The sequence below is a fragment of the Ascaphus truei genome, chromosome 5, assembly GCF_040206685.1.
Source record: "Ascaphus truei isolate aAscTru1 chromosome 5, aAscTru1.hap1, whole genome shotgun sequence".
Classification (NCBI taxonomy): Eukaryota; Metazoa; Chordata; class Amphibia; order Anura; family Ascaphidae; genus Ascaphus; species Ascaphus truei.
Window position 1 is genome coordinate 167,990,211 of NC_134487.1, and position 288,358 is coordinate 168,278,568.

Genomic DNA, 288,358 nt, shown 5'->3' on the forward strand with positions numbered 1-288,358 from the left:
ATGTGACATGTCACCATGGCAAAGAGCCTCAATTGACGCTGTGGGGCCATGTGTCGGGACGTCACATGACCCGCGTCATTTGACGCCGGGTCCTAGGAGAGGCGGGGCCGCGAGCGCTGTGGCTGCGCAGCCCAAGAACTTTGCGCAGCCCTGATCTAAGTCATTAGAAGGCTACATGTTTTCTTATTGCCTTTATAACTGCAACAACCCCATGCCCAAAATGCTGTATACACAGGTGTCTAAATGTCTACTGCAGAGTTCCAAACGGGACAGTGATCCCAGAGAATAATGTGTCCCCAAACAAGGGCCCCCTGAGATAGGGCATTATCTCTCTGCAGGAGATTGACAATCTAATCAATACTAAGGAAAACAAGCATAAGTACCTCCCCAGTGTTGGAGTGAGAGCCACCAGGGCAAGAAGCACAGAGTAGCCATATTGTTTGACACCAGTGAATGTCTGAAGTTAAGTCTGCTTTTTATACAGCGAGCATTATAAACTATGTGAATAAAGATCTTTGTTTGTACTATAAAAGTTCCTGGCGCCCATCATTATTCTATCTGCATATTGACGCCCAGCCTGCAGAGAACCAGCACCCCGAACATGGTATGAGAGACTGAGCAGAGCAATGTATATATATTCAACTTTAAATTGTCCTCCATAGGTGGCACCTCACTCCCCATAAACTCCATCTTATGTCCGCGACCCACTCACCAGACTGCTGGAGAAGGTGTGGAAATCGAGGCACAGTCCTGCATATTTGGTTGACTTACCCCAAGATACAAGTACATTGGAAAAAGATAAGATTAATAAGGGGCGTCACAGATATTCCACTGGACCCTTGGGCATACCTACTACTTGGACCCATCGAACATTTAGACCGACATACTGACAGACTAATATTACATATACTCTTAGCAACAAAATGTGTTATAGCAAGGAATTGGCAACAAAATGAGACGAGCCAAACCCTTACAACCCCCCCCCCGGTTGAAAACAAAATCTGTGATATTATGTTGATGGAAAAGCTAACATGTATGCTCAAAGATACTCACTCCCAGTTCCACAAAATTTGGGAAATATGGGCAGCCCGCATCCACGGGAGATTGAACCCAGGAACACCCCACTCCAAAACTGGCTAGTTTACTTGAGTAAAATTGAGCAGGGATAGAGATATAGCTGGAAGAGTGAAGAAAGTAACCCATATTATCGACACAACTGATGTATGCTCTGGATTGATACTGTGTGATGTATAGAAACCTGAGTGTACCTGTAAATGTTTATCCCCCTCCCCTTCTTTCTTTTTATACTCCTCCCCAAATGCCCCAAACCCTTTTGATGTTAATCTTTAAAAAAAAAAAAAAAAAAACGAGGGTGTGGTCATGTTATCAGAGGGGCAAATCTCATGATTATGAAAGATATGGCCATTTTAGGTACTAGTGGCCCTTAGACATCAGGGGATATGGCAGTGATGGCAAGTGGCAATTTTTTTAAATCAGAGAGCTCCTTCATTGTTGGAGTAGGATAACTTCTGAGAGGCGGTGGAAGGTAATATTATGGTGGCAGCCCACCATTCAAAAGTAATGATTGGTTAACACTGATTTCCAATGCCATAGATACTTCAATGTCAAATCTGTTAGCCGACAGATATATATATATATATATATATATAGATATATATATATATATATAGATATATATATATATATATATATATATTTATATTGTAAGGGAGTGAAGAGTTTAACTCCCTTTCCAAACGTCTCTATATATATATATATTTATATTGTAAGGGAGTGAAGAGTTTAACTCCCTTTCCAAACGTCAGGAGACTGCACGGGTGTCAGATTTCAAACCTGAACTGGGAGGTGTGGACAATGAAGTCCTGATTGACAAATGCCTGCCTTTTATAGCTGCTCAAAGACAGATAGCTAGGTTTTCCCGAGGAGGGTAGAGAGACTTCTCCAAATCAGCAGAGAGCCTGGCAGTTATGGACCCTAGGACTGGAAGCAGGCCTTTGGGGTCCAGCTGGGAATCACACCCAGGATAAAGATTGCTCCCCAGAACCTGCGTTCCTGAAGGAGTGAAAGAGCGACATGGAGACCCTGTGAAGGAATCCCTGCGACATACCAGATAAGATACAAAACTATACTACTATGCCTAAAGACTGTTTTGTTTGCACATAATATGACATGTTTGGGGCTGACAACCAGCTTAGCTGACAGACCGTTAGCTAGGGATCTGCTTGTGCAGTTTCCCTAACGGGAATAGGATTTTGGTTTATGATTTGATTTGCTTAAAGGGACAGTGTATCCAATGTTTTGGTTGTCTTTTGGTAATAAACCAATCCAGTTAAGGTTCACCCTCAGTCTATGCGTCTTATTGCCCACGCCTACAGCCCGCTCCATCACAATATATATATTTTAAAAAAAAGAAGAGACAAAAAGCACGTGACGCTAATAGTGTGATTCTGTTAGTTCCGTTTTGTGTTCCAAGGAAGCTTCCATTGGGGGTGACGTCAGACACGTGAGAACATCACGCTGTGGAGGGCTTCTTGCAGCAGAGCTGGAGGCGAGCAATGCACAGCTCTAAGAGACTTTGTTCTCTATATGCAGTTTTAATGCTAACGGTATGGGAGTGTAACATTATTGCAAATGTTTATAAATGTTTAATTATACAGCATCACATTATTGGCGTTCTCCTGCGCTTTTTGCCTTTTCTTTCTTTTTTGTTTTGATTCTCTAGCCAGGGTGAGACTGTACGCATCTTACCTGGAGAAACAGCTGCATGAGATTAACATGGATTTCATGAAAAGGGAGTTTCCCCCTTCTTACACGATAGCACTATCCATCTGAACATAAGGATTTGTTGAGTCAAATAACAAGCGTTATGTCTGGCGCAAGCCCAACATCCCAACTGTCAAGATTGGTAGTGGCAACATCTGGTTAAGGAGATGCCTCTCTTCAGCAGGGACTGGGAAGCTTGTCAGGATGAAGGGGAGAATAGTTGGTGCAAACTATAGGCAAATCCTTGAGGAAAACCTGTTTGAGTCAGCCAAGACTGAAACAGAGGAGGAAATTCACATTTCAGCAGGACAACGACCCGAAGCACAAAGCCACACTGGAGTGGTTGAAAAAGAACAGAATTAATGTTCTTGAGTGACCCAGTCAAAGTCCTGACTTGAATCCAACGAATATTTATGGCGAGACTTGAAGCTTGCGGTCCATTGACAATCTCATTGACATATGAGAACTGAATCAATTTTCCCATGAAGAATGGGCAAAAATGTCACTATATTGTCACTGGGCAAAGCTAGTAGAGACCGAGCCAAAAAGTCTCATCACAGCAATTGCTGCAAAAGGTGCTTCTAAACGGACTTAAGGGGCCGAATACTTATGCAACCAGTAACTTTCACTGGTTTTTTTTTAATCATCTATGCTGACATGTAACCTCCTCTTCATATAACAGTGTTCATTTTAAGCATTACAGCTTTGTATAAAAATAGTTTGTCGGAAGAAAACACACACAGTATTTGTACTTGAAGAACTTATTGGTAGGGAGTGAATACTTCTGCAAACCACTGTACACACACACACACACACACACACACACACACACACACACACTAAACAGGCAGAAGGAAGTTGCTGTTTCTTGCTGCTTGCTATTCTTTTTTCTTGCTGCTCCGGCTAGTTGCTTAATGCTACTTGGGAACTAGGGATCAGTACAGAAGAGGAGTGGGCTAGTATTTATCATCACATGGTCGTTAAGCATTTGAGGGAGCGGGAGAAGCTACAATCCATGTCACCAACATCTCTACTCCCTCTGTACTGGGGGGAGAGAGAGAGTGGATTGCTTAAGCAGACAGAGGTTAAAGGCAGGGGTGCACAAACTGGGGGGATCATACGACTTTTGGGGGGGGCGTGGTGGTTACAGAGGCCCCGTGCTCTTCATCAAGGCATTTAAATTAAATGCCGGGGAGCGTGCGAGGCCTCTGAATTACTCACTTTCTCTCTGTTGCGTCACTTGATGCTGGATACCAGGTACAGGGGCGCGAGCACTGGGGTTGAGCAGGCAGGGGGGAGCTGGGTCAAAACTTTGCACACCCCTGGGTTAGGGGCTGCAGACAGGGTTGCCACCACTCTGGGTTTGACCTGGAGACTATGGGTTTCGGCTAGGGATGTCTGGGCTATGGGTTACTGCAGGGCCGCTGGGATGTTTGGTGCAGGGACATGTGCTGGGCCTCGGCTCTTACCTTCTCTGATGGCGGCATCATCCAGTGGCATCTACCCCTGCATTGTCCTATCGAGATAGCTCCGCGATGTTAAATGGTATCATGTTGGCATTACGTGACGTCGCGTCGCCATTAGGCATCCCGTTGTCATGGAAAAGCGGTGTCGTAGGGTATCCCATTGTCATGGCCACATATCGCATGGCTCCGCAATGTCACATGATGTCCTGTTATCATGGTAACCCGATGCCATTGGACATCACGGAGCCATCTTGATGGGACTGTAAGAGATGTGTGCAGAGGTTCATATAATGGAGACCGATTAGGGTGAAATTATATCTTGGCTTTATTGAGCCTGTTCCTTTATCCAGGAAAAACATACAAAAACAACAAAATAACAAACCCCTATCCCTTTGTAAGCGCTCACTTACATCCCCAGACCCTATCTGCAGGACTGGAGGGATATTCCCATTACAACCTATCACCCCAAAGTCTCAGGAGGTATTTTAAGCAGGTGGCCCTCCATGTCAGTCTCTGGCAGGTTCCTGGGTTCTCTGTGTCCAGGAAATATAGGTGTCTGGATATCTTTATCTCAGCACAGCCTTTGTGCTCAAGACAGTGTCTGTGTGCAGGCCTCTCTGCTCTCCTTCTGTCAGCCCAAATGTGAGCTAAGGAATCTATCTCCTGTCTCTCACATGAGGTTTTTTACAGTGCTCTCATTAGTCCAGGTGTAGACTAGTTAATTGAGTGGCTGTAATTAACTCTCTCTCTGCTGGATTCTCAGAGCTCTGATGCTGTTTTATTTAAGCAGGGATAAGTCCCTGTAACAGGGACCATGCAGGGGGAGATACCTTCCACAGTGGCGGCATCATCCGGCGGTAAGAGTTAAATATATAAATAAAAACCTTCTAAACAAAAAACAAAAAAAGTCCAGGTTATAATTGAACAGAAGGTGGCAACCCTGGCCGCAGGTAAAGCCCCAGCCACCAATGCTGTATACATTGACCTTACTGCATATCCAGTTTATACTGGCATTTTAAGACTGGGGTTTCAGATCTACCATTTCTCTTAGCAAGCTGCTCTTTGCAACATTTGTTTACTGATAAAATCCTTCACCAAAAACAGCAAATAAATTATTACTGCAATGATTTACACAACATGAAGTCCTCAAATGTACTCTTCAGGAAATAGAAGTATATTCTATTAGATTGTGATAGAGATCAAAAAGTCATTCCAGTCATTGACACAGTGGGGAAATAGAACTGCTGAACTGGGCAGTTTTTGGACAAAATTCTCCACTGAAATCTATGGGGAATTTCATCCTAAAACAGCCAAATCGGTCGCCTTGGCAGTTCTAGAATAAGCTTTAAAGGGTGACGGTACAAATCAGTTTTACCCACTTTTTTATTTATTTTTCTTTACAAACCTAGAGTGTCACTAATATTTGTTTTTTGCTCAAACATTTTAAGCAGCTTCCATTTCAGTTCTTACAGAATATATATTTTTTTTAATCTAAACCTAAACGGAGGTTCAAAAAGCTTTATTTCGCGGATTAACTGAAATTACTTTAGTAAAGTTAACATGATCATTCATAGATTTTGTTATAGCTTTTCAATGATCCATTACACAAAACCCACCGGAAGGTAAAAATCTGGATCTGAAATCGAAATCTGAAGTCATGTATCAATTCTATAGTGCGCCTGATATCTAGAATGCATTATTCTCCCATCATTGCATTAAGAGTCACAAGTCATTTGATGCTACCTGTGTTTTTTCTGATGTACATTGTACAGTTCTAAGGAAAATAAAAAAAACTTGCATTTGAGCAATGGCCATAGCAATTGTGATGGATTTATAGGTTTTGTTTTTTATTAAAGTTCCCCGCTAACAAAATGAGCGCAAAAAAAGCACCATATTTATGCATGAAAAAGAATCTAATTTAAAGCAATTTGACTCTTTGCTTTGGTAAACTTGGTGGTGTCATTTTTGTGAACCAGTTTTAAGCCAAGAAACATTGATAACTAGACCCCAATGTATGAATTTATGTCCCCAATTTGAATCCTAGTGTCGGCCCTATTTGTGATCTTCAGTGAGTCCCTCTCAGCCCCAGGCACCAACACTAGAATGTACGTCCTGAAATGAAAGGACTAATTGTACATGCAAAGTTCTATGTGCAGTGCTAGTCCATTGATGGTACCAAAATATTACCGGGATTGCCAGATTATAAGGCAACATTTTTTCCAATAAAGTTAAGTTGAAAAGTACATACTCCTCCTAATCGTCCCCTTCCACTTTGCGAGCCAAACAGCAGTCGGATGTATGAAGCAGCCATGTCGCGTGTGGCAGGAAGCTCAAATTGAGAGACAGACACAGAGACAGTGTTGGTATGTGTGTATGTATTCTATATGTATGTAAACTTTTTTCTTTCCAGCTACTGTTGCAATTAGGGGGTCGCCTTATATTCAGTGTCACCCTATGATCGGGAAAATACGATAATTTGTTTGCAGTCAAGTAAGTCACATGCTCATTCAAGTGAGCTCATATGTGTTCAGTTTACTGGTTAACATCAATTTCAAGTGTACAGCGAGTGCTCAGTGATTATTAAATGGATGGAGATAAGAATTTGTCCAGTACAATTAGTGTGCATAGAAATCAGCGTTTGTTCTCTTCATTAAAGAGAAGGCGCACATGAAAAGATCCCATTTTCACAAGGTATTTTATTACTGGAATCCCATTTAATTGTCCTAACTTATCAACTTTGTAACTTCCAAAACACACTGAAACAGCAGCACTTGGTGAACTGGCTGCCTGGAAGATTAGAACTGGGATCGTTTTATGGAGATAGTAGGATCTTGTGGTAGCCAGTTTGTACGCTCATCCGGGAAGTTATTCTTTACATTCATGTCTAGTGTTCTTATCTTTACTCTCTATAGTTTCCCTCAATGCCTTTGTGTTTGTATTGTAGTGAAACATTCAAATAGCTATACTGGCTCTTGAGAAAGGTATAGATTTGTATGATACCTTATAATGGGTCAATGTGAGAGCTATAAGATTAAGTTATAATGTACAGATATTTTGAAACTGTTAGAGATCTTTTTTTCGTATCTACATACTGTATGCTTGTTTTGTAAAGATCGACATACAGGAGGGCCCCAGGCATGCGGCAGTTCCATTCTAAGGGCCCGCCGCAAAGCGAAAATCTCCGGAAAGCGGAACCGGCGATTTTCGGTATGTGCGCATGCGCAGACCGGGAATGCGCCATTCTCCACATGCGCAACCTCTGCAAACACCCCTCCCCCCCCATTCAGTGCATGCGCGACATCAGACTGGCCTGTTCTGCGAATACGCAGACATGGCGGCCCCCTTCTCGGTGCCGCCGCATTGGCGGATCGCCGAAAAGCAGGGAGCCGAGAAGTGGAGCCTTGCTGTATATAGTTGGAACTACATAATACAATATGTATTTAATCCACAATGAAATCCACTATTACAATTACTAGACAGTGCAGATAATAGCTCATCATTGAGACTTCACATGCTATACAACTGAAATATAAAACAGTGTTCCAAATCCAAATTAATTAGCATTGATTATAATGACAAAACAAAATCAATTAATTGCATACTTTTAATACAACGGATGTCTAGCCGATGCACTTCAATCACAGTCTGCTTATTAGCAGATTCCCATCATTCAAGCAAAACCCTAAGGGCATTGTACGCTAAGCAAATCCACGGTTTTAAAATTAATATCAATACAGAATTAAATAAAAAATGAAATCCAACAAAAACAGAAAAAATTGATGTTGATGTGGTCTTTAAAAATGTAAATAGATCTAGTGACAGGGACAAGTTTAATAGTCTAAGGAACTATGCATTTAATGCAAAAATAAATACAAATTTATAAATTATATTTAAAAGTATATCTTGACAGTGGAAATATTATCACTTGAGAGATATATAGATATATCTATCTATCTTTATATATATATATATATATATATATATATATATATATATATATATATATATATATATAGCTATATCTATATATGATAGATAACACGTGTGAGTAATAACACGTGTTATTACTGACATTCTACAAGTGCTTAGAACCAGTGTCAGTTTTGATAAGTGAAGCCAGACCCTGTCCCGGTGCATTGGGACTCTTTACCACGAAGGGAACGTACACCTAAGAGACGGGAGTTGCCGGAGGAATCTCTAAAGAGTAACACCATCCAGAGAGGCGTGACGTCAATCCGAAGCTGTTCCAGTGGAGCAGAGGCGCCGTGGCGGCAACACACGACGGGTCGGAGCATGAGTATTACTCATACAATACTTTTAATATTTGGAATCTTGTGAGTTTTGAATCGTGATGTCCATGTTTTATTAAAAAATTTCTACGTTATCACACGAAGATCGGGCGCTTTTTCTTCTTTTTTCTGTTAGGTCTGTCAAGGGAGGTTGTTGTGCCCAAGAAGAAGGCTGCCAGTATCTTGACAAATCATTGTCTGACTTTTCCAGATCACATTATTGGTTTGGTATCTGATTGTTTTACATGGACATACATTAGTTATTTATATTTTATCATGTATTGTGTTTTTATATTGTTTTTCACATTCTTTTATTTACAATTTTTCATTTTTTGCATTGTCATACTTTATAGTATATTACTATTCAGTGCACTGTGTATTTGTCAGTATTTAACATCATATTGTGGTTATTCTTTAACATATTAGAGTTGTTTTATATATAATTAACATCTAAATTACACACCATACTAGTTATCACATCCAGTTATACCAGGCGCAGTCTTTTCTTTCCCTTTGTATATATATTTATATATCGATATCTAATGGTAAGAAAAAAAGCAAGCACTCCACCATTGTAATCCAAATAGGCCTGGTGCTAGTCCCATAAAGTAAAGCGTACGTTACCATCCAGCAGGGCAGCGGAACAGCAAAGAGAGGCAGCACTCAGAGGTAAGTGTACAAAGAATTGTATTGTAACAGACACAAAAATCCGACGTTTCGATCCCACAGAGGGATCTTCTTCCTGGGGAGAAGATCCCTCTGTGGGATCGAAACGTCAGATTTTTGTTTCTGTTACAATACAATTCTTTGTACACTTACCTCTGAATGCTGCCTCTATGCTGTTCCGCTGCCCTGCTGGATGGTAACGTACTCTCTATATATTTATATATCTATAACTCTATATATCTATATCGACCCGGATGTTTAGACGTGTAACGTCACCACAATTCCTCCAACCTTAAGGGATGACCCCATGTAGTTTCTACTGCCCTTGGGATGAATAGTTCATTGAATTCTCCATTTATTGTCCCTGAATATATTTGTATATAGTTATCATATCCCCTCTTAAACGCATCTTTTCTAATGTAAATAAATCTAAATTAGCTAGCATCTTCTCATAAATCAGATTATCCATCCCTTTTATTAATTTGGTGGCTCTTCCCTGCACTTTCTAGTTCCATGTCTTTTATGGCGGGCTGCCTAAAATTGTACTCCACATTCAAGGTGTGGTCTTACTAATGCTTTATAGAGGGGCATATTTCTGTTTACTTCCCTTCCATTTAATGCAAGATAAGATTTTGTTTGCCTTTGCAGCTACTGTCGGAATTTGGGCACTATTGCTAAGCCTGCTGTCTACAAGCACTCCTAAATCCTTCTCTATCAAAGATTCACATAATGTTTCCCCATTTCATTTGTAAGTCGCCTGTTTATTCTCGTTTCCCAAATGCATAACTTTACATTTATTATTAAACCTCATCTGCCATTTACCTGCCCAAGTTTCTAATCTATGCAAGTTCTTCTTGAGAAAAATGACATGCTTCTATTCTACTACCTTACACATTTTAGTGTCATCAGCAAAGATGGACTTTACTCCCTATGCCAACCTCAAGGTCATTAACAAACACGTCTTTTGTGACAGAACTGTTTGTGTCCAAAGGTAAATTGTCAAGGGCCATTGTGTTATGTCGGTGTAAGGCTGTTTTGATGATTAGATAAACAGCTCAGAGTGCAGTCCAATAGATATCTAAAAATAATGAATTACCTTGGACTGGAAGAAAATTAAATCCACATCAATTTTCAAATGATCGGGATGAGCAATTAAAACATAATCGATGTTGTCTTAGGAAGCCAAACACATTAATATTGTTATTTTAAAAGACATGTGTTTATCTGCTGTATAGTACTGCCCCTTTGTTACGGAAAAGAAAAAAACAGAAGTGCGCTCTTCTCGTCTTTTGACACGCAAGCAATGCCTAAAAAAATGCCTGCACTGACATCTAGTGGCACACATCTGTATACACATTCGTACACACACAAATCGTATTTTATTTTGTATTCTATTTGTGTTTATGGTGGGAGAGTCCAAATGCTGAATGCCGCTTTATTATAAGACTAACAAGATAACTTTAGGCCAAAGATACCACTTTAAAGAGCTGGCACCTTTATTAACAACCAAATATTGTTCAACTCAAAGTTGTATTTTGCCACGCAAAGCATAAGAAAAAAATGCTTCTGCTGTATGAAATGCATTCTAAACAGGGCAATATGACAGAGAGTTGAGAGGATGTGAGAGGCTGTTCAGTTCATGGGCTCGTAGAATAAAATACAGACACTTAATGCTGATTTGAATAAAGTCTATTCAATTCCAGTTCAAGAAAAAATGGGGAATAGAAAATATAGAGGACCAAACCGTCTGTGTAGCAGCACAAATTACATATGCAAAAACAAGCGAGCTATCCCTGAGCAAAGTAGATCACTACTTACGGATTTCTTGTAATAAATTTAGATTTCTACTTCTTCAGGGATCCCTGAAGCAGGCAAGACTTCTGAAACGCGTAGGATTTTATTGACAGACATACGTTCTGTATACACCATCAGCACACTGCAGGTAAGCTCGGGTCGGTTGGCTGCATATATTTTGACCAACGTTCACTCCGCTGTAAATCGCCCATGGCGCTTGTTAGTGACATCAGTGTTTCGCCGTATCAGACCCAATGCTGCCGCAGTTGGTGTGAGGCTGCGTTTCGTTTTGGGAGTTAATTTCAGCCCTGTGGTTACTAAATATTTGACATACAACGAATAATACTGACTATACTTACGGGAGAATCCTGAGCCAAAACCGGACGACCCTTGGAACAGCTGATCCACTACAAAGAACCGTACGATCTGGGATTACAGACGTGGAGTGCCAGCCGGTGAGGATATCGACGAACAGAAGTGTGAACCTTGTGGTAACCACATACTCAGAGCTCTACAGGACACAGCGAATGTAGGGAATATATAATGCACTATTGGGATAAGTGCACAAAACAAAAAGATAACCACCTCAAAGACCTAATTTTTAAGTTGGGATCGAAGGCCCTAATTGATTTGAATAGACCTGAAATCTTCCAGGAAAAAAAAAGACAGCTTCACAGCACATTGAATAGTCACCTAACAGATACAGTAAAAGTGCAATAGTCCTTCCCCTTTAATGACTGGAAGTGGACATCTCACATCAGAAATGATCTTTAACCTCTTGCATGTCATTCTGCCAGGTGGTGAACACCACAAGAGCTTGTCGTACTGTATGGGGGCCCTTTTAACATTTGCCAAATGTTCACATGGCTGTGTGCCATCCATTGTAAGGTGTTTAAAACAGCAGAGGATCACATTCTTTTCTTTGTACACGGCTCTGGAACCATGAGATTGGAGTAATGGACATCATATGACTAAAGAGAAAATAATGTTGATCCCTTTTGGGATATAAAAGACAAAGCTTTAGACAGTTGGAAGTGATATTTCTTTATAATTCATAAGCATGTCCAGGAGGTTTCTCCCAGCATAAACTGAAATTTCAAAAGGTGTTGGGACCAAACTAAACAACTCAAAACCTTCACTGGCAGAGGGGTTCAAATGTATTCTCAGATTTTGCAAAGAATGTTGCGCTATGTTGTTATGTAGAACTTATGCTCAAGGGAAAGAATTTCCCTGCACCAACACAATCTCCAAAGGAACTGATCACATAAAATATTGCTTCATCGCCAGCGGCACAATGAGACAGGGAGAGAGGCTGTGGATGCAAACTCCTCCCTGGGTGTCAGCTACTTGTATATGATTCAGAAACGGGATACCTCCATGCTCTCAATCCAGCCCAGTAAACAAACCTGATATATGGGTTACTAGGGTAAATCGTTCCACTCCTTCAAGTGCAGTTCCGCCTAGCAACATATATTGCAATAAAACTAAAGCACTAAGCTTTTAAAAGTGTCCACAGTGTTCATTTCATAACTTAAGGCAGCGGTGCGCAAAGTGGGGGGCGCGACCCCCAAGGGGGGTGGGAGATTGTGCTGGGGGGGGCGCGGGCAGTTCCAGAGGCCCCGCGCTCTTCCCCCAGGCATTTAAATTAAATGCCAGGGGATCGCGTGAGGCCCCTGCAACTGTTTACTTACCGGGATTCAGCCGTCTGTGTTGCGTCGCCATGGCAATGCGGCGTCTATGTGACCTGACGTCACACGCCCACGCAGCGTCATCTGATGCGGATGAAGGTAGGCAGGGGGGCGCGAGAGCTGGGAGCAGAGAGACAGGGGGAGCAGCACAAAAAGTTTGCGCTCCCCTGACTTAAGGTATGCCGTTTCCCATATGTCTGCCTAAACTATTCCGAGCAGCACAATGAGACATTATTCAATATATAACACGTGGCGTTATATTAAGTTGCTGGATGCTCTGGTGCTTACAAATTACATGCCCTATCCATCTCTCTTCTATTGTAAGGTCCAGATCATATCGGATAACTCTCCCTGTATATCATTAATGTCTAAAGAGTTTTAGATCTCTCATTTGACCTTTTACATGATAGCATATATACCCCAAAGTTACAGTGATCATGTCTGTTATGAAGCAGTTCTCAAACTATTCACACTAAGGCCACGCTTATAGTGCGCGTGACGACGCGACGGGTGATGTCACCTGTCGCCGCAAGCGAAAGTTGCTATTCGCTTTGTCGCAATGACGCGGGCGACCAGGTCGTTGATTGGTTCAGAGGCTGTCACATGTGGCGACAGCCTCTGAAAAATCAAATTTGACAGGCTTCCAAATTTCGCATCATGCTTACTATAAGCGCACGCGACGGCGGCAATGCATTTGTTTTCGGGCAACGTCGCATCGCCGGCACTATAAGTGCAGCCTAGGGCCTTGCCCCCGCTGCCTACTACAGCGTTCGCTGTGGCGGACGCTGCACGGACGAGAGCCCTCCCCTCAATGGCGCCGGGCCCACTGCGAGGGGGGGCCGCAGCGCTCGGGCGAGAGCTGCTCCTGCTCTCAATAGAATTGAGAGCAGGACTCGCATCGAGCAATACGGCACGCCCCCCGGCGGTTCAGCCAATGAGGGCGAACCTGCCGGGTGACGTCATGGCTGCGCCCCCGTCACGCCCCCCCGGTCTCTCCTCCTGCAGTGAGCTGCAGACCGGGGAATCGGCTGAACGCGCCACCAATATCGCGGGCGCGCGTTACAGCGGCGTGACCGGGGCCTTAGCCTAAGAGTCAACATTTTCAACAATGAAGAAAAAAAGTATGGGGGAAATGGAGCAGCCCATTTAATAATTATTAACTCTGCAAATATTAGCCAATTCGATCATTACAAAGAATGCTTTAATAAATCACTCGCTCCAGCCTTGCATAATTACATTAAATCAAGCTTCAGTTAGAGACGCTGTGTATATTTGAGGGGGAAAACAAACCCTCCAGCTCCCTTATATATTGTTAGGGTACAATGTACAGTGGTACTAGGCATCACTGTACACATCAGCCTCCAAAAAAGTCGTTATGTAAATTGCACGGTAAAATCATTCACCTTTACCTGGCCTGCGATATCTTTCAGTATTCATTGCGACCTATGTCACTCCACTAACCACTGTGAATTATTAGCGCAGTTTACTTTAACAGAAGTGAATTAAGATGCAGCATGACAAATGTTATTGTAACGATGCGCGGAACACGCCCCCTGCGGCATGTCCCTTCCTTACCTGTTTACTTCTGATCGCCGCCTTCTAGCTGCGAATCAAGATCCTGTGTCTTTAAGGATTCTGAAGCAAGCAACGCCATCTTGCTTTCTGGCAAACCCTGCCCTCTTCCTCCTGACAGGAAGTAAGCCTCTCTTTGACTTTCTCTCTGCTATTAGTCATTTGCTGCCTGCCCTGGTGTCTGCTAGTACTCATCGCATACTGTTCCTGCCTGGACCTCCTTGGGACCTTTACTTATCTCCTGTGGATTCCGGAAGACTGGGACAGTCACTCTTATACTACTGAGATTAGTTTACCGTCGGGTAGTGTAGGTACCTGCTTAGTAGGGTTCACCTTGACGTGGTAGCAGGCTTATAATTCAATGGATTAGACCAGGGTTTCCCAAACTTTTTTTTCCGTGACCCGGTTATTTTTTAACTTCTTATTCGTGACCCACTAAAAATTGTATCGCCTATACTGGCCTATAGGGCCTGCACAGACACACACACACACAGCCACTGATATACACACACACACACTGATACACACACAGACACACACACACAGCCACTGATACACACACACACAGCCACTGACACACGCAGCCACTGACACACACACACTGATACACACACAGATCCACTGATACACACACACACACACACACAGCCACTGACACACGCAACCACTGACACACACACTGATACACACACAGAGCCAATGATACACACACGCAGCCACACAGACACTGCTACACACACACACACACACACACACACACACACACACACACTGCTACACACACACACACACAAACACTGATACACACACACTTACACTGATACTGATACACACACACACACACACACACACACACACACACACACACACACACACACACACACGCTCTCCCCTATACGCACACAGACACAAACAGTGAATTACAGGCAACGACGGATGTGAGTGACTGGATTGGGGGCCAGGGACACTTGGGTGGGTGGGAGGGAGGGGGCCAGGGACACTTGGGTGGGCAGGAGGGAGGGGGCCAGGGACACTTGGGTGGGCAGGAGGGAGGGGGCCAGGGACACTTGGGTGGGCGGGAGGGAGGGGGCCAGGGACACTTGGGTGGGCGGGCGGGAGGGGGCCAGGGACACTTGGGTGGGCAGGAGGGAGGGGGCCAGGGACACTTGGGTTGCCAGGGACACTTGGGTGGGTGGGAGGGAGGGGGCCAGGGACACTTGGGTGGGCGGGAGGGAGGGGGCCAGGGACACTTTCGAGAGGGTGCCAGTGACACACTAGGGGGCCAGGGACACTTGGGTGGGTGGGAGGGAGGGGGCCAGGGACACTTGGGTGGGTGGGTGGGAGGGGGCCAGGGACACTTGGGTGGGTGGGATGGAGGGGGCCAGGGACACTTGGGTGGGTGGGATGGAGGGGGCCAGGGACACTTGGGTGGGTGGGTGGGATGGAGGGGGCCAGGGACACTTGGGTTTGCCAGGGACACTTGGGTGGGTGGGAGGGGGTCAGGGACACTTGGGTGGGTGGGAGGGAAGGGGCCAGGGACACTTGGGTGGGTGGGAGGGGGGGGGCAGGGATACTTGGGTGGGTGGGAGTGGGTCTTGGACACTTGGTTGGGTGGGAGGGAAGGGGCCAGGGACACTTGGGTGGGTGGGAGGGGGGGGCAGGGACACTTGGGTGGGTGGGTGGGAGGGGGCCAGGGACACTTGGGTGGGAGGCAGTGACTGTGTGGGGTGACTTACCTTGCCGCCGGACGCTTTCCCCTGCTGCCCCCGATATCCCCTGCTGCCCGGGACGGGAGGTGGGATTGGGGGCACGGGAGGTGGGCTCGGGAGGGGGTGCCACGGGAGGTGAGCTCGGGAAGCTGGCCGCGGGGGGAAGCGGGCCGCAGTAGGAGCTTGTACTTCCACCCTCCCCCATGTAACGTGCGGGCCGCAGAGGAGCTGGTACTTCCTCCTCCGTCCCACTTTGGGAGCGGGGGAGAGGAAGGGAGCGGGCCCTGCTTGCCCTGCGCAAGCGCGCGGGACCGCGGGGGAATCGCCGCCATTGTTTTTTAACTTGAGCGGGGGAGACGGGAGACACCGCGCGGCCAGCCTCACTGCGACCCACCATTTGGGAAACGCTGGATTAGACTAAGAACCCTTATGTTTATTTAGTTTCGCTGCACCTTGCTGTTTTTGTCACTATGCCTTTAAGAAGTCTGGACGTTCTCCAAGAAGCAATATCCTTCTCTGGATGTTACCTTGTGCTCTGGACTCCATGCCCATGTTCCTGGTTTCCGTTTCCAGACTCCCGTGCTGAAGCGTTGGCTTTCCACAACCCCCGCGTTGGTGCCTGAGAACGCGCGCACTCCCGCTCTGCTGTCAGAGCATGAACGCACATGCAGCTGGATCACTCGTGTCTCTGAGTAGGCACCGCACCTCCGGACGCATCGCGCATTCTCATGCGCGCGGCACGGTCACGTGACTACGTGCGCCGATCCCAAGCTGCGCGGCAACTTACTCCCTTCGTATCCCCTGCGGCCTCCCCACCTCGCTGACGGGTCCTTCCCTTTCCCCCTGCGCTTGTGAGGAGCGTGACAGTTATAGCCCAGTTGAACAAAAAAATTATATTTTAAAAGGCGTGCAACAATTACAAATATAAAAAGTTGTGCACAAGAACCAGAAAGCCTCCTGGGGTAATTATGAGAGGCGGGAGAATGGAACAAAAAATATAATCACATAAACGTACTGGGTATTAACAATCAAAGTTCAAGTGATGCATTTCTTGGGCAAAATATTGCTCCAGATGTATCAAATTTAAAATCCTAGTGCTTTCATGAGTACTGTAGATGCAATTCTGGAGCAACAAATCTGTACATGGGGTGTGTTTGTGTGTGTTTACATATATACATCTTGTGCAGATTTCTTACTCCAGAATTGCACCACTTTTGCCCCGACATGACTGTGTAGCGGATTTTGCAGGGGCTTGAATACAAACTGTTACTGAAAGAATACACTACATATGTTTTATCCCCCTTATATTGTGTATGGCAAAACATGAGTCTTGCGGGCAGGAGTCCCAGTTTCCTTTAATTTTCAGGACACTTGTTCTGTAGCTCAATATATTGCAATGTCCATTCTGTAAATTGCATACACACATAAATATTGCTATGCAGCACTGAACATATGGAGGATGATGAAACACATACCAAGCCCTATTTTGATTGAGCCAGTCAATAAGAATAAGTAAAACTACTGATTGCTAATGACTAAGCTATCAAAATCTGTCAACGGGATGGAAAGGAAACGCAAAGGATGGGCGAGTCTTCTGTTTATGGCATCCAAAGGCAAGAGAGGAGCCTCATCTAACCCCCGCCCCACAATGAAAGTAAACCAAGGACAGTGGCACATGTAACTCCTTCAGTGCCAGAAAGGACAGCCCCACCTTGTGCTGCCCCTATAGGACAGAAATGGTTAGAGGCTCAGTCCATGGCAGGATCAGCTAATGGAAGTAATGTTTATGTATGAGGTGATTTACTTATGAAAATAAAGAACAAGCAGGTGTAGTTTTACATTATTAGTGAAAGAGTCCTGCCAGTATGTGCAAACACACAAACACACAAACAAACATACTGTAGCATTTGACGACACAAAGAAAAACTTGGTCCACCAATGTGCCCATTTTATTATCGGCTATAAAACCTTAGAGACTATTTGATTCTTAGTTAATGTTTTTATTTTTAGGATTGCCCTATGACTTTTAGAAACATGTTTGAACTCCCTTATTGTGCCTCTATAACCTCTGTTTGGACGGAAAGCTCTTCTATGAAATCCCCCACCAGCTCTGAATAAGTTGTTCCCCACATTTCCTATGAGCCTCCCGTCCTCCTTCCAATTGGCATTTTACGGCTATTATTTAGGCCTCATCGATCTCATTCTTATTATTTGACATTCAGGGGCTGTGAAAAATGTATCCTTATAACTACGATAAAGCAAACAGGACTGGCAAGAACCCCCTCTCCCCCCCCCATGCAGTCAGACTTTTAAATAAAAAACCCATGGTTAGACTTGTCAGACTTTAAGCTTTAATTGAACGTTTCAACGTACTCGACATATCCGGGTCATTAGTTTAATTAGATTCTACTGTATGTAGTATTGTATATCTAATGGGTTGTTAAATCCTGGCAACCAACAACCCTTTGTCTCCTTAGACCATTCTACAGACATTTCTAAATGTTTATTTCTTTGGTATTCTGCAGACTACACAACAGTACAAGAATAGAATGCAACTGATCAACTTCTACCAATGCAGGGCGCATGGCCGTCAAAAAGCAAGCGGGCGAGGAAACAAAATAAAACATTTCACCATTAGGCACTACTGGCAGCCTTAAAAACAAACAAACAAACATATATATATATATATATATATATATATATAAAGTAGATTTTACCAGATTGGAGTCCGGAAAAAACGAGACAGCACACAGTCCAGTAGGTCCAATAAAGCTGTATTCAGTGTAACATGGCACCACCTCCAACGTTTCGGTCAACCAAGCGTGACCTTCCTTTTTAATATATATGCAGCCTTTGTTTACCTTTACTGAAAACTAATGACCTAAGCAGCCGATCGATTCGTTCTTCTGTGATCGATCAGCAAAGATCCTGCTTCTCTGGGTTCACTAAATGGCCGCCTTTCAGTTTCAAATCAATCCTTCAGTCAGCCTAAGTGAGCAGCTACAATGTATTCTTACATTACCACGGTGACATTGACAGTTGTTACAGTTTGCAGCTCAAACTGCTGGGAACCTCGGCACCAAATTATCGAACAGAAAAGTGTTGCACAGATCTTGCACTGCTGGGGAAGTGCGTTAAAGGAGCAAGCCAAGTAGTGTTTCTCCCCTCCCTCCCCTGAATCCCATTAATGCAGCTTTGGGGACCCCCTGCTACCAGAGATACTTACCGCCTGTTTCTCATGCAGTTTTCAGCTTCCTTGTCACATGGACTAATAGGAAGCCGACCCTGGTGATGTCACAGCTTTCTATTGGCCCGCGGGGCATGGGAGCTTTGAAAAGCAGCCATAATGTGAACCCCGGAGTGGCCACCAGCACCTACTATGGACATAAGTACCTCTGGATGCAGGGGGTACCCAGAGCTGAAACTAATGTAGACCCTCTGCTTCAATTCTGTGTTAAAAAAAAGGGGGGGGGAGGGGGACGTTTGGATTGCCTCTTTAAAGCCTGCTATAGAAATCAAAGGATGCTCAATATATTAATACTCATTAGAAATGTGTAAATACTCTATTATTTAATTACTACAGAACCGATTATTATTATTTTTTAACAAATGTAACAGTAGCAAACCGAATTTTTTCCTCCTCCTTAAGATAGCCGTTCTATGTTCAAGACACACATATAGAAATGTCTAGCATAATAGAATCACCAAATCCACCATTCTCCATTCTCCCAATGCCCCTTCTTCATAAACAGGCAGGAGAAGAGAGGTAACCGAGCAAGTAAATGTCAACATGCGTCAACAAGACCCAACAAATCAGAACATTAAAAACGACAATAGCATCAACTTGCAATTGTAGTGGGAGTCTTGAGTCACTTGAGTCTGTCCAGACATACCTCCAAAAGGTGCAGGCCTAGAATGGGAATTGAGGGGTGAGAATGTCTCCATATTCTATTTATAAATTCTATTATGTGACCCCAATATTTATAATCTTCCTACAATGCCAAATAGAATGTATTTAGTTCACAATCACAAGTTTACATTGAGGGCAAAAACAGGAAGATTGTAGACTGATAAACTGCAGCTCTTGCAAATCAGCAAACTACAGTGTGTAATTCTGTTACCGTATATACATTAAACAAAATGTAAAGAATTAAAATTCACACAATTTACCTAACAAACTTTCCCACACAAATACTTCCCTGGTCTCTTGAGAAGTTGATATCTAATTAATTATTGATCATAATATTAAGAGAGCAGCAGATTAGTGATGTGATATAGTGCCAGCATTGTACATATATAAAAAAAAAAACAGTTTTTGTTTTTCAATTAAAGTGTATTCCTTCGAGATGATGAAAAGGAAAGACAACAGGATTGTCCTTATAAACATTGCTATTTATGTTGTTAATTCTTTGATGAGTCAAAGTACTGTAAAATGCCTGCATACCTCCCGCAGGAAAATCAGGATTAGCCCTAATAGGTAAATAAACAGACACACTCAGGTAAAGTTTCAATCTACGTCTGGTAGTTTTCCAAATGTATCTTTGGCAAAGAATTGAAAGGAGCACGGGGTAAGCCAATGAAAGGGGCACAGCCAACTCTGCTTCCAGATTTAAACTGGTGTAAATGTAAGCAATGTGCAACCAATCTCTGGCATATCTATTTAAAGCTGCAGACCAAGCAATATCATACGTTTTTTTTTTTAAATATATATAAATCAGTTCTGTACTATGAGAAAATACTTTTAGCATTTAAATTTAAAAAACTCAATTACATTTTTTGTTTCTATAGCAACCATTTACAAGGTCACAACCTCTTCCTCTTCTGAAACAGGCCCTGGCACACCCCTTTTTGAGTTCTGCCTTCTCTCTAGCAGTGCACCAATTGTATCTAGTGACTGCCTGGTCACATGATCTTTGCCACAGAACTTTGCATCTTTGGTCCTCTCCTGCTGCACTGAAAGCCATTTAGTGAACCCCCGAGCCGAATCTTCGATCGATCACAGGAGAAAGGATTGATCGGCAACTTAACTAATTACTTATTATTGTGTGGATTGTATTGATGCACCTATTAATGGGGAAAACCTAAGATTATATATATATATTATATATATATATATATATATATATATATATATATATATATTATATAGATATAAATAAATAAATACACACACACACACACACAGTCCATGCAAGTTCTAAACCCAAACCCATTGCATTATATATTTGTATCAATAGGAGTGCTACTAGGTAGTAAAATGTAAACAAGACACAAAAAAACAAAAGCTACATCAACATGACATTGTTAAGTTAAATATGATCTGTTATTGTCATCAGTAAGGGTCATTCGTGAATCCTTTGGCCAAAGCATTATAAGCCTGCAACCCTTTCCAGCAGGTCCAACACTGCTACACACATTTTTTTTACCTCTGTTGGAGGAAGAAGTCTCTGAATAGACTGGCCATCAAAGGTATATACAGGACCTGCCAATTAAAGTGAGTGGGTGAGCTTAAATCCAAGGAGGAGCGGTAACAACCTCCAACAGAGAGATAAAGAGAACATGTGCAGCCAGTGTGGGACCTGCAGTAAAGGGTTAACATTGATGTGGTTGGAGGCTTATAATGCTTTGTCCAAGGGATTCACGAATGACCCTTACTTATGAGAAGATAAACAGATCGTATTTAACTTAATTGGCTATGTTGGAGGTAGCTTTTTTTTTTGGTCTTTTGTTGTATACATTAGGCAATGGGTGCATTACATTTTCTGGAAGGGGCACAGCGCTTACAGAGGCCCCGCGCTCTTCCCCACCAGATTTAAATGAAATGCAAGGGGAGCGTGCAAGGCCTTTGTAAGTCCCTTACCTAGTCTTCGGCAACTTCTGGCGACGTCACGTCACCATGTCACATGATGTCAAAAACCTCAGGAGAAAAGGTAAAGGGTGGGGGGCAGGCAGTGGGGCTCAGAGAAAAAAAAGTTTGGGCACCCCTGCATTAGGTCACTATCCAGTAGCACTCCTGATACAAATATATATTTATATATTTTAGTGGGTTTGGGTTTTGAGCTTTCAGGGACTGGGTGTGTGTAAATGTACGTTTGAAAAAACTATTGGGGGGTTTGTGACCCTCCTCCTTGGTTTTAAGCTAACCCCACTTTAATTGGCTTGTCCTAATATATACCTGTGATGACCAGTCTAGAGACGTCTTCCTCCATTAGAGAGGTAAAGAAAAAATGTGCACCAAGTGTACCATTAGTGAATTAATAAAAGTGAATCACATCTGTGTGAAAAGGATTTACGTGAAATGCTATACACCATTAAGATACAATCAGTGTTAATAGAACACAAGTGAAAAAAGGCTGAACATATAACAGGACCTTGTGTAAATATATATGTAGAGAGTCTGCAGCTGTTCAAGAGACATGGCTTGTCATCTCAAGGGTACTAGGAAAATGGACAAAAAGACGGTGCAAACTCTCATAGTGAAGTAAAGTTTGTAATAAACACAATTGTGAATAAAGGGTAAGAATTGTGCTCTTCATTCACGTGTGTGTTCCAGGACCCACTGATTAAGTGGCATTTCTTTTTCACTTGATTAGGGCACTCCTCTGGTTTTCAACCAGGTCAGCCTCTCCGAGAGTTTACAGTCCCTCCAAATTATTCGGCGTGGCCATTACAGATAACATAGCACACTCTGTTGGATCATCTGTTGATCCTGAGGTTTAAAACTTAATCCTGTGTCAAACGACAAAAATCATTCAATATCAAACTGGATTCCACGCTACTCCTATGAGAGTACTTGTAATATTGAAAAGGGGGGCTCTTCTTTAATACTTTTTCTTGGAGGATAGAAATGAGCCATCATCACGTTATTCACAGAGAGCAAATAGTTCTTCCAACTGCATCATTACAGTTTCATGTAAAATACAGCTGCAAGTCACACAGCAACACGAGTTCCAGACTTGTTTACTCAAGTAACCAAATATTTCTCATTCCCCTATTGACACAGGAGCCCTCATTATCAGTCTCTCTTCAGTCAGGTGTCCCAAGAACACTGTGAGAGACTGACGGTGCAGGCACACCCACAACATCTATTAGGCATAGCTAGAAGGCAACTTAGACCATGCTGCTTCACAAAGTGGTAGAAAGGGTTAAATCTGGACCGCTTTCATTTGAAGCAGATCTTTTCAGAGCAGAGGTTTAATACTTAAACCTGGAAGATTTCATGAGCTACACAAGTTGTAGATAATTAATTGTGATACATTTGAATATAATATTGCGTTAAATCCTCCCATTTAACAACTCTCAAAATGCTCACTAGGGTAAGAGGACAAACATTACAGAAGAGAGGCGCAGTATGACCTTGCATTATTTAACGAAGCAATGCTCCAGTGTTAGAAACTGGAATTAGAGTCACTGTATGCTAAATGTCTTCTTAGAAATATCTATAAGAAAAATAAGACAAATGTGGCTGTTGCATAAAACTAGTACAAATAAATGCATGCAGAACTACGGAAACTGAAGGCTGTTTCTTTACTGTATTCGAGCACACATTTTGAAGCAAAAGTTCTTTAGCGGCACCTATGAGATAAGAAAAATTCCCTGGCAGTAAATGGACTGCATGGAAGTGACGTCACTTCCACCACCGCCAGTCATCTGAGAGGAAGACACACACACACACAAGCCGGCTGCCATCTCAATACCTGCGCCGGTGGGGTGGAGTGGGGTCTGCTCCGGACTGGGGGACTTATACCCCACTCCGTGTCTCCGTACCTCTGACAGGGGGGGAGGGGGGAGAGGGAGAAGAGTTGGGGCTGATCAGGGCCGGGGGACTCCGACAGACCCCCTCCGTGTCCGCAGCTCTGTCGGGGGGGGGGGGGGAGTAGGGGTTGCTCCGGGCCGGGGGACTATGACAGACCCCCTCCCGTGACCGCAGCTCTGCCGGGGGGGGGGGGGAAGACAGGGGGCTGCCTGCAGAAAGCACCAGCAGCAGGACACAGAGAATAACACACACAGAGAGACACACAACACACGGACTGACACACTGACACACACACACTTCAGTTTCTATAAATATAGAAGTGCAAATAGCTAAACACACGTTCTAAGTCAGACTTCATTACATTTTGGCACTAAAATAGTGTTTTGATTTTTAATTAAAAACATCACCGTAACAAATACAATTTCTGTGACAAAATAGTGACAAAACAAAGAAGTTTCACTTAAAATATGCGTGCTCAGCACACACACTTTTTAATAAATCAGTTCTGTACTATGAAAAAATACTTGTAGCCTTTAAAAAAATAAACAATTTTAAAGACTTTTGTAATGTATTCTAATGTAAAAGGCATTTTTATTTTTATTTTACTGGATTAGTCATATGATTTACCACTCCAATTTTAACAAAAATCCAGACACTTGGATTGTCACCCAAACTGTCAAATTTTACATCAAATCCCCTTAAGGTAGTGGTTAAGGAACCCTATAATTATATTGTGAAATTCTGCAGAAACCCAACTCTCTCTCCCAGTTTTTACTCACAGCCTCCCTCCCCCACCCTGCTTTTACTCACAACATTGTCGTTATAGCCCAGCCTGTGATGCAAGGGGGCCCACCAAGGCTGATACAGGAAATTGGGTGTGACTTTCGGCTGGGCCTAACTTATGGCTTTCCCTTCGCCACCCGGTAGGTCTCTGACAAGCAAATTGCAGAGGAACAAAAGAGTTCCGCGGAACCCCAGGTAAAAAACACAGACTTAAGGAATTAAACACTACAACCATCTATGTGACGGCAGGGGCAATATAGCACGTTGAATAAAAGTCAAGCCCACGTGTAGCCTCTGCCTGTCAAGATTGTGACCCAGTGGATAGGGTTGGTCCATCCTAGGGTTGGAGAGTGCCCCAACCCTAGTAAAATGTCACTTATGTGTATTACACCACTGTTGTCGAGTTATCTGTGTGACACATTGCGTGCCTGGGCCAGTGACCATGACAGAGTATAAGGCATTCAATGAGTCAGGGGGCTAGCCATAGCATGGGCCAGGTGCTGTATTCAGGGACAATGGGGAACTAGGGAAGGATGTGCTTGCTTGCTGGTAGAGTATACACACGAAATCCAGAGCATTGTTCTCTGCCCGGCAGCTAGGCGTTCGGGTCCTCGTCCTGTCGGCACGATACCCATTGATCAGTTCTACTTTCCAAAGCTACCAAGTCATGCCCCTTAGGGCCGCCCTTTGCCACTGGCTCCACCCCCCCCTCCACATTGACCCGTTACAGATTCCACTGTTGCTCCGGATTGGCAAAGAGGTTAAGAGGACACCGCTTATTGGTCGGCACCCAGTTCTCCATGATTCTGAATGGAGGTCAGGAAACTATACAAACCAATGCTGTTCTTTGTGGCCTAAGACTATACAGATCTGGACCAGTCTTACCTTGTTACTGGGAAACTGGAAATTCTTCACAGACTATTGTGGTGGCATCCAGGGTAAGCTAGATTCGGCAGCGCCCTGCACTAAGCAAGCTAGGAGTACCCCGTAAGTCCCTGTTTTGTGGTGGTGGTGGTGGGCTTTTTTGTGCTTGTTGCTCACTGTAGACTCCGGACAAATAAACAAACGTTTATTAACCTCTGTGTTCTGCATGGTAATTGCGATCCCATGTTAGTCTAATCAACCCAATCATGACACACTAAGAATAAAAAATAAACAGAGTTAAATGAAATTATTTGAAAACCCATTAGTATGTATACATATACATAATGAATACAAAGAGGTAAAAGGGAGAAACCTCAATCCCTAAATAATTATTAAATTCACAATAGGTGATACATCAGTTACAAAAGTAACATTGCGTATGTAACGGATGAATCACCCATTGTGAATTTTTTTTTTTTTTTTTTTTTTAAACTGGTCTCCTCATTTATTTAGAGATTGGGGATGTTCTCTTTACCAATTTGTATTCATTGTTATACATTGATTGACAGATGATTTCTTCTTACAGGGAGTTGGAGACTTTACTAGTATTTTGTTATATTTGAAAGTATTATTCATTACATTATTTTTCTTTTAATACATGTTTCCCTGTTCTATACGCGCAGGGACACAGTACGTGCTTATAATTAGATATAGATATATCTATACACACACGTCAAATATATAGATCAATATTCCACACAATACATTATAGCTCAAAATAGGGTAGTTCTCATTTCCTCAAACAATTTATGTTACATGTCTCCACCACTACACACACACACGGTTATGCATGAGCTCTCAAGACCTCAAGTTCCTTCTACAGGGTTTCAAATCACGTCCTAACTTATTTTCTGCACACACAGCACAGATATGTGGTGCCATAAAAACGCTGCTCATTCCAAAAACCAGAGACAGGCGGAAAACATAAGCACCATTTAGTAACATTCAGGAAACATTTTCCCTTATAAGCCAGCCACATGTTAAATGCCGTTAACACAAAATTGAAAAACACCAATAAAGCTTACAAAACAAGTCACAAAGTATACAAGCTTAGTGTGGTGGTTGAGGAATAAGTTAAAAGAAAAAAAATTATGGGGAACCGATGGTTTACGTATTTAACCCGTGATGCAGTGCAAGAAGTTTCTATTGCGTCAGTTGGCAAACGCATCATCAGGTACATCCAGAAGTTGTTAACCACAAACCTAAAGTTGCCCCTGTTCTATTACACACACATTCACACACACTCACACACGCAAACTTTGATACATTCAATTACAATCCCCAGTGACTTCTTTCTTTAAACCTGCTATACACACAGTATCGCCGCACTATCTCCTTCCGTGCACCCCAAAACTGGAACAACCTACAAGAGACTCTCACATCCACCACCAGTTTATGTTCTTTCAAATCTAAGGCTGTCTCACACTTTAACCTGGTCTGTAACTGTTTCATACGCTCATAATATATATTATCTCTAACTGTGCATGCAATGTCTTGTATATAATGCATACCCTGTTCATTTATGTAACTGTACTTGTAACCATGTATTATTTGTCTTACTCTGTGCCCAGGACATACTTGAAAACGAGAGGTAACTCTCAATGTATTACTTCCTGGTAAAATATTTTATAAATAAATAAACTAATGCAAGAACTATACAACACTTGTAAAGGAGCTCCTGCTTCCCGAGATACATACCTCACGTAAGGGGTGCCGGCGGCAGCTCTGCAGGTTTAAAGCCCACGGTCACGGAAGCCGCAAGGGACATTTAAGCCGCCATTCCAATAGCCCCACACAGCCCAGGCGGCGCTGCTACCGGCACCCACAAGTGAGAGAGCGTGTTTGAGAGAGGGGAGGGAGAGAGCGAGGGGGTGGGAGAGAGAGGGGGTGGGAGAGAGGGGGATGGGATTATTTGCTATTTCAGTTCCTCAGGAGGCGTGGCGGGGTCATGACCATGACATCACGTGGCAAACGCTCGGCGGCCACGCCAAGACACCAAAATCTCGTCTTTTGGCAAAAGCGATCACACATCGCTCTTTGTGCAGGCGAGCGGCGACAGTGACTGGGGCCAGCCCCATAGAGGGCTGTATCTTGTTCATGTCGCGCTCACAGCTGCGAGCAGTGGGGACGAGGCCTAAAGATGACTGTGCACTGCATGAGGTTAGGTATGTCTAGCAAGGGGGAGGTAGACCGACTGTTTTCACACATGCTACCGAAGTGTTGTTTCATAGAAAAGATACAAGGGGCCCAGAAAATACTGTAGAGTATGCACCTCTCCAGCTTTGAACAACAATAGTTGTACTAAAAATAAACTTTTTTTTGGATATCTATAGCAGTCAGGTCAAGTGCCTGCTACACAAGTAAGGGCCCATGGTGATGCTAATGGCTTTCAGCAATGTGGCAGGTCCTTACCTGACCAGTAAATACCTCCAAAGATTTGCTTCATGTAAAAGTACATTTATTAGAAGACCGGTTTCTGTCGGCTCCCTGCGAGTAGGTTTTGTGCATTGAATTTTTTAGCTGAAGAGAGTTAGTTGTACCATGTAACAGCCCTTATCTGTACAGAATGCAGCGTATTATGCTTTTATCAGGTGCAACACATTTGATTAAAGCTGATACAACAGAAGCATCAGTAACACAAACAGAACACATTACTACAACGGGTACTAGCAATGCATTACATCACTTGGGAATAGGGGTGCATTGGCTGATAAATAGGGGGTCCACTCAAATGATTTATTGTGAGTAGCAGGTGGTGTTATGCTTTGTTCCAAAATGCCTCATTAAATTACAATTTTCAGGCTTGGTTTTATTTTTGTGAGCAGATGGAGCTCCAGTTGAACAAGTATTTGTTCTTACTGGCTTCCAAGTTTTAACGACACGAGTAGGGTGCCCCCGACAGGCTCTTCTTCCTTAAGAGACAAGGATATTTAACCATTCGTGAAAGCAGGGGGAGGTAGTTGCAAAGGCCTCTGGCTTTATAGGGATCAAGGAAGACAATGGATCAATAGGATATATGACATTAGAGAAGGCATGTGTCTTTTAACCCTTCCAAGGAGCAAGTGCAAGGGAATAGATTAAAAGGTACAATCTGCTAACAAAGCAATTTAAAAGTTCAGTTTCACTTAGCAGTTTAAAAAAAATAAGGGCCGTTATATAGTGTGTGCGCACATCTGCACGCGCCGTGAGAACGTGTGTGCACGTGACGCACGCTTTTTGTGTGTATGCTGAGTGCGACTGGGGTGGAAGGTAGTGTGTGTGTGTGTGTGTGTGTGTGTGTGTGTGTGTGTGTGTGTGTGTGTGTGTGTGTGTGTGTGTGTGTGTGTGTGTGTGTGTGTGTATAGATTGTGTGAGTTGAATGTATTAAATAATATTTAAGAAAAAAAAAAAGACATTTTGTATAAATATCTTTTTTTTTTGTGCAGCTTTGACACACACACACGCCAGCGGCGGCGGTAGCAGCGCAAAATCATTGTTTTCCTCATCTTCTCCCTTGTTGACCGGCTCCACGCTCACTGCCATGTGCGTGCGCGGCTCCATTACAGAAAGGCTGACTAACCACAGCCATTTCTAAGTGCCGAGCGCACACGGCGGAGCAAGCGCGGCCACTATAGAACAGCTCTAAGTCGTACAACCATTTAAACTGCTGTGCACATTCAGCGTTGTACATTTAGGCTTACTAGATTACAGTAAAGTAAAAGAAGCACAAAAACAAATGTCACAAAATATAGAATGCATTGACTATGGATATACATTTAACTGTTGCAACTATCCCTAGGTGAAACAAATAAAGTGTTATTCAATATTTTTCCAAAACAGAAAACTACTGGGTAAATTCCCATTTAAGTGCGTGATTTTAAAAAAAATAAAAAACACATTTGATAGTAAAAGGGGAATCCTACTTTGTAACAAGTTATTCAAATTGATCTATGTTCCTTATTCTCACATGGGTAATAGTGGTTTCCCTGACTATTAATAAAATCTTGTAAAACAGATTAAAACAGCATGCTTAATACTCATTTAAGTGTAATAGCCATTATTGCTAGTTATGGATTTTTACACAATTATGGCACTTTTGTTGAGTATGAAACTTAGAGTGATTATCTTCTGAGTAAAATGTAACGTTTTAAAGAAACCTAAGATCCTATCGGTGTTTGGCTCCATTTCCAAAGGAAACAGCCAATAGAATCAATATAAATGTGGAATTATTTGTAGAACTTGTGCAAAATAACAATGTGATCTGCAAAAGATAATGTTAATTCACCAAATGTGTTTTGTACACCTTTACTGAATGTAGATGGGTGGAGGCATTGTAGCATTAGGGCAAACCTGCTTAAGTAAGAGGTGCATCTTGTATAATTAGGTTACTTTGTGCTATCTTAGACAAGAGAACAAAGACATTTGTGTGCCTAAACTTGTACATGAGAAAACGCGTTTATACAACAAGCGACACCTCCTATAACACCGACACGGAGAAGCGTTTATTAGTGGAGGTCACATGACCATGTTCTACAAACCCATCAGAGGAATAACCACTCTGGTATGACTACCCCCTTTGTTATCTCGACATTGACACTTCTTATTAGAGGCACAGTTCTGAAATCCTTGTTATTCTAATCATCCTCAGCAAAAACACCCAACTCCTATTCCCAGAGAATAAATTAACCCACTGGCAACAGCAAACTCCTACTCAAGAATGACAGAGAGGGTTCAATCAATGCTAAAGCTTGAGAACCACAAATATAAATAAGTGAAAGAAGAGGAAGCTTAATGTTTTTAGAAGGGCAATCTCTCCTAGGACCAAAGACTACTACGGTAGTAACATGCTAAAGGTGTTGCATCGGAGTGATTGATGACCTTTGAACCAAACAGTGTATTGGAAAATGTTTGGTTTCTGAATGGCGGAGTGTGACAATTAAGTGTTTTTTTAAGTGAAACTTCTTTGGTGACACCTACTGATTTTTGATGAGTCAAATCTCGTTGATGGCAACGAAAATGTAAGGAATCGGGGAACACCCCTGCGGCGTGTTCCCCCTTTACCTCCTGCTGCACAGCATCCCTCTGCAAGCGGTCAGAGCGCGTTCCTCGTGGCGCGCTTCCTCCTTGCCTCCTGCGCACTTTAAAGAGCGCACCCACGGAGGGCTTTCAAGGATCACATAGAGCTTGGCTCCGCCCCTCCGCTGGTTCCGCGCACACGTGACGCGCGTGCACCACTCCACAGCTGCGCGTCAACACGAATCTCTCTCCCACCTGTCTCCTGCACCTTGCAGCCTATCCCTGCTTCCGCGGAGGCCGCGCCTCCCCTCAGTCCTATTCGTCCAGCTCTCCTATATATGCTCAGCCTTTCCTTTCATTCTTTGGCTGAGCATAGTTCATGGTAGCCTTGTCTTCCCACTTCCCTGCCTTGCCTTGTTCCTGTTGTGCTTTAACCCTCTGCTGCTTATCTCGTGTACTGACCCAGCTTGACTTTAGGACCTCTCTCTGGATTACCGACCCCGGCTTGCCTCTGACCATCTGCTATTCTCCATACCTGACCACTGCTATCGGACCAACTACCTTCCTACTGGCTCCAACCCCAGACCACGGCACTCCAGACACCGACTACTCTCCTGGCACCTACCTACGACCTCGGCAAGTGTTAAGACTAATCCACTCTCTCCAGCCCAGGCCCGGCGATCTTGACTATCCACCCTCCCGGCGTGCCTCCGCTGCTGTGGGTGCGCAGTTTCATACTTTCCCAGCTTTAATATAATATAGTAACTGTAATGATCATGTAATAAAAATCAGTGTGGGGGGGGGTGGGGGGGGGTGCTGTGCACGTGGGTTCTAAAAGTCAAACCTCTGCGTTTTCTCACTAAGATTGTGTTTTGATTTTTATGATTTACATTTAATGAAAGACTTTTGAGTAACGGCATTTAGATACTTTACAATCCAAAATATATGTATCTTACTTTAGTTATCATAATTCAATTATATCATGTATTCTAAGTGATGGTATGGAAATCGCGACACAAAAATATATTATACTCAAATCATTCATTGAGTTAAAAACATCACCATCACAAACACAATTTCAGTGACAAAACACAATTTTTTTTATTTTTTTTTAAACATTTTTTAAACCGTTCTTAATACACTTAGACCATCTTTGGAGGATTTTTCTCTTAGGCCTCGGACATGCTGCCGCAGACCATGCGGACGAGCGAACAGGCTGCCTTAAGGCAGTGTTCGCGTCCATGCGGCATGCAGGCGCGTTGCGCAATTAATCAGTTCAAACAGATTTCTTGGCACAACAGTCCGGTCACGTGAGCGGTTCGCCCAATGAGAGTGAACCAGCTCCGTTACGCCCCTCGGCATCGCTCCTCCCCCCTCCACAGCCTGTCTAGTATGGCATGGGAAAGCACCCGCTTTCCCTCAGCCTCTGCGCGGGAGAAGTCACTATGTCCGAGGCCTAACTTTGCCACCGCTCTTAGTACACTTTATCCATGGAGAGATTGCCCCTTTAAGTAAAAATAGAACTGTAAAGATGTTTGTTCTATGAATTGATCCAGGAACATCAAAGCTCAAGCAATATACTACATGTGTTTTTGAAGTGAAACTTCTTTAGCTGCACCTATGATGACAAAAATTCCCTGGCAGTGAATGGACTGCATGGTGACGGAAGTGACGTCACTGCTGGCAGAAGAGGCCATCAGCAACTTCAGCTTCCAACAGCAGCAGTCATCTGGGAGATGGAAGACACACACACACACACACACACACACACACAATTCGGCCGTCGCCGTACCTACGCCGGGCCGGGGAACTCAGACAGACCCCCTCCGTGTCCGCAGCTCCGCCGGGGAGGGGGGGAGGGGGGAGGGTGGAGAGAGGGGGGGCTGACTCGGCACGCCTGTGCAGAAGGCACCAGCAGCAGGACACAGAGAATAACACACACAACACACAGAGAGACACACCACACACACAGACTGACCACAGACACACACAGAATTCACAGTTACTATAAATGTAGAAGTGCAAATAGCTAAAACGCGCATTCTAAGTCAAACTTTATTGCGTTTTGGCACTAAAATTGTGTTTTGATTTTTAATTAAAACCATCCCCATTACAAATACAATTTCTGCGACAAAAAACAAAGAAGTTTCACTTAAATGCACGTGCTTGGCACACACTTTTTTCTTTTAATAAATTAGTTCTGTACTATGAGAAAATACTAGTAGCATTTAAAAAAAATGTTTTTAAACATTTGTAATGTATTCTAATGTAAACGGCATTTTTTTCCCTATAGCAACGATACACAAAGTCACATTCCATTGCCCTTCTGAAACAGCATCACCTTTTTGAGCCCTGCCCCCTAGTGAACCAATTGAATTTAGTGCCTGCCTGGTCACATGATCTTCCTCACAGAACTTTGGCCGTCAGTGCAGCAGAAGATTACCCAAGATACATTTAGTGAACCACCGAATTTCAGCGATCAATTACAAGAGAACGGATCGATCAGCAACTTAGCTAATCACTTGCCAGTGTGTAAACTGTATTGACGCACATATTGAATGAATTATTTTTTTATACGACAGCTTGAACTGAAGCTTTATAGGAGTGGAGTTGGCAAATGTTACTTTACTAGCAAAATGTAGTCATGGTCTCATGTTCTCTCTCTGTCCCTGTACGATCATTGGAGAGATAGGATGTGCCTTTGGTTTATAGTAGGTATTGAATCATGTGATGAAAGTGCAGAGTTAAATGAATTACAGGTCAATCATAATTTTCCCGCTTTGATTACTATATTGTGACCAGTTTTACCAGACTATAACCACAGTGCATGAATCTCACAATGCACTTTGAATCGTCCGGTGGGAATAGTTAAATCTTTAAACACACGCAGCAGTTGTGAGAAGCATTATCTTGAAAAAAAAGGGAGAAATATAGAATGGGTTGAAGCAGGAGCGCAATCTTTTTCCCTGCGCTTGTTCTGACGTCACGTTGTCGTCATGACAACACATCATCATTTGAACCGCGTTGCCATGGTGACGTGTCACCAGGAGTGTTTGGACCAAGGTAAGGAGAAGTTTAGAGGCCTTGCTGCTCCCCCGGCATTAATTCTGGGAAACGCGCAGGGCCTCTATAAACCCTGCGCCCACCGCAGTGACTCTCGGGGGGCGCCCCCCCCTGGGTTAAAGTGTCACACTGCCATGTTGAAAAAAGGTCTCTCCAAAATAAAGGGAGGGTTCACCAAGATCCACTAAGTGAACGCACCCCATATGGTGTTAACCACAACAAACCTATGTGAATCTCCCCCTAAATTTAAAAGATTGTATAGGTTTAAGCTGCACTGGTATTTTTAGACATGGTATTTCTATCCGCCCATAACTTCAGATTAAGGTGTACGCTCCTTAACATTGGGGATTGCTAGAACAGCCAGAGCTATCCAACCAATCCACAGAAATCATTTAGCAGGGTCTGGGAATAACCAAATACTTCTACAGACATATGTGAATGCATTTCATTGAAATATGAATAAGATCATTTACAGGCCAAAAACCGTGTCATCCTTATCGCCCCAAAGAGAGGGTTTGAGAACTCCTCTGACATCTATCTATATTTGTAATGATATTCACTTTCACCATCCACATTAGCAGAACCTTAACAAGATTGTCCATTGTAGATATCCACTGGTTATGGACATGGACAGACTAATCTACAGTGATTCCTGATTTATTTTATCTGCAGCAAGAAGAAGAAAAAAATCCACTCACTGCGGTTGTGGGTGAACCAGGGTCAAATCCCAGCATCAGGCCATTGTGACTTGGCATGTCACATACCTCCCTGTGCCTCAGGCATTAACATGTAGATTGCAGAGACCTAATCTGCCTGTAAAATTCTATGTATAATATAGCAGTAGATAAATAAATAAAGAGAAAACAACTTGTATGTTCCCAGGTTTTCTCTTTCTTTATTTATCTACTGCTATATTATACATAGAATTTTACAGGCAGATTAGGTCTCTACAATCTACATGTTAATGCCTGAGGCACAGGGACGTATGTGACATGCCAAGTCACAATGGCCTGATGCTGGGATTTGACCCTGGTTCACCCACAGCCGCAGTGTAGTTACGGCTGCACCTTCAGCACTTTCAACGCAGCAGCTTCAAGTTAACTCCAACTTAAAGCCCTAATTATTTGAAATAATCCCAGCCCGATGTTCAGCAAAATCAACGCACAAAGTATGACCTAAACCTATGCTCCGTGACCACTAGGAAGAACCAATAAATATGTAAACACATTCATGTACAGTATGAAGAGAATATTTATCGGTAAAAACAAAACACAGTGCTGTATCAAGGGCCCTATGGAAAGGTTAGAAAAAGAAAAAAAAAACAGGATTATGTCATACGAACATTCAACAATTTTTGCCTTTAATCCGCAAACCGGTATTTCAAAAATACAAGTAGAACAACAGTACTGTACTCCACATTACATAGCATTTCTTCTCTGCCAGTCACATAAAACATACTCGAAATATCTGCTCCGGCCTTCTGAGCCAAGAGAGAAACGCAAAATGTTACAGAAATACTGTAGCAAATAAATCTATACTTTGAAGAAATAGGCATCCAGGCTTCCTAGGAACTTCTGCCCCGGTGCTTATTCTCATCAGAATAGCCTTAGGGGTAATTTTGGGCACCCTAGTTTTGCCCTTGCTATTGCAATATACATTGTATTTGGTGGGGCATTTATGAAAGCAGTGGTCCTGTTTTACCCCATGTATTGCATGTACCACAATGCAGACCATGTTTTACTCTGTGAAAGTAATGATACGGTTCTTCCCAGTGTTCTGGGACAGGTGAGGCTATTGCTGCACTGGTCCAGATCTGTAGTACAGCACCGATGTTCCCCATTATATTTCTAGGTGAGACGACTGCCACTCGTTAGAGTAACATACTTATTTACACTGGCCCTCCTGCCCTTTTTATCCCTACGCTGCCCAAGTCTTTATCCAGTGTCCTATAGGAATAGGTATGACTATATTTTGGCATGTCGCCTTATGTTTCCGGGTCCCCAGCACCCAGGTAATGACATTAGTGTACCTGGGCCATGTGCCGACCTCAAGACAATCAGCACCCGCCGTGAGGAACAATCCTGTCCCTGTTACGTCCTTTGTCCCCCCCCCCCCCCAGACTTTCAGGCGGCTCCCTACACATGATAATTCTAGAACCCTTGAATCAAGTTGGTCTCAATTATTGAGACTAACGAGGACTGTTTCATTCTTCTCCTCCTACTGATCCCAGAGGACATCGAGGGTAAGCTGCTCGCGTCGCCAACTCCCTCCACCTAGGAGTTTACCTCGTACCCCTGGTGGGGTAAAGTATTGCTTGTACCTGGTGCACGGTTTGTTTTGCTGTTTTCTCCAGCTAAATAAACTCTGATTTTTTAAACACTTGTGCTCTGTCTAGTGCATGTACGATTCCTGGTAGTCTCATCAACCCTGATCGTGATATACATTCCGAGTAAAAATAGAAAAGCAAAATCACTCAATAGCTGCTCAACACCAGTTTTGTAGCCAAGAGCTGCTACAGAGTGCAAACGAGCATAAAAAGAGGCACACAGTGCCTTATGTTTACAGCAGGAATTAAGGAAAACCTCAAACCTTGTGACAACAACCCACCCAGACGTTCAAAGACGAAGATCTGGAACCACACCCACTGTAGAACCCTTGATGAGATCACCAAACCTTTAATGTGAGAATACAAAGAACTATTATCACTTGCACAGAAACCAACATTGGAGACTGAAAATTCAGTGCGGATTCATAACTCATCCCTGATCCTTTTTGTAATTTTTGCCGCATTATTTCTTCAGTTAGGTGTAAGCCAGGTGTGGCCAATAGGCAGAATGGGAGCTAAAGCCTGACCGCCGTCACCTTTGGAATAGGCTGACTACTTACTTCACTCCCCACGGTCCTTGGCCTCACTCCTTGAAACCCCAACTCCACTGTTCACACCACTCACATGGCAGTGATCTGTCTATCACCACGCGTGTCCTATTGCACACCCCACAATTTATTTAGGGGAGCCAGGTGACTCAAACGCGGGACTCTTCTTAGCAATCTGCACCGCTGCCTCTCCTGAAGTCGAGGCACAGGCCACCCTCTCTCTGCCCCCTATGTAACTAATCTTAAACTCTCCTCTTTTCAGCACTGTACGTAGTGACAATTCTTTCTGAACCATGAACAAGAAATTTAGACCTAGACAAAACATTTTTGACCACCGTTTGGTGTAAAGCAATGTAATTATCTGTTGCACACAAAAAAAAAATTGCCAGGCACTGGGCTTTACCTTCTCTTGGCGTATTTATTCTACTGAGACATGTAATAGCACAACAGCAAAGTTTTGGGGGTCCGTACCCCTTCATCAGATGCACCTGATAGGTGTGTATTTATAAACACACAATTGAAATTTAACCTAGAACACCAACCTCTCTTTCCCTATGAAAGGGAAGGTACATTTAACAAATGGCTAAAACAAAACAAAAACCGTTTGAGAATTTTGTGCAGCCACATAAAAGATCCAACAATGTAAACCTTGCTATGTTTTGGTATATTTATTTTTAAAAATTGTGTCTAGGTGTTATACAGTAAACCTGCAAGGCCATTAAAAACAGCAAACTATAAAATCTATATGGCTGCTGAATTCACTTATGACGTGACAGCTTACTATTACCCGTTAACTTAGAGGCCATATTGTGCCCACCATAAATGTATTCATATCCACTGGTGCTACAGAAGCACCGAACATTATGCCAACGTTCCACAGAGCTTGGAGGACCAGCTCTGGTGGCTACCTGGTTCAATTAATGTAAATAATTAATAAACTGACAAAACACAGACGGTTGCATTAAATAAGATATATCATTATCTGCAACAAGGTAAAATAAGTATCTGTATGCCCCCTTTTTTTTTTTTACTAATATTGTTAGGACATGAGCCATCACACTCATCAATCAAGGGTTTATGTCATTTTTAAAAACCACCACATCTCCGTGCCACAAAGTTGTTCTGTTCTTGTTCTGCAATTCAAATGTTTGTTGGAAAACCATGTGATGATGGCTTTGAATTCAAAAGGGTTATTCTCTAACTCAGCTTCCTGAGGGGATACGCTTCCTATGAGTAAAACAAACTATTTGGGAGGCGTGAGTAACATGCCTGTTACGTTGCATCATGATCAGCTACGTACAGTTTGTGAGATATGAGCTGTGTGAACGGAAAACTGGAACATGGCTCATACCTGTGAATTTGGCACAGAGGCCTCTCCAGCAATTTCCTGTGCTGACATGATGCCGATTTCAGTGACCAGCACTTTTTATATTGCTTTCTTTTTATTTAAGGTAACGGGTTTTTTTTTTTTTTTTTAACAAACCGGTCAAAATTAAAAAGAAAAAAAGGGTAAAAAGTCACATCCTTACTTAGGAAACATCTGTTGGATCTGCAAAAGAAGTGACGCATTAATATTTCTTCCAAAACAACAGTTTCACATGAAAATGTGATCATAATGAAAAATTAAGTGTAAGGCAGTTCAAAAAAAAATACAACAAAGCCGTAAAGACTTGCAAAATCTGATTTTATGTAACTATAGAAGCCAATTGTTTGTGCAACCCGTGTGATTTTAGTGCAGACAAATTGCAGAACACAAAATACCTACTGTATAAGGAAGTGTTCCAATACCCTGGTCTCATGGCTACTGTCCCACATCCACAGTCGTTCCTACCAAACATTATGGCCAAGCATTACCATCTACCACACTTATTCCCTTCCCTACTGTCTCTCTAAGTCTCCCAACATGCCACTTAGATTGTAAGCTCTCTGGGGCAGGGATTTTCTTTCCTATTGTCCACTGTTGCACTTAATGTATTATTATTAGAATTCCTTGTACTGTATTGTCTCTTCGTAAATCACCGAGTACCCCGTGGGCGCAGTATAAATGAAGATATACATACACCACTTTGGTGGAAATGCATTTAAATTACATACAAAGAGATTGCTCATCTGTAAAACAAATACAGCTAAACCCCGTTATAACGCGCCTCGCTATACCGCGAATCGGTTATAACGCGGTCTGAACATGGCTCCCGAATTGAAAGCCTCCATTTTGCCGGCTTACCTGAATCAAATTTTCCATTTTGCCGCCTTACACACACTCTCTCTCCTCTTACAGCTGTCCTGTCCACATGCTCATCTCTCTCCTCTTCCTGCTGTCCACGTGCTCATCATCTCTCTGCCCGTATCTCTCTCCTGCTGTATCTCTCTCCTGCTGTCCACGTCATCTCTCTGCCGTCGTGTGCCATCGGGGTTTTTTTTTTTTTTTTTCGAACATTCAATTCAATGCTTTATTGACTACCAGACACAGACACAAACACAATTAAACATTAATACATTTTGTACAAAACACATGCAGGGATTGAACTCGGGACCTTCTGATACCAATGCCTTGCCTCTTACCTCTACACCATAGGCTTGGTGTGACAAGGCAGAACCTATAAATATATTTATCCTCTACAACACAAGGGACATGTCAATGTGAAATCTTAAGGCAATTTCTAGCTGTCTATGACATCACACAGTTCTGTGGTGTAGTGGAAGAACTCTTACCAACATATGCAAGGGTCCTGGGTTCAATTCCTGTATGAAATGGTATAATTAACTTTTTTAATAAATTATTATTTTAATTATGTTGTATAATTTATAAATATATAATTCTTTATAATTCTTTATTAAGTAATAATTATTCATTAATCAATAATGATGTATTAATAATAATTTATTATTAATCATTCTTTATGATTAATTATGTATTATTAATAAGTATGATTATTAATTATTATTAACAGTTAATTAACTAATTAATAATTATTACTAAATACTTAATAATAATTATTAATACTTACTTATTAATGAAACGTATTAATACTTACTAATTATTAATAATTTATTATTAATAATTAGTAAGTATTAATAATTGTTATTAATAATTAAGTATTAATAATTACTTAATAATTATTAGCACCCAATTAGTAATAATAATTATTAATACTTAATTATTAACAACAATTATTAATACTTACTAATTATTAATAGTTATTAAGTATTAATAAGTTTTATTAATAATTAAGTATTAATAATTATTATTACTAATTGGGTATTAATAATTATTAGGTATTAGTAATACTTATTAATTAGTCAAAATTATGAATATAATTAATAATAATAGTATTATTAATTAATAATTATTAAAAAATAATTATTAATAATACTTAATACATAATTATTAATTAATTATTAATTAGTTAATTAACTGCTAATAATAATTAATCATCATACTTATTAATAATACATAATAATCATAAAGAATGATTAATAATGAATTATTATTAATACATCATTATTGATTAATGAATAATTATTACTTAATAAAGAATAATAAAGAATTATATATTTATAAATTATACAACATAATTAAAATAATAATTTATTAAAAAAGTTAATTATACCATTTCATACAGGAATTGAACCCAGGACCCTTGCATATGTTGGTAAGAGTTCTTCCACTACACCACAGAACTGTGTGATGTCATAGACAGCTAGAAATTGCCTTAAGATTTCACATTGACATGTCCCTTGTGTTGTAGAGGATAAATATATTTATAGGTTCTGTCTTGTCACACCAAGCCTATGGTGTAGAGGTAAGAGGCAAGGCATTGGTATCAGAAGGTCCCGAGTTCAATCCCTGCATGTGTTTTGTACAAAATGTATTAATGTTTAATTGTGTTTGTGTCTGTGTCTGGTAGTCAATAAAGCATTGAATGTTTGAAAAAAACGATGGCAAGAGAGCAGAGAGATGAGCAGAGAGATATGAGCACGTGGACAGCAGGAAGAGGAGAGCACTGGTAAGGCGGCAAAATGGAGGAGATTTAAATCTGTAATGAGGAAGCTCCAGAGCTGATGTCGGTGAAATTTTAACGCGACCCCGGTTGTAACGCGGTCTTTGGGTTGTGGACCCCAAGGACCGCATTATAACGGGGTTTAGCTGTATACAGTTATGAATCAAGAGCCCTGTGGACCTAACCTCTTCAGTGCTGGAGATGTCCTATTTCATAGCAGCACTAAAGGTTATACATATATCTATTGTCAGTTGGCTGGCCTTGATGTACCCTCACTTTTAAAGGGTTGCTGCTACTCGAACAGTAACTCCCAATTATTCCATCTATGCGGTTTAAAACCGACCCTCAACATAACAACCCTCTGCTTCACAGAGGGCACGCAATTCACTGACAAATAATGAAGTGCCCTCCTTTCTTGCCACAAACTCAGCGATGAGTGACTTAAGCCACAATCTATTGGAGACCTTTGTAGGTCAGTGGACACAAGACCTAGAAGTTGTACAGGCATACCCCGCATTAACGTACGCAATGGGACCGGAGCATGTATGTAAAGCGAAAATGTACTTAAAGTGAAGCACTACCTTTTCCCCACTTATCGATGCATGTACTGTACTGCAATCGTCATATACGTGCATAACTGATGTAAATAACGCATTTGTAACAGGCTCTATAGACTCCCTGCTTGCGCACAGCTTCCGTACAGGTAGGGAGCTGGTATTGCTGTTCGGGACGTGCGGACAGGCGCATGCGTGAGCTGCCGTTTGCCATTTGGGCGATATGTCCTTACGCGCGAGTGCACTTAAAGTGAGTGTCCTTAAACCGAGGTATGCCTGTATTCCTTTGCTTCCCTCAACTCATATTTAGATTCTGATGGATTTTCCGACCAACAATTATTTTTGCCACCTCCAGCATTCTGCACATTTAGCTGCCATTCACCTTAAACAACTTTCAGCAAGATGCTTTACCTACAAAGGAATTGTGCACCTGTTTCCTTGTTGTTTGCCAAGCAAGTTAGTTCAGCTGCTGTGCATCAGGTATTTAATGCATCAGGTATTTAATACATCAACATAGCTCTCAGTTACAGTAAGCAAAATAACTTCTGTGTTCCTATGCTGCCTAAAGCTCAGCGGCAAAATGATATTAAAATTAAAAACATTTTAAAAAAAATTTGACATCAAATTTGGCAGACACTCAGACTCGCTCACACACAAACGCCTCTCAGCTTCCCCCAAATAGCTGTGTGGGCACAGTCCCGGATTGCATGACCTCGCTCCTCCCCAACCCCGCTAGAGTAAGCTGCGTGGTTATGACTGACCGGTCATACACTGCTGCAGCACACAGCAGTGCTCCCAATCAAGCGTTGCAGTCACATTAGCAAAGCACGATGAGGACTGTCGCGGCAGTGACTGACCGATCAGGACTGCCAACAGCACAAGCGCCAGGACTGACATTTCTGGTGCCGGGTGACCAGGCACCAGAGATTTTTTTTCCCATCCTGGTTATTATTACAGCTACGTCACAGATTTTTAATTCCGCTTCTTTTCATCAAACGGGACTTGCTTTTAAGAGTGCTCTTTCCATGATTACAATTGAAAGTAAAGTTTTACATGGTGCTTTAAACTCCAGTGGTGTGCGGGCTTTGCTTTGAATGAGTTATTACATTGTTTTGAGGTTCCAACATCATTATATTTTTCATATCTCACAGTAAATATACATACATACACATACATTATATATAGGTAGCTGTGCACATCATTAAAGAATCAATCCTGACTGCTAGTGGTTTTTGAACAGCACTTTTTTGCCTTTTCTTTATACCAGTATGGAAACAGGGGGTCCTCAGAACTGGGCCGCGTTATTTCCAGCTCCGGGCCCACCAGTTGCTGAGAAACATACCAGTGAAGGTGCCGGCATCTCATTCCTTCCAGGTTAAACAAGAAAGCTGCTCAAATCTCCTGTCACACGAGCCAATAGGAGGCCTCATTGCGTTTTCCTATTGGACGGCTATTTAAATCCCAGCACAAAATAAAAAAATAGGATACCGGTACATTCACTGACATTCACTGACCAGTATCTCAGGAACCGAGGGGCTGAACGGCGCTAGTTTCAGCTCTGCGGACCGCCGCGGTTGCCATAGCTTAAAAACAAGGTAAAAAGGGCGAGACCGATGTTTTAACTGGCTTGTGAAAACAGCACAGCATGTACAAGAATTTTCTTCTTTTTAACAGACCATTCTTGGGATTGCCAGACCAGTGCAAGCCATAAGTAGAAATGTTATCGTTAACAAGAGCTATTATTACGGTACGGTTCAGCCATAAACTCCTACTACTCCCAGGGAGCAATGAGATTACAAATTTCCACTTGCCCCTTCAATTTGACTTTCACAGAAGTAAACCCATGCCACTTTAATTCCTGCTGCTAGGCTGCCGCTCATACTCCCCACCAAGGAATGCAAATATTTGTTTTATTACGCTGTACAGATAACATGTCATTGGCAATTCATTAATAAATACTAAGGGCTAAATTAACCCCTTTTAGCCTTGAAATCCCGCAAATATCTCAGACGCCGAGCTGTGCCCATGCTACTCCAGGCAAAAAAAAAAAAAAAACTAACTAGATTTAGGTGCCTCAACATAAAAAACTGACATGTGACACCTAATTACCTCATAATAAAAAATAATATATTTTTTCTTCCATAGCACCAACATGAGCGGCATCATTTTACACACGTCTTGCAGACTCCAAGTGTACCTTCCCTGAAAAGCTTACAATCTAATTCTGGTGCCTAAACCACAGGAAGATAAAGTGATTTGCCTAAGGTCACAAGGAGCCGACACTGGTGGGGAGGGGGGGGGGTCAAACTAGGTTCACACCGGGCTACTCCTATAACCCATACACAGATTTTAAAATCGGACTATGGTTTTTAAAGCCAAGAGCAAATAAAAATATAATTTGTGTGCACATTCACATGTCTCAGACAGGCCTGCAACCCTGTTTTTCACCATTAACTCTTCGCATGTATTGCTTCCACTACAGCCATGTTGTCTGGGTAATAATGTGGAAATGAGAATACTGTGTCACCTTTGACCTCTTGCCCATTTTAACATGAACCTCTTTAAGCGTATGCCTGCCATATTGCACAGCTTTTCAGCACAGCCTGTATTAAAGAAATGCATAGCAAGTAAACCTACTCACAGACAGCTGGTTATACTGACTTTGCAATGTGACGTTGGAATAGGTTTCAACCACACATTATAGAAGTTATAGTGGGTAAAAAAGGAACAAATCCGACCACCGTACAGTAAATAAAAATATAACTTGTGAGCACATTCACATGTCCCTGACAGGTCTGCAGCCCTGCTTTTCCCATTACCTCTTAGCATACAGTGCTTCCACTGCAGCCATGAGGAAACTAAATTCTTTACAGTAGAAATTTCCAATCTGTGGTCCAAGGTGGCTGTCCAAGACTTGGGTATTAGCCCAGAAAATACCTTCAGGCGGCTCCCACTATAGTATTTTACCAGCGTAACGCTGTTTCCCCCGACCTCTGGGAGATTCGGATATTACATGGTGTATGGTGCATATCTGCGGGCTCAGTTGATCTGAGTCTCCGCCGATGTTGGGGAGAACAGGACAGATTTCTGGGGTACATTACTGTTGTTTACTCCTGGGTACACAGCGCCTCCATCTATTGTAGGCTCCAGATATATGGAGGCGATCTCCCACAGAAGAACATATTCCTCTCCCCAGCCAGTAAGATCACACACTAGGCAAAGGTTATAGATAACTGGAACAGGTTTATTGGTCCTCTGCTGATACAGTATCACAGGCTACTTACTGCCCAATACAGTCCACTGAAGGTCTCCAACTTCTGGATGGTCCTGGACCTCCACTCTGGGCCAAGGGCACCCAAAGCAGTCCTTTCTCTTCCCTGCCTCTCTATTAGGGACAGGGAAAAGGTAATCACTCGCTCCTCCATAAGGGGAAGAGGGACAGAAGATGCCAATGCACAGCAATCCTACGTGATACTTCTCTCAACGGTAGACACAGCTAAATTTGGGTGGTGCAACCCCTTAAGTACAGTGGGAGGAAGGTACAAGGTCTGAACCCAGGATTGGGCATAACCCAGACCTTGTCCCACCTCCTCCACAGTCACTCAAGGGAGCTGCCTCTGTGGAGAAAACCCCATAATTGGTCCTGACACTGCCTGCTCTTACCAGGGCTTGCAGGTCAGGGAGGGCAGACTGGTAGCCAAACCAGACATGGCTACACCAGTATATCATCTCAAAAGGTTGCTCCAAGAGAGACTGCTGTCTGGATCTTTATCCAGTATGTATAATGCATATATTATACAGGTATGTATACAAACTGATGAAGAACTTGACCGCTATATTGGTTCGTAACACTATCAATGACAATTAACTCATTTGTAATAGAGATGCACTTATTTGCATGGTTTGGTCTCTCTAATTGGACACATGAAAAAGGGCGGTGTGATTGACAATGCCTCTACACAATGATTTGTTTAATATTTGTATTTACAACATTCATTTTTTTTTAGGATTTTACCATGAGATTACAAGAAAAAAAAACTGGCTTACATTGAAGTACAACAAGCGCACACTACAGTATTCTAGTACTTTAAAGGAGCAGTCCTGGGGACAATTGATAGATGTTGATTTCAGCTGCGGAGACCCCCACATCACAGTATGATGGTTTAAAATGTACGCATCCTGCAAAACAATAGGCGGCTGTGACGTCATCCCTTGCGTCTTCCTATTGGCACATGTGACGCGGGATCTTTAAACTGCACAGATACCAGCAGCACCTACAGAGGTATCTCGGGAAGCAAGGGGGGAGGGGGCAGAGCTGAAATCAACACTGTTTAGCTCCGGAGACCCTCAACTTCAAACCTATCAACATTTATTTTATTTTTTAAACACATACTGTCGCCTGGAGTGCTCCTATAATAAACATAGACCAGATTGTATTTGCGATCCATATTGCAGTTGTTCAAATGTACATATTTTATGTAATAGGAAAAAAATGACCGATATAATATTTTTTTTTTTTTTATAAATACAGAAACAATTATAGCAGTTGGGGCGCCATCATGCATTGTTTTGTATCCAAGATTGTTAATGGGAAATTTACAGCTGCCATTTAATGTATGCCTAAAAAATAAACTGAGAAAACTCCTGGTGAGCAGGTAGCCCCCCTGCAGCACTGAAGGAGTTAAGGCACAAACCTGCTGCAAGAGATCGTCATACAAAGTTCTGATGATGTTGTGCCTCTGCAGGCTGATTATTCAGAGAATATGCCTCCCACATCATTACTCAGAAGCTGCCGGACATGGCAGGTATCCAAGTATTCCTACATTCACTGTTCAAACGTGGCTTACCAGGAAGTGTGCATTTTCAAATATTATTCAAATCACTCTTTAAAGTGTATCCCCCTTTCCCTATGGGAAACCGTGGGCGATTACGCGTGCTGCTGATAACTGTATGCTCCCAGGAGGCCCAAGCCTCCGCTTCTGGGAGCCTGGCGTGTGCTCACGCTCGGTGCAGGGCCTCCACCTATGAGGATCCCAGCGTAAGCGGAATTAACTCCTACTTAAGACTATCACATCAGTGGTCCTATTGACATACCAGGTATGTCATGGTAAAATGTTTCTTTTCCTGGGGCTGATCGGGCAGACTGCTCCAACAAAGCGCTCTGCCCGATCGTAACGAGTTGACCCCCCTCGTCCATGTCTGTCTGCTGATGGAGGGGGGAGGGTAGTGGCAGACGTGATCACTGCTGCAGGCATTCATCTTTTCTCCTTAACAGGAAATGGTGGATCCAGACATCGATCAATACAGTTATTTTAAGGTTTTAAAAATGCATTAAAAAAAAAAACACAGGATGGGAAAATATTAGTCAGGCAATCATACCGAGACGTGGAGAATTTCCAAGAACTGCAGTAAAAGTACATTGAAAATGTGACTGTTCCTCTTGGTATCTGTGCTATGTAGTCAGTCAACAGACATCAATGTGTCTAAATTACACACAATTCTTACAACAGAATGACCCTGACCACGTGCATTAGGCCAGCGGTGTGCAAACTGGAGGGTGAAAGATTATTTAGGGGGGGTGCGGCTGCGTGCGGAGAAACCGGGGGGCGGGCAGAGCTGTGCACGGGCGGCCAGAAGCTCCGTGCTGAGGCTGCTTCTCTGCTCTGTGTCTTGCAGAGGGGGCGGGGCTTCTCTCTGCACACAGACAGCCCCTCCTTCTCTTGCTGTCTGTTTCCCGCCCCAGTTTCCAGCAGCATGGGGGATCGGAGCATGCCCCCCACCCCAGGTGAAAGTGTGTGACTTATGATTATGTGTGTGTTGTGTCGGTTGTGATTGAGTGTGTGTTGTGTGAGTGGGTTCTGATTGTGTGTGTGGGTTGTGATTGTGTGTGTGTGTGGTGTATGTGTGTGTGGTGTATGTGTGTGTGGTGTGTATGTGTGTGTGCTGTGTGCTGTGTGCTGTGTGCTGTGTGCGTGTGCTGTGTGCGTGTGCGCGTGTGCGCTGTGTGCGCGTGTGCTGTGTGCATGTGTTGTGTGTGCTGTGTGCGTGTGTCGGTTGTGATTATGTGTCGGTTGTGATTATGTGTCGGTTGTGATTGAGTATGTGTCGGTTGTGATTGAGTATGTGTCGGTTGTGATTGAGTATGTGTCGGTTGTGATTGAGTATGTGTCGGTTGTGATTGAGTATGTGTCGGTTGTGATTGAGTATGTGTCGGTTGTGATTGAGTATGTGTCGGTTGTGATTGAGTATGTGTCGGTTGTGATTGAGTATGTGTCGGTTGTGATTGAGTATGTGTCGGTTGTGATTGAGTATGTGTCGGTTGTGATTGAGTATGTGTGTGTGTTGTGATTGAATGCAGTGGTGCGCAAACTGGGGGGGCAAGGGGGCGCAAGATTTAGGGGGGCGCAGGCAGCATGCGGCGAAACCTGGGTGTGTGGACCGGCAGATGCTGTGCGCCGGAGGGCGAAAAAGCTGTGCGACGGGCGGCCAAGAAGATGTGCGCGGGTGGGCAGCCGAAGATGTGCAGGTGGCCTAACAGGATAGTGCAGGCGGCGGCCACGTGATGGTGTGTGTGTGTGTGTGTGTGTGTGCGCGCGTGTGTGTGGGCTTCGGAGGTCCGTGGAGGTAGCACGCTCGAGCGCTGTGATGTCAAACGCCCCTCCTTCCGGTGTCTGCCCTGCAATAGCGCTGTGTTCCTGCTCTCTTCTGCTGGCAACCTGCTTCGCTGCGATCCTCTGCAAGTGAAAGGGTCGGCTGCCACTATATCAATCACACTATGAATGTACAGAAATAATGTAAAAAAAAAAACCAGTGAAAACACAACATTGAAAACGAAAAGAAAAAAAATAATACTGTAGGGAGGAGTTTGGATGACACTGGGGATAGCAAGCCAAAGAGTGGGAGGGAGGGGAAAGCCGTGGGGGGGAGGTGAGGGAAGGGAGGTAACAAAGGTGGATGAATGCCCCCCCAAAAGTATTGCCTTTGTGCACGTATGCTCTCCCAAGCTTGGCGCTTGGGGAGACAAACAAAATGGACTTTGAAGCGCGCTCAGCAGCAGTCAGTGCACACACCACGCACGTGCCGCACACACCGCACACAAAAATAGCCCAACCCCCTCCCCCACTCGTGATTGCAAAATTACGCAGGACACCCTGTGCTCATGCTTGGAGAGTTGGTGATGTCACCGCTCTCAGCGGCAGCGTGGACACAGCCATTTTGAAAGCACGAGCTGTTGAAATATGTAAGTATTTAGACATATTTGTATTTACATTGAATACTGTGTAATAAAGGTTTTTTTCCATGTGATTTTGATTACATCAGGCAGGGGGGGCCCGAGAAATGTTATGGATGAAAAGGGGGGCTCGGCATAAAAAGTTTGCTCAGCCCTGCGATTAGGCTACGCTTATAGTGCCGGCGACGGTCGTGCTACGGTCTCTGGAAAATCAAATAGAGATGATTTCCAGCGATCGCGACCACGCCGTCGATCCGCGCGGACTATAAGCGCACGCGACGGCTGCACTGCATTTGTTTTGCCGCGACGTTGCTGTCGCCGCCACTATAAGCGCAGCTTTACTGATCGAAAAAGTACCGTCATAGTAGTTGTAGCAGATGTTTATACTTAAATATTGCTATTTGTGAACGTAATAGAATGAATGTGGAGAGACTGCAACTATTGCAGACCCAAATCAACGGTTTTGATTATGAACTACCATAAAACTTGTTTTTAAATTTTTTAAGTCATTTGCTGACTTTAATGAGTAATATTCTTTTAAAGCTTACAAGAGCAGTAATAGTCAATATGGAGTTTCAGTAACAGATTAACTTTACATAAGCGGGTCTTTACAGGTCTCTTACAGGCACTTTAGGGTCAAAGCACAGAACAGTTTAGGGCTGTTCTGTAGTGTGCGGTCGTGCGAGCGCGCCTTTGCCAACGCGTGTGCACGTTCCACGCACATTTTGTGTGTATGCTGAGCTGTGAGAAGCTAGTGTGTGTGTGCGCGCGCGCTTGTATATATGCATATATATTCGCGCGCACGTGTATATATGCGTGTGTGTGTGTGTGTGAATATATATATATATACACACAGTGTTCGACAATCATATACATTTACACGCCCGGGGCGAGTGGATTTAACCTCCGAACGAGTAAATATTGGCCCAAGCAGCACACGTGTTTGTTTTTTTAAATTTTCCTTGCTCGTGCTGAAATTTTCCCTGCTCGCGCTGAAATTTTCCCTGCTCGCGCTGGCTGAAAAAATAAATAAAAAAACTCCCCCTACCTGACAGCCGATTGGCGCGCGTTCCCAGGCTTTGTGGGCGTGCTGCCAGGCTCAATATGAGCCCGCCCCTAACGAGCAGCCATTCTTTTCCATGGAGGACCTAGTAAGTATTATCTGTGCCTTCCCCCACCTCCCTCCCCGGCGCTCCTGCTGCCCGCAGTTATGGAGATGGTAGCGGGGGTGCCCCTCATGTCCCTGCTTCCCCCTCCCCCCCCCCCCCGAGCTTCTCCCCGGTCCCGCGTCAGGTAATGGGAGCGGGGATGTCCCCTCATGTCCCTGCTTCCCCTCCCGCTTCCGCGTCAGAGAGCGCGGCGGGTGATGGGAGCGGGGATGTCCCCTCAGGTCCCCGCGGAGCAGGAGATGGGGGGGTGGGGGTGTAAATGGGGGGAGCGTGGTGGTGCTGGTCGCGGCCTTTCCAAAAGGTGTGTGTAGAGAGAGAGAGAGAGAGAGAGAGAGAGAGAGAGAGAGAGTGTGTGTGTGTATATGGGAGAGTGTGTGTGTGTGTGTGTGTGTGTATGTGTATATATATATGCAGTGTTCGACAAACCTATACATTTGCTCGCCCAGGGCGAGTGGATTTAAAATCGTGGCGAGCTCCTATTGGCCCAAGCAGCACACGTTTGGTACTAGGTGGCGAGTAGATTTTTTTGTGTGGCGAGTAGATTTTTTGGTGATTTGTCGACCACTGTATATATGTGTGTGTGTGCGTGTATATATATATACACATACACATACACATACATGTGCAGACACACACATAGATTTCAGCGCCGGTAGCGGCGCGAAAAGTTTCTTTTCCCCGTCTTCCCCGCTCACAGCCGTGCGCGCGCGGCACTTATAATTGGCTGAGGTTAGTCAGCCCTTATATACAAGGGCCGCGCGCGCACAGCAGTGAGCGTGCATCCGGCCGACAGCGGGGAAGACGGGGAAAAGAAACTATTCACGCCGCTAGCGGCGCTGAAACATATGTGTGTATGTGTAGCGCATGCGGCCACTATATAACAGCCCTTAGAATCATTTTTTGATGGCTGTGAGACAGACACAAATGTCTTCACGTGCTTACCAAAAGCTATAAACATGGTTAGAAATGGAACAATGCATAATCAAATGCAAGAGCTTTAAACATTACAACAGTGATTCTCAGCCTGGGAGTCAGGACACCCTGACCTGTACCAATCATTACTAAACAAGACAAAATGTAGGTGTTTCCTAAAGTTAAAAAAAAAACCTTTAAAGCAACAGTCTGCATTGATTGCCAATTTCTTTACATACATATACATACACTAATCAGGGGGATCCTGATAAAAAATAAATTAAAAAAAAGAGAAGGACAGCACACCGCTGTCTTTATTGTCATCAGTTACCTGGTTACTGTATGCCTATCTATACTTCATCTATGGGACAAGCATCTGCCTTCTTTGGAAAACATGAGTGCAAACTACAATACCATTGAGACTGACAGACATATATATATATATATATACACACACACACACACACACACACACACACACACACTAGTCCCCGTCGTCGTCCCCCCGCTGCCGGCACATCTCCCCGGGACCCCTCCTCCCCCCCTCTCCCGCTGCTGATGTAGTGCAGGTGAAATTTGTCTCTGTCTGTGTGTGCGTCTGTGTCTATATAGGTGTGTGTATAGGTGTGTGTATAGGTGTGTGTCTGTCCCCGCTGCCGGAACATGTCCCCGACCCCTGTGTCGTGTCCCGCCCCTCCACCCCCACCGTGGCATGTCCACTCGCTGCCGGCACATCTCTCCCTCCCCCCCCCCCCCCTGTTGGTACATCTCCCCTCGCTGGCGGCACATTTTCCCGCCCCCTGTTGATACATCTCCCCCCGCTGCCGGCACATGCCTTCCCCCCCACCCACCACTGGCACATCTCCCCCGCACAACACACACACGCCCTCGCTTAGTAGCCATGCCCCCCATCTTTCTGAGATGTCGATGCTTCGGGCATACAAAGAAAAAAACAAACAGAATGCAACTTAGAATTATAGTATAGATAGATAGACACACACATACATAGATACATATATACATAGATACACATACAGGCGGTCCTCGTTTTACGACGAACGGCTTATCCGACGCTAGTCAATGCATCCCTATGGCCCGTTTTACGACGCCCGAGCGGCTTATCCGACGCTCTTACGACGCTTTAAAAAATTGCTACAAATGAACAACCAGGCGGCTGCAGGCTAGGGAGATCATTCTGAACAGTCTGTGTGAAGGTTTGGTGGTGTATTTTAGGCCCTAAACCATGGCTGATCAAAGCAAAAAGCAAAGTGCTGTTACTCCAAAAAGGAATAGAAAATCTATAACTTTGGAGACCAAGCACAACATCATAAAGCGCTCTGAGAAAGGAGAGACGAACACAGAAATTGGACGTTCCTTGGATATACCTCGCACGACTATTGTGACTATAATCAAAGACAAGGCAAGAATCCTGGAACAGATCAAGGGCTCAGCACCTATGCAAGGTACGACAATAAGGCAACGTGCTGGTCATATTGCTGAGGTGGAAAAACTCCTCATCATATGGCTGGAAGATCAATCCCAGCGTCATGTGCCCATTAGTTTAGCCTTAATTCAGGCCAAGGCTTTGAGTCTGTATGAGGACATTAAGCACCAGCATGGAGAAGGGGCCACTGAGGAAACGTTCACTGCAACTAAGGGCTGGTTTATGCGCTTTAAAGAGAGGGCAAACTTGCATAACATTAAAGTGACCGGTGAAGCTGCTAGTGCTGATGAGGAGGCAGCTAAAACCTTCCCTGTTACATTGGCCAAAATTATAGAGGACGGTGGCTATTGCGCACGTCAAGTGTTCAATGTTGATGAGACTGGGCTCTACTGGAAGAAAATGCCCAGTAGAAGCTACATTGCAAGAGAGGAAAAATCTATGCCCGGGTTTAAAGTTGCAAAGGACAGGCTGACTCTTCTGCTTGATTCAAATGCTGCAGGTGATTTCAAGCTAAAACCTTTGCTTGTTTATCATTCAGAAAACCCTAGGGCATTCAAGGGTTATGCAAAGAGCACACTTCCAGTGATTTGGAAGTCCAACTGTAAGGCATGGGTAACAGGGAGCCTTTTTGAGGACTGGTTCCAGCATCAATTTGTTCCGGCTGTGCAATTATATTGCATGAACCAGAACCTCGATTTCAAAGCATTGCTGCTCCTGGACAATGCTCCTGGCCATCCCGTGTACCTGGATGATCATCATCCAAACGTCATGGTGGTGTTCATGCCCCCCAACACCACCTCACTGATACAGCCGATGGACCAGGGGGTTATCGCTTCCTTCAAGGCCTACTATCTTAGGCGAACATTTGCCCAGGCCATCAGAGCAACCGATGTGGAAGGTGGTCCAACCTTAAAAGAATTTTGGAAGAGGCGCATGCACGACGGCAAGGAGCATGGTCGCATAGGATAAGTGCTCCGTGCCTCGCTAGAACATATTGAAAGCAAAAACCTAACAAAACTGAATATTCAACAGAGCATTTTACTAATAAAGCCCCACAATATCCCGCAATGTCGAAGAAAACCCCCAAAATATCCAAAAAAAAAGGTAGACAAGCGGCAGATAACACCAGGAGAATTATAGACTTAATTGATCTGGCCCAAAAGGAAAAAATACAATCCATGGTGTTAAGTCTGGACGCTGAGAAAGCCTTCGATAGAATAGACTGGCCCTACCTTTCGGAAACGCTGAGAGCATTTGGCTTTGAGGGACGCCTCCTGTAGGCCATCCTGGCGTTGTATAAAAACCCAACAGCAAGAGTGAGATATCAAGGCTTCCCTTCAGAACAGTTTGAAATCAAAAGCGGAACACGTCAAGGATGCCCGCTGTCGCCATTACTGTTCACCTTATGTATAGAGCCTTTGGCGGCACACATCAGACTTAATTCAGATATCTCTGGTATCCCAGTGGGAGACCAAATGCACAAAGCCGCGTTATATGCGGACGATGTCATTCTCACAATAACCAAACCTCTCACATCTCTCCCAAATATATTCAGCATACTGGGCAAATTTAACCAAATTTCGGGATTTAAGATCAATCAGTCTAAATCAGAAGCCCTCAATATTAATCTACCAAAAGAAGTCGAAAAACTGATTGACCTCAATTTTCAGTTCAAATGGCAACCCTCTGCGATCAAATATTTAGGGGTGTATCTCACAAGGGAATATAAAACTTTGTATAAAGCAAATTTCCCCAAGATCATAAAGACACTAGGGGAGGATCTCCGAACCTGGATGAAGGGGAACATCTCATGGATTGGGAGGATACATAGCGTGAAAATGAATCTCCTCCCAAAGATGCTATATCTTTTCCAGAGTCTCCCTATCCCATTGGTACAGGCGGACATCCTCTCCCTCCAGTCAAAAATTATGAAATTTATCTGGAATGGGAAAAACCCAAGAATTACTAAAGGGATTTTAAAACGTCCCACATTATGCGGAGGGTTAGCGGTGCCTTGCTTGCAGGCCTACTATAAAGCAGCCCAATTAGGCAGGTTTTCCAATGGCACACAGACCCAAGCCTACGGAGATGGGTCGAGTTGGAAAAGAGATGCTGTGCACCAATTGAAATCCGAAATTTAATCTGGCTACCCAGAGAAGGGGTACGCAAGATGAACAACCCGCTACAGACCATGGTCAATTCGTTAAATGTTTGGGAGGCCACGAAGTTTAAATGTAACCTGACAACCAAATCGTCATTAATGACACCAATAGTGGGCAACCCAGACTTCGCTCCGGGCCTGAATAGCAAAAATTTCTTAATTTGGACTCGGAAGGGATTCTCCCGCCTAAAGGATCTGGAGGGCATAACGACCATACAAACATTTGACCAAATTAAATCCTCTAAGAATATACCAAACAGCGAATTTTTTAGGTACCTCCAGATCAGGGATTTCTACAACAAAACGCCAATACGACCGGCACGAACAAATTTCGAGCAGCTGTGTTCTAGAGATACGGACACTAGGGGACTCACGTCTAGAATGTACAGGGAAGTGATCTGCCAGAAGTCGCCCAATGACAATAGACTGAGTTACATGAGACAATGGGAATCTGACCTAGAAGAGACTTTAGAGGACGACGAATGGGACAGAATTATTCAGGCGGCGGCGAAAAGCTCAATCTGCACCACACTAAAGGAGAACGCATATAAAGTCCTAATGAGGTGGTACTACACTCCGACGCGCTTAGCGAAATTTGTAAAAGGCTACTCTCCTCTCTGCCCTAAACAGTGCGGGGAGGCAGCAGACCTCCGACATATGCTGTGGTCTTGCACTAAGGTGGCCCCTATTTGGGAAAAAATCAGAGATTGGATTCAGCGGATTCTCGATTTGGAGATCCCCCTGGACCCGTGGCTGTTCCTATTGGGCAGACGGATCCAGGGTCTATCAAATGCGTCGCATAAATTAATCGCGCATTTTGCCACTGCCACAAGATGTGAGATCGCAGCACTATGGAAACAGCAGGAGATACCAATTATCCCTAAGATCAAAAACAGAATTTGGCATGTTTGCCGGATGGAACAATTAACGAGTTTAGTTAATGACTCCTGCACAAATTTTCTAAAAATTTGGGATCCATGGTTGACCCAGGAAGAAACTCCAGGAGTGGATGCCGCCTCAATCTTGCATTAATTAAATCAAGTACGTTCTCCTTTATGGGCAGATTAGACAAAACGACATAGTGACGCACAGCTATCAGATCTTCCGGTAGCCATAGAAATGGGGAAAATAATGGTAAGAAGAATAAAAGAATCTCTGTAGATCCCGTCACAGTTAAAACATGTAGCGAGGGCCGAGAAATTCGAACACGAAAAGTCTCCATACCTTCTCCAGAGCCCGGAAACATACCACCTCCCTCCCCCCCACCCCCCCCCCCCCTACCCTCTATCCCTGTCTTCTTGTCAAGTTTGTCTGGTTTTGTTTGTACTGTGTTAAGTAGATACGTCTATATGATGTCACTACATGTGGTTGATAAAAATGGAAATGTAACAATGGGCTGTGGAATATTGGCTGTAATTGTACTTTCCAATAAAAACAGAAAGTTGAAAAAAAAAAAAAAAGAATTTTGGAAGGGTTACAACATTCTTCATGCAGTGAGAAACATCGGAGAGGCATGGAATGAGGTGAAACAATCCAATCTAAATGGAGTTTGGCGTAATTTGTGCCCGGATTTTGTGTCTGATGTCCAAGGCCTTACAGAGACTGTTACAGAAGTTACTGTGCAAATGGCCAGAGATCTCAACTTGGAGGTGGAAACCGAGGATATTGAGGAGTTGCTCGCCTCACATTCTAACGAGTTGAGCAATGAAGACCTCATGCAATTAGAGGAGCAAAAAATTGCTGAAGAGGAGGCCCACCAATCTGCTGATGTGGCACAGCCACAGCCACGTAAATCTTTGTCAAGCAAAATGTTGGCTGCGGCATTCAAGCACATTGATAGCGCACTGGCCATATTTGAGGACAATGACCCTAACATTGAACGGAGTTCAACAGTCAGTCGTGGGGTGTCTAACCAAATCAGCTGCTATAGAGAGATCTACACGCAGAAAAGGAAAGGATCTGTCCAGACTTCAATGAAGAGGTTCTTCAAGAGGCCGAAACCTTCAACTGCACCTACATCACCTCCAAAAAGTCCGTTGTCTATTGAAGATCCCCCCCCCCCCCATCATCTTCCTCCAATAATTGATGTGGGTTTTTTTTGCTCATGTACATTTCTGTACAGAATACAGCATAGTTTTATTATTATAGTTTTATTTTACAGTTCTGGAATCAATAAATATAATGTTTCTATCAATCTATGTACAGTATGTGCTGCATATCTTATTGCTTGAGTAACATTTTCTGTGTATTTTAGCATTAAAAATGCCTTCAGGAACGGAACGTTAAATTTAAACAGTGTTCCTATGGGAAAACGGGTTTCGCTTTACGACGCTTCGCTATCCGACGCCATTTTGAGTAACGCATTGCGTCGGATAACCGAGGACTGCCTGTATACACATATATTACCTGAAAATGGCAAAAAGGACACACACACACACACACACCAGTATTTTCTTCCCCTTTCCTATCTTTAAAATGTGATGCTCCGTTCAAGAGATTAAAGTGTTTGTGGAGAGCTCCATTTTAACATCCTGGACACTTAATATTTCAGAGCCTAGTGCAGTTGCAATTGTAATCGCTAATTATCACGAAATCTCAGAGTAAATATGATTAAAGGTGACGGACAAATATTTAATTGATTTTGAATTCCACTTGATTAATATTTTGGCCGAAAAGCTATTTTGTCGAATGGAACAACCTCAATTTTGTCCCAAAATGATAACCAAATAAAAAAAACTAACTGGTAATTGATATTCCTGGTTGATGTACAAATAAAAGAATAGCATCTGCATGCAGAAAGCTTTGAAAGTATGTTGTGGATATTTGAACACGTCACATGGAAACCTGGGTGTGTGCCCCTGGATAAATAAAAATAAATAATTGTATTAGTTATTTTTCTAACTGTGATTAATATATGAGATTTCTATACATTTAATTAGCGTATCGCCAAAACCATAGCACTGTAACACCTGAAATCACCATTGCACCTGGTCAAACGCTTACTCTCGTTAAGTGCATACTGACTTACTAACAGCCAAATAAAAGCCTGCCTATAAAAGTCCTTACCTTTTTTTAATATAATAAACTTTATTTCATATAGCGCTTTTTTCCAATGGAAATCAAAAAGCGATTCACAATGATTTTAATGATTTTATACGCTAGGTTTCCTGAATTAAATAAAAAAAGGCAAATCATTAGTTTCATTATTTCCCAAAAATGTGTTTGACTTCTGTAGTAGTTTCTCCAAGATTCTGTCATTAGTTGGAGAACTATTACAACATTCCCACATACCTCTATGGCAAGGCGTTCCGGTACTTTCTAATCCTACATATATGGCAATCTACAATATGATTTGTGTGCTGCCAAACAGAAAGAAAATCTCTGCCAGAGCGATTAAGGATTTTCCACGTATCTATTAAATTAAAAATCTTGATTTATTTCAGTCTTTTCCGTAGTTTAATACGTTTAGATGTCTACCATCAAAAAATACATACATACAAACATACATAACGTTCCAGTACTAGCAATTATATTTACTAAATTTTCAACAACAAAAAATATGATTTTCACTAACATGCACATTTATATTAAGAATTATGATAGCTGTATTACTATTCAGCTTCATTGCTACCCACCTGCCTTCAGTGTCATTATTTGTGGAAATGGACAATATACCGATTTCTGATAGTCACACTTTGTCTTTACTACAACCCTTCATAAAATATACAGTGGCATGCGAGAAAAGTTTAATTTTCTCTATTCAGCATTACATCACACTAATGTTTCTGGAGGTGGGTAAAAAAAGTTGTTGCTTTTAATAGGATTAATTAAACACTTGAATATTCCAAGATGATATACTCAATTTAGAATGCATCTGCCATGCCCGAGGAAGTCGCCAACAGCACAACGAAACGCGTAGGGTTATTTTCTATTGGATGTGTCCTGCAGCGGCGTCATGCTGCGACTAGCCCCGCCCCCAACACATGCGAATACGTAGCTCAGCGTTGTAGGAGATCCTGTACCAGGAAGTGTTGTGGAGGCGGATTTACATTTCACTCTGCAACTGTCAACTGTGCCCCGGTGATGTGTTTGCCACGGAGCTTTTTCTCTCTCTGCTCGAGCAACACAAGGATTCTGCAAGTGGCGTGCTGTGCTGATCTCTACCTGTATTAGATTATACAGTGGGCACACTTGGGTTAAGCTCCGCCTCAGATAGGATAACATAAAACTCCACACAGGTAGTACCTCCTATAAGTAGCACCTCCTCCTACCTGCAGGCAGTCTCTGGTTTTCCCACTGGCTGAAAAACACAATACATTTACAACTGAGGACAAGGAACATATGCCCACTGTCATGGAAGGATTCCAGGAAAACAAAATTACTGTAAGTCTGACAACTATTTTCTCCTTTCCTGTACATCCCCATGGCAGTGGGTACACTTAGGACCTATCCAAGCAATATTGAACAATGGGAGAGGAAGATAACGGACTCACACAAAAAGGTGTAGCTGAAAAAAATCCATTATGTTACTACAGCTTGTACCACCTTACTGCCAAAGCTTGGATCAGCAGAGGCCTGCATATCTAATTTATATTGTTTAATGAAAGGTATTGTGACGACCAGACAGCCGCTTTGCACAGCTCGGCAGGTGAAACTTGTGCTCTGAATATCTATGCCGCAGCTAGTGCTGTGGTAGAATAGGCCGAGTATCAGTGGAGCCTTTGCCCCGGTCTGGTCGTAAGCCCTCTTAACACAATTAGATCCATCGTGCAGTTATTGCTTGTGTATCTGTCTGTCCCTTCCTTGTACCCTCAGCAAGTGCATGTATGACTTCTTGAAGTTAGCAAACCTAAGTAGTGCCTTACACCGAACAACATCTAGAGAATTTACATAATCTTTACGTGATGTAGGATTTGGACAGAATGAAGGGATAACTCTCAGTTGAGATGAAAAGGAGAAATTGCTTTGGGTAAAAAAAAATTACAATTATATGTATAACAAAAAGAATGTTGATAATGGTCTGTAGCTCTCCGATTCTCCTTGCCCGTATTATTGCTACTAGAAACATTCTTTAGTGATAATCTCATGGTAATTTGATGTAGCTGTTCAAATTGAAGATTCAGGAGACTTTTAAAGGACTAAAAGACAAGTCTCATGGGGGAATCTTTTCTCTGATCCGCGGCTTCAAATGTTTTACTGCTTGAAGAAACTTTATGAAAAGGTGGATCAACAGTTTTTTAATGAACTTAAACTAGGTCCTTTATCAAAGACTATTCTCAAAAAACGATATAAGAATTCCTGGGTGACGTTCTTCACAATCTATTCCAGACTTGTGACACCACTCCATAAAATAAATCTACATCCGATTATATACTTTTGAAGTCTATTTCTTTCTGGTAGCCATTGAGGTTGTGACAACTGACTAGGAGAGACTCCCATTTCTCCAGGCCTGAAGGGCCCAATTGTCAGGATTGGGGTGTTGAACTAGCTCCTGACTCAGTACATTTATTAATATTGGTAGACTGAAGAGAGGTTCCATTGTCCTACTTATAACCTGTGTGAACCATGATTTTCTTGGTCAATTGGGCAGAACTATAATTACTTCCGCCTTATTTTATCTTCTTTAGTATGCTTGGAATAAGTGGTATAGGAGAGAACAAGTATGCTAGACAGAAGGCCCAAGGGAAGGTGAGCACATTTATACTTGCAGCTTGTGGATAAAAATTCCATGAGCAAAAGACTGAGCCCTTTCTGTCTGGATTCATTGCCATAAGATCTATGTCTGGACTTCCCCCATTTGTCTGTTATCTTCAGAAAAATCTCTGTCCTCAATTCACATTCTCTTTATTGAACCAACTGCCGACTGTGGAAGTCTGCAAAGATGTTCTGCTCCCCTGGAATGTGTATAGCTGTAATATCTTGCAGATTGTTTCTGTCTAAGAATGGCTTCTGCCACTTTCCATAGTGACTTGCTTCTTGTTCCTCCCTTTCTGCACAAGTATGCCACTGTAGACAGGTTGTGTGATCACACGCAAAAGGACATGTAAAAAAAATGTTGAAAGGCCTTTAAAGCTTTTTCTATGGCTTTTAGTTCTAAAACGTTTGAGGACTGGTTAGTCCAGGTAACTGGCCATAGCCCCTGCACAAACCCAATCAGGACCCAGAAAGGGACATCCTTCTGGAAGGTTGTTTATTTCCCGTCAGTCACCATTTCAACTGAACGTCAGTCACCATTTCAACTGATGAATACTTTAAAGTTGGTCTAAAAAAGGGTCCATGTTCCACTGATCAGGGAAGGTTAACTGAAGAGCCCTCATATTTATTAACCTTACCCACTTTATTACTTCTAAAGTGGTACACATCTTTTCAAGCCGTTTAATACAAGCTCCTGCTGTCGTCATAGGACTTGCTCTTAAATTATTTTTTTTACAAGCCTTACAATATCTCAAGCCCTTTGCTGCAGTAAATAAACCTTTCCCTTGGTTGCATCTAACAGAACGCCAAGGAACTTTAATGACCGAGTTGAGTCCAGATGGCTTTTCCCATCGTTATCAACCAAGCGTGAGTATTTAAAAAGGCCAACACTATTCTGAGATGCTATACTAGTACCTCCTTGCTTTGAGATCAGAATATCATCCATATAAGGAAATGCACCTAGAATGGCAGATCTTTTACACCTCTATTAAGGGCCTCCTCAATATTGGCAAACCAGATCCTCAGAGCTCTGCAAACTGAGGCTTTTGCTACTGCTGGCTTGCAGGTTGCTCCTACTGCAAGAAATTATTTACACAACACACACACACACACTATCCATCTCCCCATAGGATCTTTAAAATAAATCACATCTTCCACTTGTGTAATGGCCTCAAAGAACCAATCTGGTAATGGCCACAACTTTTGGAGGCGCCTCCCAGACCCGTAGCTTAATTTTCTGTAAAGTGGTACATCTTTTAAAACAAGTTTGGGAAGAAACATTCCTGTCTGGCTGAGTCTACTCTGCTTCAATCTCATCTTGAATTATCCTATGAATGGGAAATTATGCAGTCTTGCTCTGGGCTCCTTTAAACAGCATGTCTCTAGTTCATCGATCTCAAGCGCTTCTTTTTCAGTAGTCGGATTGTACCTCCAGCTCAGATCTCCAGTTTTTATCTTCTGAAGGGAAAACTTGCTGAAAATCCGAGTCCTCTGAAGAGGATTCTCTTCTTTTGCCCAAGCTGGATATAGACCATTACTTTGGGGTCTCTGCATTTGTCTGCATTGCTGATCGTAGGCTCGGTGAGAGTGTTTTTCATCCATGTTAAAAAGGTTGGCATCTGTTCTGATGGTTATGGCTTTAGAAGAAACCTCTTCTGGTTGAGCTCACGCTCTGGTTAAAATAGTAGTAAAAAATTTCAAATAAAACTTAGCACAAAAATATTAGAAAAAATGCATTCTGTAATAAACATATAAGAAGTGCATAATAAACATGTAATAAGCATGTTCAAATAATGACTTTTTTGTTTTTTAAATAAATGTTTTGGAGAAAAAGTACACTTATTCTTAAAGAAAAAAAAGCTTACCTACAAGACTTAGGCAGAGACCTCCTGCTGCTCTCAAGACTTTATACTGAAAAGACTGACTGCACCAGACGCCGACTGCCTAGAAACGGCATCTTCTCTCCAAATTAAAATGGAGGTGCCCGGACTTGATGTCACTGCGCCCTGCCTGAAGTTAAAATAGACTCGACTGTGCACACGTACTCACATGCCTCCTACTCACAAGCTGCCAGGCAGACTAAGGGGAACAGTGCACGCTGCCCCATGCCGCTTTGTAGGGGAGCAGGAGATTGCTAGGAGCGCTTCTGCAGAAAGCACCAGTCTAAGAGGGCCCCCTGAATAGCTACTCATCCGAGTGCGACATCAGGGATTTCAGGAGTGGAAGACAATGTCCCTTAGAATCAAATATCTCCACATATAGTATGAAGGCAGTCAGGTAAGCTGGCTGGAGGCAGAGCTTATGTCATGGGTGCGCAAACTTTCCCCCCTGCGCACCCCTACCTGCTCTCCTTACCGGCTCGCGCCCCCTCCTTCCTCATCGTCAAATAACGCCGTGGGGTCACGTATCGTCAGATGAACTTGCGGTGTCATTTGATGCCACGTTGCCATGGCGACGCCGAAGACAAGGTAGGAGACATTGCAGAGGCCCAACGCGATCCCCCGACATTTAATTTAAATGCCGTGGGGAAGAGAGCGGGCCCTCTGCAATTTCTCACCACTTGTACGATATAAGCCAATATTTTTATACAGTATTATACTATTTTCTCCTTTCTGTTCCCTCTTACTCTTGGTATATCCATGGATTGATGCGCTTAGAGACAATCTTGTTCACATGAATTAGAATGTGTTGTTGTCTTACTGATGCATACGAACGTTAGATCTATAAACCATGTATATATGTTTTCAATAAATGCTATGAATGTAACGCTCTAATATGACCATAATAGCAAGGCCCCCACAGGAAATATTGCAAATACGCTCTCTCCTATAAAAGGAATATATGACTTGTACACAAGATTATATAGTATGACAAAGTAGTGACAACCCAATATCATATGCTCAAAAATAGCTTTTAAACCGATGTATAAAGAATAATTCCAATAGATATCAATCATGCAGATATTGAAATAAGGAAATAAACAAAATCATGAGGCAATATTACAGATGATTTCTTGAAACACTCAACTGAAATACATTCATTAAAAAAAAAAAATCATAAATAATTTATGTATAGTATTTACAGATATATGAACTACAAGTCCCAGAATGCCATGACATCACTCAGGGATAAGTCAATTAGTGCAGAACTTTGGTAACCACACCCCTTACTCCACACAGTTGCTGCAAGGTATGATTTGATAGAAATTATATTAAGTACATTGTAAAACTAATATATAGGAGCCATTATAAGTTTGCAGTCAGATCCGATATTTATAGAGAATAGATAGATACGGAGGGTAGAGAGCTGAGAGAACTAAGAAGAGATAATGAGGAGAGATTCTCCAATTTAAAAAACAGAGGCAAATTTTTCTCCTGAATCTACAGAATACGTTCACTTATAATGGGCCCCTAAAAATGTTGCCATGTCTAGCTACGCCACTGAATGTACCGTTTGTGAAACTACACTTTCGGTTGCCCATACACTGGCGACACACTTTATTCGAGCTCGGCTAGTCCCACGAATTCGGGTATACCCGGGTGTATTGAGGTTTGTGACTGTTTTCTGCCCGAGTGCATTGGGTTATTTTCCAGGCAGGGATTGAAGCATTTTATTCCCGCTGGCTGCAATACTGCACAGTATATATATATATTCTGCATTACAATTCATGAATTTATGCCATCTGGTAGACACGCGAAGCATTGCAGCCTATTAAATCCTAATCATTATCATTTAACAGATCAGCCGCCCGTCAGCCAGGCATGAACCCAGGCTGGGAAGGCAAACACAACGGGGCTTGTCAGAGGTGAGGAGCGGCGCATTCCAGGTTATCTGCCAGGTACATACTGGGTATTTGCTCGAATAAAGTGTGTCGGTGCAGTACCAGTCGGTCTGATATTAACGATCACATCAAATCCAACAAGCATCAGAGAGATCTGAATGGAGCCAGCACAAGCCAGTTAAGCCTTTTTTAAAGACAGGAAAGGGGAAAAGATGGATTATGTTGTAGCGGCAAAAGAAGCTACACATGCGTTGCACAATCATGCACAATCATGCACAACCACAGCTTTAGGTCTACAGACGGCACATCTCAACTTACAGAAGCCACGTATGACAAAAATTCAGATGTGCCCGAACGAAAACTGAAGCCATAGTTTTAAAACTGATTTGTGAGTGCAATTTTATATCCTTTTCCACATACACCTCCAATCCTAAGGATGTCAAATTGGTGCCGGTCATACTTAAATATTTTAAGCCGTGCGAAGGCAATCAAATAAAGCTGCTTGAATTTAGAGAACTTCCAGGAGAAACCGCTAATTAATTGCTAATCATTTACACAAAGTTTCTGATCGAAATAACATAATAGATAAACTTATTGCCTTTGGTTAAGACAACACAAATATCACGATGGGTGGATCAAAGCAGAGAGGTCAAAACAATGTGTTGAAACTATTGGCACTTACAGTATGTGATAGGAATAGGTTGTGCTGCACACGTCTTTCACAATGCTGGTCAAACAGTTGTCCTTTATGCCATGGATGCAATGGTTGTGAAGTTAGACAAAATTATTTTAAATATAAAAAATTTGTATGTTTGCTGAAACAGAGTACAAGCAATTACACGAATACAGCAGTACAAGTTGGCTGGCCCCATTACCAGCCATCAAGAGAATAATTGATGTTTATCTGGATCTACTATCATTGTTTCTCTCCGAAAACGCATGTCCAGCTGTTATTCGTACATTTTTTTTGCAGACCCTACATCGGTACTATAGCAATAGTAATCTACTGAAAATATTTCATGACACTTAAAAATTGAAGGACAATGTTTCATTAATGGAAATAGCCATAACCTAGCCCGATATGAAAAACCAACTGACAGAACATAAAGAAGCAAAGTATGTGGACAAGGTGGTGTCCGCGATGGTTGAAGCACTCAAAGGCAAACGTCAACTGGTTTCCGAGACTATGTTTTCTTCCAGACTCCATTGAACCATTTAGAAAAAATGGACAAGAAACTTACATTATTCTACTATCTTTGAATGGATGTTACCGAATACAACTCCAAAGTGGGAAGAGGTTTCAAAATCTATGAATTGTGAACATTGTAGTATATCAAATGGCTTCTATCAATGAAGAATCTCTTTTTATGGTAATTTCAAGACTAAAGATGTTCTTAGAAGAAAAGCACAGGTAGAAGAGTGGATAAAAAGTTCTTCAAGTAATAAATGAAAGGGTAATGTTAATTGTCGAGTTTGCTTTTAGATTGCATAGGATTTAAAAAATAAAAACAACTTTTGAACGATCTTAAAAAAAAAAAAAAAAAAAGTATGCTGAATTAAAAGTGTAATCTGCTTCCTTAGGCTAAGGTCCCGTTGCACGCGTCCGCACGGCTGGCTTGCTTGCCGGCGGCGCGTGCAACTCGCTGTACCGCGATCTGCGGTCTACAGGATACTTTTCTCGGAGCGGGGGGGGGGGGGTGGCCAAACGGGTCGGGGGGGCGCGTCCATGACGTGAGGGGGCGCGTCCATGACGTGAGGGGGCGCGGCCATGACGTGAGGGGCCGGAGCGGGAGGTGGGCGGGAGTGGGAGGATTGACAAGGAGGGGGGGCGTGGCTTGAGCGGAGGGACCCGCTACTCTTCCCCTCCCTCCACGGGCTGCCACGGGCTGCAGGTAAGTAAAAAAAACACACACACGCAGGCAGGCACTCACGCACTCATACACACACACACACACACACAGACAGACAGGCACGCACACAGACAGGCACACACATACACACACACAGGCAGGCACGCACGCACTCAGACACACACACAGAGAGGCACTCACGCTGCTTTCACTCCACACTCCTCCCCGCTCCCCGAAGCCTCTCCTCCTCCCGCAGCCTCCCCTCCCCATTGGCTCACAGCCACACCACGTGACGCGTCGAAGCTAGGAAACACCATTCTGTGGTGTCTCCTAGCGGCTGACGCGCCACAGCGTGTAGTCAGCTGTGCAGCCAGTGGGGACCGGGACCGGCTCGCAAGGATTCCCCTGCTGGTGGGGAACTCGCTACATTGCCGCCCGCGCCAACGAGCGCAGCGGGACCCAGGCCTTAGAAAGAAGATACTACACTACGACGGAGTCTAATAACTGCTGCTCAACCTAAAGTGTTTTTCCAGGATCCCCAAGTGGACAAAATAAATGAAGAGGAGATAAGAGGAGCGCAAAGTACAATAACACATAAACAAATAGATTGGCTTGTTGAATGACCGAACAACAAAACACTGAAGTACACAAGTGCTATGATAGCAACAGTCAATGAACTTAAATGGTGAGAGAAAGAGAGAGAAAGAACGGGGTGAGGAGGGAAAGAGCACATGAAAGGGGTGAGGGAATGAGAGAGAGAACGAGAAAGAATGAGAGAAAAAGAGAACGAGAGAGCGCGAGCGAGGCGGGTGAGAAAGGAGTGGTGAGAAATAGGAGAGTATGGGACAAGTGGTTATAGTGACTATGTGGATCAGTTAGGCCAAAGGCTACTTTCTTTTTTTCCTTCCGCCCCTCTTATGATGTGGCCCAAATCTTGCAGTGGAATTTAATTTTTGGCCCCCAACCTATTCTGAGCTTCACAGGCCTGCTCTAACCCACTCTATTAATCCTATACTCAGACTCAAAAAGTTGGAGGATCTCTCGACTAAGCTGGTGCACTTGCAGGGCAAGCACAAATGTAGCCCGTCAGAACTCATCCTTGCAGACCTGATGAAGGCACGAGATAAGCTAAACTTACTATTAGATAAAACAGAAAATACATGCGCTGGACCTCGCAAAAATACTATGAAAGGAGTAACAAAACTGCGCAGCACACACTCCCTGAATAATATCCACGTGATCCAACTCCCCTCCTAATGGGGCTTCAATACATGACCCCACTGAGATTATAGCTCAATTTAAACAATGCTACCAGGCCCTATATGACGGCAAGAAGGTCTACCCACAAAAGACCACCCTGCTTGTCCTAAACTCCTTTTAAAGCTCATGTCAACTCCTGAGACTAAAAGGTAGATCAGCTAAGTTGAAAGAGTCAATTTCAGAGAAAAAGAGGTAACTATGGCCGTCAAAAATATGAAGACCCCAAGCCAGGATGGCCTGTCAAAAACCTAAATCTAACACCGCACCTAGTAATATGTAATAGAATACTTGAATAAATTCTTAAAGGGTGAATTAATTCCGGAAAACACATGATGGCATCTGCCAACATTGTGCTTATTCTCAAAATGGGCAAGGAAGCCTTCAGCTATGCCAGCTAACATCCGATTTCCCTGATTAACTCAGTCACTAAACGCTATGCCAAAATTCTGACCAATCGCTTTAACAAATTGATAAAATCGATGGCTTGTTCACTATGACTAGGTGGAATTTATTCCCTCTATACATGCCCCAGGTAATGTTCGACGTCATGCAGCTAAAGTTCAATTTGTACAACTCTCAAAGAGAATACTTATAAGATGCTACTTAGATGGTATCTAACCCCGGTTATACTACATGCCATAAACAAATATCTCCCCAATGCTTCAGAGGTTGTGGGCAAACGGGATCCGGAACACACATCTGGTACCCAATATTAGCTAGCCCTTTTATGAAAACAAATATTCAGTTTGGTAGGCACGATGATGGGCAAGCCCCTCGCCCTAGATCCATGGTGTGCCATGCTAGGCAGGTAAACTTGCCTCACATATACTAGCAACAACATGCTGCATCGCAACCATGTGGAAAAAGAGATCCCGATCAATACAATTAAACGTCAGGTGTGGTACATTCTCTCTGCAAAAAAGATCACCGCTTCCTGAGGAAAAAAACTATGAAATGCATGTCAGTTTGGGAGCTGTGGTTGAGTAGAGAGGAGGAGGCCGGAGAACCCAATATAGATCTGATGTTGTGAGGTATATTAGGTGTGCAGCAACAGTGCAAGTTATTACCCTTACTTTCTTAAAATAAGTTCTAGCGCAGCCATAGGTGGTTAACGGGCCCAGAAATATTCATGTTTTTTTCCAAATTGTCCATTCTTTACCTAAAACATTATTTGTTACCGCCCCCTACTACATGTTACACCAATCCTAATATGCTACAGTAAAAAACATGTATATGATATAACTGAATGTATGTCCATATTTCCCCTGTGCCCTTTTTTCCCTTTCTGTTCCGCATGAAAATAACTAAATAAGAAGTCGGGGGCGGTGGGGGGTTAACACTTGTTTCATAAATTGAGTAGTTAAAAATGATTGTAGTCACGTTAGTCCTGGAGAGACATACATGTTGAATGAATCTGCTATAACCAGGACAACCTCTGTTGCATGAATGAGGGTGAAAGGCAGCGGTAATTTTAACCTCCCAGGAAGGAACATTTTCAAGAACTGATATCTCCAGATTTCAAATACAGAATTTAAAAAAGGGTGAGAGTACTACAGAACTTTGCAATGGCAAACAGAGCAGTAGATTGCGGCTGTTAAAACATCCTAGTTATTTGATCATAACCACCACCGTCATATAATCTGTAACTTCTGCAAATTCAGAATAACAAACCAGTTTTATTGGCGCACACTAGTTTCCCAGGCATCTTTTCATATCCTTTTAAAGCTACCAGTTCTCTTATTAAAAGCCACACTGCACTTGTGACAGAAGAGGATCACTTCCCAATTCTCTTTACTGTTCTCCCACAAGAGCCATGTTAGGCTAGGTCCCCAGTGTCTGCAGCAGCGCGCCCTGCAGGGACAAGAACCACCCCTCAATGGGGCCGGGCCCACAAACACCCTCAGCCGCCGCGTTGTACGACCAGTGTTTCCTGAAGACAGTAAAATTGTCTTCAGTACTGGCAACGAGAGCGTTGGCCACACCCCCCGGCGGTTCAGCCAATGAGGGTGAACCAGCCAGGTAACATCATGGCCGCGATTCCCGTCTTCACCCCTGCAGCTCAACGCAGATCGGGGATTACAGCTGCACACGTCGCCAGCCTGGCTGGCGTGCATGCAGCACCTACACCGGGGCCATAGCCTTATCCTTGTAAAGTGATCACACGACAAACTAAAAAGTCTGTGGAACTTTGTGCCGCAACACACACATACATATTCCTTTATTATATTTCTCCAAGGATGTCTGCACATCCCTCTGTGACAGGCTGAAGGGCCTGTCACTCACCCAGAAACAGCCACTGAGGATGCACATCCCCCTCTGTTAGACTGGGCATCCTCTGCCTCACCCAGAAACACTAAGGTAGGGGATTTTAATGGCAGGGGGTGCAGAGGGAGAGTGACAGTTATTAATATCGTCTATATCTATATACAGTGGTGAGTAAACTTTTGTAAACCACTTAGGACTTTCACATATTTCAAACTTAAAATGGTATTAGATCTTAATCTAAGTCGTAATAACAGAGAAAGATATCCTGATCAAACAAATGACACAAACACATGATACTTTTTCAACATGTATCCACAAATTATTCAACATTCTATATCCATGTGTGAAAAAGTATGTGAACCTTTACATTCAGTACCTGGTGGCGCCCCCTTGAGCAGCAATGTTTCCTGTAACTGCTGGTCAATCTCTCACATCGGTTTTGAGGAATTTTGGCCCATTCTTCCCTACAGAACTGCTCCAACTCAGTGACATTTGATGGCTTTCTTGCATGGATAGCTCACTTCAGGTCCTGTCATAACATTATGATGATGGAGTTAAGGTCCTGACTTGGATTAGGCCATTCTAAAACACAAAATGTCCTCTTCTGCAGCCATTCTTTTGTAGATCTGCTTGTATGTTTAGGATAATTGTCTTGCTGCATGACCCACTTTCGCTTCAGCTCACGGACGGATGGCCTGGCATTCTCCTATAGACTCTTCTGACACAATGCAGAATTGATGGTTGTGTCAATTATAGCAAGCCGTCCAACTCCTGAGGCAGAAAAGCAGTCACAAACTATCACAATCCCACCATGATGCTTAACTGTTCGAACAGTGTTTGGTTTTCGCTAAACATAACGTTTCTCATTGAGGTAAAAAAAAAGTTTCACCTTTGACTCGTCTGTCCGCGGTACATTGTTGGAGAATTCTTGTGGATCATCTATATGTGCTCTTTGGCAAACTTCAGACAGTCAGCAATGTTTATTTTTTAGAGAGCAGCAGTTTCCTCCTGGCTATTCTTCCATGAATACCATTCTTTTCAGTCTTTTGCTGATAGTTGAGTCATGAACTCATATTAGCCAAGGAGAGAGTGGCCTGCAGATCCTTGGATGTTACTCTGGGGTTCTTTGTGACTACCTGGATGATTTGCTGGTTAGTTCTTGGAAAGATATTGGTGGCATGGTCGCTTCTGGGTAGAGTGACTGTTACCTTGAACTTTCTCCATTTGAAGACCATCTGTCTGACAGTGGATTCGTGGAGACCCCAAATCCTTAGAAATGGTTTTGTAGCCCTTTCTAAACTTATAAGAATCAATAACTGAGGTCCTTTTCTGAGGTCCTCAGATTTCTTTCGATGGTGGCATGACTTCTTTCCACACACCTGTATGGTGAAGGCCAAACTCACTAAGTTGCTGATCTTTATATAGGGTGTGGTCTCCCAAACTCACACCTGAAGGTCTACCTAATTATTTAAACACATTTAATTACTCATTGTTTGTCCAATTCATATATCATTTTGTTTCAAAAGACATGTTATTGGTTAATTTAAACCCTATTGGATATTTAAAAAAAAAATGGTTTTGCTTCATGAAGGTTATCATAGAAAAAATATGGAATTTCCGTTATCATTGGGGTTCACAAACTTTATCGCCACTGTATATATTTCTCTAAGGATGTCTGCACATCCCTCTGCGATAGGCCGATCAGCATGTCACACTCACAGGAAACACAGGGGAAGGGGATTTTAATGGCAGTGGCGTGCAGAGGGAGAGTGACAGGTGTTAATATCCTAATTAATGTGATAGATAGGATAGATTAGATAGATAGATGCCAAAGAATGTCTGCATATCCCTCTGAACTAAGCTAAACGGCCTGTCACTCACCCAGAGACAGACAGTGATTTACCATTCAGTTTCAAACAACAACAATTTCCCCATACGATCGGCTTTTTCAATGATCATCAATAAGTCATAAGGCCAAACATTTGATAAAACATGGCTTTACCTACCTAAGCCTGTTTTTATTCATGGACAATTATATATTCTTCTATCAAGGGTCAGATCATTTGATTCACTTAGTGGAGAGGGAGATGGAGAGAGGGAGAGGGGGATGGTGTCACGGTAGACCAGGACTTTTAACACACTTTATATTTAAGGGATCAGTGTCAGGGCAAAACAAGGCAGTGAAATAAAATTAGGTTAATTTTGGATAAGACCTAAAAAACACACAAGAATACAAAATACAAAAATATACACACTTACGGGGGTCTGGGGAATAAGATTAACGTTTCCTAGGTGCAGGGACCCACTTCAAATGGGTTTCCCCTGTCCGCTTCTCTGCTTCAGGATATCAGAGTGCTGAACACACAGCAGCCACACTGACATGTATCTCCCGCTGGTCACAGTCCAACTGCACACTCCTTCCCAGAGTGTCTCTCAGATGGTCTCTCCCCCTGATAGTCTCGTGCTCGGATCATACGCACCCCTTATATAGCCCTCTGAGGCTATCCTTTACATGGGAGGGGGACTACTGACCAATCAGAGCACGGATTAGGTTGGTGCCACAAAAGCCAGAGGAAGGCGTGCTAAGGCACTCAAGACCTCACACTGGGTAGGAGCCTCAGAGTATGGACAGTACAATGCTGTTACTCCCAAATCTGATCAGCAGCCTTTCACCCCCCCCCCCCAGGAGTCCTGAAACCTAGCTGTCCCAACTCTGGTTTTAATCCTATTATTTCTATGGAGAGCTTCAACTAAGTGAATTGCTTAGTCTTTCTCCATAGAAATGACAGTAACAGTGGAATATCTAATTTACTTTCTTGCATGTTGTTAATTCCATCACCATACAATACCAAGTATCTAATCTTTGAGGAATTGCTAACACAGGCATAAACACAGAAAAGTTAATTATGTAAAAGACAGGACATAGAATTACACACAGCTAGCCCAAATCACATCATAAGACAATGCTGGCTTTCTAAACTGGGGGAAGGATTGTCACAGGGAAGAAAGCACACATGCTTTGAAATATATTCTTACAGACATGGGTTACATTTACTGTTCTTCCCCAGATATTAAAGACATTCAGCTGGATGAAATAAAAAAGAAAAAAAGAAAGAAAGGATTATTTTAAATAATTCTATGTTTAAATTTGTAATTAAGAACCTTTCAGATCTCCTATATCAGGGGTCTCCAAACTCAGTCCTCAAGTGCCGCCAACAGGCCGGCTTTGATAGATATCCCTGTTTCAGCACAGGTGGCTCAATCTGTGGCACAGTCAAAGACTGAGCCACTGGTTGAGCCACCTGTACTATAACAGGGATATCCATGGAAGCCAGTCTGTTGGCGGCCCATAAGGACTGAGTTTAGAGACCCCTGATCTAGATCAACATATGTTACGATGGGTATAGATAGTATACAAATATTACTCTAAAGTTCTAAGCCATCAAGAAAGTCAATAAATACATAAGCCTATAGCATACTCCTCATAACACAGTATATATGCTTTACAATACTATCTCATGAGAGTTGCTACAAATGCAACTATAAAACATGCCATAAATAAAAAAAATTATTTAAAAAAAAACTGTACTTCCTGTATCAGAGGTCACTATAAACTCTGTCAAAGAATCATTATAAATGGTCACAAGATTCACAGTAACAGACGACTGTAACTGTGCCATATGACTCACTACCACCATAAATTATGAGTCACCAACATAACCAAAAGGTATAGCGTAACAACAAATCACTACACACTACATCCCAGGTCTGAACAGGAACCAACATCCATATAAACACTCACAGAACAAAAATATTCACATTAGTTTTTGCTTGTTTAGTTATGTTGGAATCCTTTAAAAACTAAAGATGTTTTATTTATTTTAAACTGTATCACTTTAATCTTTTTGCTACTGCAGTAACATGACTGCCCCACCCCCACCCCCACCCCTCAACCACTGCCTGATAAAAATCGAAGAAGAGGGGACTTCACTTCAGTAACAATGTAGTCTACTGTTTTGTTGGAAAAGAAGCACTTTTCCAATGATGTACCAGGTATGTTAATAAGGCTTCTGGTGAGCCGCACCAGGTACATCATAAGGGCACTTTGAAAAGGCTAAAACAACAATTCTGACTGCTAGCATTTGTATCTTACCTGAACCGGGGGAGGGGGACATGGATACCCCAAAGCTGATCTGTGATCCCCCAACATCTGGGGACCCTCCAGATATTTGTAACTTTTTGTGCCGGTTTTTGACACAAAATCTCCTACAAATATTGCAGCAGACTACATACTGTGCATGGCCGTAAGCATTGTCAATAGAAAGGCCATGCGAGCCCCAATTCAGGTGGTCATTTCCCCAGTTTGGTCCAGTCCACCACCTTCTCACCACTTCTGAACTAGAAAGAGGGTGTGGGGGGTCCTTGAACGTCAGAGAACCACTGAGGAGCTCCAGGGTACCCATTGATTTAGGAAGGGATGAGGGGGGAGGAAAGAGAAAACATTTAAGCCAGGATTGTTGCTTTCCTTTATATACAGTATACCATCACTGTGACAAATCACTACAAATTGCACCATAACTGTACAAGATCCCTTTAACTTACGCACATCTATTCACAGCGACAGATCACCACTGCAAATTGAAATATTCACCAAAACAGATCGTATTCATCATAAATCGAACACTGCAAATTCCATTGGTATGGTCACAACAGTTCACTACAAATCCAGCCACCCCACATGTTAATATATCACCGTGAATAATTCACAGGAAAAGAGCAGTGTAGATGTCGTCTCATTCACTGCAGCAGCTCCCTGGAAATGATGTCACTCTACAGGCTGCACTACAGGCCCATAAAGTGCAAGTACTCCTTGAAGGGCGCACGTTGATTAGAATTCCATGGCAATCCCGTGGAATGTCTGAATCTGTTTTCAGAAGGAGCCTTCTATGTTTTGCTTGGGCACCATGTAAATAGTTCCTTTGTCTGCAGATAGAAGAAACTTCTGAAGAAGTCTGTGAATTCAACTAAGAAAAATGGGGCTCTCTCCTAACAGAAAAAAACATTTCTTGCAAAAAAAAATAAAGTGATCCCAACACTCCTATAAAAATGTTTTAAAGCAGCCTTTCACGCCCAGCTGAAAATTAAAGGGGGCAGTCTTGTCAAGAACCAAAATTAACTAATAGAAGTGGCATGTGTAACTCTTTTGTTGCCAAAGGGCCAGCAAAGCACTGCAAAGGGTTAACAGGGGGAGGGGGAGGGGTGATAAAATGTGGACGACATGCGGCTTTTTACCTTTATAAGTCAAGGCTGTTTTTTTTTTTTACTTTTAAAGTTTCCATGTTTTCTCTATCCTGAGATCACGGTTTTGTGAACCTAAGAATCAGTACCTAAATTATTTATATTTATTGTTTTCCTTTCTGACCCAACATATTGGATTGTCCCTTTAACATACTGGAATTTACAAATGTGAGGAGTATGCCACCAGTGCTTTTTTTGTGGCGGTATGTGCCTTTTTTCGCCTTTGTTTCCCTGAACGACGTCAACACTCGTCCGCCCCAGTGACCCTGCATAGCGCAGGGGGTCCCTGCCAGTGCTGGAAATTTGGCCAGGCAGAGGCCAGCCTCAAGTTCCGCACTGGCTCATGCTGCTGCTGCCGCCTCTGCTTGTTGCAGGGGCATCACTCCACACAGCGAATACCCCCTCCCCACATGGCTGAGCACTCACTGCAGCAGTTCCAAACGTGAACGGTAAAGCCCTATTCCCACCCCTCCAAAAGTAAAATTCTTAGGCGGGCTCACACTGCCTGCTACAGCCGGACGCCTCCGCCGTGTGCTCCTGCAGCCCAGCAATCTGTGAGCTAGCTGCAGGAGTCAGGTCGCAGCGATTGGGGGAGTGCAAAATGCGTCACGGAGCTGGTTCGCCTTTATTGCTTGAACCAGCTCATGTGACTGCAGCCCAAAATTTCAATTTGGGATGTGGCGGCAAAATGTTGCAGCGTCAACGCTGTACTTTGCCGCCACAAGCAGTTTCTATTGTGACAATTCTCATCCACTAGCCTCAAAGAGTGCCGAACGTGCGCGCACATGTCGCGTAGCATGCAGTGCGAGCTAGCCCTTAGAGGGCGCGGGGAGGGGTGGATGTCTGTGTATGATTTGGGGATTCATTCTCTTTGGTGAGAGCAGCACCTCCATTTTTCTGGGACTATGTGACAGACTCTGTGACAGACTCTGTGGGACTTCATATGTTTTTTCATTTGAGGTGTTTTAATTGTACTAATTTCTGTATTTACTTGACTCATGTCCTCTGGAATGCTTTAATTTTTTGATTGTTATTGTTTGGTACATCTACCATCTTTAGGTCACTTTTTTCTATTTATTTTAACCAACTGGTTTATTTTTCTCTTGGAAAGTCTTATACTGTAGTATGTATTTTTAATAGCTTTTTTTTTTTTTTAATTAGGAGTATGAGGACTTTTTTTCCCCCACATCACTGCACACTACTAGTTACTTAATGCTTCATATATACGGAGAACTTGGAAAAAGCATAATTATTGTAGCAGTCCCAGCTGCTGATTATCACTGCTTACCACCATGTTGCCATCAACCCTTCTAAGTGCAAATATAACAGCACAGCAACTGTAGCATGAACATAGATAACGAAATCAAGGGAGCACGAAATGCGTTGGCGCTTCACGATTACATGGCAGGCAGGGGGGCACAGACAAAAGTTTGTGCACCCCTGCCATAATACACCTTCCGGTGCCATAAGACACTGTATTACCCATTCAAGTGGATGAGCAGGAATGGGCCTTCTAGCTCCAAAAGGTGTCTTATGGTAGAAGGCCTATATATCAATCAGCTTGCAATCTGGTGAGCTTTTAACAAACAAGTGAATGTATAAAATGTTATATTCATCAGCTATTCTTAGCGTCAAGGGGAAAAAACCCCAGCTCTTGCCAACTTACTTGGCATACATTCATCTAACCATTTACGTTTTTTAGACATGCCAGAAAAACAACATCTTTTTGTTTTTATTTTGTCGCCTGCTTTTATGTACTTTTCGGGTAGCTTCATACGCAGCACCTAATAATGGAGTTGCACATGGGGCTGTGGCGAGCCCCAGTACCCTCATTCGAATGAATGGAACTGCACATTTCTAGAGCAAGGGAAAGGCAACTCCACACTATAGTTAGTGACATGAGAGTGACTAACACCTTCCAACAGCAACGGGGATTGGTATATTATCTAGTTTATCCTATTGTACGCTACAATGTACAGATGAAGCCAACGTTAGTAACACGTCGCGCAATCCTGCGGTTAAAATGGTGCTACAGCCACACCCTCTTCCCAACAATGGCCGCTGCTCCCATTGGTGCGTTGAGTAAGTCCCACTGCAGGGCGCCATCATTTGCAATAACATGGGATACAACAGTGGCCGCGGTGGGTACTACTCCAACCCGACACGGCAGACCTGGCAAGGCACTGTGTTTCTGAGCTAATGCCATGATACATTAAGTACCATTGCTGACTTCTTTGCACTCTGAACATCTTAGGCCTCGGGCATGGTCAACGCGTAATGCTGAGGCGCGCTGGTACTTACCAGTGAGCCCCTACAGCCGCAATGAGAGCGGCTTTAGTAGGGGCTCGCCTACGCAAGCGCGCGGAAGCGTAGGTCTTAGGTAAATTTTACATTCAAGCGCTTGCCGGAGCGCAGGGCCGATCACGTGAGCAGTTCGCCCAATGATGGCCCGCCCGCCGACACGCCCCCGGACGGCGCGCTAAGGCCAGGGAAAGCACCCGCTTTCCCTCAGCCTCAGTGCGCCTCCGCCAGCAAGCAATAACCCTGGACAAGGCCTTAGCGTTGCAAATTATTATTAACAAAAAACCCTGAAATGCTGTTACACCCCTTCATCACCAGCAAGGTTTAACAAGGCTTGGCTCTGGCAAAAAAAGTGTCATAATAAAAAAAAGGTGAAAATAAAAAAATAGAATCATTCAAAAAAAAAATATATATATATATATATATATATATATATATATAAATATATATATATATATATATATATATATATATATATGGCACAAAAACAGTTCCATTTGTCAATTCTAAAGAAAGATAGGATCATTCTGAAAATACAAGTTTAAAACAAAAACTAGTTAGCCCATGACATAACTATAAAGTAATTTACAGTATGATAACGCAACTTGCATGGGAAATTGTGTAATGTTGCCCTAGTGTATGCCAAGTTTGCCCAATAAAGGAAATCATTAGGAAAAAGAGGAGTTAAAATGCATAGCTACCTCCTGAGTCCTTTCCTTGGGCTTTTTCTTCAAGGCTTCTTTAAACTTGGGCTCCATATGGGAAGACATTGTATCTACAATTCGGTTGTTTTAAATCCACTGGGAAAAATTGAGACAACATAAAATGCCAAAAGATGCCTTAATAACACAGTATGTACAAGATCCACAGCAGCTGGTGCTTTATCTCCCCTGTCCACAGAATCAGAAGTGTCTAACCAGCTTTCCTTTCACTTCCAGTCAATCTGTATGTCTCAGAACCACTGAAGTACATCTGATGTACAATGTGCAGCAACTGGGGCACCACACATTGTGGGTCATCACTCTGGTTATTTTTGTTCCCCACCCAAAATGAGCGGGTTCATCATGCAAGAGAGAAATATAGTGCAAGTAAATGCGGTGCAAAGTCTCTCTTACAGGAAGGCAGTTTCACTGACTACCATCGATGGTCCCAGAAACTTGAATGGAGTCTCGCTCATTGCATTTACTTCATGGAAATGTCCTACAAGTATCGCCAGCTCTCGCCTTATTTCCGTCCGCCGACCCTGTCGGTTGTGTAGATATTTGGGGTGAAAGGGCTGACGCTGCCTCCCAGCGATATATCCCCGGGAAGCTGCAGGGGGGCACCACACGTGGTGCAGCCCATCCTCCTGCGCACCCCCACTTCACACCCTCAGTCCGCCCTCCCAGCGGGGTTCACCCCTCAAACCAGAAGAGCACACTCTTCATGAGGGGGGGTGGGGGGTTAAGTGATTGCTCTAGGGGGGGGGGGTTGTTAGAGCGGAACTACTTGCTTGGCTCGCTGTCCCGTACAGCAGCCCAGTATCCCTAATGCAACTTCTTATTCATTCACTCCCGGGACTCCGCAGCTTGAAGTTTCGAAGCGGTGTACTTGCTGCAGGCTGGTAACTCCGCTCCGGTGTCACAGCTCCGCCGCCGGTCGCTTTTGCCACCGCGATAGTTCTGCGCGTGTCCGTTGGACAGAGGGGGGGGGGGGGGGGAGCGCGCGTTCGCATAACACCCAGTTTGACTTGAGCTTAGATTGGTGCGCATGCGCGAAAGGGACCCACGTGACCCTGCTCTCAGTCTCCACCAGAGGGAAACGTAGCGCGAGCGAGGTCACACCAATGCCCTGTGAGCAATGCACTACAGAGGCGGCTCCCAAGCATCCAGTCTATCAAAGAGGCCTTACTATAAAGTACTAATATTCGCTATCACTCACACATTGTTTTATGTGGGTCTCATCAGTGTGAATTGAACACCTATATACATTCATAATAAATATATATTAAATAGAAGTCTCCGTGATAGTGCAGAGTAAATGAGTCCTTCAGTCTTTGGTGATATCTTTAATATTTGGACTCACAATAGTATTACACTAAATTAATATTGTTTGAGCTGAGGGAGAGAGTAAAACTGTCAAAAGTTTGTGCTAAAATATCAAATTTTAGTTCAAATAAAAAAGGTATTGCAGTACTCATTTATTTTGCACTAATATATACATATGCAATGTTTTTTGTGTTGGGGAGTTGAGTTCACAACCTTCTTTTACAGACAACCATGAAACTTTAAGCTGCAGTTCAAGCTGACGTTTTTTTTTTAAAATATATATTTGTTTCCCATTCAATATGTGCATCAATACAATCTGCACACTGACAAGTGATTAGCTAAATTGCGGATCGATCCGTTCTCCTGTAATATATCGCTTGCTCCAGGTTATTTAATTCAGTTCTTGCACAGCATTGTGGGCAATGTAGTTCCTGGAATATGATTGACTGGGCAGCTACTAGATACAATTGGTGCACTGCTAGAGAAAGGGCGGGGCTCAAGAGCCAGAGCCTATCAGAAGGGGGCTGTCACTTTGGAAATGATTCCTACATTAGAAACATTAAAAGTGTCTTTAAAACATTTTTTTTAATGCTACAAGTATTTTCTCATAGTACAGAACTGATTTATTAAAAATAAACACACATGTAGGATATTACTTGAATTGCTGCTTTAATGCAGTTATTATGCAATTATTAGGAATACTACCTGTGTGAGAATACATGCTTTTTTCCTGCTCGTGTAGCCCTCTTTCCCCCTAGGGTAAGGATTCTACGGATGCTGGCTTTACCTGTTAGCTCGCAGAGATCCCAAGCCTCCGCCACGGGGAGCCCGGGGTGATACAACAATACAACTTGGTACAACGCCACCACCTGGGAGGGATCCCAACATAGTGGGAGTAGCCCCCCACAGGAACCACAACACTGATATACACACACAGTATGTGATAAGAATAACCGTTTACTGAAGAACATATACTAAACAGTGATAACCGGATCATAATCTACTGGTTACAGCTACCCCTTCGCCTCGCAGGGCCTTATCCCAACACCGTGTAACCCACACCGTGTTCACCATACCTGAGGAGCCCTCTGGCACCCGACCACCCTGGTGTCCACAAGGAGAACAGCCCCACCCTTGTATCTGGTCAGCGCTGCCACTACAGTGTGTGTATTCTGTTGGTGTACTTTAGATATAGGTACCTGCCGGGTGGTCCGGCACCCGGGTGTGCCGAGTAGACAACGGGGAGGATCCGCCGATCCAGCGATGTCCTCCGCGACAAGTCCAGCTTCGCGTGGGGTGGTATCCCGCAGCGTGATCCCACACGCAGATTGTCTCTCTCTCTCTTGCTCTGGTGATCTGGTCCCAGACCACACTAGTCAGGGCCGCGCAGCTTGCAGTTGTGTCCCTGGCTTATCAAATAGCTAATGGGGCAGGGTCAGTACCTAAGGGCCTGTCCCTGTTGCAGCCACAATCTTAATGCATGAGTCGGGGCCTAGGGGGGAATCTGGCCCAGTGCAGAGGGTCACAGACCCCTGCACCTACCTCCTACCCTATCCTTGTCCCAGCATCGACTGACCCGTGGCTGCAGAGCGCCAAATGTATCTATTCTGCAAGCAGGGAATCCTCAAGCCCCAGTGGCTGAACCGCGTCCATGTGACATACAGCCCTGGTGCATCATGGGTCGTGTAGTCCCTTGCAGCTCTTCTTTTGTAATGGCCGCCCCTCCATTCGCACTACTGCGCAGCGGCAGCCTTGCGCATGTGCCGTTACTCATAAAATGGCGGCGCCCTACTAAGGGAGCCGCCGGGGACCTCCGGCGACCCACTCGCCACCCTGGCTACCAGCGGGCCCGCTCTCCCTCCTGTACGCCGGCCATGCTCCCGCTCACCGGCGCCGGCACCAGGGCTACCCGTGCTCCCACCAACTCTCATGCACCCGCGCCTACTACCTGCCTGACTCGCGGTGGTATGGGGAACCCTGCTATACTAGTTTTCCATTTTTTAAAGCTGGATTATTTATTTTAATTTCGATATAAATGAACTCTTCGTTGCTTTATATATTGACACATTATTTCCTACAGTACAAAGTCACCAATGTATAGATTTGTTGCAGACTGTGTGGTCTAGTGAAGTATAGGCCAACACATGAAACCCTTCGGAAGAATTGAGAATTTCACATCTTCTATTCACTTGCTTTGGGTTTTAATACACTTTTTTTAAGGAGGAAGTTGGACAGTGATTTATATTTTATTTATACGGGAGACTCAAATGGAGAGATTTGGCAAATAAAAATATCAAGAAATGCGATTCAATTGGACTTTTTAAAAATGCAATCCAAGTGGCACTTGTATGCAGCCTTTGACTACCTTTATTGAAAACTAATTACCTAAGCTGCTCATAAATTAGTTCTCGCGTGATCGATCAGCAACGATCCTGCTTCCAGGGTCTCACTGACTGCCCCATACCTCTGGAATGCCCTTCCCCTCAACATCCGACTAGCACCCTCTATCCACGTTTAAGACCCACTCTTAAAACACACCTGCTTAATGAAGCATATAAGTATCTCCATAGCTGAAAATTTACACCTCATACATAAACCTTGGCCCCTTGCAGACGCACTTACCAGAATGCCCTCCTACTTTCTCTGTACGTTCTTCCTGCATACCAATTTGATTGTAAGCTCTTCGGAGCAGGGACTCCTTTTCCTAAATGTTACTTTTATGTCTGACAAATTATAAAGGACAATTCTGCACTCCCCAAAAGTAATAAAACAACACAATTTCGGTGCACCTGGTCCAGGAACCTCTGCTTGGTACCCTTACATACTTTTATGTCTGAAGCACTTCTTCCCATTATGTGTTATTTGTATTTTATATGATTGTCATGCATATTACTGCTGTGAAGCGCTATGTACATTAATGGCACTATATAAATAAAGACATACAGACATACAGATGCAGTGGCCATTATTCGAACATTTACCTGGGACATCCCACGTTAGGCCGCGTGGTGGACCCGAGATGGTCAGTTGCAGACATAATGGCCAACCGGAGTAACACAGCAGGGGTGCCTGCTGTGAGTCCTACCGGGGTCTGTGTGCCTGTAATAGATGCGCAGTAAGAGATAGGCTGAATCAGTCACTCTAACTGGGCGCCTCTCATAGGCGATCGCGGTGGTTTTTATTAAAATTCTAACATTAAAGTAATGTAGCAGGGAGTCTCCGGAGCTGAACCGCATTGGTTTCAGGTCCGGGGACCCCCTACTTCCCGATATGGGGTGCCGGTATCCCCATGTTAAAATCCTGTGGGTCACGTGACCGTGGGATCTAAACAAAGCAGAGGGATACCGGCACCCCATACCAGGGCCTGTATCTCGGGAAGTAGTGGGTCCCCGAGGCTGAAATCAACTTTGTTCAGCTCAGAAGACTCCCTGCTCCCTCACACTAGTATCAAACACCCCCCCCCCCCCCCCCCATTCCCCAAATAAAAAATCATTACCTTAGCGGATAGCTGCTAAGGTAATGAAGCTGCTTACATTTTATTTTTATTCATAGTGTGCATGAGCAGGGGGTCTCCTGAGCGGAACAAAGTTGATTTCAGCCTCAGGAAACCCCTACTTCCCGAGTTACAGTATGGGGTGCCAGTATCTCCATGTTAAAATGCACGTGGGATATAAACAAAAAAGAGGGATACCGGCACCCCATACCTGGGCCTGTATCTCGGGAAGCATGGGGGTCCCTGTACCTGAAACCAAAGCGGTTCTGCTCTGTAGACCCCCTGCTCATCTACACTAGGAATACAATTTAAATGTAAAAATATTTACTGTAGTAAGCACCAATACCCCACCCACCTCCGTGCCCCCCCATAAAACCATGATTTATTATTTTACACACAGGATTAATACCCCAGGTCAACCTCTGTCCGCAGGCCCCACAGTGCACGTCTGGAGGTCCCCGGGTCATCCCCACAGGTGTTTGGGGCCCTTAGGTGGTTCCCACTGGGTCTGGTTTCCTTGGGTGGTCCCTGCGGGTCCGCGGGGCCCTCACAGCTGTGGGGCCCCCGGTTCTTCCCCGCAGGTGTCCCCCGTGGGTCCACAGGTGGTACCTGTGGGTGTCCGGGGGTCCTCGGGTGGTTGCCGTGGGCATCCGGCGGTCCTCGCAGCCTGCAATACCAATCCTTTATGTAAAAAAATAAAACATGTCCTACACTTAAATAAATACACCCCCTCCCCCCCACCAAACACATACAGTACAGTAATGGTCAAAATAACTTATCCAGATATGGATAATAGATTATCTGCCCATTATTAAACACAACATTAGCCAGCATACATAAATCAAGTAAATAAATACAGTTCTACTTACCCCTGCAATATGAAGGGCATCCTCGTCAGGATACTGCAAGGTCCCTGTCCTCCGTTGCCAGAAAAATAAATAGCAAATTCAATCTAATGTCCCCTAACCCCTTAATCACCTTAGCGGTTAATAACCGCTACAGTAATTAAGGGGTTAACCCACCCTGCCCCGATACCCACCCAGTACCCACTTATTGTTATAGTAGTACATCATACCCATATAATAATATGGGCATGATAAGCCACTATCGCACACAATGGGCACCTAATCACAATACATTAATGCACAAAACACACAACAATAAAACATTCAAAAACACCCCAATTCACTAAATAAAAACAGTAACCAACAAATGTACGAAAATGATTGGTTTAGACAGCCGAGTCCAACAAAAGCACCATCAACTCACCAGGTAAGTGGAAAAATTAAAACCTTTTATTAAACTACATTAAAAAACAAAAAACAGACAGAAAACTGGACAGGAAAAACCTCCCACGTGTTTCGGCTATACAACCCTTTCTCAAGGAGATACTCCTTGACCCGGCTATCTTAACCAATCCTTTTCCTGCCCGTGTTCTCCTGCTGGTTGGACTGACACACAATTGCAGTGAAGTCGCACTAAACGGATCCCTGCTAGGAACCACGGAAAGATGCCAAGGGATTACCCACACAGATGCCCGCGCGTGGAACCACAAGACCGGAGTAAGCAGCGGAGCATTCCCGGACGGATCGGAGCTGAATATTCACTTTAAAGCAGCTCTGGCACTCGGGAGCTCCAGAAAGCTCAACTATACAGGAGGACGGCACATCTCTTGCAGTGCCCTATATTGCACGGGGGCTACAGCTACTCTGGACGGAGAGTTACATTATGGACTGGGATACAGAGGGTAACATTATATAATTCCTCTGTTATGCATACCCTTACCAGCTCTCACTCATAGATTCAGTTTCTGTATACCCTGCCTGTTTTCATCTCCATACTCTAAGCAGATCCAGCGCTATACTTGCCTTTCACAGCCCAGCAACTGTTGTTCCAGACAGATTACTGCATTAATAACATTCATGGGATTTTTTTTGAGGTTCCCTCAAATCCTATATAGTATCTGTTGAGAGCTGTTAGTAGCTTTGCTTTACATGCCAACACATGTAATTAATAAAAGCACTAACCAGCTCAACAAGGAATTAATTAAACTAGTAACCAATCAAAGCAATTCATTAATAAAACAACAAGGAATTAATTAAACCAGTAACCAATCAAAGCAATTAATTAATAAAACAACAAGAAATTAATTAAAACATTAACCAATCAAAGCAATTCATTAATAAAACAACAACATAAAATAACAGGGTGAAGTATCCAAGAATAACACTGACTAATAATTCTCCCTTGCTGGATCAGAGTCACGAACGCCACACTCCTTCCCAGAGTGCATGTACAGTAGATCTGCTTATCTGATCAGCATCCCTCCTTATATAGGGTTCTGTGGCTATCCTTTCCATGGGAGGGGCTGCTGGACAATCAGAGCAAACCTGATTGTCCACTCATCAAATGTCTGTAACACCTCCAGGTTCCCAGCCATTGTCTCAATACACATTTATCTGCAGGAACCTCAGTTGATTAAATCAGAGTCCTCTCCATACAAATGTACCTCACATGCAAATCCCATTACAAGACTGCTATCTTAGAAATTAGTACATACAGTCACATAATCCAATTAACATTTTACAGGACTGACTCCCAAATTACATCACAGTGCTTACACATAGATCACAAAACACTTTACCTCATAATGCCTGCTCAACTAGACTTGGGAATTGAATTAATAGGGAATAAAGTGCTTTGGAATACACATGCATAGTACATGATACATTTTACAGTAACCTTTTCTCTCCCCACATGAATTAGGGGTAACTAGCCGGGTATAACCCCTTTATTACAAGCCAGATTACCTCTTATCGTCACAGCCGGCTTAACATATATATGGACCAAAGACCAATGAGAACTGCAGGCTGTGAGAAGACACGTCAGTAAGGCTGACTGTGGTAGGCTGTTCAGATGCAGGAGACAGGTGTGGTGGGAATCCCCGATGAGGACAGGTGATGCGGTGCTTGTGTGCGCTGATCGTGCACTGCGCCGTGACGTCACCGTGTGGCCGCAACCTGGAGGCGGGACCAGTAGAGTCAGTATTTACCTCCACATGGGATGCGCGCGCACCCGTAGTACCGTGGCTGGTAGTGGCTGGTGCACATGACATGCTGCAGGAGGCGGAGGAAGCGGAGCACCCGGTCACGGGTTGGGGCAAGAGGGGAGCGCGCCGAGGTTCACGGATCCTTACAGTAGGATTGTGGCGTCATGACAATGTGAAGTCACATGGCATCGCAAGGTATCAGAGTAAGGTTGTGACACCCAGCAATTATGTGTTATTATAGGTTAAAGAAGTAAAATTCCAGGAATTATTGAAAACCCTGCTCTCTGATTGGTTAAAATTCCGGGCTTTATCCAATCAGTAATGCCCGGAATTTTAGCAGCTTGCAAAGTGTAATTTTCAATGTGATATTTCCAGCCAATCAGCTTTCAGAACAGCTGAGACAAGGCAGGGGATTGGTCAGAATGAAGTAACAGCTCTGAGACAGGGCAGGGGATTGGTCAGGAAGTATCAGCCACGGGTTGACTCCTCCCCCTCCTGAGATTTTCTAAGCAGATTCAGTTGAATTGGGGGGGGGAGAGGGGGAGTCTGCAAAGTTGAGTAAGTGCCTGCATTTTTTATTGTTGCTGCAGTGTGTGTGTGTCGGTAGCAGTGTTTATGGGTATAGTAGCAGCAGTGTGTGTGTGTGTGTCAGTAGCAGTGTTTATGGGTATAGTATCAGCAGTTTGTGTATAGAGTGGCTGTGTTGTGTGTAGAGCTGCTGTGTTGTGTGTGTGTGTTTAGAACTGGTGTGTGTGTGTGTGTGTGTGTGTGTGTGTGTGTGTGTGTGTGTGTGTGTGTGTGTGTGTGTGTGTGTGTGTGTGTGTGTGTAGAGCGGCTGTGGTGTGTGTGTGTGTGTGTGTGTGAGTGTGTGTGTGTGTGTGTGTGTGTGTGTGTGTGTGTGTGTGTGTGTGTGTGTGTGTGTGTGTGTGTGTGTGTGTGTGTGTGTGTGTGTGTAGAGCGGCTGTGGTGTGTGTGTGTGTGTGTGTGTGTGTGTGTGTGTGTGTGTGTGTGTAGAGCTGCTGTGTTGTGTGTGTATAGCTGCTGTGTTGTGAGTGTAGAGGTGCTGTGTTGTAAGTGTAGAGGTGTGCTTGTGTATGTAGAGCTGCTGTGTGTGTAGTGGTGCTGTGTTGCGTGTGGTGTGCTGTTGTGTGTGTGTGTGTGTGTGTGTGTGTGAGTAGCAGCCGTTTGTGTGTGTGTAGATCTGCTGTGTTGTGTGTTGAGCTGCTGTGTGTAGAGGTGCTGTGTTGTGTGTAGAGGTGCTGCATTGTGTGTGTAGAGGTGCTGTGTTGTGAGTGTAGAGGTGCTGTGTTGTGTGTGTGTGTGCTTGTGTGTGTAGAGCTGCTGTGTGTATAGAGGTGCTGTGTTGTGTGTGTGTAGCAGCAGTTTGTGTGTGTAGATCTGTTGTGTTGTGTGTTGAGATGCTGTGTGTGTGTAGAGGTGCTGTGTTGTGTGTGTGTGTGTACACAGAGGGGGCAGCAGTGTGTGGATATAGATATCTACAGTGTAAGAGTATATAGAGGTGGTTTCATGTATTTACCATTTTATTTTAATAAAAAATTCTATATAACTATACAAAAGTGTCTATTATTTAGTAAAAAAAAGTCTACATTTAGCCTATAATAGTAATAATCCCCTCAGAACAGGGCATTACTGGCCAATAATGCCCTGGCTGGGTTAAAGTCCCTCGGCTTCGCCTCGGGCCTTCAACTCTTCCAGCCAGGGCATTATTGGCCAGTAATGCCCTGTTCTTCAGGGATTATTACTTAATTACCAGGATTGGGTGGGAGGTATACCAAGTATAAGAGCGTGGTTCTTCGGGTCGGCCCCCTAGTGGTTCTGAGTGGTGACTGCCATCCTAGCAAAGTAAGACAAGGGATAGTAGACAGTGTTTTTGGGCACCTTTTTGCCCTTGCATGAGCGGGAATACCACATGGTCAGTAGGACTGAGGCGCTTTTTCAGTGAGTGGAGTCTGGATTGACTAATATACAGGTGACCCGCTGTTTTGGGTACCGGCGATTTGACGCTCTAGTTCAAGTCTTGTTTTTCCACTGACATCCTTGCTAAAGAATGGCCCCTTTTTGTTGCACAGATGAGGTCCAGAAAGTTTTACACCCAGATCCCACACACCGTTTCATGGTGGAGTCTTGTGCTTTCAGTGTGGCTTTTGCGGCTGCCCTGTAACAGTGGCAAGGTCCTCCAAAATCGGTGTCATCCCAGTACATATATATTATGCTTGGAAACTCTGTTGAAGTAAGATATGATATCTGTGCTTTTACCGATGAATGGCGCCATCTTCTGGGCAGAACTTATTTCCTTCAATAAGTTTTTGCAGATCATAAAAACTTAGGTCCATGTCCACAAAGCTTAATAAAATCATGGCAAATAACAGGATGTTACCTAAATAGGTAAATACACGGCGATATATGCATTAGGGGGTAAGTTAATATCATCATCTAATATATCATCTAATGATATTTCATAAGAGGAAAGAATACATTTCTTCCTAACTCCAAATATTGGCAATCGGATTAATCCCTGGATCAACATCCTTCCCATGTTTACTTATTTGGTATATCCTGTGTACCTTTCCTTTCTAAAAAGATGACCAACCTTTTTTTGAACAAATCTATTGTATCTGCCATCACAGTCTCCATGGGTAATGAATTCCACATTTTAACTGCCCTTACTCCAAAGAACCATTTCCTTTGTTACTGGTGAAATCTCCTTTCCTCCAACCAAAAGGGATGACCCCATGTCCTTTGTACTGCCCTTGGGATGAATAGTTCTGTTGAAAGCTCTTTCTATTGTCCCTAAATATAATTGTTTATAGTTATCATATCCCCTCTTACACGCCTCTTTTCTAATGTAAACACATCCAATTTATGTAGTCTCTCCTCATAAATCAGATTATCCATCCCCTTTATTCATTTCGTGGCTATTCTCTGCACTTGTTCTAGTTCAGGGGGGCGCAAACTTTTTTCCCTGCGCCCCCCTGACGGCTGTCCCCTCACTCCCGCGCCCCCCCCCCCCCCCCAACCCCAACTTACCCGCGCTCCGGCGTAATGACGTCACATGACCTCGCAGCGTCATTTTGACGCCGCGTTGCCATGGCGCCGCAGGGAGGAAGCCACCGGAGCCACGGTAAGTTAGGTTTACAGAGGCCCTGCAGCTCCCCCGGCACTTAATTTAAGTGCCTTCGGGAAGCGCGCGGGGCCTCTGTAAACCCCGCGCCCCCCGTCAGCAGTGTCACGCCCCCCCTGGGGGTCGCGCCCTACAGTTTGCGCACCGCTGTTCTAGTTAATAATGTATTTTCTATGGAGTGGTGCCCAAAACTGTAGTCCATGTTCAAGGTGTCGTCTTACTAATGCTTTATAAAGGGGCATAATGATGTGTACTTCCATTCCATCCATTCCCCGTTTTAATGCAAGATAAGATTTTGTTTGCCTTTGCAGCTACTGTATGACTTTGGATATTATTGCTAAGTTTTCTGTCTACAAGCACTCCTAAATCCTTCTCCATCAAAGATTCTCCTAATTTATCCCCATATAATTTGTAAGTTGTCTGTTTATTCTTGTTTCCCAAATGCCTAACCTTACATTTATCTGTATTAAACCTCATTTGCCATTTACCTGCCCAAGTTTCCAGCCTAGCCAAGTCCTTCTGGAGAGAAATAACATCCTACTCTGATTCTACTACCTTACACAATTTGGTGTCATCAGCAAAAATGGAAACATTGTTCTCTATGCTCACTTCAAGGTCATTAATAAACAAATGTAACACATGTCCCCCCCCCTCCCCCCCCCCCCCCCTACCGGAAGATTTCACTGCAACATGGTGTGGTGCATACCTGCTGGCTCACAGTAGATCTGAGTCTCCTGCGGTGTTGATGAGGAGAACAGAACAGGCTTCTGGGGTAGTAACTGATTCGTACTCACGGTGACAGCGCCTCCATCTCTTGCAGGCCCCAGGGATGGGGAGACAATCCCTGCAGGAGAACTTACTTCCCCTCCCCCTGATAGATTACAGTCTCAGGCAGGCAGGTATATGTGAACAGTAACACACTTTATTCTTACACACTGCAGATGGTCAGCATACACAGCTCACACAGTTATTACAGTAGTTCTTGGGGCTTCACCCTCAGGATGTACCCTGATTCCCTGAACTTCCACTGCGGTTACAGGGACCCCACAGCAGTCCTTGCTCTTCCCTGACACCCTATTAGAGCCAGGGGTATGGTCTCACTCATAACTCCCCAAGGGGAGAAGGCAGTAAGTGCACAGTCCGCACTTCTGGGTGAGAACCTGTCTCTCTCAAGGGTAGAGACAACTGACTCACTTTGGTAGGGCAGCCCCTTAAGTACAAGAAAAGCAGAAACCAGGTCTGACTCCCTGATTGGACACACATAGACCTAGTTGCACCGCCTCCCCTGTGACTCACTGAAGCTGCTGGGGGTGGGGAAAATCCAGGATTAGTCCTGGCAGGCCTGCTCTTACCAGGGCTTACTTCCAGGAGGACAGACACTCACCCCTGGGGAATCCGGAGCCCCCGCGCCTCCTGCACTTCGCCGCGGTCAGCGCAGCCGGGCAGATGCCGCTCTCCATGCTCGCATGCGCGCACCCGCGCCGACGGACATCTCCTCCTTTTACGGGCGCGCTCCGCACATGCGCGGCCACGCGCTCGCCTCTGCTCATGGGCACATAGGTCCTTCTGACAACTGAAACCTCTCCTGCCACAGACTCCTCTTGGTTCCTGCCTCCTAGCTCCCAGCTTCCCATTGGTGAGCCCCTCCTATTTATTCCTTGTTCTCCATTCACTCAGCGGCTGAGCATAGTTCCAGTTACCTGTGTTCACCTCCCTTGTGCCTTGCCTTGTTTCAGTCTCTCGCTACCTTGCCCTGCTCTGCTTCAGTGACCTCTTGTGTACCGACACGGCTTTCCTCTTGGACTTCACACCTTTGGCTCCCCGACCTCGGCTTACCCACTACGATCCGGACCTCTCCAACTCCGACCTTGGCTAAATACCCACAACGATCCGTACCTCTCCAACCTCGACCTTGGCTAAGTACCCGCAACGATCCGTACCTCTCCAATCCCGACCCGGCTACCCTGACCAATCTACAATCAAGATGCGCCCTCGTGGCTGTGGGTTGGTGTTATATCAAATACCCACCTCGTCCTCACGGTCCCGTCTAGTTTATGGCAAGCACATCGTGACAAACATGAAGAATCCCTTTTTAATGATAATGCCTTGGGTCAGGTTTCTTTACAATCCTCCCCTCATGGTCTGCCACTTGGACAAAGTAGACCCTGACTGGACCGTTCTCCGGTCGGTATTCTACCCAATCGATAAAGATCCCACGACCTACACTCCAGACCCTCATGAGATTGCCTATCAAACTGAGGAAAGGATATGCTGAGAAGCTGCTTTTAGAACTCAGATAGTCAATGACAGCGTCACTGAGCCAAGACTCTCTATTAGCCTCGATCGCCCTCATAATAGGCTCTGGAACATAAGGGTACTCATACCCTTGAGACTGCCTGTATCTGGACACTATGGCCCTACTGTATCTGCTCTACTGAGCTTGGTCAGTTTCTTGCCCTGAGCCTTTCCGGGTAAGACCCAGTATGTAGGTTCTTCTGGGGCTACCTCCTGGTATAGTATGGAGGGTTTGGCAGGCGTTACAATACCTAATTGTATTTCTCTAACCCTTTTCCTGAGTGCTTCTGCTACCTGACCAGTTGCGGCCTTCTTGGACACGGGGTTCACAGGATTCCTCTTTTCTTGGCCGTAACCTTGTGCATACAGTACTCCATGTCTTTCCTGGAGAGGGCAGTACGCACCGGAGCGGTCACAGCACAGTCCCGGTCCACTCCCGCAGTCGCCTCAGAAGTGATGTCATCTGGCGGAGAAATCGCGGGATCTCGGTACAGGTCCAAGTCCCGCACCGGAAGTACATCATCCTTAGGGCGTGGTACCGGAAGGTCAGTGTGGTCCTCCGCACGGAAGTAGGTGCCTGGCAAGGTCTCGTCTCCAGATTCCTCCGTCGCCACCTGCAGGAAGTAAGGGAATGGTTCCTCAACGTTCCGTTGGTTCACGATGGTAGTCTGGAACAGTCTCAGGTACCTCCTCAACAACACTGGGAGCCTCCACAGCCATGGGGCTTCTCCTCGGTTCATGCCGCACCAGCGCTTGCTTTTTCTTCTTCTTTGGCCCGCAAAAATGTGTAGAATATACGCTGTATCCCTCGTACTGAAAAGTTTGGAGACCACTGCTCTGGATCAATACGTAAGTATAGATATAGGATAAAGTATCTTGTCTAAATTTAGCATAGGTTGAACTTGATGGACAAGTGTCTTTTTTCAACCTCATCTACTATGTAACTCAGGTTTGAGCAGAGGGAGGTTGCCAAGGCAACAGGCTAGGAAGCCAGAGGGGAAGCAACAATGTTGCAATAACACTGAGGAGCAATGGCTGTCTCAGAACAGAGAACCAAACATGCAGAGAGGTTCCAGGACAATCACTACTACATTAGTTCCCACAGGGATTCGTTTTCATGTATGTATGTGTAGCCCTGTTACCCCTATGACACAGGAAACTACCTAGTGATGCGCTTATACCTGTTGGCTCCAGGAGCCGGAGCCTCTGCCACGGAGAGCCTGGGGTGTATACTTACTCTGGTGCAGTGCCTCCACCTGTGAGGGATCCCAGCAGAGCGGAAGCAGCCCATCACAGGACACAATAATAAACACCCACACAAAGCAAAATAACACAACCTTTACTGTGACGCAATAAGTATTGATTTAAAGGATTATTCTCACTTAAGAGCCAGATATATATATACAAATACCATACGACTTGCAGGGATTACTCTCCTGAAGTGCCACCCACCACCGTGTCCAGAGAAATGTGTATCTCACACAAAGTCCCCGAGAGTTCCACAGCGTGCAAAGTCCCTTGGTCACTAGCCCCACAGTGTCCCCAAAGACCCCACCCTTATAGGCGTGATCAGTGACTGGGTATAGACCGGTATGTTGGTGCACTTATATTATACGATACCTGCCCAGTGCGACGGCACCTGGGCCTTTAAATATCTTCGAAAAGGATCCGCCGATATCCTGTGTGCCGTCCTGGCTTCACCAGCATGATGATCTGTCAGAGGCGATCCCACTCTGAAGATAGTCTCTTTAGGAGTGCAGCGTCCTCTGAATCCCTAGCTATCACTGTATAACATTAAGGGGCAGGGTCCCTAACCTAGGGCCTGTCCCTGAAGCACAACAAGCTATATATGTCTCAGGGCGTATCTTGGGCCTAGGGGGGGTTGTATTCTGGCATAGTGTAGAGGCTTACTTGCCCTCCACACGGACCCTCTGTCCCCTACCACTCTCTCTCACTCTGCCTGTGTGCTCCCTGTGATATGCTTCCTTATCCTCCCTGCAGCAATTCTCCAGCTCCTATTGGTTCCCTGGCGTCAGGTGGGACACTCCTAATGCTCATGGGAGTTGTAGTCTCCTCCAAGAGCCCTTCCTGATTGGTTACCGTTCGCGCACTTTTCCACCGCACGTGCGCAACCTAGAATGGCCGCCTCCGCTGCTCTGCGCACCCCCCCCCTCCCTCGGAGCTTCAGACACGCATGCCCGCGTTTCCGCAAGCCCCAGCAATTAGCCGCAACTCTCCTGCACAACCGGAGGTAACACCGCAAGGGGGCACAACCTCAGAGGGGGGAAATTGGCTACATCTGTATGTATGTCTGTCTTTATTTATGTAGCACAATTAATGTACATAGCGCTTCACAGTAGTAATAGACGTGACAATCATATAAATAACAAATGATACAAATAACAGGTCATGGGAATAAGTGCTTCAGATATAAAAGTAACATTTCAAAAAAGGAGTCCCTGCTCCGAAGAGCTTACAATCTAATTGGTAGGTAGGACGAACGTACAGAGACAGTAGGAGGGTGTTATGGTAAGTGCTTCTACAAGGGGCCAAGCTTTATGTATCATGTGTATATTATTAGCCACTGTACCACTCATATGCTTCTTTAAGCAAGTGTGGTTTAAGGTGAGTCTTAAAGGTGGATAGAGAGGGTGCTAATCGGTTTAGTACAAAGGGGGGAGAGAGAAGACATCCTTGAGCAGAACACAAGTCGGGATGGTGCATAGCGAGAAATTAGGGCTGAGATGTAGGGGGGGCAGAGTAAAGGTTTAAAAGTGAGGAGGAGAATTGAGTGCGAGATGCGGGATTTGATAAGAAGCCAGGAGAGGATTTCAGCAGGGGAGACAGATTTAGGAAATAGTAGAGTGATTCTGGCAGCAGTGTTAAGGATACATTGTAGGGGAAACAGGTGAGAGGCAGGAAGGTCGGACAGCAGGAGGTTACAGTAATCGAGACGGGAGAGAATGAGGACCTGAGTCAGAGTTTTAGCAGTCGAGCAACAGAGGAAAGGGCGTATCTTTGTAATATTGCAGAGGAAAAAACGACAGGTTTTAGATATATTTTGAATATGAGAGGAGAATGTGAGAGAGGAGTCGAGTGTGACCCCTAGACAGCGTGCTTGGGGTACTGGGTGAATGATAGTACTTCCAACAGTAATGTGGAAGGAGGTGGTAGGGCCAGTTTTGGGAGGAAGTATTTGGAGCTCTGTTTTTGACATGTTAAGTTTAAGTCAGCAGAAGGCCATCCAGGATGATATCGCAGAGAGACATTCAGAAACTTTGGTCTGTACAGCAGGAGTAAGGTCAGGGGTTGAAAAGTAAATTTGTATGTCGTCAGCATAGAGGTGATATTTGAACCGAAGCTATGTGATTAGGTCACCTAGAGAAAGTGTGTACAGAGAAAAGAGAAGAGGTCCCAGGACAGAGTCCTGGGGTACCCCCACAGAGAGATCAATAGAGGAGGAGGTGGTGTTAGCAGAAGATGCACCTGTATGCGTGCGCAGACGTGGAAGTGCTGACGACAGCGCCATTGACCACGAGGATCGGAGGATCGGAGGATCCGAGTTTAAGGTGCTGGGCTATACATCAAAGAACTTTCCGTTCCAGAGGATTTCGGGTGAGCCAGAGTAGTGAGAGTGTGCCCTTAAAGCACTCAATGCGTTTGAAATCTGGGAGAATGTGAGTGTGTCCTTTCCCCATTTCATTTGATTTGCATGTTCAATAAACTGTGTAAAGCTATGTCCTCTTTATGTATTTCCTAAGAGAGAGAGAGAGTTAAAGCGTGACCAGACATTCTCCTGTTGCCATCTATGCGAGTGATTTGCTCACTATATCACATGAGCACATGAGCACATTTTCCCCTGGGTATTACTGGTTTGGTATTTGTGTAGTTAGAACTCTATTGCGCTTTATTTTTTCCCCATTATTCACAGTACTGTACACAGTTTACTAGAGATTGTTTATTTAAAGTTGCACAGAGAAGCCTAAAGATAATTCATTATTATTATTATTGTTGTTATTTTGCGCTTCGATAATGCACATTGTTAGCAGAAGAGACACTGAAATTATGAATACCAAGAGTATGGAGAATGTGAAGGAGAAGAGGGTGGCCCACGGTGTCAAATGCTGCAGAGAGGTCAAGTAATATGAGCAGAGTGTAATGACCTCTGTCTTTGGCAGCATGAAGGTCATTAGTTATTTTAGTGGAGGCTGTTTCAGTCGAGTGAGCAGTGCGGGAAGCCAGATTGTAGAGGGTCTAGGAGAGAATAGGTGTTGAGAAAGTGGAGCAAGCGAGAGAATACAAGATGTTCAAGGAGTTTAGAGGCAAAAGGCAGGATGGAGACAGGTCAATAGTTAGAAAGGTAGGGTCAAGCTTGCTGTTTTTGAGTAATGGTATAACTGTTGCATGTTTGAAGGAGGAGGGAAAGGTACCAGAGTAGAGGGAGGAGTTAAAAACGTGTGTGAGCGTAGGGATTATAGTAGGAACAAGGGGTTTCAGGAGATGGGAGTGAATAGGGTCAAGAGGGCAAGTGGTAAAGGGAGAAGAGGAGATCAGCAGTGACACATCCTCCTCTGAGACAGCAGAAAAAAAGTCAAGGAAGGCAGGAGGAGAGTTAGGAAGAAGTGTAGGATGGGAGGAGGAAACAGAGGGGATGTTCTGACGTATGGATTCCACCTTTTCCTTAAAATAGTCAGCAAATACCTAAGATGAGATGGAGGAAGAAGAATAGGCAGCTGAGGGTGGTTTGAGTAGAGAGTCAAAGACAGAGAAGAGTTGTCGTCGATTAAACTTGTGCGTGTTGATTAATGAAGAAGAGTAGGGTTGCTTAGTCTGAGAGGGCGCAGAGTTGAAACAGGATAGCATAAATTTGTAGTGAAGAAAGTCTGCCAGTGTGAGATTTCCTCCAGAGGCGCTCAGAGGAACGAGTGCATGAATGCAGCATGCGCGTGTGGGAATGTAGCCAGGGTCTGGTGTTAGAAGGGCGAGGACGGCAGCGAGAAAGCGGGGCATACAGATCAAGAGAGGAGGATAAGGCAGAGTTGTAGTTCCTGATCAGGTTGTCAGGGTCTGTAGCAGAACTGAGAGAGGAGAGGGAGGAGAGTAAAGTGGAATCAAAAGCTGGTCTAGGTAGTGGCCATCTATGTGGGTGCTGGCTGCAATCCACTGTTGAAGGCCAAAAGAAGGTTAGAGAGAAAGCGGAAAGCCCAAGGGAGATAGGTGTCATCAATGTGGCAGTTGAAGTCCCCAAGGAGAAGAACAGGGGAGTCTGAGGAGATAAAGAAAGAGAGCCAGGATTCAAAGTGAGAGAGAAAGGCAGAAGGGGGATGAGTAGAGGTAGGTGGGTGATAGATTACTGCCACGTGGACAGGGAGAGGACAGAAGATCTGGACAGTGTGAAACCTCAAAGGAAGGAAAAGCAAGAGAGGGAGGAATAGGAAGGGTTCGGTAATAGCAGAGAGGGAAGAGCAGGAGCCCCATGCCTCCACCCCTGCCATCAGGGTGTGGAGTGTCGGAGAAAGAAAGGCAAGCAGCAAAAGGAACACAGGGCACAACGGATTTGAAAAACTATACTCATTTATTTGAGCCAACACAACGTTTCGACCTCAGAGGTCTTTATCAAGTGACTTAGTGGCATAACACACAATCCTATAACAGCCTTTAAATAGCACTCCAATCCCCATCATGCAATATGTCTAATTAGCATAGATTGAAAACATGTGCAAAATATGTCCATTCCTCCCATGTGCATTGTTGTTATAGTTATATAACCTCTTTCAGCTGCCTCACGATTGCCTCCGCAAGTCTAAACCTTCTTTATTCTTTATGCTGCGTCCTCGTCTGATGATCCGCCTGGGTCCTATGTGATGGAACGCATAGCGTTGTGTTTCAGTGTCTGCGCATGCGCGCTCCTTCTTCTGGCGTCCCTGTACGATGATCTCATCCATCTGTGTCCCATGCAGTGGAACGCACGCCGCGCGGTGCGTTTCATTCACTGCGCATGCGCAATCCATGAAAATGCCGATTTCTTGCTGTAAACTTCTAGACGGAGCGCATGATAAGGCGGACTGCATTTCAGTCACTGCGCATGCATTGTGTTCCTCAGTAGCATCGGTCTTCCTCTTGTGGTGGTCATCTTGTCCTTGTTTGGTCCCTCGGTGTGTGTAAATCATCATTCGTCACACACCGAGGGACCAAACAAGGACAAGATGACCACCACAAGAGGAAGACCGATGCTACTGAGGAACACAACGCATGCGCAGTGACTTAAACACAGTCCGCGTTATCATGCGCTCCGTGGAGAAAAAAAACACAAAAACACAGCGCACAACGCTCATAGTGCATTAAAAATTATAATGTTCAATTGTGCAATAAAGGTGAGTATTAAGCGTACATTAAGGATGATTTAAAACAGCATTTCAGGGATTGTTACCCAAATGCCAACCAGGTGTCTCCAGGACGATGTCATCTAGGTTGGTCCCAGGTTGATGACTTGTAGATCTTGGGATACACTTCTAGTACCCTTGGGTAGTGTCCGTTTTGACAGAAACGAGTTTAGTTGGTGAGGGTGATGGCTTGTGGTGAATCACTGCATGCCTGCAGCCGCCCGACTCTCCGTCTCGGAATGCATGACGTCACTCTCCCGCGACAATGAAAATCGCGCGCCTCAATCTCCTCACCGATCCAAATTCACAATGTATAGACTTTAGGATGTGCTTGTTCACTTGGTAATCGAATTGCAGTCTATTCCAATTGAGATTGAGGCGCGCGATATCTACTGTCGCGGGAGAGTGACGTCATGCATTCCGAGACGGAGAGTTGGGCGGCTGCAGGTATGCAGTGATTCACCAAAAGCCATCACCCTCACCAGCTAAACTCGTTTCTGTCAAAACGGACACTACCCAAGGGTACTAGAAGTGTATCCCAAGATCTACAAGTCATCAACCTGGGACCAACCTAGATGACATCGTCCTGGAGACACCTGGTTGGCATTTGGGTAACAATCCCTGAAATGCTGTTTTAAATCATCCTTAATGTACGCTTAATACTCACCTGTATTGCACAATTTAACATTATAATTTTTAATGCACTATGAGCGTTGTGCGCTGTGTTTTTTTTCTCTACTCTAGCTCCAGGGGGTGTTTGAGCCACCCCTGTCTACACAGCTGCAGATGCTCATTCTCAATTACCTATAGGATCACGTAATATTGTTATAACCATTTATCACCCTATATCACTTGGTATATATGGTGGTTAATTTGAGATAGATTTTAGTTGCCACTTTATTCACTTTGTTTCACCATGCTGCGTGGAGAAGTTTACAGCAAGAAATCGGCATTTTCTTGGATTGCGCATGCGCAGTGAATGAAACGTACCGCGCGGCATGCGCTCTACTGCATGGGACACAGATGGATGAGATCATCGTACAGGGACGCCAGAAGGAGCGCGCATGCGCAGACAATGAAACGCACCGCTATGCGTTCCATCACATAGGACCCAGGCGGATCATCGGACGCAGCATAAAGAAGGTTTAGAATTGCGGAGGCAATCGTGAGGCAGCTGAAAGAGGTTATATAATTATAACAACAATGCACATGGGAGGAATGGACATATTTTGCACGTTTTCAATCTATGCTAATTGGACATATTGCATGGTGGGAATTGGGGCGCTATTTAAAGGCTGTTATAGGATTGTGTGTTATGCCACTAAGTCACTTGATAAAGACCTCTGAGGTCGAAACGTTGTGTTGGCTCAAATAAATGAGTATAGTTTTTCAAATCCGTTGTGCCCTGTGTTCCTTTTGCTGCTGATCTAGGACTGAAAACAGACTTTCGTTCAAGCACAGGAGCACCGTTAATTGTATCATTGTTATATTTTTCTAAGTGTGCAGCATTCACTTCTTATTCTGGAGAAAGAAAGGCCACCATAAGAGAGAGCAGCTTCCAGCACAGAGTCAGACAGTGTGAGCCTGGTCTCAGTTATAGCAAATAGGAGCAGAGAGTGAGAGAGAAAGAAGTCACGGACAGAAAGGAACTTGTTAGAAAGGGAACGAGCATTGAATAGGGCACAGGAGAATGGAAGAGATGGATGGTGGCAGGGGATGGGTATGAGGCTGGAGGGGTTGACACCAGTAGAAGTTGCATGTGGGAGGCGAGGACGAGAGCATGTAGAAATAAGGCAGGGACCAGGATTGGGAGAGATATCAAGACGGCACACTGCACACACACAGCACACTGCACACACACAGCACACTGCACACACTCACAGCACACTGAAGGAGAAAGAATGTGAGGATGATTTGTAGGGGTGTGTTTTAGTGCAGGGGGTATAGCTGTGTAGTGACAGAGGGCACAGGTAAGAAAGGAGTTCATGTGAACTGAGAAGTGGTGAAGGAAGGAGAGATGGAGATATATGAATAGAGTTGGAGACATAATGAGGCTTGTAAAATGAAGTACAAATTTGAAAAGAAGTGAGGCCATAGCAAATATAAATCGTAAAGGTGGCATCACAGCAATAGTTTAGTGCTGAGATATGCAGTCTGGGTTAGATAATGTCCTCCTTTCCAGCATAGATCAAATTCAGGAATCAGGACCAGTACCACTCCTTTTGTTTTCCCTTTTAAACTCCAGTTTTCTTGCTACTCACAATGAGCTACTTGGACATGGGCTGCAGACAGCTAGGGCTGATAAGTCTGTGGTTATATGGGCCTAACAAGTCACCTGACAGTTAAGTTCAGCCTGCTTAATTAGCACGTGAGGCACATTTAAAAATGTTTTTTTCTACACAAGGTGTTCCCAACCTAGGTGTGAGAGCTGAATTGAATTAAGAGGTGATTTGAGACAGGATACAAATATGGGATTTACCTAGGAATTGTTACAGTTGCATATACTAAAATACACAGCAAGGGGTGATTGAGACAGGATACAAATATGGGATTTACAATGAGCTACTTGGACTTCATACATAGATTGTTTGTGAGATATGACAGCATTTGGTTCTCACCACCAGTTGAGTAGGATAACTATTGTTGATGGAGAAAGGGCAATCAATTCAATACAGTGTTTCCCTCTCTCTTATCGTTTAACATTCTTAAAGAATATAGCGAAAACTCAATTTACTTTCATTTTCAGATGATTTTGCATTGTTAACCTCACACTTTAATAAATAGGCATCATATGTGTAACCCCCTACATAGAATATCAAAGAAGGACAGGCTCTCAAGCAAATTACTGAGAATCTAAAGAAAGGTTCATGTGATTGGCTATGAGGAGAGGAGGAGTTGAGAGGAGAGATTAAGAGTACCAAGCAAAGTACGGTTAGGAGGATAGCGGTCCCTGTACCAAGGAAAAGTGGAGGCAAAAAATCAGCACACAAGTATAACCATCTCAGTTCTACAGGGTTGGAGCGGCCACGGAGGCTAGTTGTGGTCATAAGTTGCAGCTTATGTTCCTGGAGTCGTGGGTCACTCCAGACGGGTTCACATCTGCAACCCTATAGTACCATTGACAGCACATACAAGTTTCTCAAAGCTCTTGCAAAGAAACGAGCTCCAACGCTGGGCCCACAAGGGCCCCTTTGGTGATACAGAGCCATTGGGACCTGAGGAGAGACACCGAGGGGACAGTAGCACAGCGATACAAATTGTTAGAACGGTTATTATAAGTTGTAATACGTGGTGTACAGGAGGCTCACGAGCGAGGACTGCACAGAGATTATTGTGTTGGTGTAATAAAACAAACCCTTCCTATTCAAAGAGAAGTGTCTTGTCATACAGTATGGTCTGATGCCAGCCAGGATCTTCGTCGGCTGCGTAGTTTTACATACACACAGGGGAGTAAGACTCGGGCCCCCATCCTAGTATATGTCTAAATCAGTCTAGGGGAATAAAGAGGGGGTTACATATGCCAATTGAAATAATACATCACTTTAACTTGTCAGTATTATAATCTTCACATTATCTTACAAGCTTCTCCTGTGCAGCCCCAGTTCACATATAATAGAAAGCTTAGAACTGACCTGTGCTCCATCCACTATACACTAATTTCCAAACATATCACCTATAACAACTTTAGTTATGCCATTTAGCCCCCCCCCCACCCCCACACACATATATACTCCCATTTAACCAACATCCAGTATAACCAATGGCCAACCACAGCAAACGATTGTTTATCTGTAGTCCGAGATATACTGTAGTTGATAGGAATCGTCTAAAAAAAAATTCAAAGTACATACCCACCGTATTTATCTATAATACTCCACAATGTAGTTATTGTGCATAAAGCCTTCAACACTGACGCATTGAATTTTTACATCCACATTTATATAATAAAATGTTGTTCATTTAAACATGCGTGCAGAAAAAGTATTTACATGAACAGTTACATGCATTTGCTTCTCTAAAATGTAAGCCTAAATAATGGATCCACCATTCCAAAAAATTAAATTCAGTAGTTGAAATGGGAGGTAATTTTGAACCCTCTCGGGCTTGATGTAATGCATTTTGTATTGTGAAAGTTCTGGGACATGGAAGCCACATCTGTGGCCCTGTAAATAGTTTAGTTTAGGGTGGAGTGGCCTGAAACACGTTTGTCAGTGCTTTTCAAGGCCTCTAAAAAAATAAATCAACACTTCAGCAACATAAAAAATAAAAATTAAATTATAAAAAACAAACAAAAAAAAAAAAAAACACTGCAGCAAATACATTGACCGACTGTATTTATTGCACAAAGCTCCCCATAAAATTGGGAATGGTTAATATAATACAGTGCATAACATGAAAAATATTTACACAATAGAGGAAGACAGCTCTGTACATTATACACAATCTAAATAATTTAAATTAAGCAAAGAGACAAAAAAAACCTACATTTTCATATCAATCCAATAATTAAAACACAAGAAGATCAGAGGATACACACATTGGGCGAGTTGATGCTTCAAGACAGGCAATTAAGACATAACAAGAAGGTTTGATTACCAAGATTTTGGTCAAGTGCATAAGGCCTTCTATTGCAAGTTACAATGAAATACTTAGCACCGATTTAAAACATCAATGCTAAAATAAAAAGTGATATCCCAATAGCTTTAACCCTTGTGCATGAAAAGCCTGTTTCACAGGGGTAGCCAACTCCAGTCCTCAAGAGCTACAGTACGAACAGGTCAGGTTTTCTGGATATTCCAGCAACAGCACAGGGACAGTCGAAGACTGAGCCACTTGATTGAGCCACCTGTGCTGAAGCAGAGATATCCTGAAAACCTGGCCTGTTGGTAGTTCTTAAGGCCTGGAGCTACTCCTGCTGTGTCATGTTGATCTGTAATGTATTGCAGGCCCAAAAGAAAAATCAGGTTATATTCCTTCAAAGCATATGGGTTTGTGAAAAATATAAAATTACACTAAAGCAAATGTTAAGTGGACAACAGTATGCAGAAAAAGAATAATTATTACCACAGTATTTTGTTGTAACATGTTACAGTTTTACTAAATAGTTGTTTTTTTGCTTTTCACCTGTGATACAGCTATATATTTACATTGATAAATCTGACTTTTTAATATTGTTAAAAAAAAAAAAAAAAAAGCGGCCTTTTTAACATTCCACTTGAAGTACTGTAAGTGGTTAAGAGAGGTCAACTCCAGGTCCTCTACAAACATAGGCGTATTAATAGAATATCTGGGCAAGGAAATAATAATTTTTTGCTTTACAATGCTATTTTTAGATTAAAAAAAAAAAAGTGTGAGAAATATGATACAGTTCGTATTTATTAAAAAAATAAGTCTTCTGACTTCTCACTTACACAATTTAAATTGTGAGATCCAAGATTAATGTTGTAATCTGCATTTTGCATTTGCAATTACACAGTATTTACACTTTGAAAAGAAATATATACAACATTGAATGCATTAAAAAAAACATAATCTGGTTCACCTGCAGGCATTTATTATTAGGATCCTGTGTAAACGGATTGCATGCGAGTAAGAAAATAAGATTGCATACTGTAGGACAGACTTCTATAACAATTTGTTTTATTTACAGGTGCAAATTCTGATTACCTTCCACAATGGTGTTGCAAGGATTTTGTATTAAATGCCAAAGTCTCGATTGAAAAGCAAGACTGCAGTACAAGAAGTATATTACTAATGTAAGCGCACACATGGTGCACCAGACAAATTGCACAACCTCTTGTCCTTTCACGTGTTATTGTGTGGACATTTTAAATAGGATTATGGAACAGTGAAGGAATTCATAAATGCTATATAATTTCATGACTTGATTTTTATTTATTTAAGAGCTAATGTGCTAATGTGCTGCTTTCTGGAGACAGGACATATTCTGCTCAGTAAGCACAGAACGACTCCTTACACAATGAGATGCGCTTCCAAATCTTAATGATAGAATTCTGGAGATGAAGCTCTAGGACGACAGGTCAGGGAGCACAGTGGTTAAACCTAAAGGCAACAGTATGGTTATGTAGCCCAGTGCAAGGCTAAAGTGGTTCTAAAGTGGTTACATTTTTAACCCTTTGCTTCCTGAGACCTGCAACACATTACAGGCTTCTCTGGCAGCCAAGGTTTTAATTCCCTATACAGGCAGTCCTCGTTTTACAACACTGACTAATAATTCTCCCTTGCTTGATCAGAGTCACGAACGCCACACTCCTTCCCAGAGTGCATGTAGATCTGCTTATCTGATCAGCATCCCTCCTTATACAGGCAGTCCTCGTTTTACAACGCTTCGCTTTACAACGAATGGCTTATCCAATGCTTACCTATGTTCATTTTTACAACGCGAAAAAGGCTTATCCAACGCTCTTAGGACGCTTTGCAAAGTTGTTTATGTGAATATAATATATATATATATATTATACTATATAATATATTTTTATTATATATTATGTTATATTATATATATATATATATAATACAGTATATGCACTATATAATTTATGTGTGTGCTGCATATCTTATTGTCTGCGTAAAATATTTTGTGTATTTTAGCATTAAAAATGCCTTCAGGAACGGAACCTTTCATTTAAACAGTGTTCCTGTGGGAAAACGTGTTTCGCTTTACAACGTTTCGCTATCCAACGCCATTTTGAGTAACGCATTGTGTCGGATAACCGAGGACTGCCTGTACTACTCTATTCTGCACGCAGCACGTGATATAACATTTCACAGGTAAACAACACAACAGAGGACTGATTTTTTTCCCTGGGAACTTCGAGAAAAATTCTTGTTACGTTACAGAAACAGCAGTGAGGGGAAGGTACCGGGTTGTTAGCATGTAGACGACTTTTTGTCATAGTGAAGTAACTAATGTTCAGTAGGGTAGAAATGATTAAAGGCTATTTAATTACACTGGCATGTACTGTATCATTTCTATTCTACATTTGTTAATGGTCGTGGATTTATTTTTCAGAATGTCTGTCTTTCAGAAATACAAAGCTGTTAAAAAGGTTAATGTAACATGCATGATAACGTGAGATTCTCCTTAAACAGCTACGGCCTAGTTGATCAGAGAGTGTATGATATTTAGAGAAAGCATAGAAAAGAATTTCAAGGCACATTAAAGACCAGAAAATAAAATCTTCAACGTGAAGAGGGTTTTTGTCAAGGAAAAAAAAAGATTTGATAAAATCTGTGTTCAATAAACTCCTATTGCCAGAAAGACCCATAATGCATCAGGGAGAAGTAATGGACAAGGAGTAACAGCACTGTTCCTATAGTGGGAGACATCATTGTGTGCTCCTTATGACCTTCAGCAGAATACTTTCTCCCTGTGCAACAAATACTCTAGCTCTAGTGCAAGGAGTAAATATGCCGGTACATTTTAAGATGTACAACACTATGCCCCTGAATATTGCTATATGTGAGTGAAGTAGTATTTGTTTATGGCAAAGGAACACTTTGCAGGTCTTCCAAGTAGCAACGGTGGTAATGGGAGGTACAGTAGTACAGAACACTGACAAAATGTTTTTATTTGTATCCACAGGTAAGGAATCTACCACAGACACGCCTCTACATAGCATCTCAAACAAGCTTTTACAGGGCCTAGTGCAAGTATGGGAGCTGCCAAAACTAAATTAGCCTGATGGATAATCGAAGGGGGGTATTGTTTTGCAAGATATAAGCCAATTAAGAACACTCAAACTGGAGGCATTTCTACCACATTGCTCATTGATGACATTTTGAGCTTTGCATTTAATTTTTGATTTTAACCTGAGAGAAATTAAATGCTTGAGATTGTGCACCCCCCCCCCCCCCCCAACCCCCACACACTAACTCTTTGGTAAAAGTCATCTATATTGATTCCAAGTAAGAAAACTTGTAATATTAGAGGTAATATTTGAATAATTTTTGCAAACACAGTGACAATTTAGGAAATGTATTTCCCTCCTCAGAAGACGTTTATGTCTTTTTGTTTTAATGATTCCTTTTGAAATTCCTTCTGCCTATTATAACACACATTTTTGAACAATAGTTTCCAGCAGTAAAAATGAAGGTTTGGTTGCACTGCTTAAGTGAAATGAAATTACAATGCAAATATTTAGCCACTCTCGGCATGTTTGTTCATCTCCTCCTAGACAACTACTGTATTTACAAAATACATTTCTTTCGTGAAATGTCCTTATTTCGATTGACTCTGTATCCAAATTAGTTCAGAATCAGAACAAATAGCCTGTGAAACGGTGGTATAAAAATACTAAAAGAACCCAAAACAGGATCACTCCTAAAAATGAGCAGGCTTCTTCTTTCTTGTATTGAGACGTAGAGACATTTGGGTTAGATATTCGAATAAAAGTTTCACTGTCATTTTCTTCATTTGCTGTGGGCCCAAATCACTTTAAAAGTACAACTCCAAATTAGTGTGAACATAGCATCTTCACCCTTATGTTTGATTATCTTCATCGGTGCAGGTTTACACACATCTGTAGAAATCTAAAGGAATTTTGTACAGTTTTAAAGATGAATTCTGTTCCACTGTCTTTAGTAAGTGCTGGAAGATGTGCAATGCAATGTCCATTGTCTTCCCATTGTAATCTCACAGATACAGTTCAATTATGTATTCCCTTTAAAGAAGGATCTGAGCAACATATGGAGAGTGGGTGCTGGCAACGGCAGCCAGCAAGGGAAGATCGCTGGATTCAATTCTGAAAAACAAACGCATTAAAATACAAAGTTAGAGCTTTCGTATTCAAAGAGCAGATGTTTTGGTTTCTTGTACAGCGACAACTTGAAAATGACTTAGAACCTTACTATTAGCATTGCCCATCTAGTAGTGGAGGGGATCAAGAGACGGGGGCAATAATCTTGAAAAGAGCAGCACCAGATTTATTATAGAAAACAAAAAATGTCATTATACAGATAGTCAACGTTATTGCACTGCTTATTGTGCGGTAAGGCATGCTAATTGTGCAGTACAATTGTACAACTCATATTGAATTCAATTTGCAAATAGTCCCGTGATGAGTTAAAACGTGCATTAACGGAAATGTGTTATCGTGTGGTAACAGGTGTAATAATGTTGGCTATGTATGCCTTAAAAATTTGTTCCAAGCCCCACTGGAAGGTAAAAAAATAAAAATAAATAAAGATGCAGTACCAGCTAGAGTTGTGATGAAATAAAAGTGCTCTATATACAGTATGCACACAGCGCACCGGAGGTTAATAAAGAAATACGCAACACCATGTACAATAAAACTATACAGCCCAGAAGGTGATTATTTAAAATCACCAATAATGTGAATGAGGCTCAAAAGAGACAACAAACTGTAAGTAAAAAGTGTAACACAATATTTATTGATACATAAAAAAATACACACGAATAAAAAATGTATAAGGGTAATTACCACTAATGGCACTATCACTGAAATAGTACAGAAGGATGTAATAAAAAAACCAACGTGAGCACAGACCGACAACTCAACAATAAATCAGTTGTGAACACACTCGCAAACAAAACAAACAGATAAACCACAATGGGGGAAGCCAAGATACTGACCGGGAATATTGAAAAGTGGGACTGCTGTGATCTGTGCTGGTGTAACAGTCCAGCCTGCACCGATCAACAGCTGATCTTCCGTCCGCTTCAGCTCCTTGGCTATCTGGCACCAGCCAATGGGTGGGCGCGCTGAACAGCCTCACGTGACCTCTATGCGTTTCGCAACAGCGTGCTTTGTCAGGGGGTCACGTCGGAGGTTGTTTGCGCGCATTACGTATCCCCTCCAGCCAATGAAAATCGGCTGGTATGGAAATACCCACTAGCACTAGCACTATGCAGCAGGCAAAATAAATCAAATGTTGCTACGAGTGCTTAGATCAAACTAGGGGAAGGAAAGACAGGGCAATCGATGCCAGATAATGATCAAAAATTAATACATGTATAAAATGGTGATACAAAAAATCAAGTGCAAATAACACCACTTTAAACAAAAATAGCAATATAGAGTATACTGTCCTTAGAAAGTGCAGCTCCGACACAGGACTCAGACCAAATCCAACCAGCAATCGACGAAGAAAACCGGTGCGCAAATCTCATCAGGACATAGAAGAAAGAAGTGAAGACACCAAATAGTGCAATATTGTCAATTACAACAATGTGGTCAATGTTGAAAGCTCTATAAAGTTTCCACTCACGTGTACAACGTGATATTAGGGCGTTGTGGTTATTAGAAGTTACCAACAAAGTCCAACTCAGTAATCCCTAGGGTGAGTCGTGGATTACAGAGTGGAACTTTGTTGGCGACATTCAGAGTGGAGGACATCACCAATCAGCCCAGTGTATGCTGTGACGGCCGTGGAGCAGATGCTGTTGCTGTGAAGAGTATTGTCTGTCCATATGACCCAGGGTGGTCTGAATGCCTACCACAAAGACACTTATGTAAGTGGAATACTTTGTGTTTTTAATAATAAAAGCAATATTATACTATTTTGCTTTTTCTCCTTCGTATGTGGATTTCCCTTCCTTTCCTGTGGAACAATATCGGTGTTGATCTGGAGCATGTATCTGGATAAATAAAGTTGGTAACTTCTAATAACCACAACGCCCTAATATCACGTTGTACACGTGAGTGGAAACTTTATAGAGCTTTCAACAATGACCACATTGTTGTAATTGACAATATTGCACTATTTGGTATCTTCACTTCTTTCTTCTATGTCCTGATGTATAAAATGGTGAGACTTATAACCATAACCAACAAGGAATAACAATAATAAGCACAAAGCCTTAGGGCGCTCCTACACAGGAGTGACTGGGAGTACCTCCACGCATCCAGTAGCAAGGGGCTTATTCTACTTGCCAACGTTTGATAGCACGAGCGCGGCGTCTCTGCTTCCATTTCTGTTTGGGACTTTTTTTTTACGGATTTGAACTTGTTCTGATCATAGGACCGAGTCCACCACTCCCTTTGAGAGGCTTGCAGCATAGATAAGACTGTATTTTTATGTTCCCATCAAAAGGTGTATGCTATCACCAGATGGTTGATTTATAATGTTTAAATTGATTATTTTAATCAGTTTGACATTTATACATCTGGTATATATTCATCTGCTACACTTTAGCACCTGGAACTTTTTCAGATAATAGAGATTATTTCATTGCTTTTTCTCGTGGATCATATTGTTTCCATTAGGGATTTCCCTGTATATACGGTTTTCATACCATTTTTTGCCATTATTGGTCCAGAGATATTGTTTGATTAATCAATTATGATGGATGAAATCAATAATGATACCACCAATACTAGTTTATTCCTCACGTTTGGAGGAAAAAATTAATAGAAGTGAACAACTAGGTCCCATGTATTCGGAGGAACATACCTTAGAAGATCCCGAAGTGGGGGGCGTGCGTGTGACCCCACTGAGAAAATTACATAAAATGCCCCTATCGCCGCCTCGTTTAGCCCTAAAGGACATCAGATAAGCCGGGGGAACTAGCGGGGATGTCCTCCAGGAAGGTGGCGAGCCGGATCTTTCCAGCTTCAGCCACGGGCAGCAAGTGGCACCAGAGAAGAAGAAAAACAAAGATGGTGCCGCTGAGCTGGGCGCACAGGAGCGGACACCTTCAGACAGTAACAAAGGCGAGAGGCAAGATACGGATTTTGAGGGGGATATCACTATAAGAAAGGCCACACTAAGAAATCAGGCAGAGAGGGCCACAGCAGATGAAGAGGCAGTGGGGGGAGCTGCTTCTGACAGAGAATGGACTATGGCAGAGGGAGAGACAGTGATTACTAAACAGGACCTCCAGAACATGCTTAAAGAAATGCAAGCAAGTTTTCAGTTAGCTCTGGACAGAGCTGTAAAGGAATTTAAAACAGAAGTCTCTGTACTAGCTAAAAGAACTACGGAGCTTGAAAATAAGATGGACATTTCCTTATAAAATCAGGTAAATACTGACGATGAGGTCCTGCGGCTCAATGATGAGATAAGTGAAGGGATGGAATGGATGATATGGAGAACAGGGAGTGAAGGCAGAATTTACAAATTCGGCATGTCCCTGAGTCTGTGTCCGCGGAAGCCCTCCAGCCATATCTTAAAAAAATGTTTACGTCAATTGACCCTCAGCTGCAAGATGGCAATCTTATGATGGTTAGAGCTCACAGAGCCTTGAGGCCGAGATTTGATGACCCCAAAAGAAGCAGATATGTGGTCCTAAGGCTCCATCAATATGCAACCAAGGAAAGGATTATACAGTAAAAGCCTGCAGAAACAGAGGCTCAATTGAATTTGAAAACAACTCCATCCAAGGATTATAGAGAGAGAAAAGAGAGAACGCACAATAGTATAGTACGATCTAAAATTGTATTGCACAACAGTATAAATATGGATATTGCACTCACATTCCAGGACCTGTCCAGGATGACAATTGAGAAGAGGGCTACGATAAGTAATGACGGTACTTTATGAAAAGGGTATTCGCTACCGATGGGCCTTTCCATTCCGCCTTGCAGTCAACCACGGTGGCAGACAGATCTCGATCCGGTAGCCCGAAGAATCAGCATCTTTCCTCGCAGCGTTGGGTCTGAACCCCAAGGATGGATTGAGCCAACGACAAAGACCTCGGGGCAACCATACAGATGACGATCGATCGGCTGAGGGTGCAGTAGCCGGGAGATAAAAGACCCAAGTCCGTCTGTGCCTTTGGGAGACTCTTGTTGAACCACTCTCCTGTGGTACTCTAGAACTTTGGAAGATTTAACCGGAATCTTCGGCTGTTTTCTCCAATTGTCGATCCGTCTACATACGATGACTGTGAGAAGCCTACATTGGTCCTATAACTGTGTTTGCTCCCACTCAGTTTTTTCTTCCCCTTTTTAAAAAAAAAAAAAATCCTTATAACCTTTGTAGGTACTGTTTCATCAGAGGCTTGGAGTTGACCATCTATATCTTGGAAGCTGGTCTGCTGATCGGTGGAATAAACGATAATCGTGCTGTTTGTGAGCCCTGGCTTCGGCTAGGTTGGAGGTGCGATCAGGGGACTAAAAATAGAGGAAGGCGGGGTGTGTGGGGTAGGAAAAAGCCCTGTATTCCCAACATCAGGGCCATATGCTCGTCAGGCCAGGCCACAAATTACGGATGAGTGGGTGGTTACACTCATCTTTCTTTATAGTTTAATTTTTGTTTTTGGTGTTTTTCTTTTATTAGTATCCAAGTTCCCGGAGGGGTAAAGTTTCCTTATTATTATTTTTTCTACTCCCACCTGTTCCCCACAACCATCAATCTTTTATGTTCACAACTGTCACATGAGAGAGAGACATGACATTGGGTATGGCTAGACAAGCGCCATTGAAGTTAGTATCCATGAATGTTAAAGGCCTTAATTGCAATAGTAAGCGCAGATTAGCCCTAAAAGAATTTAGGAATCTGAAAGCAGATATTGTCTTTCTACAAGAGACACATTTTGACACCCAGGAGCCCCCAAATACTTTCAGCGGGACTTACCCATAGCATTCTACTCGTCTTTTACCAGTAAAGAAAGGGGGGTTGCAATACTAACAAAACGGGGTATTCCGTTCCAGCCACTGGAAATCAAGAGGGATAAAGGAGGGAGGTCCCTGGTGCTCCACGAGCTTCTCTCAGGCCAACAGATCATGCTAGTAAATATTTACACTCCCAATGAGGGTCAAATTGATTTTTTAAGGGAAACACAGCAACTGATCCTGGGAGGTGATTTTAATATGGTACCAGATCCAGACATGGACAAGTCCACTCACTCAGAACACCCACACTCTGCAATGACCTACAGTGTAGCAAAGAAATTTAGACAGCTACTCAAAGAATATGGCCAATGGGATGCCTGGTGTGGCACACAAAGGACAGAGGGACTATTCTTTTTACTCGCCTCCACGACTCGTATTCGAGAATTGATAATATATTTGTATCCCCAAGTATCTTGGAAGTATTGGTCCATTCAGATATAGGGCCCATTACATGGTCAGACCATGCCCCGGTGACGATTTATTAGGACGCAATCATTCCATTGGAGGTTGAATGACTCACTATTAAACTACCCAGAGATTAGTACTCAAATTGGAGAGTCACTTAAAAATGATTTCCATATTAATAATGGATCTGTAGAATCAACAACAGTATTATGGGAAGCGCATAAGGCCAGGATTAGAGGACAGCTCATTTCAATAGCAACGTATAGAATGAGGATAAAAATAGAGAAACAAAGAACTTTAATGTAAAAAATAGTCCAGTTAGAGTAATCACACAAGAAAAATCCGTCAAGGAAATGCTATAAAATTTCAGGCAAGAATAGAACTCAAGAGCGTACAATTAAAAGAGGTAGAGAAGAACCTGAAGTGGACTAAACAGATGTATTATGATAAAGGAGATAAGGCTGAGCGTCTGTTGGAAAAATAAACTCAGAGGGATTAGGTCAAGAACTTCGGTCACTGCTATTAGAATGAAAGGAGGGGAAGCGACATACAATCCCTTTAAGATAGCAGAGGAATTTGCTAAATTCTATACGGACCTCTATAATCTAGATAGCTCATCCCAAAACCCCTCAGATCCCGGCCTTGTTGCAGATAGAGGATTATTTTAGAGAATGCAAACTTCTGAAATTGACAGAGGAAGACCACAAAATGAACTCGGATAGAGCTAACAAGGGCGGTTGGCTCATTGAAGCCATCAAAGGCCCCTGGCCCAGGTGGTTTCTCAAATTTGTATTCTAAAAATGTTATAGGAATCCTAGGACCATGTTTACTAGATTTATTTAATGATATTCGTAGTGGAAAACAAATCCCTTCACAGATGACGAAAGCCAATACAGAGTTGATCCATAAAGAGGGTTAGGACCCTTTATGTTGTATCAGCTATAGGCCAATCTCACTACTTCATACGGACTTGAAAATTTATAGTAAAATCCTAGCTAACAGGTTAAACCCAATACTTCCTGGGTTAATCCATTATAACCAAGTGGGTTTTGTGAGCGAACGCCAGGCATCAGACAACACAAGGAAAATTATCAATGTGATTGAACAGGCTCACAAATCCAAAGTGAAGGCAGTGTTGTTGAGTCTAGATGCGGAGAAAGCGTTTGATAGGATAAGATGGGATTTTCTACATAAAATGCTAGAGGCATTTGGGTTCTGTTTTTTTAAAAAATTTTTTACAGGGGGTCCACGCCATTTACCAGACACCGACAACTACCCTGAAAATCCCAGGAGGGGAAAGGAACCCAATAAATAAATAACAATTAAGAATGGAACTAGATAGGGGTGTCCCCTTTCTCCTCATCTTTTTGCCTTGACAATCAAGCCTCTTGCGGCAACAATCAGAACCTTCCCAAATAAACAAGGGATTAAAATAAAAGATGAGTGCTATAAAGTATCACTCTTTGCAGGTGATATCATTCTTACCATTTCTAATCCTCTGGTGTCCCTTTCCGAATTTACAATCCACCCTCCGTGGATTCGGAGATCTATCAGGATATAAAGTAAATGTAGGAAAGTTGGAAGCGTTAAACCTAATGCTAACGGAAAAAGAGGATCTCAAAGGCCACTTTGACTACAAGTGGAAAAAGACCAATTTAAAATATTTGGGGATCCATCTCACTAGACACTACAAGTCACTATATAAATATAACTACCCCAAGCTTTTCTCTAAAATAAGAAAGGACCTACAAGCCTGGGAATCCCATTGTATCTCCTGGTTGGGGCGCATTACTGCAGTTAAGATGAATATCCTCCCCAGACTTCTGTACTATTTCCAGACATTACCAATACCTGTTCCGCATACAACTATAAAAGAGATTCAATTTGAATTATGCAATTTATCTGGAATCATAAACAACCATGAGTAGCCAGATCAATTATGTTGGAGTCTAAGGAAGGAGGCAGTCTGGCAATACCAAATATTTTAAAATATTATATAGTATCTCATTTGAGACAGATGGTGTACTGGCACTCCCCGGGAGGGACTTATGCTTGGGTAGATTTGGAGAGATCGCTAAAAAGCCCGGTCGGTCGGCCTTCTTTGCTATGGTCAAGCCCCAGGGTTGGTACTGGGAGCAACTCAGACCCGATGGCAATTGGATTCTCCCTAAAAATCTGGCAGCTAGCATAAAAGAAATATAAAGTTATGTCAACCCCATCCAGACTTACTCCCCTATTTGGTAGCCCAGGGTTCCTGCCGGGATTCCAGGGTTAGGGTTTTGAATCCTGGAGACAGAGAGAGATACTAGAGACGGGAGATCTATTAGAAAAAGACAAGCTGATGTCTTTTGAAGAATTGATTAGAAAATATGGTCTAACCCCAACTGAGATGTTCAAATATATGCAGGTCCGACTTTTTGTTCGACAGCGTTTTTATGGGGAGGACTTCTCCGGTTACACACGATTCAAAGATTTGTGCAAAACAAAAAAATACCAAAAGGGTCTGATCTTACCTCTCTACCAGGGGTTAACCCCTCAAAAAGATACCCGGACCATAAATATATGGATCAGTGGGCTCTGGACTTCCAGACTGGAATAACAAGAGAGGACTGGGAAGATATTTGGGACAATGCAGGCAAAACCTCTATATGTACAGTAACGAAGCAGAATATTTAAAAGAAATTGCTGCATTGGTATTACACCCCCAAGAGGTTAAGTCAAAATGTTCCCGGAAGCTACTGATAGATGCTGGAGGGGTTGTGGACAGATAGGGGATTTAGCACATATTTGGTGGTTCTGTCCAGTTATGCAGACATATTGGAGGACAGTTCTGAAATTGATAGAAGATGTGACGGGGATTAAGATGCCGCTAGACCCAGTCCTAATTATCCTGATTAGACCCATGGATGATGTGAATCACTATACAGTCAAATTGATTTTGCATATTTTAACGGCACCTAGATGCGCTGTAGCAGCAGCGTGGAAGAAAACACGTCCGCCCTCCAGAAGACAGATAATTAAAAGGGTTAATGATGTCCAACTAATGGAGACACGTAATTTCTGAATCATACCACAAGAAAGTTTGATAGAGTATGGGAACCTTGGGATGTGGGATAAGGATCTGATTGTAATAGAAACGAGGATTTGGGAGTGAGGAGAATATGATATGTGGTTTATAAAACTATGTATGTGATGTAATGTGACTGTTGATGACTGTAGAAATTGTGTTACAAAATGGCTGTCCTCCCCCCCTTTTTTCCCCCTTCTGTACTACTCCCCATTTAGATCTTGAAAATCTCAATAAAAATATAAGTTTAAAAAAGAAGATCCCGAAGTGGATCTACCATCAAGGCTCTATGCCTTATCCAAATTGTTGGAACAGGAAATTTGAGCGTTGTGCGATACAAACACTTTGGAAGAATATATCAAACATAAGAGTACAGAGAGGGTTGAGGATTATTAAAAACTCCACCGACGGTATCAATAATCCTGAATTAGTCACCATATGGGAAGATACTTTAGAATTATGTTCAGTAAAGCTCATGAAATTCCTTATAGGGGAAAGAAAGAAAGATCTAGACCTTTTAAATTCCTAAATTCTTAAAATTAAGGAAGAAATAATAGGTCTACCTACGTTGGACAAACTTCCCAAAATGGTGGAGGAACTACATTTGAAAATAAAGAAGTATGAGAATGGGATCATGATTGCTAAGAACAAGAAATTCCTAAGGGATAAAATCGGTTATGTTAAAGAAACAAAACATTTGGAACATGAAAGAAGGAGACAATGGAGTAAAATGTAACCATGCCCATTCTCCAAAATCCATTTGGTCTAAAAAGGATAAAAATAAAGAGAATCCCTCAGGAGCGTATCCTAAGGTAACTTTCTCAAAACATCCTGATCAACAAATTACAGACAAGGGTAGGCCTAATGGTTTTTATCCAAAATAAATCCACCTTTAAGACCCACCTTAAGACACACTTGCTAAAAGAAGCATATGAATAGCACTGTGGATATTCTGAACACATGATACATAAAGCTTGGCCCCCTGCAGACGCACTTACCAGAACTCCCTCCTACTGTCTCTGTACGTTCTCCCTACCTAACAATTAGACAGTAAGCTCCTCGGGGCAGGGACTCCTCTTCCTTAATGTTACTTTTATGTCTGAAACACTTATTCCCATGACCTGTTATTTATATTATCTGTTAATTATTTGATTACCACATGTATTACTACTGTGAAGCGCTATGTACATTAATGGCGCTATATAAATAAAGACATACAATACAATACAACTACGTCTGCATTGCCCCAAAGGCGGACAGCCAGATGGGGCTCCCCAAGAACTGCTCCCCTCTGCACAGGACCAGCGTGCTAAGGGTTAACATGCGCTTGTACTTTGTGGAACGTCAACCCCACCCATTGGAATGTTAATGAGCCAAGAGGACACAATGAACTTTTTGTTCACAGCTGCAACAGATTCAATCTCAACCACTCCAGTGAACGTCTGTGTTGCCCCAAAAGCAGACAGCCTTTTGCGCAGCCAAAGGGTGTGAGCCTTTTGCTGCCGTTTCGTGATGTTAAAGCTGTTCTATTTCAATCTGAAACTCACAAGCCCTTTGTCCCCTGTACCCAATTTTCCAACTCTATCTGTCCATGAAATGTCTGTGAATTCACAGTATAGCCCTGTTCTTTTAATGTAACCATGTATTTTTTATAACTCTGTGCCCAGGACATACTTGAAAACGAGAGGTAACTCTCAATGTATTACTTCCTGGTAATTTACACTTTCAGGGTGATTTATGGGAGTGTCTCACTCCTCCCTGCTCTGACACTGATCCCATGGCGACAGAAAAAATCTTTGTCCAGCCCTGTGAGTACAGTCTTGATTGGTGCACGCCCCCCCTTCCCCCCCCTGACGGCCGGGTCATGCTGACGTCATCATGCTGTATTGCCAGGGATTTAGACCTAGATGTCTGACGTCACTAGGGGGCGCCATAGGGTAGCTCTGACGTCATCAGGTGGGCGTCAACATCCTGGTTATGTGGCAGAATGGGGAGGGGTGAGTATCAGGGGGGTGGTATATATTTTGACTGTTTTCATGTGTTTGGTAGCCTTCACCTTGAGAAAGGCAGTATTTGACTGCCGAAACGTTGGACTTTATGGCATATTAAACCTCCTTTTGAGTAAGACCTTGTGCCTGCTTCTTCTTCTCTTTACTTCCTGGTAAAACATTTTTTATAAATAAATAAAAACTTCTGGTAAAAAAAATCAGTTTCATGAATTAGAAACCATCTCTAGTGATAGCAGAGCCGCAGACAGATTTCCCGGGGCCCAGGACTACAATTCTGACCAGTTGTGGAACAAGAAATTCACCAACTACGTAGTCAGACATTTAGGAAGGCTAATTTAAATTTGAGTTCCAGTGAATTGAAAAGTATGAAAAGCCTACTAAGATCTAATTCTAACATTATATGAGCAGCTGATAAGGGAGGAGGCCTAGTGTTGCAAGATAAAGAAGAGTAATGCCGAGAGGCAGAACGTATGTTATTAGATGAAAGTTCCTATAAAAATTTGGAATCAGATCCAACCAAAAACATCAATGCACTCCTTAAACAATTACTAGAGGGAGCTTTGGCTGCAGGCATACTGACGAGATTTGAATTTGATTTCCTCCAGGTCGCCCTATCATTTCAGGCATCAATTCCTTTACTTCTAATTTATCTCAATATTTGGATTTTTAATTACAAATCTTCTGTTTCAGCACTTCCTTCTTATTTGAAAGACACCACAGCGGTGTTATAGGTTCTGGATGGGTTTGATTGTAATGGAAATTATAGGTTGGCAATCTTGGATGAACAGGCTTTATACAGCAGCATCCCTCATAATAAGTGAAGCCACGCCATTGAATTTTTCCTTGCATCTAATAAACGGTTGCCATCTATACAAAACTGAATCAATTCTCAAATTCATTGAGTTAATTTTAAGCCATAATTATTTTATGTTCAAGTCCAGTTATTATTTACAAATATTAGGTACAGCGATGGGGACTACTTTTGCCCCATTGTTTACCAATTTATACATGGGCCACTGGTAATCTTTATTTGTCACATATGTACCTCCTCCAAAGCTGAAGCTGTGGAGGAGGTACATAGATGATATTCTGATGATCTGGGAGGGAGATGAGGAGTCTTATTTGAGCTTAGTCAGTGTCCTGAATGACAACTAATGCAATTTGAGATTTACTGGTACTGTATCAACAGCACCACTAACATCCAATTTTTGGATCTTGAAATCTTTATATACGAAGATCAAATACATACAAAGACCCACTTTAAGGACACTAATGTGAATTCATATCTCCACCCTACCAGCTGTCATGATTCTAAATGGGTCAACAATATACCATACAATCAGTTCTTAAGGCTGAAAATAAATAGTACCAATGATAAGTATTTTTTGGAACAAGCTCAATTTCTTAAAAATAGATTTCTTCATAAAGAATATAAAGAAGATTTGATAGATCAGTCCTTAGAAAAAGTTAAAAAGGTAAAATGTTCATCCCTTTTGCAATATAATAATAATAATAATAAGAGTAGAACAGTAACTGTTCAATCAACAACAGATATTAAAAAGAAGAAAAAAAACCTTTGGTAGAACACCTAGGTTTATCACACGATTTAACAGGGCACAAAGTACAATCAAAAAGGCCTTGAATAAACATTGGAAAATCCTGGGGCCATTGCTGAAGCTTAGACCTGATGTAATTTTCAAAGGGGCTCCAAATTTGAAGAGCATACTTACTCCAAGCCAATTAAAGTCACAAAAAGAAGAACCCATGAACATCCCAACCCAATAGGGAATAGTAGGAAACTAGAAGTGTGGCAGATGTAAAGTGATCAAACACATGAGAACAGATAAACATGTGACATCTACAGTTACGCATGTTAAATATCCATTGAAATGCTTTATTAATTGTCTTACGACAGATGTAATAGAGTGCAACTGTCGTCTACAGCAGGGGTGCGCAAACTGGGGGGCAGGAGATTTTTATGGGGGGAGGGACAGGCGGTTGCAGAGGTCCTGTGCTCTTCCCCAAGCCATTCAAATGAAATGCCGGGGGATCGCGTGAGGCCTCTGCAACAATAAAACTTATCGGGATTCAGACGCTGGGACGCGTCTCATTGGCAACGATGCGTCAAATTACGTGACACATGACAGGACCCCGAAGCGTCATTTGACGCAGCAGCAAGGCAGGAGGGGGGGAGGGGCGAGCTCCGGAGCAGGCCAGACAGGGGGGCGCATCAGTAAATGTTTACGCTCCCCTGGTCTACAGTATATTGGGAAGACCAAGCGCTCATTAAAAAAACAGAATATTATTAAATCTTCGGAATATTAAAAATATCCCGAAATTGATGGATTAGCATTTACCACTGACACCCCTTTTAAAGCATTTCAAAGACATGCATAACTGTGATCCTGGCCAAGTTAAATGCATGGGTATTGATCATATGACTCATGCATTGAGACAGGGAGACAGAGACGTCTAATCAAAAAAAGAACAATTCTGGATTTATACTTTCAAATCAGGATATCCAGAGGGTTTCAACGAGCATGTGGAACTCACACCTTTTCTTAAACAATTGTTCTTTAATAACTGTTCTGTAGATAGACGTTTATAGCTATAGAAGTCTCTTTACATTTATCTGTTCGCTGTAGTTTAGCTTTTTAATTTTCGTTTAGTTTGCATTAATATGAACCAGTTTTTATTTGGCCTGTCAGTCAGTTTTTTTTAGCATAATAGATTAAGTTTATTGTTTTGGGTAATGTAATAGTTTCATTCATTTTTATATGAAGATTTCTATTTGGATCATTAGCATACACATTTTATATGTATACACACATGTCTAAATGTATGTATATGTATTAATATTATTGTCATCTACATGTTTATATTATATGCTTTTTGCACTATATAACCACGTTTATAGATATATCAATTTATGTTTATACTATACATGTATTCACTTTTAGTACAATCTATTGATATTATATATTTCATTATATTATATTATTATGGTTCTACATATTTCAATTCTTATTTGTATTATTTATAATTACACAGAATTATCTTCAATATATTGTAATGATACTATGTGCTCACTATTTTTGTGTATTATAATCATACATTAAGGTGAGCATTAGTATTAGTTTGTTTTCTTTTAGGCATAAAGACTAATTGTAAATAAGAGACGACAATACATGTTGACAACACATTTATATTTAAAACGTATCTTTATTACTATAGTCTCTGATATCTATCACATTTATAACATCACTATCACATTTTAGTAAAGTTATTTTGTTCTCATAGAGAACGTTATACTGTATGTATATCACTGTTTAGCAGAGTACACTTTAGTTAGTATGCACTGTCTAGCACTATGGTTGTCCATACCACATTAGTAGATGTGGAAACTCAATGTGCTTATATTATTTATTATTATTTGTATTCCTTGTTGGTTTATGGTTATAAGGTTCACCATTATATACATGTATTAATTTTTGATCATTATCTGGCATCGATCGCCTTGTCTTTCCTTCCCCTAGTTTGATCTAAGCACTATAAAATAATTTCCCTTAAGACATGTGAATGTGCTCACAAGTGATATTCTTTATTGGCTATATGCTAACGTGAAGGTTTTTTGTTGCCTTTTTCACCCACCATAACTTAAAATGTATATGTTAAAACCTACACAGCCTAGAAATATTGCAAAGCAAGTATAAACCAACCTCACACTGACGATACCCATCAAGGTTGAAACATGTCTGTGAGTTGTTTGACTTGCTTTTCTAGTCTCATGCTGTGCTTAAAAGCTGTGTGAACGGGGATGCATCTGCTTAAATGGGCTCCATGTGAATGGATATTCCAGGCAAAAGGTGACACTCATTTGCATGTAATTTCCCAGAATCTCTTGCTGCAGTGGGAGCACTGTATGCAAGGTGATAATGGTTGAAAGGCAGGGCTGCATACCTGTCGAAGACATGTGAATGTGCTCACAAGTGATATTCTTTATTTGATATATGTTTATTCTGGTCATAATCCACCCATACTATACAGAGAGGGAAAAAAGTGGGGAATGTTCAACTGTTTAAAATTGTATGGTTGATTTTTAGAACTAAAGTAATTTTGCGAATGGGTAAATTAGAACTACCTGGGAGTTTCTCATTTTCCTTCTAATACGCATCAAAATAGCTTTTGGTGCCACTTATGAGAATAGGCTGACTGTGCATTAAACCTCTTTACAATGCTGGCCTTTTGACCTGGAATATGTTTTTTCTTACATTCCCACAAAATAAGTCTAAAAATTATATGCAATTGCAGATAGGTTGGCAATTCTACAATGACTATAAAAATATCTGGGTAAATAATGGGGACAACTGTAGACAACGTTTAAATTCACAGTCTCATTGCCCATAGACATACAGTAGGATATTATATTTAACACAGAGGGTCGGAGGGGGGGGGGGTAGTTGGGGGCACTCATGCACTCAAGAGGTTAAACACATTAAATGCAAGAATTTACATCTCCATTTCCTTGTTCATCTGCTACTGTACAATTATCTTTAACCACGGGACAGTTTGTATTAGCAGATGTGCACACCGTATGAGCATTGCCTGTTGCAATACACAGCTGGTAAGACCATCAGCATGGATTGTCTGTTGCAATAAAATTGTGAATAAGGGACATTGTAGTTCAGTAATATAGAATCATATTTCTAAGGATTATGTTTTAACTGGTTATATGGTGAATTAATTTGTTGTCTTACCCCAGCACCATGCTCAGCTCCTTCACATGAACTCTTGTCTGGCCTTTAAGATATTCAGAAAGCATTTTGCTTTTGAAGTAGAGCTCCTGCAGCCGACCTTCCAAGTGCATAATGCACTGAAGGAAAACAAAGATCAGATGCTGGATTAGTTTTACTGACAGAGCACATAACAGTACAACTATTTAGACAGTTCAATTAAATTGCAAAATGGTAAATTATTCCTTCAGTATTGTAACTTTTTTTCGGATACATTAACCTAATATTCCGTGAACTTGGCAAATTAAAGGTGCAGGCCTGACTACTTAAATCAGTAGTTTTCAATTTTTTCTTGGATTAAGGAATCCTATAACTATATTGCGAAATTCTGCTGAACCCCAACTCTCTCTAATAGCGCGCCTGATATCAGATGCATTGTAAGGAACCCCAAATCTCTCAAATAGCGTGTCTCAGATCAGATGCATTGTAAGGAACCCCAACCCTCTCTAATAGAGCGTCTCAGATCGGATGCATTGTAAGGAACCCCAACCCTCTCTAATAGAGCGTCTCAGATCGGATGCATTGTAAGGAACCCCAACCCTCTCTAATAGAGCGTCTCAGATCGGATGCATTGTAAGGAACCCCAACCCTCTCTAATAGTGCGTCTCAGATCAGATGCATTGTAAGGAAGCCCAACCCTTTTGAATAGCGCGTCCGAGATGAGGAACCCCTGTTGAAAAACACTGACTTAAGTTGTAATTGAGAAGGAAAGAAAGTAGCCACTGTGTATACAGGTGTCCAGTTGCAATAGTGCAAATATAAATGAGTACTTCAGTACTACTTGACCTGAGAGAGTGTAAAACAATTTCTAGTCTAAATAAAAAAGGTATCACCTAATATTGAAGTACTCATATAACTGGTTTTGGATAAAGTTCAAACATTTAAAAAAGTGTAGTAAGCAGATCAGATTTACATCTTGTGCACCCTAAAAAAATTAATTAAAAAAAAAAATAATTAAAAAAAAATAACCAGAAGGCAATACCAACACGCTTTGGTACGGCTGGGTTTCTGAAAAGCTCTGCAATAAAATGTCCTAAAATTAATCTATAGCACACTTAATGAAGTTTACAAAAATGATGTCTGGCCCTTTTTTTTTTTAATGTTGTATGTACAAGTTACCTACGTTTCAGTGAGCAAAGCTTAAAAGGGGAAAGTATGATATACCTATGTTAAACCATCCGTGGAACACTAACATTTAGAGTACTTTGCCATGTTTGTGGTTTCTGTAATTGTGGCTTCTCAAAAGCTAACAAAAACAAGTGTTCATACTTACAAAGTTTGCAGACAAGTTGTGCTTGTAAAGCTGAAGAGTGGAATGAAGAAGACTGGAGACAAGACTGGATACCAGCACCTCCTTGCCCAGTTTGTTATCTGTTGTCCGTCTTTGGCTACTGGCCACCTGCACAGACCATTTATCCACGTCTGCAAGAATGCAGACAGCCTCCGCAATGGGCTCATCCAAAACTGGATGCTTAAAGTAAAAAAAATATTCTGTAAGTTTAGGGACAGATACATTTTATGACATTCTACATGATGGTCTATATGCTATATAGAAAAAATGACATTACAAAATATGTTAAATCCAAAACAAAAGGTCACGTTCCTTGCACTGCTTAGTTGACTACTGGAAGTATACTAGAAAGTGTGTGTTGAAGATATGCAATGTATTACAGAATGAATCTGAAGAAAGGGTGAAGAGTTCAAAGTTACTCTTCAAAGAAAACAACTTTGTTGCATACCACTATTAGAAAACATAACGTTCAATCAGTGCATTTTCAAAAATATATCATCACAAAAATACCAATAAAAGCAGAGGTTGGTGGGGGGGCCCGGGGCGGGGGCAGGGGGGGGGGGTGGTGGGGAAAGAAGAACAGTGAAAATTATCCCACAGTGGGGAAGGGGTTCATAGGCTAGTATTGGGATTAAGGTGATTGGTACACGCCATCTATAGAGGTAATTTCTTCCAAATAAGAGGAGTGCGGATGTTCACATGAAGAATATGTGCTCCTCACAGATATGACTGGGACTGGCTGAGAGACCAGGGAATCTTCATCCATTGATATGCACATTTTCTTTCTCCTCTCTCTGTGCGTCAGTAAACGCCACTCAGGGCACATATAGTGGGAAACAGTTGCCCACTATATGCGCCCTGAGTGGCTTTTACTGACGCACAGAGAGAGAGGGAGTGGGACTGACTGTTAAGAAGAAGCAGACTAAAGATACTTATAGCAACACCCAGTACCACACAGGCCTGTGTGAGTACATTTTTTGTCAATCCCCCATCACCCGTGTTATTTTTATTGTTGGTCAGGCATTGTTTTTGACCCCCGTTTGCGCCCCACTTATTTTTCTTTTCCAGGTGTGTGGACCTGTGAGACGTGAATGTGCTCACAAGTTATATTTCTTGTACACCATATGGTTGAGGTTTTTGGCACTTTGTTACTCACTATAACTTTCTTTGTATCTGGTTATAGCCACTACCAGCTTCACATTGCATAGCCTGGAACCAACCTCGCACTGATGAAACCAGCTGTCTGTGAGTAGGTTTACTGGCTATGTACTTCTTTAACCCAGGCTGTGTTGAACAGCTGTGTAAGCTTACATGTTAAAATGGATATGAAGCAAAAAGTGACACACTGCGAGTAATCATGTGCATGTCATTACTCAGAATCCCGGGCTGCAGTGAAAGCTTTGTATGCCGAGAGACTATGCGGAAAGACAGGGTTATGGACCTGTCTCAGACATTCAAATGTGCTCATGAGTGTTTTTTTTTTAATGGTTCTTTGTCTACTGATTGTAAAATACAGCATTACCTACCTGTACGGCATGTGACAAATCAGACATCAGGCGCTGCCTTAATTTATCCTCATTCCCTATTCCTTGCAGAACAAAATCTGGTACGTAGGATGAGCAATAGCCACCTAGCAAAGACCTTCCAAAATTGGCAATGTTGGGTTTAACAGAGTTTACATCCACCAATTTTGACCTGCAAAACAGTTATGTATTAGATTGTGTAACAGACTGCAACATTTCCACAATGGCAACATTTAAATATTGTCCTTGTTTTCTTGTCAGTACAACTACTATGCACATTGTAAAAGGAATATTCTACCGAGTGTGTGGTAATTCCTATGCTACAAGCAACTTGTTACAGATGCTACAGATGCTCAGAACCCTATATAGAGTAAGGCTGCGCTTATAGTGCCGGCGACAGCAACGTCGCGTCAAAACAAATGTATTGCCACCGTCGAGTCCGCTTATAGACGGAGAAAGGTCATGTAATAGGACCGAAACATCGATATACTAAATAAATCACTTGGTTTTTTTTTAATTCTTGTAAGTGCTTAGATATAGATCTATCTTTCTATACACACATATACATGTTACACTTTATGTTTTACAATGGAACATCACATTTAGTACATTGTGTTCTGCGACAAACATGGGATATTAGCTTAGGTCCTCACCCGGGAAAAGCTATTTCTTCTTCCTCAATCCAGTCTTCTTGGTCAGCCCCATAATAGTTGATGCTCAGCCTAGGAAGCTCGTGGCCCATGTCTTCATTTTCACTGTCACCTAAGGCACTGTCTGAACTCTCATTTCTCGGAATGTCCCAGTCAGTGCCCACGGCAACTTTCTTTTCAGAGTCCTCTTTGTCCCCATGGGGGACACATGCAGAGACTTTGTCTGTTTGGTCCTGCTCTGCAAAGCATTTTTTGCACAAATTCTGATGGACAGAATTAATAAAATTACATGACTGTTTATTATCTTTTGTGCATGGGCTGTTCGAAAATTCTAAACTACTGTCACTATCAGATCTATCTTTAGTCTTTTCTGTTGGAATATCCTCAATAATCCTTGTTTCAATAGAACCATCCTCAGGGAAATACTCGTCAAACATGCTTTCGTCTGGATGACACAGGTTCCAGTCCTGGTATTTGCTTGCCACTCTGAGGAGCTTTTCAGTTGACCCACCAACATTTTTTTGGTCCTCAGGAGTTTCTTTTGCTTCACTGTTCTGTTCAACGGCCATTGTTCTCTTCTCTTGCCCCGGTTTAAGATTATGCTTGCTAATCTGATCAGATACTATTCGGCTTCTAGTCTCTGTATCCGAATCCGGTGACATGGAATCGCCAATTAGAAAGGTCACCTTGCTCAGAGAATGGCCCGCACCACAAGGCATTGCAGCAGAAAGGGTCTTATCTGGAGGCTTTTTCTCTACAGATATTCCGTTCGTTCTTATTCCTTTGATTAACAGGCTTTCAGAATCCAGCAATTCATCACCCCTCTCCACTTCAGCTGTTGGCTCCAACCCTGTTACTGCCAAGACACACTTCTCTATCGGAGCTGATCCTGTGCTAACTACCGTCTCTATCTTCATATCAAAGCAAGGTCTTGATTTATCTTTGTAGAGTTTAGTGTAAGCTGATTCTTCTTGGCAAGCAGCATGGGACGCTAACTGGTTTCCTTCTGAAGTTGTTTCCAGAAACTCCTTAGTTGTGCTGTGGGTATCTACTTTTTCTTGAGTGGAATCATCATCTTTTGCATTCTGCTTGTCAATAAGAGGGCACTTGCAGCACTGGCACTTACTGTTAGGAGTTTTGGCTTCATCTGAATCTCTGGATAACAAACAGCCCTTGTTCTTGTGCATTGTGATGAGAACATAGTCAGACTCCTCTACCTCTCCTTTCTGTAGAATGGTGGTAATGACTGTACCGGGCATAACTATGGCCTCATCTTCTCCATGCTCCAGTAGATGGGTCTCTTGGAGTTCAGAGCACCTGATGAAGTAGGTGAGAAAATAGAGCAACCTCTGCACAAGATCCTGGCGTTTGCCAATCACCACTGTTCGTGATAACCGCACTGGAGATCCAATTGCTCCATATAAGTCTCCTGTGAAAACAGATAAAACATGTTAAAAAAAGAACACAAACAATTTGTGTACATTAAAAATGAATTCATCAAAGAACATGAAAATAAAAATTGGTGGTAGAAAAAGGCAATTAAACTCCCTTCACCTTATGAAATTCCCTACAAAGTGGAAGAAAAATCCTACTGCAGTAAATAACCTACAGATTAAATGTTTTATTCAGGGCTCTCGTGCCCAAGTATTTTTAATTGTTATTATTGTAAAACACTAAACTAGGAGGGTCCAGCGCTCTCGGTGTTATCTTTGTGGGTGAAGAGGTAACCAATCCTCGGAAAAGAAGAACAGCCATCTGTTTGGGACTTTCCTGCAAAGGTTTTAAATAATTTATGTTGACATTTGGACTTTACATGATCCTTTTTTGGATTCTCATTAGATTATTCTGATTGAGCTTTAGTGCCTGGGGGCACTGTTATTATAATTTTTTACTATTTGTGATGTTGGGTTCTCTTTGAATTTGATATTTTCCATCTCTTAATATGATTACTGGTACTTCTATTCATTCTTTTTCACCTTTTGAGTGAGCATTTATTTTTTGTTTCACCACAATCTGACTTACAGCCTATGTTTTTTTATTCAGTGTTGTCTTGTGTCAAAGTATTTTTAAAATCCTTCACTGTACTCACTTCAGCAGGGTAACTAATCCATGTATCCACTAACCTTTCAATGAAGAAACACCCTAGATTTTCACAATACCTTCCACTTTCAACACGTCCCCTTTATATTATAATACTTTTCATCTTAAAAAAATAATAATATTCCCCCTGTACCTTATTTATTTTGAGCAATTTGAAAGATGTAACATATCCATTTATATGGTTATCATCCACACATATAAATAATAATAATAAAAGCATGTTCTTGTATAGCGCTGCTAGTTTTACGTAGCGCTTTACAGAGACATTTTGCACAGGTCTCTGCCCTCTGGAGTTTACAATCTATGTTTTTGGTGCCTGAGGCACAGGGAGATAAGGTGACTTGCCCAAGGTCACAAGGAGCCGACACCGGGAATTGAACCAGGCTCCCTTGCTTCAAACTCTCAATGCCAGTCAGTGTCTTTACTCACTGAGCCACTCCTCCATATGATGTTGGATTTACTTCCAACAGGAATCCATGCGTCTTGCGAATATTTATTTATTTTAGCATATTAACAAATTGGGTGTCTCATACCTTACCCCAAGCTCAACAGATATGCATTTCTCTGAACATTTTCAGGAGGATAATATAGCCAAATGTCATTGCCCACAAGCCAATATTTAAGGGAAATGTCTTTGTCGTATGTGACGAACCGGGCATCCCAGAGGTATAATAATAAAGAATAATTACCCAAGCACCGACGTGTCCAGTTGTGTGCCACACTTATTTCACTGACATGCAAGTATTTGAATATATTACTTGATGTGTAGTTTTTGCCATTAGTATGTCTTGTATATAATGTACAGTATAACCCTTTTCACTTAATGTAACTACAGCATGTATTTGTAACCATGTATTTGTCATTATAACTTTGTGCCCAGGACATACTTAAAAACGAGAGGTAACTCTCAATGTATTTACTTCCTGTTAAAACATTTTATAAATAATAAATAAGCGGTTCAGTATTTCTCAGTTAAGTTCTTACTCAATAACCAGCAATAGATGGCAGCAAAGCTCAACAAATCAAAACCTAAACTGCCACACCCAACACAAACGTCTGAACAATAAAAAAGCTCTCATTTCTACTGCAGCTAAAAAAACAAACAAATTAAGCAAAAAGATACACCTTGTGGACCGCCGGTTACATTCTCTGGGGGTGTTTATCAGATGTTAAGGGAGAAGGTGTTGACTGCTTACAAGGGTACAGTTGTTCAAGTACTGTAGATATGTTCTGTGGCCAACTCATGAGCTTGGTAAAGCAATCAGATTTGCAATGCCTTAGGCACCAAAAGAGACTAAGCTTCATTTTGCTTGTAAAACGAAGTATAATGCGGCGTACAACACCAGCACAAAAGTAATGCATTAAATACCAGCACTCAGTGAAGAATATGTATTAGAACATCTTTCACATTGATGTTTTGGTCACCAGGGGGACTTCATAAAATAATAATGGCGGATAAAACATTTATTTGCTTAACATATGTCATTCCTTTTCAATGTTGACATTTAACTTTAGAGTACTTCTGTACAGCTGCACCAACTTACTTTCAAGCTTTATTTGCTTTATTGTTTTTGGATGCCTCCCATCATTTAGCTAGTTGTTTATTTAAACAAAATTGACAACACAAAAATGGTTCCAGTTTGGCATCTCACTACTTTGCTACCTAAAATAGCTATGCCAAATTGACCAACGCCCAATCTTCGGCAGCTTATCTATAGTCCTTGGTAGTATATAGCCCCACCCCCTCCCAACACTGCCCACAATTTTAAATTTGGCCCAGTATCCGAAGAGGAGATTACACAAGGGCACCTCAAATTAAAACTAAGCAGCCAATGTGGACCTGACCTACTACAATCAAGGTTCCGAAGACTTGGTGCCCCAGCAATTGCCAAACCAATTGCTTCCATAGTCAACTCTATCCTGTCTGCAGGCCATATCCCTAAGACCTGGAAAACTGCCAGAATTGTCCCAATCTTCAAAAGCGGGGACAAAAACACTGTCTCAAACTCCAGGCCAATCTCCCTTCTCCCAGTCCTATCCAGTCATGGAAAAATGTGTCCACTCCCAATTAAGCGATTACTATAACAAGACAAATTTCCCTAGCCAATTCCAATCAGGCTTTCGACCCAAACACTCCACGGTAACTACCCTGCTAAAAGTTTGCAATGAAATCCAGTGTGGAATGGAACGGGGTCAACTCACTGGTGCAATATTCCTAGATTTTGCAAAGGCTTTTGATACTGTTGATCATGCTATCCTGCTTAACAAACTCCAGAGCTCTGGAATAGGGAAGCATGCTTTAAACTGGTTTCAGTCCTACCTATCAGGTAGATCCCAACATGTGTCCATCTCAGGCTCTAACGCCAACCCCCTGGATATCACCTGTGACGTCCCGCAAGGCTCTGTTCTGGGCCCCCTACTCTTCTCAGTGTTCATCAATGATCTTCCCACAGCTTGTAAGGAAGCCTCAATACACATGTATGCAGATGACACAATCCTATATGCACACAGCCATAGCCTCTATGACCTTGAACACATACAGTACTTCAGTCTGACTTTTTGAGACTCGAAAACTGGATTTCCCAAAACAAACTGTTTTTAAATACTGACAAGACTGTAACAATGGTATTTGGGACTATGACTACATTTTTAAAGCTTCCAGTGACTGAGCTCCAGATCAGAACCAACGCTAACACCACCCTAACTCCTGTTACTAGTTTTAAATACCTGGGCATATGGTTTGACTCCCACTTAACATTCGGAATGCACATTGATACCAAAACCTATGCCAAACTAGGTGTACTTTACAGGAACAAATCCTCCCTAAGCCTGCTGGTCAGAAAGCGTATTGCACAGCAGATGCTAATGCCAATTATCAACTATGGAGACATAATATATGGCTCGGCACCCCAAACCCACCTTAGCAAACTTGACACCCTCTACAATTCAATTTGTCGTTTTGTTCTCCAATGCAACTACAACACACATCACTGCGAAATGCTCAAAGAAGTAGACTGCTCATCACTCGAGTCTAGGCGCAAAGTTCACCTATCCTGTCTTGCCTTCAAATACTTTCTGGGAAAGCTACCCACCTATCTGAACAAGCTCCTCACCCCTACCACATGCAGCACTTATCATCTGAGATCTGACTCCAAAAGACTGTTCATGGTCCCAAGGCTCAACAATGTATCCGGACGCTCCTCCTTCTCTTACCGTGCACCCCAAAACTGGAACAACCTACCGGAGACGCTCACATCCACCACCAGTTTAAGTTCTTTCAAAACTAAGGCTGTCTTACATTTTAATCTGGTCTGTAACTGTTACATAAGCCTATAATATACATCTTCTCTAACTGTGCATGCAATGTATTATACATAATGTATACCCTGTTCATTTAAGTAACTGTATTTGTAACCATGTATTATTTGTCATATTACTATATGCCCATAGAACTATGCCCAGGACATACAGTACTTGAAAACGAGAGGTAACTCTCAATGTACTACTTCCTGGTAAAACATTTTATAAATACATAAATAAATATTAAGTATTTCAATATCTATATTAAAATGGTACAGAGATTTTAGTTTTTAAAGCAATCTTTAGGTTTGTCAAAAAATTATAGAAAAAACAAATCACTAAAAAACAGGCTTTCATTTATTTTTATTTCTTAAATCATATAAAAAGCACTTGGTGTCAGTGTCATGGTTTTAAAAGGATTGTAAATTACATTACAATACTCTTGTGGCCCTCCTAGTTGGTTAAAAGCATGTTGCTTATTATGATAGCTTCTGCTGCCAATGTGGAATAACGCATATTTCAGAGCAACGCAGTTCAGTTTTCTCGAGTGGTTAAGGAGGTAACTACAGAAAGAAAAATGATATACCTGCAGCACTTTAGAATGTTGAAGTCATTTTGGATGTGAATATAACACTCCATTTTAAAATAACAATGAATATACAAACACTGTTCTTATTCAGGGCTTACCTAATTGTGCCCAGAGTGGGTTATACGGATGAGTCTTTGCCAACATGTCCACACTTTGTGATGAATGCTTCTCAAGAAAGATTTTAATGGGCGGTTGTCCATTGGGCATGACTGTAGGAACCCAGGCAAGATGGTTTGTGAGGACAGCAGTGAGGAGTGCTGGTAGAAACCTAAAAAAAGAAAACACACGCAGGGTTTTATTTCTCCCCAGTACCCGGCACTTACAAAATCCACCATTAATGTAATGGATAGCTGCTTAATACCATACAAGACACTTTAAATCCAATAATATGTTACTCAATTGTCCAATCCACAAACCCAGCAGCACTTAAAATGATCACACACACACACACACACACACACACACACACACACACACACACACACACACACACACACACACACTAGTGGGTTTAGGGTTTTGAGCTTGCCAAGGCTGTGTATGACTGCATTTTCCTATCCAGTCCCTGATGTTCATATTTTCTTACTATTTATGCACTTGAGTAAAAATTATTATAATTTTTTTATTGATGGTTGTTTTCTTGACACAAAAACTGAATCAGAGGCGATCATGCTACCGTTAACAGCATTATGTGTTAGCAGGGAGGCCAATTTCTTGGAATTACATTCCTGTGCCCAATGTTTATATTTATTTCTTTGTTTAATTCCCCTAGGCTTCAAACACAGCGGCTTCCTGTTACTTTGTTTATTAGGTTTAGCCACGGATGTAGTGCACAATTAGTTAATATTTAGCAGAGAGACACCCCCGGGCTATATTTAGTAGTGCTAACGATGGTATTACCATTTGAAAATTGCCATGGAAGCTGAAAGTGAAGGAGAAAGCTGTAAGGCTACAGGAGATGGTGCAAGAGTATTTATTATAGTAGAGATACAGGAGATTAGAATAAGCAGAGGTTACAAAGTGAAAGGATAACATTCCAGAGTAGACAGGTAGGCAGCACATGAAGAGATCTAGGGAATTGTGAGCAAATAAGTTCATGCAAATGTTGTATGGAGTGTAGTAGTTAGAAGGAATGTATTTTAAGAACATCTTTGAAGAAGCCCATCCAAAACCTTCCTGAGATTATCCCTTTTATCCCTCCAGTCTCTACCATGACGGCTTCCATACAAGGAAGAAAGGAAAGAAAAATAGAATATGCAGTCAACAAATGTGAGATTTTAAATATAATGCATAAAAAGACCTCACCTGGGTCCGCTCAGACAGTGTGCCCCTACCGCTAGGCATCAAAAAGTGAGTACATCAGTCAAGAAAATGGATCACCACTCAACAATACATCAAATACAAAAATAAATAAAGAATCATGTAACCAAAGCCAAGTTTACAAGCAGGTACTGTAAGTAGCTGCTATTTAATGAGCGTCTCTCACAGTGTATACCCAAAAAATAATAATAAGAGTTCCATATGATGTTTCCTGGCCTGCGGCCGTTTCCACGGGACTGTGTAGTTAAGTATGTGTGTCCAAACTGTTAACATCCTATGGGACTCTGGTGAGTTGTTTTTTTGGTGTACCCTTTGAGGGACACGCATTAAATAGCAGCTACCTGGCTGCTTTAAAATTAGCTTTGGTCAAATCATTCATTTTTTTGTACTTTATGTATTGTTGAGTGCTGATCCAGTTTCTTTACTGATGTACTTTCGTACAATGGAAATGCCTATGCCAACTATGGGACTCATGGTGCGCAGTCACAGAACTTCAACTCCTCAGTATCATACTTTGTTTTCTCACTTCTCCCTTTCTTCCTTACATATTGTAGGCGACTTGGAGCAGGACATTAGTATCCTATAAACCAATTGTACCACTGTGTATTAATAATATAATATGAATTGAATGTGATTGCTCTTGTTGTATGGAAGGTGTGAAATCACATCAGAACGTTGACTATTAATACATTTTTACATCACTGCATTCTGGACTGGTATGCCGCCTGTGATCACAGTACATTTGTACGATATGCGGCTGCATCATCTGGATTTAGTGAGCATCCAATGTCTTAGTTACTTCAATTTAATGCCGTGATTATACCCAAAAACGCGCGAGGCGTCATGCAGCGCCAAAACAAGTAACTTACATCCAATGAAAGTGCTCATACCGCAAGCGACGGTCGCGGTGCGCCGTATTGCAAAGCGGACGGCTGGGGAAGAGACTGAGAAATTAGTTTTTTCTCTGGTGACGGCCGTGTCACGCGAGTGGTTCAGCCAATGAGGGTGAACCGCTCACCGCCACGCCTCCGCCACGCCTCCTCTGCTCTCCCTCCCAGGCATAATCAAGATGCTGCTCGGCGGCAGCACTGGGTGACGTCACAGAATAGCGCTGCCGCCTTGCAGCAATTGGTATAAACCAGGCCTAATAGGGGTACATCCCCATCCTTCAATACAAGATTAATCTAGATCATGAATATTTTGAAAACAGTATTTCTACTCTCATCCTCGACATGTACTTTTATGTTGGCTGGCACTTTATACTGTAGTATCCCATTCAGCGTACAGTGCTGGTCAAAGTCCTCTGGACTTTGGGTTTTTGGTTACCACGTTGCACATTTGTGAAATTTGAAATGTTGGTGTTTTCCCCACATTTAAATATATGCTACAGTCCATAACCATTTGTACTGCGTCTGGCATGCTTTTCATGCTCTGGAATCCCTTATGAAAATAGTTTTTCTATGGTTTCTTATCAGGTTCTGTAGGTTTATTAACGTTCTGTTAGCAAAGTCTACTTTAACTTTGTTCTGCATACAACTCACTACACTCGAACAATTCTAGTCTATTTATATGTTCACTCTCCAACATATACAAATCATGAATGCAGCACCTAGACCACCCATTTTTCAGTCTACAATGTACTTTTACGGTTATCCTACTTACTTTCATCTTTCTTTCATCTTTCCCTTCCAATGTTTCCTTGGATTGAATTGTTAGTGTATCTGCCCAATTATATAAGCAAAGAGGCCACCCTCTGAATTATGAGTGTTATTGTGAACATATCATACCTTGTTAGCACCCATTACCATTTCTTATATTTGCCCAAGTCCTTCCATATATTAAGTCTAAGGGGCTTATTGCATATTCGCTAAAGCAGCCAAATCAGGCCAATTTGGTGTGAAATTCCCCATGGACGTCAATGGGGAATTTCAGACAAAAAGAGCTCGACCGGCCACTTTGGCAGATAAGGAGTAAGCCCCATAAAGATTAAAAAATGTGTATCTCTACGAAAGATATAAAATAAAACCATAACATTTACTTATTTGGAAACCTATTAATTTTTTTTTGTAAATACATTCAGTAGAGCCACTTTGTTTTTTTAAATCTATTTCTTGACCAGGTAACACAGTTGATCTCTTGTATCACAACTACATGTATTTTGTAACCTAAACAAAATGTGTTTTTATTTATCAGTCACATCATATATGTTTTCTCTTTCTTCCTTCGTCACATTCCCCTCGGACCCTGAACTCGGTTGTGGATCTGTGTCTCTCCCACATCATGACTGTATTTCTCTTCATCAGACACACGTTTTATGCATGAAAATACAATAAGAAAATGGATACTTTACTGGCATTTGGAAGTGTGTTCCATTAGGAAAACAAACTCCTTCATGAAGCGCTGACAGAGCTGATTTTTCTCTGGTGACCCGGACATCAAGGTAAGCCAGACAGGCTCAGAAATTCGCGGCATCGTATACAGATGACAGATAGTGGTTCTGGATATTTGAAACAGAAATGGGATTTGGGTTAGGACGTTGATAGAAATCTATGAAGCGGTTTCCTAGTGCTGGAAGACAAGAGTACAGCTCCATTCAATTGAATGGAACTAAATTCTACATGATGCTGAAGACAGCTTCACAGTATTTTAAAAATAAGGGCCCTTTGTTGAAAACATAGATTCAAATTACAATGCGGTTGTCAAATGCTATAAAAACCCATTGACTTTATGCTGCTGGCTGAGCATGCAACAAATTCCATTTTACTCCAATAATGCAGTAAGGGACTTTAACATAAAGTATACCAAGATTAAAGGAGCAATTCACCCTGCATGCTTATTTTTTCTTTTAAAAATATTTATTTACAATAGTGCATAATAGTGTGTGTTTTCTGCTAACAATTTTTAAACAGTGCATTTTATTACTAAATGATACTTTGTATTCTGCACAGAAATCAGCACTGCGTGAGCTGTGAAGTAGGAAAGGGAAGAAATAGAAGCAGTTGCCATGTAGATACTGTACTTTCCTGCAGGCTTTGGGCCTTTCTAAATAAAAAAATAAAAATAACAGCTCGGATAAAATAAAAGTAAAATAAAAAGGATGGTCATCGGCTTTCAAAGGAAGTCACATTGTGCCCACTTTCAACATAGGTCATAATTTGAGGAACTGCATATTTCAACTAGTAAATATTGTGGTTGCTTTAATCTGTAACACAAAAGGCACATCTCTATAAAATGTGCATATGCACGTAAATATATTTGAATTCATTATTAATATACATGTGTAAAAAAAACAACATGCATTTGGATGGTTTGCTTTTGCATGCATAATGAAGCAATTTGAAAACCACATAGGAGTCTTCTAAATGTAAAGGAGGAGTACACGGCATTTCATGGTACTGGAGTTATGTATTATTCCCAGCTGCAAAAGTGGGAAAATTCTGGTGAAAAACACAGCACGTTTCTGAAAATACCATCAATAGAGATTCATTCCTATATTATATCTGGTGCTGTTAAACAACCCCCCCCCCCCCCAGTTTTATAGCAAGGAGACTTTGGTCAACAGTTCCTCAGTCTCCACAAAATGGTTCCTTTTCATAGGTCTCAGTGCTGATGTCATCACTGTTAGAAATCCGACTCCGGAATGTTCTATTAGGAAGCAGTGAATCTCAGTACTGGTGATATCACCAACTCTGTGATCAACTCAAAATGGATGCCTCGGTGTGCAAAACGAGAAAAAAGTAATTCATAAAATATGGATACTTAAAAAAATTAAAATAATATTAAAACGGTTCCTTTTATGGTCACTGGCACTGAGGAGTTGGGTTGACCATAGGTGATGGTTATCTGAGGTGCAAATGTCCTCTCATTTTATGGTGAAACAATATTGAGTACCGTTGCAATTTAAAGCAGCAATTCCTCCTACTTGTTTATCATTACCCCTATTTTTTTTAAAGGATGGTAACCAGGGGGGTTCCCTACAGCTGAACCATGCATCCAATTTTGAAATACATCCTGGAATGACACAGGGAGATAACGTACATTGCCGAATATAACACATTGAAAGTGGTATAGGCAGGAACTGAAGCTTGTGTACTCAACGTCTTACACATAAAACCAGTGTGCTAAGCAGCAATCTCCCCAGAAACCTATATGAGTTTAACTCCAATAATGTTAGGATCTTCTCTCTCTTGCTCTCATTTTGTCAGGAAGCTGGGCTCACGCAACACCTCCTTACCTGCCTCGGAGGTTGTTGCTGACGCCCCTCGCTACTCGCTGGGTTATCCCCGTCGTGGTGCCCTACAATCCCGGCCGGCGCTGGCTCACGCGGCCGCCATCTTGTTGGGGCGCGCGCAGGAGGCTTACACAGCGCACGCCTCCGGCTGCAATTTATTCACCCCTCTGGGCTTCTGGCCACGCCCCCCCCGTCAGCAGCTGCAGTCCCGCTCCTGCCTTTACACTCAACAGCTGAGCACAGGCAATGATTACAACCTGCAACTATTGCAAAGCGCTCCACGGCACACCCCTGCTCTGCCTCCTTCTCTGATTGGTTCACCCACATTTATTACCCCTGTTCTCCCTGGGAATCATTGCTCTGCATAGCTCCTGCTAGTTTGGTTGGTTTTCGCTTGTGCTCTTGTTCTCTCGTATTCTTCAGGTTTTGACCCGACTTGGCTTCGACTCTTCCTCTTTGGCTCTGGACCCCGGCTTCCTCCTCACTACGCAGTCTCTCTCCGCCCCCGATCTCCGCTCGCACCTCTACCTCCCGGACCTCTGGCATCCTCGACCCCCGGCTACGGCAATCACCACGATTCTTCTATCTCCGGATCCGGCAAGTACCTTTTGTTACCTAACTAAAGTCTCCTGGCCTGGCAACGTATCTACCACAGTCCGGACACGCTCCTCTGCTGCGGGTGTGTGGTATTATACTTTCCACCTCAGTCTAGGGACAGGTCTGGTCTGCGGGCAGCACTACCGTGACACATTTCAGGGTCTGGATGGGAGTAACGTCACCTTAGGGACCTAAACAACATCAGGTTTAATTCCTGTGTTAACTTTAACGAACATTTGTGGATATGTGTCGTTAGGCATAGCGCCTCTGTTGCATATTATTAGCATTAACATCTGATATACTTCATGCAATGCCCATTCTGGCCAATAACATGACTTAACCTAATGTTAGTGAGATGTAAAGATGCACGTTAATGCTTAACGAGGTGCTAGGTTAACGCCTCGTTAAATCCGTATTGGGCCTCTGTGGATCTGGGCTTTAATAATTTAAATACTTTTATCTCCTGAAGGAAGCATCAGATGAAATAAATAAAAACCATGTTGGAAAAAGAAATAAGAAATCTCTTAATGTAAATGAATGAAAAATCCAAAAGAAAAAAAAAATGGCTATAAGTGCTGATTGCTGCTTTAGGTGTCTACAACTTCTCATGAAATAGTCTCCGGTCAAGTCAAGTATTTCACTCAAGCTCAAACACTCCCACCTTGGAAGCTAAAGTATCAATGTTCATAAACTTTTCATCACCTTAAGGAGCAATTCATGCATACATTTTTTTTTGACATAGCATTGAAGCAGCGGGTCTCCAGAGCTTAGCCTCATTAATTTCAGCTCCTTGGACCCCTTGTCTCACGAGATACTGATCTCAAAAGAGAGTGTCGGTATCTCGGCAAAGTCTAAGGCTCCCATGGGCCAGTAGGAAGCCGAATCTGATGACGTCACGGCTTCCTATTGGCTCGCAGGGCGCTGGAGCATTGACATGCCGCCATTACGTGAACCCTGCTAGCCATGCAGAGCGGCATCTGGCACCCACTACGGAAAAAATGATATCCCGAAGCAGGGTGTCCCGGAGCTGAAATGAACGGGGTTCAGCTTAAGAGAACCCCAGCTTCAATCCAATGTTAAAAAATTTGCAAAACAAATCCTCACCAGCTTGGATTAACTCTTTAACTCCCTACCCTTCATACTGGAGATAGAATACAAAAAGGCTGCCTGATGTAACACCCGTCTAAAAAGGAAGAAGAAATGCAGCCTTAAAATACTTTCTCCTGCAACAGCAAAATCTTTTGGAAACCCTGTTACAAATGAGCTGTAAAAACACAGCTCTGCCAACAATGAGAAAACAAAAAAGGCAAGTTATTAACGTTCTTAATGCAGACGCCATTATTATAAAGGCACTGCAGTCCTGTGGCTGTGAAGGTGTTAAAATGTATTTGCACTGAACAGATAGAATGAGTCTTGTGACACATTATTTACTATTCTGGTAAACCCTGGCTGAATCTGCACATGATAGTGTTTCCTCCAAGAGAGATCAGATTCCACTGGCTGCTCTCCAGTAGGCATGTGACTGCAATAAAGGGAACCCTCCATACCAGAAATCGAGCTCAGAAACCAAGGGCAGGGCTCAGCAGCTACATGTACACATGCTCACAACCCTGCTCCACTGGCTTTTTTTCCTCAGCAAACATTGCATAAAGACTTTATAAGAAAGCGAAGCATTGCTACCACAGTAAATTGCCAAGGAGAGACTGCGCCTCTGAATATCATGGCAATGATTGTATTGTACTGTGTGTTACCATACGCTGGGCCTGCCGCGCACTCTTTTTTGAAACATGTTACTGTTTTCTTTTTTGCTTATTGTTGAAGATTTTATGAAAAGGTGTACTCTTCCTATCCTCCAATAACTTGGAATCTCTCCTCCTGCATCTCACTATGCCCTCCCTATTGCTTTTTCTGTTTACTGTTTTCTTACTCCTTTGTGAACGTCTCTGTTCTCTCCACCATTATTTATACACCTCTCTCCCAACAACTTCTTTACCCCTCAATAAAAAGCACCCCCACAAATCCTCTATTCACACCCTCTAGCTACTCCTTCCTGCAGCTGGGGATCTCCCCTAAGCCTGAAACCAGACATGCACACCTGATTTCACCCATGCATCCTTGCCACCTCTTCCCCTGTAAAGTGTGTTAATCCTTAAGTTATTTGACTAACCTTAAAACTTGCCCCACAAATCAAGCATCCCAATAGCCTGCACTCATGGTTACTGTCCCACACTCAGTCACTCCTACCACCAATTGTGACAAAGCACTGCCATACACAGCACTTATTCCCTCACCTACTGTCTCTGTAAGCTCCCCATCGAAACTCTTAAGCTGAGTCCATGCTCCCTGCTTGCTCGCTGAGGCTCAGGGAAAGCGAGTGCTTTCCCTGGCCTTGCGGTTGCTTACCGCACGCGCTCTCAGCGCGCCGTCAGGTGGTGGGCGCGTCACTGGCCGGGGGCGGGCCAGTGACATCACGGAGCTGGTTCGCCCTCATTGGGCGAACCGCTCACGTGACCGGCCTGTCGCACCGGCAAGGGGGGGAATTTTAAATTCCCCTTAGACCTGCGCTTACGCAAGTGCGCGGAAGCGCAGTTGAGCCCCTACTAAAGCCGCTCTAATTGCGGCTGTAGGGGCTCAGTGCTGCGCGAGAGCGTGCCTCAGCACGCTTCCGCCAGCAAGCAAGTAACATGGCCGAGGTCTTAGATTGTAAACTCTTCGGGGCAGGGATTTCCTTTCCGATTGTCTGATTTTGCTGCACTTATTGTATTATTATAATTCCCTGTACTGTATTCTTTGTGAAACGCCGAGTACACTTTTGGCGCTATATAAATAAAAACATACATACAAAACAGGTGCAGGTCCAGACAGAGCCAAACCAAACTAGTGAAGATGTGTTTAATAAAGTTTAAAATCGGTGACTGATGTCAGAAATCAGGCATGTCATTTTAAACTGTTTTTTGAAACACCTGACAATTTTTATAATCATTGTAACCTGCTGGAAAGGAGTGGTTTACTGCCCTTATCTTAGTATACAACTGATTACTTTATCCTTGTCCCCTCTTAGATGGTGCATGAACAAAATCGTACTACCTCATCACTGGGATTGAGCAAAGTAAATTGATAATCATCTTCCAATTAGGTTTATTTCAACCAGAACAGTCAAAAAGCAGATCTTTTAAATGTTGTTTCTAAAGAAGTCCTGGCTACCTTAATCTTGTGTTGCGGGCACCATTGGCAGCTTAGGGGTTACAAAATATTTCCTCTGCAGAGAAGTTGTTTGAGGAAGTGGAAGGCACAATGTAATGTTCACCATTAGCATGCTTATTTGCAGAAAATGAAAGTTGATTTGACATTAAGAACCAAGCTTGTGGCAACTCACACTTTGACCCAGTGCTCCACCAACGAAAGGGTTACATTATTGTAATTGTACTTTAGTAAAATACTAGACATATGGGCATGGAATAAAACAGCGGTGCGCAAAGTGGGGGGCGCGGGAGATCTTTCTGGGGGGCGGCCGGGCGGTTGCAGAGGCCCCGCGCTCTTCCCCGAGGCATTTAAATTAAATGCCAGGGGATCGCGTGAGGCCTCTGCAACGCTATACTTACCTTGACTCTGCCGGCGTCACTCATATCCATGGCAACGCGGCGGGAAAGGACGCCGCGGGGCCATGTGACGTCACACGCATCAAATGACGCGCGGGTCACGTGACAACGTCACATGACCCGCGGCATCATTTGACGCCGCATCAAGGTAAGCGAGAGGGCGCGAGCACCAGTGGAAAAACGGTAGGGGGGCGCAGCTAAAAAAAAGTTTGCGCTCCCCTGGATTAAAACATTCCAGGCAATTCGTTGCCTAAAATCCCCCCCTCCCCCCCGGCGCCTGTGCTCTGCGCAGGGATGACCGACTTGTCAATCCCCGCTGCATGGGCAGCAGCACTCCCAAATTACATCAAAGCAGGATCTGGCGTGCTGGGAACAGTAGCGACAGTGATTTATAGGTTAAATCACCGCTGTGTCACTCAGTGATGAGGGGGTTGAGGCCTTATCAGAAAGCTGGAGGAGGAGATAGTCAGAGCTAGTCAGACTGGATAGGAGCTAGTTGGAGCTCTCCTGTACTCTGCGCGCCCCTGCTCTCTCTCAATTCGCACTGTGGCAGGGGGAGGGGGAGGAGTGCCTGCGTGTGTGAGATAGAGTGAGTGCGAGTGTCTGTGTATCAGATGCTGGTTCCAAAAATCCATGGCTGGCTCCTAAGTATTTTATTTTTGTCAACCCCTGCACATGAGCACCCACCGTGTAATATGACCCATTGGTGATTTAATTATTTACGGTCTTCTTCTACTCTAGCAACATTCTAGCATTTGTTGTAAGTACTGCAGTAGATATTGCTCTACTACCTCGGAAATTATGGTCTTGAGCTCTGCAAGATATCCAGAGGAGAGCTTTCAGATCATTTTCACTCACTATGAACAAAGTATTCCTATCCCATCCACTCCTGCAGGGCACTCTAGTTTACTGGCTGCTTTAGAATGCACAGTTATTTTCCAGGTAGTTAAAAAAGGATCTGCCTGCATTCATACACCTCGTGAGCAATATAACACTATTCCTGATAAACACCACATGGCAGGATTACTGCTGAAGTGGAATATGCCCCAGAATGCGGGCGGTTCACCTAACGCCTGTTAAGGAAATCTCCTGTAAGTTATGACACCAAGGTCAAATGCCCTTGACCTTACTGAAGCTAGCCAGCCAAAAGTTAGCATGAGACCACTCTTTTCTTGAGACGGTTCATAAATGAAACTGCTTTAAATTTAGAGAGGGATTATAGGAAACATGACCCGAAGCCTTGCGCTTGCCAACACATCCGACTGTAAATTTAAGCGGTGGAATTTGTGCACCTGCTAAGCGAGTGTTGTATGGCCAGACTTGGTTCTCATATTTTCAAAGGACGATTCTTCAGATAGGCGATCTGTAAATGTCTCTGCTTCATTAAATAGTGTGTAAAAAAAAAAAATATCAATAAAAAAACATATACAGCTACAGTCTACAGATCATACTTAAACATGTCTTGTTTGTTTTTGTGTGTGGATATTTTAAGCGTAGAATTTCTCGAAAGCTTGTCTTATGATATCAATTGTTAGTCCAAACAAAAAAGCTGTCACCTAATACTGAAGTGCTCATTTATTTTGCACTATCGCAACTGGACTAACACGGCTATTTCTACTTCCTGCAAATATCTGGGAAAGACTGAGGTGGTGTCTGAACTAACTTTTGTCACGTCTGCTTTCCAGATGGCTGTCTTACAAACTGACAGGCTTTTATTGTTCCAAAAAGGAAAAAATAGACTATACAGAGTCACGAACACCACATCTCCTCAACTGTATAACTCCGATGCTACCAATGAGTACTATCGGTGATGGACAATCATGGCACAAATGGTTAGATGGTTTTATAACATATAACGGTTTTCGCCTTCCCTTTCTAACAAAGCAAGAAACGATATATCCATTGGTGACAAATGTAACCCTTTGAGTACCTTACTGTCTAGGGGTGAAAAGTGCCATAAATTATCTGGCTCCAGGGTTATGTGATTGCTATTTTCTTAAAGGCGCAATCACTCCCCCCCCCACTCCCAAAAAAAAAACTTGTATGAGTTTAACTTGTAGAGGGGCTTATTCTATATGCAGAAGTGGCTGTTTTTGGACAAAATTCCTCATCTACTTAATTGGGGAAGCCAAACACAGATAAGCCCCATAATGTTCATGCCTCCTGGTCATGTCCTGATCGTTACAAAAATAAATAAATACAATGAAGATCAGTGCGGATTGCTGCTTTAACAAACGCAATTGGTCTGGGTGAAAGAAAATATTTGCACCTGGATTGAAAACTGGTTGAAAGATAAGCAGCACAGAGTTGTCATAAATGGAACCTTTTCAATTTAGGCCAAAGTTGTGAGTGGAGTACCTCAAGGTTCGGTACTGTGGTCGCTTCTTTTTAGCTAGTTTATCAATAACCTTGAGGTTGGCAGAGACAGCAAAGTCTCCATCCTTGCTGAGGTCACTAAATTGTGTAAAAGAAGAGCGAGTAGGATGTAATTTCTCTACAGATAAACTAGAAGCCTATGAGGGTTAATACAGATCAACATAAGGTTCTACTTTTGGCAAGCAAGAATAATCATGCAACATACAGTGCAAACTAAATGGGGCAAAATTAAGTCAATCCTTCATAGAGAAGGCTTTAGGAGCGCTTGTTAGAGAGCAGGCTTAGCAAGACCACACCTTGAATCTGGAGTACAGTTTTGGGCACCGCTGCATAAAAAAAAAAGAGACATTGTATGTATGTATGTATTATCTTTATTTATATAAAGAAGCACCAGGTACATCGCGCTTCACAGCAGTAATACACAATGTAAAAATATAACTCATAATGGGAATAAGCGCTTCAGACATGACAGTAAGATTAAGAAAGGGAGTCCTTGCCAAGAAGAGCTTACCATCTACATGGTCATTAGGGAGAATTTCCTGAGGCAGTAGCAGGGTGTTCTGGTAAGTGCATCTGCAAGGGCTCAAGGTCAGTGCATCCGAGACGTATAGTACCCGCCAGCGAAGCTACCCATATGCTTCGTTAATCAGGTGTGTTTTTAGAGAAGTCTTAAAGGTGGAGAGAGAGGGTGCCAGTTGGATAATGAGAGGAAAGACATTATAGAGGTGAGAGGCAGTGAGAAAAAAAAAGAGGGGAGCGCAGGGTGTATGAATAATAAGTGGTTTGTATAGTGATAAATAAATAGATATTATAACCATAGGCACTATAATTGTCTTTATAGATTCAATTCTTCCTTGTAAAAAAGGGGGCAGGGATCTTCCTTCAGTGGCTCATAGGGTAGGAGAAAAGAGAAAAAAAAACAAATGGTACAGATAGTACTAGAGAATTGATGTCATCAATGGATATTACCGCAACCACACTCACATTGTTTTAAAATTCTATGGACGTTGTACTGGGGTCTTTGGGGATCTCGTAGGGTAGCCCAGAACATCATACAGGGTAGAGGGTGACAGATGGAGGTCCGTATAGCCGTTCCAGCCCGAGATGATCGAAATCTCGCGAGACCTCGTGACGTCACAACAAAGAAGTGAGCGCCGGGTGAGAGCGCCTTTGCTCTCCGGTGTTCACTGGACCCCCGAGGAGGGAGAGAGGAATCTCACCACCGCAGACTGAATGCAGGACCTACCCTACGAAATCCCCAAAGACCCCTGTACAACGTGCATAGAATTTGTAAAAAATTTGAGTGCGATTGCTGTAATATCCACTGACAACATAAATTCTCTAGTACTATCTGTACCATTGCATGTTTTCTCTTTTCTCCTACCCTATGAGTCACTGAAGGAAGATCCCTGCCCCCATTATTTACAAGGAAGAATTGAATCTATAAAGAAAATTACTGTGCCTATGGTTATAAAATCTATTTATTTATTTAATCACTGTACACAGCACTTATTATTCAAACACCCTGCGTTCCCCTCTTTTTTTTCTCACTATATATTCCACATGAACATAGAGGTTGTTCACTTATTGGGTTAGAGTTGCACTATTTAGATTTGAAGTCACGTATATAAGCGCCAGGTTATTTTTTCACATACTACGCGTGAGGCAGCGAGTTTGAAAAGTTTTAGGCGGAAGAGGGCTTCAGATATAAAAGAGCTAGACAAAAGACGTCCTTGACCAGAATGCAAGAGTCGGGCAGGTGTATAGCGAGAAACTAGAGCTGCAATGTCAGGAGGGTCAAAAGAATGTATAGCCTTAAAAGTGACGAGGAGAATTTTGTAAGTGATACAGAGTTTAATTGGAAGTCAGGAGAGGGATTTCAGCAGGCGATACGTGGAGACAGATTTAGGAGAGAGTAACGTTATTCTAACAGCAGCATTTAGGATAGATTGCAAGGAGACTGGTGGGAGTCAGGAAGGCCGGACAGTAGAATGTTACAATAGTCGAGACGGGAGAGAATGAGGGCCCACATTAGATTTTTAGCAGTAGAGGGAGAGAGGAAAGGGCATATCTTTGCAATGTTACGGGTGTAAAAAAGACAGGTTTTAGCTACAATTTTATTTTGTAAGGGAGGAGCCAAGTGTGATCAATAGGCAGCATGCTTGTGATACTGGATGTATGATAGTACTGCAAATAGTAAAGTAAAAGGGGGCAGTAGGGACAGGCTTGGGAGGAAGTATGAGGAGCTCTGTCTTGGCCATGTTAAGTATGAGTCGGTGGAGGGCCATCCAGGTTGATATAGCAGAAAGACATTCAGAGACTGGTCTATACAGTCTCCGAATGTCTTTCTGCTATATCAACCTAGAACCAACAATAGTGCAGAAGAGAGACCAAATTAATAAAAGGGATGGAAGGTATGAGGAAAGGCTAGCTAAAACAGGCATCAAAGAAGATATAAGACAACTATTTACAAATATTTTCATGGTTAACAGGTGGTGTTTTGAGGGAACTTTTCATCCCATGGTCAGTACAAATGACATTACAGGAACTAAGATTTCACCTGCTTCAAAGGAAATGGTTCTTTAAAGTAAGGGCATTTAAAATGTGGAATTTATTACCGGTGGAGACTGATGGATCACACAATAACCATCTTTAAGAAAAGGTTACAAATGCTTTTTTTTTAAAGAAAGGTATACAGGGATATACTAGCTAAATTAAACAGGAAGGCTGTTAAATCAAGTGAGAAATCAAATTGCAATTACTAGGAAAACATTTATTTTCCACTGGGGTTTTTTGTTTGCCTACCTCTGTATCAACAGAAATACAAATATAGGATGATTATCTCGTTCGACTAAATATTAATACGTTTATTTCTATGTAACAGTACAAAAAAAAAGCCCAAGTTTCTGCTCTTGTGCACAATAGTCTAAAGGCACTATTAAGATTAAAACGTCATTGTAAAACTGGGATAACACCTGGAAATTAACAAGATTCAATACGAAGTAAAACAAACTATAATGATGCACAGTCAATATTTTTTTTTACTATAATACAAATTACAACATACAGTAGGCCAAAGAAAACATCTACAGTGACGAGAAAGTTTGTGAACCCATTAGGATTTTCACATTTCAAACCTAAAATGTTATTAGATCTTAATCGAAGTCCTAAAATATATAATGATAACCTGATCAAACAAATGATAGAAAAATATGATACTTTTTCAATATTTAATCCACAAATGATTTAACATTCAATATCCATGTGTGAAAAAGTACGCAGACCTTTAGATTCAATACCTGGAACCACCCCCTTGAGCAGCAATGACTTCAAACTATATGCTAACTGTAAATGTTGGTCAGTCTCTCACGTAGGTTTGGAGGAATTTTGGCCCATTCCTCCTTACAGAACTGCTTCAACTCAGTGACATTTGAGGGCTTCCTTTCATGGACAGCTGGCTTCAGTTCCTCCAGCAACATTTCAATGGGATTTACGTCACAGTTTGATTAAGTCATTCTAAAACTTCTTCTGCAGCCATTCTTTGGTAGATCTGCTTATATGTTTAGGATCAGTCTTGTTGCATGACCCACTTTCAGTTCAGCTTCAGCTCACGAATGGATGGCCTGGCATCCTCCTCTAGAATCTTCTGATACAATGCAGAATTCATTGTTGTGTCAATGATGGTAAGCCGTCCAGGTCTTGAGGCAGGAAAGCAGCCCAAAGCCATCACATTCCCACCGCCATGCTTGACGGTTGGGATGAGGTTCTTCTGTTCAAAAGCAGTGTTTAGTTTTCGCCAAACATAACGTTTCTCACCGAGTCCAAAAAGATCTACCGTTGACTAGTCTGTCCAGAGAACATTATTCCAGAAGTCTTGTGCATCCTCGATGTACTCTTTGGCTAACTTCACACAGGCAGCAATGTTCTTTTAAGAGAGCAGTGGCTTCCTCCTGGCTATCCTTCCATGAACACCATTCTTGTTCAGTCTTTTTCTGATAATTGAGTCATGAACATGGCCTGAGATATTTGGATGTCAATCTTTGGTTCTTTGTGACTTCCTGGATGATTTGCCAGTTTGTTCTTGGAGAGATTTTGGTAGGACGACCACTCCTGGGTAGAGTGACTGTGGTCTTGAACTTTCTCCATTTGTCTGTCTGACAGCGGGGATTGATGGAGCCCCAAATCCTTAGAAATAATTTTGTTACCCTTTCTAAACTGATGAGCATCAATAACTGCTTTTGTGAGGTCCTCCGAGATTTCTTTTTATCATGGCATGACTGGTTTTCACCATACAGGTGTGTGGAAACAGAACTCAAAGTTTCTGATCTTTATATAAGGTGAAGTCTCCTAAACTCACCTCTGCAGATCTACCTAATTATTTAAACACCTGATTCTACTTTCCCCCTTTAATATAGCTCATGAAAAAGGATTTGATCATACCGTGACTTTTAAATACGCATTTTTTGTCTAATTCATACATCATTTTGTTTCAAAAGACATGAAATTTGTTAATATAAATCCTATTGGATATTTAAGAAAAGACTAGTTTTGATTCAAGTAGGTTATCATGGAAAAACAATGGAAATTATGTTATGGAAACATTTTCTCGCCACTGTCTGTATGTAAATATGTAAATATATATGTATACAGCATGTATATGTGTAAACATACACACAAAAACTTTCTCGCTATTGTAGCTGCAGACAGTACTACCGGCCTCTTATATCTTCTGTTCCCTTTCAGACATGAACAGAGACCAGTGGGGAAGGTCTTTCCTTCTGGTTCGGACTATTGAACGTTAGAAAATCCTCTTCTGAAATAGATACTGGTCCTTTCAATCTTAAATACCTTAAAATAATCTCTAACCAAAGAGATACACCACACTAAAGGAGTTAAGGCACCTTTTTTGCAGACTCTGACACTCAAATCCCATTTACCAACATGCATCAGGCATACAATAAAGTGAAAGTACAGTAGCAAGGTACAGACGAGACCACGAGTATTCTAAAGCATGCCTTAAACTAGCTCGGTTACATGCTGGGTGTAACCTGGCTAGTTTAAGGCAAGTTTAAGGCATTTCTGCATTGACTAATGACCCATCGGATTAACACAGCAGGGGTACCTGGCAGTCCCATTCAGTTTGAATGGGACTACCAGGGATCCCCGCTGTTAATCTGATGGGCCATTAATCAATGCAGAAATGCAGGGTCTAGTTTAATGCATGTATCCAGCATGTACCTGGGTCTTTTTGGCGATTGCCACTGGTTTGTGTTAGAATAACCGTGGGCACTACAGTATGTAACAACTTGGGTAACATTTTGAATGCGTATTTTATCATTTAAAATATCTTCACTAAGTTTTGAGTAAAAAAAAAAAGAAGAAAAATGGTAACTAAAAAAACCATAGCATAAAATGTAGTGCAGATAATGCTTTTAGTATGTTATGTAAATTCAAAGCACATTAAAGCATCATATCATAATAAAGCAATATATGCGTTGATTCTAGCTGAGTTACAATGCATTTCTTAGACCTTTAATGAGGAGTTCCATATTTTACAGGCCCCACAAAAATGATTTTATCAATTACGGACAAAGAATATGTGACTGAAATAGTTATTTATTTTTATTATTACTACTGACAATGAAGTATGTGTCTAAGAGGAAAAAAGTAAATGTGATTTCTGATTTTCAATGCCCGAACGCAGTTGAAAAAGAGATTTTTTTTTTTAAATCAACTTTGCATTCAGCATAAAAAAGTCAAAAGCAACAGCTGGTCTGACTGAAGGGGAAAAAAAAACAATTGATTTAATATCACATGTTCTTAAAAATGTGACTAACACTGCAAATTACTGTATCCCATGACTTGGCCAAACGCTGATATCTTGTTGCCTTCAAAAGAGAAAAGGGCCTTAAAGGGCCTCTCTGACTCCCAGAGAGACGCTAGTAACCTGGCATTGAAGAACATCGCCCACTTCACTCCTTCTGTCACTGTTAAGAACGCATTAGACTCTTCTTACAAGCCCCAGCGTGTTCAAAGCTAACAAACACCTTGAGGAATAGAGGGGCCATGGTATTTTATTTTAAAGAATATTATACAATGAAGATAGACTTTATAAAGGAGACCAGTCTAGGACTCCATGTAGTCTCCACGAACAGAATGTGCTAAAAATACCCACCTGGCTACATTGCCCTTTTAACCCTTTAGAGGTTGTCCTTATGATGTACAGGATACGATTGTTGAACATTTTCGAAGGGGAGATCCCGTTTCCCCGCTCAATCAGCGCATACAGTCAGATTGGAACTGGAGCCGCCTCCGCTTCCAATCACGCTATTGGGAGCCTGCCACCGACCACGTGATCACTACCCCAAGCATTCACACGATCGCGATCCCGGATGACCAGTAGCACTCCGGTCAGAGTCCAAAAGAAAAAGCAACTCCACTTCGGCTTCGAGCGATTACATGTATGGTCTGTTTCATGTTATTACATTGCTGCTGTAACATGCAGCTTTCGGGTATATGTTAACACAGGGGAGCGCAAACTTTTGCTGCTGCGCCCCCCTGCCGTTCCTCCGCTGGTATTCGCGCCCCCTCCCTTGACGCTGCGTGGTCATCTGACGTCACCCGCAGCATCATGATGCCACGTCATTTGACGCCGCGTTGCCATGGACACGAGTGACGTCGACAGAGTCAAGGTAAGCATAGCATTGCAGAGGCCTCACACGATCCCCCAGCATTTAATTGAAATGCCTCGGGGAAGAGCAACCACCCGCGCCCCCCCAGAAAGATCTCGCTGCCCCCCCTGTGGGGCACGCCCCCACTTTGTGCACCACTATGTTAACATATTCTGCAACACAATACTGTAGACGGAAGACAGTAGCATCAAAACAACACGATACTACAAACAAATAGAAAAAAGTTAACAGTTATCCCATTCCAATGAAACGCATGTTACTATTTGGATAAGTATACAGTATTAAAGTTTAGAATAAGTCAAGCAAGGTAAAATAAATAAATAAAAAAGGCACATTACTCACCTAAAGTCATTTAGAGCATCAACAATTTTGTTGTACGCTAAACTCCTCTGGCTGGCGTCAGCTGATCTACGGCTCATCTTCATGGCCTTGAAAAATAAATAAAAAGAATAAAACATTGACCAAATCAGAACCCCTTGCAAGAGGATATTCACCAAAATATGCCAGAAATATTTAAGTAGATTACTGGCCAAATTTCACCAAAAACAAAATAGTGCTGTGAAAAAGATTGCCATTTTAATGCCAAAGTCAAAAGATGAAGTGCTCATCCAGCAGAACCAAAGTTTGTCTAAACGTTAGGAAAGTAAACGTACATTTCAAAACGTGAAATCACTGTATACAAGCTAACTGCTGGTTTAGTAATTACTTGTAGGGTGAACACTTGATGTAGTCATGCCCTAAGAATGTATATACATTATCTGCAGTTCAAACACTCTAATGCTTAGCACTGATTGATATCATAACTATTAAAGATGCTGGCTCCTCATGTCATCTCATTAATGCAGATAATAGAAGGAGGCCTACCGGACCTGGAAAATCATTGCTTCCACAGCTAAGAGTGAAAAAAAAATGTTTAGGTCTCATGTAAGTCCACATTTTTGTCATGTCTTATGAAAATGGAATAAATATTCTCCATTCATCTGGATGATGTGGGGTGATTGTTTTGCTAACTGAGTCCCAAGTTCAGCCTCCCAGCAGCCACCAGCAGGCCAGATTTGCAGGGCAACACAACCCTAAGAAAGTGGTCTTCCTGATACCTTATAGCTGTTAATTATGTTCAGAAAAGTGAAAAACCTGACCAGACCATATCTCTCAAAGACTGAATGTTGCGAGTCTTGATTCACAGTCATGCTGAAGATTTGCTTACCTGCTCTATTGCGCTTTTCAGCTTATTCATGTGACTCTCGAAAAGTGGGAAGTGAGAAAAGAAGAACTCGTGGAACTTGTTGTTTTCCTCCTCATCTTTGGACAGTGAGAATATGACACCAATGGCGATCTTCTTCTTCCGGACGATTCCCAGGTTGGGACCGCAGCTTTCATCCGACATGTTAAAGCTTTCCTCTACAGACCTATGCAAGAGAGGTAACCGGTTTATCAAGCTCAAATCACGTCTTGTGCAGGGGCGCTCAACTGCAGTCCTCAAGACCCCTCCAAACAGGTCAGGTTTTCAGGATATCACAACTTCAGCACAGGTGACCCGATCAGTGGCTCACTCGAAGACTGAGCAACTTGTGCTGAATCTGGTATGTCCTTAACACCTGACCTTGAACAACCCTGCGCTAGCGTGCCACACGCACTTACTCTGAAACACCATGTGCACTTAACGGTTTTCTAATTTGTTCTATTTTAAAACACACATGTATTGTTGACGCCTTGTAAGAAACGTTTTGTGTCACCTACATAATCTTCATTATTATTTTGTACTATTCATTATTTAGTACTCCAGAAAACATTTGCATTTGCAAGAAGATTTTGGATGGTATAAATTAACTTCAATAGGAAACAAGAGTTTTGGCATAATGATAAATGTACAGTTCTTTAAAGAAATCGTTAATTACTTATGTTCCGCTGAGATATTGGAAGGATTGCCCCTACGAGTTTACTCCTCCTGCGTCGGTTCTCTCATTTGACACATTTTATTCTCATCTCATTCTGCTAAAGCTGGGCAATTACCTTATCCCCATGGGTCCTAAACCTGGCAACACATCAGATCAACCCTGGTATGAAGCACTACCACCTGGAAAATGAATCTCACCATCTGGGAAAAACTCCATTCTCCAGGCTCGTGGTTTGACTACGACGCCAGCGCCGCTGGTAGCTGCTGGCACAGCTGCTGTTGAGTGAAGAGCTTGGTGAAGGGAATGGAGTGATGAGAAGGCTGCTGAGAGACGCTGTGGGCAAGGAAGAGAAAGGTGGATCAATTAGAGATGCAGCTTAAAGTATGATCGGTAGGAACAATGTATACATCCTTCATAGGTTTAGGCCTCTAATTGGCTGTGGTTGCCCATGCATATATGTTTAACAGCATGAATAAAGCCAATTAAAACCACAATGACACATCCCCCCAGGTCTACTGTAGAGAAGAACACACATCATAGGATTACTCTGCCATTTGAAAGGGTACATTTCCCTCTTTAACTTAAACCTGTAAGGTCTCTTCTACATGATGGGGTTTATAAAGGATTAATTGACCACCCAAAGCCAAATCAAATCACCAAATCATGTTACATGAACTTTATCAATACATGCAAGGATAACAAATTGGAAAATAACTGCTCCCATGGAGAAATGTTCCGCTTCTACGTCTCAAATTATGGTACAGATACCAACAATGACAGTAACACATTTTATTTTCTAATTGATCAACGATTTTCCTTAACATCCAGGATTCAATTGGTAAGAAAACTAATAGCCAATGACAGCTTACAAATCTGATGTACTGTATGCATCAAGTAAGCTTACCAGATCTTGCTATGCCACTGTCTCGGTCATCGTTAAATCCCCGGCCAGGCATGTCCATCGGATTGCTATGGACTGAAAGACAAAAAAAAAGGAAAACGAATGAGCTTTCCTAGTGCAAGTGAACAAAGCAATCAGAGTCACATCCATTCATTTATTCTCTCCAACCCCTTCGCTACTTGAGATCCATGATTTACAGCAAATTGATAAAACCACTAAAGTAGCACCGGGATTCAAGCATCAGATTTGCCATGCAAACCTACCACCAAAAGCTGCACCTCAGCTGAACAAGCCTTTCAGTTCCTCACAACAAGCACCAAGTTCCAGCAGCACTCGTGAGACCAGCATCAGCATAATCATCAACAGTCACATGAATGCTGCGGTAGCCTAGAGTTGTGTGGGAGCAACCTCCAACTTAGACCAAAGTGAATGTGAAAATCAGCGGTTGAATGCAGAAGGGCTATAGATTTTTAAACAAGCAGCAAAGCTCCTTATACTTATTGTTGCAAAAGTTTATTCTGAGAAATAGGAAGAGAATGCCTTTTCTTAACATACCCCCATCAAAAAAATTAAGAGCGGAAAATCTAGTTATACCCAATACCATCTGGTCATTCATTGTACAATATGTAGCACTATTTTAACTTCAATAAAATGTATAGGATCGTTGAATATTTCTGAAGAAAAAACAGTAATTGGATGATATATACAGTATGTGTATATACAGATGTCGCTAATCTTACTGTCCCCAGTGCCACTGTCACCCGCGATCATGGCACCGAAGGATTAACGTGGCGGGGGCTCCTATTCAGAAGCATGGAACCCCCTTTGCTTCTTCAACTGTGGTGCCAGGGAGTCTTATTACAGACACACCTTGTATAATATATATATATATATATATATTATACAAGCATGCTGCCAGACTTATTAGGAAGAAGGGAGAAGGTGAAAAATACACGGTGGAGAATTCTGATCTTTTATTTGATTAAAAACAAACAAACAAAAAAAACCATCTTGTTCAGCAGGGCTTTCAAACATCTAAATAGACAGGTCGTCTGCTTGTGAATGAATCACGAGTATCTACAGTCTTCTAATGATAGAATGCATGCAATTTTGTGTTGGGAAAACTGGTGCTCAGCCCTGGAAATAAGGTCATTTTCCCCATAGAAGTAACTAAATGATGGTTGATGTCTGACTGGACCAGCCTGTTGCACACTGCTGGCCTAAATACAGTAGTATTGAAGACGGTGGAGCGTATGTACAGTACTAAGGCGTTATTTTCATTTTGCTCCAATGGGGGCCCTATTTGTTTTTTTTGCCCCACGTGTCAAATGGGAGGACTTACATGACAAACTGATTATCATGAGATTTGTCAAACTGTACACCTCTCGGCATCACTCTTTTCCCTTTTATGATTTTCTAAAAAACCCACCAGTTCTAAGCTGGCATAAATCACCTTGTTTAGCGAATCGGCAGTATTTGTAAGTAACTAGCATGTTACGTAACTTAAAGCAGAACAAGGTGCAGTGCAGCGAAACACATTTTTGCGCACGTCAATGCACAGTTATGCTGAACTAGCCTTTCCTTGTAATATCAAAGAACGTGAATAATTGATTAATGCTCTGTATACTTTATACTTCATAATATGCATTTGATTACACGTCTCATTACTTCTACAGGAAGGAAGAGCAGACAAATTTATGGGGCCAATAATTAATAGCCCATATCGCCACATTCAAGCAAAATAGCAGAGATATCAAGAAATCAGTGCAGAGTATCAAACTGTTTGATAAAATGTGTCATTTTCCAAAAGGTTAATGAAACAACATTTAATCAAGTGGTACCGATGGCTGCTTTAGCACTTTTTCCTGCGCGCGTTCCAGTTGTTGCTTATGCGTAGCTATTCCCTAGCAGCTGACTGTGTGAAAGATCCAGTCTAATCTTCCTCAACAATATGATATTACCATTGATCTCTTCTAACATTTTAGTTCTGTAGAAATACAGATGTATCAAGCTTGCTGTGTCTAGATCTGCTTTGTTCAATTCCAATTAGTTTTGCTCTTCAGAAAACCCCTCCTTTTAGGCAGGTGGTTTCAGATACTTTAATGAGCCTCTACCTTTTGTGATTTATTCCACATCCTCATATATATATCACTCATTTTGAGTCTTTGTAGAACTATGATGTTGCTGTCCTTATTTCCACAGCCGAGCCCGCAGTTGAACATGCAACTGGACGCATTCACTACACTAAACCCCCACACAGCAAACCTGCAAAGAAAGAGGCACTCCGGATCAGGCGCAGCGGGCCCTGCTCAGAGAATGCCCGCCTGGGGCTGCAAAGCTGAGAGAGACCTACATGTTGAAACGGAAAATACACATGTAAAAAAAGAACAAAGTTAGTAAAGCAGCACACGTCCTGCAGGAAGAAGAAATTAAGTAAAGGAAAAGCTAAAAACGAAGTAGGATGTCCATGTTAAGTTAACATGGAAGTGAGCACAAATGTTCCTGTTTAATGTCATGTTAACCACTTTGTGACCAGAGAGTCCATAAACGCATTGCTCTGTGAACATGAACAAACATGTGGCAATGCGTTGCTGGGCCTTCTGGGTAGCATAGGTAGAAGTGTTGGTCTCTGGTAAAGTTGCATTTGCTTAAGGACATAAATACCTTCTTCACCAAGTTGTGTTTCATGATTTGATAGTGCAAATCCATCCAAAACCAAATTTGCGATGAACACATCATAAGAAAAATATAACTCTGCTGCGGTTTTATAAATCATTTTATTTTAAGGATTGCTTACCATATCAGGGAGACTCGTGGGGTCTATTTATCAAAGTCTCCCTGCTGCTAAACAGAATATTAGATTTAGCAAAGATAAGAAACCTCATTAAAAGCTATGGAATCTACTTCATATGATTAATCTGGTGCAATTTCTTTGCTCCTGTTTTGCCACTGGGAGACTTTCATGAATAGATGCCTATTTTTGTTATTTCTTCTCCCAAAATCCCCTGCTGGTCTCATCCTCGCTGCTTATTGGCCATCTGTCCCAAGTGAGGGCAGTGACCGCAGTCCAGAACGAAAGCTTCATCATATGCTGCCTGCTATGTAATTCTTTCTATCCCAAGAAGCAGGTTTTGATTTATTTATTTTTACAGGGACTTACTATCACTTAGAAAGGTTTACAAGGGACCTGCAGAAATGTAGAAAGAGTCCCTCTTTTGTAAAGCAGCATTTCAAGCATTGCACTAAATATAGCGTTACGCTATCAAAGTATTTTTCCGCTGAAAAATCACAAGAGGGTCCTCACAAATAAAACTTTTTAGAATAATACGCTAATTAGTAAACAATGGAACATATTACAATAAAGTATGTGATCAGGATGGAAAAAGGGATGATAAAAACAAAATGTATACCCCCATATTTTTGTTTCTTTAATTAGTGAACCTAGTTCAACGTAGATGAGCCTTAGCGGAGTCCAAGTTTATAGAAGCTACATGGAACGTTGTGCTCACTTACATGTGGGTACAATGAGAGTAGTATATACCATACAGCACAGACTAATGATTTTAAATGGTACATCTAATCAAACTATCCAAAACACTGGATATCACATTTTCTTTATAGATCAGGATATTGTTTTTCTAGACATCAATAAAATAACAGTTAAAAAGATACACTCCTATAAACCAGAACAGATGGACACAAAAAAAAGCAAAGTAGACCAAAGAAGATATATATATATATTATAGATAGACATAGATAATATATATTCTTCAAAGCAGCAGCGCAGGAATAAAAGAAAAAAGAAAAGGACCTTCTAATCCATGGATTGGTAACCCATTAAACTCCAAGAGTTCTTCAGTAAAGCGAGTCAAGATAGTTCACCTCGACTACGTTTACAATTATTATTCTCTCTTACTTAAATGGCACCAACATATTCCCCAGCGCAGTACAACATGGGGTTAGAAGAAAACATAAAACACATACAACTTGAAACATACCGTAAGTAAAGCATATACTATATAATGAGGTCCCTGCTCAGAAAATCATCTAATGTCTATTGATAACTATTTCTTCTTTTCAAAAAATGTGACTGTTACTAGATTATTTTAATGGTTAATAAACCCTTGGAGAGGTTTGTAGCTTACATTTTAAATGCTGTATACAAAACTATACAGTCCGTTAACGAATCTGACCACTGTTGTTATTATGTATGTAATTTGTTATTTCACAGTAACCCACATCCGTGTGTATTTCATAATGGGCAGAGTGAATTGTCCCAGCGCACAGTGGCCTAAGCTTTACACATTTGTTTTGTGGTTTTACATCTCCGTATACAGAAGCTCAAATTTGTCATTCCTACAGGCATACAGTATCACGTGACAAAATATTTACCCGGAGCGCTAGTGGTGTGTATAAATAATAATATAATAGTGCAATAATACAAATTTGGTGAAGGTGATAATATAAATAATAGTGTCTAAAAGGTGGACAATACTGCAACGCGATGATGCGAAAACATGATGACGCGCCTCCGGATCACACTTGCCAGTACTCCAAGTCCTGGCAGAGTACTAGCAAGTATGATCCAGAGGGGCGATGTCATCGCGTAATGCATTATCACGTTTTTGCGTCACCGTGACTACAAGGCGAGGAGCGGAGGCTTCCAAGGCGTCCTCGGGAGCTGCTAGCGCTACAGCATCCAGATGCGAGTCCGTCTGGCCGTGCAACTGCTACTGCACCCGCCAGAGAACTACTTGCTGTTGTACAATGCCCCATATCTAGGGTCTAAATGTGAGTTTTCATTTGGCTTGCACGGACTATTTACAATATATGGTAACCATCTGCACATATCCTGCTTTACTTCTTTTTTTGCATGGGATCCTATGCCAGAACCACCATAAGAGTCCCTATGGGATTTGCTGCCTGCTGTTATGCTTTTAGATTGTAAGTGTGCATTTCATGAGAATTCTATTATCTGACACAGCATACAGGATTGCACTATATATTCTCAATTTTTTCGGTTCCTCGCGCTCCTTGCAGTCTTTGATATCAATTCATACAGTATAAGTCTATCAAGATCATAGGATATGAATTTCTGAAAATTAGATATAATAGTTTATCTAATATGAAGAAATATTCAGTTTCACTTACTGTTTCTTGTGGCGATTCTGCACTTTATGTACTGTAATAGTGGAAGCAGAAGAGGTTCTGTATTTAGGAGCACCTGGTTTCTCGTCCAAATTATTCTGCTCTTGGACAAGCCATTATGCCCTAGATTATCTAAATAGTGCTATGTCTAAAAATACCTTAAGGTGTGCTATGGATTAGTTCTGCCTGGCAAGTGTAGGCCTATTTCTATCCTGTCCAAATATTAGTGTATGCTTTTTTTGGCAATAAGACTAGCGCTTGTTGTAAAGCATTATATGAGCAGCTGGTTACCAGGTCAGCCGTATATAAAAGGTAGAACATTACCATATTACAAAATCTCAGATTTCGCGATATTTCATCCACCTTTCTAATAAAGCTGCCTCTGCCTTCCCCCTGCCACCATTTTGTCGTGGTGTAGACCAAAAGTAATGGAGAGAGGGAGAAGGCAGGCATTTAATAAATAATACAAATACTGTAATTATATATTAAAATAATAATAATTCATTTCACGGATTATATTACTGGACTAAGCATTAAGCAGAGACAAGCCACCCTCAAATGTCTTCCATATGTCAAATCAGACTAGTTCCTCCATTTGGGGTCAGTTACTTGGGACTGACTAATATTCAGATTCTATTATCACACACACACACACACACACACACACACACACACACACACACACACACACACACACACACACACACACACACACACACACACACACACACACACACACACACACACACACACTAAACTACTATTCTCTGTATAAAGAGAGGGACCACCATCTGACCTGTCTCCTACGCTTTCCCTCAGTGTATAATTAACACATACATATGCATACATATATACACATATATACATACATATATATACATACATACTCCTACTGTATTTATGAACTTCAGCCCTTGTCGATACACTGCTGGGTGAAGGCCTCCTTAATGATCTTCCAGGTACTGCGATTGCAGGCCTATCTTCTCCACATGGTTACAACTAATGTCCTTACTCATCGTCTTGGTCTTCTAATTTCTCTTGGAATCCAGTTGAGTATCATCGTTGTCCAATGATTGTAATATCTTCTTGATATACAGTATTGGCCCACTGCCATTTTAATTTCTTCACTCGTGTGATGTCAGACTTTTGTGTGGTTTTGAACCCATTCATTCTTTTTCCTGTCTCTTCGGGTAATACCGGAGCATACATCTCTCTATACTTTTGTGTTGTCTGAAGAGTCAGAATTATCTTCGTATTTTTGGTCCAAGTCTCACATTCATACGTGAGCACGGGCCGGATACACTGGTTGAAAACTTCCCTCTTGAGGCAGAGTGGGAGGTTTGTATGAAATAGTAGAAAAAAAACACTGCTCAAAAAGGCAGAGACATAAGTGATGAAAATATTGTTTACAAAATGTAATAGATTGCCTGTATACCACTGGTCAGTGGCAAGAGGGTGCTACTTGTGCACTATATGAATATGAACCAATGAAACTAGACAGACGTCAATGAGATTATCAACACCCTCTAATAAAGAATCCACTAATTGAGCTCAACCCGGGTCTCTCTAGTTTCATTGGTATAGTGGAATGTTCCCTTGAAAGATTGTCTTGTTTCTTCCAAATGTGCTACATCCCATCTTTATTCTCCTATTGATTTCATTCAACAGGTTTCCATCCATTGTTATTTGCCAACCAAGGTAGACCTTGTTTGACCTCTTCTAGTTCTATTCCATTTATTTCACTTTTTGCTGAGCTGACACGTTTGTTGATCATTTTGGTCTTACGGAGATTCAAATGGAGGCCCAGATTCTTACGATTTGTTGCTTGAGGTCTTCTGGACGTGTGGCAAAAATAACAATGCCATCTGCAAATTGTAGGTGGCTCAGGAATTCACCATTGATTTGTATTCATTTTTTCTCCAATGTCTTAAACAATTCTTCAAGTGTTGCTGTGAAAGCTTTGGTGACTCCCAGTCGCCTTAACTTGTCTGACAGTAGCAATTAATTCGTTCCAGTTGGCTTTTACAAGTTTCAAGTTAATAGTTATTATTTTACAACACTTACCCTTCTCTGTTGGCTTATAATATCATATAATACATTATAGACTACCACAGTTCACCATTTGACTGGTCCCTACTCAATTTACCAGAATACACCAGAAAGAATACAGAAAAAATATATAAATAACATAATAATGATATTATTTGTGACTGCTGCCACAGCAGCGGGTGAGAGCCTGAGACTTTCTGTACACAAGCTAAGCTGCGGCTGCCTAACCTGACCACCAGTGCCATCCTGACCATTGCCCATCATTAACACCATCAGCACCCACTAGTGTACACCACCACCACCACCATCCACAACTGTTACCAACTTGCCAGTGGCATAATTTCTTTACTTATTTTTTTAAAAAACTATTTTGTGGGGGCCAAACAAGCCAGCACTTATACAGCATTGCCAGCTACAGACATAACATCCATGTGGATACAGTGCTTGGCTTGTTTTGCACAGTGTTTTGTGACAGCAGAAAAAACAATGGCATCTAGATAGAATTTTTTTGCTGCATGAAAGAGCACACGCTCAAGGCAACAAAGTGAACAGCATCCTTTATGTACTGTCTTCAACATACTCTATAACAGGGGTGCGCAAAGTTTTCTTCCTGCGCCCCCCCTGCCTGGTCTCCCCCTCCTGCTCGCCCCTCCCTCCTGCATGGCTCCAGCTTCAAATGACGCCGCGGGTCATTTGACGACGTGTCGCTGGAAGGTAAGGGAGTTTTACAGAGGCCTCTGGTGATCCCCGGCATTTAATTTATCTCATGCCCCCCACTTTGCACACCCCTGCTCTATAACATTTAAATGATCTTTCTAAATAGTGTCCACTCTCATCCGAACTAGTTTGTTTTACCTTGTCCCGTTCTTTGCCGGACTTAGAAACAGACAAAGACCATTTATTCTTAATATTATTATTAGTATTATCATTATTGCTAAATAGTTTGTAACTGCATAAATACTTGCACAGGAAGCAAAAAACAGCTACAGATTACATGACATGATGTTATGCATCCAATTGACATTTTCTCCACAATCCAAAACCTTTTGAAGAGTTTTGGCAAAAACCAAAACACTAATTTTTTTTTAGACTCAAAGCAAGGTGTCAAGTGCACATCTCTACAATAGACACAACAACGTAAAAGATATAAAACTGACATGTGTCTGTAGCTTTACACATTTTGCTAAGCCATCTGTAATTTGTTCTGAAACATAGCCCTGAACTTTGTAACAATGAGACACAAACCGTGCTTCTCTGTTGGAATGATCAAAGTCAATTTTCACTCATATTTCACAGCTGAAAAAAGCTTTGTGTTGCGACAGTGTGGTGATCTGTAATATTTGTATCATTAGCTTTTATTTGGATGCCGCCACCATATTCAGCAGCGCAGTACAATGTGGGAGGGAGGACCATAACACTGTATGACACAACAGTACATCCATGTCAAAACAAACAGACAATAGGAAGGAGGTCTCTGCCCCATGGAGCTTACAATCTTTGAAACAATTGAACATTTTAACACCGACTTGTGCTCCAAGTATCACTCAAAATATAATAATGTGAATAGATCCGGCGTGGTTACCAACACAGACATAATATTGTTTGAAATTACAATACCTATATTTCCAAGGAGTCCATTTATGATGTTGCTGTTGTCTGCCTTTAACGTGGTGGTGTCTTGGTTAATATACTCAAGGCTGTCTTGCAATCTGGAAGAAACAAGTAGCTACTGTAGTTTAATGTAGACTTTCCTATACTACAGGGAACAGCTTTACTGTACTACCATACTTTGCTGAGCATACATAGTGCTCTTTTGCTCTTGGTGAAGAGCAACATTTAGAAATGTATTCATAATCCTTCCACCTAGTGTCTTATTCCTAGTAAGTGTTGCACATGATCTGTGATGAAGCTTCTGCATTTGTAAAGAATTTGAAAACTCAAAGTGCTGATAAAGGCCACAAGACACTGGAGTTTCATTACCATTAGGTACTGTTCAGTCTTAAGCGGCCAATGGGAACTGAATATCATAGTAGCTGAACTCCTGAAATGCACCAAAGCTGCGACACAATTCAAGGGTAAGCGAGTTCCACAAGAAGCCACAGTGAAAATATTGTCAAGGTGAAGGGCTGTACATTATATGTGCAGGAACTGGGAGTAGGGTTGAGAGAAGTAACACAAGGCACTTCAGATTTTGCAAATCTAATTTATTAGAGCCAATAGTTATACACAACGTTTCGACCCATAGGTCTTTCTCAAGTGGAAAAAGTGGCATACGATAAATGTCCCATAATGTCTTTTTATAGTCCATACCGTGCCACAATGCCCTCTGTCGATAATCCATGATCTTCTGCACCTGCGCTGATATTGCTAGGGTAGGTAATCAGTGTCAGTTGTTTCCCTGCGAGTTGTAAGCTGTTCCTTTTCGGATCCTCAGTGTTTCTGCTTCTTTGATTGGTCCTTGCGATGTCACGTGCCCCGTCGCCAACATCTGATGTCATCACGGCCTTTGACGTTATCGCGCTAACTGACACGGTTGCCCACCCTAGCAGCATCAACGCAGGTGCAGAAGATCATGGATTATCAACAGAGGGCATTGTGGGATGGTAGGGACTATAAAAGAGACATTATGGGACATTTACTGTATACCACTTTTTTCACTTGAGAAACACCTATGGGTCGAAACGTTGTGTACAACTATTGGTTATATCTAATAAATTGGATTAGCAAAATCCGAAGTGCCTTGTGCTACTTCTCTCAACCCTACTCCCAGTTCATGCAGGCTATCCCTTAACACAGGAGCACCGGTAAATATATTTCTTCTGTATTTATGGTGTGCAGCATTTGTCTTTACTTTTGCAGGACTGGCAATAAACACACTAATTTCTTCCCTGTTCTTTTTGCTTTTTAGATGCCAGCTATTAACAGACTTACTGCTCATGGACTGAAGGAATTGGTGGGAACGGAGACTACATTCTGGTAATACAAACTTACATTTTTTTATTGGATGTCTGCTGTTAAAATTAAAAATGTTACAAAAATACAAAGCAAAAAAAAAAGGTTTGCTTAAATGCATATGGCAATATGTTAGCAGTTGCTCTCGGGCGAGAATGATTTTCAACCTTGCTTACATTTCTAAAGACAGGATATATGAACAGTCTGTAAAGAGGAGGCAGACCAGTTTGCAACTGGTCTTTTTTCAACATATATAAAACCGTCTTTTTTATTCTGACTTTGTTGCCAGAAGTATCTGAATAACCCAATTCTGGCTAAAGTGCATCAGGCTCCTGCGGCAAAGTTAAGGATACAAAGGCTTCAGCCTAAAGCGGCAATTAACATGAGGGCCTGAAATGATGCCAAGGATGGAACAGTGGGCTTCACAACAGAGGATGACATCATAAAGCAGCTGTTGTACTAAAACCGAGCTGGCTACAGTTAAAATGGCAAGGATTGAACTGGAGATAAATATCTCTAATCCCAGGAAAGATCATTTGATGCATGGGTTATACAGGATCAGCCTTTCCCGATGTGTTTTGTGGTTAACTAATATGTTCCACATGTGTTTGACATGCAATCAACATACTGTATACTCACGTGTTAAGACTTCCATAGATACTGCTTCCAGTCCGTGCAGTAAACACTTTGCTGAGCATTAGCTGAGGTGGTGAGCTGGAGTAACAAAGGCAATATTTAGCTGTATTTAATTTTGTACAATCTAAAAGTTACCAGAAATACAGTTTATAAACATTATTTATGCTAGATCAACAATAACTGTAAAATTGTAATACTGTTTGTTAAAACATTATCATTGCTTTAAAAGCCCTGAATATAAACATAGAATGCAATTTCGTTGTAGTAAAAATACAGAAATTCATGTAAACGTAAGGTCAATAAAGCTGCACCTGATTTATCAAGAGGAAAAATTGGATTTACTTTTCTTTGATTAACCAAGTGCGTTCTTTGCAATCATTTTTTTAATCTTTCCGAAGAAGCAAATTACACTCACAAATTGCTATTGATCCGCAACGTGGGACTGCCTCTTTAAATATGCTGTGTAGGTCCATGCATATACAGTATTGCAAAAGTGGTTCTATACTAAAGACAATTGCTTTAATAAAAAAAAAAAAAAAAAACACACCCCCTCGCCATCACTAGTTTTTCCCTGAATAAAAATATTCATATTTTCTACCCATTACGCATAGTTGATAAGACAGTCCAGTGTACACTGGAAGTATGCAAACATGTATTATTGAATATTACATTCCATTTCAGTCCAAACATTGACTTTTTACTTTATTTTTTACGCACTAAAACTATATTACATTTACTTAGGTGTGCTCTGGACCTTTATAGCACTATCTTTTCTATTTAAGCACCCAGAATGAATGGTTGGTAAAGAGAGCATTTAATATGTATTTAATCTGGTACATTTGATTACAATTGATTACAGCGATCCATTACCACCCACTACTAAAATCCTGTAACATCTGTCAAGCATCAGTAGTGAAATCGAACCAGTGGACAAGGCTCTGCTCTTGGTGAACACAAAGTTTAATGCTAGCAGAGGAAATCCTGTGCTAAAATGACAGAACTGCCAATGAGCTATTTGATTGCGCTCGGTCAGTGCCAACGAGTCCTAGAATGTTTCGTTTGTATCAATGCAGAGCAATGCATTAAAGAACCATATGGCAACATATGAAACATTCCACAGTATGATCTGTACATTGGTTTAGAAAAAAAGTGTGTGTGTGCTGAGCATGCGCCTTTTAAGTGAAACTTCTTTGTCTTTGGGCAATGTTTTGTCACAGATAGTGCATTTGTGATGGTGACATTTAATTAAAATTCAAAACACAATATCAGTGACAAAACGCAAAGAAGTTTGACTTAGGCCGTGATTATGTAGGAAAACTTTAAAAAACGCGCACATACCTACTGCGGCGTGCGTGCGTCTGTACGCGTGGCTCTGCGCGCGCATGCGTATAGTGTAACCTCCGTGTGACCTGGAATGGTGTTTTTTTCCTCATGTGCGACGGCCGGGCGCGCGCCCAATAGTAGCATGACGTCATTTGCGTTACGGTTTTTCATTACAATGCAAGGATTTTTTTCCTATGATAACACTGTAGGTGACAACACGAAGCCTACCGGATCTGGTGAATTTTCAGAGTGGAGCCTTTATAACTCATGGCTACAGAACCAAACATCATCTCTCCGAGCATGTTGGCGTCAGAAGGGCACCGTGAACTCTACAAAACAAAACGGATGTCATTATCACATGCCAGTTTAATGCATCTTTCGTGGCAAAATACACATGGTTAAAGCAAACTATACAATGTATGGCAGCAGAGGGGTTAAATAGTCTATATAAAACAGGAGCAAGTATCCTATTAAATATGTTCCCGTTAGCCTGCTGCTTTGATCTTTGCATACATCTTCAGCGATTCAGTTTTACTATGTTGTGTTTCCACCAAACCTTTTGAAAAACAACAAAAGGAAAGATGAAGAATGAATGAAAAAGAAAAGTTGTAAATAGTGTAACTTGCACAATCTGTGACACCAGCAAAATGCACAGGGGATTATACATTAATTCCAGTTTTCTCTAAAATGGACACCAAAAGCCTCATTTTGCATCTGATAGTCTGCTTCTCTTTCACTTTGCTTGTGCCAGCGTACAATTTGAAGAACGTTTACAAAAGGCAAGATGAGGCGTTAAGAAGAGATTGTAGGGTGCACAAATTAGTTATGGGGTGTATCAACTTTATTGCACAGGACTAACTTTTTCACCCAGTTCTACCTGCGGCAAAAATCTCTGCAGCGTTGGCATAAACCTCACACCAACTGTATCTATGGCAGGCTTTGATGAAACAACTTTTTATATTTGAGGCTTCAGCAGGAAAGAAGAAATAGAAGAATAATGTGCACGTTTAATTGCAGTTCCCTCGAGTTTAATAAGTACATTTGTTGTTACCTCTTGTCTTCAAGTATATCATACTGTACATACATTAAAAAAATGTGTCAGCGAAGTAAAGAATAGCTATTTGTTTGCTCTTTCAGATAAGCATGCTGACAATTTTTACACGTAACCACAATAAAGGTTTTGCTCAGGGCTACTGCAGGAATTCTTGTGATTAACCAGGGAGAGCACTGACCTAACTAGTTAAAAAAATAAATATTGTATTTGCCACTTTGACAGAAAAAAATCCGTCACACAGCCCGCCACCAAGAAGTAAAGAGTAACACACTGTGCTTATTTGCATGTCATTACCCAGAATCCCTGGCTGCAATGAAAGCACTGTTTGCTAAGCGATAATGGGGGAAAAACAGGGTTGAAGACCTGTCTGAGACACACAAACATACCCACAAGTGGTAATTTTATTTCTCATCTAGATGTCATAAAACAATTCATTTTGCCTGAACAGCATGTTGGCTAAGGGCTAACCTAATTAAAAAAAAAAAAATCTCAGCATACAATAACTTCATTACTAACAGGTAGCAGGCTTACAGTTCTATTTTGGGGATGCTGTAATATAAAACACTTGTGCTCTCTGCAAGTTCGCTTGACAGGAGGAATATTTGTGTGTGTCAGATGACTACCTTCTCCTCTAGCCAAAATCCCTTCTCTTATGTAAAATGTAACTCAAGCCAAATGAGGAGATCCCAGTCCAAGGGCCCGAGAAACAGCTTCGCTTTTAAAAGTCACATGGGATCGGCGGCACTTTAAAATGGTTTTTATTTTAAGGAACATGTGTAAACCCCTTAACATTTTAACAGCATTTTTATCCTCTACAAATGAATGCACTTGCATGTTCCTATCACTTATATAGGGAGGAGGAGTGGCTCAGTGAGTAAAAGCACTGACTCCGATAAGCATGACACAGAGTGACCTTGAGCAAGTCTCCCTGTGTCTCAGGCACCAAAAACAGATTGTAAGCTCATCAGGGCAGAGACGGTGCCCGTAAAAAATCCTGTGTGCTGCGTACTGTGCACTATACTGTAACTGTGAAGCACTGAGTCTCATTGGGAGAAAAGCACTACTATATATGAAATAATATTATTACATTATGAGTTCTGCAGAGCAGACGCCATTCGTTCAGTGTTGCATTATTCTGGATTATATACCCTTTCTGTAAATTGCTGTACAAATATAAATGTACACACTTAAGTACAATGTGATGATGTCCCATCTGGTGGGGAACGGGGAAACGGACAGGAAAAAAAAAATTGTGTGTTCCACCTCTGTGACAAGACAATCAGATTTATTCACACCCCCTGCACATCAAATTACCAACGCAAAACTCACTGTACAGGATAAGGCGATAAAGCAGACAAGGGCAGCAAACCAGTTCTATTTGACAGAGAACGGCAAAACAAATAATAAAAAAAATATATATATATACAGTGGTTGACAAATAACAAAAAAATCTACTCGCCACCTAGTACCAAACGTGTGCTGCTTGAGCCAATATTTACTCGCCCGGGGGTTAAATCCACTCGCCCGGGGTGAGCAAATGTATAGGTTTGTCGAACACTGTATATATATATATATATACTCGTCATTTTTTAAGTTGTCAGTCACCAAGATAAATACTGTAAATCACCGTCGTCGGTTCAATTCTTGTCTATATGGGACTGCAGCAAAATGGTAAAGAACTGGTAAACAAAAGGTCCAAGAGGGCTACTCAGCCTTGTCATTACCCTCTTATAGGGCTTAGGTACATTAGTAGCTTTTTTGAGCTTACATTTTTGAAGACCATCCTCTGCCCTAGGGAGTTTTTTAATACCCTTTATTTTAATGTTACATTACGATTAAAATTGTTTTTATAGTATTCACATCATATCGTTGCATTGTTGGAATTTCTGAGCTCTGCGCTTTATTCTGTATTGGACACACTATATTACGTAACCATGTACAGTAGTGTGATTGAGTGCTGTTATACAGGGGACTTTACTGGTCTACTGGCCCCTCTTGGGCCCGTTGCTTACCAGTTCTTTACAATTTTGCTGTTTGTTTTATCCTATGCACCGTTCACCCCACCTACTGACGCTTAATATACGCGAGGAGTGCTGGATTCAAATTTGTTGTTTTGTCTATATGGGACTGCACCTCTAACCCCTTCAGTGCCTCTTTTGCTGTTTTTGGAACGAACCTGAGCCCATATAGCTTTTGTTTTTTGCCACAACTGCCATTTGTAATGTGACAGGTGGATTATTGTGGCCGCGAGCACGATGAAAAAGAGGAACATCCACCTTCTTCCCTCAAGGTGGAGATGGGCGAGAGGTCAGAACCATGTGATCGCTGCGGTAGTGATTACATGACCCTACAGCTGCAGTATCAGTGGTACTGCAGCGATGCATGCATAACGGTATAAAGTGCCTGGACCAAAACACTAGTGTGTCAGCTTAGCCAAATCAGAGGTCTAAAGCCTGTATCTTGACTGCCATTGGTGGTAAACAAAGTCTTATAAAGTGGCACGCCACCTTCTTGTGTCTTTTAATATTTAAGTTGTTTGGGAGAAAGAGGGATAAAGTAAAGAGAAACACACAATATTCCAACTAAAATAAGTTTATAGAGTTCATCTCGAATAAGTACCTTACACGAATTAGGAAAATGTAGCTATTTGCGTAAGTGCAGAACTTTGACATATAGAAAAAGTGGGTGGTACAGAAATACCGCGACTTTTCTATGGTGGTATAGAGTACCATACAGTCAGTAACCGCTGCGTTACATTGAAGATTACCTGGTATTTTGGACACTGCTCTTTCGTGTCAGAAGACAGAGAACTTGCTGAACTGTCCAAAGAAGTCGAGCTGTCCCCTCCTGGCTTGAGCTGGCAACATTTCCCGAAGACTCTCACCTGAGCGTCGCTCACAAGTTTCTGTAAAGACAAGATGGTAAAACAAACGCAAAGGGACTGAAAAAATAAATCTATTCATATTTTCACTTCTAAGTCAGCTGAACGACAAAAACTTGGGGTTTTGCTGCAATATTTTTAAATGCGGTGTGCAACCCGGCAGAATAAGAATGCTGTAAAAAGACTGTAGGTTTGAATAGGATTAGATACATCTGGAGCAATATATTTGCCCCAAAATTGCCCTTACTTTTCCCATGATACATATGCCCTTTTGAACGAGCCATAACATTTAATAGCGTTATCTATATAGCACCGCTCAGGAAATATGGCCATAAACCTCTTCATTACTCGTATGGCAAGAAATGCATCATTTTTTTTTTTAACCTTCATCTTCCTAAGGTGCCTGGTATACACTGCAAAGCACCAATTCGCTTCCAGGGGGCTCTATACAGCAAATGTTAGTGAATAGGTTAAATAAAGCAACAATGGCCTGCCTGATGCCAATTGGCTTAGATGTATAAAAACCCAGCGTGCCAGCTCCTTGCCCCGTATCGCAAACCCAAAACCATGTCATCAGGAGACTGCAGTCCACTCTTGTTTTTTCAAGTTTGCATTTACAGTAGAGATGCAAGACTGACATAGACCAGGATGCACTTTCAATGGCATTTGTAAACTAGGACTGGATCAAAATATCAGGAGGACATGCAGTTATGCATGTCCTGTGGTCTTCAGGTCACTTAGAGACACTCAAACAATACAGTCATCTGCTGCCATCATCGTGGGCACTAAAACACACTGTACAAAAACAAGTATCTGAAAGGGCATGGTGTGGAGTTAAAACATCTATGTTAAAACCAACCCCCCCCCCCCCCCCTCTGCCCTTATCTGTCTCTCTTTCAAGTAAATACTATTCACACTTAACACAATCCTATGTTGTTCACAGCTATCCCATATACACTTCCCAAGATCTGGAGTTAAAATTCTGCATGGTGTTTCACAGACTGGCACACGCGTGGGAATCCGATGTGTGATGCATCTTTTCGACACCTCCAATAAGTACTAATGATCGAAATTTCTCAAATAGCAGGCGTACTGTACCATGTTCAACAACAACTAAAGTCTAACCCTGCTAAATAAGCCTGGACTTCATTTAGAAATACTTATATAAAACACTTAAATTTGTGCTATGAAAACGAGAGCCTTTGTTTAAAATATATACTTTTCTTTGAAAAATAAAGTAGGACTGGTTCCCAAATAAATTCCAGGTCCCCAAATAAAAAAGGAATGATATTCTATATCCCCCTTATACAATCACACTTTAACTACTGACGACATCAATTCTGGGAGGCAAAAATGGTCACAAACAAAATGCTACTGTACATCAAAATGTACACACTACGTTGTCCTGATGGAAAAATATATGTATAGAAACAGATTCATCTAAATGCTGGATTACCCTTTGTAAAAAGGGACAGCTGGAAGCTCAACATTGCTACAAAGTCTGGACATCATTTGGCCCCAGCTTTGAGGATTAAATGTGTTAACATTGCAAAGAGCATTTTATTTTAGGTCCTTTGAATTCCATGTAAACATTTTTTTAGGCTGGCATGTTACATGTTGTAATGTTAACACCATCCAGTAACGCACGGCTCATCATGGCAATAAATCATCTGCAGACAAATTAGTGTAGTGAGCAAAGCAACTGCAGTAGTCACTTGACAAAAACTACAACAAGATGTAGCCAAGCCATGGAAATTTAGACTGGGGTTGGACTCAAAGTCAGGAATGTTTGAAGGTGAAAACAGAATGGTTAACATGTGCAACCTCTAAAATTGGAGCGGGCAGAAATAAACGATAGGATTAGAAATTAATGTTAGGATTACAATGTATTCTTGGGCATGTAAACGCTGCTAATTTAGGGGCACTGTTGATGTGTACAATCAATGATAATATGGTGTATAGCAGGGGTGGCCAATGCCAGTCCTCAAGGGCCACCTACAGGTCAGGTTTGAAGGATATCCCTGATTGAGCCACCTGTGCTGAAGCAGGGATATCCTTAAAACCTGACATGTTGGTGGTCTTTGAGGACCGGAGTTGACAACCCCATGTGCATAGGATAAGTGACAAAAGGGCGATTAACCTAAAAGCCCTAACAAGCAGACTTTGGCCAGAAGCCAAAGCTCGATGTTGGATATTGTGCCCAATCTGGTGGTAACTTGCCATTCAAGTCAAACGCAGTTACCACCAAGGCAGATGCGATACCCTGCATCACGCTTTGATGATTACTGGCCCTTAAGACAGTCTGCCGGCTCTGCTGTACAAGCGGTGTAATGCAGCAAACTAACGCCGCCTACGGCCAGAATTTTAATGCCTGCCGTCTGGGGGCTATTTTACAGACTGGAACAAACAGGTTTGGAGGGAACCTGAGTTAGCCATGTAGATGCACTCACATCTCTCCTGTCTTTACTTTAATATCTACTTTTTAGACCTCTTGCACTGACTGTTGACATTGGTGAGTTTCTTTTTAATTCCTTATTTTAGTAACTATTTTCTTTCTACATCTTAAAAAACAAACAAAAAACTAATGTACAGTAACTGGAGGATGCTCAACAAAAAAACATCTATATTCCCCATATGCCTATAAATCCCTCCCGTTTGTACAAGGTTCAGCCACTGAGAGGTTTACTTTTGTCTCTCTCAAAAAATTGGCTTTCAATGGGCGGGGAAGGGAATTGGCATATAAAATAGAATGAGACATTCCCAAATCGCTTCCATGAGAATGGTACATTTCTCACATGCAGCACCTGACTCATATATATGGACACATACAGAATAATTTAAATGATGATGTAGTCTTCAAGCAATTAACATGAACTTTTGAAAAATTACATAAAATGGACTGATGCATTAGGGGTAAAAATAATGAAGTATATAAAGAATACTGTATTCAGGCACAGAATTTAGCCTATCGTTTGTTACTTGAACCTCGTGTGTTTATTAATTGCTCATATGACACACTTTAGATTGCCAGACAGTGCAAACAGGGTGGAGCCCGTAAAAGACAAATCATATGACTGCAGCAATGACTCGTGCACTAAAACTGCAATTTATCTCTGACCCAACAAACAAAGTCTCTGGCTAAGCTCAGCAAGCATGTGACAGAAACCACACTGATTCCGCTGGCTACAAGCAACTTTCAGAGACAAAACTGTATGCACCACATTTTTTGCAAGTTCCTCTCAAACAGTCAAACAGCACAGCGTCCTATTTCGGGAAACAACCACTTGGTATATACATAGCTATGCAAATGCTATGCAAATGAGATGTGTGTTTGTGTGTGAGAATGACTTATTTCTAAGGATAAAACAAATATGTCAATCTGGAAGGACAACTCCTGAGCGGGCAAGAGTAAGGTTGGTATTTTGTGAAGATCAGCAAACCAGTATCACAATATACTATGCCATAACTTACCACCCATTCAAGTGAGTGGGACCGAAGGGAAGCGTAGAATTAAATAATGCTTTTAGGCAAATCACACAAGATTTTGGAACCGTAAATACAAATAACTTAACAAAAAAGTGTGGGTGTTAAGCAGCTGTAAACTGCACTGCACATCTCTCATTTAATGACCCCATAAATCAGCGACACCAGAAGCAATTAAAACTTGGCACAAGGAATATATCTGTGCCAGGTTCATGAATACTTTTAGAAATACACTTTAGCTACAACTACAATCAATGACCTATGAGGTGAGAATGTTGGTTGCCATCATCTATTCCAGATTGTTCAGAGTGAAAATGTTGCCCTAATTCTTCAGCATCCCCGATCACTAGTGGTTACATGAGATTGGCTGGCTGCCCAGGCTTTCAACATCTTTGCTGCCTTCTGATCAAGTGTGATGGGGTCACTGGCACTAATATCTACCACTCCTATTAGAGAAATGGACCAAGGTGCTGCATGTTTCATGGGAGCCAAATGCACAGACCCTTTAAATGGAAACTAATGTGTTGTTATAAATGTGCTCACTATTGGCCACACTGCTGTGCCTCTACCTGATCATTTCAATCCCTTCACAGCAAGTGGGGCTAGCAACCCCTGGTGTGCAATGCACTCGGTCCCCTCTGACTGCAAATTGATCAATGATTATTGCTATAGAAGCGGAAAAAAAGAGGACACTAATATAGCACTGTCACTACATAGGGTAATAATGGCAGATTGAAGGGCTGGTGTTAAGAAGAACTCATATTTATATCTTTAGGGAAGAGGTGGATGTACTGGCTGGCATGCAGAATTTTAAGTATGCAAACTTTTGCGGTGTTATCTTATGAAAATAACTTTATCTCCCTGTACATCCGCATACAACACGGCAATATCAATATTCCATGCTTTCTTCTTTTCCCTCTGGAGGGGATTCCAAAGCCAGAAATTAGTCTACATTTTTATCCCAGTGATGGCTACCCTAATGCTTCTAATTACCGTAAATATTTTGGAATAATTTCTACTTTCTACTTTATAAATCGGACATTAGGAGTAGATCTAGTAAGTGAGGCACAGGGAGATCAAATGTCGTGACATGGACACAAGTAGCTGTCACTGGGTTTGGTACAGTGATCGCTCACTTCAGAAGCAAGTGCCTTAACCACATGGCTGCTCCTCCTCCCAACCACATGATCTGTAGTGTAGAATGCCATGAACTCAAGCGTAGGGGCAGTAGGAGCAGTCAGCATGTTCGGGATCTCTTGGATACCACATGTCAGCAACTTCCAAGCTACAAATCATCCCTTAAAACGCAGAACATTGGCAATTCCTGGAGGCAATTTTTAGAACCTCTCCATGTGACTGACATAGCAACTATTTAGTCATTATTTCTACAAGCTGAACCCGTGACCATTACTAGCGTATTTTTGTAAGCCTGACCATATGTATATATTTTTTGCCTTGTCAAGTTAATTTAGATATCGTAAGAAAACATTGTGTATGGTTATAATACAATATCTATGCTCAGGCTGTGGTACAAACCAAACCGTAAGCATAGAGCAGCACAGCAGCACTATAGGCACTTTTCTATACATGGCCGAGTTAAGTCTATGGCAGGTAAGTAGTGTTTATTGGTGCTTCACCATAGATAGCTCATAAATGATATATATCATATTGGATCCAAGTTCAAGGACATGTAGAATAATCCATCCATAACATCCCAGGGTGAAAAACCAGAGGCCTGGTGGTGCCCACGCGGGTACCCCAAAATAGGTCTCCTATAATGGTATATACCACCCTGGGGGAAATATATCAGTCAGTCCAGCACTGGGAGGTAATAGTATGAGGGGCATAAGCCCTTTACCTTCCTTGGTGGTGTCCTTGAAGGGTGGTTCCGATCCAGCGTGCAATCCTCTCAGGGTACATACAAGCAGCAAGGGTGTAGAGGAGCACAGCAACGTTTCCTGGCAGCATACCAGCTAGTGGATCGCCAAAATCAGGGTAACTCCAGACAGGGAATAGTATTAAAAGGATACTTTAATGGTCAGTATATAGACAGCAATGGTAGGGACGCACCTACGCGTTTCGTCCGTCACCTTGAGAAAGTCCTTTACGGACGAAACGCGTAGGTGCGTCCCTACCATTGCTGTCTATATACTGACCATTAAAGTATCCTTTTAATACTATTTCCTGTCTGGAGTTACCCTGATTTTGGCGGTCCACTAGCTGGTATGCTGCCAGGAAACGTTGCTGTGCTCCTCTACACCCTTGCTGTAAGTCTATGGCAGGGCAGCAGATTGGGACTGCCATTTGCACCGCACAGGAGGACATTTTAAGCAGGTTCTCTAACACTTTGTTGGCACTAGTAGCTCTACTCGCATTAACTATTAACTATAAAAATAAAAAAAATTAAAAATACGTACAGTGTATGGGCGTTAGATTAAAAAAAAAAAAAAAAAGATATCAATTACTCAAATGAGACCCCTTAATGGAGCAATCCAGCAAATATCCTACGTATTTTTAAAAAAAATAAATCAGTTCTGTAGTATCTTTTTATGTATATATGTATGTATGTATGTCTGTCTTTATTTATATAGCGCAATTAATGTACATAGGCTTCACAGCAGTAATACACGTGATAATCACACAAATAACACATAAAAGGGAGAAGGGCTTCAGACAAAAGTACCATTTAGGAAAGGGACTCCCTGCTTCGAAGAGCTTACAATCTAATTGCTTACTACATTTAAAAAAATGTATTATTCAAATCTTAATGAGGTTTAATATCATTTCTATAGCAGGGTTTATCCCACCTCCCCAGCAGTACAAGATCTTTGTTACACTTTCTTGTTTGTGATCATTTGTTGCCAATATTCCCAGTAGTTTGAGCTGCAAACTGTAACAATAGATAATGCTACCTTAGTAATATAAGAATGCATTGTTGCTGCTGAGTTACACTGACTGAAGGATTGATTGAAACAGGAAGGCAGCCATTTAGTGAACCCTGAGAAGTAGGCTCTTTCCTGTTTGATTACGGGAGAATGAATAGATCGGAAGCGTTGGCAAGTTGTTTTCAACAAAGGTAATCAAAGGTTGCATATAGAATATTAAAACAAAATAGATGTTTTATTGTTGTTTAAATGCCGCTTCGATTGCCTCTTTAACATATCAAAGGAATTAATACACTTTGGTCCTACGAGGGACTGGCCCTTTAATAGGTGCAGCCATTTAAAAATGACTGAGTATACCAATCAGGAAAGAGAAGCTCAAACTTAAATCTAGCCGATAGAGAGCTTATATTGAACAATATGAACAAAATAAATAAAATGGAAGGGTAATACAATCTAAATATCTTCAGGCAACAACTTGTGTATTTTTGTTCTATTGATGCACTAGAGCAGCGGTGTCTAATACGTTCGCCACTAGCCACATATGGCGAACTGGACATTGCGTTGCGGTGAACGGGGACACAGGCAGGGGGGAGAAGCAGGACATCTGCGGGAGGACTCGGCTGACCAGCACCTTCATTTACAGCACCCCCGCTACGCGCCAAAAATTGGTCCCGCTTCCACATTGGCGGTGTGATCACCATGTGGCACTAGAGTCCTCCCTCCAGTTAAGGTGTAGGGTGGGGGAGGGGTATGTGTATTTGGAGTGCGTGTGTGGGTGGGTGTGTGATGTGTATTGTGTGTGTGTGTGTGTGTGTGTGTATTATTATGTGTATTTGGGGCTTAAGTTTAGTGGGGGTGGGGAAGCTTAGTGTTTATATTGGGATATGGGGGGGAGGAGGAGAAGGGTGGGGATGTGAGGGTGAGAGCACCCTGGGAAACCAGGCTCCGGTCCTGGGCACAGGCACAACGCAATGGGTGGCGCAAAACGATTGTGAATGATACAAGACTGTGGCGAATATGGAAAGACAACCACATGTGGGGCTAGCTTTGAATCCCTATTGGACACCGCTGTAGATTTGAGCCCTATTTCTATTTTTATATATACATTTGACCCATGGCGCAGGCTATGGGAAAGTGAGAATTCAAAAAATATTGTGCAAGCATGTTTCTATGCAAATATATTTGTAATTATATAGTGCCAACAATGTATGCAGATCTTTCCGAGAAAAATAAATAAAAATATTTAGGAAATTAGAATACAATGTGTGTAAAAAACCAGAATTGCACAATAGGTAAGGCAATCCCTGCCCCGGAGAGCTTACAATCTAAGTGATGCAGTGATACTACTGGCAGCAGTGTTAAGGTCCATTATTTGATCATTCTGTCGTTATTCAAACTGAATCAGTGCAGCATTCTTACTTTACTACAGATAAAACCCTTCATTAGTCCCACACTGAAGCAGCATGTACTGTATTACACACCCTATGGAATTTGCTACCACTGCTGTTTGTTTTCTATAAAAGTTTCAAATAAGAAGACGTTACATGTCACTGTGCTTTCAGTCAATTGCAAATCCAATGTATACTATGACTGGTGCTTCAAACACATCACATAGAATATGCATTGCTTGTATTCAATGCACTGCACTCTCTTTTTTGAGTCAGTAATGTAGAGAGCAGTTATATGAATTAATAGAACTACTCTCTACATTGCGGACTCAAAAAAGACAGAGTACAAATGGTTAGTCCTTCAGATTTGTTGTTGCAAGGAGCAAACACCTGGGCTTTTGTTGAGGCTTTTGGCAGCCACCAGGTAATCTCTATGAGCACCGACATTCTCCAATAATGTAGGCTAAGTCATACAAATGGTAAGATAAACAGCTAATAAAGAACATTTTGTAAGCGCTCTGCAAACATCTTACAGGAGTCAGCGGACGTAATTTTACACCATGTCAGATACATGTTGGGTTCGTTAGTAGAGCACATGGGTATGACCCTTGTTTTGCGTTGTGCCTACTCAAATCTTGCCCTGCCAGTAAAATGATGATGAAGAGGGTGCTTTCTAGGATAAATATCGAAATGGTATTTATGATTTGTGCAGGTACAGAAGGTGAAAGATCCTATAATGGCGAGTCCCTCGGAAGAAGCTGATGGTATTAAGTGAAACGTACATCGGGTCTAATGCGTGATGTGTCACGTCACACGCCACGACAAGCTGCCTTGAGGCAGAGACACACACTAGTCCGCGATCTGAGGTTTGGGGCTCTGATACTACTTGATTAAGAGGTATATGTAGTACAGTAGGGTAACAGTTAACCTAATATTGAATAATGGAATTACTAATAGTTACAACTAGGCCTAATCAATTTTTAGTATTTTTTATATACCGCAGGACTAACCAATATATATTAGCTTTAAATTGTTAGCTAATGCTAGGAAATGTCTCTCCTCTACTTCATCAAAACTAAACTTACCAACTCCTTACTATATCCTGTCTGCTTTTCATACTTCCACATCTATGAAACTAGAGCAACTATATTTACAGTAGGAAGATAAAGTTGGATAGACAATTTAGGACTGCTTTGTGCTCATGATAAATGCACGTGAAATCTTATATGTTAAAAAAAATGACATTCAGTTCTGTGGTATCAGATAATACTTCCACTTTTTTTTTTAATTCAACTATTAATGCCATTTTTTAAAGGATTATTTTTTTATTTCTATAGCAGATTTTAGCCAACCTCCCAAGCAGTGCAAGATATTTGCAACAATTTTCTGTTTGTGATAATTTGTTGCCAATGTTCCAAGCAGTTTGAACTGCAAACTATAACAATACTTAACGTTACCTTAGTAACATTATAGATACATTGTAACTGCTGAGTTACACTGACTGAAGGATTGATTGAAACTGAAAGGTAGCCATTATGTTAGGACTTTTACAGGTTTAGAAAAACAGGAGCACCAAACAATTGCCAGTTTAGATAAGAATGTAGAATTATACATTGTCACACGCTTTACATATTTATTTAAAAAAAACAAGAGGGGGGGGGGGGCGGGGGGAAGAATGTAGTATTGCTGCTTTAAAGGGAAGCAACTTATATGGAATTTGTGTCTCTGTGTCTATATTGGATTCTGAATGTAAAAATCAAAGTATCTCAGAGGCAGCTCTAGTTTTATTATTTATTCGTTCTATATGTTCATCTAGGTGATGGGTCTGGTTACATATTACTTGAATGTTTGCTACACACTGTTTTTGCCTGTCAGGCTACAACTTATAAATAGAGCCCTAGCAAACATTACAGCCTCTTTATTTTATTATCTTTATTAAAGGTTACTTATTAATTCACTCACTATTTGGAAGTGTGCATCACTACAGGATCTTTCCCCTTCTGCTTGCACAAATGATAAATACCATTACAATATGGCTGCATACTTACTACAGTTCTATCAAAATAGACAACTTTTACAAACATGGGATGAAGGCGATAAAAGTTTAGGATGAAAAGATTACACACATAGAAAATAGAATTCACTCGTCCAGACAAGTTTTAACTGGCGCACACTGCAACTCAATCTGTATTTAAATATAGCATAATAGGCAGCTCTTTCTGCTGTAATCTTTGTACGTCGGAGCTTTGGAAAGTAGACTGCGTGATGAAGCTTCGATAAAAATATTAGGGGCAGCTTACCGACACGGACAGTTCCTCTGCCTTGCGTTTGGCACTGGAGTCGAACAAGACATTTCGACCTCGTTTCTCGCAGTCCTGGTAAACGGTCAGGCGGATTTGGCTTGGATCAAACTCGGGTGAAGGCCAGCTGTGAAAGGATAGAAGATATACGATTGCTCATCTGCCATCACATAATTTGCCCAAATAGTGTATATAGATGCCTTGAAAGAGCTGTATTCCAGAAGCTTAAAGTGTATTTCACCTTTGGCCCTTCGGTCCATATGCTATAAATTAAAACATTGATGAAATAAAACTGGACTGAATGTCACATCCTGAGTCATTCTTCAATACTGTATACACTTAAGGCTTCTTGAATGTGCTCATTGCTGCTTTAAAGTTGAAGGCACGAGATTGATATATATATATATATATATATATATATATATATATATATATATAACACACACACACACACACACACTTCAGTGAATATCGATGACTGAGTGATTACAGGCACGGACTCCTGAAATCATTGACATGGACTTTGCAGCATAGGAGACCAATTCAAATGCCAGTGTCGGCTCTTTGTGACATTGGGAAAGTCACTTTATCTCCCTGTGCCTCCTGCTCAAGAATTAGACTGGTCAGTGCTATATAGGAAAATAATATATATCTTAATATGATATCTGGAACAGGATGGAGCATTGGCATTCAATACATGTATAGAGATACTCATCACATTGTACAGAAATGTATGCTAATTTAAATTGGCTGGGAGATCTAAAATATATTTCCATTGAAACACACATTTCTATTTTGACAACTTCAGCACTGCCAAATTTTCCATCCGCAATGGTGAGCTGATGCACCAAACTCCTTTCCAATCAAGGTATCACAGAGTCACAAATCCCCTCACATAATGTCAAGGGAGATTCAGTTACCTTCAGAAATAAAAATGTCAAACCTGCCAATATTTAGCATGGACTCCAGTGGAGCTAATTATAAGAGCCTTGTTGCAAGCATTAGCATAAATCTGATAAGGTAAGAGACCTGCTTACGCCTTAGTTGCTGAATAGGCTCCAGTGGAATTGATTTGACATATGTTGGCCATCCCAAAAGTTTCTGGAGCATATTATATAATTTACCTTATTTTCACACGATTCCTTGAAAACATGTAAGAAAAAGAAATAAAACAGATGGCACTCTAGAAAAAGAAGTATACTGCTAAGGAGTGGTAAGTACACCATATAAATCTAGGTGTTGGGTATACAGTAGTCCAAAAAACCCACACATTGGCACTATAATAAACTGCATATTTTAAACTTGTTCACTTTATTAGTTGTCCATTAAAATCCAATGTTTCTGTTTCTAATGGAGCCAGTCCGTTCCTGAAAAGGCTTCCACTGGGAACCTAAACTTTGAATTTTAATGAACAAATAATAAACTTTCTATTTCAACTTGTTGACTTTATCCAAGTGCCCACATATTTTGTTTTGATTAAAATATCTAGCCATACGAGATGTAGCGAATGGAACCACGGTCTCTTATCAATGCAACAAGGCATTTCCCCTGCTTGTGCCAGTGAGAGACTGGAAGATTATGTTGTACTTTGTGTGTTTTGATAATGGAAAAAGGACATTGCCTACTTGAAAGTGTAGAACATAATAGACTTCAGTAGAAATTCGCAACAAGCAAAATCAAATGGGAAATTATTTAATTGTGAAAACAATGACAAAAGTGAGCATGTTGCAGCACATAGGGATACAGACCCTCCAGTATGCACACATACCACACTCAGTCTAAAACTACAGTACTTGTAAAAAACACAGCCATGAATTTATTTTCCAGAGTACTCCCAGAAAATTTGGCCTCCCGCCCTTTAACCTCCCTTGAGGACTTCAGGGGAGGCGCGCCTGCACTCTCATGTGATGTGTGTGGACATCAGATATATTTGTTCACATTATTACAAATGTCAGCAGCATAAAACTGCTTATATCACTTAGTAAATGCACCTGCGGATGTGCAATAACAATCCACAGCAATTCAAATACAAAAAAGAAGGTCTTATGCTAGAACACACATGTCCATGTGTAAGCCCGTTTATTAGTCTGGGTGTCCCCCTGTAGGAGTAGCAATAGCCAGTGTGTCATGAAATCAATGCAACTAGCTTTCAAAAAGCTAGCAAAACTCGAGTTTGCATTTCGTTGCTTGATTATGCACCGATGTTAAATGCGGTTGCATGGCAGTCATTCGGTGGCATTTTCTGCATGCTTGTTATACACTGATATCTGCGGTTATGCATGGGAAAAAGCATGGATCGCCTCATAAAGGTACTATACATGATGTATGGAAGGAGGAAAGTATGCAGTTGGGTTATTACTATGTCCCTTATAACCTATCCTTAATTGGAGATCACAGACTTGTGCTTTACATACAGTTCTGTACCAAATTCTGAATACATTTACAATGCTGCTGAGCGATTCGGAATTTCTGTCTACTACGGACAATCTAATGTATTTATTTTACAAATCATTGTATTATTATGCTGATGGGCTTCAAAATCAACCTGTATCAGAATCAAACGCTTATAAGCAATGGCTCCTATTAGAGAAATGTTCTCAGTGTGCTCACAAGACAAAAGTATTAGGCTAATTATCACAGAAGTGTGGGAAGTATCATAAAATAATACAGCAATGTTGTCTTACACCCTACCTACTTACCCTTTACGTAGCTGGGTAAGTGGAACTGCTGCTGCTTTAGCACTCTACAGTCCTACAAATCTGCACAAAATGCTACATTTGAAGTGCCAAGGGGTCTTACTTATTAGTTAACAGCATTTTTTAAGCAAGTAAAGAGTATTATTTTTTTTTTAACTACAAGAAGCAGTGGCTATGTTGCGTTTGTTCAACAATACAGTACAGTAAAGTACTGATGGGAAGCTGAGAAAGCTACAGTGTACAGGTGGCCACCAAACATTACACAGCTGCTTTACCATGCAAAGACCGATTACACCCATCTTAAAAAAAGAGAGAACGTAACAGATTCTTTACATTAAAGCTGTTAGACACTCAAGACCACAATATTTTTAACACTATGATAGCCTAGGTATGAAAATTGCTCTCTGATAAATCACTCCATACACTATTTTTAAAAGCATCTACGCAGTTGATATATTTTTAGTCCGTGCCAGCTTATCTGTCCTGCATGCTTGTCATGTTGACACCTTTTAGAATGTTCGTATATATGCACACGCACTTTAAGCAGATTTGACTGCATTTGTGTTTTGAGCAGTGGAGTCCAACATGCTCAACATAAATGATACTACAATGTGTCTGTACTTTTCCCCCTGAAACATTCACAGTGGAATCCTCCAGCAAATTTTGTGTATTAAACCAGCAATCCCACAAACAAAGCATATTGATTTTATTTAATATCATTGGAACCACTGGGTCCACCTGCTCTACTTTCAGCTCCAGAGACCCTCCCACCTTCCCGAGATAATTAATGTTTTAGGTGTCGGTGTTCCTCGTGGAAATCTCAATACGGCCACAGGTATCGAGCCAACAAGAAAATACCACTTCTTCAGTTGCGGCTTGCTATTAGCCCATGGGTTCCATGAGATTTGGTGACCATATTATCATTTATATGTAAAGCGCCAGCATATTCCGCCGCGCGGTAGAGTGGGGGTACAGAGATTTGATCACGACATAAACAGATACAGAGAGGTAATACGGGCCCCATTCATGAGCGATTACAATCTAGAACGAACGAGGGACAATCTTTAAACAAAAAAGGTAAAATGGCTGCTCATTGCGGGATGAAGAATGCCTCAGGTTGGAGTATGGTCCAGTCCGATGGCTGATTCCGTAAAGGCTTGAGGATGGGGATATGAGGGGGTGTTACATACAGTAGCATGGAAATTGGTCCAGCCGCACTGGTGGTCCCAATGGAGTTGGATGGGTGAAGGAGTAGGTGGGAGGTGGATGTTAGAGCTATGTCATATAGACTCCCTTGAAAAGTTGAGTTTTAAGGGAGTTTTTAAATGCTGAAAGCTGGGGAGAGTCTGATGCTACATGGTAGAGAACTCCAGAGTGAGGGGTCAGGACGGGAGAAGTGTTATAAGTAAGAGGAAGTAATAGGAAAGGAGAAAATGCAGATGTCGTGGACAGAATGTTGGTGGCGTTAAGAGATATATTTGAGGATGAGGACTGAGATGTAAGGGGGGAATCGTTGTTGAGAGCTTTGTAAGTCAGAGCTAGGTTTTTAAATTAGATTTTAGAGGATATGGGAAGCCAGTGTAGGAATTTGCGTTGTGGAGCAGTAGAAGTGGAGCGGTGAGAGGTAGCAGAGTCTGGCAGCAGCGTTTTGAAGGAATCAGAGGAGTTGTGATAGGCGGACAAGGGAATGCCAACTAACAGAAGGTAGGCAGTAGTCAAGGCGGGAAAAGATGAGTTGGTGATGATTTTAGTTGCATCACTAGTGAGAAGAGGGCATCTTGGCAACATTTCGGAGGTGGAGACGGCAGGACTTTGTGAGGGACTGAATGTGAGGAGTGAAGGAGAGATCAGAGAGTCAAAGATGACCCCTAGACAGCAGGCTTGAAGTGTTGATGAGATATTAGTTCGCCAAGAAAAAAGGTATAGAGTAAGAAGAGCAGAGGGCCAAGAATAGAGCCTTGTGGGACCCCAACAGAGAGAGGAAGATACCAGAAAAGGAAACACTGAGGTAGCTGTTGGATAGGTACTGTAGGATGTGAACAAGGAGGCTGTGTCACTGAGACCAATGGACTGGAGTGTTCAGGAGAAGGGGGTGATCAACAGTGCCAAAGACAGCAGAGAGATCCAGTAGAATTAGCAAGAAGGTCATGGGCCACTTTTGGTAGTGCTATCTCAGTGGAGTATAGAGGATGGAAACCAGATTGCAAAGCCAAGAAGGAGGAGAGAAACTGAGTCAGGCAGATGTTTACAAGCCTCAAGCAGCTTGAAGGAAAAGGGGAGAATAGATAAAGGTCAGTAGCTGGAGCGGAAGACAGAGTCAAGAGAGTGTTTCTGTAAAATGGGCATGATGATTGCATGTTTGAAACAAGATGGGAATGTGCCAGAGGTGAGAGAGGTTAAAAAGGGTGGGGCTTAGTGTGCCAGAGAAGGAGCAGAGGAGGGAATGTGATCAAGGGGGCAGGTTGCAGGGCATGATGAGAAAAGCATGGAGACCTCGTATTCAATCACAGGGAAAAATTAGCAGTGTGTGGATTTAAGTGTGCTAGGGCAGGGGTGTGCATACAGGGGGGCGTGAGATATTCGGGGGGGGGGGGGGCAGTTACTGAGGCCCTGCACTTCTCCAAAGGCATTTCAATTAAATGCTGGGGAACTGCACAAGGCCTCTGTAACTTCCCTTATCTTTGTGTCGCTGCGGGTCACGTGACGTCGCATTGCTATGGCAACATCACGTCACATGACGCCGGAGTAGTTCCGGTGGGGGGGGGGAGGGGCGAGTAGGCAGGGGGGCGCAGGGGGAATAGTTTGCGCATCCCTGTGTTAGGGGATGTAGGTTGTGCGCGTGGAGCTTGACATGGAGATGTCATGTCTGTGAAGTACGTAGGTGGCGTGGTCTCCAGCCATGAAGATAGAAGGGGGTGCATGTGTGGTTGAGCGGAAAAGGGTGGTGAATAACATTGAAAGTTATGGGACAGAGTTTGTATGAGTGACGAAAAATGGGTTTGCTTGGAAAGGGAGAGGGCAGGGTTATAGGAGAAAAGTATGAATTTATAGTGGCTGAAGTCTGCTTTAGAGCGGCATTTCCTCCAGCAACGTTCCGCAGTGCATACGCACTTTTGGAGTGTGCCATGGTTTTGGGTTGGATTGTCGGGGGCGACGTGTGGTACAAGGAGCAATCTTGTCTAAGGCAGATAAGTGTCTACTGTTGAGAGAAATGATAAAGAGAGCGAGTGCACACCGGTAATTATCTCAGTAGCTGGGGTGCCTCCAGAGCTGAAAATAAAGCAGTTCAGCTCTGGAGGACCCCAAGGTTGCAGTTTTGAAAAGATAGGTGTTTAACCATTCAGTAGCTGCTAATGAAAGCAGCATGTATTGTATATCCAATGGTATTTCTGAAATTCAGAATTAGCCTTTTGTGTTCTAATTTGAATAGATATTAAACGTACCTTAAATTACAAAACAGATATCGAAAATGAAAAAAAGATGGTGTTAAGTGTACAACAATACATACCCTGGAATATACATACTGTAATACTCATGCTTAGAACCAGAATGAGTGCTGTACTGATCAGAGATTGTAAAAAAAAAAAAAAAAACACAATTGTTCACAAAAGTGGTCATTTTTCTGTGACCCCACATATACTATTCTGCATTAATATTTCTCCAACAATAAAACTATAAGTGGATTGCAAAAAAATAAAAAAAAATAGTGATGACTTAAAAATAATATATTTACTGTATGGCTTTATATATATTTTTATTCAAGGCAGACAGGCCCCATTAATCACCTATGTGCCAGATGAACCAGCAAGTCATGGGTTAAATAAACTTTTGCCCCCTGTTCAGCTTGACATATATTAATTGCTTGCTGGACTCTCTGGGTTTGAAGAGATTATACAGATATTTGATTAAAATCAGGCAAAAAAATAATTAAACATTGTTTAATTATCTTCTTGTTATTGATATTGTTTCAGTTTATGATGGACATTTAAAACACCAAAAAATGGGCAACTTTTACACTGTTTTATGGGTACCTTGACTGCATCTTTGTCTCTTCTGCAGCTCCACCTTTTCCCGAAAACCCTTTCAAAATAGGAACCACCCAATACGAACAGGCTACCAACCGGGTGTTAAAAATAGCAATAAACCATATTCAGCCCAAACCACAAGGCTGTCAGGTGATGCATGGAGAGCTGTAACTTGAACAATACACTGTCCATGCTGTGCAATCCTATCCAGATGAGAAAAGCCACCCTGAGAGAATCTGTTGCCCGTGGCAAAGTCTGTGCTTTTGCACCAAGATCCATTTAATCTGCTCTGAATCCTGAGAGGCTGCAAACAGTCCTTCTCTTCTTTGACACAATGGTGTTTCGTCTCTTCTATTATACAAACTGCGGACACCCAAATATTGTGCTCATTAACGTAGACGAAAAGTCTGTGACGAGTGTGCGCCAGCTGAGTTTATCGTTCAGTTTTAAAATGCATCTCATATGGCATCCGTCACCTGACTATGGTCTCTTGGCAACTGTGACCATGTACCTCCTCCACCAAATAGTGTCAGACTGAACAACATGAAGGGGCCTGGGGAGGTTGCAAAAGGAAGATGCCTTTTCTGTAACTCTGTCCCCCAGGCTTATTCCCCCCTCCTCAGTGACATTCTTGGCAGCGTCAGGATGCCTGTGTTCAGCTGAGAAGCAGAGCCAGGCAAATGGAAAAGCAGGCACTAATAGCCATCATGTGACACGGAGCTGTCAGTGCTTGCCACCTGGGTCTGCAACAGAACTGCCAACCAATCCCAGGAACGCTTTCTCTTCAATTCACAGCCCTTGGCGTTTTCAGTTAAACATTTGAGGAGGCAGCTGTGAGCATATAGCTACTAATCCCTATAATGCTGGAGACAGCAAAGCATAGAATGAATATATATATATAAGCTGCTGATTTCTTCAAAAACAACAAAAAGGCTATTCTTGAGTGTGTTGAAGGATCTATAGTTCCTTCAATCCAGACCTGGCTGCACAAGCTGTTTAATGAAGCAAAGTTGTACAGTATAGGGATCTAAAAAGTGACATGCAGGGTGTGCTCATTTATATGTCCACACCTATAATATCACCAATATATACGCTGTATGAGGGTTAAGAGACTAGAATAGATTTCTATATTCAGGTACAGTATACAGGTGTAAGTACTATATTAGCCCGTACTGACTGCAAAATGTATAGTATATTAAGTAATATTGTAGAGGTGCAGATTTAGGTTTTGCACCGTAATTAAACACATTTCAAATGGCGTAAGAGATCATCTGGCTATTGCTTTTAAATGATCACAATACACATATACATTGCAAAGTGGAGCTTAAGAACACCCACTTTAAAAGTTAATATGAAGTGTGCCATGTATTGTCTTCTTTTCAATTAATTTCTAACATCTTATTTTCAATGTGCTTCAAAAAAAGCTTGCATTCACGATCAACTCTTTGCTGTCAGAAGGGCCTGCACCACACTACATTTGGTTCTATTGTCCACCACATCATCTTCAAATGCTAAATATACAAGATAATAAAAGGTGCACATGGCCCAGATTGCCAACCCAGTTTGAATGCAAGAGGCGAACCTCCTCTTTTCAGGCACATTGTTGCTACAACTCTCGAAAAGCCGCAGAATGGTAAATCCTCAACACAGGCAAAATCCCTGACTTGCAGGGGAAATCACAAGGGCCACTATCGTGCCGACTCTTGTGACGTTCATTGAAGCTCATAAGGGGACTGAAAAAGGTTACAGGGGAAGGGGAGGGAGGGGAGGGGAGAGGGGAACGGAAGACAAAATGGCCATTGCCTTGGAGCAGATGCAGATAATTCTACTGCAAGTAGCCCACCTCTTCCAACTGGGGTTCCCATTTTAAAAATGTGCAAACCTTTCACAACATTCTTTATAATCTCTACATGTGCTTGTAAAATTCTCTACTGTAAAAATAGCCACATAAGTCTAAAACGGAGACTACAAATACACACACCATGTTCCGCCCACGGTACGGCAATATTTAGCAAAATTGCTAAATCTAAGACTAATTTAGCAAAATGACAAACCATTGGAGGCTTGGCGAAATCAAATTTAATTAAAAAAAAAAAAACACGTACAATGTCACTAATGCATTTTGCAGTTTCGAACATCTCTGTTCCCAGTTTCTTGGCGGCTATTTGTATCCCTGGTTTTTGGGCTACGTTCAAAAGCCCGAACCACAAAAGCAAGTCTGGCTGGGAAGATAATAGAGATAACATTGCACCTCTAAAAATATACGGTTGACGAGAAAAAACAGGACACAAACCCGGTTTAATTTGGGAGTCCCTTTACTTCAACCCAGGCTGTGCTTAAAAAAGCTGTACAATACGGCAAGCATTAACATATACAGCCCCATGTTAAAAAGAGTAACACATTGTGCTCATTGGCATGTCATTACCCAGAATCCCTGGCTGCAGTGGAAGCACTGTTTGCTAAGCGATAATGGAGAAAGACAGAGTTGCAGACGTGTTTGAGACATGCAAATGCACCACAAGTGGTATTTTTATTAATGGAGTCCCTTTACAATGCACAGCTTAGTTGGATCTTTCTTTGGATGCAAATCCCCAAGACATAAAAAACGAAACAGTATGTCTTTCCTATAAAAGGCAAAGCTTCCTTGTGTGAAAAATAACTGACAAAAACACAAGAGTACAGGCTTTCATTGTGTGTGCAACGACAAATGCTGGGCACCTGTAAACACAGGTCTGTCACTGTATTATTTCCTGTAGTAGTTTCTTTCTTTGTAGTACAAAGGTCATGCGAGAGCGGTGAGGTATAATACATAGATCTGTCTCTGATCATTGGTGTGTATTACCCCACTAATGTAAATACTCTGTTACTATTATGGAAGAGAATAGCAGCCAGGGAAATAGAAGCAGGAAAGAAAACTATATATTGTAAACAAATTATTAACGCAATTGATTTCCTTAGAAATAATTTAAATAACATGGATATCAATAAATGAATTGTTCTCAACAAATACAGGTCACTTTCAGTGTTATGCATGGAAATGACTACTGTATTGCACATTAAGGGCTTTTACAGCTAGTTCAGCCGATCAGGCCGTTTGTGGCCGAAAGTCACAATTGTAATCAAGAAAATTTAATTGGGAAACAGCTGCTTTGGAGGATATAGTATAAACCGCAAATTGTTTTTAACTTTTGTCTTTTCTTTAAGCTTCGAACTGTAGGGTCCCACGAGCTAAACAGAGATATTTTTTACTTCAGATAAATGAATGTGGTTATTTAAAATATACACTTCACTTCCTTATATGATGGTGATGCAAATATTTTGTCTTCGGTGACTTGTAAAAATGTCAACTGTGAATGTTATTAGAAATGCAGTCGTATGGAGATGATTTTAAAAGCACAATAAAAAGACCGACACAATCCCTGCAAGGCTCTGAGCCCAACACCCACAGCATATATATATTTGTGTCAAAAGGAATGCTATTGGGTGTGACCAAATGCACTGTAGACAACAAAAAGCCCAAATGCAACATCCAAATGACAAAGTCTATACTGTACTGTAGTTAAATACTTATCCATTTGTCTTCTCATAAGTATGGGTCATTTAGTTAAACGCCAAGGCGTTATACAGTAAGTCTGCAGCCCAACACCAACTAACATACAGGCATACCCCGCATTAACATACACAATGGGACCGGAGCATGTATGTAAAGCGAAAATGTACTTAAAGTGAAGCACTACCTTTTTTCCCACTTATCGATGCATGTACTGTACTGCAATCGTTATGTACGTGCATAACTGATGTAAATAACGCATGTGTAACAGGCGCTATAGTCTCCCCGCTTGCGCACAGCTTCGGTACAGGTAAGGAGCTGGTATTGCTGTTCAGGACGTGATGACAGGCGCATGCGTGAGCTGCCGTTTGCCTATTGGGCGATATGTACTTACTCGCGAGTGTACTTAAAGTGAGTGTCCTTAAACCGGGGTATGCCTGTATACAGCTCAACCCCATTATAACGCGATCCGTTACAACGCGAATCCGCTTATAACGCGATGCAAGCGTGGCTCCCAATTTTTGTATTTATGAATACTTTACAGCACTATTATTGGTGTCTTAAATACTTTATTGTACAATGCATACAATTGTACATTATTTCTAACGCGATCCGCTTATAGGGCGATGTGATTCTTTGGACCCCAAGCACAGCGTTATAAGGGGGTTGAGCTGTTCATATACACATATACATATATATATCAAAAGGAGTGCTATTTTCACAGTTAGTGTTAGGACTTGTAGAGTGGTCATGCCGGGATATGGCTGCAGGCTTGGAATGCTTTGGCCAGAGAGTTCAACTAAATGACCCATACTTATGAGAAGACAAACAGATCAGTATTTAACAATATACTTTGTACTTTGGCTGTTGCATTAGGGCTTTTTGTTTTTTTGTTGTACGCATTAAAAGACCCCATGAAAGAGGTTAAAAAATTAAAAATAAATAAGTTGTGGCACTCCAAACAGGAGTGAATCAAAATACACCCAACACCAAGTCCGAAGCACTACTCTAAAAAAGGACCGAAGAAGGATTAACATTAACAATATGCTGTATTCAACTGCCACTGAGACAACTCTATACAAACCTCAATACAGTATACATTGACCTAAATCAATGTTCAATACATAGTGTGCATGTGTTCCCAGTCTATTATTTACCACAGGGAATTTACAATCTCATTTTTTGCCATAGTTCACACAGATCTGACACTAGAATCAAAATCTTTAAAGGCAGTGACATTGCCGTTAAACATTTCCTAATAAAAACACATGACAAAAGGAAGGTTTGACACAGTGTTCTATCACTTCATAGTTTGCCAAGTTGCACTTTACACACGTATCATGCAGAGTTCTTCCAAGGCGGCGGCAACCCGAGCTGCACATTTATTACATTACCTGAACCCAGGGGTATCCCCCAGAATTGTTCCAGGAACTCACCGTTTCCTCAGATATCCTCTGTTGTATCCCCACAATATGGCCACCAGGGTCAGCGTTACTCCGGCAGCCAATAAAAAGCCTCAACATCACTAGGGGATAACGTTGCCACTTTCTAATGGTGAGCCCAGAAGCCATATTGATTTTTTTTTTAACCACCACATAAAAATAATATTTGGAACTAGGGGGGTCTTTAAAGATCAGAGTGGCGTGATATAAATTTAAACAGCCCGCTGCTGTAATAAACTAAGGAAAAGATTTGTTAAAATTTGAGGGGATTTCTTTAATAATAATAAAAAAATGTATAAACAACTTGTGTATATACTGTAAAGGCTGATAAGAAATGGTGCCTTCTTATTGCTGCTTGCTTTCTGTCCAGTTTCTAGTTAAAACACGCTATAAATGAGACAGGAGGTTGCAAACAAACATTCATAACACCAGCTGGTACGAAAAGACAATAGAGCATTTTCCTGTCACACTGAGACAACTATTTAGCTGTGCTTTAATTTGCTTCAGAGCACTCAATGGCCTTTCACTGCAGCAACTAACAAGCTCACATGTCCTTTGTATGCTGCAAGCATTTCGAAGATGTCCGCCTTCCTAATCAAGTTAATGTAACTAAAGGTTGCCTTGGTGATGCATCTTAATAGTGTCTTAGAGACCTACAGATGTAGCCACGTTATTGTAACCTGCGGTGCGCTGCAGTGGGATTTACAAAATGAACCAGCGGGAGAAGAGTCTTTGTTTTGAATCAACAACGCACAAGAAGGCGGCAGGCTATCACGTCATTTCACCGCCGGGAGCGCGCCTCGGGTTGGATAAACATTGGCTACATCTGTATTGGGGTTATGCATTGAGTGCGAAGATGCTAATCAGGGCACTATCCCTATAACTTCAATAAGATTTTGTGTCATAGCCCCCTGATCTGCACTCACACTTCAGTGAATAACCCCCCATAATTTCTGTAATCGGTTCCCAACCCAAGGCTATCTGCCCTCCTAGGGTGCTTCAGATTTACCTAAATAGGTGGGACACGTATTAACAAAAAAAAATATATAAACAAAATTATTTGCAAGCATATTTAAAAAACAAAAAACAAAACAACAAACATTCAAATTAAAGGATTACATTTTAAGTATTTACAAGACTATTATGGGAAGAGATCAATGACTTTTTTTTAATGATCTGTTTACAAACATGTTAGAAAAGCCACTAACTCGAATAATGGGTTTGTTTTACCCTTTAGGCCCGGGCCATAGAGGGATGAGGAGTTCCGAACCGCGCTGACGCTGAGGCTCGCCTGCTGAAATCTGCACGATTTCATGCCCATGCAGGCGAGCCAGCGGGCGCGATCGGAGGCGGGGCAGTGACGTCGCTGGGCCAATCGCCCGCGACGCACTGACGTCGACGTCACGGCGCCGTGACGTTGACGCAGCTCCCCGCTGATTGGATGTTTTCAGCCGACAGCGCGCTGAAAAACAGCTCGACGCTAGGCTGAAAACTCCAGCGCCTCCGCACGCCTGCAGACGCTCGCATGAGCCCCCTCTAAAGGCATCCTCATTGAGGATGCAGGGGCTCAGCGCGGAGCGCCCGCACGGCTCAGCACGGCCTGTCCTTCTATGGACTCGGCCTTAGGTGGCCCATGATGTAGCCGCTACGTCATGTGGTCTGGCACTCCAGGGGCACCATACATTATAGTGGCTACGTCATGCCTGCATAGTGCTCGTTTTCTAGGGGAGAGAGCCCTGCGTTCCTATGGAGGGTAGGATGCAATCTGTACTGTAGGGAAATGGAAAAATAATGATGAATCATCTTCCATTTTGGGGTTAAGAGACGCAGAGTCAAATTACCTAGTGCGGGCGGCCCTTCTGGCACCCAAAGGGTAAAAGCAATAATTCACGCTGCTCATGACTATTTCATTTTTATACACGTCAACGAGGGGAGGTCCTTCAGAGCCGATTCATGGTCCTCCCATGTTCGGGGAACCTTATGGTTACAGAGTGATGAATACCTTTATTCACAGGACAAGCATACTTTCCCGTGGACACAAAAGGACAGCGGGGTCAGAGGTCGCTTCCGCAGCACACAGGAAACTACAACCAGGAGTCTTGGCTTTTTCGTATGTCAAAACAAGCACAAATAAACCCTAAATAGGTTAAAGTGAACTGTGAAAAAATAAAAATCCTTTTCAAATGGGGATTGCTGCCTTAAATATGCACAGCCATATTTCTACGATACTTTGTTAAAAAGAAAGAAGTTTCTGTCAAAGTTAACTTTTTACATCCATTATTTACTATCCTCATGTGTTCCCTGTCTAAAAGTTATAATTACAATGTTTTACAATGTTTGAACTTTTCAATATAAAACAATTATTTACAGAGCAACATAATATTTCAAATAAAATACTCCATTGTTGCTTTTGGATCTTATAATGGGGATGCAAGGTGCCACTGGTGGATGTCTGAGGCTCTGATAAGGTTAACATGTATTTCTGCTTATCCATGGTTTATGGATACATTACTTATTGCATATTGTAGTGGTTTACACCATTTACGACATGTGGAGTCCTTTAAGAATGCATTGTTTCACAATAATGTGTTCCTTGTCCCGTGAGAAGATGGCATGTTTTTTTTAAGTAGAAACAGCCAGGCGTCTAGAGGGAAGTCCAAACCAAAGAATCTCAGGGCCCATACATTGGTCTTAGCCCAGTAAGTGGCCACAAGCTGGCATCCCCAACCCATATGCAGGAACGTGGCCTGTTCCTCGCATCCCTTTGGGCATGTTGATGGATATCCTGGGATGAACTTGGCAAGCCTCATGGGGGTCAAATACCACCTCATCAGAATCTTGTTGGCATTTTCTCTAATAGTGACACACATGGAGGATCTAGCCTCCGCCAGGAAAATATCATCCCAGTCCTCCAAGTCTAATTCCTCCCTCGGGTTTTTTTCCCATTGGGACATATATTTCCGTTTTTGAAGTGTATGGAGAGGGGTGTTCACAAAGCAACCATGAAGGTTTGATATAAGACCTGACGTGTCTGTCCCCAGGCAGAGAGTCTCAAATTTGGTTAGAGAATCAAGGGGCTGAATTTTATTGTAAAAGGCCATCAGTTGAAGATACTGAAAGAACAGGTTATTTGGGATACATTTTTCTTTGTTAAAATATTCAAAAGGCTTGGGAGACCCTTCTGGACCCACCTCTCTTAATCTCGCAACACCTGCTACTCTCCAGCTATCAAACCTGATACGACCCAGTTCTCGGCCAAAATCATGCCATCTTCTCACGAGAACAAATTATTGTGGCATAGGTCCATAGCCGCTAGACGTGAACTGGCGGCAGTTTGGAAGCAGTCAATAATCCCATCAATCTCCAAAATCAAAAATAAAGTTTGGCAAGTCTGCTGCATGGAGAAGTTAGTCTGTCTCAATAATAGCACCTGCTCAGAGTTCCAGAAGGTCTGGTTGCCTTGGATACTGGGCACGGGCCACCAGGAATAGATTCCCTCTCAAATCTGCTGTAAAATGGAGGTCCGGGCAGCAATACCCTTCTATCACTCCTTCCAAAAAAAGCATGGGTCAAATAGGCCCTCTATCTCTAGACCCTGAGGGGTACCCCTCCCACCTACCCGGTATAGAATTGGGAAGGGTAGAGACTTGTTATCTAAATCCATGGATGTTACAGACTGTATTCTGCTCTTCCTCTGTTACGTGAATATTTGTGATGAAGTATCTTTTTGTCGTGCATCTTTAGCTATGCTGAAAATCACACAGGCTAAATCCTGTCTAGGACATTTTGGTGCAATCAATTTATGGTTGCCAAGTGTCCGGTTTTTAACAGGACTGCCCGGTATTTTGCCCCTGCGTCCAGTATAAAATGAAATCTGGGGGAGAGCTGGGCATGGCGGCAACTGCTCTGACCAGCCGCCGCCACCCACCGCGCCCCCCCACCACAGCCACCCCTCCACAGCCACTGCCCCACCTCCGCAGCCACCAGCCCCCCCCCCCCGCTGCTACCGTGCCTGACCTGACACCATCCCCAAGGTAAGTCTGATTTTTATATGTATTGGGTGGTGGGGGTATTTTTTATATGTATTCAGGGGCGTGGGGGTATTTGTTATATGTATTCGGGAGGCGGGGGGTATGTATTATATTATATGTATTCGGGGGGCGTCGCATCTTTTACCATTGTGTCCAGTATTTTTGGACAAGCCACCTGGCAACCCTAGTGGTCATCCCGCCGTGGCCGATCAGCCGCAAGCTGTTCCACCGTAAAGATAAGTCCCTAACCTTAGCCCTTTACCACTAATCAGACTCCTTACCCTAACCGTTGACCACTTACCCTAAAACCTTGATGTGTGTATGAGAGAAGGTGTGTGTGTGTATGTGTTTCTGTGTGTGTGTGTGTGTGTATGTATACACACACACACACACACACACACACACACACACACACACACACACACACACACACACACACACACACACACACACACACGCAGCAGTGAGTGTTGGATGAATCCACGTGACATTCTGACTATAACTGTATGTCTGTAGTATCATACTTTAAAGCTTGTTATACTGTCTGGATTAAATTTGCAGCATAAAATGTCAACTGCTATTACTGTTGGCAAAATAACCCGCTTTGGCTCATTGTCCATATGACAGACGCACACTTGTGACTGGATCACATTTAATGCATCTGCCAAAAAACTGTTTGAAAAGCCATCTGTAGCAGGAGGTCTGTGGAAAGAGGTAGGAATATTTTGTAGATGAAGAAACGTTTTGCTCGCCTCATGGATAAATTACTTTAACAGGAATAAAACCAAAGCTGTAAAGGTATTTGAAGCTTAAATTCTTTGGAAGTTGGGATCACGTTAATTTAACAAACATAAAATGTACACAGACACCTTAGATACAGATGAATGAACAGTATTTTATTGGGGGCAAGGTACAACATCTACATTACCCGTGAATTGGGAGTTACTCCAATCCAGTGCTTCTTGTGCCTTTGGATGTTATTCTGTTTTCACACTTTGGCATTACCATGCCCAATTCTATATTCTCTTTTCAGTGCGGTTGGCCACTGAATATTGAATCAGGCACTTCAAGTATACATTGCATATTCCCTCCCGGTGAGTGCAATAAAAACTTATAATATCCACTTACTGTAGTGCCCACGGTTATTCTAACACAAACCAGTGGCAATCGCCAAAAAGACCCAGGTACATTCTGAATACATGCCTTAAACTTGCCTTAAACTAGACCCAGCATTTCTGCATTGATTAATGGCCCATCAGATTAACAGCGGGGGTCCCTGGCAGTCCCATTCAAACTGAATGGGATTGCCAGGGACCCCTGCTGTGTTAATCCTATGGGTCATTAGTCAATGCAGAAATGCCTTAAACGTGCCTTAAACTAGCCAGGTTACACCCAGCACATACCCAGAATGTAACCGGGCTAGTTTAAGGTAAGCTTCAGAATACTCGTGGTCTCGTCCGTATTTTTCATTTGTTCCAAAAATACGTAACAGCTTGCCAGCTGTTTTAAGCCAGAGACCAGTTGTAACCATGGACATCAACGCAAGTGATCATTTATTTACAGTGTTGGTTAAAAAAATCCTCACAAATGGGGATTTTTTTTTAACCAACACTGTAAATAAATGATCACTTGTGTCGATGGCTTTATAATAAAACTTTATTATAGCTTCAATCAAACTAAGAACAATGCAGCTAATAACAACAGCTTTATTATAAAGTTTTCTTCCTGGTATTATACAGGTTATTAAGAATTTGATAAGTGTTAGGACACACACACACACACACACACACACACACACACACACACACACACACACACACACACACACACACACACACACACACACACACACACACACACACACACACACACACACACACACACACACACACAGTATATGTGTAATTGGAAGTAGCATTGGGCTCTGTCTTAACTATATACTATATATTAACTATATATTGCCATGCCCAGTTGCACTCCGTTTTGACACTCATATGCAAATATATATATTGTGGTTACTTTGGGGGTATATAAATTAGGAGCTCACTGGTTTTCTCTGTTTTGCAATCTTGTCCAGCTGGTCACAGCTGATTAAGGGAGGGTGGCTCCTCCTTCCCAGGTTCCAAGCTCATCCCCATCCCACTATGCTTCCAAATGGTTAAGGATCATTAATTTTCCACACACGCAGGTCCATGCATGCAGTTTGATTGTGGCAAATCTAATTCAGAGTGCTTTTCCTGGTATTATACAGGTAAATAAGAGCTTCAATCAAACTAAGAACTATGCAACTACTGTTTTGTATTGTTTGTGTGGGTGCAGCCTTTTCTGGGGTACTCCCGGGGTACCAAGAACTGCAGGCAGGTTCGGTGAGTATAAAGGAATCTTTATTTACGAGTGCACAAGGAGATGACACATCAACAAGCTGTTTCAGTGTGATCTGAGGTGGGGTCATCCCAGTCTCAGTATTTATACATTACATATAACCCTTATCTTATATGCATATATTATCCCTTCACCCAATCCACAAGCTCCACATTGCACATTGCAGCTATCCCATAATACTTGTTTCTCCCAAATTCCTAGGGAGTACATGATTTACCTGGGATAATCGCAGAGCAAACCTTGCCCAATCACACATTCCATTTTGTACACAGAATGACCAATAAACACTTATCAGACATGCACACATACAATAGAGGAGACAAGATGAAAGACCAGTAACCCCAGCACTTTTATCTTCTCGATAGCCCTCCTGTCAATAATTCTTTCACATTTGTATTTGCGCATCGTTATATTTATTTTTAATGGTTATTAGTGGGAGTGTTATGTAGATCTTTAGTGTCATGTCTCATAACCCAAGTCCCTAACATTCTTCTTTCTAAGTTTCAGGGTCATGTACTTTTGCATTACTATGGGCTTTGAGCGTGATGTTTGGTTCATTCCACCCCTGTGATCAGCCTCACATCTACCAGTGGACACGCATCATGAGAACCTGACGGGCTCTTACCTGATTGGCAGTTTACACCATCTGACTCATGACATCATCACAGGCGCACCGCTATATAATCTCCAGTCGCATTGGTGACGACACTCCTGGAAGAAGCCCTTAGTGGCGAAACGGCTGTCGGAGTTGCATGACGGAGACAGTTTTAGAGCTGCATTTTCTTCCACGTCTCTCACACAGCTTCTTGAGGACTACTCAGATGGCAATTTAGCTGTCGCTATTCATTGAATGGAATCCTGAGGTTTTTCGAGCCGAGATGCAGCATACCATATGGTGATATAATTTTGATCTAATTTGTTCCATATTGACTGCCTTCACCTTTTGCTGCTCCATTACGTGACATTTACCTATATCCCTGGGAGCAGGATTCCTTCCACACATGTAGTTACCACCTTGCTCTTACGCTGGACCATTATATATATATATATATATTTGTATATACACATGTGTGTGTGTGTGTGTGTGTGTGTGTGTGTGTGTGTGTGTGTGTGTGTGTAGTTTTTTGCAGCACATGGATGGTCATTTATTCAGCTGTGTGTTATGACTTACTGTTTTCATTATTTCCCCTGGTTTGGCTCTGTTCACCTTCTGACTTTAATTTCTCCACACCACGCATTTGTGGAGTGTAGGCATTACTGTTCACCTTACTCCATGTGTGGAGTCATTGCCATTAGGTTGTATGTTACCATCCCAGGTTTGTTCATGTATGTGTGCTCTCATTTGGAGCTTCCTTATGTTTAGTTTGCTTATCATTTAGACTCCTGAGTGCGACATTTATTTGGCATTTATCGCACTTTCTTACCTTTTTCCCCCCTTTTTCCTGTGGTTCTCTTAGAGGACCGGCCGGTCATGACTCCAGGTGGGATCTTGTGATTTCCACCAGGAGTATTAGGATCCCTCTCCCCTCATTTTCAAAATATTGAGGTCTCCACAGGCATTAGGGTGGTCACACACTTCATGATGTATATATTAGCTCTTTACTGTGTTTTTCTGTCTGCTTTGTGTTTTTAATTGTATGTTATTTTTTCACCTTGTTTTGGTTCATGCTCATTAAACCTTTTTGCTACTACTTATGTTTATGATCAGAGTGCTTGTTTCTGGTGTGTGTGTGTGTGTGTGTGTGTGTGTGTGTGTGTGTGTGTGTGTGTATATATATATATATATATATATATATACATATATATATATATATATACTCAAAAACCCGCTTGCTACAGGTGTCTGTTGGTGCAAGTACCTGTTGGTGTCCAGGAGATGCTGAGGGTCCGCGATGATGTGGGGACAGCAGGACAGGCTTTTCCTTTTGACGCTTCCGTTCATACTCCTTGGTGCGAGCACCTCCATTCACAGCAGGCTCCAGCTTGGCTGGAGACAGTCCCCACTGTGGAACCTGTCTTCCATATCCCCCTGATGGACTGTAGACTCAGGCAAGGGGTATATAAAACAGAACTTCTTTATTGCATCTATTACAGACTGTATGGTATTACAGCGGATACAGTTCTCTTTACACAGGTTTCAACCCTGTAGATAGTACCTAGGCCAGTTCTGAGGCTTGAGGCCTGGCAAGCTGCCATGTACTCCTCCTCAGCCCCCAAATAGGGCTGGGGATAACGTCTCAATCCCAAGAGGGAGAGATCCAGACTGACTAACTTTGGAGCTGCCTCTTGCTTAGTGCAGAAGAGGAAGGCACCATGTCTGCACCCAGGATTGGGTAAGCACAGGCCAAGTCCAACCTCCACTCCTGCCACTCAAGGAAGCTGCATGAGGAGGGGTAACCCCAAGATGGGGCCTGACACAGCCTGCAGCTACCAGGACTTACATGACAGGGGGGGCAGAAGGATAGCCAGAACTAACCAAGGATATATATATATATATATATATATATATATATATATACACACAGTATATACACATATATACAGTGTTCGACAAACCTATACATTTGCTCGCCCCGGGCGAGTGGATTTAACCCCCGGGGTTGTAAATATTGGCCCAAGCAGCACACATTTGTTACTAGGTGGCGAGTAGATTTTTTTTGTGTGGCGAGTAGATTTTTTGGTGATTTGTCAACCACTGCATATATATATATATATATATATATATATATATATATACACACACACACACACACACACACACACACACACACACACACACACACACACACACAATGTTTACAGTATGTAGAGTTTAGTATTTTGTTGGCGCAGGAAGAAGTGACTGGCCCAAGACTACAAGGAGCTGAAACTGGGATTCAAACCATGTTCACTTGCTCCTAAACCAGATATTTTAACACCAGGCCAGTCCATCACACTGTGGAGACTAATCGAAATAATCACAAAATCCTGATTTCTAAGGCTGCGCATATATTGCCGGTGACAGCGATGCGACATCGCGTCAAAACAAATGCATTGTCGTAGTCGCGTGTGCTTATAGTAAGCACGACGCGACAGAGCGACAGCCTGATGGAAGTCATCTCAATTTGATTTTTCCAGCGACCGCAGCCTGACGTCACCGGCACTATACAGTAAGCGTAGCCTAACACTGCAATGAATGCTCACTGTGTAATGTTATTGCAGTACATTTGTATGTTGCACAAGCTATGAGGCGGCCCACACTCATCCCAATAATTTGTCATTAATGTGTGAAGTGCTCCGTAGTCTGTCTGACATGTGACCTGTGACGTTGATTCATTCAGTCATGAGACACCAATTGTGCATCAGTAAATGAGGACACAAAGCACTTCACATCAAAGCAACTGGAAAGGACAGTTCTGCCAGTTTCTATATTAACCAGACAAACAGGACAGGGAAGTGAAAAATTAATTTAGGCTATTTGAATGTTTGGCATCTTTCTTACTATTCTAATGTGTGGAGCAAAACTTGATGTTTAAGTTTCATCTTCAACTCACTTTGACAAAAAGTTCTGTGGGTATGGGCTTCCCTTCTTCCAATATTTACGTTTAGGTCTAAACCTTGTACAATATCTGTATACATTTATGGTGTTAGGTACACTAATATGAATGGAATATGGATTTATAACATACAATTATTTTATTTCCTTATTTAAATAGGCATGAAGTGATGGATGCTTTAAAAAATATATATTTAGCTTTATTCAGGGGCGCTGAAATAGACTGCACCCTAGCATTACTCAGTCACTGTCAATGCCATGTGATGAATATGTCACCCACTATTAAAGTGCCAACACATTTTTATAACAGAGAGGCCATAACACACTGCCAGATGCTACCCTCCCAGCTAGTAACCTGGGCGGTGCATTGAGTTACACTCCTCTCTGGAAACATATGGGTTAAATATTAATGTGTAGATAGATGCCTTTAAAAACTAACACTTTTCACAGTTAATGTAAAAAAATTTAAATCTTGCTCAGAGACCATGACATGAATGATCCTATACATGAAAACATTTAACAGTTTAACATCATTGAGTTTAAGATTTTTTGGTGTTTACAATTGAGTGTTACCAAAAGCAGAACTTTCCTATGTCATGAAAAACTATGATGATTTCCAGAAACTGAAGTTCCTCTAAAGGAGATCAAGATAGGGTTGAACGATCTCTATTTGTTGAGAGGTTATTTTAGTCGCGTGTTAGAAAAGACGCAACAGTCACACTTCCTCCTTCATGTTTTTTTAGTGAAAAAACGTTGGCAACCCACTCAGGTCATTGTGGTTTCTAATGTGGTCCAAAAATAAGTGACAATGGTTCTTCCAGAGCTGTTAAGACCCAGTGGAACAAAACTTAAAGATCTGAGTAAATTCTGGGCATAATATATTCTTATGAAGAGTTCTATGTAGTAGCATAACATATTTTAACAAAAAGTCTACATGCTGAAAATCTGGGGGGAAATAATATTTTTCTTATAGCACTGAATGTATGTAACCCTGTACATATAACTTGGCAGGCACGATTAGTGCCTCTGATGGAATGGACCGGTTCCACGAAATGCGAAGGGCACTGTGGGACTTCTGTTCCTTGATCCATAGACCTTTACCAAAGAGACTCTCCTGGACCGGAATGGTAAGTTTCGCTGTGGCCGTTTGGCCGCAACCAAAACTCTACAAATTTCGCTGCAGGGCAGCTCGCAGCGGGACACTTCGCAGCCATGCCCAGTCCTCCGCCCACCCAACAAGCCAAGCCTGGTCTGCCGCTCCGACAACTCCATGTTTAAATGTCCCCCTACGCAACCTAGACAGGCCGCTCCGGCGCGCCATCTTTAAATGTCCCGCCTTTAAGGTACCAATTCAGCTGGGACACTGATAAATAGCTGTCAACCACTATCCTACTATGTTTAATTAAGACGGTAAAAAAAAACAAAAAAACCTGCTATAGCAGCCAGATAATTCTACAAGTCAACTGATGCTCGCAAAGAGACTGCTGTCCAATACGTAATACATACTAAATGAGTAAGGATTGATAGTATTGTTCTTCCTGGTCAAACCCCCCCCTCCCCACCTCCACCACAAGTATTCACAACACAAGTATGCACATGTTATACTGTCAAAATACTACTTAGGCCCACGTTGACTTAGCAGCGCTATTCCATACATTACAAGTTATATCAAACTTTATTGCCCCAACAACCCTTGCATGTCCCATGCTCATGTATACTGACTCTTCCTTACAATTAAGGGTGGTGACCTCAGACTGGCGACCTCAGACTGGCATTAATGCTTCATTTGATTCTATCTGCCGAGTCGCACTACCCTGGGCAGCAGGGATTTTCAGATGGACTTTTGCCAATCAAAGGCTCAAGGAGGTTTAGGAATGACCTTTAGGAATGTGGCGATGCGCTCCTTCGAATGGTAATGGAAAAAATGTCACTGTTACATCAGATTTAACATGATATTTACTCAGAAGAAAAACAATGAAGAAGGCTCAGAAATGTTTTCAAACACAAAATATCTAAATTATAACAAAATGAGTTCAGTATAATATTCCCACTGAGGAATGTTTTACAGAATCCACAAACGGCTTCTTCATTTTAGGCATGAGTCAACAGAGCTTAGTTTAAATGCTTTTTATTCTATTTTTTTTTAGTAAATTTTTAAGAAAAACTAAAATTATATTTAAATTCCCCAACTCGTTTCATAGTCTCACCATCTGAAATTGAAGATATTCCAAAAAGTCTTATACCTCAAAACAACAAAATGATGTGATGATATAAGACACTTCCTCTCACAGCAAACAAATGGTTAAATCTTCCAACACTCCATTTTCTGAGAAATGTTATTCTGAGCCAATGGCAAAAGAGTAAAGTAAATGTCATTCATCACGAGTGTCTTTATGAGCTGGCTTTCATCTAGACTGTTAATCATTGAATTACCTTTGCAGGTAGGCAAAGCAGCTACATGTGGATTTGACACTGTTGGTACGGTAGGTTATCACAGGGGTGCGCAAATTTCCTGGGTTGCGCCCCCCTGCCTGCTCTCCCGCTGTGGCGCTTCGGGGTCATGTGAGGTCACGTGACCCACGCGTCATTTGACGCCGCCTCTCCATGGCAACGGGCGTCAAATGACACCACGGGGTCATGTAACATCACGTCACATGAGCCCCGCGACGTCATTTGACACCGCGTTGTCATGGAGTCCAGTGGACCACGGAAACCAGGTAAGTGAGCCCCGCGCCACCCCAAAAAAAGTCTCACGCCCCCAAGTTTGCGCACCGCTGGGTTAGCAGAAGGTGTTAAGCATGTATGTGCTGCCTACTGTCCCTGTTTAATTAGTGCAGCTTTTCCACAAATTAAGGGCAGTGACATCTATTTATGAAGCCCATGCGTTTCACTTTATCTTTCATTTCACACAATACCAGAGAAGCTTAAATTCATATTATATGTTATATTGAGAAAAACGTTAAAATTTTCAAGCACATCCCTAGAAGGCGCAAAAAAGATCCAATGGTTTAAATTAAACATAGGAGGAAACTGAACCCACAAGCTGGTTCATTGTAATACAACAGTTTGTTATGCAATGCCCTGCTGGCCCCACTGGCAAAGAGAAAGTGTTGCATGAATACAAATTTATGCAACTGTTCTGGACACTTAGCGATGGCCTAAACTGAGACCGCAGCTTCATGAGTCACTACTGATACAAGAGAACGCTCTTCCCATGAGTGCTAAAGGCCATGTCAATACATATTGCTCTATATGAATGCACACATAAATCGCATACTACACAGGGGGAGGGATAGGTTTCAGTCACAGATAACATGCCAAGATGCACTGTTTTTAAGTAAAACTCTTTGCTTGCTTTATTTAATGTAACATCGCCGGAAGAAGAGATCAGTGTATCTCGAAAGCTCGCACAAATAAAATCATTTTGTTAGCCACAGAACGGTATCATCTATTCCTTTTTGATTATTAAAGCTTGGCTAACACGGTACAGATACTGCTACATATCTATCTATATTTTTTTTTACACATTTGAATAGAAAAAAATAGTAGCTTTAACTAACCCCCTTATCTTCACAGTGGAAGAGGCCTGGAGAGTATTTTACTATTCCGTACTGAATGAGATAACCGTAAATAAAGAGCAACATGAGCAGCTGAAAATAGAGCTTCCTTTGTAATGGGTTGTAATGGTTCGGCTAGGCTGACTCATGCTCATCGGGACCACACACAGGGTTATGGGAGACAAGTATTAAATCTGTTAAATAAGCCTCACAACATTAAATCGTGACATACTGTGGATTGTGGAAATAAATAGTTGTCATGACTGTATAAACAAAGATGGCGTCCAAACCGTTTTTTCTGTCACTACAATGCTTACTAAAATGAAGCAATAAAGTTAATATTGCCATCGCTCCAGTAGTTGCTAATTGGGGAACAAAACAACAGATATTATCAACCGGGGCTATCCCTCCAGCCAGAAACCCTGATGGCTGAATCATATTAGGAAGGTTTTAGAAATGCAAATGAAAGCAGGATGGTGGTTTCAGACCCAGAGCTTCCTTATTAGAGCAGCAATCCTCCTCAAATAGTCACAATTAGTTATTTTACCTTACTGTGTGTCAGAGGTGGCGAACTCCAGTCCTCAAGGGCCATCAACAGGTCAGGTTTTCAGGATATCCCTGCTTCAACACAGGTGGTTCAATCAGTGACTCAGTCATTGACTGAGCCACCTGTGCTGAAGCAGGGATATCCTGAAAACCTGACCTGGTGGTGGCCCTTGAGGACTGGAGTTCGCCTCCCTTGCTGTATGTGATTTAGGGGGACACCACTAACCAGGTCTTCACCAAGGGAGACCACCAGCACAGTTGCCATTTGCTTCCATAGGTTTGCAGACAGCTGTGGAATAACATGACCAAAGTCAGGGAATAATAAAGGTATTGCTTGCTTTGGACATTATCCTAGTGTTATGTAAAACAAAAGAACAATTCCTGTGCTCCTACCAAATTGGGCTAAAATATAGTAGTGACATGTTTACATTTAGAACCGAAGTCTGTGTGACAAAGGAGTCATTTGGTATTATCTTTTCGTCATTTAATCTTTTGATCAAAATATGATTCAAGCCTGCCAAACACATCAAGGTAGACTCTGTTTAGCAGGTACCTACACTGAATATATGTAATTTCTTATTGTCCTATGGACTAAACTTTGTGAGATATGTGAAAAGGCCCTGAAGGGGTTAAATAAATGAAGCATATGCTTTTGTGATTTAGTGCAATTAAAAGCTGGCCAAAGCAAGTATCATAGTTCCCTTATTATAATGGTGAACTGCGGGTGCACAAATACCCTAGTGTGAAATATTACAACTTACACATATTTCTTTCTGTCAGCCTTAGACACGTTATGTAGCAGTGAATAATGGTTGCTCACAGAGACTCCCAGTTCAGAAATGGTAGGAAAATATGCAAAATGTTGCTTTCTTTTAGGCACCATTCAATGTCCACATCAAGAGTAGTCACTGGCACTATCATTTCTATGATTGTAATTTATATAACTGCTATGTACTGTATTTATATACAGTATAGACACTTGTTTCATGCCTTATAAGCAGTAAGGCACTCATGAGTTGAGACCTTAACAGGTATCCCACCAAGCCAGATACTTAAAACTACTTGCACAGAAGGCAATACGAGAGCAGGCTATACTATCCATTGCAGCCTGGAAATACAGACATCACTCATATTTGCTACAGGGATGCAAACATCCCCCTTCTTATTGGTTGATGGGCTGAGCAATGGAATAAGGTTTGCACAATACAAGATAAACATTTGTCAATCTGTAAATAAAAACCTCATGGTTCAGAAACCCCCATGTAATGCCACCACTTGTGACCCGATTGAAGACGTAGATGCAACCACGTCACCACCGATGATATTGCCCAACTCATACGTGACAACTGCCCTTTAATTATACTAGTACATAGCGACCCAGCTCCTACCCTAATTGCCCATCATCCTATTACTCTAACAATGTTCAGAAGAGCCAAAAAAAAGGGTATAAAATGTTTACTCTACTTGGACACCAGATCACAACAGGAGCCAAAGTTTCACGCTCTTTAGATGATCAAAAGCTATGGACTAGCCCTTACTTGCTGTTTGACAGAAATAGGATCTGTAAACTGCCACCACAGGCATGCTGTCTAAGATGTGCCATTGAAAAAAATCTTGGTTGAGCTCACTTTTCATCAAAGTAAAAAGGAAATATCAATTAAACATGCAACACACACACACACACTACAAAGCCCTCCAGTTAGAAACATTGTGAAAATGAAAAACAAAAGCATTTATTACTTGGTCACTAATGTAAATGACAAAGTATTAAGCATTTTAATAAATCTAGCACATCAGAGGTTAATTTTTTAGCTGTACGTGCACACACACACACACACGCAAGAAAGGAGTGGATAAAGTAGCGCCACTCGTGAATTCAGTGTAAGATAATATGATCCTATCAAGTGCATTAATACAAAATACAAACAATCCTATAATAAGTGATTATTACTAAATATAAAATAATAATAATAACAAACTAGAATATACACTCTAATATAAATAAATAATATACATGCACATACATAAATAATAATTAAATAATAAATAGTCCAAGTGTAAATGTCCAAACCCTAGAATAAGTCCTGATAGGTGAAACAAGACAATGTACAGAGTCCAGGGGTCCACGGCAGCTCTCAATTGGAAGAATCACTTCCAATACAGGATCTATAAGAACAAAAAGAAGACAGAGAGCGCACGCCCCATAGTCTAATACTGTACATTTAATATAGGGAAGGGAATGGTGGCGGGATTAAAAACACTCACAAAGTATAAGTGAATAAAAAGCAATTTGTGATAAAAAATCACCACCGAGGCAGGCACCGTCTCGTGACGCGTTAGCAGCCCAACCGGAATACTCTAACAATGCACCAGACAGCGTTCGTCCTCTGAACGATCAGTTTAAGTCCTCCACGCAATGTGGTATTGGAGTAGGCCTCAATACAGCATCATACACGCTCCGACTGTAAAGCGTGCATGCGACGTGATGACGTAATGTCGTAATGTACGTTACGTCATCACGTCACATGCACGCTTTACGGCCGGAGCGTGTATGATGCTGTATTGAGGCCTACTCCAATACCACATTGCGTGGAGGACTTCAACTGATCGTACAGAGGAAGAACGCTGTTGGGTGCATTGTTCGAGTATTCCGGTTGGACAGGTAACGCGTCATTGAGACGGTGCCTGCCTCGGTGGTGATTTTTTATCACAAATTGCTTTTTATTCACTTATACTTTGTGAGTGTTTTTAATCCCTCCACCATTCCATTCCCTATATTACATGTACAGTATTACACTAAGGGGCGTGCACTCTCTGTCTTCTTTTTGTTCTTATATACACATACACACGTATGTGTGTGTGTGTGTGTGTGTGTATATATATATATATATATATACACACACATACATACATACACAAGCAGCTGAACTCCGTTGTAACACGGTGCTCGGGGTCCATATAATGAGACCGCATTATAACCGGGGTTGCGAAATGGCCTCCGCGCGAGGAGTTACCCGACATCTGCAGCTCTCTCCTCTCCCTGCTTCATTAGGCTGCGTGCATGGCGTACATCACCAAGGTTTTTTTTTTAAATAACATTCAATGCTTTATTGCTAACGGACACACACACACACACCTCCCCCTACACTAATAATCTTACCATACCATGCAGGAATTAAATCCATGACACTTCGTACATTGGGAGCAATTCTCTAGCTGCTACACCATAGGATTGGTGTGGTGTCTAACTCTATAAACAAACTTAACTTCTACTGCACAGTACTGAAAAGCAGTACTGTGCAGTAGAAGTGACCTGTGTTTATAGAGTCAGACACCACACCAATCCTATGGTGTAGCAGCTAGAGAATTGCTACTAGTGTATGAAGGGTCATTGGTTAGATTCCTGGTGTAGGGGGAGGTGTGTGTGTGTGTGTGTGTATGTATGTGTGTGTGTGTACACGTTAGCAATAAAGCATTGAATGTTATTTATATAATAATAATAATAAAAAAAAAAATCGGGAGTCACACTCAGTCCACGTTATAAACGTATCCGCGCTGTAGCGCATCGCACTATTATGGGGTTGAGCTGTATAATGTGGCGCGTTTTGGGGTTCTCGGCTTGGTGGGATTGTGCGTTTGTTAATTTCAACTTTCAACTGACATCAGTTGTTTGGAGGTTAGTGGCCCCTCATAGGGTTTAAGCTCACCCCACCTCACTTTTTAAAGTAGTAGTTTTTTTTTATTTTGCTGTATGGACAGGCTCACTGTGGTTATTCTCCCTCTAACAAAGGTAAAAGAGAAATTTCACAGTTTAGTGTTAGGACCTGCAAATTTGGTTATGCCTTGATGCGGCTTGCAGGCTTATAACGCTTTGGCCAAAGGGTTTAACTAAATGACCCTTACTCATGAGAATATTATTATTGAAGTATTTCACTATATACTATTTACTATGTATTTTGTCACATTGGATATAGCATTGGGCTTTTCTGTCTTTTGTTGCACATATTAAATATCAAAAATGAAAATGTATTTAAGACTAATATTTGGAACAGTTGTGATTACCTGAATCAATCGTTGCCAAACACTTCCTTATTAGGAGGTTGCAAGGGACAGATATCCATTTGTCACTCAAAGTTATGAGCAAGACGGTCAAAAAAGTATTGTTATATTGGCAAACTCACCTGAACATATTGATATGAATCACATTATCCCAAGTATTATAGAAATAAAGATATCAGACAATTTATATATTCAAACAGCTTTGGATTTAAAATAAAGCGTTTTTTCCCCTTAAGTCGTAAAAATGTCATCAAGAGAGATTGATGAAAGCGATGGGTAAGGAAACACCCAGAAGTTGGATTTTCATTGTGTTTCAATGAATGAGGTTTTAGAATATAAACCCTGCACCTGGGATTATGAATTAGATTTTAACCGTGAGTTTCTTATGCTAACCAAACACATGAAATGTTATATTCTCACTCAAGACCCTGAGAGAACCCTAAAATGTTTGGTAATGTATGTTAGGAAATTCTGTTTGTTTATCCTTTTTATTTGATGATACAGTCTGCCTTTATTGTATTGCATATTCTTATATTAAACTTTTTTCTGTAAACTAAACACTGTACCACTTTTGCATATTAAATCGAAACTTCAATAAGTATATTTTTGGGCTCTGATAAAACTTGCACGTTTGTAGACACCAATTCACATTTTGAGAAATATTTTGCAGCAACAGATTTTTGGGTATTATGTGCACATTTTCTTTAGTAAATAGGGACCAAAGATTCTGCAAATTAAATGTTTGATAACTCTTTGGTGGTCGCGGTGAAGAAAATATATACAGCTAAACCCCGTTATAACGCGGGTCTCGGGGTCCACCCCGAGACCACCGCGTTACTAACGGGGTCGCGAAGAAAAAAAAATGGCCGCCGCGCTTTAGCGCATATTCATCCCGCGGGACAGGAGATGGGAGCGGGCATGTCCCTCCGCTCCCCGCTTCCCCCTGTCACCGCGGGACAGCCCGCGGGGCAGGAGATGGGAGCGGGGATGTCCCTCCTGTCCCCGCTTCCCCCTGTCACCGCGGGACAGGCCGCGGGGCAGGAGATGGGAGCGGGGATGTCCCTCTTGTCCCCGCTTCCCCCTGTCACCGCGGGACAGGCCGCGGGGCAGGAGATGGGAGCGGGGATGTCCCTCCTGTCCCCGCTTCCCCCTGTCACCGCGGGACAGGCCGCGGGGCAGGAGATGGGAGCGGGGATGTCCCTCCTGTCCCCGCTTCCCCCTGTCACCGCGGGACAGGCCGCGGGGCAGGAGATGGGAGCGGGGATATCCCTCAGGTCGCCGCTTACCTCAGATCCCGCTGCCTGCATGGAGGTGGTAGCGGGGGGTTTCTTCTCCCCACCGCTGTCCCCGGTGCTCCCGCTGCCTGCGCGGGAGGAGGGGGGGGAGCGGGTGGTGGTGCTGGTCGCGGCCTTTCCTCTGCTCCGACCCCACCCCCCGTCTGTGTAGAGTGAGAGAGTGTGTGTATGTATGTATATATGGGAGAGAAAGTGTGTGTGTGTGTATATGGGTGTGTGTATGTGGGTGTGAGTGTGTGTAAGTGTCTGTGAGTGTGTGTAAGTGTCTGTGAGTGTGTGTAAGTGTCTGAGTGTGTGTGTAAGTGTGTGTAAGTGTGTGTGAGTGTCTGTAAGTGTGTGTGAGTGTGTGTGAGTGTCTGTGAGTGTCTAAGTGTGTGTGAGTGTCTGTAAGTGTGTGTAAGTGTGTGTAAGTGTGTGTGAGTGTGTGTGAGTGTCTGTGAGTGTGTGTGAGTGTGCGTAAGTGTGTGTGAGTGTGTGTGAGTGTCTGTAAGTGTGTGTGAGTGTGTGTGAGTGTCTAAGTGTGTGTGAGTGTGTGTGAGTGTCTGTAAGTGTCTGTGAGTGTGTGTGAGTGTGTGTGAGTGTCTGTGAGTGTCTAAGTGTGTGTAAGTGTGTGTGAGTGTGTGTGAGTGTGTGTGAGTGTCTGTAAGTGAGTGTGTGTGAGTGTCTGTAAGTGTGTGTGAGTGTCTGTAAGTGTGTGTGAGTGTGTGTAAGTGTGCGTGGGTGTGTGTGAGTGTGTGTGAGTGTGCGTGAGTGTGCGTAAGTGTGTGTGAGTGTGTGTGAGTGTCTGTAAGTGTGTGTGAGTGTGTGTGAGTGTCTGTGAGTGTCTAAGTGTGTGTGAGTGTGTGTGAGTGTGTGTGAGTGTCTGTAAGTGTGTGTGAGTGTGCGTAAGTGTGCGTGGGTGTGTGTGCAGTGTGTCCAATGAGCAGTGTGTGTGCAGTGTGCAGTGTGTGTGCAGTGTGTCCAATGAGCAGTGTGTGTGCAGTGTGTGTGCAGTGTGTCAGTGTGTGCAGTGTGAGCAATGAGCAGTGTGTGTGCAGTGTGCAGTGTGCAGTGTGTGTGCAGTGTGTCAGTGTGTGCAGTGTCAGCAATGAGCAGTGTGTGTGCAGTGTGTGTGCAGTGTGCAGTGTGTGTGCAGTGTGTCCAATGAGCAGTGTGTGTGCAGTGTGCAGTGTGTGCAGTGTGTCCAATGAGCAGTGTGTGTGCAGTGTGTGTGCAGTGTGTCAGTGTGTGCAGTGTGAGCAATGAGCAGTGTGTGTGCAGTGTGTGTGCAGTGTGTCAGTGTGTGCAGTGTGAGCAATGAGCAGTGTGTGTGCAGTGTGTGTGCAGTGTGTGTGCAGTGTGTGTGCAGTGTGTGTGCAGTGTGAGCAATGAGCAGTGTGTGTGCAGTGTGTGCAGTGTGAGCAATGAGCAGTGTGCAGTGTGTGTGCAGTGTGCAGTGTGTGTGCAGTGTGTCCAATGAGCAGTGTGTGTGCAGTGTGCAGTGTGTGTGCAGTGTGTCCAATGAGCAGTGTGTGTGCAGTGTGTGTGCAGTGTGTCAGTGTGTGCAGTGTGAGCAATGAGCAGTGTGTGTGCAGTGAGTGTGTGCGGGAGCCACGGGAAAACCGAGTTATAACCGAATCGCGGTATAACGAGGCGCGTTATAACGGGGTTTAGCTGTATATTGTGGCAGATTGATATTCATTTAAGCAACCTTGCGCAGGTGAAGATTGGATCAGCTATATAGCTGTGTGTATTAACCCTTTCACATATACAAGTCACGTGCTCACAGGTGTGGCATTCGTGACAGTCATGTTAACATGTCATTTTCAGATGTGACTTGATAATAAACTTAATTTCTACAACAGATGTGAAAACACCTCAGGTCCAATTGATGGCATGGTCCAAAAACCCATCTATAAAACTCAAAACCAATATGAGAAATAGAGCAAGAATTAAAGAAAAAAATAGAACATGAAAATGAATTCACCTTAAAGACATCAGATGCTTTATTATACGCAATCAACATAATTTTGTTCACACATGTACAGTTTGCACAAATGTGAAGGAATATTCACTGTTTTAATGCATCAGACATCCTGGCTCAAGTACCATTTTATCATTAGTGCAGTGATCACATGGCCCTGACCTACTCCCCTCATTCTCCGACATCAGGAGTGAGACCGTTACCCCTCTCATGGTGTGTGCCAATCTAAACCCCAACTCTCTGAGCCACAGCTGTGATAGGCCAGAGAGACAAACAAAAGTACTTCTAAATACAACATGCCGTTCAAATGAAATAAGGTACCAACCTACGGGATTTTATTTTCATGTATTTTAATAAAGGTATTCTTTACTACAAAATGAATTGACAAAACTTTTTAGAAGTGCAAATAATATCAATTCTAAATATTTAAGTGAAATAAGGTGGGTGATGAAATGATGGTGCTTTGGGCATTCTTAAGAACTACTTTAAATGTAGCAATTGCACTTAGGAGGTAATTCTATATAGTTCGAAGCGGCTTTGCAGGCCGTTTTCCCACCCAAATGGCCCCTTTAGACTGTACAGAATAAGGCCCTTAATTAATAATTGTAACTCATTGAGTTGCGTCTTGCCGGAGCATATGATCTACTGTTTGCTTTATATACGAATCTTTGATGACGAAAAATCACACTAAAATGTTTCTATGCCGAGTTGTAGTTTCATTATAGATCTTACATTTTTGGGGACTTGTGGCTGTCTTTAACAGTTAAAGCAACATTTAATTTACATGAACCTCTTTGTACCAGAAAGACACATTTGTAGCATAGGTCAATTCAAAGTGGAGTGCGGCATTGTAACCAACCTGGCCATCGTACTATTCAGGGATCATGACAAAGTCATTCTCTACGAATTATTTCAATTTGAAATATTGTATTCCGCAGAAATTGATTTATGGATACTTATTACATGAATAATATGAAGATTTCTAAAGACTTAAGGAATCCAAACATTTTCAACTCTTTTACAGGACCATCCAGAACCTTATACAAATGTGGGAATATAATATCTCTACTTCTTTATCGTTGGACAAGAAATGGTTTGACAAAATGTTCAAACTTAATCCTTTTAGGATTAGATCACAGAACTGATAAAAAAAAAAAATAAGAAACAGCAAAAACTAATTTGATGCGTTTCATTTTGGTTCTAAAAGTTTGCCAAACATGTAGTTTTTTCATTTGGTAGAGATGCAAATTTCACAAAAGGTCATGTACACCCAAGATGCTTTCTTGCAGCACTGTAACTTTAAGATGTCTAGCTCGGTGAGACCATGTCATGTCAGTTGTGCTACCGGTTTCGTTATTTTGTGCTCATTTCGCAAACAAAATTACTACAGTATGACCTGCCAAAATCGGTACATTTCTCCAACGCCTCCTCTCGGTATAACAAAAACAAAACGAATATAAACGAAAAAACTAATGGGACAGTTTGTAGTCATATTCATGCAAAGGCTGTTTGTTTTTAAGACCAATCTTTTTGTGAGACAACATTCATGTTATGATGAAATGTGTGTCATCTGTCTAGACCTATCTAGTTTAACCACTTAATATAGTCCCCTTCGAATTGTAACATCCTTTAATGTATCGTATATATGTGTACCCATCTGGGAACTTTTATACACTCAAATTCACAACTGTTCATTTATTATTAATGCAAACTGTGTTAACTGAATTTAACTACTCACCATATTGATCACATTAAGTGTATTTCATTAAGGATATTATTACCACTGATGGCTAACCACTCCCACTGCCCAGGATATCTATTAACACACCTGCTTTGAAGTAATGCTTAATTTATTCATTAATTCATCCAATGGTTTTCCAATCAGCAGGGTGTGTATAAGTTTCAGGGCAGGAAGAGGTGCAGACCCATCCCTAACGAACTCATACTAAGTGAAGAAACGCATAGGAGCAGCAAACAAGCCAGTACAGAGTATCGTGACCAACTTCTGACCTGCACTTGCACTGAGCGGAGAGGCTCAGAAAGCTGGCGCATAGGCGGTGTATCCAGATGAGGGCGTACCATCTCCTGGCCAATCCTGTAAGACCAGGAAGTAACCCAGAGGCAAAGCGGCTTACCAGGACACTGAGGGGGAAAGCACCGACTGAAACGGCACCCGTGGGGAGGCTCAGCAGCAACTGCCAAGCAGCAGAGGTATTGCAGACCTCATACGCACACCATTTTTTTGTGCTATCTCATTTTGTTCATTCTTCAGCTCTCAGCTGTCACAATCATGACTATGTGGGAGGTGAGAGTGCCTACCATTGTATTGTGTGCATTTTAATACCCAAAGTGACATATAAAGTAATTTCATTTGAATCTTGTGCCCTTATCTTTCTTTTTCCCCCAAGATGTTGTCTTGCTGCACTGTAACTTTAAGATGTCTAGCTTGGTGAGACCATATCATGTTAGTTTGCTACCGATTTCGTTATTTTGTGCTCATTTCGTAAACAAAATTACGACGATCTCCCAAAATATGTAAATTTCCCCAATGCCCTATCAGTATAACAAAAACAAAACGTATATAAACGAAAAAACTAATGGGACAGTTTGTAATCATATTCTTGCGAAGGCTGGGAGGCACCGAAGCCAAATCCATGCTACGACAATCAGCTAAATGTGCCATTAAATTAAATGTCACACCGCCGATTCGGCCGCGATAGCGCTTCCATGACTACAGGCCAAAGTATGATGGTCATTATCATTCATTCATTCGAAAACTTGAATGGCCATAGATTGCATTTCATTGAAAGTAAGGAAATACCCAATGAGGAAATAAATGCAAATTTAAAAGTCAAAGCAAGTGACAGAAAGGTAGCAGAATTCTGCCAAAGGCATTCTTCCCTAAAATAAACATATTATATTTTTATATTTACAAGTAATTAATTTCCATTATGTTCCATGAAGTGTGTAGCTATATTCCTCAACATTTGTTATATCTTTATTTACACAAATATGTTAATAGGCGGAATAATTGGGTATACTGACAGGCAAGAAACTGTAAATGACATTTGCGATACAATAACAAGGTAGAAATTATTCAGATGTGGACATGCAAATATGTGGTTTAGCAATTTGCAATTCGACATTTCAACCATAGTTTCAGCTGCTGTTTCATTAACAGACTGCTGTAATATGTGTCCCTGGCCCCACTAGAAGCCCTTTCACTAATGGTAGTAAACACTATCCTAAGGCTGTGCTTAAAGTGCCTGGCGACGTCGCTCCAAAACAAATGCATTGTCGCCGTCGCAAGTGCTTATGGTATGTGCGATGCGACGGAGTGACGTCACGACCAAAAATTTGGTAGGCAGTCAAATTTGATTTTTCAGAGGCTGTTGCCACATGACCAATCAATGGCCAGGTCGCTAGCGACATCGCTGCAATGCGAAATTCAACTTTCGCAGGTGGCGACGTCATCCGTCGCGGGCACTATATGCGCGGCCTAACTATACTGCTAGAAGCCTCTACTTGAACACACTTTAAAAGTTATATTATTCACACTTGCCAGTATTCATAATGTATCTGCCTAAGGCTGCGCTTATAGTGCTGGCTACGGCTACAGCTACAGCTGATGTCACCTGTCTCCGTAGCCCATGCGGAAGTTGTAATTTGAGTTTGGGAGACCGTCTCTTGCTACAAGGGGAGTGCCGTCAGGCAAGTGGGAAGGCAGAGGGGCGGAGACAAGAGCCAGGGGGAAGGCTGAAACAGAGTTGTAATTTCTGTTTGTATGCTGAATTTACTTTAAATTATGGAAGAATTTACTATTTTAAAGTTGTTAATATAGTGTGTTTCACTTGACACCCACACAATCATACCCACACACATCCCCCCTCTCCCTGCATCAGAAGCTATCTGATTGGTTTACAGCCTGTCACATGGTGAGACCATCGCTGTAAAAATCAAATTCTACTGACGAGACACACACACACACACACACACACACACACACACACACACACACACACACACACACACACACACCTTAGCTAGAAAGGGCTGGAGTAAAGGTTTAGTTATTCTCCAAAGTGGAATAGGCCTTTATTTTGTTTGTTTTGCCTTGTTAAAGGAACATGCGCAATAAAGCAAAGATATCATTTCACCCTAATCGATCTCTATTAAATGTACCTCTGCACACATCTCTTACAGGGCCTCAGTGTCTGGGATAGAGAAAAGCTCTGCTCTTCGAGCCAAAGCCTCCCAGACCCAGAGTGCCGCTCATCCCCACTCTCACAATGTTCCCAAATACTTTGTGTGTAGGCTGGATAAGTGACTTACAAGCCTGGCACATAGGGAAGACACAGAAATACATGGAACACATTTAACATTGAATAAAGTTTTCCAGATGCACATTTTACAGTTCATTTTGGCCATTATAGCCACAAAGGGGAACATAAATGGGAAAACTGTGGGATCCGGCCAGACTTAACCTTTAATATGCAAGCCACATTACCCCTAGCGTCATAAAACTCATCGATGTTCACTTCAGTATAACATATAATCAAATGCAATGTCTGTGCTTCCAGCAGCGAGTTACAGGGGACTAAGAGAATAAAGGCATATGGGGCTTACAGTTCCCATTTCAATAGTCATCCAAAATTCACAATGCTATCTTGCTCATCTCTCTTCTCCCTTTCTTTTAAATCATATTTTGAAGGGGAAGGATGGGGGCTATGTTCAGTGCAGTGAGAAACGTGAGAATCACTGAACCTTAACTAGTCATTACTTCACTTTCAGATCCATTACTGTGACCCATTTGGTACAAACTAGTGAATGGAACGTTTCAAAATGAGCAGTAACGTTTAACCTTGCACTTGTTCTAACCAGCATTAAAAAAAAAAAAAAAAAAGTGCAGTCCACTTAATAGGATAGATATATAGATAAACAATGGACATCAAGGAGAAATGTGTACTAACATCAGAAGAGAGGAAGAGAGGGAAAATTCACAAGCACCTGGTGTGTGTGTGCAACAGATACACTGACACACACAATCTGCCAGGGAGGTATAAATCAATGAACATAATTATGTTTAAGCGCCTTCTTCTCATTTATTAAAGACCTAAGTGGGGAAGCACCATTCAAATAAACGTAACATCTTTGTTAAAAATAAATAAATAAATAGAATTAACAGGACCATTCCCAGTTCTATATTGGTCGTATCAAGGCCTGACATTCCAAACTCCATGTTTATCCACAGCTGCATGATGGTGGTAAACTAAAACAGAAAAAATGGATGGAAAAAGCTTCACAGAAGAAAACCTGCATGTGTATCCAACAACAACAAAAAAACAGCAAAAGCATGATCTCTTCTAATAGTTATTAACCAAAAAAACTCTGCTCCGTCTTTTCAGAAAAGATTTTTATTTATTTTATTTCTTGAACATTTAAAAACAAGGGAAAAACAACTTTTCAGGTCCAACACAGACGTTTCATCACCTCATGAAAGGACATGAAGCATTGTTTCTCCCTTGTTCCTAAAATAAAGGAAAATATTTTCTGAAACGCCTGTAAGTTGAGCTTTATGATCAATTACTGTTAGAAGAGATTCTGCTTTTACTGGGTTTTTCTTTGGTAACAAACTAAACACATGTGAACGACAGAGTACATTCAGCTTATAACAGGTGTAGGACGGTATAGAGTAACAGGCAGGTGTAGTACCTTGTTTAGAACAGGATAGGTACAGTAAACTCTGTAAATCACGGTCTGTCTGGTTGAATGGCTATACCCGATATCCATAATGCATTTAACGGATTCAGTGATAGAGTCCTTTAAAAACAGCAGAACTGGTGACACAAAAAAAAAAAAAAGCAGGAGTCTGCGTAGCTGAACCACGTTGATTCCAGCTTCGGAGACCCTCTGCTCCCCGAAGATACTGACCTCGGAAGAGGGTGCCGGAATCTCTTTGCAGTTTAAATGTTCCGCGCCACTTGGGCCCATAAGGAAGGTGCAAGGGATGACGTCACGGCATCCCACTGGCCGGCGGGACATTTAAGTAATCATTTCAATAACCAACTAGCCCAGCCCGAGCTGCTACCGGCATTCCCTTCCGAGCTAAGTATGGCGGAAAGCAGGTGGTACCCGGAGCGGAAATTGAGGCAGTTCAGCTCCAGAGACCCCCTGCTTCAAATCTATTACCAAAAAAAAGTGTCACCCATCTGCTGCTTTAATGACACTGAACCCATAAATACTTCCAAATTACCCATGTGCATTAGATACGCAGTGATAATGCGCATCAACAATGGTTTGCTTTACCCGGATTAATAAACGTAACGGTTTATTTGTACCCGATTTTCAAAAGATTGTGCTACAAGAAGAAACCAAGAGTCTTATTGAAACAAGTTATTTTATTCTGTAACAAAAACATAACTGTTTGCTTGGAAGTGAAGGTACGGCATTGCACTCTGAACCATCACAGCATGGCCCCTTCTTCCCCCAGCTTGCCTTAGGCCGTGCTTACAATGGCGGCACGCGTACGACGCCAGAACAAACATATGCAGAGCAATGAAGGTGCACACAGTGCGCACGAACACAGTGGCCAGGCGCGCAAGGTTTTAAAGATTGGCAACGTTAATTGCCATTAACGTGAACGGCTTTTAAAGACAGATCTGTTGTGATACCACGTATTAGAGTTTGGTGAATCTCAAAGTTACTTTGGAGTTCTAAGGCTGCGGCCATGGTGATGCTGAGCAGGCGTGGGCGCTCAAACACATTGTTACAATGTGTTTGTCCAGCGTGAGCACGCACGGCGCTCAGCTGCTTGCAGAGACAAGTAAATTTGTTTCTGCTGCTCGCTGGTGCGTCACGTGAGCAGTTCGCCCAATGAGGGCAAATCAGCTCCGTGACGTCATGGCCGCCCCCCCGAGCACGCAACTGGCTGGCCACAAATCCCCCAAGCAAAATGAGCGCCGAGCACGAGCGCCAGCGCGCTCTCATTCACCCTGGCCGTAGCCAATATGATTGCGCATGCTCGAGCGCCGTGACGCGCTGATACAGCGGGGGCGAGTATGGGCCTGTAACAATTTGCTGTTGCGCACGAGGGGGGGAGGGGGTTACCATGCTAACGAAAATGGACTCTGAAGAGAGCTTCATTTTAACCTCCCGGACACTTATTACAAACGCTTACATCCCCTGAACAAAGCACAGTGTCAGATTAAAACTGTTGGAAAAGGGAAGAGGAGATCTTGAGTAAGTAAAACATGAAATAAAAAATGCAACATCCATCTCTCAAACCTGGTACTCAGACCATGACACATTGTCTCCATTTCAGTATTTAAAGGAGAATCTTTACATATGGCCACTTATAAACACCACACCGAACACGGATTTTTTTTTTTAATTTAGTCATACAATTATATGGCAAATTTAATTTAAAGTAAATGCTACATTCACCAATTCTGCCACAAACATCTCTGCTAGAATTTCCCCAACCTGAACAAGGTGCTGGTCTCAGTGCTGTCAGACTGCCAGCTCAGCAACTGTGATTTCCTTTTGGGGAGAAAAAATGGCAGCTGGCATCATGGCAAAGTGAAACAAATGAAGTTATGGCTTCTAGTTTTTGTGCTGGATCAGGTTGGAGTGGAGGAAAAATATGAATATAAAGTACATAAATATGAATAAAAGGGACCCAAAGTTCTGTTAGAACAATTACCAACTTTATTGCCTTGTATTACTGTAATAGAAATTCATATATCACTGTTTACGTGTGTCAAAGTATGGGAAGCTTCTTTATACTTTAATTATACATGCATTTTCTTTTTCCTCTAATGTTAGTAAAATCTTGCAATTTAAGTCTAAAAATACATTTTCAGTGAATATTTGGATTGTTTTCCATTTATATCTGTTCTACTGTGTCCCAGAGTATCCTAAGCCTTAGTAGCCAGATCAGTGTGAAATGTTACTTTGAGGAAACTTGTGCACCATATGTTGATAACCCCTGTCGTTCAACAGAAACAATTATTTCAGTTGCTGTCCTGGTCTGGGATTCCCCTTGAAGTGCTCGGAAGATTCGTTCACTGAAAACGTATACAAAAAAAAAAAAAAGTGTTTGTGGCACTAAAAAGTGGGTGTTTATAAAGAATAGGAGGCTTTTCAGTGCTTCCTTACTTAAACTTGACTCATCTGTCATGGTCAATTGACGTACATTTGTCAGAAATGCTATTTTAAGTAACAGTGAATTCCCGCTCAACCACTTCAATGCATAGCACACTTCCTTATTATTTACACACGTACAGGGGCCATCAAATGAGCTGAAAGAGAAGGCTGTGTCTACCAGATTAATACAAGAGATGCAATTGAAATAAGGAACCTGATATGTAACTGCAAAACACACAATAAATATTACATTGCACTCAGGCCCCTCTGGCAGTGGAGGGGTTAAGGACTTTGCAGCCTCACTTTTCCCTCTGACATGATGGCCTAGCATTATGCAATCAGCAAACAAAGACTTTACTCAACCCTTGCTTCAATGTCATTTATGTATATATTAAACAATAATAGCCCAACACTAATCCCTGTGGAACTCAACCTGTCATGCTACACTTTAAAATGTTCCATTAATTACTGGTCTCTGACTCCTCAGTGACAATCACTTTTTCTTCCCTACCTTGGACTGCATGGTAACATATACTGTAGGCACAAGAAGAATTCGATTGGCGAATTAAAACCAAAAGCAACTACTAATGATCTTGCAAATAGTAGATATTTATTCTTTACTCCAGCCACAAACTCTGAGTGGTAGTTATCAGTGTCCTAGCTCCAACAGTACAATTATTCCCTTCATTAATCCACCCCGCCCCCCCCCCCCCTGAAAAAAAAATCCATGTGTACATCTTCTGTGGGTCTTCAAAACCTACTGATTTTTTTTGTTGTTTAAATGCAGACAAGGATTCTGGGTAACTGCATAAAAACGAACCCACGAAAGCCATAAGACATATTGACCCCATGTTAAAATCTAAATATTCTTTGAGTATTGTGATACAATAATAACTATTTTGATCTAGCAACAGGGGGAACAAAAACTTTTTAGAGGATCCAAACGTAAATTCATATCCCCCTACAATGCCGGCTAGTCCATCTACTTTGTAACGAGCCCGGACACAGGGCGCCGTGATTTCCTTTACAGGATTTTCTTTCATTAGCTGTGAAAGAGGAACGAGCTGCTGTAAATTCCATATGGTGACAAAACTTCAACAAAAGCTTATATTTTCCATCCTCAAAGTATTTTATTTGCACAATATGACTGTCCCCAGCAAAGAGAAATTTGAAAGAAACCAAAGGATCTACTAGGGTGCGAGGTTTCACAGTGGATAGGACTAGGTGAGACAAGTGAGTACGTGCCGTCAATGTCTGTTTCTGTTTGTTCATGGTTAATACAGTGGATATCAAATTCCATGCAAACACAGAAACCTATGAAGCCATTTTAAATGTGAAAATTAAATGTATTGATTGATCTATAACCATTTATTACAAAATCACATTAGACTTTTAGAAGAATCGGTAAACAGCAGGGTTCTCAAAGAACTAGTCACTGGTTGGGAAGGGTTCTTTTTTTACTCGAGCTATAATTAAAAATAGATCTCATAGAAATGTTAAAAAAAAAATCTCCTTCAAAACAGAGTTTTCTTATTAATGACTTTATTTTATTCTTATAAAATGCTGATCGTACAATCAGCTCTTCACAATATAGCATAACACATATAGCACTGCAGAGTTGATAAAAAGGCAAGTGTTACATACAGGGATGGGAGCAGTATGTGAGGGAATCCTACTATCCATAAAGGTCTTATGGACCCAAGAGGATTTAGGCACAAAAAGGCTGGCCGGGCAAGCAGCAACTAAACATCAACCACACTAGCCTCTCCCACCACCATGCCTTGAAGTTCTCCCTCCTCTTCCATTTAGGTTGTGAATTCACTGGAGCAAGGAGTTTTCTAACCATATCATCAATTTGTGTTAAAATTCAAAAATATTTTCACATTACAATGTTATTGTAATTCACTCCATTGTATGGGGCCCTGAAAAGTGTTTGTCACGGGGTCCAGGTCTTTAACACCGTAACTACCGGGATTCACTATCACTGTGACAAGAAAAGGAAGATGAAAAAAAAACAGAGTTTATTCTGGCAAAACCAGCAAATGCACAAAATACCCAATAAAACGTACAATTATCCACTGGGGACCTGGGGAAAAGACTCTAGTCTCAATTGGTGCAGGGGCCTGCTTCTGGAAGGCTTATCCTGTCCGCTTCTCGTCCGGGTGCTCACAGGGCTCTACACACTGATTGCCCCTCTGGATCTCCGCCAGTAAAATCACAGTCACCAACCCCCAACCGGAGATTCACGGAGACGGTCTCTGCCTCCAGAGCTGGTCCTCCGCTTGGCTGGGCTTCCCAGCACAGTATATGCCGAGTGCTCCGCTATTCTGGGCAGAGCAACTTTGAAAAGCCCGCCTCGCGCTTCAACAGACCTAGCCTGGAGTTGTCTGGTACTCTGATCGGCCGCGCTCCTTACATAGCTCTCGGTGGCTATCTTTAACATGTAGCGGCGACCAGAGTACGGATCCTACGGTGACAGCCAATCACAAGCCAGAGGCTCGTCCTGCTCCATCAGAGGTGGGGGCGTGTCTAGGTGCATATGCCTGCCCCGTGATGACGAGGATGCTTGCAAGCGGGAAATTCAAACTGGCCAATGGGAACCGCACCTTCGAGCTCCGTCTCGACATTGGCTTCCCATGGCTAGCCCCATACTGCCCGCTGGGAAGGCCCCACAGTGTTTGCTCATGCAAAGGGTCTCCCCTGCTGAGAGACCATTTTCCAGACCTGGTTCTCCGCCCTTCCCTGCTCACCAGATGGCCCGACACCTAAGCGCTCCCATCCTCCCCTTTGATCCACGCGGGGGCGTAGCTATAGCATGGGCATCCCGCTCTCCCCTCCTGTCGGCGGCACATTGCGGGGCCTGCGATGCAGGAAGGAAGCACAGAGGAAAATTCCTTCCTCTGCAGGTGGGTGGGGCCTGGGCCTGAGATGCAGGAAGGAAGGACAGAGGGGAAATTCCTTCCTCTGCAGGTGGGTGGGGCCTGGGCCTGAGATGCAGGAAGGAAGGACAGAGGGGAAATTCCTTCCTCTGCAGGTGGGTGGGGCCTGGGCCTGAGATGCAGGAAGGAAGGACAGAGGGGAAATTCCTTCCTCTGCAGGTGGGCGGGGCCTAGGTCAGGGGGCGGGGCCTCAAGTAGTGCAGCCTGAGAGGCTGGGAAAGGTGAGGGAGGGGAAAGGAAAAAGGGAGGGGGAGGTTTAAATCTCAGGGGTAAAAACAGGCATGAAAAGGAAAGAATACAGGAAGGAAGAGACACAAAGAGAAAATGAAGTACAAGAGAGAAATACATAAGAGAGAAAAGAAAGACACGAGGGAGAGAAAAGATCAGAGAGAAAGCAGAGAAAGAAAGAGCGAGAGAGCAAAGAGAGCAAAAAGGAGAGAGAAAATAGAGCGAGCAAGCGAGTAGAGAGAGAGCGAGCAGAGAGAGAGCGAGCGAGCAGAGAGAGCGAGCAGAGAGAGCGAGCAGAGAGAGCGAGCAGAGAGAGCGAGCGAGCAGAGAGAGCGAGCGAGCAGACAGCGAGCGTGCAGAGAGCGAGCGAGCAGAGAGCGCGAGCGAGCAGAGAGAGAACGAGCAGAGAGAGAACGAGCAGAGAGAGAGAGCGAGAGAGCAGAGAGAGAGAGCGAGCAGAGAGAGAGCAAACGAGCAGAGAGAGAGCGAGCGAGCAGAGAGAGAGCGAGCAGAGAGAGAGCGAGCAGAGAGAGCGAGCAGAGAGAGCGAGCAGAGAGAGAGCGAGCGAGCAGAGAGAGAGAGAGAGAGAGCGAGCAGAGAGAGAGAGCGAGGAGAGAGAGAGAGCGAGGAGAGAGAGCGAGCGAGGAGAGAGAGCGAGGAGAGAGAGAGAGCGAGGAGAGAGAGCAGAGAGAGCGAGCAGAGAGAGAGAGCAAAGAGAGAGCAAAGAGAGAGAGCTCGCAAAGAGAGAGAGAGCGAGAGACAAAGAGAGAGAGCGAGAGACAAAGAGCGAGAGAGCAAAGAGAGAGTGAGAGAGTGGAGCGCAGAGAGCGGAGCGCAGAGAGAGCGAAATTGAATTATACCGTGGCTGCCTCCATAAATATGAAATAGATTTTATATAACATTTGTGAAACTTGGTATTAAAACTTGGTCTTGGAACTTGGTTCCAAGACTTGGTTTTAAAACTTGCTGGCTGGCAATACATTATATGGGAAATACAGTACCTTGATAGAAATAAACCGCGTCCCCGCAATACATGTTTGTTTTGGCGGGGAAAAACACAGGATGATCGTCAATAAAGAACCGCAAAATTTTATACACATATTAATCAAACTGGCCAATGGGAACCGCACCTACGAGCTCCGTCTCGGCAATGGCTTCCCATGGTCAGCCCCATACCGCCCGCTGGGAAGGCGCCACAGTGTACAAAGGGTCTCCCCTGCTGAGAGACCATTTCCCAGACCTGGTTCTCCGCCCTTCCCCGCTCACCAGATGGCCCGACACCTAAGCGATCCCATCCTCCCCTATGATCCACGCGGGGGCGTAGCTATAGCCTGAGCATCCCGCTCTCCCCCCCTGTCGGCGGCACATTGCGGGGCCTGCGATGCAGGAAGGAAGCACAGAGGGGAAATTCCTTCCTCTGCAGGTGGGTGGGGCCTGGCCCTGAGATGCAGGAAGGAAGCACAGAGGGGAAATCCCTTCCTCTGCAGGTGGGTGGGGCCTGGGCCTGAGATGCAGGAAGGAAGCACAGAGGGGAAATTCCTTCCTCTGCAGGTGGGTGGGGCCTGGGCCTGAGATGCAGGAAGGAAGCACAGAGGGGAAATCCCTTCCTCTGCAGGTGGGCGGGGCCTGGGCCTGAGATGCAGGAAGGAAGCACAGAGGGGAAATCCCTTCCTCTGCAGGTGGGCGGGGCCTAGGTCAGTGGGCAGGGCCTCAAGTAGTGCAGCCTGAGAGAGGCTGGGAAAGGTGAGGGAGGGGAAGGGTTAAATCTCAGGGGTAAAAATAGGCATGAAAAGGAAAGTATACAGGAAGGAAGAGACACAAAGAAAAAATTAAGTACAAGAGAGAAATACATAAGAGAGAAAATAAAGACATGAGGGAGAGAAAAGATCAGAGAGAAAGCAGAGAAAGAAAGAGCGAGAGAGCAAAAAGGAGAGAGAAAATAGAGCGAGCAAAGAGAGAGAGCGAGCAGAGAGAGAGAGAGCGAGCAGAGAGAGAGCGAGCAGAGAGAGAGCGAGCAGAGAGAGAGAGAGAGCGAGCGAGCAGAGAGAGAGAGCGAGCGAGCAGAGAGAGAGAGAGCGAGCAGAGAGAGCGAGCAGAGAGAGAGAGCGAGCGAGCGAGCAAGAGCACGAGCAGAGAGAGAGAGAGCACGAGCAGAGAGAGAGAGAGAGCACGAGCAGAGAGAGAGAGAGAGAGCACGAGCAGAGAGAGAGAGAGCGAGGAGAGAGAGAGCGAGGAGAGAGAGCGAGCAGAGAGAGAGCGAGCAGAGAGAGAGAGCACGAGCAGAGAGAGATAGCACGAGCAGAGAGAGAGAGCACGAGCAGAGAGAGAGAGAGCAGAGAGAGAGCGAGCAGAGAGAGAGCGAGCAGAGAGAGCGCGAGCAGAGAGAGAGCAAGAGCAGAGAGAGAGCAAGAGCAGAGAGAGAGCAAAGAGAGCGAGAAGAGAGAGAGCGAGAGAGCAGAGAGAGCGAGCAGAGAGAGAGCGAGCAGAGAGAGAGCGAGCAGAGAGAGAGAGCGAGCAGAGAGAGAGAGAGCGCGAACAGAGAGAGAGAGCGCGAGCAGAGAGAGAGAGAGAGAGCGCGAGCAGAGAGAGAGAGAGAAAGCGAGCGAGCAGAGAGAGAGAGCGAGCAGAGAGAGCGAGCAGAGAGAGCGAGAGCGAGCAGAGAGTGAGCAGAGAGAGAGAACGAGAGAGAGCGAGAGGAGAGAGAGCGCAGAGAGAGCGAGACAGGGAGAGCGCAGAGGGAGAGAGAGAGAGCGAGAGAGAGTGAGCGAGAGAGAGTGAGCGAGAGAGCAGAGAGAGAGCAGAGAGAGACCGCGAGAGAGCAGAGAGAGCAGAGAGAGAGAGCAGAGAGAGCGCGAGAGAGAGAGCAGAGAGAGCGCGAGAGAGAGCAGAGAGAGCGCGAGAGAGAGAGCAGAGAGAGCGCGAGAGAGAGAGAGCGAGAGAGAGAGCGCGAGAGAGAGAGCGAGAGAGAGAGAGCGAGAGAGAGAGCGAGAGATCGAGCGAGCAGAGATCGAGCGAGCAGAGATCGAGCGAGCAGAGAGAGAGAGCGAGCGAGCAGAGAGCGAGCGAGCAGAGAGAGCGAGCAGAGAGAGCGAGCAGAGAGAGCGAGCAGAGAGAGAGAGAGCGAGCAGAGAGAGAGCGAGCAGAGAGAGAGCGAGCAGAGAGAGAGCGAGCAGAGAGAGAGCGAGCAGAGAGAGCGAGCAGAGAGAGCGAGCAGAGAGAGAGCGAGCAGAGAGAGAGCGAGCAGAGAGCGAGCGAGCAGAGAGAGAGCGAGCAGAGAGAGAGCGAGAAGAGAGAGAGCGAGCAGAGAGAGAGAGCGAGCGAGCGAGCAGAGAGAGTGAGCGAGCAGAGAGAGGGAGAGCGAGCGAGCAGAGAGAGAGCGAGCGAGCAGAGAGAGAGTGAGCGAGCAGAGAGCGAGCGAGCGAGCAGAGAGAGAGCGAGCGAGCAGAGAGAGAGCGAGAGAGGGCAGAGAGCGACGAGCATTGCGGGTAGTCGAGTATAATTTTTTTGTTTATCTAAGCACCGAGTGAGCGTGTGCGCACACAGCGTGAACGGGGACTTACATATATCTATATATGTAAGTAACCGCCGCAAGCGGTATCCGCTCAGCGCTAGCGGGGTTGCAGCCTTATTCACTAAACTGCCATTGACAAGAATGGGAGTTTCTCTGCATTAGTGCCAGATTGGCAAAAACACACTTTCAGAAATAACCCCCTTCATGGCTTAAAGTAAAAAAGACGCTGTATAAGAAAGCAGCGACTATGAACCTGGCAATAATAGTATTAGAATACCAAGTGTAACAGGTACAGCAGAGAGACAGTCACGTGTGTAAACATTACCCGTAGGCTTATTACAGCAGGAATGTCAGAGATTAGAATAAAAGCACGAGTACCCGACGTCAAAGGGAAATACTATGAACTAAATATTTTTCATAGTAACAATCTTTGAAGAGCAAACCTTGCATGAAGAAATTACCAGATGGATCCCTTATCTCACAGTAGAAGTTTACAGGTAGAAATGTATGTATATAAGTTTATATTGAGAATAGTTTTTCACCATTAAAATCCTCCCTTTGTAGCATCAAATTGCCCTAATATGAAAGTAACTTTTCAGCAGCTAATTTTTTTTTAGGTCTGTACGTTTTTTTAAACCTTACATCATTTTGCATGATGCGTGGTTGTATTATTATCTGATAGGAAACAAACCACAGCAGGGCATTAACATTAATGGTACAGGGTTATAGAAAACATATCATTTGGTTCCCTAGAACCTATCATTTGGACAATACCTATCATCAATACCCAATTGATATTAAGCAATGCATGCACATTTGCAAATGCATTACACCATAAATATGGGTACCAAAAACAGGGAAGGGATAATCGATGTTTAATCCTTTCACTGACAGTCAGAAGTGCATTTAAATGCATGCAGGCAGCTGTGAATTACATGCCCTCCTAGCATTAAAGTGGTTAAGAAAATGATGATCAGTTTATGCAAGACTATACACAGATAGGCATTTGACAAAATCATCAACTAAGCAGCGCTTATAACCATTTTTTTTCCAGAGGTAGAAAAAATGACCGCCAAAGCTGCAAAGAGTAGACACGAATATTCAGATTAGGTTTATATTCAATTCATTAGAAAATATATGACAAGGTCTACACTCATATCTCAAAACTATAAATTGAAATTAAAATAACTTACATACAAGTACAGTACATTCGAATTCCTCAAAATGGCATTTGCACATCTTAACCGATCTTATTTGGAAAGGGCCTTTTTATATACAGTAGTGCAAATAAAACATGCAAGACATTTTATTAAATGTATTATGCAAATGTCATAGGCAGAATAGGGTTATGTCAACTGAAATTTGGTGATTTCATTGACATTTAGAAAGCAAGACACGATGAAATACTAAAATGTATGCATGCGGTCATACTGTATGCATAGATACAGAAAATCAACATTGGATAAGAAAACACTTATTTTATAAAGCTAACAAGATATCATTGATATTATTCTACATACAGTAACCACTTTTAAAATGGTTTGCATTTGGGAAAAAAGGAAGACAAAGGACATTCCTCAACACCTTATGTGATGAGGATTAGAGATTCTTTAACTCCCCCCCACCCTACTATTTTAACTTTAAAGGACCCTGTACTATGAGTTTGATAAATAGACAATGTGCATACATACTGTATAGGGCAGAGATAATATTTTGGGTGCCAGTCAAACTGGCCTATTTCAGTCTTATGTAATGCCACCTGATCTTGAAGGTTTCTGGTAATAAAAGTCCACTTGTGATTTGATAGTTCTGCGATAAGGAAAGTCAAAACAGATGCTAAGCAGCTGTATCTTAACACAAACTGAAAATAAACATTTGCACTACCATGAACTTCAAACAGCGAGCAAAATACTGTAAGTACTACAGTTCTAGCACAAGACAAACAGCCATACAGTATCCAATAAGAAATTCAAAACAAAAAAGACGTTTTGGACCCTTATGGGAAAAAATACAACCCAGGCATAGTGGACAGCTCCTTCCTTAGTTAGCACTTGTCTACGCATTGTTAGAACACATCATACAGGTATATGCTACAATAACCATCTTCGTGACATCATAATGCAAAATGACGCGTACAAGATGGTGACATTGGTGGCGACAAGATGGTGCGCCCCAATATGTAATGGGTGTTGTTGCTCGATGGGCACCCATACCTTTTTGGTCTAATTTTGATGGTGACATTAAATCAGCAGAAAAAGCTACAGTGAGATGACCACACAGGTCCATGTTCTATACAGACGGGTAAATGTTCCCCAAAATCCACTCAGCTTGCCCCGGTTTATGACATGCCAACTCGCCAGTCTAAAGTAAATGCAAACACTGGTCGCACAAAACTCTCTTGACAGCTTTAATATCTAGGAGACAACATCGCACACACCCTTCCACACTACCAACACGAATAATAAGTATTACCCACAGAAACAGATCGGTAATTGCTCTGCCCTAAGCTTTTCCTGATTACCTAGAGCCACCTGATCACACCAAAACAAAACTTAATATATATCTCCCGGAGACCTGGCCAAAGAAATTATTAAATGTTATATTCAAACGGCATCTTAAAAATTACACGAGAGCACAGCTACTCTTAAATGATTGCACATTAATAATAACGTATAAACGAGTCTATAATCTTTGTACAGTACCTGAAGACATAATCCTCCCTGGGATCTCTAGTGGGGGAGACCAGCCCATTGCGCTTGTTAAGGAGCTTCTGTAAGAGAGTGGGTGGCATGTTGGTGGAAGCACCCAGCAGCTGGGTGACATGAACTCCCTGTGCAGAGCATCCAGCCTGGCAATCTGCTGCTGTATACCTAGTTCCGCCAACCTGACTCCGTGATCAGTGTCACAGTCATATGACTTGGCCCCAGACACCCTCCGCTGCCAGAAGGGGAGGTGCTGAGCGGCTGGAAGACCTGGGAGTGGTGTATACTTCAGTTCATGGAAGAGGCGCTGCAACGTCTGTATTTTGCCATTCTTGCTACACTTGGCAACGAAGTAGATCAAATCTGGACAGATTTATTTTCAAAAACATCTGCACGTGCAACATGTTGTGCTGCATCGAGCTCTTTGTCCAGCATTGTGATACAAGCAGAACCCGCTGAGATACACAACACACAGAATGGAGTCAACACCCATGTGTGCAGTGACATCATCTAATGACAGCTTAAACCAGCTACGGCGCGTCCCTCAGACCAAAAAGCCACGAAACCAACAATACATTCCTCATAACATTCCAACAGTGCCATCTAGATGAGAAATATATAATTACTCCATTACTAGTATATAGCCAGAACAGTAATCATGTTAACCCTAAAAGCAAGGGAACGCAATACAGATAGTGTGCTAAAAATATTATATTATAATCGCATAATGTGTATAAAAAGATATATGAATAGCACTGTGGATATTCTGAACACATGATACATAAAGCTTGGGCCCCTGCAGACGCACTTACCAGAACTCCCTCCTACTGTCTCTGTACGTTCTCCCTACCTACCAATTAGATTGTAAGCTCCTCGGGGCAGGGACTCCTCTTCCTTAATGTTACTTTTATGTCTAAAGCACTTATTCCCATGATCTGTTATTTATATTATCTGTTATTTATTTGATTACCCCATGCATTACTACTGTGAAGCGCTATGTACATTAATGGCGCTATATAAATAAAGACATACAATACAATACAGTATATCACTATGAAACGAGTCATTAAGTAAATATATAGAACTACATTTGTCTATTGTACAATGTGCCATTAAATCCTAAATTTACCTATATCAAAAAAAATCTATAACCAGTTACAATAATACATAATATAACACATTTCATCAGAATATACATATATAAAATAAATATAAAAATGTGCAAGTCTATAAAAATCAGTGATTCAAGCAGATATGACCAGGACACAGAGCTGTAGAGCCCTCAAGCCAGAAAGTGCCATTCATGCCAAATGGCACAAGGGTTCCCAATCTGCAGGGGCTATAAACAAAGATGTGATAAGTATTTTTAAGTGAGATAAATGCCTTTATAGCGCGATTCTGCCTGCTGCGCGATTCACAAAGCAGTGATAACACTGCAGTATCGCGCTTAAAAGGCATTTATTCACCAAAACACAGTCCGTGATTAAAAATAAAATTACGATCAGGAAAAAGGGAAATGCTCCTTTTTTGCCAGTCAGCGTGATTCACAAAGCAGTGATTAGTGAATCGTACTTTAAAAGAGATTGAGCCATGAATAAATGCATTGTTTATGTTTTTTTGCACAACATTAATACAAGAGGCTTGTGGGTGTCCCCAGGTGATTCCCACGGGTGTCCGGGTGCCCTTGGGTGGTCCCCGCAGGGGTCTGGGGCCCTTGGGTGGTCCCTGTGGGTGTTCGGGGGCCCCACATAGGTCCCTGGGGGTCCCTGTGGGTTTCCGGGGGTCCTCGCGTGGTTCCCATGGTTGTCCTGGGGCCCTCGGCTGGTCCCTGTGGGTGTCTGGGCCCTCGGTGGTTCCTGTGGGTGTCCGGGGGCTCCACAGTGGTCCCTGGGTAGTCCCTGCGGGTGTCTGGGGGTTCTTGTGTGGTTCCTACGGATCTCTGAGGATTCTCGGGTGGTCCCCGCGGGTGTCTGGGGGCCCTAAGGTGGTCCCCGTGGGTATCTGGGGGCTCAGGTGGTCCCCGCGTTGTCCTCGGGTGGTCCCCGTGGTTGTCAGGGGGCCCTCGGTGGTCCCTATGGGTGTCCATGGGCTCCACAGTGGTCCCCGGGTGGTCCCTGATATTGTTCCCAGTGTGATTTTCCTGGCTCTCACTGGAACTTGACGTTCCCGACTTGTAGGGGCAAGCAGGTGCCTGATGTCCGACATTACTGCAGTATAAACAGAGGCTGGCATTGCTTTGCTTTTGTTTCTCGCCAGGTGATAACTTATTACCCCTGAGTTGCATGGGTTCCTCTGGATCCGGTGGAGGTGGGTTGACAGGCCCTGAGAAGAAACTGAGAGGGGGTTGAATACCTTGTTTGTGCTGGGTTTTCTCGGATCGCCTCTCCTGTAACCGCTGGTCCACTCGGATACAAAGTGCGATGAGCTCTTCCAAGTCGGTGGGATGATCCTGTGCTGCTAGTTCGTCCTTTAAATTCTCGGAGAGACCTTGCCAGAAGGCGGCAGTTAGTGCCTCATCATTCCAGCCAGTCTCTGTGGCGATGGTGTGGACCTCTAGGGCGTAACGGGCCACAGAACGGTTACCTTGGGAGATAAGCAAGAAAGCGGAGGCAGCAGTTACCTTGTGTCCGGGTGTATCGAAAACTCTGCGGAACTCATTGGTGAAGCATCTGAAATCGCTGGAAAGGTCTGATCTCAGCTCCCAGATGGGAGAGGCCAATGCCAGGGCATCTTCAATCAATATCAAATGATGTATGCTACTTTTGACCGGGGAGACACGAGACAGGAAGGCATCAGCTCGAATTGGATGAAACATTGATTAAGGAAACCATGACACCCATGTGGGTCACTGCCGTAGCGATTGGGGGTAGGTAGTCGTGGTTCCAAAGTGGTAGCCACAGGGATGGGTGTAGAAACAGCCACCATGGGGTTTGCCAAGTAAGGAGTCAGTGATGTGGCGGTTTGAACCGACTATTGGAGCATGTCCATGCGCTGGTTATTTAACTCCAGAATTTTGTCCAGTCTGTCAAACATGTTGACGTGCGCAGTCAAGAATCGACCCACCTCAGTGGGGTCCATGTTTGTGGGGCTGAGCATACTGTCACGAGTGCTCACCACAAACAAGGCGGGACCGCAAGGCTGAGGTGGGGATCTTGATATCCACAGACCAACAACTGAGCAGGCAAGTCCGGAGTGCAGAGTGGTAGTCGTGTAGCCAGGTCAGGGTAGGAGAGGTCAGAGTGGTCTAGGTGCTTGCCGTGGTCAAGGAGAGGAGAAGGTCGAATAGTCGTTGATGCGGTGCCAGAGTCCAGGGGTAGAAAGAAGAGTAGTAAAATCCGTAGCTGTGGTCCAGGGGTCAGAGAAGTCGGGAGTTCGGGTGTAAGCTGAGGTCAAAAATACAAAGCAGGAACAAGGCAAGGCAACAGGAAGCAAGGAGGTAAGCACATAAGAAAGTTTATACTCAGCCAATTTGCCAAGAGGCTGGCTGAGCATATAAAGGAGAGAGAGACAATGGGATGGCTGCAGAGAGTGACATCATCAGTATGCTGTACAGCGATAGGCAGGGGCGGAGCCCATAGCAGCTGTGGAATACGTGGTCCCGTTAACCCCTTAAGTGCCTGTGCCTGCGCGGCGTCTGCATGTATTCCGTGTGCGCTGTGTGCTGCCCATGTCATTACGGAGGCGGGGCCTAGGAGCAGTCACCGTGGTGTCAGTCTTCCTAACGGGCGGCGCCTGCACGCAAGGCTGTGGCTGACGTACGTCACCTGTGATGTCGCAGGATGCATCATGGGGCGGAGCCTGGGAACGGTCCCTGCGGAGTCTGCTCTTCCAGCGACGTGGTGCCTGGACCCGGTTTGTGGCTGGCACGCGCCATAGATGCGTGACAGGGACAGGACCTTACACTGATCCTCACACCACATTCGAGGTGGATGCTTTTGATGTTGGGGTCGGAGCGGTATTGTCTCAAAGAAAGACTCCTCAGGCCAGACTTCATCCTTGCGCTTTTTTCTCCAAAATTTTTTTGTATGCCGAACAGAATTACGATGTTGGCAATAGCAAACTCGTGGCCATCAAGATGGCTTTAGAAGAGTGGAGGCATTTGCTCGAAGGTACGGAACATCCTGTCACCATACTGACAGATCACAAAAATCTATTATACATTGAAGGTGCACATCGCTTGGGGTCACGACAAGCACGGTGGTCATTATTTTTCTCCTGATTCAATTTCATTATTTCGGGTCACGACAAGCGCGGTGATCATTATTTTTCTCCTGATTCAATTTCATAATTTCATACCTACCTGGCTCAAAGAATATAAAAGCAGACTCCCTCTCCTGTCAATTTTTGGTAGAGGACAAGGTGGAGAATAGTCAGGAGACCATTCTTTCTTCTTTCCTTCCTTCTTGTATACTCTCAGCTAACGTGTTCAACTCGTTACAAGACGTCACGCAAGCTCATCTCATATTTCGGAGGGTCTCAATGTGCCAGAAGGACGTTTATTCACGGTGCCAACATTTTGTAGGAAAGTACTGGAATGGGGTAATTCGTCCAGGAGCTCCGGCCATCCAGGTACTTGGAGGACGATTGATCGATCTTTTAGAACAGACCTTCTGGTGGCCAAGGATGCACAAGGACATAAGGGACGTTGTCACCGCATGTGCTACTTGTGTGCAAAATAAGATGCCTCGTAACAGACCATCAGGGTTGCTTCAACCTCTTCCAATCCCGGATCGCTCATTGACTCATCTCTCCATGGACTTCATTGTGGAGTTACCAGTGTCCAAAGGGAAGAATACCATCTTGGTGGTGGTCGACCACTTCTCAAAACAAGCTCATTTAATTTCACTTAAAGATCTACCTAACGCTTTCAAGCTATCTTAAGTCTTTATCAAAGACATTCTTCGCCTGCATGGAATGCCCCAAGTCATTGTGTTGGATCGTGGCTCCCAATTAATTTCTAAATTCTGGCGGGCTTTTTGCCAACAACTACGCATTTCCCTCCACTTCTCTTCCGGCTAACATCCTCAGACAAATGTCCAGACTGAACAAACCAACCAATCCCTCAAGCAGTTCATTCGAAAGCTTTGTTTCTGACACCCAAGACAATTGGACAGACCTCCTGCCGTGGGCTGAGTTCTCCCACAACAACCTACGAAACGAGTCAACACAGGAATCACCTTTCTTCATCAACTACGGATTCCATCCCTAAGCTCTCCCTACTACAGGCCCCAGATCTGGGGTACTGGCAGCGGAGAACAGGATTCTGCAACTTCAGGAGTCCTGGGGAAGGATTCAGGAGAACCTCAAAACTGCAGTATCCATGCAAAAGAAGCACGCAGATCGGCATTGTCGCAATACTCTTACTTATAATCCAGGCCAAAAATATGTCTTTCTACTAAGAAAATCCGCCTGAAGGTACCCACCGCAAAATTGGAACCTAGGTTCATTGGCACGTTCGTTATCACAGAAAAAATCAAACCTGTGGCCTATCATCTAAAGTTGCCAGCATCCATGAGGATCCCTTCCGTTTTTCACATACTGTATCCCTGCTCAAACCCTTCAGTCAAGATTCTCAGTTTCCTGCTGCGACGTCTCCTCATAAGCCTCTCCTGATTGAAGGCAAACAAGAATTTGAGGTGCAATTGGTTCTGGATTCCAGAAATACCAGGGGTAGACTCCACTACCTGGTCCATTGGAGGGGCTTCGGCCGGCATGGATTCCTCGCGACCAATTACATGCCTCTAGGTTACTTCAGGCCTTTCATCGGAAGAATCCCTCTAAACCATTCTTGGGATGTCCGGAGGTCGCCCCTGAAGGGGGGGTACTGTCAGGATCGGACTTAGGCCCCACCCCCGTGACGCACCTCGCGACGTCACGAGTGACACGCGTCAGCCGCAGCCAGCGCCCAGGCGACGCGCTGCCAGGAAGGAAAACACAGCAGGAACTGTCTCCAGGCTCCACCTCCATGACATCACGGGCAACCTACAGCGCATGCTAGCTTCGCGCAGACCCCGCACGGACACAAGCAAACAAAGGGTTCATTCTCTCAATTATTCCTCAGCTGCTATGCACTCCACCCCTGCCTATCAGTGGCCAGTCTATGTCTGATTGCTCATAACCCTGCAGCTGTGGACTGTCCTGCATTTGTTACCTTGCACCTGTGTGCTGCCTTTCTATTGGCTGCCTGCCCTTTAAATACTCAGCCAGCCCTCCTACAAACTGGCTGAGCATAAACTCTGTTCTTGTGAATTGTGATTACCTCTAACTTCTTGCTGTCCTGCCTTCGCCTTGTCTTGCACACTGTATTTTGACCTTAGCTTGCTCCCGGGCTCCTGCTTTCTCTGACCCCTGGACCACGGCTCCAGACACAAATATTGTACATTCTATACCCCTGGACCCCCGGCACCGACAATCTGATCTCTCCACTCATAGACAACGGCAAGTACCTCGACCAATCTGACTTCTCCTATCCTGACCCAGCTACATGACTACCACTCTGCACTCCGGACGTGGCTGATCGATTGTATGTCGGTGGCTACCAACATCCCCACCTCAGCCTCACGGTCCCGCATTGTTTGTGGTGAGCACTCGTTACAATTTCACACTCTTCCCCGCTCTGCTACAACTCAGTGTCGCCCCTCCTCTCACTCATTCCTACTTCCTCAATCCCCCCTCATCACACTCAACCCCCTTACTCCCCCATCATTGGCCACACACACACACACACACACACACACACACACACACACACACACACACACACACACACACACACACACACACACACACACACACACACACACACACACACACACACACACACACACAATACCCCCCAAAATTCCCATTCCACACACAATACCCCTACAAGCCCCCACCCCACATGCACAATCATTCCACAATCCCTCTCCACACACAATAACCCACACAATACCCCCACACACGATACATCCACAAATTCCTTCCCCACACAGACAATTCCCCCACAAATCTCCTTCCTATATACCTTTCCCCCCACACAATACCCCACAACCACTCCATATGCAATACACCCACAAACACACACATTATCCCCTCCCCTACACACACATGCACAATTCCCCCCACCACACACACACGCACAATTCCCCCCACCACACACACACACACACACACACACACACACACACACACACACACACACACACACACACACACAATAGCCCCAGACCCCACAATAGCCTGAGAGACACAAAAAAAACCAGAGACACAATAGATACTTACTTACCTTAGCGGTGGACTCAGGCCCCCCAGTGCCCCGACCTTCCACGTGCCGATGCGGACGTTGGACCCGACTTCCGGACAGGTCTAACTTCTGGCCGGGTCGAACTTCCTGGCAGGCCCAACTTCCAACACAGAGAGGTGGGGGAGAGAGGCCTGCAGTCGTTGGGGCCTAGCAGCAACTAGAGGCCAGGCAGCAACTAGAGGCCCCGCAGCCAAGCCCAGAAGTTGGTGTCTGACCGGGCCCAGCTTCCAGTGCCAGTTGGCCCTGCTCTTCTCCGCTTTCGGCAGCCATGAGCTGCATGTCTGCTGAGATGCTTGTTTGTACCAACCTGTGGGAAACATGATCTCATAAAACTGTCTGGGGTCACAGTTTTGTTAAAGAAGATTTGCCTTGTAAGTAAAGCTCCTAAAAATATTACAACATGGTGTTATTTTCCATACATATACTTGCTGTTCTGTACACGTGTTCACTTGTACCAAAAACCCATTCCTCTATCTTTCCAGTTTTTTTTCCTTACAAAATTACGTATATAAATGTAAAAATAAATTATTGAATAAAACAAAAAAAAATGCTCTTTCTGTAAAAATGAAATGTAAGCTCCCAAATCCACTTCGGTCTTTTGAAAACATGAGTGTATATAATGAGATTAAATACACAAGTGTCCTGGGCCCTGTGGCTGCGGAGGGCCTGGTCGGACGAGGGAAGTTGATCCCGACCTCTGCCTGGGCCCAACTTCTTTGCCCGACTCCCGGTCCTCTTGTTGCTGCTAGGCCCTGGCTCTCCCCGAGCTGCGAGGCCAGCCTCACTGACACTGTCCCACTCTGAGCCTCAGACGCCAGCCTTCTCTGGTGTCCGCGCACCAGAAGCAAGGTGGACTCAGCTTCTGGCACGCACCGGCATGAGAGAGGCTGGCGCATGCTGACGTCAGAGGCTCGGCGTGGGAGGCCTGAGATTATCCCCAAGTAAGTTTGTATTTATTTGTGTTTTTTTTTTAATGTGGTATGCGGGTTGTATGTGTTTGGGGGGTGGGGGGAAGTTGTATGTGTTTGGGGGGTTGTATGTGTTTCGGGGATTGTATGCATTTGGGAGTTTGGGGGTTGTATGCATGTGGGGGGCTTGGGGGTTGTATGTCTTTTGAGGGTGGAGGGGTTGTATGTGTTTGGGGGATAGGGGGTTTGTATGTATTTGGGGGGTGGGATGTATGAATTTGGGTGGTGAGGGGGTTGTATTTTGTGGGGGCATTATGTGTGTGGGGCAAGGGGGGGAGGAATTAAATTAGTGTGAGGAGGGGGGATTGAGTGAGAGTGTGGTAATTGATCGAGGGGGGAGAGTGAAGAGAGAAGGGATAAGAGAGAGATGGATGGTAGAGACATACATGGAAAGAGGGGGGGAAATAGAGGGGGCTCACGGGGTGTAAAATGGGGGTGGGGGCTCACAAGACCGCTGACATGGGGTTGCGGTCGTAACTAGTCCTGGGCCCCGGGAAATCTGTCTGCGGCTCTAGAGATACGGTCATACAAAGTGCCACAATCAGAGCTTTCGGCCAGATATAACCGTCACTGGATCCTCCCACTCAAATGTGCAGTCCATTCCCAACCTGGGTTACCTAATAACCCTCACAAGCATGTCACAAACATGTACAGCATAATAGAATAAAGGAGCATTCACAATTCAGATGATAGAAAACTATGTGGACTGTACAGTATATATGCTGGTTTATTGCTGCTCATTCAAATTTATTCAATATACTGTATACTCTACAGAGCACAAGATAAGATAATGATTCTGCATTAAAAGTTGAACATTGGCTTGTAATTTTTGTACATTAAAAGTAATTCTATGCTAATAAGAGCAACATACAGTGGTGATACAATACTTGCAGTGATGTATCTAGATATACTAACTAAACTAACAGATCTAGTTCACGCATTTGTCATATACAAGTTAGCTGAATCTTTGCGTACATATGCAACATTATTAAACTTTGTAAATCCCAAAGTAGGCTCCAGCACACTATAATAGATGGAAACACGTAGATAGTTTCAGAATAAGTCACAAATTTAATAGCATGAAAAATATAAATGTACAAAATTGGAACTGCTCACTGACTCATTTAGCAAAGTATACAGCTATAATTATCACACTAGGGTGGGGGGGGGGAGGGAACAAAAGAGATACAAAGGAAAGGGAAGTGTGGGGTAAAAATGAGTGTATGGGGAACAGAAAAACATATAAAGACACTGGGGTAGGGTAAGAGGGGCAATGTTTCAGGGTAGGAACCCTTTCTTCTGGCCCGTTCCCTTGGGTACACAGGAACCCCAAGATACTTCCCTTGACCCTTATCCCCCCTCTAGGACACAAGAATGAAAGCTTAAGCAAATCACAGAGTAATGCAATCATCTAGCTCTGCCGTGAACAGCTATCCGCAGTAAAGGTAAGTATATCAGTAAAGCAAACCGTCCTTATTCTCGTGTTCACAGGCAACTAGCACACTTCCCTTTCCTTTGTATCTCTTTTGTTCCCCCCCACCCTAGTGTGATAATTATAGCTGTATACTTTGCTAAATGAGTCAGTGAGCAGTTCCAATTTTGTACATTTATATTTTTCACGCTATTAAATTTGTGACTTATTCTGAAACTATCATAGTTACATAGTAGATGAGATTGAAAAAAGACGTACGTCCATCAAGGTCAACCTATGCTAAATTTAGACAACAGATACTTTATTCTATATCTATACTTACTTATTGATCCAGAGGAAGGCAAACAAAAAACCTCATTGAGGGGAAAAATTAATTCCTTCCTGACTCCAAGAATTGGCAATCGGATTAATCCCTGGATCAACATCCTTCCCATGTATACTTATTTGGTATATCCCTGTATACCTTTCCCATCTAAAAAGATGTCCAACCTTTTTTTGAACAAATCTATTGTATCTGCCATCACGGTCTCCATGGGTAATGAATTCCACATTTTAACTGCCCTTACTGTAAAGAACCCTTTCCTTTGTTGCTGGTGAAATTTCTTTTCCTCCAACTTTAAGTGATGGCCCAGAGTCCTTTGTACTGCCCGTGGGATGAATAGTACTTTTGAAAGCTCCTTGTATTGTCCCTGAATATATTTGTATATAGTTATCATATACCCTCTTAGACACCTATTTTCTAATGTAAATAAATCTAATTTAGCTAGCCTCTCCTCATAAGTTAGAATGTCCACCCCCTTTATTAATTTGGTGGCTCTTCTCTGCACTCTCTCTAGTTCCATAATGTCTTTTCTTAGGATTGGTGCCCAAAATTGTACTCCATATTCAAGGTGTGGTCTTACTAATGCTTTGTAAAGGGGCATAATTATGTTTACTTCCCTTCCATCCATTGCCCGTTTGATGCAAGATAAGATCTTGTTTGCCTTTGCAGCTACTGCATGACATTGGGCACTATTGCTAAGCCTGCTGTCTACAAGCACTCCTAAATCCTTCTCAATCAAGGATTCCCCCAATATATCTCCATTTAATTTGTAAGTAGCCTTTTTAATCTTGCATCCCAAATGCATAACCTTACATTTATCTGTATTAAACCTCATTTGCCATTTACCTGCCCACGTTTCCAGTCTCTCCAAGTCCTTCTGAAGAGAAATTACATCCTGCTTTGATTCTATTACCTTACACAATTTAGTATCATCAGCAAAGATGGAGACTTTGCTCTCGATCCCAACCTCAAGGTCATTAATAAACAAGTTAAAAAGCAGGGGTCCCAGTACCGATCCTTGAGGTACTCCACTCACGTCTTTAGCCCAACCTGAAAAAGTTCCATTTATGACAACCCTCTGTTGTCTGTCCTTTAACCAGTTTTCAATCCAGGTGCATGTATTATTACTGAGTCCAATTTTCTTTATTTTGTTCACCAACCTCTTGTGTGAAACCGTATCAAAAGCCTTTGCAAAATGTAAGTAGACCACATCAACTGCATTACCCTGGTCTAAATTCCTACTTACCTCCTCAAAGAAACAAATAAGGTTAGTTTGGCAAGATCTATCCTTCATACATGTAAATCCATGCTGACTATTACTAATAATTTTGTTTTCCATTAGGTATTCCTGAATATTATCCCGTATTAAACCTTCAAGTAGTTTCCCTACTATTGAAGTCAGGCTTACAGGTCTGTAATTCCCCGGGTGTGATCTAGCTTCCTTTTTAAATATAGGCACCACATCTGCTTTACGCCAATCTTGTGGTACTGAGCCTGTGGAAATGGAGTCCTTGAATATTAAATATAATGGTTTTGCTATTACTGAGCTTAACTCCTTGAGAACTCTTGGATGTATGCCATCGGGGCCAGGTGCCTTATTTACTTTAATTTTTTCAAGTCGCTTATGAAGTTCTTCCTCAGTTAACCAATTGGTCATTAATATGGAGGTTGTGGCTTCCTCCTGTGGCGCTACTATTGAACTTGATTCTTCCCTGGTAAACACAGAGGCAAAGAATTTGTTTAATACCTCTGCTTTTTCCTTATCTCCAATAATCTGCCTACCCATCTCACACTGAAAGGGTCCTATATTTTCTTTTCTCATTTTTTTGTTATTAAGGTAGTTAAGAACTTTTTAGGGTTGACCTTACTTTCTATTGCAATCCTTTTTTCATTATCCATTTTTGCTAATTTGATTGCCCTTTTGCAATTTTTGTTACATTCCTTATAATTCTGATACGATGTCTCTGTCCCTTCTGACTTAAAGAATCTAAACACCTTCCTCTTCTTGTCCATTTCCTCCCCTACCTGTTTATTTAGCCACATTGGTTTTGACTTATTTTTTTTTTACTTATTACCCAAGGGTATACACTGATAAGTGTGCTTTTCTAACAATGTTTTAAAGATTGCCCATTTATCTTCTACATTTTTCCCTGCAAAAACATCATCCCATTGTATTACTACTAGATTAGACCTCAGTTTATTAAAATCTGCCTTTCTAAAGTTTAAAGTCTTTGTTGAACCCAAGTAATCTGTTTTTTGATAATTTATTTCAAATGAGACCAGGACTTGAATATTTGTTATTACTTCTACATTGTTTGATATGACTAAATCCGGAACTGCCCCTCTCCTGGTTGGTTCCTCAATAATTTGTGTCATATAATTATCTTTAAGCACCCCCAAAAACCTGTTTCCTTTTGTTGTAATGCTAATCTCATTGCCCCAGTCTATGTCTGGATAATTAAAATCCCCCATTATGCAAACATGAACCAGTTTTGATGCCTTCTCCATTTGCAAAAGTATTTTAGCTTCCTCAATCTCACAGATATTTGGTGGTTTATAGCATATTCCCACAAACATTTTCTTTATGCTTTTACCTCCACTGCTAATTTCTATCCACAAGGTCTCTATATTTTCATCATTCCCTTCATAGACATCATCCCTTATACTAGGTTTTAGATCATGTTTAACATATAGACATACTCCACCTCCCCTTCTATTTGTTCGATCCTTCCGAAAAAGAGAATAACCCTCTAAATTAACTGTCCAGTCATGAGTTTCACCCCACCATGTTTCAGTAATGCCTATGATATCATACTGCTCCCTTGTAGCTATTAATTCAAGCTCCCCCATTCTACGTGTTTCCATCTATTATAGTGTGCTGGAGCCTACTTTGGGATTTACATGATTTTGAGTGGGGTTGTTTTTGCCCACTATGCTTCGTGCACCTCAACATTTGTTATCATATTTTCTGGTTTAGGGTGCTGTCTATTATTGTTTATATTATTAAACTGTATGTGGCGTTGCTATACCTGATAGTCACGATCATACTGTTAGTACGCATATAAACCATTGGATTATTTATTAATAGAATGTTGTATGATTTGACACTTACTTTTGAGTATATCAAATCCACAATAGATTTGTCATTATCCTTGCTGTTTCTCTGTTTCCTCCTCCTACTCACCTTGCTGTCTTTCCTGCCCCATATGCACACTGCTTTCTGCTTTCTGTTTGTCTCCTCTCCCCGCCTTACTCTCTCTTCTCCCCCCTCCATCAAGCTCTGCTCCTCTTTGCAATCTTGCCTCCCTTCTCTTTGCACTTCCTGCCTTACTGTGTCTGCTTTTCTCTGTGCACACTACCCTCCCTCCTAACCAACTCGTCTCATCTGTCTCTTCCTCATCTCGCTGTCTCCACTGCCATTAAAATAACTTCCCCCAGTCTTTCCTTGCTGAGTATTAGGCCACTTGGTCTATCACAGAGTGGGATGTATGTATGTATGTATGTATGTACTGTGACATAGTCCAAAGATGTTAGGCAGCTTTCTGCCCCGTTTTAGGTCAGAAAGTGCAGGAATAGTTAAAAATGATCCATTTCACAGCTTCACATTAACTCAGACTGCTGGATGGAAAATCCAGATCACAGATTACAATGAGTCTAGTTCTCCCTCACCTGCTCCCCTAATCACATGCACAGGTATTTAGAGCAGAGAGGTTTGCATTTCACTCTCTCTCCTTAGAGCCTGGAGGCTGGGGGTTTCATTCACTGCTCACCTGCATCCGATTCGGGGTGGACGGCCCCTTCAAGTATCACAGTACCAGAGGATTTGCGTGGACACTTAGGACCGAGTTCCCACCACGAACAGATAAGACAAACACTTGTTTACTGCCGTATCTAATAGACTGTATGCTTTATCTGGTGACCCAAAATGTGAGGGCATTGTTTTAAACTGGGGGAACCAGGTTAGTTGGCCCAGCAGCAGTTAGAGGCTGATTCTGATGTGTAGTTAGATCCCTGAAAGGGATAGGATTTTGTTTATATAATTTGGTTTCTTGTTACTTGAAATAACAGTGTGGGAAATACTATAACACTGATATGAGTGAACCGCTGAATGTAAATATCTGGGTGCCTCTAACCTACACTGGCGACACACTTTATTCGAGCTCGGCTAGTCCCACGAATTCGGGTATACCCGGGTGTATTGAGGTTTGTGACTGTTTTCTGCCCGAGTGCATTGCGTTATTTTCCAGGCAGGGATTGAAGCATTTTATTCCCACTGGCTGCAATACTGCACAGTATATATATATACTGCATTACAATTCATGAATTTATGCCATCTGGTAGACACGCGAAGCATTGCAGCCTATTAAATCCTAATCATTATCATTTAACAGATCAGCCGCCCGTCAGCCAGGCATGAACCCAGGCTGGGAAGGCAAACGCAACGGGGCTTGTCAGAGGTGAGGAGCGGCGCATTCCAGGTATCTGCCAGGTACATACTGGGTATTTGCTCGAATAAAGTGTGTCGGTGCAGTACACATGTTAAAGCTGCAGTACCTTACTTGGATGAAAATAAAGCAGGCAGAAGCCTGAGTTAAGCAACGTAATACTTTGCATGATCCTGTTTTTTGTATAAATAACCCTAGAAGACTGTGTCGGGAAGAACCCAGACAGACGTCAGCGCTACAAAAGAGGGGCGTTTGTCACAGTATGTACGTATACATTTATTTATATCATGCAGACAGTGTACTCAGTGCTTTACAAAAGAAATACAGTACAGGGAATTATAATAATACAATAAGTGCTCTAATTTGAACTCCACAGACTCTTCATACTGTATGTGACACTCAATATGTTACACAGCCAATGTGCATTCTCATTACACAGGATGTGCTGTCCCTAGGTGAGTGACAGGCCAATCAGCCTATCACAGAGGGATATGCAGACATCAATAGAGAAAGAGATATAGATATATATACTGACGCAATGGGACATATTTGGGTACTTTCCTGTTATCCGGAGCCATTTCCTGTTATCCGGAGCCATATTCAAAACAACTTATTTAATTAAAAACGGATTTATTATTTAATTAAAAACAAAGTAACAACTTATTTATTATTGAAAACAAAGCATTTTTGGAGGCCAAAAACCTTTAATTGCTTTCAACAGTGACTCAAAGACGTCCTCGTCTCCCACGTGCTGCCTCCAAATGAATTCGGCCAAGTATGACTCTAAATGATGACGTGCTGTTCCTCGGTGTTGTTTGTTGCGCCACTGTGTATTAGGAGGAGGTGGGGAGGGGCAATTACTGGGTTAGGGGGCAGTACTCACTGTGCATTAGGAGGTGGCAGGGAGGGGCAGTTATTGGTATTAGGGTGGCAGTTATCTCTGTATATGTGGACGTGGGGAGGGGCAGTTATATCTCTGTATTAGGAGGGAGGGGCAGTTATCTGTATTAGGAGGGTTTGAGTAAGTGGGGACGGGCATTTTACTGGTTGGAGGGCATTAGGGGGAGTTGAGTGGAGGGGGTGGTAGATTTAATATGGGTACTTTCCTGATAACAGGAAATGGCTCCGGATAACAGGAAAGTACCCATATTTGTATTGTTTAGATTGATCTGATTATAGGAATATATTGAATATAATGACGCAATGGAATGTGTTTGCATTGTTTAGGTTGATCTCATTATAGGAATATACTGATATGATGGGACGTGTTTGTGCTGGTTAGATTGATCTCATTATAGAAAAATACTTAATATATGTGACGCGACGGGATGTATTTGTATTGCTTAGATTGATCTCACTAAAGGAATATACTTAATATATTGACGTGATGGGGCGTTTGTATTGTTTAGATTGATCTGATTATAGGAATATACAGAATATACTGACGCAATGGGATGTGTTTTTAGATAACAAAATAGATTTTTTATATTATTTTGTATATTATTATCTGTATATCAATCAATTGCTCTGTCAATGTACGTACGTACGTTTATATTGCGCGAAGTTAAGCAACATGGGGCATGGTTAGTACTTGTTGGCAATGACCATCATAAACAATATGTAAATATACACTTGGCTGTCCCTCTGTGATATTAGGACATTAACACCTGGCACTCTCCCTCTGCACCCCATTGCCATTAAAATCCCCTCCCCCAGTGTTTCCTTGATAAGTGAGAGGCCGCTCAGTCTAACACAGAGGGGGATGGATGTGCAGTCTTATTGGCTGTCCCTGGGTGAGTGACAGGTCGTTAAGCATATCACAGAGGGATTTGCAGACATCCTTAGAGTAATCAAATATAGTTACTTGGAGAAATATAGATATAGTTATAGATCCATATCAAATATATATTAATTGGAAACAACAACACTTGTGGTGCAATGCAATGTAGGTTGGTGCAACGCACAGCAAAAAAGGATGATGGCAGGTCTGGCAAAAATATTTCTTTATTGTGTGGACATAAAAACAGAAGGCTGCAACCTTCTACGCGTTTCGTGCAGACAAATTGCACTTTATCAAGAAGTGTATTAACATAGTATACAACATGCTATATATAGGGGGACAGTCTGCCGATTTTGGCGCCAAACTCACTCATTGAAAGCCTCATGCTAATTAAACAAATAATGTATAGCTGTGGAAGCATGATGGGGGTGGCTGATTACCTGTTTGCACTGCAGGAGAGCCGCCTCCAAACACACTGCTCGGTGACACGCACCGCATTGCAATGGAGGGCCAGATCTCGCGAGATGCGCCTCAAGCAAGCCACGTTCTTGCCGCGCATGCGCAAATCAAGAGTCTCAAAAATCAGTCTTGAATCCTACGAGTAATGCCACCAGGGTCCTAAGTACTCGCGCATGCGCCCCCATGCTTATTTGTGACTTGGAAAAAATGACTGCAATTAATGTGTAGCCACACACGCAACAAGGATGTTCGTGGGGATGCCTATGAAACCCACTGACACCCACATTGCTAATCCATGGAACGGGTGCGGGGGGGGAGGTGGAGAAGGAGGGGGGGGGAAGAGGGGGAGGGGGGAATAAAGGGGGGGAGAGAGAGGGGGAGAAAGAGAAAGGAAAAGGGGAAATTGGAGGTAGAGAAAGAAGGGGGGGGGGGAAAGGGTAGGGAAAAGAAAAGAGGAAAAAAAGAGGAAAAAAAAGGGGAGGTAAGAAGAGAGAAAAGATAGAGAGAAGAAAGAGGGGGAAGAAAATGGAGAAAAGAGGGGGGGGGATAAGAAAAACCCACTAATCTTGAAATGTATTAATAGTCCAAGTTGGGGGCCCAATCAGGCAGACTGTACATCATATATGCAAAACATACATTGATTGTGAGCCTAAAAATAAAAGTATATAATCAGACAAAATAAAACATATTTTTTGAAATCTAACTTATACCTATATTAAAAACATATAAGCAGCCTTCATGAAGAACAGAGGATAACTGCTAACTTAGTAGTACATATATTCAATTTATCAAACCATGAAACAAGAAGAAGAGTCATATACGGTAATACATATTCGGCTTGTCCAAAAATGGGAATGCGGTTTTGCGGTTTTACTTATATTGTTTGTGATTGCAACCACAATAATTTCATACAATCCAAAACCTTCTTTGAACATTCATTTGTTGTAGACTGATTAGTCAAAAACAAAGATACAGGGTTATTACGGTTAATGAACACAATACAATGCAATGATGAGCTTGGAGAGGTGAGACCATGCATAATACTGAAATATCTGACAATGGTTTACTTTAGAAAATGATTAATGCTCCATTCAATGTTAATTCCATCTGGAAAACGGGTTTTTAGCATGAAGATCCAGAATGACTCCCTGCAATCTAACCGTTGTACCAAATCACCGCCCCTTATTTTGGGTAAAATTGTCTCAATTCCCATAAAGGAAAACCTCTCGGTGCCACCCTTAGCACATTCTGAGAAATGCTTGGAGACCGGGTGCGCCAAGTCTCCTCTCTTGATGAGTCTAAAATGCTCTTGCATTCTGATCTTAAGGGACCTTGTTGTCCTTCCGACATATCTTTTCCCACAGCCACAGTTTATCACATAGACCACAAAAGATGTATTACAATCAATAAAATTATTAATGTTGAAACGTCTATGTGGGCTGTGGGAAAAGACAAATCTGGAGGGTTTCATGTACCGACACATGCTACAATTATTACACCTGAAGGAGCCCTTTGTATTAAATGTGTTTGTATTGGTCGTAATATCTGGAATGACACTAGGAGATAAGTAATTGGCAATGGTCTTGGCCTTCCTGTAGACAATTTTGGGTCCCATTTTAGTATACTCCCCTAGAATGGGATCCATACGTAATAGACCCCAATGTTTGTTGATTATTTTATTTACTTGGCCGCTGGCCTTACTGTATTGGGAAATAAACAAAGGGGATATGTTTCCCAGTCTTTTTTTGCTTCCTTTACCCCTATTTTGACTAACATCCCTCGTCCTTGACTGGGGAGTAGTGTGCTTCTCTCTATTTTCGTTATTTCTCCCACTATGGATTTTAAGGACTCCCTGTCATAACCCCTTTCAACGAACCGATTGGTGAGAGCCTCAGACTGAGTCAGGAAACCATCTAGTGTAGAACAGTTCCTCCTCAGTCTGAGGTACTGGCTTTTGGGAATGCCAGTAATCACCGATCTGGGGTGACAACTGTCCGCCCTTAGAAAGGTATTCCTGGAATTGCTTTTTCTGAAAGTGTCTGATTGAATTTGTTGGTCCATATCCACATAAAGTAGAATGTCCAGGAAGCTGATGTGGTGTGCATTGAATTTAGTGGTAAATTGAATATTAAGATCATTTTTATTAATATATTCAAAAAATGCTTCTAATGTGTCAGTGCTCCCGTGCCAAACTATAAGTAAGTCATCAATAAAGCGTTTGAAAAAAACAATATTGTGTCTAAATTTATTAGTGATATTATAAATGAAAACGTGCTCCCACCACCCCATAAACAGATTCGCATAGGAGGGGGCAAAACTTGTCCCCATTGCTGTTCCCCGTTGTTGTAAGTAAAACTGGTGCTCAAAAAGAAAATAATTATGTGTGAGAAGAAAAAGAATAGATTCCGTGATAAATGTGGTCATTAACATTGAGCTTCCTGGACATTCAATGAAGTGGCGAACAGCCGCTAACCCCAGATCGTGCTCAATGATTGTGTACAGGGAGACCACATCCATAGTTACCCAAAGGTAATCAGATTTCCATGTAATGTCTTGTAGTTGTACCAACAAATCACCAGAGTCAAGGACGAAGGAGGGCAGAGCCCTAACAAAGGGTTGTAAATAGGTATTGACATAACGGGATAAGCCATCTCCCAAAGATCCAATACTAGAGACAATTGGATGACCAGGAGGGTCGACCAATGTCTTATGGATCTTTGGGAGATGGTGGAAAACTGGGATAATGGGATGGGGATTGACCAAAAATCCAATCTCTTTCTTATTGAGAACTTGTGTTGCTGAACCCAAATCAATAAGATTCAATAATTCCTTCAGGAAGGTTGGCGTTGGATCATGTGGTAGTTCAGAGTAGGAGGACTCATCCCCAAGTTGGCGGAAGGCTTCCCTGAGATAGTCTGTCCTACTCTGAACCACCACCGCACCTCCTTTATCAGCATTTTTAATTACCAACATTGGATTACTCTGTAATGTTTTAATGGCCATACGTTCCTCCCCATCCAAATTGTCATCATTAATACTTGAAAATGAGAAACCATGTGCCAAAAACCTAATGTCACGAATCACCAGATTTTCAAACATTGAGAGATAAGGGCCTTTTGCAAAGGAAGGATAAAACACTGATTTTCCTCTGAGTTTTGAATCCCAGTCTGTAAGTGTGTAAGTCTGGGAATCCTCAACAAAATTACTTAATTCGGCAAGATCATTCAAATCTCTTAAGGCACAAATGTCTTGAAAAGACTCCAATGAGACCTGTGGTGGGGAGATATCACAAGAAGCTAGAGGTGTTATTACATTGTAGCCAGGTCCCCCTCACGCACTCACCCCCTCCTTCCCCGTTGCCGCGCGTGGTTGTAGTTGCGGCCGGTTGCTAGGGAAGCGGTCGGGCCGGTTGCCGGGGACGCGAGCGGGCCGGTTGCCGGGGACGCGATCGGGCCGGTTGCCGAGGCCGCGATCACGTCGTTAGGGTCCCGGCGGCTAGCGGAGCAGGGCGCCGCCATTGACAGTCAGCTCGCGCATGCGCAGGAGGCCAGATAGCGCGAGAGGCCCCCAAACAGCTCGCGCACACGCAAGGCAGGAAGGACAGCCCCCAGGGTGCACAGGGGCAGGGACACGTGACGCTAGGGAGCCAATCGGAAGGCCAGATTCCCCTGCTCCCAGTTAGATACATTTCGCGGGGTTTTGAGTCACGCAGGCAGTCAGGATCCGGACCAGCTAGGGGTAAGATGTGGATGCAGGGGTCAGTGACCCTCTGCATTAGGCCAGCAGCCCCCAGGCCCCCAGTTAGGTCCTGAGTCACTTAATAGCTTGTGGAGTATAGGGACAGGCCCTAGATAGGGATACTGCCCCATTTATTGGTAGCTTAGTCAGGGACACAGTGCTAAAGCCGTGCGGCCCTGTGAGGTGGGTTCTGGGCTCAGAACACCATCAAAGACCCTGGGACTAAGGTGATATTATCCGCGCTGGAATTCACCCAACGCGGTGTGGAGGACAACGTCGGATCGGGCGGATCTCCAGTGATATCGCGGTACCCGTGGCTGGAGCCCGGGCAGGTAACCTGCAACTCACGTGCACCAACCAGGCCTATCACCAGACATAGTGGCTGCGCAGTCACACATACACATGCACAGTGGTATTTGACTTTGGGGGTGCGAGACATTTGGGTGGGGGTTACTGGACACGGGGTGGGATCACTCTCTGGGAGGTTAGCGTCCGCCGTGACGCCAGAGGTGGTAGCGTCCGCCGTGACGCCTAGTGTGATTAGCGTCCGCCGTGACGCCAGAGGTGGTAGCGTCCGCCGTGACGCCTAGGTGGTAGCGTCCGCCATGACGCCCAGAGTGGTTAGCGTCCGCCGTGGCGCATGAAGGTTGTGTTGATGATGTAGATATAGTTGGTTATGCAGTAAAGCCAGTCCTGTTTTACATTCGTTCGTTTTGTGTGGTTGTTTCCTGTGAGGGCCTCCTCCCACTCCGTTGGGATCCCTCCCAGGTGGAGGCGTTGCACCTAGAGATGTATAAAATGTATGTACCCCAGGTTCCCCGTGGCGGGAGCTCAGCCCTCCTGTGAGCCAACAGGTAATGCACCACACCTGAGTAACCTTGCATGTTCCTACACCTCCACAGTATTATCTGCGAGTGGGTGGTGGAAAACCCGTTACATTTGGAGGCGCTGCTGAGATCTTAGACCTGGGTTGCCCTGTTCCATTTTTTTTCTCTTTTTCTCAAAATGTCACCACCGTTACCGTCCCCGTCTCGCTCTGAAGTGCGCGACTGGGCCATGGAGCTACAAGTGCCGCCGCTTCACACGCTCGCGGTGAGCCGGGTCCCTGTTGATACGCCGTCCTCATCCATACAACTGGCCCTGAGGCAACACCCACATATCCGGGATGCTGTCAAAATAAGAGTGTTAGAGCGACGCAAGGATACAGACCGGGAGTATTGCTCAGTGCTAGTGAGTGTAGGGAAGGATATAACCGAAGATCAGGGGCCGTCCAGCTTGTGGCTCGCAACGTCAACCGGTTCTTGCTGTATTGTTGTCTATCCTGAACTGTCCGTAAAATCAGAACCCGACAGCTCCCTCACAAATTTACAAGAGGTTGCTATGCATACATCACCTTCTCCCTCTGAAAGTTGTTGCGGGGCCGACAGGCCCGCTCTCACCGACCATAGTCCACCCTTAAGTATGGCCCACTCGTCCTCTAAACCTGGGGATGAAATCCGAATGCTAGCTCAGGCACTCCTAGAATTAGGGCCGTCCCGATCCGAAGCTCAGACCTCACAACAGTATCGCAAGCTAAAAATCTTTTCAGGAACCAAGCCGACCCCGACGGGCGAAGAGGCGTTTGACGCCTGGAGAGAATACACGTCTCAGGTTCTAGAAGAGTGGACGTGCTCTGAGCCGGTGAAGCGACAACGCATAATGGAATGCTTACGCCCTCCCGCATCTACCACCATACAGATGGCTAAAGATCAGCACGCGGACGTCACCGCTCATCAAATGCTAGAGACTCTTGTGCGGGCCTATGGGCTAACCGAGGACATAGGGCAATTGATGAAGCGGTATTTCAATCTGTGTCAGAAAGACGGGGAGGAGCTATCTGATTTCCTACAGCGGATCCAAGCAGTCTTGTGGGAGATGCGAAAAAGGAAGAGTATTACGGCCGCCGAGGTGGACGAATACTGCCGTAACCAATTTCTGAGAGGAGCTCTACCCGAACATCATATTGTAATTATGATGAAGCGCTCTTTGATGCGAGGTGACCCCCCTTCCTGGGAGGAATTGATGGATGAGATCAAAGAACACGAGGCCTATGCCCGGTTGCATACTCCCACCAAGGTTAAGGAGTCTTCCACCCGTGACCCTGCTAAGGTCGCTGGGGCCAAGGCCAAGACAACCCCGACCCAGGGCGTGGAGGTCGCAACTAAGGACTCAGCCTCTAAAGCTAGAGCCGCCCGTAAGCCATCTTCCCCGCCTAGGGGCCGCTCTGGGCCCAGAGACCTCCTCTGCTATACCTGCGGTAAGACGGGCCACTTCTCCCGTGATTGCCCAGAAAGGGAGGACCTCCCCGAAGACAACACTCCCGACCGAAGGAACACAGCCCGGTCGATGGTATGCAGAGTACAAACCGCCGTGTCTGACGTGGAGACCCCTCAGGGAACCACCGAGGCCCCTGCAGATGCCGACGTAGGGGGTGACGCCACCAACCGGGAAGATTACAGCCAAGTAGGCCCTGCAGCTATTGTACCGGTGTTACTAGAAGGGATATATGCGTCGGCTCTACTGGACACGGGGTCACAAGTGACCATAATATATCGCAAGTTCTATGACCAGCACCTTCAACACTGCCCTCTGAGGCCGGCCGAACATATGAAGGTTAGGGGATTGAGTAATGAAGACTACCCCATCGATGGGATTGCAAGGGTCCAGCTGGACATACTCCAACTGAACACCGGCAAGAAGCACCCTATGCAGGTAGCGGCCATGGTATGCCCGGAACCCCACGACCATTGCAAATACCCCATCATCTTGGGAACCAATGCGGACATAGTGCAAGCTATAATCCGAGCCTACTTGAAAGAGACCAACGAGCTGCCGCTGGCCGATTCGCTCCTAGACCCCGTCTTACGAGAGGAGTGCCATCGGGTATATGCCTTGGAGCGTCATGGGGACCTCTATAATCGTCAACGCGGACTGACGACCATTTCACCAGGGGGAGTGAAACGCCTGGCCGTCTGGTGCTGTTATCCGGATCGGGAAGAGACCGATCATCTGTTCTCTCTGGAAAGTGACCCTGAGGAAGAGATCCAGAGAGGATATAGGGTAATACCAGAAGTAAGAGAGTGGACGACCCGAATTCCTCTCCGAACCCATGTGCATATTCACAACATCTCTCCATTTCCAATGGACATCGATGTAGGACAAAGTCTGGGCAGTATATATCCCGTCAGCCCGGTAGAAACAACGCCCCAGGTGAACGCCGCTGCCGTAGGTGAGCAGTTAGTCGACCTGGACTTCAACTTCGGAGACTCGACTCTGCCAACTGAGTGGAAGGGTCGACTGACGGCCAAGCTGAGGGAAAGAAGAACAGTATTTTCTACCCGTGAGATGGATGTGGGCCGCAGCCGCAGCGCCCAACACACTATTAGGCTGAGTGATGCCACTCCGTTCCGTGAACATTCTCGTCGTATCGCCCCCAGGGATGTGGACGACGTAAGGGATGTCCTGGAGGAGATGAAGACCGCTGGAATACTGACGGAGTCGCGGAGTCCTTATGCATCACCCATAGTGGTAGTAAGGAAAAAGAATGGATCTGTAAGATTGTGCGTCGATTATCGAACGCTGAATAATCGTACGGTACCTGACCAATACAATCTCCCTCGTATTGAAGAGATCCTGAATGCTCTGAACGGGAGCCGATGGTTTAGTGTGCTCGATTTGCGATCTGGGTACTACCAGGTGCCCATGAGTGAAGAGGACCAGGAAAAGACGGCCTTCGTTTGTCCCCTGGGCTTCTACCAGTTTACGCGTATGCCCCAAGGTATATGTGGAGCCCCTGCTACCTTCCAGCGGCTGATGGAAAGGACAATAGGGGACATAAACCCTCGGGAGTGTCTGGTTTACTTGGACGACATCATTGTCTTCGGGAAGACCTTAGAAGAACACGAGGAGAGGCTGCTGAAGGTGATAGATCGTCTTGGCCAAGAAGTGTTGAAGCTATCACTCGACAAGTGTAGGTTTTGTCACACCTCGGTGACCTACGTGGGACACATCGTGTCTGCCCAGGGGATTGCTACTGATCCAGCCAAGGTAGAAGCAGTGGTGAACTGGCCGCGTCCCGATAATGTCACGGAACTGCGGTCCTTCCTCGGTTTCTGTGGGTATTACCGTCGGTTCGTGGAAGGGTACTCTAGTCGAGCTAAACCCCTGAACAATTTGCTGAAGATATACCCTGAAGATACTGGGAGAAAAGCCACGTCGGCCCGTCAACCGTTTGGCGATAAGTGGACGCCTGAGTGTGAACGGGCCTTCCTGAACTTGAAGAAAAGTCTGACTGAAGCACCAGTGCTTGCATATGCTGACCCAGAACAACCATATGTCCTGCATGTGGATGCCAGTCTCAATGGACTGGGTGCTGTCCTGCATCAGAAGCACCCCGAAGGTCTTCGGCCTGTAGCCTACGTCAGCCGCAGTCTGACACCCAGTGAGCAGAAATATCCGGTACACAAGTTAGAGTTCCTGGCTTTTAAATGGGCGATCACGGAGAAACTTCATGATTACCTCTATGGTGTTACGTTTGAGGTAAGGACCGATAACAATCCCCTCACGTACATCAATACTTCCGCCAAATTGGATGCAGCCGGACATTGATGGCTGGCGACACTATGCAACTACCGATTCTCCATGAAGTACAAGCCAGGGCCTCTGAACATTGGGGCCGATGCTCTATCACGACGACCGGGATTGAGTGCTACCCCTGATGATGATGAATGGGAAGAGATCCCTGGACCTGGGATGCGAGCAATGTGTAGTATAGCGGCCGTCATCAATGATCAGGTCGCATTCTCTGAACTCAGAGTTGCCGATTCGTTAGGGTGCCAGTCGCAGGCGATCCCTGCTGCCTACTGCGACCCCGCAGGGATGAACATAACCCAGGACAAAGTCATAAGATGGAAAGACTTAGTGGACTATCAAGTAAGAGACCCAGTAATCAGCATCATCCGACAAGCCGTTCAGCGAAAGAACCCCGCTCTGTTGAAGAGGGCTCCCCGAGATCTGGTCGCGTTACTCATGCGTGAGGTGGACAAGTTCGAGATAGATAATTGTTTGCTCTATAGGGTAGTCCAATATCATAACCACCCTGATAGGCGACAACTAGTTCTACCCCAAAACTTGAGATATATGGTGTTGAAGTCTCTACACGACGAACACGGGCATCTCGGTGTAGAGAAGACTTTTGGACTAGTCCGAGACCGGGTTTTCTGGCCCAAGATGCGGGAAGCGGTGGAACAACACTGCCGCCGTTGTTCCCGGTGTGTTCAACGCAAGACGTTGCCTACCCGGGCAGCTCCCATGGCCCATCTTAAGAGTGCTGGTCCAATGGACCTGGTGTGTATGGACTTCCTGTGTATCGAACCTGATAGTCGAGGAATCGGTAATGTGCTGGTCATCACGGACCATTACACCCGCTATGCACAGGCCTTCCCCACAAAAGACCAGAAGGCTATCACGGTCGCGAAAGTTCTATGGGAAAAGTTCTTCGTTCATTACGGTCTTCCAAACCGACTTCACTCCGACCAAGGGCGAGATTTTGAGAGTACTCTGATTCGAGAATTACTTAAAATGCTGAACATCGCCAAATCCCGGACGTCTCCGTACCACCCCGAAGGAGATGCTTTGCCTGAACGATTCAACAGGACCCTGTTGGACATGCTTGGAACTCTGAAGGGAATGCAGAAAGCAGAATGGAGTCGTCACGTAGAAACGTTGGTACACGCGTACAACTGTACTCGCCATGAGTCCACTGGGTTCTTCCCGTACTTCCTCATGTTTGGGCGGGAGGCAAGACTCCCAGTAGATGTGCGTCTTCGAGTATCAACGGATGGGATACTCAATACCACTCATTTCAAGTACGTGCAAAGGCTAAAGGACAGTCTGCAACAAGCTTACCAACAGGCTGAGAAGTCTACAGCCAAACTGAATGCTGGTAACAAGAGACGATATGACAATAAAGTCAAGTATCGAGAGTTACGTCCTGGGGATGCAGTGTTACTTCGTAATTTGGGAATCCCCGGAAAACATAAACTGGCGGACCGGTGGAGAGATGGCGTATATGAGGTAGAGTCACAGTTGCCCGGCCTCCCGGTCTATCGCACCAGAGACACCGATGGCAGGGTAAAGGTTTGGCATCGTAATCACCTTCTCCCCATTCCCCAAGTGGGAGACGAAGAGGAGGAACTACAGGCCACACCGCTCAATGGTGAGTTTGATCTGTCAGAGGTGGGTCAAGAGACTGTAACTAACGAGACTCACTCTGAAACTCCGGAAGACCCTATGGAAGGACCCTCTCAAAGGGACCATCCCGCAGGAGGGGCATCTCCCGAAGGAGCTACGGGTAAGGGGCCCCGTAGGCCAATGCCTACTAAGGTGGCACAAACAGGCCAGCCTTTGGATCCACAGAGCCCGTGCTTTGTGCCTAACAGAGACTGTTCAGAGACATTTCTCCCCTCAAGGGAAGAGGCTGAGCCTCAGGACTGTACTTATTACTCCCCCGAGGGAGTTGCTGAAGAACAACTCCGTAGGAGCCAAAGGGTCAGGTACCCTCCAACTCGGGTAACCTATGATCAGATGGGGGCACCCCATTATGAGGCTCAGCAGTGTTCTCGGAGTAAGATACAGTCTGTGATTGTGATGCTCACCGAGTTATGCAACCTCGTTTAGAGTTATACCTGTGCTAAGTTATATATCTTACTGCATTTTTTATTATATAATTTCTGTACGGTTTGAGTTATTTATCCCAAGCGAGGTCGTTGGGGTTTTTCACCAGGGGGAGGATGTAGCCAGGTCCCCCTCGCGCACTCACCCCCTCCTTCCCCGTTGCCGCGCGTGGTTGTAGTTGCGGCCGGTTGCTAGGGAAGCGGTCGGGCCGGTTGCCGGGGACGCGAGCGGGCCGGTTGCCGGGGACGCGATCGGGCCGGTTGCCGAGGCCGCGATCGCGTCGTTAGGGTCCTGGCGGCTAGCGGAGCAGGGCGCCGCCATTGACAGTCAGCTCGCACATGCGCAGGAGGCCAGCTAGCGCGAGAGGCCCCCAAACAGCTCGCGCACACGCAAGGCGGGAAGGACAGCCCCCAGGGTGCACAGGGGCAGGGACACGTGACGCTAGGGAGCCAATCGGAAGGCCAGATTCCCCTGCTCCCAGTTAGATACATTTCGCGGGGTTTTGAGTCACGCAGGCAGTCAGGATCCGGACCAGCTAGGGGTAAGATGTGGATGCAGGGGTCAGTGACCCTCTGCATTAGGCCAGCAGCCCCCAGGCCCCCAGTTAGGTCCTGAGTCACTTAATAGCTTGTGGAGTATAGGGACAGGCCCTAGATAGGGATACTGCCCCATTTATTGGTAGCTTAGTCAGGGACACAGTGCTAAAGCCGTGCGGCCCTGTGAGGTGGGTTCTGGGCTCAGAACACCATCAAAGACCCTGGGACTAAGGTGATATTATCCGCGCTGGAATTCACCCAACGCGGTGTGGAGGACAACGTCGGATCGGGCGGATCTCCAGTGATATCGCGGTACCCGTGGCTGGAGCCCGGGCAGGTAACCTGCAACTCACGTGCACCAACCAGGCCTATCACCAGACATAGTGGCTGTGCAGTCACACATACACATGCACAGTGGTATTTGACTTTGGGGGTGCGAGACATTTGGGTGGGGGTTACTGGACACGGGGTGGGATCACTCTGTGGGAGGTTAGCGTCCGCCGTGACGCCAGAGGTGGTAGCGTCCGCCGTGACGCCTAGTGTGATTAGCGTCCGCCGTGACGCCAGAGGTGGTAGCGTCCGCCGTGACGCCTAGGTGGTAGCGTCCGCCGTGACGCCCAGAGTGGTTAGCGTCCGCCGTGGCGCATGAAGGTTGTGTTGATGATGTAGATATAGTTGGTTATGCAGTAAAGCCAGTCCTGTTTTACATTCGTTCATTTTGTGTGGTTGTTTCCTGTGAAGGCCTCCTCCCACTCCGTTGGGATCCCTCCCAGGTGGAGGCGTTGCACCTAGAGATGTATAAGATGTATGTACCCCAGGTTCCCCGTGGCGGGAGCTCAGCCCTCCTGTGAGCCAACAGGTAATGCACCACACCTGAGTAACCTTGCATGTTCCTACACCTCCACAGTATTATCTGCGAGTGGGTGGGGGAAAACCCGTTACAACATCAATAGTGTTCTCTCGGGAGTTATCCTCAAGAGAAGACTCAGTCAGAGATTTGTCCCCACCCTTGTGATGAAGGAGGGTGCCGGGCGCGGGCCGAAGCAGCGGAAGAGCGCCCTCCGATCGGGGCGCTCTCCCTCCCGCTGCCGAGTCCGCCGGGTCCCCCGGAACCCCCTGCCACCGTCCCCCACATCGCGGGACACCAGGGCTCCCTCGGGGAGCCCTGGACGCGCGTGCAGGGGGCGCTGGCACCCGATGACGCGTGACCGCGCATCGGTGACGCGCGGCACGCCGAGGGAGTGGGGCTAGCAAGCCGGGGCATCCCCCGGAACTAGCCCTGCTCGGATTAAGTGTGTCGGTAGTGTACATCCACAGCTGTTCCAAAAAGATCAATGCTCATAGAGGGCGCATACTTTAAGCCTTTATTGAGGAGAGAAATCTCTGACTTAGGGCCTCATGCAGAGAGCATCGTTATTTCAAAACTCGCCATTTTTTGTTCAATTTTGCGCAGAAAACGGCAGAAAATGGCGAGTTACGAAAAACGCGCCAATTTTTTTTCCTATGTCTAAAATTCGCCTCGCGGCTGGCGAGAACCTCCATCTCGCCATTTTTAAAACTCTCCGAATGCAGAGAGGTGCGAACGGCATGTAGCGGCTGTTCGCGCCAAAAAATGGCGCGATTCTCGCATTTTTGCCGCGCCAGGAAAAGATGGCAAGATGGCGCTCGCCGCCTATAGTAAAGGGGAAAAAAAAGGCGCGAATTTGTTTTTACACGTTTCTGAAGCGCGCATCTCGCCAATTTAAACTCGCCACACGCATCCATGTTAAACATAGCAGAATTCGCACTTTTCTGCATATGGAGAATAAAACTCTCCAAAAAAGCTACTTTTTATGAAATTCGCCAATTTTAAAATTCTATGCTCTCTGCATGAGGCCCTTAGTTAGCTCAATACCAGAAAGATTTATTACATTATTACTGTTGGTTAATAATTCTTCTTTCTTTTGTGTGCTCTTTTTCCCCCTGCCTCTTTTCTTCCCCCTCCTGGTTCCTTTTCGTTTTTCCTGAAGACTGAGTAGTTTTTTGACTGCTGTTCATGATGGTAAGAGTCATTCAGTCTACCTGCCTGAGAAACACCCCTAAGGGAGTTACCGTCAGATGAGCCCCTTGTGTCCCTGGGTTGAGAATTGGTTTCACAATCAATATTACTAGATCTTGTTTCCATATTTACAAATGAGACAGAGTGTGAAACACTTTCTCCATCGGAGAATTCAGAGTCACCGCTTAGATGTTCAGTGTTGCCACTTTTTAGTATTGACTTATTTGGTGTTGATCTACGTGAGTTGTTTCTAGATGTATTCTGAACGGATCGATCCGAAACAGTATTAATTCTTTGCCATCTGTAAATTTGCTTTTTCTCATAATCAATGCGATCGCGATCGTACTTATTCTGTTTCCTTATCATAATTTCACGTTCTGCTTCCTCAACAGTATTGGACAAAATTTTATCATAATTGGCGAAACCTCTCATATCCTGGAACTGGCGCAATTTCTCTAGTAATTCTTTAATCTGAATGTCAATGGAATCTTTCTCCTTAATTTTTTGCTGTAATATTAGATCCATCAATCTGAATGAACAGTGATTGAGCGTTTGGACCCACTGATCCTCAAAATCTTTGTCAGGGAAACCAAAAGTTGGGGCTTTTTTTACCCTTAAGCCTCTTGGGATTCTTTTTATTTTAATGTAGTTTTCAGTAGCTACAATGTCCCACCAAATCCTTGTTTTGTAAATAAGCAATCTTTCAAGTCTCTGAAAATATATCTTTAAGTCAGCAACATCATTTGTGTCAATGTCTACCACATTCTCAAAAACACGGAGTGCCTTCTTTTTCCTAGAGGAATCATCCCCACAGTTGAAAGCATAAGAAATCAGTGGTACTGTAACGTTTAGATCCTCTGTTACTTCCATTATCGTTCCACTTAACAACAAACAATTAAAAGTCCATAAAAAATGATTGAAAAAATGCACAGACCTGCTTCAGCCACCACATCAACGTCTTAATCCAAAAATGAAATCCTTGTGTAGCCATGTGTAAGATTGGTGTACATATCTCTTTCTCATGCTGGCAGTAAACCTGGTAAGTATGCAGGAATGCCAGTAGTTATCATGGAGGTTTGCCCTCACACCCTGGTGAGGTGTCATATGTCCCCAAAGGAAGTGACAACATGCATTGTGCCCACACTTAGTGGTACAGAGCAGGTTTGTTCTCCGGGGGGTGATATAAGACACAGCACTGCCTAAAGTTAGAAGTCAGTTTCCTGTTGTTGTGCTGCTCTGTTCACGGAGAGGCACGTGAAAGTTGCAACAGTGTTGCAGTGTCTCCTGCTAGCTGTGAGTCAGTGAGCAGACGCAGCAGTATTAGAGGAGCTGGCAGAGTTAGAGGAGCTGACAGACAGAGCAGCTCAAGAGAGAGACAAAGCAGCTCAGGAGAGGAGATTACAGCAGCCAGAGAAGCTGGGGAATCTCTCTCTGAGAGTAAAGGTGGAAAGCAGCTCTATTAGGGACAAGGGACCTTCCTAAGAGAGTGCTGCAAAGAGATGAGTGGCTGAGCTGTTATCTGTGAGGGGCAGCTTGCCCATACCACCATGCAAATAAAGATGCCCTTGTTAAAGATACCTCCACTGGGTGAGTGTGAAGTTACTCAGCAGTGGATGGCACCACCAAGAAGGAGTTCCTCACCAGGACCATCTCCCTGCGGAAGCACAGATCCTGATGAGGTGGAGGCGCTGCACATGAAGTAAGTTGGACTCGCACCCACTACCTCAGCTACCTGTCCTGATGACATCCCCTAATAACACCAAGCGGGAGACTCAAGAGTCCTGTTACTTGCAGGTGCACCACCACACACGCCTTGTAATGGGGGACTGGTTAGACTACACGGGCCAAAATGAGATTGGGTGGGTCAGGCCAGAGGGAATACCCGTTACAATTGGAGGCGCTGCTGAGATACCTGTTAACAGGACAGGCTTTTGCTAGGCACACATAAGGAAAGAGAGAAGTGTCTGCTGCCACTTTGTGCTGCGTGGGACGGAGCCAGGGGTAGTCAGGGAGATGCTGGAGCTGCATGCCGCAAAGACGCCTTGGGATCCGTAAGGGGTTAGTGAGTCTGGAGCCGGGGGCTATTGCTGTTCTAGTCGCCTTGAGGTAGCGCTAGCGGGGGACGCCTAAGGGGTAAACTGGTAACTGAGAGCAGGAATTCTGGACGGGTCCGCACTAGGCTAGCCAAAAGTAGGTCGACGCCCAAAGTACTGCATGGAAGAGCCAGAGTATTCTAGTCTCCATTCCAGATCACTTACCAAGGAGCACAGACTGGAGGAAAGCGTTACAGTAGACACTGAGAGAGTGAGCCTAGCCTGAGGTAGTGCAAACACGAGTCAGATCTACATTAGGTACACAAGGTGGTGCACAAGGCATTTTATTGCATCGGTGTGGCAGCTGCCCCGCAGAGAGGAGCTCCATGTGCGATAACAGAAATTATAACAGAGAAAAGAATGGCGACCGCAAGAATGGAGGCTCTCTCAAGCAGTGAGTCACACCAAAGATGGCGGCTCCCGCCAAGTCGGGAGAGCACCAGGACTGTGCAAGAAATTGTTGCAGAGTATTGTCCGGGTTGGGTGTGGGTGCCAAAACCTGAAACCCGCCCCTGCACTGTGAGTAGTTCAGCACAGAGTCAGAACCACTCCTTGGTAGAGAGTGGCCCTTCTCGAGAGAGCCCCGCCAGAATGGAGGATCTGCACAGAGTAGAAGGTCCAGGATGGCAGGGGGCAGAGAGAACCGTCAGAATGGAGGATCTGCACAGAGTAGAAGGTCCAGGATGGCAGGGGGCAGAGAGAACCTTCAGAATGGAGGATCTGCACAGAGTAGAAGGTCCAGGAGGGCGGGTAAACGAGGAACATGCATATGACCTGTGCGTGGAAGAAGAACAAGCTACAGAAGAGACTTCTGTGAGCCTGTTGGAGACTGGCGTGACAGCCGTGGCTGCGCCGGGTTTGTCCTGTCTATGCTCTCGGGAAAGTAACCTCGAGACTAGTGAGGACGACAGTGTTGCTAGATGGGAGGAACGAAATGGACTTTGTTATCATTCAATATACAAACAGCCACACGCTACCTCAAATGTGATGAATAAAGATAATACGACCCAAAATGGCGGTTCCCGCGTTCCCGGGACACCGCGTGGGCCAGCTGCAGAAAGTCTTGCAACTTTGCAGTTTGCTGATTGTTGGCCAGGATTGGCGCCAACGAGAAAACTCCACCCCGTTGGGGAGTTTGGCGCGAAAGCTGGAGCCGCGCCCTCATGGACTATGACTGACTCCGCCCCTGTGCTGGGTCAGCCTACAAGTCTACGAGACCCTCCTCTAGAGTCCACCAGGGGGAGTGAGCACAGTGAACTGCCAGTAGCAACTTCTGTTCCCCCTAAGAAAGAAACAGAATGCAGCGAACCACATCCGCAGTTGTATGGTGTTTGGCCAGCAGAGGGACTGTATGTGACATTTCTTTTGTGCCCGTGCTTACAGAAAGACCTTAAACTCTCTGGTGGTATGAACTTTGATCCCTATCAGCGACCACGAGGGGTTCAGGTAGTGAAAGTCGAAGGAAAAAGGTACGTCCGGTGCCTATGCCCCAAGTGTGCTTTTCCTGATGGCGAATTGAGCTGGGGACCCAAGTGTGCCTGCTGCGAGGCACAGTTCCTAAAACCCGTGCTGCTGTGTGCTACGGAACCCGTAGCGGAAGATGCGGCTAACCAGCCTATCTCAACTACAGAGGGCCCGTGCGCCCTAACCGCGGCTCCAGATCCGGTTCCAAAACCGGAACCCCAGATGATGGAATCAACGAAGGGTAAGGTGACTGCCCAGGGAGAAGGGGGATCGCTACCACTGGTACCGCCGGAGCAGGACCGCTTCAGGCCGATGGCCACCAGCGACTGCGAAGCGCCCCGATGCTGTTCCCCTGCGGAGATGTCCCTATCCCCATCCTGTACTACTGAAGACAGTAGTCAACCAGCTGTGGTGATGCGCCAGCCGGCGGACCACACAAGTGAAGCTGAAGATAAAGAGACATTTATCCCATCGGCTGCGGACCATGATGTAGGCCCGTGTGCCCTACAACGGCCAGTCCGGCCTACCACAGAGGAACACATCGCAAGCCAGCGGAGTGGTGAGGAACCTCCTAACCCCCCACAGGCGCCGGTGGTGGCAATGGCGGATGTCGTTCTGGAGGAAGAGGTTCCGGTTGGGAACCCAACGCAAGATGGCGGCGAGTCCAGCGAGATGGCCGTGTCCTCTCGGCCAAGCAGCTGTACCCGGTTGCCTGGGTCCGAGAAGAGCCAGCAGGCCCTGCGGAAGCCTGGGAGTAAGGAGGCGAGTGAACCGGAGTGCCAGTTTGATGGTACTGGGCAAGGTAGCGAGAAGTTGCGGGTCGTAGTCCCGCGTATGCCGGAGGTGTTTCCCTATGCCCAACCCCAGGCCATAGTTAAAACCCCTGCACCTGTCACTTTTTCCTATGGGTCCCAGTCTAGCCAAGGGTTGTCTGGGGAGTCCCGAGCCACTTCTGAAGAATGGACTGGGGAAAATCTGGACTGGGGTGACTGTTTTGTCTCCGATGAGGGGTCGGGGAGGGAAATGTCTATGCAACGAATGTTATACTGCACTAATGATGACAATCGTACTGTTATGGTGGGATGTGATCCTAAGAGCATTGGGTCAAACTTTGGGTCCCCAGGAACATTGGGAGTTTCATCTGGGGATTTGGGTAATGTTGCTCATATGGTGCCTATTGCCCGGAGAGCCCCCTATGTGCCTTCACTGTCAGGAAGAGTTATTAGGGATCGCCAAAAGTTGGTACGTAATTTTCATCGTCCCTGGGAGAACGAACTTATGTTTGAAATGGGTTCCCTTGATTCAGAAAATTGGGATCCTGGCGGGTTAGATGAGACGTGGTGTAGTCAAGAGGGGGTAGTCTACATCTCCCAGAGAGGCCTTAGGGAGGTGTATGGGCATGATCCTCTCAGTCCACTAGCATCCAGGCCAGAGTTATGGGCTGATGGTGGGTGTACAGTATGTCCCCTAGAGTGTTACAGGATTGATGCTCTAAGCCCAGTGGACCATGCTGTGCGCAAGCCACCTTGAGAGGGTAGAGTAGTCCCAGTAATGGATACTCCAGCATGGGGTAATCCTAGTTGTTATACATCTAAAGTTAGGATGTATCTGTTATTGTATGATGAAAAGATATGTACTGTAATGTGTTGTTATGTTTTGCAGTGCTACCTGAAGGAAGGTTCCGCAAATTTAGATCCCAGCCGGGTCGTTGGGGTTCCACCAGGGGGAGAATGTAGCCATGTGTAAGATTGGTGTACATATCTCTTTCTCATGCTGGCAGTAAACCTGGTAAGTATGCAGGAATGCCAGTAGTTATCATGGAGGTTTGCCCTCACACCCTGGTGAGGTGTCATATGTCCCCAAAGGAAGTGACAACATGCATTGTGCCCACACTTAGTGGTACAGAGCAGGTTTGTTCTCCGGGTGGTGATATAAGACACAGCACTGCCTAAAGTTAGAAGTCAGTTTCCTGTTGTTGTGCTGCTCTGTTCACGGAGAGGCACGTGAAAGTTGCAACAGTGTTGCAGTGTCTCCTGCTAGCTGTGAGTCAGTGAGCAGACGCAGCAGTATTAGAGGAGCTGGCAGAGTTAGAGGAGCTGACAGACAGAGCAGCTCAAGAGAGAGACAAAGCAGCTCAGGAGAGGAGATTACAGCAGCCAGAGAAGCTGGGGAATCTCTCTCTGAGAGTAAAGGTGGAAAGCAGCTCTATTAGGGACAAGGGACCTTCCTAAGAGAGTGCTGCAAAGAGATGAGTGGCTGAGCTGTTATCTGTGAGGGGCAGCTTGCCCATACCACCATGCAAATAAAGATGCCCTTGTTAAAGATACCTCCACTGGGTGAGTGTGAAGTTACTCAGCAGTGGATGGCACCACCAAGAAGGAGTTCCTCACCAGGACCATCTCCCTGCGGAAGCACAGATCCTGATGAGGTGGAGGCGCTGCACATGAAGTAAGTTGGACTCGCACCCACTACCTCAGCTACCTGTCCTGATGACATCCCCTAATAACACCAAGCGGGAGACTCAAGAGTCCTGTTACTTGCAGGTGCACCACCACACACGCCTTGTAATGGGGGACTGGTTAGACTACACGGGCCAAAATGAGATTGGGTGGGTCAGGCCAGAGGGAATACCCGTTACACTTGTATATAAATGGGACATCCAATACGAGCTACCATGCAGGTAAGTAGACATACAATAGAGGTGATTTGGTGCTCAAGCATGAAATCCCATTAGGTTATATTGTGAAAGGAACACTTCTGGGACATAATATAATTCAAACCTAATAAAGAGCTCCAGTTGCCCTGAAGGCAGGGGTGGATGCACAAAAACAATCCCCCCTAACCTCATTGGGCTGGCCCCAGGTAAGTACTCACGAATGTGTCACCAGTGGTCCCTCTCAGTCTGCGTGCTGTTGCCAATAGGGAGAAGTCCAATGCAATGTAGGTTGGTGCAACGCACAGCAAAAAAGGATGATGGCAGGTCTGGCAAAAATATTTCTTTATTGTGTGGACATAAAAACAGAAGGCTGCAACCTTCTACGCGTTTCGTGCAGACAAATTGCACTTTATCAAGAAGTGTATTAACATAGTATACAACATGCTATACAGTATATAGGGGGACAGTCTGCCGATTTTGGCGCCAAACTCACTCATTGAAAGCCTCATGCTAATTAAACAAATAATGTATAGCTGTGGAAGCATCATGGGGGTGGCTGATTACCTGTTTGCACTGCAGGAGAGCCGCCTCCAAACACACTGCTCGGTGACACGCACCGCATTGCAATGGAGGGCCAGATCTTGCGAGATGCGCCTCAAGCAAGCCACGTTCTTGCCGCGCATGCGCAAATCAAGAGTCTCAAAAATCAGTCTTGAATCCTACGAGTAATGCCACCAGGGTCCTAAGTACTCGCGCATGCGCCCCCATGCTTATTTGTGACTTGGAAAAAATGACTGCAATTAATGTGTAGCCACACACGCAACAAGGATGTTCGTGGGGATGCCTATGAAACCCACTGACACCCACATTGCTAATCCATGGAACGGGTGCGGGGGGGGGGGCGGGGGGGGGGGGGAGAAGGAGGGGTGGGGGAAGAGGAGGAGGGGGGGAAGAGGGGGAGGGGGGGAATAAAGGGGGGGAGAGAGAGGGGGAGAAAGAGAAAGGAAAAGGGGAAATTGGAGGTAGAGAAAGAAGGGGAGGGGGGGGAAGGGTAGGGAAAAGAAAAGAGGAAAAAAAGAGGAAAAAAAAGGGGAGGTAAGAAGAGAGAAAAGATAGAGAGAAGAAAGAGGGGGAAGAAAATGGAGAAAAGAGGGGGGGGGGGGATAAGAAAAAACCACTAATCTTGAAATGTATTAATAGTCCAAGTTGGGGGCCCAATCAGGCAGACTGTACATCATATATGCAAAACATACATTGATTGTGAGCCTAAAAACAAAAAGTATATAATCAGACAAAATAAAACATATTTTTTGAAATCTAGCTTATACCTGTATATTAAAAACATATAAGCAGCCTTCATGAAGAACAGAGGATAACTGCTAACTTAGTAGTACATATATTCAATTTATCAAACCATGAAACAAGAAGAGTCATATACGGTAATACATATTCGGCTTGTCCAAAAATGGGAATGCGGTTTTGCGGTTTTACTTATATTGTTTGTGATTGCAACCACAATAATTTCATACAATCCAAAACCTTCTTTGAACATTCATTTGTTGTAGACTGATTAGTCAAAAACAAAGATACAGGGTTATTACGGTTAATGAACACAATACAATGCAATGATGAGCTTGGAGAGGTGAGACCATGCATAATACTGAAATATCTGACAATGGTTTACTTTAGAAAATGATTAATGCTCCATTCAATGTTAATTCCATCTGGAAAACGGGTTTTTAGCATGAAGATCCAGAATGACTCCCTGCAATCTAACCGTTGTACCAAATCACCGCCCCTTATTTTGGGTAAAATTGTCTCAATTCCCATAAAGGAAAACCTCTCGGTGCCACCCTTAGCACATTCTGAGAAATGCTTGGAGACCGGGTGCGCCAAGTCTCCTCTCTTGATGAGTCTAAAATGCTCTTGCATTCTGATCTTAAGGGACCTTGTTGTCCTTCCGACATATCTTTTCCCACAGCCACAGTTTATCACATAGACCACAAAAGATGTATTACAATCAATAAAATTATTAATGTTGAAACGTCTGTGGGGAAAGACAAATCTGGAGGGTTTCATGTACCGACACATGCTACAATTATTACACCTGAAGGAGCCCTTTGTATTAAATGTGTTTGTATTGGTCGTAATATCTGGAATGACACTAGGAGATAAGTAATTGGCAATGGTCTTGGCCTTCCTGTAGACAATTTTGGGTCCCATTTTAGTATACTCCCCTAGAATGGGATCCATACGTAATAGACCCCAATGTTTGTTGATTATTTTATTTACTTGGCCGCTGGCCTTACTGTATTGGGAAATAAACAAAGGGGATATGTTTCCCAGTCTTTTTTTGCTTCCTTTACCCCTATTTTGACTAACATCCCCCGTCCTTGACTCCCTGGTGGGGAGTAGTGTGCTTCTCTCTATTTTCGTTATTTCTCCCACTATGGATTTTAAGGACTCCCTGTCATAACCCCTTTCAACGAACCGATTGGTGAGAGCCTCAGACTGAGTCAGGAAACCATCTAGTGTAGAACAGTTCCTCCTCAGTCTGAGGTACTGGCTTTTGGGAATGCCAGTAATCACCGATCTGGGGTGACAACTGTCCGCCCTTAGAATGGTATTCCTGGAATTGCTTTTTCTGAAAGTGTCTGATTGAATTTGTTGGTCCATATCCACATAAAGTAGAATGTCCAGGAAGCTGATGTGGTGTGCATTGAAATTAGTGGTAAATTGAATATTAAGATCATTTTTATTAACATATTCAAAAAATGCTTCTAATGTGTCAGTGCTCCCGTGCCAAACTATAAGTAAGTCATCAATAAAGCGTTTGAAAAAAACAATATTGTGTCTAAATTTATTAGTGATATTATAAATGAAAACGTGCTCCCACCACCCCATAAACAGATTCGCATAGGAGGGGGCAAAACTTGCAGCCTTCTGTTTTTATGTCCACACAATAAAGAAATATTTTTGCCAGACCTGCCATCATCCTTTTTTGCTGTGCGTTGCACCAACCTACATTGCATTGGACTTCTCCCTATTGGCAACAGCACGCAGACTGAGAGGGACCACTGGTGACACATTCGTGAGTACTTACCTGGGGCCAGCCCAATGAGGTTAGGGGGGGGGGTGTTTTTGTGCATCCACCCCTGCCTTCAGGGCAACTGGAGCTCTTTATTAGGTTTGAATTATATTATGTCCCAGAAGTGTTCCTTTCACAATATAACCTAATGGGATTTCATGCTTGAGCACCAAATCACCTCTATTGTATGAACACTTGTGGTGTGTGTGTGTGTGTATCTGTATGTGTGTGTCGTGTGTATATATATATATATATATACACACACACACACACAGATACACACACACACACCACAAGTGTTGATGTTTCCAATTAATGTATATTTGATATGGATCTATAACTATATCTATATTTCTCCAAATTACTATCTAGTAGTCTAATCTGGCCTTTCTATACTTGGCAATCATTTTGTGTGTGTGCGCTACATATATATATATGTTTTTGTGTGTGTTGCACACACACAAAATGATTGTCAAGAATAGAAAGGCCAGATTAGACTTTGCCAAACAATATCTAAAAAAGCCAGCCCAGTTCTGGAACAGCAATCTTTAGACAGATGAAACAAAGATCAACCTGTACCAGAATGATGGGAATAAAAAGTATGGAGAAGGCTTGGAACGGCTCATGATCCGAAGCATACCACATCATCTGTAAAACACGGTGCAGGCAGTGTGATGGCATGGGCATGCATGGCTTACAATGGCACTGGGTCACTAGTGTTTATTGATGATGTGACAGAAGACAGAAGCAGTCAGATGAATTCTGAAGTGTATAGGGATATATTGTCTGCTCAGATTCAGCCAAATTCAGCGAAGTTGATTGGACGGCGCTTCACTTTACAGATGGACAATGACCCAAAACATACTGCGAAAGCAACCCAGGAGTTTTTTAAGGTAAAGAAGTGGAATAATCTGCAATGGCCGAGTCAATCACCTGATCTCAACTCGATCGATCATGCATTTCACTTACTGAAGACAAAACTTAAGGCAGAAAGACCCACAAACAACAACAACTGAAGACAGTTGCAGTAAAGGCCTGGCAAAGCATCACAAAGGAGGAAACACAGTGTTTGGTGATGTCCATGCGTTCCAGACTTCAAGCAGTCATTGCTTGCAAAGGATTCTCGACAAAAGATTAAAAATGAACATTTTATTTATGATTGTGTTAATTTGTCCAATTACATTTGAGCCCCTGAAATAAGGGAAGTAGATTTGGATACACATGTATATCCTATCAGGTGCATCAGAAGAGGTTAAATAACCGTTGCATAATGTAAATGTAAGGGGGTCACCCCCGGTTCCCCTGATTTTCCTTTGCCCCCTGCCTTACCCCTGTGGCAGTGGGGGAAGGGGACGGCGACTTCTCCCGGCGGGCACCGCCCTCTTGGTTTTGGCGCGAGCTTCGCCCATTCGCAGTAAAGATCGTGCACGCGGTCCCCATAGAAAAGAGCTTTGCCAAGGACTACAATTCCCAGCAGCCTCAGGGGACTGCACTTTCACCCTTGTCACAGGCAGCATTGAAGCCAATAGAGCTGGCAGATTCTCATGCTGCAAAGTTGCAACAATGTTGTGTGCAGACAGGGTTTTTGTCAGTTGCAGCACGTTAGGCAGTCAGGAAGAAGCAGAGCAAGGAGGCAGACAAGGGAAGGAGGTAGGGTACGGGAGAGAGGGATCCCCTGTACTAGCCAGAACCCCCTTGGCCCAAGATAGCTCTAGTTATCCCATATAGTGAGTGTTGCCAGGGATGCCCTAGAGTAAGGGACCCTGTCACTCAGGTTAGTCGGTTGTTAGTGGGAGTCAGGACTGGGCCTCGTTAGGGGAGTAGGCATACTATTAACCCCTTAGGCCCCAGATAGGCTCTCCCTCTCCAGTGTATGGTGTATGTAGGATTGGTTGCTGTGTGTTGTCGCTGCATGTGCTGGGCGCAGTGTGTGCAGCGTGTGTGGATGTCTGCAGGCTGACGGTGTTAGCTGTGTGTCTTCTGCAGGCTGGTAGTATCTGGGAGTTAGTAGCTAGGTGTTAGGAGTAGCTATATGTTAGGGAGGATTAGGGACTTGGGTAGCTAGGGGAGTGGGGCAGGGTATTACTCCGCAGGCCCTAGGATATTTCCCCAAGCCACCCCAGGTTGCGGTTCATCAGGGACAGGCCCTAGGTTAGGGTTCCTGTCACGTTAGGGATAGACAGGGATAGCGGCGGTTGCTGTTCCCGTGATTCGGTTGCTGTTACCGTGAGACGGTTGTGTTCCCGTGAAGCGGTGGGACCCTCGTTGGGGTTCCTGGAGAAGTACCTGGATAGGATCAGACGGATGCATTTCACGTCTGACCCTTTGAGAGAGTGTTGCAGGCCCGAGCATCGGAGTGCTCGGAAGGTATTTCCACATAAGTGCACCAACAGGCCTAACAGATAATTTAGTGACTGCGCAGTCACCCACGTTCCCTCTGCAAGAGTACGGGACATTGGGTGTGGGGGATTACAGGACACTGGGTGGGAACACCAGACATTGGGCCTGAGGTGATAAGGTTAACAGGTTATGATGTTATGTAAATGTGATGATATTCTCCATGCATGTTAGTAAAGTCATATAGTTAATATACATGCTGTCTATGTGATTATTATTGTGATTGTCCTGCGAGGAACCACTCCCCCTCTGGTGGGAGCCATCGCAGGTGGAGGCGCTGTACCGAGAAGATGTTGTAAGTGATCACCCCTAGTATAATTACCCCAGGTTCCCCGTGGCAGAAGCTCAGCCCTCCTGTGAGCCAACAGGTAATGCACCACACCTGAGTAACCATGTATGTTTCCTGCCCCCACACCGTGTGATCTGCGATTGGGTGGGGGAAACCCCGTTACATTTGGAGGCGCTGCTCAGATAGACCTGGGGTGCCCTGTTTTCATTTTTTCTAAATTGTGCTATTTTTGTTCGCCATGAAGAAGTCACGTGCTGATTTCCCGCTCGCGCGGGAAAATGTTGCAGACTGTCCGAGCTTGGCGGGACATCCTAAGCCCCGCCCCCACCAACTGAGTAACTCTGTGCCGAGCCAGAGTCCCTCCATGAAAGTGTGTGCTGCCCCTCCTTCAGATTCCACCAGGGGGAGCAAGCACTGTAAGCCTTCACCCGTAACTGCTGTCTCCATCAAAGAAAGTACTGGGGGCAAAGAAAATTGCTCTCCGTCATATGGACTCTGGCCGACGAAGGCCGGTGCCGTATCCTTTTTGTTGTGTCCGTGTATGATAGAATCGTTGAGTCCGTCGGGTAGTATGAACTTTGCGATTTTGACGTGCCTGATAAGAGGGCGGCTGGAAGACGCAAACGAGGATGGGTGCCGGGAATGTTTCTGTAACAACGGTGACTGCTCCTTTTGTAAATTGGCCTGGGGACGCATGTGTGGCTGCTGCAGGATACCGACTCTGCAACCCGTGCCGTTGGCGGCTACAGGACAGCCCGAGGAAGAGGGCACTGTGGCCGACATAAATGAAATAGACTCTGGGTTTTCTGATGATGGTGATGAAACAGACTGTAAGGGAGTACACTGGCGACACACTTTATTCGAGCTCGGCTAGTCCCACGAATTCGGGTATACCCGGGTGTATTGAGGTTTGTGACTGTTTTCTGCCCGAGTGCATTGAGGTATTTTCCAGGCAGGGATGGAAGCATTTTATTCCCGCTGGCTGCAATACTGCACAGTATATATATATATACTGCATTACAATTCATGAATTTATGCCATCTGGTAGACACGCGAAGCATTGCAGCCTATTAAATCCTAATCATTATCATTTAACAGATCAGCCGCCCGTCAGCCAGGCATGAACCCAGGCTGGGAAGGCAAACGCAACGGGGCTTGTCAGAGGCGAGGAGCGGCGCATTCCAGGTATCTGCCAGGTACATACTGGGTATTTGCTCGAATAAAGTGTGTCGGTGCAGTACACCCCAATGTGTATGTGTCCTGGCACGTGCCAGGAGTGAAAGCCCTTACATTAATGTGCACATGCCTGCAAAAAGCTTATGTCCAAGGAGCCGACCTATTTCAGCTACCGCTGGATTTCAAGACCGGCACCGTGGATGGAGAACTGAGCATACAGTATTTTAGCCCTACATGTGACTGTTCTAGAGCGGCATTGGCGTGGGAGCCTCAATGTGAAGATTGCGGTGCCTGGTTCTTAAAACCTATTGTGCCCCAGCCTGAAGAGCCGGTCAGTATAACTAACCCATCTACCCTTCTCATAGACATTTCGGAGGGCCAGTGTGCCCAAGTGAACCTTCTAGACCTGGTTCCTGAGCAGGAACCACAGAACCCGGGTCAGCCAATCCTGGAGCCGAGCAACACGTTGGCGGAGGATCCGATCGTGATGTTGCCAGTGGACAAGGTTGAAGTCCCATCGGTGGCGATGCGCCTACCGGCGAACCACCCCAGCGATGATACAGAGGAATCACAGGGTAAGGTGTATATACCCCCACCTTCTTCTAGTGAATCGAGCGACCCGTCACTTGTGGTGATGCGCCTGCCGGCGGACCACTTTAGTGACACCAATGAACACACTATCTCGGCGAATGCAGAGCCTGCTGTGGGCCCGTGGGCCCTAGAGGAAATGTGTCCCGATGTTGCGGACCCTGCTGTGGGCCCGTGTGCCCTACAATGGTCAGTCCGACCTACTACAGAGGTACCATCGGTCCTAGGCTTGGGACCAGTACCTACAGACGACAAGGGTGAGTCGACTGCCCCAGGGGTGTTGGGGGTGAGCCTCCAGGTGACCGCGGAGCACGATGGCTCCTTAAGTCTGGTCGCCCGGGCGAAGGGCTCCCCTCTGCATCGCGTCCTGGTGGAGGTGTCCTCATTGGAAGGTAGCTGTCCAGAGAAGAGAGTGGACCAGTGTCTACCGTCGATCCTTCCGGAAGAAGGGAAGCCCATCGTCAGCCAGCAGAGTGGTAAGGAACCCCCTTGTTCCCCACCGACTCCGATGGAGGTGGCCGTGAAGAAGGCCAAAGCTACGGTTCCTGAGCGGAGTGTGAGCCCGTGTGCTCCGACGCAAGTGGTCCCAGGACTGGGATCCAACGCTCCCGAAGTTCGAGTCAGTGAGTGGACTGTCCCAGAAGAATTGGGGACAGGTCCCGATACCGCCAAGGTGGGAACTGACAGCGTCCCCGAGGACCTGTTGGCCACCGTGAATCACCGCCGGGTTTAAGGTGTCTACTCTTTCCCCCCTGCCAGGTGAAACCGAGACATTGTCCCGTGCTAGCTTCTCAGTGGAAGCCTCACAAAAATATGGGGACAAAGACTGTGTGGAGAGAGATCCAGGGAGACTGGCCTCCTTTAAGCCCAAAAAGGAGCGCCCCATTCCTCAGGTAGTGGACCGCGGGAAAGGTCCTGGCCTCCTGGTCTACCGCATCCAAGCCGCGGATGACCGGGTAAAGGCCTGCTTAAAAGACGTTGTGCTACTCCTTCCACCAGGGGGAGGAAGTAGCGAAGAGCCAGTGACTGTTTCCCCAGAGCGTGCTCAACAGGAGATTTTGCTGGGGGAGGCTCACGGGCGCAAAAGTGAGGTACCCCCACATGTTCAGTTCGGGGCACCCCACACATGGTCTCAGCCAGTCTCGGGTATTAATTGGTGTGATATACCCTGTAATTTTTCATTGTGTGAAAGTGTACCAATTATGCCATGCCATTTTTCAGTGTGTAAACTTATGTCAAGGTATGTCGTTCCCCAAGCGAGGGCGTTGGATTTTCACCAGGGGGAGAGTGTAAGGGGGTCACCCCCGGTTCCCCTGATTTTCCTTTGCCCCCTGCCTTACCCCTGTGGCAGTGGGGGAAGGGGACGGCGACTTCTCCCGGCGGGCACCGCCCTCTTGGTTTTGGCGCGAGCTTCGCCCATGCGCAGTAAAGATCGCGCACGCGGTCCCCATAGAAAAGAGCTTTGCCAAGGACTACAATTCCCAGCAGCCTCTGGGGACTGCACTTTCACCCTTGTCACAGGCAGCATTGAAGCCAATAGAGCTGGCAGATTCTCATGCTGCAAAGTTGCAACAATGTTGTGTGCAGACAGGGTTTTTGTCAGTTGCAGCACGTTAGGCAGTCAGGAAGAAGCAGAGCAAGGAGGCAGACAAGGGAAGGAGGTAGGGTACGGGAGAGAGGGATCCCCTGTACTAGCCAGCACCCCCTTGGCCCAAGATAGCTCTAGTTATCCCATATAGTGAGTGTTGCCAGGGATGCCCTAGAGTAAGGGACCCTGTCACTCAGGTTAGTCGGTTGTTAGTGGGAGTCAGGACTGGGCCTCGTTAGGGGAGTAGGCATACTATTAACCCCTTAGGCCCCAGATAGGCTCTCCCTCTCCAGTGTATGGTGTATGTAGGATTGGTTGCTGTGTGTTGTCGCTGCATGTGCTGGGCGCAGTGTGTGCAGCGTGTGTGGATGTCTGCAGGCTGACGGTGTTAGCGGTGTGTCTGCTGCAGGCTGGTAGTATCTGGGAGTTAGTAGCTAGGTGTTAGGAGTAGCTATATGTTAGGGAGGATTAGGGACTTGGGTAGCTAGGGGAGTGGGGCAGGGTATTACTCCGCAGGCCCTAGGATATTTCCCCAAGCCACCCCAGGTTGCGGTTCATCAGGGACAGGCCCTAGGTTAGGGTTCCTGTCACGTTAGGGATAGACAGGGATAGCGGCGGTTGCTGTTCCCGTGATTCGGTTGCTGTTACCGTGAGACGGTTGTGTTCCCGTGAAGCGGTGGGACCCTCGTTGGGGTTCCTGGAGAAGTACCTGGATAGGATCAGATGGATGCATCGCACGTCTGACCCTTTGAGAAGAGTGTTGCAGGCCCGAGCATCGGAGTGCTCGGAAGGTATTTCCACATAAGTGCACCAACAGGCCTAACAGATAATTTAGTGACTGCGCAGTCACCCACGTTCCCTCTGCAAGAGTACGGGACATTGGGTGTGGGGGATTACAGGACACTGGGTGGGAACACCAGACATTGGGCCTGAGGTGATAAGGTTAACAGGTTATGATGTTATGTAAATGTGATGATATTCTCCATGCATGTTAGTAAAGTCATATAGTTAATATACATGCTGTCTATGTGATTATTATTGTGATTGTCCTGCGAGGAACCACTCCCCCTCTGGTGGGAGCCATCGCAGGTGGAGGCGCTGTACCGAGAAGATGTTGTAAGTGATCACCCCTAGTATAATTACCCCAGGTTCCCCGTGGCGGAAGCTCAGCCCTCCTGTGAGCCAACAGGTAATGCACCACACCTGAGTAACCTTGTATGTTTCCTGCCCCCACACCGTGTGATCTGCGATTGGGTGGGGGAAACCCCGTTACATAAATAAAAGTCTTCATAAACCTTAAATGTCAGATAGCAACTGGCCCAGCTCTGGGCACCAATGGTTGCTGTAAAACTCACGGTTTGAGGAGGGTGAATAGCCTTTCGTGACTGCAGCGTCACGTGGGGCGGTCAAGTGACCGGCGGTGATCTCCTCCGTTGTTAGCGAGGTGGGGAAATGCCCGATACTGCGCCTCAGCTCAGCTGTTGTGTAAATGGGGCACCGCTACTCCCGGCGTGTTGGCGGCCTCGCGCACGGCTGTCACCTGACCAGCGGTGTTCTCCTCCGTGTGCAACGGTTATCCGGCGTGCGTAGCAGCAGTAGAAGGCAGGAAAAATCATCCGGCAGAGCAGGAAGGATAGCGCTGCACAGCCATAGAAAAACAGGGTATAGACATGGGTGGTGACTACAAAAAGGTTTTATTGAACAGACATGTGTAGCTGGTGGGACTGTTTATGAAAATGGTTCCAATTCCTAAACGTTTCATACGATATTAGCCCCTAACCCTTGCTTCCTTCCCTTCCTGGTTGCAGTTAAATGTGCCTGGTGCACAAAAAGGAGCACAACTGAAATACCTAGGAAATATGGTAGAGTGGAGCTTTCCAGTATCGGCTTTAGTTCAATGCTAGAGGTACTGTCCAGAATAATGGAGGTTTTGGGTTCTCATCCTGTTGGGAATGTAAATGTAACACTGTCATGCGCTCAGGCGTGACGCTGGGTAAATACAACACCAATTGGTGTAAGTAACTGTGCGTGGGAACAACAAAACGGAGAATAAAGGGGGACCACCATGAAAGTCAGGGCTCAGGGCAATAAGCTTACCCCTGTCAGCTCTTCCATCTTGGGTCCTGCTTCTCCTTGGTTTCCGTTCCCGCGGCGTGCATCCGGCAGAAGAAGCATGCGGAAAGTAGAAGAAAGGATCCGGTGCCACAGCAGACAGTAAGTTTGAATCCAACTCCGGTAAGGTACAAAAAAGGCTTTATTGAAGGAACTGTAACGCTCGGCCTGCCCACAAGCCAGACGGGACCCCGGGACTGAGGTGGAAAGGAGAAATACCACACACCTAACAGTAAACGGGGGCACGGCCGGAGTGTGGAAGTAACGTAGTTGGTCCAGGGAACAAAAATAGAAAGAGTACCATACTTGCCAACTCCAGCGTAGAAGGGTAAAGTCTGTAAGCCAATGGTCAAGGAGTAGGGAGAGCAGCGTGGTAGAGTGTCCATAAGCCTGGGTCGTGGAGTGTAGAGAGTAGCGTAGTAGAGGTCCGTAAGCCGTGTCCAAGGGATGTAGAAGACTGCAAGGTAGAGAGTCCAAAGCCAAATCCAAAGGGTTCCAGAGAGCAGCGTAATCAAAGTCCAAAGCCAAGGGTCAAAATCCAAGGAGGTCAGCAGAGAATCCAGGGACAGGAACAGAAACTGAAACACAAGAGAGCCAGGCAGAAGCAGACAGCACCAAGGTACAGAAGCTATGCAGAGCAATGTGGTAATGGCGAGGGGAGACTAAATAGTGGGCTGGGACCTATCAGAGGAAAGGGAGGAGCAGAGGTGCGGCCCAAGGGATGCCCCGATAGGGGAGAATAGTCTTGGGGGTGGACCTGGTGGAGCAGGGGCAGGTAAACGCGCCGATGCGTGTGTCGCACCAGAGGAGGCGGGGTCAGGTTCCCATCGCCAAGAAAGGGAAGTCTTGGTTCGCTCGCGCACGTAAGGGTGATGCGCGTGACCCGGAAGTGCGGGAGCAGCCGCGGGGGAGACACCGAGGACCGGGGCATGCCGCCGGGGACCAGAGGCAGCGGGGAGAAAAGGGAAGGAGGCGCTGGTAGCGGTAGTCCCTGCAGCGTTGGTCCTTACAGTGCGTAGCCAGGTTCAGGATTGGAGAGTATCGGATGGTAGGGGTAGCTAGGTGCAAGATAGGAGATAGTCGGATTGTAGGAGTACTTTAGCCAAGGATAGGACAGGAACCAGGAGAAAGGTCAACAAGCCGGAGCAGGAGTAGAGAGAGTCGGAATCCAAGGTAAAAGCAGGGTTCAGGCAACGAGAGGTTAACAGCAACAAGGTCAGGCAAGGCTTGGTTCAGGAACTAGAAGTGGCAAGGCACGGCGTCACAACGACTATGCTCAGCAAAGGTAAGCTGTAAGGGAAGGGTATATAAAGGGTATATAAAGGAGGAGGCTCCAATAGCAAGCAGGGGAGTAACCAGGAAGTGAAACTTCATAGGCTGCTGGTGCACGCAGATGTGCCGATGATGCAGCCTGATCAGGTAGGAGGTTGCTTGCAGCCCGCGCGTGTCACAGATTTCAGAGGGCAGGGTTTAGAGAGAGTACTACTCCCACGCCGGTTCTGCGAGACGTCAGAGCGGCGGCAGAGCCTAGAGTGCACGTCACTGCCACGCTGGTTCTGTTGTTCAACAGAGCGGGGGCGGAGTTTACCACGCACGTAATTGGGAAGGCTTTATGAGCGCCCGCGTCGTACACCCGAACGAGGGGCGGGATCAGGATCTGCAGATGCGCAAGGTCCGCACGCGCCCACGTCACAGGACCAGCAGGATGCGCATCTTGAGTGTCTGTCACCGGAGTGCCAGTAAGGTGAGGAGATGGTCCTTGAATGCCAGGACAGCGAATCCTCACACCATGCCTGCCTCATTTGCATTTTGGAAAGTACCTTTCCCACTTTAGCCAGGAACTTTATTCAAGCTTTCCTGGTATGGTTGAACCTACCAGCACAAGTGCCACTAAACATCTTCCTGAACACCCGTTGCCACCTTCCCTCCACTTTGAGTCAGTGAGATACGGATTTGAGAGAAGGATAGATATACTGTATACATATCTTAATAATGTGGTGGCACTCAAGTAAGGCAAAAGAATTTGCGTGGGTGCATTTTATCATTAAGGTAATATCAGTCACTAGCAAGCACTTACTGTACTAAATAAATAGTACAAAGGGGTCAGTGAATCAGAGGGCGTTTGACAAGATATGTTGATCACATTTAATAAATCCCTTTGCACTATTTGATTGGTCCTGTGACTGCTTGTTATTGACTTTAACTGATATGGGTTTATGTATATATATCTCCCCCAGACTCACTACAATTCACGTTAGAGTTCTGTAGTAATATTCCCGGCTTCTGATTGGCCACAATTCATGGGCTTTCACTAACTGCCATCCCCTGGGATGTTCTAATTGGCTGATTTTAAGCTCTTCGACCCGCCCGAAGAGGAGGTACTGTATCAATTTGTCTAGCACTATAAAGCACTATAAAGAAATGATAGAAAGGTCTTACCTTCTGTCTGCCTTTAACATCTCTGTTATTTCCTATCTGTCTACTCTAAGGTACATATGGTATTTTCTGTCTGTCCACTCCCAAGTCTCTATCATATTTCCTTTTCTGTTTGTACTGGACTCTATTGTCCTCTCTTCTATCTAAAGGGAATTCTCTTTGGTATTTGCTGGTTACCATAGAAACACAGCTGTCTGTACTTCCAACTGTGCAGATTCCACACAACAAACATGAAAGAAACCGATTATTCTCTATTATTCCTTTATTGATTAGTACATGATTAATATACTTAAACAATGGTAATACTGAATACAAAATAAATAAATAAAATTAAGAGTATTATAATGAATATAAAGTTAATCAATATGAATGTTAACAGAGTAAATAGAGAATTAGTATAATTTAAGAAATAAAATCAATCTAACGAGAGTAAATAGGTACATAATGTAATACTGATGAGTTTCTAGGTTATATGAACTACCGGTATTTTACCACCAGATGGCACACAGTATACAAAATGTTACACTTATAGTACATGCATTTAACCATTAGATGGCAAATAATTGCTGATGCAGAGATGCTGCATATTGGCAATGACTGGGAATTATTTGAACTGTTCACATTATTTATTTATAAAATGTTTAACCAGGAAATAACACATTGAGAGTTACCACTCGTTTTCAAGTATGTCCTGGACACAGAGTTATGATGACAACACATGGTATTGTTGATATTATTTTTTTGGGAGCTGCCTGCCCAATAACCTACTTTAACCTTTGTATCTATAGTTCTTATTGTACCACTATGGCAATCAATGGGTACAGGGGGGGAGGTGGGTTATACTGTAGTGAGTCCGGGGTGGGTGGTTAGGCATCCTGGGTGGGTAGCAGGGGTAAGTAGAGAGGTTTATTTACTTTATTTCTGCTGCCTGGCTAATGTTTGATTTAATAATGGGCAAATGAGCTATTATCCATACCTGGATAATAGTTATTTTGTCCATTACTGTACTGTATGTGTTGGGGGGGGGGGGAGGGAGAGGTGTATTTATTGCAATGTATGCTCCACATTTTTTTTGATACAGGATTGGTACCGCAGAGACCACCTAAGGACCCATGTGGACCACCCGAGGACCCCTGGACACCCACGGGGATGACTTTCCACCTGAGGACCCCCGGACAACCGCAGGAACCACCAGCGTGGACCATCCGAGGGCACCCAGACACCCTTGGGAACCACCCGAGGGCCCCCAGACACGTTTGGGAACCACCCGAGGGCCCCCAGACACCTGTGGGAACCACCTGAGGGCCCCCAGACACCTGTGGGGACCACCCAATGGCCCCCAGACACCCGCGGGGACCACCTGGAGGCCCATGGACACCACCCGGGGTCACCCGCCAGCCACTGGTATCAATCCTGTGTATCAAAAAATAAATGATTGTTTTACATGGGGGCACAGGGGGTGGGTTGTGTATTGGTTGTTAGTACATATTGTAATGTTTATTGGGGTCAGAGGGGGTGAGTGAAGGGACAAGTAACCACTTCACTCACCCCCTTTGCCCTCAATAAAGCTGTTATAGTGCCTTAACCCCTTTTTTGCCTTAGCGGCTATCCGCTAAGGCAGCGGTGCGCAATCTGTGGGGCGCGACCCCCAGGGGGGGTGCGAGACTGCAGACGGGGGGCGCGGGGTTTACAGAGGCCCCGCGCGCTTCCCGAAGGCACTTAAATTAAGTGCCGGGGGAGCTGCAGGACCTCTGTAAACCATACTTACCCGTGGCTCCGGCGGCTTCCTCCCGGCGTCGCCATGGCAACGCGGCGTCAAAATGACGCTGCGAGGTCATGTGACGTCACGTTGCTATGGCAACGTGACGTCATTACGCCGGTGCGAGGGTAAGTTGGGGTTGGGGGGGGCGCGGGAGTGAGGGGACAGCCGGCAGGGGGGCGCAGGGAAAAAAGTTTGCGCCCCCCTGCGCTAAGGTAATGAAGCTGCTTTAAAGTGATTTTTATTATTAGTGTGCGGGAGCAGGGGGTCTCCTGAGCTTAACCACATTGATTTCAGCCCCGGGGACCCCCTTCTTCCCGAGTTACAGGCCCAGATATGGGGTGCCGGTATCTCCTTCATTATTTAAATCCCCCGGTCACGTGACACGGACGATTTAAAAATGGCGGCGATACTGGTACCCAATGCCCCATACCAGGGCCTGTAACTTGGGAAGCTGGGGGTCGCTGAGGCTGAAATCAAAGCGGTTCAGCTCTGTAGACCCCTTGCACACTATTAATAAAAATTACATTAATGGAGCTAAGTTACCATAGCAGGTAGCCGCTACGGTAACGAATGTGTAAAATGTTTAATTAGGGTTTTATTACTAATGTATTGGAGCAGGGGTTTTTCGGAGCAGAACCGCATTGATTTGAGGTCCGGGGACCCCCTGCTTCCTGAGATACAGGCCCCGTTATGGGGTGCCGGTATCTCCTATGCATTTAAATTTCCCGCGTCACGTGACCGTGGGAATCAAATGCATAGGAGATACCGGCACCCCATAACGGGCCTGTATCTCAGGAAGCAGGGGGTCCCCGGACCTGAAATCAACGCAGTTTTGCTCCGCAGACTCCCTGCTACAATACACTAGTAATAAAATGTTTTGCGCAGTGAGAGGCGGCTCTCTCTCTCTCTGCAGCAGAAAGAACTCGCTGGGTGAGCCTTTTCAGAGGGGCGATCTTCACGTCGCCGGCTACTCGCCAATTTGGCAAATGTTGCTATCACTGGTATTCGGGCTTTCTGCATATTGTGATAGCAACGCAGTAAAAAATGGCAATTTAAAAACCATGGCGATTTTTTTTTTTGGAGCTTAGTGCATAGACCCCTATATGTGTTACCCACCTATATAATAGGGGGAACTGTCTACTGTACACACCGTGAGACCCATAGATTCCTATGTGTAACCGGATACTCTTCTCTGCTTGATCTTTACAATCAGAGATTTTCATCTGTTATGATTATATCCCTAACTACTATAGAGGCTGATCAGGATACAACATTGAATTCCCGTATATAAAGGCAGTTAACCAACTTGAATGTAATAGCCATACAAAATCAGCTATTTTGTTGTGAAGAGTCACCCTCCAGATACATTTCTGAGATACTGTTTATACTTGTACAAGTATGTTACTATCTGCTGATTTTGCATAGGATATTTTGTATTCATACCATAAACTGCAAGATACTTGTTTAACAGACAAACCATTCACAGCTCCCAAGACAGCTAGTTGTGTTAATGAACAAAAATGTTAAAAAAATGTATAATCCGGAATGAAATGGTATGAAAGCAGCAGCATTGGGGTGCAGGTATAATATAGTGTTAGCATCGTGATGTGGTTACAGTTGCTCCATATAGGGGATGGTGGACCTTAGTACAGGGAAGTAGATCTGGCAGGCTCAATGCCGACTGTTGGCAGGAATAACCAGGAGAGAGGAAATACATAAGTAGAAAATACCTCTGTGGTCCCGCTCTATCTCACAGTCTGTTCCCGTCTTCTTCCGGTCCCAGCGTGGTGCACGCAATGCTTAACATCCAGCGCCGTCCTCCAGAGCCGTCTGCAACAAGATCTGCTAACATCTGACCGTGCCTTGAGGGTCCGTCCAATCAGGGATGAAGCCAGGAACATCGAAGAGGATTGGCGGACAGCCAGAGAAACCAAAAAAGCACTCACAACTCACCGGGTAGGGGCGGATTAAAAATATTTCATGAATCTACATAAAAAACATAATGGGGACACAAAAAATGTGTCCCCATTATGTTTTTTATGTAGATTCATAAAATATTTTTAATCCGCCCCTACCCGGTGAGTTGTGAGTGCTTTTTTGGCTTCTCTGGCTTTTTGCCAATCCTCTTTGGTGTTCACTGCAAGATACTTACCTGTTTCCAAGCTGACATATCTCTGCAGACAGCCATAATATGGCATGTTTGCAAACATACGTTTGAGTCTGGAAGGTAGCAACATAGTATTGAGCCATTTAATGCATACATTTAGATATACCCTACAAACTGCTGCATAAGGCTGCGCTAATACTGCCGGTGACGGCGACGTGACCGTTGACGTCACCCGTCGTCATTGCAATAAGTTGCATTTAAAGTTTAGGCGACATCGCTGGCTACAAGGCCAGTGACCACAGAAAGCGAGAAGGGACGGAGAAGCTCTCTGATTGGCCACAAGCTGAGACCGTCGCTGAAAAAAAATCAAATAACAGTGACTACCAGATTTTTGGTAGCGCTGTCGCTTGGTCACGCTGTCGCCGTTGCGTGCATTGTAAGTGCCGATGATGGCGACAATGCATTTGTTTTGATGCAGCGTCACGTCGCTGTCACCGTCGCCGGCACTATGTCACGACTGTTCTCGCCACAAACCTGGGTCGGACCGTGTGGCTGAGGTGGGGTTGTAAAAGCACCGACCTTAGACTGCGCAGGCTGATCCGGATTGCGCAGTTCGTAGTCGTACGTAGCAGGATCAGGATAGGAGAAGACAGCATCGTCGGTGGGCACGCCAGGGTCAGGACTGGAGACATCAGGGTAAACGTTGTTCAAGCAGGAGTTCGGCAACAGGTAGTCAGGAGAGCCCCGCTTCAGCTTAGGAGCGCGGGAGGGGCCTCTGCGCGTGCGGCGACCATGGCCCATGGTAATGGTCTCAGGAGGTGGTAGACAGACCAGAGTAGCACACCGCTTAGCTGCACTGGTAAACCAGTGCTTCAGCGCAAGAGTACTGAGCGGGCTGGGGAATCCTCCGTTTCAGCGCAGAAACCAGGACACGGCCTCTCTAGATTAGGGAAAGAGTAGGCCCCAGGAACCAGGAAGCTGAAGATACACAGGGAAACCTCCGCTTCAGTGCAGGAAACCAGGAACAGACCGCTGCATGAATATAGCAGCCGGTCACAGGAAACAAGGAGCTGAAGTAACAAGGAGAGTACTCAGCTTCAGCACAGGAAACAGGAACTGACCGCTGCATGAGACTAGCAGCCGGTCACAGGAACCAGGGAGCTGAAGACAACAAGGAGAGTACTCCGCTTCAGCACAGGAACAGACCGCTGCGTGACACTAGCAGCCGGTCTCAGGAACCAAGGAGACAGACAAGACAAGGCTTATGGCAGAACACAGAGACATCCAGGAAGGACTATGCTCGGCAGGGAGCATTGTGGGAAAGCAGTACTTAAAGGTCAGAGAACCAATGGCAGAAGGGGCGTGTGGCAGTATTGCTTTGGTGAGTGAATCCAGGCTGCAGTAAATATCAGGGGAAGTGTTCCGGGACTGCACAGGTCTGCAAGGTAAGGCAAACATTAAACCGAGGAGCGAATTCCTTACACACTATAAGCGCAGCCTTATACTCCTGATGGGATATTAACCCAATCAGTATACATTGCTTAGTATTGGCTTAGGAGGAGCCATATATTTTCGGTATACAGCTTACCCACCACCCATGTTTTTAATACACTTGTATATACCCTTCACTTGGCCTAGGATAATTACTATGTGAATAAAATGGCATTATTTTTTGTTATTTTGCATACATAGGGTTACTATTACCTTGGACTATACATTGTCCAAGCAATTTATGCCCCCATAGAGTGCAACACATGTACTGCCATCTCTCCCCCTCTTTAAATTCAAATTGATCTTAAAAATATTTGAAGTGTCTAATCTTATCTACCTTCAGCAAGTCTCCCAAACTAGTTATACTCGCTAATATTTTCGTGAGGATCTTGACATCCATGTTAAGGAGCGATATTGGGCGATAGCTTGCACAGTTTAGCTTGTCTTTCCCTGATTTTGGAATGACGGTAATATGTGCTTTTGATATATATCAAGTTCCCGGATTCTCTTAATGTGTTGAACATACCTTGTATGTAAACTATGAGTGAATTGGCAAAGGTTTGGTAGTACGTACAATATGCGGTAGTCCGCCAGGGCTTGGGCTTTTCCCATTGGGCAGTTCTTTTATTACTTTTTCTATTTCATCCCATGTTATAGGTACATCGAGCTTAATTCTCACTTCAGGTTTAATTGTTTTAATTTGAATGTCTTTCACAAGGCTTTCTATATCTTCCTATATATTCTCCTTCCTTCTATTTTGCGTGGTTTCTATGTTGAAAAAATTTTCAGAAAATAATCTAAACTCTCCTTTAATCATTTTTGGATCCTGCGATAATATTCCATCTTATTTCCAGATTTTGTTCATGGTATATTGGCTTTGTTTCTGCTTTAACTGATTGGCTAATATTCTATCCATCTTTGATGTTTACCTCAAAGTAGTAGCAAGTAGTTATGAGAGAGTGAGACTGGGACAAGTGAAGCTGCTGCTATTGCAGTAAGTGATGATGAGTATAGATTTGAATGGTGAGTTGAGGGACTGACTTGACAATATCCATGGTGGCATAGATATGGCTTTCACTTCCACTGCATGAACTGGACTGTGTCCAGTCCACTACACTCACTGACTTGGCAGTTAACAAATACTACTTTCACTCACTGGCACTGTCTGCAGTGGCTTGTTGTTTGGGTTTACAATGCCACCACTACCACCACTCCCACAACCGGTCCATGGATCACTGCTTAATCAAATGTCCACCTGGGCTTAGGAAATACAAACTACATTGACACACTTAAACAATAACCTCGGGCATTCCAGTGCAGCCTGGCATAAGTTGCAAACCGGCCCAATTCCAAACGACCTATGTATTGGACATCCTCACCCAACCCAGCATAGCCCCTTCTGTAGCTGCCCTGATTCTAAAGGAATGCATCTCATACATGTTGGGATTTACAGCCACATGCACACCTAACACCTGAGTAATATGCATGCAAACTGATAATGATACAGCGTAGAACTATCCACGTAGACCAAGTAAACCTCACACTAAGCTGAGCACATGGCTTCGAACTCCTGCAGATTCTTAATGGATCAAAGCAAGAGACCCTAAATTCACCCACCCTGCTAATAAGTCTTTGATATACAGACCAAAATGTGCATGCTGTCCTCCCCGTTTAATTTCAACCAACATTGCCTGGCGAAAGGGGGAAGTAACTTGTTTAATTGAAATGCTCCAAAGAACAACAAAATAAACTCTGCTTTAAACAACCAATCCACAACAATATGGTGTTTGTGGTCGGCGTCCATCTCTGGATTAAGTCTGCCTCTTCCAACCCTTGAATAATTTCCAGACTAACATCCATGTAACAATATCAGATTACAAATAAAGATAAACCTGCCAAGGAAAAGGCAATTGAACTTCCAGAAAGGCTGCGATGAACCATCTTCAACAACAAAAAAGAAGTAACTCAACTTCAACATTAACACCCAAACCTTCCAACTGCTTGAGTTTGCACCACTCCGACCAAGCCAAATTGCACATATTCTCGAGTACTGGGAGCCAACAACTGTGTCATCAGATCCATTACCCATTCACCGCAATCTGATTTGGTACCAGTGCCCTGGGCCACTTTAAGGCACTGGTGGGCCCTTGGAAAATTATAAACACACACGCACGCACACACATACACATACACATACACATACACACAGAGACAGAGGCAGGCACTCACGCACTCAGACACACACATATACACACACAGACAGGCACTCATGCTGCTTTCACTCCACACGCCTCCCCGCTCCCCAAAGCCTCTCCTCCTCCCAAAGCCTCCCCTCCCCATTGGCTCACAGCCACACCACGTGACGCGTCAACGCTAGGGATCACCATTCTCTTGTATCCCATAGTGGCTGACGCGCCACAGTGTGTAGTAAGCTGTGCAGCCAGGGGGGACCGGGACCGGCTCCGCAGGATTCCCCTGCTGATGGGGAACTCGCGTGTGGCCGCCCACGCCGCCGGGCACACCGGGTCCCAGGCCTTTTCCTTTTCATCAGGAAATCATCCAAACACAGGGGGGGGAACAAAGCTTCTATTCACTTGGGAGTATTTCTAGTGAAATCCTATGCAATTAATTCACATCTCCCTTAGTTAAGCAATTCTCCCAACCCCAAACACATAGCATGAGATAAGCAGATATAAGAAGTGTCTTAAGAATGAAAGTCTTATCTGTTAGCTGCTATAGAGTAAGCTTCTCCGCTCTCCTGGAACCGCACCCGTGCATGCACAGAAAAACACACACACTCATACACACAGACAGGCACAGGCACATACACACAGACAGGCACACACACACACACACACACACACACACACACACACACACACACACACACACACACACACACACACACACACACACACACACACACACACACACACACACACACACACACGCAGGCACTCACACACTCAGACACACACATACACACACGCAGGCACTCTCTCACACACACACTCATACACACGCAGGCACTCTCTCACACATGCACAGGCACTCTCTCACACACACGCACGCACACACATACACATACACATACACACACAGACAGAGGCAGGCACTCACGCACTCAGACACACATATACACACACAGACAGGCACTCATGCTGCTTTCACTCCACACGCCTCCCCGCTCCCCAAAGTCTCTCCTCCTCCCAAAGCCTCCCCTCCCCATTGGCTCACAGCCACACCACGTGACGCGTCAACGCTAGGGATCACCATTCTCTTGTATCCCATAGCGGCTGACGCGCCACAGTGTGTAGTAAGCTGTGCAGCCAGGGGGGACCGGGACCGGCTCCGCAGGATTCCCCTGCTGATGGGGAACTCGCGTGTGGCCGCCCACGCCGCCGAGCACACCGGGTCCCAGGCCTTTTCCTTTTCATCAGGAAATCATCCAAACACAGGGGGGGGAACAAAGCTTCTATTCACTTGGGAGTATTTCTAGTGAAATCCTATGCAATTAATTCACATCTCCCTTAGTTAAGCAATTCTCCCAACCCCAAACACATAGCATGAGATAAGCAGATATAAGAAGTGTCTTAAGAATGAAAGTCTTATCTGTTAGCTGCTGTAGAGTAAGCTTCTCCGCTCTCCTGGAACCGCACCCGTGCGTGCACAGAAAATATCAGCAAGTCTTATTTGTCAACTCCAGAGATCTGTGTTCTCTTGGTCAGTCTCTCCTGGGAGACTCAAGAACCACTGCTCTGTCTCCAAAGTTCAGCTCTCAGTCACAGCTAAGGAGTCACTTCCTGTCTCAACAGACAGGCTTTTGTAAGCAATCTAGATCAGGCAGGTGGCGTTTATTAATTGACTACCAGCAGTTAACCACCACACTGCTAGATTAAAGGCACATTACTTGAACAGGGATTACTCCCCTGTTATAAACCCCTACTCACATCTCATGCTCAACCCAAGGTTGTCTCATATTTGCACCTTCTACCTCTCCCATTCATCTTACACCATTTTCACTTATCTTTCCCTACCTATGGAATATTCTTCCACTCAAGCACCTTCACTTTCCACATTCAATGCCTTGCTGAAAATTCACCTCTAAACAGAAGCACCTCAGCAAATTTCCATTTGGTATTTTTGTCATGCTGTCTGCGCTAAAGATGTGAAAAACTGTCCAAAATGCATTTGCGACATTTTAAGCGTCCCAAATTAAACTCATGGTAAAATGTTTTAATAAGGCTCAAATAGTCAATAATATCACCAAAGTAGTCAGCTTTAAGCCAGGTACACAAGTAAGTTACTGCATGGTGAGTAACAAAGTTACATATGTTAGTGGATGTACTGCACCTAAGCCATGCAAATAAATGCAAAAAGAAATAGTGATACTTGCGAACAAACACCGGTACTCCTGGTTCAGGGATAGCCTATCTGTAGCAGTCCAATAACATGGAAAAAGAGATGATCTAGGGTTCCATGGATTTCAATATGAAGAATTTATTAAGTCAGAATATACAACGTTTTGGCCATAGCAAGTCCTTTATCAAGTGACTGACATTTTAAGCGTCCCGGTAAAATGTTTTGATAAGGCTCAAATAGTCAATAATATCACCAAAGTAGTCAGCTTTAAGCCAGGTACACAAGTAAGTTACTGTATGGTGAGTAACAAAGTTACAACACTCTTCCACAGTACACTGTACTGCAATGATAAAGAACACTTACTGTATGAGCATGTTCACATGTCTGAGACAAGGATGATGCATACCATAGGCAAAATATCATATTATATAATCAGTGCAACAATATTTTGTTGGACATAAGTATGCACATTTTAGTATTCACTATCTCACCAGTCTCAATGAGGGAGTAGTTTGGTGAAATAGCCTTACAATAGAATAGATTTTACCTACCAATTGTATTTCTCCAACATGGAAGTACACAACATAAACAGTACATGACCTAAACCCGACACTCAGTACCACATGGGTGGATAATGGGGAAACTGCAGCCTATACCAGTACAACATAGAGACTCACAAACATAAAATACTTTAAACAACTGTCACAGGAGACCA

The 288,358-nt window shown here is 43.5% G+C and overlaps 2 protein-coding genes across 8 annotated transcripts in view; both read right to left on the bottom strand.

Moving 5' to 3' along the window:
* Window positions 1–77,955, bottom strand: part of RAPGEF6 (Rap guanine nucleotide exchange factor 6) — a 309,945-nt gene extending 231,990 nt beyond the window's left edge. For all 5 annotated transcript variants that reach the window (XM_075601184.1, XM_075601185.1, XM_075601188.1 and 2 more), the window contains exon 1: window positions 76,986–77,955. In XM_075601184.1, coding sequence (XP_075457299.1) covers window positions 76,986–77,054 — 69 coding nt within the window. In that variant the 5' untranslated portion in view covers window positions 77,055–77,955. The remainder of the gene's footprint in view (window positions 1–76,985) is intronic.
* Window positions 77,956–100,990: 23,035 nt separating this feature from the next.
* Window positions 100,991–228,803, bottom strand: FNIP1 (folliculin interacting protein 1). Of its 3 annotated transcripts, none has more exons than XM_075601191.1 (18): window positions 228,318–228,803; window positions 177,712–177,838; window positions 167,542–167,679; window positions 163,949–164,049; window positions 162,401–162,475; window positions 160,427–160,518; window positions 153,878–153,961; window positions 151,616–151,687; window positions 150,909–151,044; window positions 150,021–150,222; window positions 149,156–149,241; window positions 133,669–133,815; window positions 130,097–130,266; window positions 124,013–125,438; window positions 123,363–123,531; window positions 121,819–122,016; window positions 120,510–120,625; window positions 100,991–105,438 (listed from the first exon to the last, which is right to left on the bottom strand). In XM_075601191.1, exons 1-18 carry the CDS (start codon window positions 228,404–228,406, stop codon window positions 105,360–105,362), a joined length of 3,507 nt encoding a protein of 1,168 aa, XP_075457306.1. In that variant the 5' UTR covers window positions 228,407–228,803; the 3' UTR covers window positions 100,991–105,359. The 3 variants fall into 3 exon arrangements, with proteins under 3 accessions (XP_075457306.1, XP_075457307.1, XP_075457308.1); XM_075601192.1 differs by lacking the exon at window positions 228,318–228,803 and adding an exon at window positions 184,439–184,950; XM_075601193.1 differs by lacking the exon at window positions 153,878–153,961.
* Between the last annotated feature and the right edge of the window lie 59,555 nt (window positions 228,804–288,358).

Bases quoted from the DNA above. Each gene is read 5' to 3' on its own strand.
- FNIP1 (XM_075601191.1), bottom strand. From the start codon at position 228,406: ATGCCACCCACTCTCTTACAGAAGCTCCTTAACAAGCGCAATGGGCTG. The intron at 167,680-177,711 runs GTAAGCTGCCCC...TTGTCTTTACAG, and splicing joins CAGAGGAACTGTCCGTGTCG to AAACTTGTGAGCGACGCTCA. The intron at 151,688-153,877 runs GTTTGCTGTGTG...TTTGTCTTTCAG, and splicing joins GAGTGCCTCTTTCTTTGCAG to TCCATAGCAATCCGATGGAC.